Source organism: Apteryx mantelli, chromosome 8, assembly GCF_036417845.1.
Source record: "Apteryx mantelli isolate bAptMan1 chromosome 8, bAptMan1.hap1, whole genome shotgun sequence".
NCBI classification, from domain to species: domain Eukaryota; kingdom Metazoa; phylum Chordata; class Aves; order Apterygiformes; family Apterygidae; genus Apteryx; species Apteryx mantelli.
Window position 1 is genome coordinate 35,941,766 of NC_089985.1, and position 210,545 is coordinate 36,152,310.

Genomic DNA, 210,545 nt, shown 5'->3' on the forward strand with positions numbered 1-210,545 from the left:
TTGCTAAAGAAAACCCAGCTCCGTCTTTGAATTCAGCAAGATCTAAAGGATGATTTTTTTATACATATTAGATTAAACCCTGCATATAAACATTAAAAGAAAAAAAAAAAGATTCTAGATTAAGGTTTATACTTCTGTTTACTTCCATCTTCCAAAAAAAACCCCTCAAACATCAAAACTGATCATACTGAAAGTATGTAATTGCATGTTCATGGACACTTTGAGAACCCCACACTTAGATTGAAGGCTCTTGCTAAAATATATATGGTCTACCTCACTCGGAAGCTATGAGCTTCATGCAAGATGTGTGCCCCCACTACCTCTGCTGTCCCTTGTCCTCTGCCTTCCCGTGCCCCACGACCCGCTGGGCTTGTTTGCTCTGTCTTCCCTTCTCCTACCAAGACCTGCAGCATTATCTCTCCTCCCTCAGGTTCACAGAGCTGCAGATCTGGAGGGACTGGGGGTGAAGAGAGATAAGGGGAAAAAATAATGTTGTAGCATTCCCTCCCAGCCCCCAGTGTCACACACTAATATCTGCAGGGCACGCAGATAAGATTAAGGGGCCTGTCACTGTTTGGAGCGGCTGTTACAGCTTGTGCTATACAAGAAGTCAAAATGGTAATTTCTGGCCTTATTCTATTTATTTTAAGTCTCTCTTCCCACCTTTTTCTTCTTCAGTTTGTATTTAGGTGCCTGTCACGTATTCACAGAAGGGTTGAGGTTGGAAGGGTCCTCTGGAGGTCTCTAGTCCAATTCCCCTGCTCAAAGCAGGTCAGTCAGAGCGGGTTGCCCAGGACTCTCTCCAGTCGGGTTTTGAGTATCTCCAAGGATGGAGACTCCACAACCTCTCTGGGCAACCTGTTCCAGTGTTCAACCACCCTCACGGTAAAAAAGCTTTTTCTTATGTTTAAGGTGAATTCCTGTATTTCAGTTTGTGCCCATTGATTCTTGTCCTGTCAAATGGTGCCGCTGAGAAGAGTCTGGCTCTGTGGTCTTAACTCCCTCCCATCAGGTGTTTATACACATTGATAAGATCCCCTCTGAGCCTTCTCCTCCATTCTTCTTAAAATTCAGATTTGCTCCTCTTTTGTATTTCAGAAAATGAGATTAATTTCTACTGCACTAACCTAAAGAAGAATTACAGAAGTATGTAGCCTAAATGATTAAACATTTTTGACAAAAGCAAGGTAATGCTGACTGGACCTGTCCACTGGCAGGATGTGTTAACTTTTGACCATCCAAGAAGAAAAACAGTTTTGAGCTGGTTTAGTGTACATATGGATAGCTTGCAGAGAAGCTCTAGTTGTTGTACCACCATATAAAGATGCAGGAAAACTTGTAATTTAAGAGAAATGGAAACTGTCTTAATTTTTGCAGAAACAAAGATGAATCAGAAGGAACATATTGGAAATAAACAGAATAGTGGATTATATAGAGAAAGTAAAATTGCTGCTATATGAGACCAAAGGGCATTAAGTTAAAGTGTGCAGTAAATCACTTACAGTTGAGGCAAGAAAATACTTTTAAAGTACCACAGTTAGTGAATGGAACTCACTGCTACAAGGTATCACAAAGATTAAAACAGAATTTTAGAAGGATTAGATTTTTTTCTGTATAAAACATGAGCATTCACTTATTAAATCAGTACAAGAATGAATCAGGTTATTTAATTTGTATACTCTAGAGCTTGTCAAAAAAATCTGACAACTTTTTTGGTCAGAGAATACAGTTATGTTGGAAGGAAGGAAAATTCTGTTATGTCAAAATGTATCATTCCAACATTCTTGTGTGAATTATTTAATAATACCTATTTTGATATGATTTTTCAGATGAAATATTTTTATTTCGTATTATATATTGAGTCAATTTTGAATTAGATTTTGATTTCTCTAAAATTGTTTTGTCCTTAGAATTTTCCTGACATACAAAGTGTTGACATTTGAGGGAGTGGGTTTCTATTCACAAAAACGATCATTCAAAAATCCTCCACAAAACATCCTCTGTGCTACTGTTTGCTGGTGGAAGTCCCTTCTGAAGTGTCTGATGCGGTTTGTTGTCAGCCAGAGCACTGAATGAGTCTTGCCTCTATGAGGGAACACATCAAGCACAGAGCATGTTCACTGAAGCCCCTGGAACTTACTGAGGCACTGTTATTTATGTAGACCTACTATGGGAGGTTGTAACCTCTCTTGTAGGCCCATATCTAGTCCAGTTGGGGGGATTCTCAGTTAAAATCTTGTGTTCGTCACCATAGGGCTTCCTATGGGCCATGAAATGTGGATATGTTGGAAAAGTGCATACAGCTTTTTAGAAAGGGCTATCAACAACTCAGAAACTTCCTTCTAGAAGTTGTGAGATGTGCTGGTCCCTCCCTCCTCATCAATATATCACACTTAAGGCAGAATTTTTAGACCAAACTGACATGAATTATGACTTTCCATCATGAAAATATCCAAACAATGAGAGTGTCTCAATTCTTCTACATTTCACCATCTTCTGGCACAGCTTCAACATTATTTCTGAAGTAGTCATCTTTGAAAGATGAAAGGTTTTATTTGATTGAATAAATTGAATAATATCATAGTTGAGATACATGAGATAGGGGTAAAATCAGGGCTTCTATGATTCTAGTCCTAACTCTTAAGTGCATTTTTGGAGTGATGTGGAGCAGGTTGTTTATGTCTCCTAGGCACTATCAAGTTTCAGCTATACATATTTGTAAAGTGCTTTAAGCTCTTCAAATGGAAAATTTATTTTTTTCAGTATTTTAGGAAGATGAAGTTTGAAGATGGAGTTAATCTTTCAAATTCTATTCATTTTTGAATCTCAAAGGTTTATTGTTTCAGTGATCCAGAAACCACATATTTGAGTGATGATTTCATATGTTCCATATCATATTATTTCATGTAAACATCATCATAATACTTTTCACAGGAGACTCAAAGGGGTTTTACAGACTTTGACAAAGTCTCATATAGTACTCATGCTCTAAATATAACTAGTTCTACCATTCCTACAAGGAAAGGAGATCAAACAGGTTAAATGTCACCCAGCAAATCAGCTAAGGATCAGCTGAACAAGAACCTGTTTCTCCTGATTCCACATCCTGGGTTTTTTTGTTTCGTTTTGTTTTTGTTACTGAGCACAGCCACGTTCATCTGGAACATCTTCAAAAATACCTGACCCCCCTGGGTGTTCGTTAAAGGCTTTTCCAGCTTCTGGCCAGATCAGGAATGTAATCAGAATAGCATTTAAGCACTTCCAGGGCTTCTAAATACAGATGGTCGGCAAAATAAACAACAAGAATGGAATTATCCAAATGTTTATTATTTTCTTGTTGAAAGGGACTACTAAATTCTGTCATTTGAATTGAGGCTTTCACATTACCCAAATATCACATCTCAGTCTCAAATACCGAGTCCAAATAAAAATCCTCAAGCAGTTGTTGTGAGCAGCAGAAAAACAGATCTCATTTTCACATGGATTTGTGTCCTCACTGTCTAACTTCTCCCTTGCAATGACCCCAGCTGTCCCGTTCCCGCTGCCCTTCCCTTCCATGTCGACCTGTGCTTCCGCAGAGTCCCCCTCTGTGGCAGTCCTGGGCCAGAGGCAGCGGAGGCCGGGAGGCATATGGAACTGGTGCAAGGATGAACAAACCGGCCACTGCCGCACAGACCATGTAACCGTGGACTTCCACTTGCGTCGACTCGCTCGCTCTGTCTGGCCACGGATTACCACGAAACTTGTAAGAACTGAATTTCCCATGAGACCTACCGCTTTTTCAGTTGTGGCTGAAATTGGCCAAGAGCTCCTAAAGATATGAGAAGGAGAGAGGGGATGAGAAAGACAAACAATTTAATTGAGTAAGTGTTGTTTCCGTAGGGAGCTTGGGCTAATCAACTAAAATGGGTGCCAGAGGGAAAAAAGAAGAAAAATCAACATATAATTGAAGTCCAAAGCCCTTGCTCAAGCACACATGGAAGGTGAACACAGACACAAAGACCTTTTATAGCCCTTGGGCCGGTGTCTGGAATATGGAGAGAAAAGTGATGGATGTTTAAAGATGTAGCCAGCATAGACAGTAAACCAGTTATGTTGCTTTTTAAATGCATAACCACTGTGAGTGTACTGTGGGAAAGGATTAAAATGCCATCTTTTTTACTCCTAAGAATAAATGGCATGTCTAAAATTAAACTGGACAAAATTATAATAGATATTCATCACAGAATGACCCTAAATTGACCAAAGCATTGAGATGGTGACCTAGCAGGTCTTTTCCTTTTGTAGAGATTAAGTCATATCTGGTGGAAAATACATCATAGATTAATTAAGTGCCCATGTATTAGTGCCTTTACTTTCTGACTCGCTAAATGCTGAGTTAACATTTATATAGTGTTTTGAGGATATACAGGAAAACATTTTTATTGATTCTAATTGCTCTGATGCAGATAGTACTTGAGTGTAATGGATGAAGTCTGCATAAAATTTAGAAAAATCAAAGATTCAAGGTGGATGATGTAATAAAAATGTACTAAGACAGACACCAAAGGAGCTGGAGCAGTCTTTCAGCCACTAGAGGGCAAAATCATTACATTGCAATCGTCACTGGAGGTCTACTGGTATCTTTGGCAGGGTATAATCAAAGGGTTGTTTTTTACAACAGAAGCTGATTAAAGAGTCATTAAGCACTCCTCTAGCAGTTACGGTGTAATGAGTATTTAGAGTATTGTTTCTTTTGGAGGGTGGTATCTAAGCAGTTACTAGCAGCTGTGTTGAAAAAAAGTCAACATTTTATTCTGCAGAGCTGTGAACAAAAGCTTCAGGCATCCAAGAGGTTTGGACCATGGGTTCACAGCACAGGTCTCTTCCACTAGAACTGATGGGTGTCAGTAGAAGGCTGAGTATGTGGATCAGGCGCTAGCCTGGGAATGCCATGGGCATTTTGCTGGGAGGTTTTGTAGTTGTTTGATGACATCAGATCAGTCCAAAGACTCCACAATGTTTTGATCAATTCCAGATTCGGGAGAGGTTCAGAGCCCTGTGTGCGATCTCCTACTCATGTCTCTGACTTTCTGACATCACGTGTGCCACTCCTCTCTCCTTTTGTATTTGTCCTCTCCTACACTTAGGCCTATATATTGTACAGGATGTATTTTCTGCTCCCACCCAAACTCCCACTCCACTGGTGGAGCAGGGGTGGGTCAGCTTTGATATGGATCGGAGAGGCTGCTTGGCACGGGAAGGATCAGCATCCTGTCTGTGACAGTGGCCAGAAGGAGATGCCAAGGAAAGAGTTTAATAATAGGATAATCATATAGTGACACTTGCCAGGAAGAATCTCCCAGCTTCCGGAAAATGTATGTCTCAGGAACTTCCTACAAGAGAAGTGTTATATTTGTATTTAAAGAATTCAAAGAATTTGCCTTCTGCAAACAAGTCCACCCATCCTGTCAACCCATGCAATCTTTATTATCCACATGGCTGTTCCCATCATGTGCTCAAGGACGCATGATATGCATCAGGTGATGCCAAAGGGGGTGACACATTGTTACTTAGCTCCCAAGGAAATCTAATTCTGCATAGATTAGTAACCAGAATCCAGAATTGTGATCACATTCTTAGATCTCATGGGTAACAGACTCACAAGACTTAACACCTGCTTGTGTTAAAAACTAATTAAAAAAAAATCCAGTTTGGATTTTGACATTCCCAGTGCTGGGAAATCTAACCTGTTCCTCCCTAAGGTGTCTCAGTGATTAATTACCTTCACTGATAAAAGACCTCACTGTGAAGCTGAACTTGTCTGGCATTAGTGTACAGCCACTGAATTCTGTAAGTACTTAAAACCTGTGATTGAGTCACCCCTTCATCACCTTCTTTTTGACAAATGAACATTTTCAGTTTCAAACTTTAAATCAGTCTCATTGGTCTTCTCTGAACCATTTCTTTTTCAGCTTCTGTTATGGAATTAAGGAATTTGGATACCAGATTTCAGGAGCAGTTGGACTAATGCCAGGTAAAAATTAAGACATCTTTCTGGATTCTATTTATAAATCCAAGGTTTGCATTAGTTTACTGGCCACAGCACCACACCACCTGCTCATTTTCTTCTGATTATATGTGATGACTCTCAAGGATTTTTAGCATTAATTTGTTACAGGACAAATTCTCCCACCCTATAATCATGGCCTTTATTCTGAGGTGCATGTTTTTACATTTGGCTGTATAGAAACGAGCATTACTTGTTATCAAGCTGCCTCAGATACTTTACATCATGACTTGTCTTGTTATTTCCCAATCTCTAATGTTTACATCACTTACAAACTTTGCAAGTGATGATTTTGTGTTTTCTTTAAAGCCATTAATATCAATATAATATAGTGTAGAACTAATCACTATAGGACCAAGAAACACATCTCTTGATGATGGCTCTATATTTCCCCATTTTGTAACTGTTAGTTAGCCAGGGTTTGAATAGTTTAATATGTGCTGTGATGATTTTGTGTAGTTCTGTTTTTTAATTATAATGTTACAAGTTGCTAAAACAAATATTTTACAGTCCTGCTTACCCTGATCAACCAAACCTGTAATGTCATAAAAAAATCAAATTATTTTGGCAAGATTTATTTTCGATATTCATTTGCCTTTATTTTATTTCCAACCTTTAATTCTTTTTTAATCAAGTAATGTAGCTAGTGTTCCATTGTATTATCCAGAATTCTTGTCGGGCTGGCAAGTCGTAATTACCCTGGTCACCTTGTTTACCCTTTAAAAAATATTGGTACAATATTTCATCCAGTCCTCTGGAACTTTAACACTGTTCCAAGATTTATTGAAAATCAACATTAATGGCGTAGAGATCTTCTGTGCCAGTGCTTTTAAAACTTTTGGACGCAAGTTATCTAGATCTGCTGATGCCCAACTTTATTAGCTTGTGTTTAACAGTGCCTGTGGTAATGGAATGCATTTCATCATCATCATCCTGTGATATTTGTATACCATCTGGCTCTTCCCCAGATACAGAAAGAAATATTTATTGAGCACTCCTGCCTTTCCTACATTATTGTTAATAGATCTACTATTTCCATCTAGTTACAGACCCAAGCCACTAATAAGATTCCTTTTTCCCCAAGTTTCTCCAAGTAGTTAAGAAATCCTCAACTGTCTTTAACTGTGCTGTTCGTAGAATTACTCCTGCATCATTTTGAATCCTGTATCAAGTGCCCGTAACTCCTAGCTCCCAGTTTTCATGCATTGTTATTAGTCCTTACCTTTATCCAGTAGTTTCACATAGTCACACATACGGACACGCACATTTATTTTTCTGTTGACCCTGTAACTCTTTCCTTTCCCCTTCATCTCTGGCATCTTGTGGCTTCTCCTCACTTTTCTAACTGCCCACCCACAGTCTTTGGGCTTTAAGTCCAGCTGTCCGGCAGCACAGTGGCCCAGAGCAGCAGTGTGAGGGGTCCTGCTGAGTTCCTGCTTCCCCAGGTACGTCACCGTCATTGGGAATGAGTCACAAGGCGCCCAAGAGCCACACAGATACCAAGAGGGAACAGAGCAGGAGACTGCGTCCCCTCACCCTAACTCACGGGGATGTTCCCCATTGTGCCTAACTGCATTTTCCATACTTTCATGAGATAACCTTTTTGCAAAACAAGCAGCTATGATATCTTTCAGGTAGAAGCTCTTAGTGTTTGGGGAAAAGAGTGAGATGTGCAGATGGATCAAAGTAGGACAAAATTATGGTAGTGACAGGACTCTGTGAGACTTAAGTAGATGCCAAACCTATGTGCTTGTATGCTTTTGGCTAGAAGGTACAAAGTGCTTAGCCTTTATTTTCTTTGCTTTTTGTTTGTCAGGCATATTGTGCATTTAGCAGTCTGAGCTGTTTCATGAGAATTGTGTTGAGGATATTAATTGTGTATTGGACTGAATCAGAACTCCTCATCTGTGCTTTGTAAACATGACACCACTAATTACTAATGAGACAGCAAGCTGGGGTTAGCTGGAAATGCTTTATGGGAGAAAATAAATGCCATCTCCATTAACATGCTGTTAGCAGATATGATTGATTAGCATTTTTTACCCCTCTCAGCTCTTTGCCCGTGGATTGATGACTCAGTTGATTGGGGAGTATCTTATATTTTCTGCTTGAAAAGCACATAGTTCTTCCAGAATCAATGAATAAACATTAAGTTTCATTTAAGTGGGATGGGCTGATGCTCTTGGAGCAAGAAGGCCGAGATTTTATCATCACGACTCATTACACCTTATTCCCTGCCGCATGTAAGAAGTTAATTGAGAAGCCGAACCTGCTGAAAAGTGATAGCCTCGAAGTGCCAAGACCTGAGAGGTGGCATGGGTAAACGAAACGGGAACGGCGGTGTCACAGCAGCACCACACTCGCCTTTCCTCCTTTACCGGCGGCGAAATGGCACTCTGCTGCGGCTGGCAGAAGGCCACGGCACCTCCTAAACGTCAGGGGACCTCTGCTCTTTCCCCCCTTTCCTGTCGGCGCGGGGTGAGGCGTTACTGAGGGGAGGCGAAGCAGGGCGTCAGTCAGCCGTTACTGAAGGGAGAGGCGTCAGCAAGGCGTTACCGAGGGAGGGGGCGGGGCGTCAGCGAGGCGTTACCGAGGGAGGGGGCGGGGCGTCAGTGAGGCGTTACCGAGGGGAGGGGCGGGGCGCCGTGAGCCGTTAGTCGTTAGTGGGGGAGGGGTGCGGCGTCACGCGCCGCGAGGCGTTAGGCAAGGGGTGAGCCGTTAGGGAGCCGTTAGGGAGGGGAGGGGGTGCGGTGCGGCGTTCGCGAGGCCCGTGCGTGAGGGCCTGGCGCTCAGGCGGCAAGGCGCGGCCCTCCGCCCGGCAGAGGGCGGCTGTGCGCGCTGTGGCGGAGCACGGGAGCCCCGGGCTGACACCCCGCCTCCCCCCGTGAGACCCGAAGCATCGCAGCAAATCACACACACGAGGCGGGGGGGCAGAGGGAAAAATGACATTTCTTCACACACAACTTACTGAGCGCCTACAGCCAGGCGGAGAAAGGTATCTTGTTCCCAGCATGTGTACTTCCTTGGCTTCCTCCTTTTAAATAAATAATCGGTGAGGCTCCAAGTGCATAGTAATGGTGTTGCATATACCTGCTAGTTTGCCGTGGCACTTTTGAGTCTATTTCTGTGAGGAACGAGTGTATTTTTTTCTGGAATCCTGCTTTGCTGAATAGTTGAGGTGTCTCTGAACAGATGGCTCCGTGTCTGTGTATCTGTGTATCCCTCGGGGACGGCTGTGTATTTCTCTGGGCATGCATAGATGGTTGTGGATCGCTGTGCCTATATAGGGTGTCCCTGTCTGTGATCTGAAGGTATTAAATATGAAATAAAATATGAATGGCTCCCAGACGCGTATCCTGCTGCCTACAGTCTGTAGGTGCAGCTACAGCTGGCTCCAAGGTACGTCTCTGTGCTGCGAGCGCATCCCCGTTGCACGCCACGGAAAGTGCCTGAGTAACTATGGTTTCCTGCCCGCGCTGTGGTCTCGCCTTGGCGTGGGCAGCGGCGTGACTGCGCGCCTCCGCGGGCCCGTCCGCCGCGGTGCCTGCGGCTCTCCGCGGGGCGCGCCCACCGCCGCGCGTGGCGGCGAAGGCGCGGGCTGCGGGGTCGCGCCGGCGCTGCGGTGACCCCGCGGGACCCCGTAGGGGTGCGCGGGGCCAGCGGCCGGGCGCCCTCCGCGGGGCGGCGCGGCGCGGGGTGACTCCGCCCGCTCTCCGCCGCTGAACAGCGCCGGCGGGCGGCTGGGCCGGAGCTGGCGGCGGCGGCGGGTCCGGCCCCCCGTGCCGCGGGGCGGGGGTGCGGCAGGCTCCGCACTGCCTCCCCGGCGGTGCCGCAGTGCCGTGCGCTGCCTCTGGGGCCGGCCAGGGGGCGCTGGCTGCCGGCAGCTGCGGCGGCCTCGGCCGCGGAGCCAGCGAGCGAGCCCGGCTGGCAGGCGGCGAGGGCGGGCGCCGGCCTCTCCAGCGCTCGCGGGCTCTGCGGGGCCCACCCGGGAGCGAGCGGCGGCGGCGGCGGCGGAGCGGGGCCCCGGGAGATCGCCCTCGCCATGCAGACCCGGCGGCGCCTGCTGCCTCGCGAGGTGAGTGAGCGGCCCCGAGCCCTCCGCCCCCGAGGCCCGCGGAGGCCGGGGTACCCCGCTGCCCGGGCCCCCGCCGCGAGGCCCCGCGGGCGGGCGGGGAAGGCGCCGCCGCCTCAGCGGAGCCGCCGCCTCGCCGCCGCCGCCACCGCCCCGGCCCAGGCCTTGGGGGGCTCCGGGTGCCCCCTCACCGCCGCCGAGGGGAGGGCAGCGGTCGCCCCGCAGCCCTCGGCGGCGGCGGCGGCGACACTGGCCCTCCGGGACCCCCGCCGCTCCCCTCTCTCCCTGGGCCGGGCGGCCCGCTCCGCCCGGCGCCCGGGAGCAGGGCGAGAGCTCCCGCCGTGCTCCGTGGGGGCTCCGCCGGCGGCCGGGACGCGCGGCGCTGGCGCGGGGCAAGGCGAGGCGAGGCCGCTGGCGGGCCGCCCCGCGCGCAGCCCGGCTCCCCGCCCGCGGAGGGGAGGGTCCCGCCTGGCACCTGGCGCCCTTCTGACGGCCTGATGCCCGGTCTCTGCGCGGGCTGGGGATGTTGCTGGCTGCTCGCGGTGTGTAACAAGTCACTCCCGCAATGGTGGTAGTGGTGGAGGGGGATGGGGCGGGCGGGCTGCGTTTTATAACATCTCCGGTTACGTGAAACTGTGGTCGCATCTCACTCTAAGAATAACTGGCACTCTTGGCATGTCAGACTTCGCGCAGAGGTGGGTTGGTTACTTGCTCATAAACGTTGCGGTTAAATAGGTGCATATGATGGAGGGTGGCTGAAGAACTGTTTTTATCTCGTTAACCAGCCTGAGAAACAAGTAACAGATGGGAATTGATAGACTTTATGTTTTAGTGTTAACTATCTTGTTTATTTATAGACAAGATGTTCCCGATTGTTTTGTGGCAAAGGTTTTGTAGAGGGTTTAATTTTTATGCTTATTTTCATTCAATTCAAATATTAGAAGCTGACTAAAGCATGAAATCTTAACATTCAGCAACCTTTATTTAAGTATGGGTGTATTAGATGAGAATTTCTGAATAACCCTATCCTGAATATTTTGGTCCAGACTGAATCCAAAACTGGAAGGAGCCATATATAAACAAGTAAAATAAAAAGATGTTCTACTTTAGTAAAAGCTTTTATTTTCTTTGGACAGCACTTTATTGACTAAGCCATGTTTTAATACGCTCCAATTAACTTTATTAGCAAATCGTTTTTGATTTCATGGAACAAATCCAGATTTTAGATGTACCTTTAGTGGTTGAAACAGCATCAAAATCCTATGTTAATGCCTAAATCCAGTAATGCACTTATTTTTTAAGTTATGACATGTGATAGAAAACTAGAAGAACAGCCTCCTTGACCCAAGGGAGACAATTAAAAACCTATTCAGGTTTGGGGAATCTGAAATGGAGACTGAATAAGGACCCAAAATCTCAGACAGGCCTCCTTCTAATGCAAGCCCTGATCTAAACCTAACTAGTTACCATTTTCAGACACATAATGATATAATTGCTTCTGTAATTGCCCATTGCTTTATGCTGCCTTCTTTAATGCATGAAAAAGGGAAGAAAATCCGCCCCAAAACTGTAGTATTGAGTCCTGATACTGGATGTTCATTTTGTGTGTTAGCTTTGAGTTAGTTATTAGACTGGGACGTAAACACTTTCAAACACACATTTCAGGATCTGAGGCCTGGGGCTAAGACTGAGATAAAATTTTTTTTGTTTGTTTTTAGTTTGGCACAAATGTTAGCCTGTCTCAGGGAACAAAGGTAGAGAATGAACAAAGGACAAAGATGCACTATTAAAACTTGTAGCCAAAGAATGATAGGCGTTTAATGTCTGTTGTTGCATGTCCACTACTAGCTATGCAAACTTTAGCAGAAAATAGCTTGCTAGGTCTTCAGTGTACAGGCTTTTATAAATATTATCTGGAGATTATTTTGCAAAAGGTTCAGTGTGAACTTTTGCTGTTAAATAAATGTTGACCAAAAAGAAAGAGCTTTTGGAAGAAGTTGTGTGTTAAAGTTTTTTTGGTCAGAAAAATCTTTTTGCTGCACTAAGCTAAGAATCTTTTGAAATAAGTTTCCTCATAGAAAATCAGGTGGGGATAATAGTTTCAGTGCACAGTTGGATGTGACTGCTGATGAATCAGTTTTATCCAGAACGTTATTGGAAGATACCAATATAGTCATAGACTACTCGGAAACTTTTATGTAGAGACTACTTTTTTCTATTTATATGATTGAGATTAAATTGTCTGAAAAAAAAAAAGTTGGCCTGTTTTAGAGCTCTAGTTGAGATTCTTTGAGACTTGAATTTTGAAACGAACAAAAATGTAAACTAACCAGCTCAGTTTTCCCATCCTGTATTGAGATATGTTGAGAAACATGTCTGTATAATGATACTGAAAGTCGGAACATTTTTTTTATTGAGAAGAAATGTATAGTTAAGAGTAAGTGGCTGAAGGTAAGTTAAAATATTGAGCTGTAAGTAATAGAAGCAGCTTTTACTTTTGTGTTGGTTTCAAATGTTGGTTACATCTTACAGCCCTGAGAAAATGTAATACTAATGTGAACTGATGGGAAGTTTTAAAAGATGTGTAGAGGATCCTTTGTTTACATAGTAATTTCTACTTAAGTTTCTACTTAAATTAGAATTCAGGATACATATTTATATACGTTTATTTGACCAGCTAGTAGAGCAAAACATGCTATATGGTTATCAGCTTGATCATTATTGGAGTGAATAGCATACTGAGAAGAAGCATTCTTAAGAATGTGATCAATGAGGTAAACAGCCATTATTGAGATAAAAATGTTTCTATTTTTACAAACATGTAAAATACTTTCCTATTTATTGTTTAGCTTTCTGGATTTCACTTCATTGAAACGAAAACCTAACTTAACCTAAAATTAAGTGTGTGGGGTTTTTTTTGTTTTTTTTTTTGTTTTTTTTGCTATTAAGACTCTTTTGAGACATTCCACACGTGCAGATTTTGAAGCTGCCTTGTTAGATCTTAGTGAGTGTAATTCTCAACTATTATGTGTGAGAGGGAATGTGTTTATGTTCTACAGGGGATATTTAAACTCTCTGTCATTTCTTTAAATGTGTTAGTTTACAGAGAAAATTACAAAATGCTGAAGATTTCAGGATCTTTTTATTGGGATTAATGGAACGCTGCACTCAATGCTTTTGCCTTTAAAACGTCTTTGTTTCCTGAGTGCGCTTTTTGATGTTTTCTCCCTTTTGCATCATATGCGAGGTTAGTTTGGGATATTTAGGAACATCGTTATTCAGAGTACAGGAGCAGACAAGTGAAATATGAAGAATACTTTTAGGTAAAGTTGATGTTCATTCTTTCACCGAGTCTTTCCAGTATTGTTTTGTGATTATATTACTGTTGTATTTCTAGAAGAGATAAGTAGAAATGTGTAATATCGATACTCATTTTTCAGAACAACAGCCTTCCCAGTAATACAGCAGCATCAGATAGGTTGAAGGTGAATGATAGAGAAAATCCAGAAATGGTCATTCAAACTATTTTTAAGATTGTTATTGGAAAAATTTAATTAATTTCTAAACATAGGCTAAAGACAAATGATGTGTAGCCAGGAGCTTACAGGTGACAGCACAGGGTAGGTTGTTCTTTCAGAATTCTTTCTCCAAATCTGCTCAAATGGGAGATAATTTAGAGAAGCAAGTCCAGTCCATTGAATTTTACACAGGCATAGCTCCAGTGTAGTAAGTAAAAGCAGAAGAGACAGTGGTAAACTGTTTGAAAAACAGGCATAGAGTCAAAGTCTGTAGATTTTCTCTGTTTTAGAGAGTGTGGAAACACAGTGCTCTCCAAATAGCCTGTGAAATATCTTCAGTAGAGCATTTCTGAATGTTCTTGCTTCAGTTTAATTCAGTTGTGAAGGTCAGTGAGGAGAGCATTTTAAAAAAAGCTTTAACCCTGTTTTACTTCCGTCTAAAACTTGATCATTCTGAAATGTCAGTATGTGGCAGTCTGACCATATGTTAGTCTTGAAGTTTTGGTGGCCATGTATGAATCTTTTTACATATTTTATCCTCAGGGTCCAATGTATGTTGGGCAAATCAAAACATGGATTTCAGTGTTGGATTTCTACTTGCATCAGTTTTTTGGTTGTCTCTATGCTCTGGAGTAGCAATTACCAGACCTTCATATTGAATCATTTGCAGATAGTGCTTATGGCTATACCTTCTATATTATGTACTCTATATACAATATGGAGGTAAAGATATCCTTGTCTTATTTGTTGTATATTGCTTATATCTCTGATACTTTGATAGCAACTGAAACTACAAGTCTACCTTATGAGTCAGTGGGAATCACCACAGTATCAGTTGTTTGAGAAAATACGTTGGAGGTCCAGAAGCATCCTGGTATGCTCAGCTGGGATCATCTATGTTTTTCGGTCAGGAATTGTATTGCATGCTACTATTAGATATTTTTGCTTCTGTTTCTTATTCTTTTTTTACCTCTTCCTTTTAATAGCAACAGGCGGTTCTATGACTTTTTCAGGGATTGATTGCATAAGGAAGTTGACTAGGATTCTGCAGTTGAAAAGGATGTTGTCAGGTAATAGTTTTTCTTAAAATTGTTTTGGTGGGGTTTTTGTTACTGGTTCAGTTCCAGCATAGTGACAAAGGTGGAAAGCTTTTTATTGGAGGCTTGAGGCATCAACTGGTATTTTAGATAGTGATGCTGAACCCCACTTTAGGGTATGGCTTTGTATATAAAATAATGTAGTACCGTGTCTTCACTAGTATCTTCCTGTTTGTTGGCCTGGTTGGAGCTGAAACAGTATTCACAGTAGTTAGAAAAAACAACTAAGATCTAAAGTAGACGAAACTGTAACTGTTTTTTTCTTCTTCTTCTGTCATCTGTGTCTGAAAATACTTCTGTGTTGAAGATTTCAGTTTGGTAACTGTTTAGGATTGTTCCCCAGCTATTCTTGATAAACAACAGAGGAATTAGGCATGATCAGAGACTTTGAAAATATTTTGAGCCTTTGCCTGTATTGGAAAAATCCCTGGCCCAATTAAAAGTTAGAAAATAAATGCAATGTACCACTTTATGACTATATTTACTGCTAATGATTTTGTTGTGAGTCTTACTGTCCTTTTGTGCTTCAGTTTTCCCAAAGAGCAGTTGTGGGCCTGCATAAAAAGGCAAAGTGTGTAGTATATACCCTAAGTGCAGTGCCTGTTGTTTTGTTAGTGAAGAGTTAGTTGAGAGGAATCTGTCCTTCCCTCTTCCCAGCATACAAAGAATCCAGAGGTCATTTCCTATCAGGTGATAATTTTAAATTAGGCCATACTTATGTCAGAGTCTCATTTGCGCTCTATCAATCACAGAAGTGCCATAACTGCCCTAGTAACGCTTATCAGCCTTATCAGTTTATCTGGATTCTGGCCATTTTTTAAAATGACTGTAATGTGAAAGTTTTTATTTACTTCTACGATAAGCTGAAACTTTTATATAAAAATCTGAAGTAGAACTCTTAGTCTTTATATGCGTGCTCTGAGTACAAGATTTATATTTCTCTCTAAATTTTAAATTTTCTTTGGGGAAGTAATAAAGGTGAATTACATCAGAAAATTCATGGAAGATTATCAGTGGAGGAACATACGCTGATATATTTTTCTAACAAGTAGTATGATGAACTTAAAAGGAGATGATAATGTTCAGTGCAAGAAGCAGATCAAAGAGCTTTCTGAATCCCATAATAGCTTCTCTATCTGTGAATGACACGGACTATTAGGGAAGCTTTTCTATTTCTAGATTCAGTTTTGTAGTGTCAAAACACTGCTTTGAACTCAGTGCACATGTTAACCTACCTGTTTGTGCTGTGTGATCTAGATTGTTGATTTAGGATCAGTAAAATAAAAGTCTAGTCAGTTGTAGCTATGAATATATAGTGTATGTAGCTATTGTAAATACAAGAAGAATTGGCAGATTAGGTGCATATACATAACAGTATTATCTAATATGTTGGCCAGTTAGGTTGTTGGAAATTTGGGAGATATTACAGGACAAAAATTCAACATAGTTTCAGATCTGGGATTTTTTTTCCCTTGATTTATTATTTGATGTACTTTTCTATCTTTTAGCCTGGACACTGAAACTGTTCTCTCATCTCTCTCTCTCTTTTTTTTTTTTTTTCATTTTTCAAATAGTTGGATTTTAAGAGGAAAGTTTAAGAACAGTGGCATTAGCAGTAACGTATGGGGCCTGGTTCTTGTGATCCAAATTCCTCATTCTGATCTTAGGTGTGCCGCTCTTGCAGGACCTCCAAGAGGTGAACTTTGGTGCTTCGTGTGGGGGAGTCACTCGGGTGATCGCTGCCTCTGCTATTTGTTGAAGATAATTGGCAGAAGTAAATTTGTGTTGGCTCTTCAAACGCTGCAGTTCTGAGCTTTGCATCTCGGTTTAAACAAAACCAAGTTTAGTTTATTTCTAGACCAGATTGGGAAGCGTGGTGACTGAAGAGGTAGCACGTTTGTTTTTTCTGCTTGTGTTGTAGAGAAAGGAAGGCGAGGGGGGCTGAGTAATCTGTTGAAGAAAGGGAATGGATGTCTGGTGGTGGTGATCTCTTAAATAAGCACAGTATGACATGAAAAAGCTTATATCTTGGACCTCTCTCTATGTAGGTCAGTTCCACCAAGTGTTGAATAGGGATAATGCTTACCTGTCTTTTTTAGGACATCACAGATCCAGGGAGTGTGCTGCCTGATGCCGTGCAAGACTGAGGACAGAACTGGGCTTGGTTAAGCTGATGATCCAAAGAGCTTGGTGGTTCTTGGACAGAGTCAGTGCAGTGTGTTGGTCCAGCCTTGCAAACTGGTAAAGGAACTCCCACCACGCTAGCTGAACCGGTGGGAACCTAAATACAGCTTCATTTCCGATGTCGACGGCTTCTGTTCTGACCATAATTCTGCAGAATTTGTGAGAGGTTTTGTCAGTAGCAGAAAATTTTTTCACAAGATCTGAAAATGGGGAGAACTGTGTTTTGTTTTAAATTAGAAGATACGTTGAATGAGTTTTATAGTGTAAACTGAATCTGATGGTAAATGTAGCCAAGTGAAGGTACTTTATTAACATATTGTTCTGCAATAAGTGGAATAAAAGAAGGTAGGTTTTCTGTAATTTAAATACTTTTTGTTGCTTAGTATCTCTTCCCTTTCTCTTCCCCCTCTGCAGTAACCCCAGCTTTCTCACATAACACCTTAATTCTGTTTTTTCCAAAGCTCTGTGGATATTGATTGCCCAGCAGGTTGCTGCCAAAAATACATATACCAGCTGAGTTCTGCTTGCTTTTTCCTCAGAGGGACAGTCATTTGGATTTGTTTTCACTCTGCAGATCCTAATTTTCATTAAAGTTATTTTTTGGAAAAGACCAGCAGTTTAAAAGTGGACAGTGTGATCCCATAATCTCCATTTCCATAGGAAATAAGGCTAAAAAAACCCACCACATTTTATATGTGGTACTGACCACATATCCAGTACATAAGTCCTCTTCTAATTTGTGTGCTATTGAGACTATGAATACTGAATTTTTTTAGTAGGATGGAGGAAGCACAACAATTACGTGGTTTAACATATACCATATAACCATACCCAGCAAAACAGTCAGGTCAGTGTAATTTTTTACTGCGCACTGTAATGCAGATAAGTAACATTTTGTACATGTTGGGATCACATCAGAGGCAAGTTTCCTCTTTCTGTATTAATTTTTATTTCATTTGTCTCTTTGAAATTACATGCTCTTCCATAATACAGTGGAAATGCATGCTATAGCCTGCTTTTGAGAGTTGTGTTTTGTAGCAAAAGGGGCAGGTATCTCATCTATCCCCTTTTTGGGGTCTGTGCTTCAGTAAATAGCCACTGTTTCCATTTAGGGGCCAGTTTGATAGTCCAGCAGGGCATGTTAGTTGCTGTTAGGTTACAAAGTTACACTGTGAGTGGAATATTAGTTAATTCAAAATGACTTTTATTGTTTTTTTAATTTGGCAAACTTGAAAGTATGTGTAAAGCACACTTCTTAAATTATATTATTAACAGATTGCTTTAAATGGTATATATTGAAACTGCCAGTTAACTGAAACATCAAATTGCATTGACTGTAAGAATTTCATACTGTGTTTGTATAAATGATGAAGGCTGAATAAAAACCCAGTACACTTCACGCAGTACAGTATTTTCTTGATTCTTTTGTAAGTGTAATTTTAACTTTAAGCACAAGTCTACCTGCATAATTTTATACTTTCAAGTAACTCTATTAGCGTACTGGCATAATATCCTTTTCCTTTATATTGTGCTTACCTTAGCCTTAGTTAACATGTCACCTGTAAAATACGTTTCAATCCATAATTTAAATTTGCACATACATAGATTTTTTGTTTTTTTCATAGTCCTGTAGAATGAACATGGGTTTTCTTATGATGAGAATGAGGAATTGTTTCTTGAGACTGACAGTGGATATGTGTAAATTTAGTGCCTTTGCTTACTCATTCTTTTCCTGTACTGTCCTTTGCGGCTATATTTTCTCTTCTTACTATTCAGCTTCATTTCTGTTCAAATGGCTTGTAGATACAGTTGTACACTCTTCTGCTTTGAGGAAATGTGCGAAGAGTAACTCTTCTGTAGATAACAAAACTTGTCTTAAGTAGAGATTTCGAATATACAGCTGTTTGAGGGAAGCAGGCGTCTGTGTTGATTCTGGATCTTAGACGTGTGTGTACATGTCAAAATTGTGTTGCGTTAAGTGGTGAGAAAGACTGAGGGCATAAATGAATTCACGAGGGAGCCAGGATGTCAGTAATGATGAGGACAGGTGGAAGGCAGGATGATAGTAACAATGTTGTTTTTTGTTTCCACCATTATTTTGGCCACCTGGGTGTTTTTCGTTGTTGTTTTTTTCTTAGCTCTTGTGTCCAAAGACTTTCATTTACGTTTGCAAGGTGGTGGCATTGGGACTGCTACTGTGTTTCTTCCAATCGTTACTAAGAATGAGGACTAATATTTTGTGGTTAATGAGGTCTTTTACAACTGGTTTATACCTGTGGTTCTGCACAGTGATGTTGAAACATAAGGGGTTTTCCTTTTTTTGGCAGGGAAGGAAGGGAGCCTGGGTAGCGAGAAAGCAAATGGACACGGGAAGAAGTGATTGAGGAAGGAATGTGTTTTAGAGGGAAACATAAGACAGGCGGACCAAGAAAACAGAACGCAGGAATACACTGCCGTTAAAAAAAGAGCTGAAAAGAAGAATGAGGGATTCATGGCTGAACAGAATCAACAACCATATCAGTGGAGAAACTTTCAAAAGAAGCTGCTTAGGTTTCCCAGGCTTGGAGTCTCTGAGAATGTTGCGTCTGATTTTTGGAATATGTGGAATCCTTAGAGCTGAAGATCTGTAAGATTTCTGAAAATGATATTTTGACTCATTATTAGTGATTGCTTTTAAAAGTTTTGTTTTGCATCTGTTAAACCTTTATTTCCTGTGACAACCTAAGAGGACTACAAACAAGGATGCAGAATTATGGGCACCTACTCTGCTAACTAAATTTTTTGAGTCTGACAAATTCTGAGTAAATACCCGGATTGGTGCATTGCACCATGGGAGCGGTGTAAAAAAAAAGCTTTAAAGTGAATCTGAATTCAATTGCTCACCATTTTCTATTGGTTAGCATTTAGTCCCTTCAGCCCTGTTAGAAGAATTTTAATGGACCTCAGCGTAAATGAGAATCGTACTTAGCAATGGCGGTGGAGCTGGTTTCAGTAAATAGCATTGCACTAGTTGTGTTGGCTTGTATTGAGCTACTAGTCACAGATGACTTAAGATGTAATGCGCAGCAAGCATCAGCAGTGTGGTTAGATCGTGATCACAAACATCTGGCAATGAACTTTGTTACATTTGACAAGGCAAAAATAGTTTATAATAGGTCGATATTATAAATGAATATATATATCAGTTTAATCTCAGCATGATATAAATAGAAAGGTCAACTCAATAGGAGAAATAAAATTGCTAAGCAGAATTAAAAGTTACCTCCTTTGAGATAATTTCACATCAAAAAGGAGTATGAGAGAAATGTTCATAAACCTCCTTATTTACTTCCAGAGACTCACAGTAATCTGGCTCTACAAAACATAGGATTTGAGAAATAACAAGTCTTCTTTGTCTCTCAGTACAATATTTCCTATTAAAAGGGTGTATGTGTGTCAAGATTTTAAAAACTGTTCTTTTGTATAGATATCAGATGAGTAAAGATGACCACAGTAGGATAGGAAAAAGGAAGCATCCGCCTGTGTTGATAAAGGGAACTCGAGTAGCTGATAGACTGCTTTCTGACAGAAAGTGAATGAAGACTTTCCGACTTCATTTCTGTACAGATTGTTCTTTTTCTAAAGATCAGCTGAGTGCATAAATCGTGTGGCTTCTAGCAGCTTCTCTCCCCAGGGGGCACAACTCGGGACTGATGCACTAGTAAATGGTAGCGGAGTGGTTTCCATCTTTGCCTGTTGTCCTCTTCACCAGTCCCATGCTGGCTGCGTGGAGAATCTGGCTTTCATCATCAGGTACGGATTTGGCTGGCGGTACCTGCGGGTATCGCTTCGGCGCAGGTTGTATAAGCAGGACGGTTCCTTGGCGCTTGTAGGCACTGGAGTATTGATGCCAGGGGACCTTAGTTGGTTTCTCCCACGTTGCCCAAATCGAAGAAACTTCTAAGTTACTGAACGATCTGCATGTTTGGGATAATATAAACTTTTTTATTCTATGCATTTTACTTTAGTTGATATTTGAATAAAAATTAACTACGTTCATACACAGTATGCTATATTTACCGATTTTTTTTTTAAAGCACATTGTTACATGGCTAACATGTTATATGGAATCCATGCGTGAAACATGGCTCCGTATTCAGTTAATGTTTAATTTAATACACTGTGCATGAGATTTTTGTTTTTTATAGTGTTTTAAACTTGGAGATTGCTAAAACATTTAATCAGAGTGTTATATAACATTAGATTTATAAAGCATTCAGTTTTGAAAAGAGATTCATAAGCATATGAGTAAGTTCAGGAAGGAATTTTCTCTTTTTTCCAAACTGTGTTCCTCTGGAAAAAACTTGCACTGAAGGAGTGCGGTGGTGTAAACCTATCTATTTGTGCTTTAAAAGAGTTGGTTATGAATACTTCTCAAGCCTGTCAAAAGCAGTTACATAAGAGGGACATGCGGTTCTTGTCTCTAGGTGCTGAAGGCCTCTGGAGTGTCCTGAGGAAGTCTTGTGGGTTTTGTTTTTTGCTTTTTTTTGGGGGCGGGGGGAACAGGGCTATGTTTGTGTCAAGAAAATAAATCAATTTATTTCTCCTTGAAATAGAAAAAGAGGTAGGAAATGGAATTTATTTTCTACTGTAAACTGTTATAAACCAGGGGTCCTTTTCAGTTGGGCTGCTTTCCATGATTTCCTGGAGGGCAAAGATTGATAGTGCTGCTTTAATTTTTCTCGTCCTCCTGTTACTTTTGACTGCCATACCTTCTGTAATGCTGCTTTGAAGCTGCTGCTCTTTTCACTGCCTTACTGCCGCTCTGGCCTGCGGGAATATCTCCTTATGGAAACTTGGCCGGAGACAAAAGTGAAAGTAATAGCTTTCAAATGGCATGGGGAGAGGTAAAAGAAAAAATACAAATATGCGTGAAAAAATTAGAGAAACTGTATTCTGCTTTATACATAGTCCGTCTCTGTTTGTGGAATTGATTGGAAAAGACAAAACAATGCAACTTAGAAATGGTTTGTCATTTGTCAGCTCTCGTAGGTAGATAGGTGTCGTATTCCACGGAAATAGCCTGCCGTGCCCCAGTCTAATCTGTGCTTATTTTACATTGAATAATAGCAGCATCAGGGGATTATGGGAAGTAAAAATGAAGGATATTTGGTCTGGAGTTTTTGATGTAGGAGAAAGATTAGCAAAGACGATATCTTGTTTATGTGTTACGTTTAATCTCCTGCTGCAAGTTTTAATATTTCTCATTCAATTATTATTATGGTGGGTTGTTATGGAGTTCTCTAATCTTGAAGTGCTATTTTACAGGAGTGTTTTTTAGACAAGGTATTTTTGAAAAATTCTGTTATTTGCCAATGTCCTTTAATATATTAAAATTTTAAAAACAATTATTTTCTTTTTTGTCATATTGCATAGCTGCAAGTTTAAATTATTAATAAAATAGTTCATGTTGAAATGTTTAATAATTTGTGGTCTAATCTGAAGTCTTTGCCATTGCCAGGATGTTCATGTATGTGACACAAATATTACTACTGTCGTATCACAAACATTTTATAAAGCCTGCTCCTCCATTTATTTGGCATGCATTAGATAGACATTGCTGTGTACTTTAGCTCTGTACCGAATGAATAGCTGTTTGAAAGTCAATTTAATGCTCAGGAAAGATAACGGACTGGCAGCACTGGAGAACGAAGCTTGCTTTCATTCATTGAGGGTGGACATATACTGTCCATATGGATTTCTGGGTGCTGTTGTGACAGTGTATCCAAAGATTGATCTGGAGGACTGCCAAACTGGGAGGAGCGTTCCTAAGTAGTAGTTTGTCTTTCTACTTGCATTAATTCTTAAAAAAAAAAAAAATTTAAATGCATGTTCGTATGAAACTGGGCTGAAGTTGCTACTTTCTTTGAGAGAGGCCAAGAAGGAACCATTGTGAAGTTACAAATTGTTGAGCACAAGGTAAATTGCCCTTATTCCAAGTATTGCATCACTTGAGTGATCACCTTTTCCACTTGTGAAGATTTAGCTTTCAGATGAACTGTTCAGATAATTAAAATGATTCATATTGAGTAATTGATGCCTGTTCTGAAACTTGCTAGCTCTTTCCACTCTTGTTTAAATACACCATTTTCCTATTAATGTAAAACCCTTCTATAGTATTTCTTTGTTGTTGCGGTTTTTATTCTTGCGAGAGTTGGGACCTGGAGTATAATGATGGCTTGTTAATACGTCCATTGCACTTAGTCTCTCTGAATCTCCCGTCGGATGGTTCCAGAGTGAAGACAAGCTAGGAGAGCTGAGCTACCAGCATTGAAATCTAGGTTTGCATTTATGCTAATGCCCTGCTCAACTGATCTCGCAACAATGAAGTGCCTTGCTGCAAACGTATTCCTGCCTACTCAAAGACATCTTCTCACTGTTAGCGCGCTATAGAGGATCCTTAGTGTAGTTAAGAATTGGATCCTTGCCTGTAGATGGAAACATTTTTTAGCATCTCTTCATGCTCTGAGCTTCTTCCCCAATTTTTTTTACACAGTATCAAAATTGCTTCTTTTTCAGCCTCTTTCCATTCATTGTAAGCTATTCTAGTTCATGTTAGTTCAGATTACTTCCATTTAATGTTGTAACTTTTTTTTACATTCTTTTTCGTGGAAGATATTTCTAATCAGATATTTTTAGAACTTTTTTTCTTCTGCTCTTCATCGTTTCTTTATTCCAGGCACGTCTCTGCTTGTCAAATTTCTCTTCAATTTCTGTTTTGCTTTGGCAGTAATTGGCAGTCACCCTCCTGGAGTTCCTGAGGGAAATCATCCATGTAGGGTATAACCAAAGCAGCACCTGAGTGATATCACTGTAGGGCAGGAGACGGAAAGTTCACTCATCAGCAGAAGAGAGAAAAAAAGAAAAGTGAAACGCTTAAAGTAAGCAAACTGGAACAGCAGAGACACTGCGCCTCCTTCATTTATAATGATCTTAGGTTTCAATAGGCACGCAATTTTTAGGTGGAAATATATATATTTTTCAAATTTGATGGTACCATTCCTTAGCAGAGAGTAGTATTAGTGAAAAATTTAATATTCATTAGGTTATGCATGGCTATGAATATTCTTGACTATCTTTTGTAGTTACTCTTGTCCTTGATTTTATTTCAATATGTTTCCCTTACATTAACTTTTTTATTGGAAAAAGAAGGTAATTCTATTGTCAGCTTACAGTTCTTTTTTTCAAGAAATCCAAACCATACATTTAGTTTAAGTGCTTTGTGTAAGTATATTACATTCATAATTGCTAATATGCTTTGATTTTTGGATTGATCTTTATAAGGAGAAATGGCTGCTGAGAGTAAACAGGGAATTGTAAACAAAAAGCTCTAGGACCTCGCGGTAGTATCTCTTCAGAGCTTTCTTTGGACACTGGTAGCACTTCTTTGGATGTGTCTTCTTCTGCACTGAATGATTATGGGCAAAAAAGTTATATGGGAAGAATGGAGCAAGGAGGGTGGATCAGAATAAAAACAAAGAGCAATCGAGCTGTACTGTTGTTCTGAATATTCCCTGACTAGCAGTAGACTTGTTGGCTTAGGGCATTAGTAACAGCCCAGCGTGTTTCAGCTGTAGGTTGCTTCGTCTGATCCATTCCTGACTGGTTGAGACTGAAGTTTGTGGTTAATGACTTGTTAATGTGAAATGCGTTTGATCGAGATTCAGTTGACAGGCCTTGTCATAAATCACTCCCAGAATTGATATTAATTGATCCGTCTTTTCAAAGGTGTCTGAAAACTGAACCATTGTCCTCTATCTACAGGCCAGGGAGGGGACGTGTTGTTGATAGAAGTAACCTTGCCCTGCTGCCATATGTACTTCATATCTCTTAAAAAACAAAAAACAAAAAACAAAAAACAAAAAACCCCCACATCATCCACCTTTCAATGGAATTAAATTTTCCCACACCTTCGTTTTTGCATGCATATGAAGCCTATCTGAAGAACCTTGTAATACAATAAAGTCTATTATTTCCAAAATATCTAAATGTCCTCTTATCTTAGAGAGGTGGAAATATGCATGGCATCTGAAATTTTAATTAGCATACAGGAATGGTTCTGTTGGCATACAAAGCTGTGTGATTTTATTCTGAATTTGGAAACAGTACTACTAGGAGTGCTACTGTTCAGTTCATTAGTTTCCTGGAATTATTACTGTAGCTTATTTCTGAAAAGAATAATAAACAACCCTGGGAAAATTGTAGTATAACACTGAATATTGCTTTCATGCACAGAGAACTGTTTTTTTTGTTTGGTTGGTTTTTTGTTTTTTGTTTTTTTTAGCTCTGTTCATTTCACCAGAGTTTAAAGATTATTTTCTAACATATGCTACTGCTTCATCAAAGCACTAATAAATGTTTCAGCTACTTAACAGGTAAAATATCAGCACCAGCAAACCTTAAAGTATGAATTTAATTTAACTCAGTCCTTATTCCTGTTTGGTTGTTTATCATAAACTAGTCGTCTTTGCTCATGGCAGTGTTGGATTCTTGAGCTATATTGACTGTTAGGATGCAGCCTGTGAAAGTGAGCACCTGATCCTATAAAAATGCTGTAGTTAGGAGAACAAGATATGTTTTCTGAAGAGCCTTTTCTGCTTGGATCCTCCCTGCTGTTGAAGGTTGATGCCATGTTGTCCTTTCAAGAGAAGAAGCCTTAAGGAAGTGAGGGGAGACTACGACTGTAGGAGGAATAATTTGAAGACAAAAACAGTTGTTTAGCTATAGAGAAATCAGTGGGAAGCTGATGAATGAAGTTTACGGAATTCTGAGGGCCATGAATTTGTGTTAAGTATCAAAGCTACTAGCTCTTTATTTTTGGAAGGCCTATTGTAGTGTAATATAATTAACTTCAGAGGCTAGCTCTATAAATTAAGCATTACTGTGAAGGTCATCAGGGATACAAGGACTGTTGGAGTTGCTGCCTCATTCTGTAGGTTTACAATTAAATGAAGAATAATTGTAGGTAGGTAGCAATGTATTTTTTATTATCAGCCTTTTTCGTTAGAATACTGGAGTGCAATAGCAGCATAGTGCATGGAACCCTGAATTAAAAGCTGCAAATGTAGTCTAAATCATTTGGAGGCTTGCAGCATTTGCCAAATGTGCCTGTGCTAGCTGCAATCATGCATTGAAAAAACATGGTTTGTGACAGAAATACCAATCATAAAATACATGTTTATATTTTCTTTTTAGGATCAAGTAGAACACACTGATTCAGCAGAACTGGCTGGTTGTGCTGCAGTCATCATGAGTAGGCACAGGGTCATTCGTTTCTTAACCCATGTATAAGAGAAAAAGGTAAGAGGCAAGTTCCATTTTAGAAGATTATGATTCAGGGGTATGTGCTTGCAATGCATATGTCTTTATGTATGTGTATGTATATATTTATATACACACACCCCTATCCATGTACATACATCTCGTACCGAAGATGATGGAGTATTTTTAGCATTTTGTGTGTTCATTTTTTTACTGATAGTAATTGCTTTGTTTTAGAGCAAGGATGTGTCTTATTTTGTGGGGGGAAGTGGACAAAATCATCCTTCCTCAGTCTGTACTGTTAAATCTTATCAGATAAAGATACAACTATGGCTGAGCTCTCTGAACAAGCTGTTTATTACAGTAGAAATGCTTGACTTCTTCCTAGGAGTGTATAATATAAAGGTCGCTGAAGGGAGCTGGAACCAAGTGTGACTTGACCATTTTTCTTGGGGTTGAAGCAATTCCTCAGGAGCATTGGATCTCACAACTTTGTAACGTTGATATGCAATTGCATGTAATCGTGCTATGAGAAAATTGTATTTTTTTTGGACTATGAAACTGAAGACGAAAGGGCAATGTTTGGTTTCAGTCTGATCATGCCCCTTGTGATTTTCATTCTAGAAGTCTTTCATATATATTTTTGATGAGGACTATAATAAACTACTTAAGTATTTTGTTTAGTAAAAGTTTGCTGAAATGTGTATGTTCACAATTTCATATGGAAACATAGTGATCTGCACACAGCCCATTGTCATAGAAAGTCCTAAGATCTTATTCTGGTTCCTAACAAACTCCCTCATTTTTAGACCTTTGCTGACTATGGTGCTAACAGTTGTATGTTGGTATTTCCTCTTGGTGCATTTTTTTTTATTACAATGTGTTAATGTGATCACATGCTGATAGTCCACTGTTAAAGTCAAGAAGATTTGGAAGCATTAAGGCTGTCGGGTCCAGTGGTGAAAAATTCTTGAGGGTAGAGTAGGATATGCTGCATGGAGGATCTTGGTTTATATGTTCCTCATCACAGAGACCAAAGCAAACACAAGTCTTGCCACTTTGCAGGTGTAACGCAAGGCCTGTCTCTTTGTACAGATCATTTCCCAAGAAGAAGCTGGCACGTGGGGCATCTGAGCTGTCTTGAGAGGCAGTCTCCAAGGTTGAGACTGTTCACAAATACCAGCTAATTTTAAGGAAGTCTTTTTCTGTCCTTTCTATCTCTCTCTCCCCAATAATCAGTTAAAGTTTGTCTTATGTCTAAATGATGTGATGACTAGGATAGTAATTCTAGATATATATCGGATACAAAGAGTTGTAGATTTCTGGTACGTGCTCCTTTATATTTAGACATTTGGGGAGAGTAGGGCATTTGTGAAGATTGATAAAACAGAAGTTCTTAAGCTTTATGGATGAAGATGGTAAGTCCCTACCATTGTATGAAGAAATTGAAGAGTAAAACACAGTCTTTTTGAGTTGTGAATGATCTGTGATCCAATAGGAGCTTGAAAATAATCCAACTGACAGACTGCATGGTTTTGTTAGCTTTTTTCCTGTGAGAGACTGGAGATGACTCTACAGTGGATGAGAAGTGATCTTGGGTTCGGGACTTACTGTGCCAGTGGGTAGTGACCACTGTATTCATTTTTGGATACAAAAATAAAAAACCCCATATATTTTGCTATTAGTATGTTTTGCCTACAGTTAGTCTTTTCTGCCAAAACTTTACTCAGGGGACTTTGAGCTGTATTTTTTTAAATACCAACTTATGCTTTTTACTGACTTGGTGATTTATGTCTCCTTTTCCTTGCTGGCACAATACCACCTTCTTCAGATTGTTCATCTGAATATGTACCAGTTTATAAAGCGTCTCGTTTTTGGCAGCAGGCAGCTAAAACGGCCACTGAAATTTCTTCACAATTTCATTATGTTTTCACCTTCACTTTTCCAGAGTTTGAGTTGTGTATTTGCTCATCTGCTTCTCTCCATGCCATGGTGTGGAATAGTTGAGAATACTAGAGAGTTTCACAACTATGAACGATAATTTTAAAATGTCATTTCAACCTTTATAGTAGGAGGAAATTTGGGAATAGAGTAATTCCAAAGAATTTGTGAATAAAGTAATTCCAAAAGTGTTCCAAATTGTTACAGTGATGCCTGTGAGTTATAATCAAAGTTGCCAAAGACCTGTAAAGACTAAGTTTGTTTTTATTTATGTTGGATATTTAATAAAAATATTTAATTTTAAAGTAACATAAAATCCTAAACTGCAGGAACAGCAGCTGCCAGATTATTGTAACATGCTGTGTTAGAGCATTTTGTGTTTTCTTTTCCATCTTGAGTTCCTGGCTATACAGAAGTGAAGTACTAGATCTTAAGCTGGTGAAAATACATTTGAGTGACTGACAGTGCAATGGGGAAGAAACATTGCTATCTGTTATAAACATAAGCACTCATCCTCCAATTATGTTGGGGAGAGGGCAGTAACGAATTTTGTGGTTTTTTTCTCTGTATTTTCCATTGAACAAGGACTTCAGGAAAAGCGTGTGGGTCTTTTTATTTGTGTGTTTTGGTTTTTTATTGTTGTTGTTCATAATAATCATTTTTGGTGGTGTTAGACCTGACAATTTGCAGCTGACCTTTTCTGAGAAATATCTATTGCACAGGCAACAAGATTTCATTTAGAGTGGCTGTCAGCTTAGTGTTTATGAGTTCAAAATAAAAGATTTCTCTGTATATCCTAGTACATCAGTAGGTGAAATAATAATGATGTGAAAGGTTTTCTCTGCTAATGCTGTTTATTTTGTGCATTTTAGCTTGGACTGTAAGAAACCATCAATCTGGATTTTGACTAGTCGCATTCTTGTGTGCCAGTGTTTGAGCTTCAGAATTCCTAAGATTACATAAATTTGTTTACACAAAGTTCTCTTTACTTAGAGTTTTTTTAAAGTAAACTATGCAAAACATGTCTCTATTGGATGAAATTTAAACTCACAATTTCACATTTAATTGTTAGATAATACAGATTTTAATAAAATAATCATTTCACAGGGTTACTACGTAGTATTAACCACATTGGGATTATAAGGGAGTGGGCACAAAGTTCTAAGTCTTCTTCATATGCCCTCGCTATTGGTAAACAGGTAGTTTCCTAAGACTGAACGTTAATTTTTTTTTATCATTATAAAATGGTGCATAATGTAAAATTTAAAAGCCAAACCCCTGTTGTTTGAGAAAGAGACAAAAGTCAATAAAAATAGTGATATTTATTGTCAACTTCTAACATCGCTTACTTTGGTTAGATACAATCTTGTTCTTGATTTGTATGGCAATGAAAAACAGCTAATATAGGACTAAATTTAGGAATTGTTATGGGCGAACGTGGCTTAGATTGCACTTACACCAATGTGCATAAATTTGAGGCAGTTTTTAAGTAATTTTATCGGGCTTTTAGTTGGATTCCAAACTTGAATAAATGGTCAGAAGTGAATTGTTTTTAAACTTGTGGAAGCTACATGGAAATCAAAATGCAGAGGTCCAAAGAGATATTTCAAAAGTCTGTTTTCAGGAACTGTATAATCAGCATAGCTTTCCTTCCCCATCAACTTGCTTGTCAGTAATCATTATCTTCTCTAAAGTAAACAAAACAGAAAAAATCAATGCCTGTAGCCTATTTCTTTGGGGCCACCCATACTGCAGAGCTTGTGTTTATGTCCTAGAGAGCGCCTTGACTGGATGCCCTTTTTCAGTATTGGAATGCATGGAAACCCGAGCGTGGTATTTTCAGGCAGCATCACAGTTTGACTCTGCTGAACACAGAACTTTGTCCGATACTTTTCAATCTCACAATACGTACGCTGATAAATACTGTTTGCATCAAGGACCTTAGTCAGACTTCTCGTAAGACTAATTATTCTCATTTTCCTAAAGTGTTAGATTGGACTGTTACCATATTATAACGTAAATTAAATTTAGGACAAGTGAATGTGAAATTATATGGCATTTTGCATAAAACAGTCTTGCTGTAGCAAGTTAATTTTGGTTGATCATATTTAAATTTTTTTTTCAAGCGAAATATTATTTGGGACAGATTCTAATGAAATTCTCGATATTAGATACTCAGCTGGTAAAGGTGCTTCCCATCATGGTGTGGAAACAAGGAGGAGGAGGAGAAGGTGCAAGAGAACCTCCAAACTCTTGCAAGTTGGATGTAGTCTGAATGATTTTAGTGTTTCTAGGTACAAGGAGAAGCATCTGCTTTTCAAAATGATTTTGGCTTAATTGGAATGTGTGTAGTAAATCTAATTGCTTTTTCAGTTAAAATACTATGAATGGTTTTTGATACAGTGACTTGGTGGGCAGGTTGGATAGCTCAGGAAGATATACAGTAGGTGTTTAGGGATCTAAGAATACAGTCTATCAGTTAGAGGTCAGAACCTGGCTCTACGTTCTTCAGGAAAGCAAATATAGTAGAGAATGTAAAATGTTGAGCCTTTTTAGACCTTTGAAATGCAGTCTTTGATCAAGGTGGCTAACCTTACAATCCGGCATTGGTGTGCAGTAAGTGATATGGCTGATCATCTAGCTATTTTCCTTGCAGAAGAAGTTAGCCTTGCATCCTATAACAGTGTGAAATGCAGTTGGACAAATCTGGGAGTTTGTAAGGTCACAACTCTAGTTTATCTCTGAATTTCTTTGCAAAATGGCCTTTTTGGTGGTGCTTATTGCAATTCATAATTTACCATTATTACACTCATTTTCTTTTAAGTTGACTTTCTGCGTATATCTTCAAAACACAAAATAAATCTGATTACATCAAATAGTGATGTATTTATATTGTAACATGATCTCTTTAAAAATACCATGTGACAAATTTGAAGTCAGGGTCAACCCTAAAAGCCTGAACTTTGCATTTCATGACATTTTAATGCCTTTTTTTTTTGGGGGGGGAATCCCAATAACCTGGTCTTAGACAGCTGTTGCCCACAATGAACACAAAGCTGTATTTAACATTGTGGTAGTTGAGATAATGATGGTCAATGTTTTTCTCAAATTTGGATATTGTAAGGATAATGTTAAAGTAAAATATAGCTTTAAATTAGAAACATCCTCTGACTTGTTTCTTGTGTCTGTTGTTTCTGTAGTGTAAAAGAGCAGGTTTTCAGTTGAGCTGGAGTCTAACTGTCAGGTCTAACACTGTTTCCTACTGCAAAACGAGGTTCTCGCCTTCTCCTCCTCCATTCCCTTATTTCACAACATTGCAAGCCAGCTCTGAAGAGAATAAGGCTGTTTTGGATGATGTTCAGAGAATAGATCAAATCAAGGTCTCTCCTTATGGTATATAGGTTATGGCACACATTTCTCGGTGAAAACATCTTCATTGGCAGTGAGTGTTTTCAGAAAATGGATCAGGGTATCTTGTTGCTGGAAGCCTTTGGTAGCAAGACGATCGTATTCTTATGATTAGGTAGGGCTAAAACGTTATTTATTATGTGAAGTTGTAGAAGGTTATTTAAGGACTTAGGTTTTTCCATTTCACCCTTGTGATCTTCCTTTCTAGCCTGAGAATATTATTTTTTGATGAGACTGTTTACTTCTGTGCATTTTGGCAGATTTCCGGTGCCTGCCTTTCAGGAGAACAAGGGTTATTAAAGCAAGTGTTTTAAGAGCTAGCAGAATTCAAGCAATACCCATTACATCTTTTAACAACTTTGCAAGCACGAATCCTTGAAGCATCTCTCGGCAATGAGGAGTGACACAGATTACTGCCAGCCGAATATATGTTCAAGAAAGCAGAAGCACAGAGAGTTAAAACTTTTGTTCAAAGCCACATGAGCTGATCAGTGGTAGAATGAATCTGAAAGCTGGATCTTCAGATTATTGGGTAGTTGACTTTCTAGTGCTCTAGACAATGACATTTTTGACTGATATTAGAGCAATTTTGCTCTCACTGTTACGGTGATCCTTGTGGTTAGACTCATTAATGTGGCAATACAGGGAAGGTTGCACTGCCATCATCATTTGGTACCTGAGACATCTTAAAGGCTATTGCTGGCTTTGCTGACAGTTCTGTTTAAATGCTCAGATGAAGGTCAGTGTTTTTCTTGAATGTAAAAAGTTGAGACAAGGCCTTGAAATGCTTAAAGTAGCGTTGATAATGAGCTGTGAGGGCAAAGGCATGTGATTGAGTTTGACGTTTTCAGTGCAATATAGTTAAATATATCCTTGCTCATCAGTTACAGTGACAGTGCTTTAGTAACTACTGATGAAAATTCTTACTCTCCCCTCCCTCCCTATTTATTGTGGTGGAAGAAAACTCAGGTGTCTTTATAAAAGGAAAAAGTGCATTGATATGTAATGAAAATAAAAGCTTGAAATAAGAGAATAGTGGAATGATTCCTATGTAGGTTGTTGCATTATGCAGGTCCTAAGCCAACGTTGCATAAGAAAGGACTATGTGACTTTCATTTTTGTTATGTTGCCCTAAATAGAAGTTTCTAAACAGTCAGGACATTTCTAAATTGCAGAAATCAATTTGAGGTGCTGTCTGTACGTATCTTTCTCCCAAATCCTGGACAAATCTCCCTTTACCTATATTTTGGCCTCTCAAAAAGACTTGTCACATTAAATGGAAAAGGCACTGAATGAAGCATAAAGAAAGATGCACCTACATTGTTTTGTCTGTTCTGTGGTGTGGAATACATTGTGCTTTGAAACGGCACAGGTTAGTATTAGTATCCTTTTCGTTCATCTGATTAGGGTATTTTCTGTTGCTCTGACAGCCAGCATGTAAAAATGAACCTGTGTCCTTCAAATGTTAACAATGCTGTTGCTTCAGATCCTGGTTCATATCAACACATTTATATCTTAATTCGTATGTGGCAGAATTAAAAAAAAAAAATTCTATTGCAATTGTTTGCAAATACTTTGATCTTTAAAAATCTGGATTTTGCTTAAATTTTAACTTCTTTTTGGACATATTTATCAACTTTGGAGACTGTAAACAGTAACATCCAAAGTGAGTTTGGGGAAGTTGTTAATCTGAATTAAGCAAGTTTAAGCACACAAGTAATTTTTATTCCTGGGAAATGCTTTTGATTTATGCATTCAATATATATAAATTTCGCTTTACAAAGGACTTTTTCCCCCCCCCCCCCCCTTAAATCAGGGCATTATGTAGTGAAACCCTTCTGAATGAAGTTGAGATATCTGATTGTAATTTGATCTCTGTTTGGCAGGTTCAGACAAGAATCTGGTGGTCTTTCCCTGACAAATGGAGAACTATTTCCAAGCAGAGGCATATAACCTCGATAAGGTTTTAGATGAATTTGAGCAAAACGAAGGTGAGTCATTTTGAACAGAATTATAGACATACATTAGACGTACTCTACAGAGAACACCATTGCTAAGGGAGAGAGACCTGCAATACCCTTTTTGGTTTCGGGTTGCAAGTGGATCTCAGAACTTGCAAAATCCATCTGGTAACTTTGTATAATGTGTCTTCTGTGTTTTAGTAGTATTCTTCTCATTCTGTTTCCATTCATCTTGTTTACTTGTTCAATTTGTTTCTCACTCTTTTCATGGAAAATCTTCCATAGACTTTTTAAAGAGGGGTTTTATGGAGCTTAATCTCAGTGGCAATATTTTTATGACGTATTTTTAACATTCAGGCAAAATGGATTTATTTTAAGCTTCTTTTGCAGTTTCGGGAGACTTAAGCATAGAAATGTTTTATTAGGTCACATAAATCATAAAATGAAAGTTACCATATTCAAAGTATAAAGTTTCTGCTTAGTCTAATTGCTGCTTCTGTGCTGTCAAGGAAGTTCAAAATTTTATGGGAATCGCAGTTTTTTTAAGCCTTTCTAGCTGTCTAAAGTATATTAATCAATACTTTAAAACTGACTGTGCAAATTCAACTTGTTATACTAATTGATGTAACTCGAAAGTTGTTGAGTTTCAGAAGCCTCATACAGTTACACTATTAATGGTTCATCAAGGATGAGTTAGTTTTGTAAGATGTGTTTTACTGTTGTACCCGTATTTGAACATCTGTACATTTGTATTTGGGCCATTCTAATGTAACAGAGTTAATAGAATCTATAGACTTAATAGGACAGTAAGCTCTCTTAAAGTAGAGGGATTGCATCAGTGTTTGACATAATGTGTTCACCACTGACTTAATTTTTCAGATGCCGCTGTTTCACCTACACTGTTGGGTGCAAAGTGGAATCAGATTCTAGATCCCCCTTCTCGTCGTCTGTCGTTTAACCCGACCGTGGCCAATGTGAATGAAGCTACAGCTCCTGATGACTGTCAACAGAGATTAAAGTCTTTCTCCCTGTCTCATTCAGTGACCACACCACCGGGAGGAGGGGTTCTCTGTGCTAATGGAAAGGATTTTAGTATAAGCTCAGAAACCCCAGCCATGTGGATTGATGATCAGGCAGCAGCAGATGATCAGTTAATTAAGAGGAACAGCAATCGGGATGATCAGTGTAACGCTGCAGAAACAAGAGAAAAGAAATGTGGAAATATAGCTTGCTTGCCAGAAGAAAAAAATGTACTAGTGGTGGCAGTCATGCATAACTGTGACAGAAGAACACTACAAAGTGGCGATTTGCTGGATTGTAAAAATTATAACAGTCAGTCCCTAATGGACACTATTAGCTTTACACTGGATAATGAAAACCGACAGAGTGATCAGTTTAGTGTTACTGTAAATGGATCAACTGAAAAAGACACAGATACAGAAAAGCAAGTACATCGGCTCTGTGCTGAAGATGACTCTATTAGTCATTTGATTAATGCTTCATCTGAAAGCCTGTCCATTGCATGCCCCTCCTCTCGATTAAAGGATGATTTTAATATGAGTAGAGATTCATTATTTTCAGAAGCTACAACTGCAGGGATTAATGCAGTGACTCTATTGCAGACACCAGCTGATGGTGCCATTAAAACGCAAGAAAATTGTGTATCAGTTGAAAATTTTACTAGTAAAGCCATTACTCAGCGAACGGATCTAGAAGCTAAAAACTCTTCTTCTTGTTCAAGTAATGAAAGCTTAATTGTAGACTCTGTAGAAGAGCAAACATCCCAACAATTTCCATCTAGGCTATCTGGGCTCACCGAATCTTGTCAACCTGATGTGGCTGGAAGTGGCAATTACAAGGAACATGTTGCAGAACGTTCTGCATCTGAGGATGTTAGTGGCATTGAAAGTGAAGTTAGTGAATGCGATAAAAATCTTGGCACAACTGAATTGCTCAGCATAGCGGAGTGTTACCCTGAATCTCAGGAGATGACTAATTGGGAACTGACTAAATTGAATGAGATGAATAATAAGCAAACTCTGGGAGAGAATGAAAGACTTCTGCAGACAAAACAGCCTGATGAGGCATGTAGTAATAGTAGAGGAGGTGGAGATGGGATGATGGAGGCAGGCGTGGACTTAAAAGGAACTGGTATAGATGAGCTTGAAGGGCCCAGTCTCTCTGATGTTGCGGGTACGTCAGCAGCAAGCTCTTTGTCTAATGGTTGTGATTCCTATGGAATGCAGAACCCGGTTGTTGCTCATATTCCAAAGACTTTACCCTCCAAGGAAGACTCGGTAACAGAGGAGAAGGAGATAGAGGAGAGCAAGTCAGAATGTTACGCTAACGTTTACGAACAGAGAGGAAATGAGACCACAGAAGGTAGTGGTCTTTCTTTAAACAGCACTGGTGACCAAATGAAAAAAAATTATTTACATAACCTCTGTAGTCAGGTCCCATCCATGCAAGGGCAAACATCACCAAAACCAGTGACTAATCTGCAATCTATTAGTGTTCCTTTTGGTGGTGCAAGACCTAAACAACCTACAAATCTTAAACTGCAGATTCCGAAGCCATTATCAGACCACTTACAAAATGATCTTGTTCCCCCAAACTGTGGAGGTAATAGTAAAAACAAAAATGTCTTTGGTAAGGCGCAACTAGGGGATACCTTGACAGCAGACATGTTTCCTGGTGAGACGTCTTTAAATGTCTCTATTACTGATACTAATGGGGAACATTTGGAAGAGTATGAATCTGGAGTCTCTAGTAGTCCGTGCCTTGCAGTAGCCCCAGATAGTCCAGATAATGATCTCAGAGCTGGTCAGTTTGGAGCTCCAGCCAGAAAGCCTTTTACGACTTTGGGTGAGGTGGCTCCGATTTGGGTTCCGGACTCTCAAGCACCAAACTGCATGAAATGCGAGGCCAGATTTACATTCACCAAAAGAAGGCATCATTGCAGAGCTTGTGGGAAGGTAAGTTCACACTCTGTGATTAAGCCCGAGGCATCCTCTTATTTGTGATACTGAAAAAAATCAAATCGGAGAACTTTCTAAGCCACTGGCTGCAATTAACTGTGACATCTCTTCCTAAAATGTTGGATTTAATTTGATTAGTTAAGAAAAAAAAGTTTCTAAACTCTAATCCATTTGGGGTTCTAATAGAAAGCACCTATTGGTTATTCATCACGGTAAGAATGAGAGTCCTCTGAGGTCGGGGTATTAGGGGATTGCAACCTTTACCGTGCATTGGGTTCATGTAGAACTGCTGTGAAATGGCTAAGTGCAGGGGACTAGTTTGCAGAAATTACTGCATCAATAATCCCATTAAAGATACTGAAACATATTGATGGGAATTGGAAGTGAGCTGTGGAATTGCTGACATTCCTGCTGGTTTAGATGGCTAACCAACTTTGTTCTTTTAAGTCGTCTTTTCTAATTTTTTTCATATTGCTTATGCTACTTTAATGAATATATCTTTGCTTCTGAGGAAAAAAAATTGTAGTAAATTCTCTGTAATCTCATGAACAGACATTTTGTAATGAAGACAACAAAAGCTTGATTTCTGTATCGTTTTGTATTGTATAAGAAATATTGTTGACAATCTTTTTTTGTTTGTTTGTTTTGAAAAATATTCCATACATGCCATCTAGGTCAACACTAATTTGTATGTGGCACGTTTATGATAAACAGCTTATAAAATATTTGTAAATATCCTGTTATTGAAATACAGGTCAGTGGTACATGGGAAATAGGAACTTTAGAAAAAAATATGATTATTCAAAAGAGGTAAACTAACACTCTTGTCAAGTAGATATTCACGAATAGTTTTAAGATAAAAAGAAATACTAAAACCCACGAAAAATCAGAGTAAAAGTAACTTTGGTTCATTTAGGCCCTACCCAAAGGTTTCTGAAGTTGATTAAAAGACCTCCTGGCTCCTATGGGCAAGATCTTTAGCTACCAGAAGAGTGCAGGGAAGCAGAACGGCTCGAACAAAGCACCTCAAAGAAGCCGTGTGTCTGGAAAGCTCACACTCTTCTGCCACCTGCTTCTGGAAGCAGCCTAGCAGAAAACACTGGCTTGCTCCTCTGTAACGGCCTGCCGATGTCTGCCGTTTGCCCTTTAGTAACCAAAATGCATAGCACTCGGTCTCTTCGCTGCATCGCCAGTTAAGCAGACTTTATTTGAAACTGATTTTGAGACTTGCTGAAAAATCGTTCCCAGGATATTGGCAGGTAAATACATATTCATTAAGCGCTGGTTCAGGAGCTCCAGTTGCTGGCTTCTGCCCCTCCTGTTGCAGGTTGCAGTGGAAGTTACGATGTGGGACTAGTAACCCCAGGAGATCAGTATGCGTCGTGTGAAGTGATACACCTACTTTTTGTGCATGTTTCGATTAAGATCAAAGGGCTCAATCCTGTTCTCATCGCAGCTGAGTCTAAGGCATTTCAGTTAAAGGAATTATGTCCATCATTGGTATTTTATTTTAGCTTCAACCTGTTAAATTATACCGTCAGTTATTTAGGTCATGTTTTTGATTTTTATGGGTTTAACAAATATGACTATGAATGCCATTTACAGTTATATTTTCTATTCATTTTTGTGCTTTAAACAAGTTCATTGCTTGTATTTAATTGTTTCCCTGCAACGACTGAAGCCCTGAATTGCAAAAAAGAGAAGCAGAAAAGGAAAAGAACTGTAAAACAGAATGGACATGAACAGATACAGCAAGGCCAAGAAATGTAGCTTTTTTGTTTGTTTTAACATTTGAAGACAAGCCTTGAGAAGAATAAGACTGTTTCTCTGCGGCATTCTTTTGGATGATGTGTAGGGAATGAATAAAATAAAAGGTCCTTCTGCTCTGCAGACAAATAAATGTTTCTCAGATGTGAAAAATACCTATATTGGTATTTAATATTCTCAGAGTGTTCTTAGAATAATCCTCAGAAAGTCTTGTTGCTAGAAGCTTTTGTTAGCGACTGTGGTCAGGGCTAAAGTTGCACATGTGCAGTCAAAAGATGCTGCAGAGAATTCTGTGATAATTCTTTTTTATGCCTTTTTGTGCTTTTTTTCTCTCTCTCTAAAAAAAAAAAAAAAGCACTCATTAATAAATGCTAAGAATCATTATAAGTCAAATAACACTCAGCACTTACTGCAAAGAGCTTTACAATGTTTAATTCCTGTAACGTTTCTGGGAGGAAGGGAACCGAGGGCTTCGACAGGCTGCGCTGGTTCAAGACGTAACTCTTCTCTGTTGCCTGCTCTTGCTCCCTGGTTAAGAAAACCCTCCCCAAAGCAAGTCGGCCTGACCGTGTGCCGGAGATGTAGGTAATCACTGAATCACAGCGGCGCTTCCGCTGTTTCTATTAAATACTTGAATCTCTGGTAAAGGACTGTGTCTTCAGCGCTTGCAGTTACTTGTTTACAGGCGAATGGCAGAAATCATGGGAGTAAGGATTTTTCAACACAATCTTTAGCACAACAGTTTCCTTTTGAGCGTTATTAGCATCGTGAGAAAACGCTGTAGTAGGGGTGAATATCTCTGTTTCATTTGGGAATGAAAATTGCATTTGAAAATAGTTGAGTGGCACCTGGGAAGTCTGCCTCTGTTTTTAATTTCAGGATAATAATTGCCAGATTAATGGAAGATATGAACCTCAGGGGAATGGTAGAAATTAACACATTTACAATAAAATTTGGATTAAAATGAAGAACCTGATGAATGTGTGAACACATTCATAAATTTTACTGTATGTATTTATATATTTCCCATTATCGGATGAAACAGCCATACTTGACAGGAAAAACAGAAAATTTATATGTCATCTTTTCACTGCCAACCAAAACTCTACTTTTTTCACTAAAATGTAAGGAAAACCCCCCCAACCCCCTAACAACTAATTGTTTAAGAATCCCCAGTCAAGCCAAAAACCTTAATACCATAAAAACTTGCTGTGGCACTGCTGTGTCTTTATTTTATTTTATTTTTACTAAGCATGACATACTGAGATAAATGACTTGGTGATTGCTAATGCCAAGACTGAATTGTCAGTAGTGCTGGATTATGTTCTTCCTCTGCATTCTTGCTGTTAGAAAGCTAATGCAGCCAAAGGGAGCAGGTATAGCTGTTCTGTCGTTGGGTTTATTTTCTCTTTTAATATTGAGATCGTTGTACTCTGGAGCCTTGCTGAACGCACACTGTATTGTTTGTCAGAGGGTCCTAAATTACACATTAATTATTTTAGTCCTTCAGTTATGGCAGAAGACATTGATTTTCCCGTGCTCAATACTGAACTTTCCACTGGAAGTTTCTCCCAGAGAAATGAAATTGAGTAAAATATGTCTAAAATATGTTGTCATGTTATTAGTGATATTCCTTAGAGTTCTTGTAAATTGTATTAAAGTGTAAATATAGAAATGAGATTTTTAAAGTATATTTGCTGGGATTTTTTAAAAATATGTTTTCGCCTATGTGGAAGTCTTGTATTTTTTTTCCATGAAAATGCTAGTATATCCACCCTTACATTTTTGTTTCTAAAATGTTTAAGTTGATATAATTAGGAAATACTAAAATTGCCTGCAATGAGACAGGCTGAGCTTTTTTTTCCCATTTGATTTTGAGTTATCGTGGTGAACTCGGAGCTTACTTTGTGTTCTTCAAATGCATGCAACTACGAGACTGTGAAGGTAACAGGTTGCAAAGCGGTCATAACTTGGTGTGGTTTTTAACTTGTCTGAAATGTAGTTAAGCTTATTAGGTTTAGTTAAGCTTATTTTTTATATGAGGAGCCTATGTAGTTGGTTGTTTACAGAAATATTGAAAGTCATAAAGCAATCATTTTTTGGATTAATGAAGCATCCTAGATCATAATAACACATGGTTAATTGTACATACAAAACTCAACTAAAACTAAAATTTGAAATTCTTTCTTGAAATCTGAGCTCATTTATAATGGAGCTGCTGGTGTTTCTAAATTTCCTGAGTGGGATATCAGCTCTCTGCGTGAAACGGGCACTCATCAGTATCTTCGTATGTCATCTGAATGGCAGCCCTGAGGAAATACTGGTTTGGGTTTTTTTAAATTATTTAAAACAAGTAAGAAGCCATTAGGACGCCTCGATTTGTCTGTTCTGCAGGATTTTGAGATTGCAGGTGCTACTGTAGGATCACGTCTGCGTGCCAGTGTCTGTTCTGGCGCACGAGCCGTGCCCGTGTTTCATGGGCTTGCTCGTGTGGAGGAAGCCTCAGCGCTGCTCCCTGCCCGCGCCTGGGGAATGGTTAGAGCTGGTGCAGGTGGGAAGCGCTGGCGAGGCAAACGCCCCTCGGCAGCACGTTCCCCCGGGGGATTTTGCACCGTGTTGCCCCTTAGCAGCCAGGACGCATAAAAGGCAGTTCCTGACTTCTCCCTAGTGTTGTGATGCTGCGGTGTTTGTAATCGTGGCAATAGGAGCTTTCTTTTACAAACAGAGCAAGGCTTTCTTGCAGTACCAATGTCATTCAGCTTTGTAAAATGCCTTGTTTTAGACGTGGAATATTTAAAAACATTTTTGATATATCACTGTTCACTTAAGTGAAGAATAGCTTGTTGTCTGTGAAGAGATTAAAAAGCTACTGAGTTGCTAATGTAGATGAATTGCCCTGCTGCAAATAAAAATGACTTGTTTGAATTAATCTGTGCCACAGTAAACTCTTATGGAAAGAAAACTCGCACATTTAAACATAGCTGACTCTAGGAAGCCCTCTTGCTTTTTCTAAGCCTGAAGTTAATTCCTAAATTGTTAATTTTGTGAGGGATTGTAATATGGTACGAATTTATTAACCCATCGTCATTTATGCCAAACATATATTTTAAAAATACCTCTGTGCGGTATCAGGAGGACAAGCCTTTAGGTGGTGCACATAACACTACTACAGCAGGATTAGCAGCAAAGTGGCACTGGGCATGTATTAGTCACTGTGGCTTTAATGGGAAAATACGGATAATTTACATCCTTTTTTCTGGATGTCACGAGCTCTACAGATATTCTCTTGTCTGAATTCATCTGTTTGTCACATTTTTTTGAACTACACTATTTTTTTTCTCTTGGGTTCCAGGTTTTCTGTGCAGCATGCTGCAGCCTGAAATGCAAGTTGCTGTACATGGACCGAAAGGAAGCTCGAGTGTGTGTAATCTGCCATTCGGTACTAATGAATGGTAAGTGGCAGGAGAATCGGAAATGCAGAGCCTCACTGGCTCTGTGTGGAGCTGCGGTGATGGTTTCTAGCGTGGCAAACACCCTTGGGAAATCTGCTCGGAATTCCTGTGGAGATGGGGGATTCCTAAACTGAATATGATTAACAAAAGGTAAAAACCGGTAAGGTTGCAGTGAGTTTGTGATGCTATTCTGCAGGACTGCAGAAATTGTGGTTTTTGGTTTGGGGGGATTTTTTTTAATTCGGGAGGCTACCCAAAACCCTCTCCTCTGTCCTTTGATGTCTGAGTGGACAATCTATTACGTCCTTGTGTCGGATACCAAGGAGAAGCATTGTGTGGTTGTGCCTCCTCTAGACCGTGCACTATAGGGGAATTGGGAAGTAGTTTTATCCACAAAATAGTCCAACTCTTCTTGCTGCTAACTCTTGAGCTTCGTGGTGCTGGAGGTGGAGGTCTCATCTAAAGCTGTCCACAGACTCCGAGAACTGAGTGCTGATCCTTGCTTTGGCCGTTTTACTGGAAAGCCTGTCAAACCCAGCTAGGTGTCATGGCTAAAAAGCTAAGGTGTAGGTGGGACACAGGATGAGAGAAGTAAGAGGTGGTTACAAAGTTAACGAGTAGAATAAACAAGAAGCTGCATTAGCTGTGCTTGGCATAAGGAAAGGCTGTATTTGGTTTAGACCAAAGGGCCACTGGATCTCATTAATATTTTGTCCTTTGTAGTGTTAACAGTTTGGAGTCACAAACTGTCACTGCAAGTCACAAGATACAAAAAATTGGATTGGGTTGTCAGAGGATCCACGTGAGTGCTTAAATCATGAGAAAACCTGTCTCGTCATGAAAAATTCTAGGCACTCTATCTTTGGTTTATTAATGGTAAGATGAATAGGTGGCTGGATCTCAGTGTGCAAGTGTATATCCAGATAACTGCAGTTCGAAATGCGGACTTCCAGCCATTAGGATAACTATCCTCGTAACTACAGTGCGGGGAGTTATCCTGGAACTTCCATTGCTGCAAATGTTTAGCTAAAGTTTGAAGGTTTTGATAAAAGATTGCTGCTATAGTTTAACTAGAATTAAATAGGAAAGTTCTGTTGTATGTTGGAGTTCAGACAAGATAATTATGGTGGTATCTTTACATCTTAATAGATTATTTGGGCTGCTGTTTTCAGAAAGACCTGTTAATTTTTGTGAGCGTCTAGTTAAGCTTAGAAGTCCATAGGTTTATTTTTCTCCAGAGGAGTTCAGTAAATGTTTAGGTTCAGTTGAAAGTAACTGAGTGCTTAGTCTTGAGATGAGTGTCCAGAATTAGCAGACAGTTTCTGTTACTAAACAGGAGTAATTCTTTTCTGTCTCAAAAAAAGATTAAAGATTAATGAGACGATCTTTGTGCAGTGCTTGGAAAAAGAAGTGGTAGGTTTTAATTATTAATAATTCTTCACTGTAAGCCAAATATGTAAGGTGACAGAAAATTGTAGGTTGTAATATCAAAGAATTAAGACCGAGTCTTGAAGATGCTATTGCTGAAGGGGCTTTAAAATGTTACATTTGGAGATGCAGGAGGTAGCCTATTTCCAGGTGTGCAAGGGCAAGGAAGCGTGCACACAGCTGGCCAAAGGCAGCGGGCTCCTTTTGCGGGGAGCAGGATTTGTTTTCGGTTGGGGGAAAGGAGGCATCTGAAAATATTTCAGTTGAAACCAAGAGTGTTCTTGTAAAAAGGCATAATAAAATTGATTGTGTTATAATGATTTCCTTTTAAAAGCCTTCCTGTCCCGTTGCCAGCATGGATACACATTAATGGCAGCAAGCGGTGACACCGCGGCTCCGTTTATTATAGGGAGAGTGCTGCTTGCATGCTTAGGTGTATTTGCCTCTGAGCTACCTCTGGTTTTGCGTCGCAGTCCCCGCTGCGGTGCTTTGCAGTGAGGCTTTGTGTTGCTGGTTAGTTACCCTGTAGCCCCATCGTATCGAATCCCTCCTGATCCGCCCTGCTGCTTTGTAGGTTCAGGTTTTTTTCACTCAGTGCAGCAGCATAAGCATTAGTCTTTGCACAGGCTTGGAAATGGGGGTAGGAATTGTACTTTAAAAATAATTACTTCATTTGGTTGCTCAATTTCAAGTTCGTATTTCACTTTTCTGTGCGTGCGTGTTTTCTGGCACTTATCCGTGGACAAGCTATGTGCTTAATAAGTTTTCACCCTTCTTTTGCTGTACTTTCAATTGATAGTTGACACTTTGCTTGATTGAGAGAAGACTTTAAAAATGTTCTTTTACCTTGTCATGAAATTTCTAATAAAGGGATCCTAGAGATGTAACTTTTCTTTGTGCATTTTTAACTCTTTCTTCTTTCAAGCCCTATACTCTAAGTGGATGCAGAATTGCTATTTAAAACACTTGAATTTAATTAATCTTCCTTCTGGAAAGGAAATGTAAGTGCCTTTTTCATGCCAGGTATTTCATGCTGTTGGTGCTGCAGGTTGATGGGCAGAGGAGGGAGGGAGTTTATGTCCTGCTGTGTTCCATTTGATACCTCAGTCTTGTTATCTTTGCCATAGCTTTTCGACGATTCCTAGCCAAAGGAAGCCAAATATGGACATGATTTATTCAGATTTTCTTAGCTGTTCTGAAAAGGGCTCAGGTGGTGTGATGCTTGCGCCCGATTAGAGGAATGCTTTATTTGTAACATAAAAATAAGCTTGAAGGTGTAAGCCCACATTTGAATTTCCTGGTGCCTTGCATAGCTACAGGCCTTTCTTAAAGATGCAAAAGAAATAGCATCATGGAGATATTTTCTGTTTCATGAGCTAGAGGAGAGATTTCCTTGTGATGGATGTTGTTGACAGAGAAGTTTTAATGTGTTGTGGTTTGGGTAGCTGAATGAAGGCTCAAGTCATTTTTTTGGAGATTAATAGCATGAGCTCTTTTATAGTTGGGAATATAAGTTGATACTGATCTGCCTTGGATATAAACAAATGCAAAGTGCTTTTCTCATGCGGAAAAGATAAATCTGCTCAATTGTCCAGCAGGTTATAAAACATTCACAATAGGAACTGAAGTGTTCATCGGTAGGCTCTTTTGGAATGCGGTGGTGGTAAACATATACGAATTGAGCGTTTTAAATTAAATCTTTGAAGAGGAAACAAAATGAGGGATGAGGAACTAAGCACCATTCAGGTCAAAGTTCACTGTTACCAATTTCAGAAAATATTTCAATATGGGGTGATGCTTCTGTTGCATAGCATCAGTGCTCTTTCTCCGTGCGTTTTCTCTCTGCATTTTGTTCTTTAAAAGTTTCCTGGCCTTTTAAATAAAGAAAGAGAGATGGCTCTTGGAAGGCGGCAGAGCTCAGAGCTACCATAGCTGAGAACTTAACACAGTTTTATGGAGTGCTGGGTACATTTGTCTGTGCTCATGTTGCTTGTTCTTTGTTTGCTTTAGCTCAAGCCTGGGAGAACATGATGAGTGCCTCAAGCCAGAGCCCTAACCCTAACAATCCTGCTGAATACTGTTCTACTATCCCTCCTTTGCAGCAGGCTCAGGCCTCAGGCGCCCTGAGCTCTCCGCCTCCCACTGTCATGGTACCTGTGGGAGTTTTAAAGCATCCTGGAGCAGAAGGTAAGAATGCTTCTATTCTTTTTTTCTTTCAATTTAGCTGTAGTACAAAGTTGGTAAGAATACCTGCACTTCATCCTTTCCAAATACTCTAGCTAGTGCCGGTTGCAATATTCCTGCTCTCAGTAGGAGGTCAGGTTTTTAAGGACAAGTAAACTATTCTCAGCAGATGTTTGTCTTAGGTTACACATGATGCTGCCGCAGGCAATGGACTAGAGGATGTCGCAAGTCCTTTCCAGCCCACATTTCTCTCTATATTAATTTTTTTGCTTTTCTGTACTCACATTTTCCAGTCAATGTTGCTGTGAGATGTTAAATCCGATATTTTTCTCTCTCAGTGGCTCAGCCTAGGGAACAAAGGCGTGTTTGGTTTGCCGATGGGATATTACCCAATGGAGAAGTTGCCGATGCAGCAAAACTGACGGTGGCTGGGACAGCTTCCACGGGAACCTTGGCAGTGTCACATGATCCAACGAAGCCCGTGACGAACAACACCTTATCAGCAGAGGTAAGGAAGCATTGTGCTATTCAGTGCTCAAAACACCCTACTTGCTCTGGTCATGAATAGCGTATTAGCCTCTCTGGTGACTGCAGTAAGACTAATCTGGGAAACCTGTTGAGGCCTGTTTTAGTGTGTTGTATAGCAAGTGCCCTCGCTTCAGTGTTTGCAGAGTGTGGAAACAAGCATGTTTTGGACTGAAACGAGCTATTGTATGGCAGAGCACTGAGCAATGTTTGAGGTCCGTGTGCTAGGTGGCTTCAGAGTTTTAGGCTGTACAGCTCGTGTGTGAAGGATGTTTGTGTAATGCATGTTTTAAAAAAGCTGAGTCAAGGTCAGTACGGTGTTTGAAACAGTAAGATTGTCACAGTATTAAGCAGAAGAATATTTTGTTTGCCACCTTTTCCCCTAAAAAGATTTATGCAGGAAAATACAGCTATAATCTAACGGTTTTAAAAGCAGTATGCTCCGTATGAGAATTGAGACTTTGCAAAAGGTCAGACAAGCATAGGTGCTCTCTACATTTTGTAAGGAAATGGGTACGTGTGGTGGTAGAGAAAGGAGATGCAGTCTCTGACTAAGTAGGCTTTTTATTATAGTTCACGCACAGTAGTCATCATCATCATCATCTATTTTTAAAGAGCCAAGTTACTTGGTACTTCTGATTCTCTAGGAGAGACAAAACTCCTTCACTTACATCTAGCAATCTAGTCAGCCACCTCTTATATTTTTATGATTATTACTTTTGTAATGTTGTCCTTTCTTATTGTTTGCTTCTTGTAGACTGATAACACTGCGGTGTTCTCGGGAAGTATAACTCAGGTTGGCAGTCCTGTTGGCAGTGCAATGAATCTAATTCCCGAAGATGGGCTTCCTCCAATTCTCATCTCCACTGGAGTAAAAGGAGGTGAGAGGAAAACGTGGCAGCTAGCTTTGATGCTTACCAGTTGCAGTTAACCCCTTAAGTTACTACGTTTATTTTAAAAATAAGATGCTGGCAATATGCTGAAGAGCTGAAGAAATTCACAATAAGTACTCATGTGGTTGAATGTCATGACATTCATTTGCATGACTGATCCTTCTTAGTGTCCAGGAAGAGCCCCGTTCTGGCAATGAAATTACTGTAAAAGGTAAAACACAAAGCAGAAAGAAAATTAACCTCAGTCCAGAAATAAGTGCTATTTTTTTTCCCTAATTGGACTGTGGGGAATGTTCCACACAGAGATACATTTTAATTAGCCATATGAATATTCATGTTTCCCTTTGAGGAAAGCTCTTGGAACGTTCACTCTATCTGAGGCATCCCAGAGCACTGAATTTGATGGCACCATTACACAGCTTGGCCTGCAGTGAAGCTTTTAGTAACTGTGGTGTCCACTCCCAGAGTATCCAAATGGAGGAGGATTCAGAAGAAGAAAAACTAAATTTTAAAAAACTAAAATATGTTGTTTTTTTTTTCTTTCTCTGACAGTTGCTTTCCTCAATCTGATTCATGACATCCTTTAATGCATTCCTGGGATTACCTTATATTTCGTCTTTGAGTTTTCTATTTCTATAGAAAATTTTTTGCTAGCAGAATGTATTTCTGATGTTAAGCAGGAAGTAACCTTTTATTGCAGGGTACTGGCAAAAACAAATATGCAAGCAGCATTTCATTTCAAAACAAATCTGTTCCATTCTGTGTTAACTGTTCATGTGGGTGCCTAATTATTCAGTCTCTTCCGCAAAAAAGAAACAAGGAGTGAACTACTTAAACTACAGTATACTTTTCTCCACACAACCCACATCTTACAAGTGCAGCAGTTTTATATAGATAACTTCATGTAAATCTTATTTTATATGCTGAGTTGGTTTTGTTTCATGTGCTGTCACATACTGGATTCTCCTTGCAACATTTTACTTCCAATATTGTAATTCTATTTAAAAACATTCCAACAACATTTTTCACATTAGAAACTGAAATTACCTTTCTTTCTAGATAATTATAGCAGGAAAGTTAATATATTTCTTTCAAAATCTGTTTTCATCAGTGTACCTACTTTTTTGTTAAAGCTTAAATGCAAAATAGATTATCATCACTCAAATGGATGAAAAATTTACTTTTTCTAGTCATATGGAGCTAATCATAGATTGAAACTACAGGCATTTTCTGAGTCTTCTGTTGGGATCCATTTTACGTGGGATTTAGACCTTCTATGATCTTTTAAAAATGCTGTTTTATATAATGTTCCCCCCTTTGTTACCTTCCTATTAGTTAACGCACTGCAAGTGCACGTTCTGTGTTGTAGGTATGGACCGTGTGCCGTGTTTGTAGTCCAGGGCTGATGCTGCTATGCTTTACTGTGATATAAATGACTGGCTTCATTATCATTTGGGATTTCAGTTGAAACTATGACACATTTTGATTTGATTTCTGTTTTCTCCTCCAATAGATTTAAAAAAAAAAAAAAGATGATTTATAAAACAAACTACTCTTTCCTAAAGGAAAGAGTGTACAGGGGTTATGCACATAAATACTATTAAAGTTTGAATATACCTAAGAAACAAACAATCAAACCAACAATACTTTAAATAAAGTTTTTTAAAAGGTCAAGCAAAATGCATCAGAGCCAGGCTTAACTGATTATAATACAGAGTACTGTACCGATGGGTTAATGCCTTCACTTCGTGTTTACTTGTTTCTTTTATAGACTATGCGGTAGAAGAGAGACCTTCGCAGATCTCTGTTATGCAGCAGCTGGAGGATGGTGGCCCTGACCCTCTTGTATTTGTTCTAAACGCTAATTTGCTGTCTATGGTAAAAATCGTAAATTGTAAGTTCTTTTATTAAATAAGGCTTTGGATGTGTGTGTGGGGGAAATTATATGCATATTATTCCTAGGAACGACAGCATTTTTATTTGGTAGGATAGTCTCTGAAAATGTGCATGGACTTAAAACTTAGCCATGTTAACTTATATTATAAAAACTCTTTTTGCAGTGCTTTAGGCATTGATACAGATAATTTTGTATAGGAAATATAAACTATTTTTGAGACTGGTCTCAAAAATTGAGGCTCTATCTCCTGTCTGAATACGGCAAGCTATTTTATCACTCATTCTTCCTCTGGCTGCTTAACTCTGCAAACCCAGAGTTGTTGAGCTGCTTTTGTTTCGGACGTGCTTGCTTGTAAGGTAGCAGATTTAGAATGTAGTTTGTCTGTGTGACAGATATCAGACCCATGCATGCTGTAAAATCGATTCTTGCAACAGCTCTCTTTCTGTAGTGAAATTTAGGCGTGTTCTGTGAAATTCTGATTGTGTGTTTTGATCCACGGTTTCCTCTCTGCAGATGTGAACAGGAAGTGCTGGTGTTTCACTACGAAAGGGATGCATGCGGTGGGGCAGTCGGAGATAGTCATTCTCTTGCAGTGTTTGCCGGATGAAAAGTGTTTGCCCAAGGATATCTTCAACCATTTTGTGCAACTTTATCGGGATGCCTTAGCAGGTAGGAATGCTTTCTGTTAAGATTGGGTTGGATGGATGATAGTACTGGATCGGACACATTTCTATCATTTAAAAAATGGCTACTCTTGTTTAAAAGATTATAGAAAGAGAATAAAGATCAAAGCTGACAGGGGACTGAGTTTTTATTGGTGATTACTACCTGCACTATCTACTACCACTACAAATAAAAGTACTAGTGAGGTGTTGGTAACATGGGGAGCTGCTCTAAAGATCTTCCAGCCTTCCTCTGGGTGCCAGCACACAGTAAGTTTGACGTGTAAAGGCCCTGCGTAGATTATTATAGCAATGGAGCAGGCGAACTGTCTCTGTGACAACCTTTGTGTTGAGCAGCAATTGCTTAATATCTGCTCTGGCTACCTCTGCCCCGCATGGGGCTTAAAATTTCAACGAGGGTAACGCATATCTGAAATGAGTGCTCCGCTTCCTTTAGTGGCAAGTGTAGTAGGATGCTCAGCAGGGCCTATAGGTACTCTACTAACGTTATTTCTACTTTTTTTTTTTCCATTTGAAGGAAGGGTAGCTTTTCTAAAGATTCAGAAAGAAAATTTAGAGAATCATTGTGGATACAATGTTCAGTATCCCGAAACCAGGTAGTTCAAAAGTCTGATTCCTATAGTATATGTCTGTTGCCACATGATGGAGATGATGTTTATGCTGTAAAGTAATATATATATATATACTTTTTTATACATACATATATACATATGCCTGGAGTGAATTGTAGGTGTTGCAGTAATTATCCCAGAATATTGGATTTTAGTATCTCAGTCACAAGACTGTACTGTGTAAACCTTTATACATTTTACATTTGCTGGGTAAATGGGCTGCCACTTTTAACTATTGTTGAACCTTAGAATTCAAAAAACGTTTCATGGTAAGAAAAAACAGAAGTACTTGGTTCCATTGGTTAGAAAATAAAAGCTAATTTTCCAAAGGTGAAGTAGCCTCGTGTGCAGTGCAGGGCTGTACACTGAAAATACATATACAAAGGGTTCTGAGTAATCATTCACAGTGCCTTTGCAGTGACTAAATCCAACTGTTTAATGAAATAATTACAAAGATTTTTGTCTCATAAAATGTTTTGATACAACAAAGGTCAGCTTGTCCAGAGAGGTCGCCAGGTTCCAAATATGCTATTATCATATTTCATAATGCAGTTCATATACAGTGGAAGCAAATGCATTTCCAAGCCTCACTTAATTTGCAATGCCTTATCTTCTAATTATGATGGTATTCAGAGGGAGATAGATATGAAGAAAAAAACCCACATATATATATATATATGTATGCACAAATATAATTCCAGTTGTGTATATTGCAATGAAGCTCTATATAATTACACTTCAGAAATACATAATTTATATCTCCTACATAATGTATTTGGAATTCTTTTTTTAGTGCTCTAGTGGTAGTAATTTGATATCCTACAATTGCAATGGTGCAAAGAGCTGCTTGCTATTGTGCAATTTTTAATCAGAAACCAAACTTCAGTGTTTAAGAATTCCGCTCTTTTAACGTCCTTTTGATAGTGTTTGCTCTATGTCGTATTTCAGACATGTAGCAGAAACAAATGCTCACCTTGAGTCGCTATATGATATAATATCAAGCAGCACTGAAGCTATCGTAGAACATAGCACCTAGATAGATTCCCATAACATTCTGTGATGCCGCCTGTCAATACCCATCCTTCTTTCTTTCCAAGTCATGCGTGTATGAGAGGGAGAAGTATATATTAGCATATTTGCAGCTCTGGCTCTTTTCAACATTATTCAGCCAGAGAGACAGGCTATGGTGCTGCAGGGGTTTCAGTTTGGAGGCTGTAATCCCTTGGAAGTGGTTAGCAGTTTGTGTGCTGGTGTAGATGCTTTCACGCTTCCAAATTTGTTCGTTTTGGAGGTACTGCGCTGCTTCTGGAGATTAGATGGTAGAGATTTAGAGAAAATGAGAAGTCCCTGTAGAAATCAGGGGCTATTTGAAACCCTGCCTCACAGTGTCATTTTTTTATTATATAATAGATTGATTTGAATTTATTTTGCAGTCAGGAAACTGAAATAAATTTTGTGGGTGTTTTTTATTTATCTCCTAGAGTAAATGTTTTCTTAAAAACAGTCATAAAATAAAAAGACATATATAGTATTCTTTATTGGACTGAAAACAAGAATTGCATACAGTGATGTCGATCTTGTCTTGGAAAGAGTTTGGTTTTGTTATGTTTGTTTTTAACTGAAAAATATAGCCCCCCCTTTTATTTAATTAAAGCCCAAATCTGTAGCGTTTTTTTTTTTTTCCCCCCATGAGCCATTTATTTACTAGCTTTTCATGCTCAATTTTGGATTCTACATTGGAGCCTAGAAGCCAAAACCTGTACGTCCTTGTGCCTCTTCCCCGCTGTGCTCTCCTCAGAGGTTGACTTGTTACCCAAGGGCAGTCCTGGCCTCTGCGCTGAGCGTCGCGCTCAGCCCTTCGCAGAACGCGCTTCGGGCACGAGCAAGCAGGGGCGGCAGAGCCCAAGTTGTCCTTCGGATTCATCTCCTATTTCAGCACGGATAAGATTTCGGTCTGTTGCAGCACTGCTCCAGACCTTCATTCATTTTCTTTTCGTGGAAAGTCTTCAAACTCAAGCTGTGGTCTGGTGTTAGGACTTTATAATTGTAAAACAATGAAGGGATTTTGAAGGAAAAAGGAGATTTTTCACTACAGGTTGTATGCATGTGAGGTATCATAAATCGCAAAGTTGTTAATTAAGGCAAGTATTAATTGTTGTTCTGTTTCCCTTGCTTTATTTTTCCTGTGGCCCCTTTGTCATCAAGATCCCTGTTGTGTTGCTTTGTTTTGAAATTGAGAGCTAGTGGTTTCTGTTGTAGTAGTAATCCCATGATTATCGGTGTCTGGCTATAAGCCTGGCAAGAGATCCAGTGAATGGAAAAGTGAGAACTTGTGCCCATCTGAACGGGTACTTGGAAGCAGTTGAGTGTGTTAATGCAGAGCTGCTAGATATGCCGTAGTGCATCAACTTTTCTTTGATGGAATATAATCAATGCTATTGCTACTTTTGTAATAAAAATGCAAATCTGGCAACTCTTGAAATGGGTTTATCATCTCCATATTTTTGGGGTTGTTCTGGATGAGGATAGATCGATCTCAATTGTACTTTTAGTGTATTTTTTACATAGTCTGGTTTTAATTAAATAAGCTTGTAGCTAATACAGAGTGGATCTATAAAGAAGTCCATGTAGATGTTCTGAACTGAGAACAGGCTGAGTAAATAGTGCACCCTTGCAAGTGTCTCATGAAAAGATGGACACAAGGTGGGAGGGGTTGGAAGGCCGCCCCAATGTAGTTTGAGGAAGTCTTGGATGCTGATAACTGCTACTCACGTTGCTGGTAAGCGAAGCATCGTGTCCCTTGTCAATATGAGTAAGTTCTTTCCGAATTACTGACGTGCTTCAATAAACGGCTGACAAACGTGTTGTGCCAGTATGTTACATCCATGGCCTTGTCTCTTCTGTGTCTCTGTGGCCCTTGGTGTGGTAGTGACTGGGTTTGTGTTGCTTTTCCAAAGAACATGTGCTTTTTTGCCCTTGAAGAAAATCCAGCTGGCAAGATTGTCCCCAGGTAAATACTGCTTTGGATCTGCTGCTGGGGACCTGGGGTGCTCGGGTTTGCAGGACGCTGGCAAGGTGTTCGGTGCTCGGCAGTTCTAGGTTGTTACTGGTGACCGTGGAATGAGGCCTGACGGATGCAGCTCCCGCTCTCCCACGCTACGCACATAGGCTTTCCCTGAGACCGGATGCTGAAACCAGCCTGTTGACCTGGCATTAACCAAATTATATGGGGCACATATCAGGAATGTAACCTCACTGCTTCTGGCTTCATCACGTACTGAAGGCAAGAAGTAAATGCAAAAATCTTTTTACTTTAGCTTTCCTGGTATGAAATGTTTTATGTGAGTCCAGAAAGGATTGCCAAACTGCTAGGCAAAGTATATTGTTCAACAGAGGAAGATGCCTAAGTGAAGAATTCAAAATAGGATGGATCCTGACTGAAGAGAAAGTCACGTCAGTGGACACAAGCGTGATTTTTCTGAAGGACTTTACAGAGCTGCTTTGGATTTAAGGTCAAGGGTAATCCAGTATAATTGAGAACAGAATAGATACTGACTTCCTGCAAAGCTGCTTTAGATGCATCATACACACTTATGGCACTTTCTAAATAGTAATATTGATTGTCTAATGTTAGGTGCTAGAATTTAATATAAGGAAAGGCACCTTTCTGTTCACTCCAGGATTACTCCAAGTTTATCTCCTTTAGAAAGGAAGCTGTGATATTTTGCAAACTAAATTACATGCCTTTGAGAAGGGTAGGTTTTTTGAGTTCTTCTGACAGCTGCACTTTCTCTACAGGCTTCCGAAATACTGTTCTGTGCTTAAAACCCGCAGCAATGCAGGGGGCTGGGTTTCACCTTGTTGAGTTGGCAATATTTATTAAAGTAGCTGTATGGCAAATTAAAGTACTTGTGTCAACACAAATAAAATGTGTATGGAAGTTCGCTCAGAAATATGAATGTTCAGTAACTTATTAGTTGGAACAGGACAGACAGGAAAGGCTGACAACCCTGGTCAGATATTTGTGGGAGAAGCCCCAAAAGGCTTTTTGACCTTGGCTTGCTGGTTGAAAAGGGCTCTAGAGAGGTGGGTAGGAAAATGCTGCTTTGATTCTTCCCATGCTCTCCACAAAGCAGGAGGCTGCATGTTCTTATAAACAGAGTTGCAGCACAATTATCTAATCCCAAACGTTTGTCCTCTTAGTGGAAACCTTTTGGAGCCTGCACTGCAGCAGCTGCTCGTGTCAAAAGGAGCAACCTATAAAGCCGTGGCTGATGGTAGCAAAGTGCTGAATAGCTGAGTTGCAGATTCCTCTCTTGAGGGTTTTTTCATGTTTCTGTTGGCTGAAGAATTTCTTGTTAAGGCAGCCCAAGCATGTGAGCCTTGAAGCTCCATCTCCTGAAACGGGGAAAATGAGTAGTCGTCCCCTTCTGCTGCAGCACTTGGCACCAGTCACCAGTGGAAATGTTTGCTTGCTTTGTCATGGCAGTGGGCAGTGCTTCACGTCACCAAACCATACAGTTTTGTACAGCTTAGTTTTGCCTCGCCTCTTTCACACAAAAACTACGTAAGGGTACAGAATTAGGTTCTGTTCAACAGTTTATACATTTTAAGGTTAGAAAAGACTGTTATGGTCATGGTGTTGGAACCAAGAACCTTACCAGGTAATTTTACCATCCAGTCTGTAGTTTCTGTTTGGATAATAGCAGATGGGAAGGGAGAAAGGAAGTATAAATGAAGAAGAGGAGATTATTGGGGGTGGGTGGGAACTGGAAACGAGCAGAGTTGAGACAGAAGGATGCCAGCAGCTATTTTAGATCAGAGAAAATCTTTCCCGAACACCAATTACTGCATTGGTTTGCACTCGCTGGAGGGATGCCTGGGCTGCTGCATTAGCAGCGTATTCACTGAGCAGGCACCAGTGATACGGCACAGGCTGACAGAGAAACGCTTTGCAGCTGGGCAGGAGCAACGCTTCTCAGCAGCTGACAACCTTTGATGAGGCTCTGTTAGTCCTTCAGTTTGAGGAACGGCTACTTTTCATCCGCTGAGCGTTTACAGAAGTTGTAGGCGCTGAGAATTCTGGAATTAGCTCCGGGCTGGTGGTGCCAGCTCTGGCCTGCGTGTACGTGTAAAACTACAGCTCAGCTTTGCAGGGCGGCCACAAACCACGAGGCAGCCTCACCTGCCACGGGGGGCCGGGGCCACTGAACCCCGTTGTCTTCTATCGGAGAACTTGAGAGTTTGGTTTGTGCAGCACCTTGTGGGCACAGCAGAAAGAATCCAACTAAGGTGCCCGCAAATTTGAATAGTTTGGAAAATCCTGCTCTTATTCGGTATTTGGAGGTATAAAAGGAGCCTTTTCTCTACAGACCTGCCAGCAGCAGTGGTATTCTCATGCCGGCGCTGGCTTCAGGGAGAGTTGCTATGACCTGAGACTTTCACACGGGATCAGTTTAAGGGACAGACTTGACACCCTCCCCCTCAAACCAAACAAACCTCTCTGCTTGGTTAACCTTTCCTTTGCTGGCCAACATGGTACTTGTTATATTTTCCTGTGTTTGTAAATGCTCGGGTATGATTTTTAGGCTATTTTGCAGTATAAAACTGAGAAGGTTTAATTTGAAGATCATATTTGGATTACTGAGGATGTCATTATAATTGCATTTCTGTGACTTGTGTTTTTTACTTACTTAAGACCTAATGCTCGTGTGTGTGTGCGTGGTGAGGAAGAAGGGGCACAGCATTTCTTTTTCTCTGCCTTGAGTTAGTTGTTTTTTTTTTTTTACAAACATTGCGTTACGAGTTGGTGGAGAGAGAGCAGAAACTCCTACTCAGCAGTCTCTCTTTGGATCGTGGATGATGACTGTGAGAGAAACTGAGAGGCAGTTACTGCTAGTGAGGAGCGTCGGCTTCTCCGGTGTCCTCTACACTCTGCAAAGAGAGAAGGGAGCATTTAGGCGTAGGAGCGTGGGCAGCAGCAGGTCCCCGGGGTCAGCTCGGTGCCGCAGGAGGGGAAGCCCTGGCGCTGCGGCAGAAGCCCTGGAGGTCTGTGTGGATGCCTCGAACGCGAGCGACTGCTCGTGAGTGGTGTGATCAGCCACACTGTTCTCTCCGAGATGGCTTGTTTCTCTTTGAGAGCAAATCAGCGCTATTAATATTCACGTCTTCCTATGGAGAATAGTGATCAGCTGTTTTGTACGTTATTTGCATGCTGTTGTTAACATTAGATAAAAGGAATCACACCATGGTTCTTTGCTCCAGTGTTAAGTGCTGCATTGGATGCTATAATAATCTAATCAACATGCAGATTCATTCAGGCATTTCAGCATAAAAATTTCTGGAAATTAAGAGCATCAAAGAATAAAAATTGAGTAAGATTTAGTGGTATTTCTCCCCTGTGTCTTTCCCAGTTGCATTTTACATAAAGGATACTAATTAAATAAACACTCTTTTGTGTAATTTCTCAAATGTCCCAGATCTTTAATATGTCTGGGCAGGCGCTCCAGTGGTTTGCGTAAAAGGAAGGACAACCCATGGGCATTAATCGTTTGACCGGGTGCATTTGTACACGCCTCTCCTTGAGCTCTTTTCCTTGAAGAGAAAGGAGGAGGCATTGCATGTAATTTGCAGTGCATTTCCCTATATGCATGTACAGCTAGGAAAACGGAGGAAAAAAGGAGAGGTGGTGGGTCTGTGACCGTAGGTACTGTCCCAATATGCTTGTAAGCATGACTCAAAGTCAGTCAGGTGCAGAAATGAAGGTATTTGCGCATGTGCCTGAAAATCTGACTTCTTAACAGTGATAGTACAAGTATCACCAAAGGTGGATCAAGTGCAGATACCATGGCTTTGGTGACTCTAGTTTAAAGCAGCTATTCCATAATAGACTATGTAGCTTTGCACAAGCGGTAGCCTGAACCCCCACAGGTAGCAAATCTTTGTTGTGTGATTAATGGGCATTAATGAGAACTTAGCTTCAGGAAGCAAAATATGTTTAATATGATTTTTTTTCTCTCTTCTGAAAAACTCTTTAAATTCTTGATATAGCTCTCAATCTCGTGAAATAATAAGCATTTTTGTTCCTAGGTAACGTTGTGGGCAACCTGGGACACTCCTTTTTCAGCCAGAGCTTCCTCGGAAGTAAAGAACATGGGGGCTTCTTGTACGTTGCGGCTACGTATCAGTCCCTGCAGGACCTGGTGCTCCCAACCCCACCCTACTTGTTTGGCATCCTCATCCAGAAATGGGAGACACCCTGGGCTAAAGTGTTCCCCATCCGGTTGATGTTGAGACTTGGAGCCGAATACAGACGTAAGTATTGTAGTTCTTTTAGCTGTGATAATTTCTACAGGAGACTAGATTCTGGTTTAGAGAACACCCAACCCTGAACTGTTACCTTTCAAAGCCATATGAACTTAAACAGGCAGGTAAAAACTGTTGTTGCTGGTGCTTCATACCCACACTGCATCCAACTGACAGCACAGCAGTCCTGAGGTTGTGACATGACCTACCGCCTCTTTACAACACCTGCACTAGCTGAGCAGGCAGATTTTCATGGAGGCAAATCTAGTTCTGAGCAACTGTTCGTTGCTCACTTAATGACCCGAAATAGAGCAATGCGCTGAACAAGTCTGACTTAGCTGCTGTGTTTAGGACAAATGACAGCTTTGAGATGTTAAGCTCTTTCCATGGTGAAATGGAAGAGCGTCAGCTGAAGTGAATATTAGTCGTTAGCATAACATTAGCATGAAGTTAGGATAAAATCTTTTTCAAAAGACACTAGCCATCACTGGTTCAAAGAGAGATTATTGTAAGTGTGTCCACCATGACGGGTCAGAAGTTTGCTGTATTGCTCGTTTGCTGCCTTACTTGACTGGTCTGGTAAAGCTGTGTTATTGTGAAAATGGTCTGTTGTCATTTTTTCACATGCACTTACCAGTCTTTCTGTAGATTTAATGAAATAAGCTTTAGGATATGCCTTACAGTGATTTGTAAGTTTAACTTGTGACATGTAGGGGACATCATTTGGAAAATTTTCATAAAATATATATGTTACAAGAGAGGAAAAAAAATCTTCAAAACTTGCTTTCTGAGGATGAGAACTGTAGATTAAACTTGACTAAACAAACATTAGTGTTAAAGGTGTCGATGTTTTTGCATGCATCTGTGAGGTTTTTAAGTAGTGTATTTATTCCTGTCAGCATTTAAAAAAACAAACAAAGATGCTCATATTTAGGATGCGACATCTGTTTTTAGCACAGAAACAAATGCTTTGATATTCATAGCTGGAAGTACCTACTCTGGGTTTGTTAGGAAGCTGAGGCTTGAGTCTCTTCTATGGCCGTGAGCTGGATTTGGGCATATTCACTTGTCCTGTGACTGCAGATCGCTTCCTCCGTCCCCTCCAGGTAGGGGCTGCTTTTGTGTGCCAGCCTTCCCCAGATGCATCCTCTTTTCTGGGTGGAACTGGCAGATTTTGGCTGGTTTGTCCAGTACTGCTGGATGTGCAGCAGATCAGTTGCAGGAGTCACTCTGGGCTGCTGGATGTCCAGAAAATGGCTGCTGAGCTTCTGCAGATCAACCGTCCCGTTTGAGTGCAGGAGTCGAGCGCCTCTGGGCGCAGCTGAGCTGTTGTGAAATCTGGCGCTTCTTGGTGCGTTGGGAAATGGCGCACGAGTTGGTCAGCTGGGTGGGGTGTGCGTAGGAGCTGTGACGCTTTCCACACGCGTCGGTGTGCAGAGCTGAGCGCGTTGCCGTCAGGAAATCCTGGTGATGTTACTCTGACCTGCTGAACATTTTGCGGCTCCTTCTGACTACAGTGGGAACTGTGAAGATGTGCAGCGTTTTGGAAACCAGGCTAGGTGGGCGCTTGAGGATAGCTAAGGAACCTTCCTCCAGACACCTGCTTAGAAAGCCTTGGCGTTATACGTTACTGCATGAGTCATGTTGCAAGCTCAGTTAGGGCTTCTACCGCAACATAATGGAATGTAGCCAGATCCATACAGCACATACTGAACGGCATCATAGATGTTTTATCAGTCTGGCCAAGTCAGCTAAGGAATGCGGAAATTTTGCACCATTGACATACTGTAAATGTCGTCTTAATTCTTTTTGACATACTCCGGTAGAGAATTTGCCACATTTTCAAGAACTGTGGAAACAGAAAATGAAATAATTTTGGTATTGTCACTTCCGTATGTCACACATGTCAACTGTAGAATCTAAAGGCTTGTGATGCTATAGCAGGGGGCTGCGGGATGGTCATAGAAACGGAGAAGTCATTTCCATGAAGTACCTTGAGAAAGGCATTTAGGCAGGTCATCTTTGCAGTCATCGTCCAAATTGCTGCGTGTAAACCTACAGTTTGGTACTTGTATGCATTCCACGTAATTCTTCTCACTGCTGCCGGCGTGATGGGCAGGGAGGCATAGCACACATGGAAGGCACGTTATTCTAATGCCACACCATTCCTCCCTTCTGCTTTTTAACTCTGGTCTTCCCTCCAAACCTCTTCTTTTGCTGCTGCTTGCCATAGTCACCCGAGAAGATTGTTTGGTTTTGCAGCATCTCTCAGTAGGCAAATTTGAATCTGACTTTTTTTTTTGTCCTGTTTTCCCTAGTTTACCCCTGCCCGCTTTTCAGTGTCAGATTTCGTAAGCCGTTGTTTGGAGAGACTGGACACACCATTATGAACCTGCTTGCAGTAAGTGCCGAGGTTGCACGTTCCGTCGGTGTGCATGGATCAGCGGGGGGAGAACTGCGCTCTTGCACATAGTAGCTGGCACGCTTAAAACACGACAAGAGGAAATAGCGGGCATTTGGGTGGATGATCTGCTATTACTGATACCGGATATCAACTTTTGACAGTGTGGTAAATTGTAAAAATGGGCCCAAATCAACATCCGAGACCTGGCCACCTGGGAACGTTTAGTTCTGGAAATAAAAGCAATAATTGCTCAGGTTCCTTCCTCAGAATTGCTCGGTCATGGCAGTGTTTAGTCACAGCTCTCTGATTATAGTTTCGACTGAAACGAACTTAGTAGCTCTTCCTACTTTGCTGATATTTTCAGTACAGAAAATTCCCTTTGCATGATCTAATCTCACCGCTAGAGAAACTAATGACTATGCGGTGATGTAACAGCACAGAGAACAAACTTCCTTATATACAGTAATGACATTCAAGGCTGGAGAATACAGATTTTTGGTGTAAGAAAATCAGCAAAATGACTTAGAGACATCCTAATCTTTTTTGTGTGTGTGCGTACTTCAGATACACAGGTTACAAGCTGAGGTTCCCTCCCTCCCTGCCTTTCAGTCACTGACCGCAATTATTTTAATGGGCTCACTAGTGGTCACTAGGTCACATAGTAATGATGGTTATTGTGCCTAACTTTTTTAAAAATACTGTTTTAATTACTAGGACTTTAGAAATTACCAGTACACGCTGCCTGTGGTCCAAGGTTTAGTGGTTGATATGGAAGTCAGAAAAACCAGCATCAAAATTCCCAGCAACAGATACAATGAGGTAATGCTAAAAATAAAACGTTTACTGTTTCTTTGTGGTTGGAGGACTTGTGATCTAAATGAATTTCATTTTATTTACTGCTGCTAATGAAAACTGTCTCAAAATGTGACTATAAATGCATGATGCACATGTTTTGAGAGAGAATGAGGATGTGGCCACAGGAAAAATAGATACATGATTGAATTTTGTATTAGCTAAAAAGGAAGGATAATTTCTCTTCTTCTTCAGAGCTTTTAATTACTTCTATATAAAGTGTAAGTGTAAATAATTGAAAATATTAGAGGATTGCAAATACTGTTCTGACTTGAGCAGATATCATCTATGTTGTATGTGTACACACTCCCAGCATTTAGTTGTTGGATTGCTGATTATTTTATATGAAATATGTGTATGTATTTAAATTTTAATAATTTATATTTGATTTCTGGTGTGAGAAACTACCATTTTTTTCTACTAGTTAGGATTCAGTGTTGTTGACAAAGCTGAGTGACAGAGATCTGAACAATAATGAAAGAAAGCAAGGGAGAAGGTGGTGATTTTGTGGGCCGTCTGCCTGAAGAGCAGGGGACAAATGGTCAACTTGGTATTTTGAAACAAATGAGCAGTTAGTGACCAAAGGAAACCTCCTGGGCAAAATGGTGTTTTTAAACGTTCTTCTAGTATCAGACGAGACTACAGCTTTATCTCATGGGAGAGTTTCCCTGCAGGAGGCATTTGGGTAAAATAATAGTGAGAGTGAAGAGATGCATTAAAAAAGGAAAAGGTGTTCTTATGTGAAGTCTGAAAACATGACGCTGGTGAAGCAAGAAGATAAAGGGTCTGTTGTAAGGTATGTTAATTCTTGATGATGCTGTGAGAAACCAGAAAAGATCACTAACGCTTGCACCCAATCTGAAATTATTGTACTGGGAAAGTGCATGAATTAAATGGATATTGGCATGCAAGATGCAGTTTAATAAGCATTAGCTGTGCCCGACGTTTACAGATGTGTTATCTCGGTTCCTTACTAGACGCTGCACTAAGCTGAACTTTGAGGAATTTCCTGTGTTAGGCAGGACAGCAAAATCTCCGTATCGTGCTTGTATTCTTTCTGGTGTGAAGCAAGGGTTCAGCTTTTTAAATGGAGAAAAGGTGTTATTTATTCAACATTATTGTATGCAATCCAGTTGGAAAGGTTGAATTTTAGAGATTTTTTTCATCGGAGATTTTTTAAATCGGTTTGATTTAATGTGAATTAAACCACAAGACCTTTACTTGTTTTCCCCTTGTAAAGCAGTATTTAATTAGCAAAGAGAGTGTCATTCGAACTCTCAGAAAGTTAAAGACTCATTTGAAATCTTATGCATGGATTATACATGGTGAGTTCAGATTGTAATTGAGAAATTAAATATTTAGTATATAGTTTTTCTTATTAAATACATAGCTTTCTCTTCAAAATGATTTTCTTTTCCTACAACTTCCAGTGATACTGTTACCTGTCTGACACTATTCAGTCCCTCAGCAAAAGCGACTGTCGTTTTTTAGTGAATTGCCACGGTACAAATACAGTGGCCCCGTCCCGTTGTTTCCGACTAAGCTAAAGGCAACTGCTGCCCTCCAGAAAGACGGCTGCTGCTTAGCCGAAGTCTTGGTTTTGGAGCATGACATGATAAACTAGATAATGAAATACACTGCTGCCTGATGCAAAATCTTAATCAAGTTCCCTCCCCAAACATTACACCTGTGCACATTTGTCAATAGTGAGCAGCGGCTAATGTTCCTGACGCTATAATTAAGGTTTTACGTTAGACAGAGAGAGATAAATGTGTTGTGTGTAGTGTGCATGCTTATCCGCTCCAGGAGGCAGCGGATGTGCAGTTAAGAGTGTGAATGCTGTTAAGAGATGACAAATAATTCGGCAATTTCCTTCTCTGTAGGGTTTTCACTTGGGGGAGGGGGGATGTAATTTAATTAGCTTTTTAAATAAACAAAATAATTATTTTAATAACTAATAGCTATTTCATAATTGCAATTAATAAATAATAATTCAGCATTCTCCTTCTCTTCAGGGTTTTCACAGGGGTTTGTGTGTGTAATTTAATTAGCTTTTTGCTTTTTTAAAGAAAGAAATGGTTTATAGTTTTGAAACAAATTCCAAAGATAGATGACTGCTTCAGTTTTCTTTTTGGAGCAAAGATCTCATAGTCTGAGTCTCCGTGAAAGGGAAGTGAGGGGGAAAAAAGGAAGGAAGCTGTATGATTTACAAGGATATTTTTTTCAAAGCATTTAAGTAGATGTTAATTAGAAAAACTGAAGTGAAGGTATATCACAAAAGTTTATGGGTGCTTTCTGGAGGCTTCCTTTCCAGAGAATTAAAATGATATCTGGATGTCCATGATTCAAGTCTCTTTAAAAAGCCTTTGAAATAGGGAGCATTGATCCCAATTTCAGAAATTCATGAGGATGAGGCACGAAGAAACTAAAGCTTTGATGTTGGTCAGAGTACAGACTCATGGCAGAATTAGGATTAATGCATTAATGCCGTGCGTCTGAGTCCTGGTCTTTCTGTGGAGGCAGTATTTTTCATTTGTGATCTATATCATCCATATTATAAGCAGCTGTAGTAGCATAAACAAGCCAGACGTTACATCCAAATGTTGTTGTTTTTTAAATGTATTTTTTAACATGGCTGGAGAAAGTAACTTTTTCAACCTTCAGCTGTCCGTCATACCATTTATCCTAATTACTTAAAAGGTAGCCCTGTAAAACATCTAGATGATAAAAGGCCTGAGCCCCCTTTTCAAAGGAAATTTATGGTTCTGAGTGCTGAAACCTCTCTTGAAGTGGATTGAGAAGCTTACTCTGTCCGGCTGCACTGTTCCAGGAACCGCCTGTTTATGGTAGTGCCTGATGAACAGGGTAAAAGTGGTTAAACCTTTTTGTCTGCAGATGATGAAAGCCATGAACAAATCCAACGAGCATGTTCTGGCAGGGGGAGCGTGCTTCAACGAGAAAGCAGACTCGCATCTGGTGTGCGTCCAGAACGATGACGGGAACTACCAGACGCAGGCCATCAGTATCCATAATCAACCGAGGAAGGGTGAGGACGGGGGTGCGCGGGGAGGCCTTGCCCCCGTGCTCTGCATGACTTGTCGTTTGCTGTTCGTGACACTGTTACGGCATGTGGCTTCGCGAATCTGTCAGAATTGGGTTTGTTGGTATTTCACCGAGTTTCTGCTCGTTCAGAGGAAATAATTCAGAGCACCCACGCTACTGAACTGGCAGCTTTGTAAGCTAGACACGCAACGCAAGGAATGGCAACACCTGGGAACACCTTGCTCTGTCTGCCCTTTGCCCCTCTCGGCGTTTTATTCCCCTTGCAGAGCCTGTGATCTCAGATGTCGGGGCACGGTGTGCGGTTCGCATCCTGCGTACAGCCCACGTGATGCTCCTCTAGGTCAGCAGTGCTGTTCCGAGTTTGCCTGAGCAGGGAGGAGATCAAGCCGGCATAAAATAAAGCCCGTTACAGCTTGCCTCCCTTGTAAACGTGGTGACGCTGCTTGCACAGTACAGCCTGGGAGAGAGGGCTCCAGAGCTGCTCCGGAGGTCGCAGTGCTGTAACCTCCGTAGGCAACGTTCCTGTGTTAGTAAAGAGAGCAGTCACTGGCGTTACTGGAGGGCACGGGCCAGGCTGCAGTTGCCTGTGCTTGACCTATATACTATGGGAAAGGAGGAAGACTGGGTTCAATATGGGAGAAAGGTAAATAAGAACAACCAACAGCAGCTGCGTTTTAATAACCCACCCTCAAGAACTGCAGAAACTCCTCAGTGTTCACCTCAATTAGATGATCTAATTTCCCATGGGGTTTTTTTTGTTTCTTTTTTGGTTACATTAAGCTGAAATGCAGCAGGTGTGTTCTGAGAATTTAAATGTCAGGGGTTTGGGGAAAAATCTATGGCAAAGGCATTTATATTATCTCCAAATGAGACCAAGCAAGACAGAGGCCAACTCTTGAGTTGGCAATATCCCCAGGCACTCAAATGAGTTTATACTGGCATGGGAGGTGGCTCAGGGCTGATGTTCATATCTGAGTTCTGCTCGTTTTACATACGGGATGAGAAGAGGGATTTCCAGCAGGTACCTTGTGATGCTTATTGATCATTTAAGAGAATTTTATTTTAAGTTGACTGGCTTTGAGCTATGGCCAGTGTGTTGGTGTTAGTGTGATCTGTAAACAGCCCACGTACAATCTTTGCCAGTTGTGTGGGAACATTTAAAAAGCAAATTATGCACTTGCTTACTCTAAAATACAGTCCTGAATCTTAGAGGTGTGCGTGTGTGGGGAGAGAGATTAAATATGAGCATTTATTAAGGTTGACAAAACTGTTGTCCAGTTTAGAAAATCACTGGGTGATTTGCCCTTGCTTAGCCAAGCCTCTGCCGTGCATTAAAGTCACCATAACTCCGAGCAGCAGTCTGCCTGATTTAGATTAATTGCCTCTCTGGATGATAGAGCTGCGATACCCGGCTCTTGTATCAGGCATTGCTTTGACAAAAGCCCCACTAAATCACTCCTGTTGTTGTTGCAGTGACTGGTGCCAGCTTCTTTGTGTTCAGCGGAGCTTTAAAATCCTCTTCAGGTTACCTTGCCAAGTCCAGTATTGTAGAAGGTAAGAACTGAATCGCTTGCTTAAAATGCACTGGTTCCCTCTCACCGCTGCTTAGCTATATCGTTATTAGGGCTCTGCTGTTATGCCTTGGGCATTCGAATCAGGCTGCTGTTTCAGCATTATCTTAGTTTTTAGCCAAAAAACCTGTCTCCTTCAAAGATGGGGAACTTAACTGAGAAAATAACTAGTCCAGATGCTCTGGGACAGTGACAGAAGAAAATGAGGGTAAGGTACGAAATACCTGGCTTGTGAGCCTGGGATCAGTGCACTGTTTTGGGCTGAATGAAGAAACTGTGAGCCTAAGAAAAGTGGAACTTGTAATCCAGCGACCATGAGAGGAAGCCCTGCTCAACTTACCCCGTTTCCCAAGTAGCTCTGCATTATGCAAGATTGTGAACAAACATTGTGTATTCTGATATGTGGGCAGATGAGAACATGAAAAGTCAAGATTGTTGATCTAGTACATCTCTGATTTGGTTCACTCTTCTCTTACCAGTTGTCAGATGACACAAATAAACGACCGTGTTCACGGGATTGAAGGCCATTACTGCTTGTTAGCTCAGCTGCTTAACAGCGTGGCCTAAGCTTGCCGCAAATGTGCTGCGCGGACAGTAGTGTGTTAAGCTTGTACTTTACAGTTTGTGAGAGAGGTAGGCAAGAAGCCGATGCACACAGTCACTTATTACAGCTCCGCTGGCAGGCAGGAACCCCTGTGTCAGCTTGAGGCTTGTAGTTGTGTGAACGGGCTGAGGGCCAGTCGGGGCCTGAAAAGCAGCCACGTGAATGTAAGTAAGTCAGTAGATATAGGTGGTTAGGCTACTTTCTGGGTCTAAATTGTTGTTATAGTGCAAGACAGATGGATTCAGACCAGGAGTCTGTACATTAGGGAACTCTATCATTCCCAAATTATTTCTGCAGTAATTTAGACTGGTCCTGTCCAAATTCTGTATCTTAATTCTGCCACTGACAGGCAAGCGTTGAGGTCACAGAAACACTGTCACTGCTGGAACACTGCCTAAAGCAGGTGTCAAGCGTTTGAGACAAACTAATGTGGCCATTGCTACAGCTGAATTTACCTGGTAGATGGACTTCACATTATCCTTGTGTTTTCCCTCGTCAACTGCCGTCAGTGCTACATGTGTTAGGAATCTGAGAGTTAAGAAATGGTCTTCCTTGGCATTGCTGCATGTACCTCTTAAAATAGATTCTGAAATTTTATGTTGGAAGGATGTTTGTTTGTTTTATGGGCTGTGTTCAGTGGGGCTGTGGCGTATTTTGGCTTATGAGGATTTCTTGGTTCCCTAGATGGGGTAATGGTCCAGATAACTGCTGAGAACATGGACTCTTTGAGGCAGGCCTTGAGAGAGATGAAAGACTTCACCATCACTTGTGGCAAAGTAGATGCTGAAGATCCTCAGGAACACGTTCATATTCAGTGGGTAGACGATGATAAAAACTTCAGTAAGGGGTAAGTAGAGGAGTGGTCTCCCAGCAATGAATGGTGACTGTTTGACTGCATTTGTTAAAAAATTTAATTGATCTTTTAAGGTGCCTGAGATGGCAAATCAATAGGAATTACAAGTCTGCACCTCTATTTTGAGTGATAAGTTGCAATTAAATGTAATGAAAATGGAACCAAGATAATAGAGCTTTGGGACATCAATTTAGAATGTTGTCAATTCTATGGAAAGATTTCTTGCCATTGCCAATATCAAGTTATTGGAAACCACTAACCTGTCTTCAACTCTGAGTGCTGAATCCTGCATATTATAACTTAATTTGCATTAAGTAATGCTGGAAGTAAAATTAATTTAATACCAATAGTAAATCTGGAGCCTTCAGAGTTAAGCCAGAAGAAAGGTGTTTATGTCATTTTAAGTATTTATTGTAATAAAGCACTGTTGTGGTAGCTACCATCTTTAAGGTATCAGCATATAGAAAGGATATTTCTGTAGGTACATTCTGTTTGGGTCAGCTTTAAGTTCTGTACAAATGCTGCAGAACATGTTTTGTGCTGTATAAGTAGCGGTTCAGGTATTGCTGGACTACACTGAGGTTATAAATGAATAAAAATCAAATCTGCATGAAATATGCATCTCATATTGCAGTGTTAGGACCTTCTGAGGTCTTAGCTCTGATGCAAAGCTGTGTTGAAAATGTGCAGGAAGGTCCTTCCTGGGCCTGATTTGTGCTGACAGGGAGGGCACCTCTCAGCTGCTTGCGGGGAGGCTCAGCCCAGTGGGAGCCCGTTCCCGCAAAGCTGCTCACTATTAAGATCCAGCCCAGCAGCGTGGTCATAATTGGCCGCGATAGTCAAAATTGTTGGTTTTGGCACTCAGAGTCTTTCTTTGGAGAGTTCCCTTCTGAGGCTAACGCTTGTCCATGGCTCATTTAGCTGATGTGTAAGTTGCTGTGTAGTAATTCGAATAGCAGAGGACGCACTTATGGATGAGCCTATACAGCAAGCCAGGCCGGCTAGCTGCCCTTCGTCCATGACACAGTTTCCTTTGCAATGATGTCCTCTGTTCAGCAGAACTATCCAGGTGACCACCATGAAATGCTGTCTTCTGCTAAGTAGGAACTTACCCTTTACCTCCGCTTTTGCAGTGTTGTAAGCCCTATTGATGGCAAATCAATGGAGTCTATAACAAGCGTGAAGATATTTCATGGCTCGGAGTACAAGGCAAATGGAAAGGTCATTCGGTGGACAGAGGTAAGGAAGTCAACCTGATCGGCACGTCAGCTAAGACTTAGCATTGTGCGATTGCAGCTGCAGCACTGTCTTCACTTGACCACAGTCCAGCCCTACTTTTCCCTACACACCAATAAAAGTAGAAGATTCTTCAGGACAAACCTGTAATAGCTCTCCTACCTGGAAGGAAAGATTCACTAAGGCGTAACGCAGAATTAACAGTGCCCTATCACCGATGTGTAGCTCAAGGTGCTATCAATCAATCACATCCATCCTGTACAGCCTACCCTGCACTGGCCACCTCTTTTCCTGTGCTCTTGTTGAACCTGGGAAGAAGCAGAAAAACTCACTCCCTGTGTTACCCACAGTAACAGCTGGTTTCATTTGTATTTGTGTTAAAAACTACATGTGCAAAGATTCCTTTTTAATGGAGACCAATCTTAGTACTTATTCTAAAAATGGTATTTTGAACTACCTTTCTTTTGCTAAAATGCTGAACAATTAAAATGAAGGTGCTGCAGCATAAATCGCTCGCAGCATCTGCTCGATTAAGGAACTACTTACATAGCTGATGAGACCTGTGAATCTGCCGGCACACAAGTGCTAGCATTACAGGATTTCCTGAAATGTTTCACTTAACCTGCCCAGTGGGAACCAAGTTAATCACGTTACAGCTTGCCACTTTACTGTGCTTTTTCCAAGGTCAGTCAGGCTCAACAGAGATAAATTTACTAACCAACAACAGTAGTATGAAAATAATAGGGATTTTTTTTTTGAGACTGGGATGGCTTCTACTAAAAAACATGAATTTTTCTGAAATAAACACCTGTTTCAAAAGCAGGTTTTTATTAAAAACTGTGCAGTACATAGTGAATTTCCATAATGAGGATTTTGACCAGAACTGAAAGGTTGTTGAGAACACTGCTCTTTAAATATCTATCTATCTTTTTGAAGGGTGTGTGTGGGGTTTTTTGTTTTGTTTTTTTTTTAAGTTAGGTGGTTTATCTTCAGGTTTTTTTTTCCCCAACTTCCCTGAGACGCTCTTCTTTGAGTCTGTTTGTCAAAAGTTTAAACATAATTTCAATAATTAATTAAGCTTATTTTCTATAAAATCCAAGGGTTATAGCTTGTACTGACTTTTTTCCCCCAGGTGTTTTTCCTGGAAAATGATGAACAACATAACCGTCTGAGCGACCCAGCTGATCATAGCAGACTGACTGAAAATGTGGCAAAGGCTTTCTGTTTAGCTCTCTGTCCTCACCTTAAATTGCTAAAAGAAGACGGAATGACTAAGCTAGGGCTGCGTGTTACACTTGACTCAGATCAAGTAAGTAAGTCTTGAATAGTTCCAGTTTAATTGGGTGGGTGTTTTTTTCCCCTTGTTTGTTCCTCAAGAAGGAAGTATGACACTTCAGCTGTTCCAGTGGTTGAAGAACTACCACTACCAAATGTTAACCTAGTGGCACTAACTGTTGTTTGTTGTTTTGGGACATCTGTTGCAATCTGAAAGCTGTGCATAGTGCGAATTAACACTGGTGCTCGACCCCCACTTGCCCCTCGCAGCACCTGCTCTGTAGTCAGAGAGCTGTGACCAACGCTGTGACTTTCAGGCCTGGGGCGTGCTCAGGAAATCCCCCCTAAGCTAGCCTTTCCGCCCCACATTAAACATGAGCATAGTAAATGTGTTCTTGGGTTTAGCATAAAAACACTGTGAACAAGCAGTCTGTTCTTAAAAGATCGCCTTGCACAGGTGGCAGAGCGACAGGAAGGTCCCCCCAAGAACGCTCCGCAGCAAAGCTGCAAGCAGAGCTAAGGCTCTCTGGGCAGGAGAGCAGGCCTTGCCTCAGAGCAGAAGTGCTTGTAGTATCTACCTGCATTTCAGTGCTGTACAACTTAGTCTGATCACGCAGGGTGTGGTGGTTCCCGCTCATCTGAGAGTGCTGCTTTGACAAAGCACTGGAAAAAACTGGCTGCTTTTGTCTAGGCAGCTGCCGGGAACATACAGAAGAAACAAAAGCAACTGGAGAAGCTGCTTTAGTGCCTGCTCTATCCTGTTCTAGTGCCTGCCGTCCCCGAGAGGCAGGCAGAGACCATGGCACCCCGCCAGCCCCTCTTCCTCCTGCACAGCAAAGTCACTTCCCTTACTGCCTGCTGAACCGCAGCCTTGTGTCCTGTTCGCCTTAAAACCCACTCTTACTTTGTATTTTTTAGGTTGGTTATCAAGCTGGGAGTAATGGACAGCCACTGCCCTCTCAATACATGAATGACCTGGACAGTGCCTTAGTTCCAGTGATTCATGGAGGGGCTTGTCAGTTGAGTGAGGGGCCAGTCATAATGGAGCTCATCTTTTATATTCTGGAAAACATCTCATAAGAGGACTTCATTTTCTGTTCAGACCTGTTCCAGCAGCAGTTGTATCTGAATCATTTGCACTTTAAAACTGGAAAATTAAGCTTTTGTTAACACTATTAATGGGAAGGGGGGGAGGGAGGGAGGGGGGAGGGACAGTTGTTCCATAATTCTAAATCTTCTATGCATTGTCAACGAACAGAGGATCAGGGCAGCTTCTATACTACAACATGGCTATGCTATCCTTGCAGCTAATACACTTCTGTTACTGTTTAGAAAAATGCTCATGTTTAAAGACTTACAGTCATGTACTCTAAATGCTCAAACGGGTGCAAAGATCACTGGGGCGCAAATAAAAAATGAAACTCCAATCTTGTACTGTTTGTAGATGGACACATAAGAAACAACAATCAAGACCTCCATTCTGACCTCATCATAACGCCGTTTGTGGTTATTCTGTAGACATTAAAAAGTAACGTTTACATTATTTTGACCAGATTATTGGTTGAAATACCTCTGGGGTATCCCTAGAGAGAGGTGTGGAAAGATTACCTAGCCATAACTACATTTGTATATGAGAACCTTGTCAAAAGGAGGAGAAGGGCAGGCATCTCTCTGAAAGCGATATTATGTAAACTGCAAGTTGTGTGTGTGTAATAGGCTAGTTTACTTTTTTTTCCTCTATTTACTATAAAAACTTGTCACCTCAGCAGATTTCTATAATCTCCTAGAACAACTCTGCTATTCTATACTTTGTTTACAAATCTGTATGAATTTCAGATACCTGTCACAAGCAGAGGAAATATTAGCCCTAAAGTGCAGTTATATCTCATTCCTCTTCCCCAGTAGATCCTGCTTTTTAAAGAAAAGTAACACCCAGGGCAGCTTTATTGTCCTCCTTGCTGTATGCTGTAGTGTAACGCTAGTGTCATGTAATACAAGACAGCTTGCACTTCATATTAGCAGCACCATGTAAAAGCTTACCTGTGATAAAAGTATAGAGTGGCTGTTTTTGCATGTTCTGCTGAAAAAGGCTTTCTGGTCAGCGCTGAAAACTTGCACTTGGCCCAGTGCTCCTGGTCTCACCTAAGAGGGCATTTGTGAAGGAAGCAGCTGCTCGCGTCTGCCACAACAGTATGAAGCTGGAATTGAGAATCAGCCAGAGGAAATGTGGTTCCACATTCTCATTAAATTAAGTTGTCTCCATGGAAAGCTGCTAACCAGGGGAAGGAGCTGAAAGCAGAAGGGGTTTGGTTCGTTTAGTCTTAACCATGCAAAGCAGCTGCTTATGTCCCTCTCGGGAAGAGGGCAAAGTTTTTCCCCTCCTGCCTCCACTGTGGCCATTTCAGAAACAGGAAAGCAGTTTGGAAATGGAGGGGCTAATTTATGGTTAAAGCAGTATCTCAGACCTTGCATTGTCCCTACTTTGCAATCAGTCCTGTTGGGTGCACTGGGACTTGTTTTGTTTCTACTGTGTATGAAGAACACAGGAGCCATATCAAATACAAGGAGAATTGCAAGGCTACTGTGGCACTGATATTATGGGGTTTTTTTTTTAAACAAGCAAGTATATACAGCAGTAGCTGGGCAAAGGAAAAGGTAACTGTACAAGTAGCAATGTATTTTACATAAAAACAGCACAGTATACGTACAGAGTGCATTTGTGAATAAGTGGCTACTGCTAAAAAAAAAAACAAAAACAAAAAAAACACAAATCCAATACAGCAAATGACAGCTGTCATCACACAACACTTGGAGAGAAGGGCCACAGAACTGGGGTCCAACCCCAGAAATAAAAATTGGCCAACAAGAGGGAGCACAGTAGTTAACACTTTCCTTTTAAGTGTACATCAAGGTAAAACCTTACCTCTGGCATTTGGGAAAAGGTGGCTTAGTGTTTCATGCTGGATAAACCTTAAGCTACTCCACGCAATCATTAGCCTTCCTATATATTTGTGCAGTGGAACAGGGCTAAGGTTACTTTTAAACTCCCTTCTGCACACTCTTTTTGCACACACTTTGGGACAAAGTGCAGCACCGTGTGGTGTAGGCAAGATTCAGTATCTGGAAGAGCATTCCATAAACTAAGCAAAGGCTTCTTTCTAGAGACTGCACTCTAGCTTTGCCACAGCAGCGGCTTTCCAGTTACGTTATTTGCATTGTTATGCTTAATAATGCAGTAAAAGAGGTTAAAGATCTTAATCTTCTCTTCCTTTGCCCCAAAAGTCATTTAGGTTTGGATTATGTTTGTGCAAAACACTATCAACTGGTGACTGACATGTTTGCTTCAACCATAGCCTTTTAAATGACCTTAATTACCATGTTGTTAAGAAATGAGTACTTGTTTTAGAAAAAAAATTGTACTTTTAAAATTCAGTTAGTTAACACTGCAAAAAACTGCATATTATATTTTTATTTTCAACATGTAGTTTTGTATATTAAATTTATTGAAATTAAAACCTAAATACTGTATTGTCTTCATCCGCTCAGGAAGACAGAGGCAGCACTGCCTTACTTGTCTGGACTCCTCTTCTGTCTGCAAACCTGCCCTAACTGAACAGCTGCTGCAGCAGCACTCTGCCTCCCCAGTGCAAGCACATCCTCTCCTTCGAGCTCAGGCATTTCTGTTAGTTCACAGAGATTTAAAAACACAAAACATATTTGGTACCTTTTTTTTGTACGCTGCTAATCAAATACATTCCTGAAAACAGTCATCATCCAGTTTTCTACATGATAAAGAGTGGCTATTTTCCCCATCACCTGGTAGAACTGTAAAAGCCTGTTTTTGTAGAAATACAATGAACATTTGGGAAGCAGCAGTGCAGTGTAACCTGTTTAAAGAAAAGGCGGGTGGGGGGTGATGTGGAAAGATGAAGGCACAGTACCCGGGCTGCACTGGAAAAAGCAGTGTAGCAAGCATGGCAAACAACTGGTAGCCAGAACAAAAAGGTAGATCTGTAAACCCAAACTGCTAAGAAGTCTTGCATTCTCATCTTAAAGGCAATATCCCACTTAACTTCTTGCTGCAATAGCATGCATAGAGCAGGGGACACTCGCTGCTGCTAGATTCGTGTTTGAGAACCGAGTTCTCTCTCCTCTGTTCCAAGAAACCGATAGGAAAAAACAAACAGGCCTTGGTAAGAGGGAACAGAAAAAGCGGTAGCAGATTGTGTTCACGGTACCATGTTGGGTGCTCGTACACTTAACGGAATGAATTTGAGTAAAGGTCTTACCTGTGACTTGACTGAAAAGCTTTTGCTCTGCCTCGGGGAATTTTTAAGGGGCTAAACCTTTCGCACATCACTATGCATAGTTAATGTAACATTCATCCTGGTGCTACATTAGTAGTCCCACATTAAGGCAGTTCTGTCTATTTTGTGTAGACTAGTAACATTCCCCTGCAGTAGCAAATTTCCAGAGCCTTACATTTGCCTTAAAAAGTTATTAATAAGCACTATGGCTGTTACCAAAATAGACATTAGGTTCAGTAGTGCATTCATTTAACATCTTTGGTGCTTGCAGCTAGCAGCATCTTTCTGCGTACAATGTTCATCCCACATCTTTTAACGTTCCTGGGGGGAGCGGGGAGGGGAGGAGAGACAAAAAAAAAGAGAGAAATGACTGGATGCAATACTTAATAAGTGTTCACAATCCAAGGTCACGTTATATGTAAAATGCTGACATTAATTTCCTGGATGGTCATCTAGAAAGTCAGTGGAGCAGAATTATTAAGCTCTAGTGACTGGAAATGCTTAGATGCCCAGTCAGTGCATGAGGCCAAGTTATCACCTCAGATGTGGCCATAAAGCAGCATAACATGTCCCTCAGCCAAACCGCGAGGCTCACTGACACCCCTGACCGTGAGGAAGGATCACTAGACAGCCCTTTCTGTGCTTCAAACTCAGACTCAGGCATTGAAACCAGACCTCTCACTCTGTAAAACCTTATGCAATTTGGAAGTTAAAATACGGCAAATAGGTAATGTCCTGGTGAAGCTAATAAATATCAGCTTAACTGCAGTTTATAAAAGCAAAGCAAAACAATATGCTAAGGAAGAGGGAGCATTAACCGAGTATTAACGCAGCGGCCACCAGGCACAGCTCCTTAGATAGCCTGTATTCAGTTGTACAGTTTTTCCGTGCTCAAAAGTCTCAAGTATCCAGAGAAAAGGGGATTTCCTATAGTTTCCTTTTCAGATGAAGCCAAGCAGAATTTCATGAGACAGACAAACGCATGTCTCCAGCTTCTGGCAGAGGAAGAAGAGTCCTTGCTATCTATGAAAGGTCTTTTGCAAACAGTAGGTAGCAGGGACATACCCTCCCTTCTAAAAAAGGCTTGTCAATCTTATTTTCTAAATATTATCTTAAATAAAGGTGATGCTACAAGCTCTCCCTATATTTCAAGGGATTGTGAAATAGCATCTTTGATATAGAAATTAATCAGAGATTCTGTAACCTCATTTCTTAAATTAAGTCAACTCACCACTAGAAATATAAAGATGAATGGTACTAAAGCCTGAACTACATAATTAGGTCAATGTCAATACAAGACATCATTTCCTGCAGAGTTTATCTGTAGCCCTATCAAGTTCTGGCCAGACCATCTTTAGAAGCAGTATTCATACCTCCGATATGAACTAATGTTCAAGGACCAGCCAGTTTTCTGTAATTGTCTGAAGATCTTGACCACTGAGGGGCTCCCTGAGTCTCACTTTTACCTCCAGTTTCCCTCCAGTGGGCTTTCTGCCATCAAAAATCTGAAAGAGCCACAAGAAAGAAGAGCAGTTAGCACACACACACACGATAATGTCAAACTGCAGTGCCTTAGGCAACCACTGACTTTATTCTTGTGTGACTAAAGGATGACAGAGATCACGTGCTGGTGGCTGCCGCTCTGGGAGGCGCAGCAGATTCAGCTACCGCGAGCAGGTCCTCCGCGCAGGCGGCACAAGGCAGCTCTACCAGGGGCCGCGTTGGCTCTGCCTACCCGCTCCAAGCGTCACAGACGTGAACAGTGGTTCCCTGAGCGAGTCTGTGATGCAGCCTGAGGGCTTTCCGATGACTCCGCTTAGTGATCTTATGGCAGCTCTCTATCCACTCTGACAGTCTTTGCTTAACCCTTTAATCTGTCGGCAGCTGACACACATACTTTGGGGGATCATCTGAATTTCTGGTCCTGACAAAACTGTATCGATACACAGAATCTGCAGACAACCTCGCTTATAGGTGTGAAGTTTAAGAGAGGAAAACAGGTAAGTTAATACCCTGATTAAGGTGGAACTTGGAGACCATTTTAGAAAGGGATTAAGCAGTGTTCTACACTAAACTGTACCTGCAAACAATATGGAAGATCAGCCACTAGGCTTCAATCTCCCTCTTACAAGGGTAATAGCAACAAGGAATGGGATCATTATGGAAAGACACAACAGCATCCCCAGGGATGCAAAAGACAAATCAGGGCTCCAAATATTAGTTGTGAGTCCCGCTCCAAGAGCCTTGTTTCTCTTGTGTGGAAAGAATTTGACCAGTTATTTAAGAAAGTTTAGAACTGAAATGTAAATGCCAAAGCCCTAGACACGGAGGTGGGGGAGACACCCACTGTGCTCAGAGAAGCCTCTCTGCTTGAGCAGACAATCCAGAAAAATTGAGACTGAAACGTGGTGAGGAGAAACTATATTTAGAGTAACATGAGGATAAAAATCCAGTTCCCTTTGCCAGGTGACTGTTTTTCTGCTGTTGATAAGATCTGAGAGATCTCCAGCATCCACCCCACCCCTCCTGCAAGATACAGCACTAACAAGCTGGGTACAGAGCAGAGTCCCCAACAAGTTCCCAGTACCAAAACTGTCACAGCCAAGACAGGGTGACCAGAGTCATGACAACGTTCTCTCATGTTACCAAGAAAGGGATTCGCAGAATCAGAGGGACCAAGTACACCAGCCTGTTAGTGCGAAGAAGCAGAGTACCTCCAGTCAAGGCCTTAGATGCCGTCCAGGTTGGCAGGCTGAGATCAGGTGCTTCTCATCGATATGGAAGATAAACAAGCTCGTGGGACAGGCCCAATCCTTGAAGGTGATGTAGGATATGGGTCCAGATTTCCCGCCTGCAAAGCAAACAAGATCCTCCACCTGCGTGTTTAAAGACTGCAGGATGAACACCCCTGGCAGGGGGATTCAGTTTTCTGTGCATCGCTCAAGAGGATCTTGCTCCACACCACCAGTTTGAGAGTATAACATGGTATACGTGGTTTTCACATTAATTGAACACAACAGCCTGAGACAGCTGACAAGGGACCCTCGCCAAGTGTCCTTTCTTCTGAGAGCTGTTACTTCTGAGCAGAGCAAATGCCTTGGACAGTCAGTATATTACAGCAAGTGTTCAAAGCCAGTGTCAGCTCTAGGAAAGGTGACTCCAAAGGGATCAGCTGGTCCTTCTACTTTGTGCACAATACAGAGAGGATGCTTAGAACAAGACTCAGAGAGGCTGAAAGAACAGGGATTGGGTGCTGTAAGAATAAGAGGGCTTGATTCAGCAGCCAAAACCTTTGAAAATGATTCTGAAGACCACTTTATACAGAATGCAAAGCCTTTGCCTTGGCCTGTGCTGGAGCCATGAGCTTGCCAGAAACCGTGAAGAGCTAAAAAGACTTTACTGACACAGTCAGAAGCATGCATCTTAATCTCATCGCTTTGGAGTAGACTGGAGAGAACCTCTCCAGGAATCCCTTAAAGAGGTTTAAAAAAAATAATTAAAAAAACTTCCAAAAGCAAACTTGGCTGGTGCAGCTGTAAACAGTCCTGTTCTGGGCCAGCCCCAGTACTTTCTTAAAAAGGGAGGAAGTGCTGCTACTTCCATTCCCACCATCCCTCTCTATGGAGTTTAAAAGACCTGGAAGCTGACCTTACTCCAACCAGTAGAGGCACCAGCTGACACAGGAAATGAGGGCATGTGAAGAGGCAGCTGGCAGGAGCCATCGGTCACAAAAGTAGCATGTATCAAAAACCACCCTTGCAGATTCCATTCGCAAAAATTTGAAATGGTAGAAAGATGATATTCCAAATCGAAAGAAGAAAACCAAACAATGAGAAAAGCTACAGTATTGACCAAAATCATTTAGATAAAAATATTTAAAGGGATGATCGCCTAGTCTCCCTCCTTCTCTCTTAGGAAGAGGCTCACAACCAGTGAATTCTGCATCAAGCCTTCAGTGCCTGCTAAAACAGTTATTTTGGAAAATGCCTATCGACATTAAGACTAAAACTGAGAAAATATCACAACTTCTCTCACAAATTTGCTTAAAGCTTATTTATTCACTGTTCAGAAGTGAATAACTTTATCCCCTTAAAAGTCTCACAATAGGCTATACAATTAAGAACATTCTTTAGCAAACTGATCCAGTACAAAACTATTATCTCTATATACACACATTCAAGTGAGATGAACATTCACTATCCCTTCGTGTTCAAATACTACCTCCCAGTAGAACACACCTCACCCAGAAAACGTACCTCGATGATCTCTCTAACTTCACATTCTGATTCCAGCTTGTCCAGTTTCAAGTGTGCTGTCCCCACCTGCTTGTCACTTCTGAAAAAGGACCTGTTTGAAAGAAGTCTTCCTTAGTGGAAAGGGCAAGGTTTTTAGAACATTAAAGAGAAAGAAAGTTAAAAGGTCATTGCTATTTGTACCATCATCGTATCCATGAAGTCTGGTTAAGACATGCTACCAGAACTCCAAAACCTGGATGAAAGAGGCAAAGCCTTGGTGAACTGAACTAGACTACAAGGACAAGGCACTGAGGTACTCATTTTCTAATCATCCTCTTACAACCAAAATAAAGATGAGGAGAGTAGTAAAGAAAAACAGTCCGAGTCCTAGACTAGCACCAGGAACAGCAGCAGCTTTCGTCCCTGCACTGAAGAGCCTTAGTGTGACAAGGAAGGAGAGGAGTAGCCTGATACCCAGGACAGACAGCGACCTTTTACAAAGGATGTTTAGTAGAACTGGCTGAAAAGTTTCCCAGTGAAGTTGTGTGTATCATCAAAACAAACAATTCACAAGCACATGCTGGTTTTGACAAACTTCTTATTAAGAGAAAGTCAAACAAATTATTCTGTTTCATTTTGATATATCAAAACACAGAATTTCAACAAGAAGGAACATTTCATTCCAGCTATTGTTTTGATTCACCCTTATACTAATAATTTTGATACTAAAGAACTATAATTTCTATTTTGCTGAAATTAAATACAGAACATTTTTATTTGGAAAGAAAAGAAACCAACTTTGGAGTTTTCTCCTCTATAGTCACTTCTGTTTAACAGTTTTATCAGCAAGACATCCCTCTTTACCTTAACAACCAGAGGCAGGTAAGAGCCGTGATCCTTATTCAGCTAAACTCCTTCACAAGGTAACAACAAAGACTAAAACACACTAATTCCATGGAAGTTAACAAGTGTTCAGCTCAAAGTGTTGGATACCTTTACCTGAATCCAAGCACCTCCTCCAAAGGGAGAGTGATTTAAACAATTAAAACTAGAGAGTCTGGAGGTAACAAAACCTGCGAAGGGAAGGTCAGGCAGCCTCACCTGTTACTTTCTACATGGGAAATTTGCCAACTGAATTCTGGTTTCCTTTTTTATGCCATTCCATTTGGGATTTAGAAAGAAGAAAACCCCAAATCATCCACCTTCTTCATATTACCATTAAGAGACTGGAGTGACCTGGGGAACATGCGAACCTGAGGAAAGCTAACTTGAAGAACTGTATTTTAATAGAACATAAGCCTCAATGCATGTAGCAAGGGCTTCTGGAAGTCCACACCACATTCATCATGTGGCCGGCTAAAAACAGAGTAAGAAGCTATCAAGCAAGACCTGACATCTGCACTGAAAACTGGAAAGATGATTTTATGGATGCCTGTGACCATGTAATCTGTGGCAAGAGTAACCAATATATTAATACACATTCAATGAAAACACAATCTTTCTGAAATGCTTGTCTCGTATCTGATGATTCAGTAATATTTAAGAAATCCTACAAGAGCCCTGATTTTATCCAGTTTTGTCTTGATGCACTTCATTCATCGGAGCCTTGGTGATGGATGTTACTGAAAGTCTTTTAGTATGTTTGAAGAGTATTCACCAACTTCTAGATAACTTCAGCACCACCAGTACCTCCTTTCTTCATTTCCAGACTTATTCTAGATGTAGGTCCTGCTGCAAGATACCGTTCAATTACAGGATCTTGAGAGGAAATAACAAGTATATCCAAAAGAGGTCTGAGAATTACCAGCAGGGGAGATCGCACCAGAAATGGCTTTGTGGTTTGCCTGTGTGTCTTCATTATTAACAGAATGAGAAAAATTAATGGATACCTTTCTGAGATAAGGTATGAAAAGTTTATGCCACTTCAGTTTGGCACTCCCATGAAAGAATCCTGTGCAGATAGCAAGGGACCCAGAAGACTCTCCAGGGAAAGCAAACTTGCATCTTCCAACTTCTTGATGGATGCATCTGCTGCTTTAAAACATGATACTGGTATCAGTGCCTACAATTTCCAAGTGAACATCGGTGGGTTTGATTGTCTAAAATCTCCAGCTGGAAAAGGAATACATTTCTTCCTACTTATCCACAGGCTCAGTGATTGCTTATATTCTTATATTGCATATATTCTCCAGATAGTTCATATAAACCACAATATAAGGAATCTGAAACTCGGATTTTAACCTCACTTTCTGCCTTGTATGTTCAGAATAGCGTCAGGGCCTTGACTCATACAGCATCTAAGCTTCTACAGATTAAGGAAAATGATCTGGTACTGTCAGCCAAGGCTGCAGCAAGCTCACAGTAGGTAGCTCAGCCACTTCTACATGGGGTAGAGATGGCCAGGCCATTCCTCCGAAAGCACTGGAATGTACAGTGAGTCACTCTTTGGCAACATATCTGCTCCAAAACCTTGCTGCATTAAGGACTTGAAGGATCCCAGCTCAGTTGTTCCAATTGCTTCCCATTTGTCAATTTGTCCATCTCAGCACAAACAGCTGTAGCAAAGAAAAACAATGCAGCAAGCCCAACAAGGGCTGATAGCGCTGCCTCCAAACATGCTGCCTGTGAATTCCCCTGTCAGGAAACCTCCCAGAGACGAGCCTGCGTTATCCATTAACAAGACTACAGCAGGCTCACATAATCATTTAGAGAAGTGTAGACTTGGCTAGTTTACACGCTACCGTGCTTCCTTTACTTCATGAGCACCTTAACCGGAGGAAGAAGGATTACAGAATTCTACTGCAGCGGGTTGGACACTTTCTTCTTTTGTTCATAAACCTTTAAATGAAGCAGCAGTTCTTCTAGCTGCATTTCTTTTTCATCTAATCCAAGAACAAACAAGGACTGGTCCATCCCGAATTCACAGTGAAGAATGTGAGCTTGCCTTAGGCTACGGTTTTAGAAACATCACTGGTGAAATCTCCTTTTATCTTTAGAAGATTTTAGGAGAGTTTTAATGAAAGAATACTTTTGGAAAAGTACATTGATGGATTTTTACTTAAAAGTATTTTTTAAAGGCAACAAAAGCTTAATATATAGAAGTTACAATATGTTGTGTGCTCTTTCTCTACGAGCTGGAGCAAGTCTCCTCTGCTCACTGAGAGAAATGAATTCTTGGGAGATGGGTAAAGAGCTATCAGAGACTCCAGAACTACTTTCAGAAGTGCTTGCGGATGTTGTATTATCCATTCCATAGTCTTGAAGAAAGACAGGAAGCAGACAGTTTTTAGAAGCAAGCCTCGGTCACTTAATCCTCTCTTTTCTCCTCTGTTACAGGGCAGCAGCTAAGTAGGGCAAAACAAGCAACTGAAACGGGCAAAAAACATGAAAACAGTAGAAATACCCCTGTGAAGGGGTTACAGCTGGGCCTTTCTGGTACCTCAGCTATCACATACCACGTCAGGAAACACGTTCTGCAATTCTGTTACCTGCTTTGCATAATCATTGCCCGTATGCTGACTGGCAGCCTCTATTTTGTCCCGAGAAGACTGCCAGGGGAAGGTGATCGATTGGCTTTCTTCCCTTCCTCCTTCCCTGTTGCTGTGTGTCCAGGGCCACACACCTTCATCCAGAAACAAGCATAGACTTAACTTGTGAGATTCCTGTTCTAAGAACAAACAAATCTCAGGGCCAGAAGAGACAAATATTGTGTTAGGACTTTTTTGCTAATCTTCAGAAAGGCTTCAAAGGACAATCTGGAGTTGGCATACAATTCATGACTCACTGGAAAATGTGTCCCCAATGGGTGAACTTAAGCCTGAGCTCAGAGCTTTAAAATATGTGCAGTTCCAGCCGGTAAGGACATCGTAACAACAGGACATGCCTCATACATGCAATGGTACACAAAGGATGGAGAAAAAGGTTTTAAACAAATGTAAACACTATTAACAGGTTAATGAAAAACAGGCAGGGTCTCTAACAGTGAAACCCTTGAACAACGGAGCAGCAGAGCAGTCAGGATTAATAAAGAAAGAGGAAGAAAATTAGCTGTTTTTTCAATGGAGATACAAATGCAAGCTTTGGAGTAAAAACAATGGGGCTTTAACTTGTAAGTTAAAACATCTACAACTTGAAAACCATCTCAGAGAAACTATGGATCATTTCTGCATGTCCCAGTAACAGAAACGATGACTAGCACAAAGAGCAATCAAGACAGAAACAGGTTATCTAACACCTCATCCCAGTCAGGGGTCACAATTAACTGTGGGATTAATAAATCTAGGCCACTCAAATTCTGAATAAATCAGTAATGAGCCCAGATGCAGGATGATTTCCCTGAACATTACAAATGGTTAACATCCATCTCATCCGTCTGTCTCTGGGATGAAGGGAGTCTCTCCCTCACTCCTCTCAACAGTCTAACAGTTTGCTAGCAATGCTTGGTAAATATTGTAAAATCCTCAGAATGAAGATGAGTACAAAAATGTAACACTAATTCTGCCATCATCTGTCATCTGCTTTACTGCTGTTCATGCTGTGCCGCCACTTATATTTCATTATTCTACAACACTATCCCGTGTAACATTTAAATCTTCTGGTCCAGAAGATTACAAACAGATTGGATAAGAATAAAAACATTCTGAAGCAGAATCATTACTTTGTTAGCCTCATCAATTCCTCTTAATGCATTAATCTGCAACCAATCTTCCAGTTATGAGTCAACTTCACTGAACTTCTGCTTTTTTTTCCCTGTAGGGAAAATGTGGAGCCCAGGCACATTTTGAAATGAATTCCCAGACATGAGAACTAGACAGCTCTTTATTCATCTATTAAAGACAGATCATATGCTTGTCCTCCATAAATTTCAGCTACAACACACACTTTTCAACTGTTACTAGAGAAGCATGGGGGAAAAAAACCCAACAAATTGTAGACTTACCCTTTATGAAATATTTCAAATTTAATTCCTTTGGTCTGAATCACTCGTCGGAAACCTCTATGATTTCGGTTGATGTTCAGCTTGAACAACTGATTATATTCTACAGTCAAGATATAGAAAAACGAAAGCAAGCTGTGAAAGTCAAGCTAAGCACAGCACTCTATTACATGCATGCACTTAGACCTCTGTCTATCTCAGTTTGGCCCATTTAAGAAAGACATTTGACACCCGTATGGTCCCTTCTCAGGAGGTTAAGTTATTTCAGTCATTAGTAAGTTAAACAACAGTATCCCTGTGCAAGAGTTCATCTCTGTCATCTCCACTTCACAGGGGCAGAAACTAAATTGCAGAAAAAACAAGTCATCCTGAGGAGGTGACAGCAAGTTACTGGAGAGCCAAAAGCGGATAATCTAGGTCTTTTGGCATTTTACTTTAAACAGAGTGTCTGTGGCTAAGAAAAAGGCACAGAACAAGAAGTAATAAGGAAGAAGCACAGGGAGGTTGGAATGACCAGGAAGGGGTGTTCTGATAACACAGCTAAGCAACAGTCTGAGCGTGACTGGTCACTCAATCAGTTCACTAAGTGATGACACAGTAACTGCTACCAATATTGGGATGTGGGAGAAGAAACACCGCAACGGCCAGACTTCACCCGCTAACAAATCCTTTCATAACAAAGAAAAATAGGCAGGAAGGGAAAGTCCTCTAGACCGAGTCACAGTATGAGACTAGCCTGTACTAGTGCTTCCTTAAGGTGCAATGTTTTTCCCTCTGTCCCAGAAAAGTACTAACCTGGAGAATTGGTATTTTTAATTACAGCTGTTTTGCTCTTCTGAGCTTGCTCCTTTTAGAAGAGAGAGACAGACACACACACACATTACATAAAGTCATGGCAGATATTGTTTCAGTATATGGAGTACTAACCATTTTTATTATCAGTCCTTTTTTATACCTATACAAGAAACATGAGGTTTAGGGGGTTATCTGGATGATAAGAAGAGTTGTGGTACATTCAAGATTAAAATATTTGGATTTCATTGCAGTAACAAGTATAACACTAGATAAAGAATAAGCCAAAACATTAAATTAAATACAAGTGCCACAGATAAGCTACATGGTCACACTCAATTCAATCCAATCATCATAAAGCTACTGCCTGCTGCTGTTAAACTACATGATAAACTATGCATGTTCCATGACAGTAATTCCGTTCCTTCTGCATTCGTTGCAATAATAAGCTTGTGGTGCTACACAAGGAATTCATCACAAATTGTTCAGGGAATTGTCCTACTATTATTTTGCCTGACAATCAATCTGCCACCAAAATGAATTAACTTTTAACCCAAAGCAGAGTATGAACTAAATCTCTGGGGACTGAACAAGGACAACGTGACCTAATTATTGCAGCTAATTTGCAAAACTGATTTTAGCTATGGAGGAGAAAGGTGGTGTGTTTGACTGTTGGCTAAGCAGTAGAGATCTGGCTTTTTTTAAACAAAGAAAAATAGATTAAAAGCATGCTGATTCTTACTTATTCCCCCGAAAACTACTCATACAGACCAGTTCTGTTTTCAGCCACCCTTAGGGGTTGACTCCTCCCATTGCAGTCTCATACAACTCAAATCAAAGCACAAACTGGATCTGTCCCTCAGCAATTTCCCACAGGTAATTGAACTTATCTCAGTGGAATTGCTGCAAAATTTATTAGGAGGTAAAATCTAGGCTCTGCACTGTCACAGAGTAAATATTAAGCCCATAAGAGCAGAGATTTTTTGTCCTATGGGGAGAACAGGAGAAGCCCCAGCACTTCTGCTGATGGTCAGACTAGATGGTCTTCTTCAGAAGCCTTTCTAGCTCCAGCTTCCATATTTTTTAGATCAGGAACTACTTTCAGGGTGAGGGGAACAGGATGAGAGTGGGTAGTTTCAAGGAAAGGAACAATTACCTACAACATCGCTATGAAAAGAGGAAAGCCCAATATACAACTGAAAAAAAATGACCCTTAGAAAAGTTCAGTATATGTTTAACACAGAAGCACACTGAAGAATAAAACAGTTTGCATTTAGTATAAAACAAACATATTAATTAGTAAGGTCAAGAAACTTGCATGACCTAAGTCCTTTCTTCAGATATGGACGCATATTTCCTAATTACGTCAACAGGAGTTACGTGCATTTATCTGAGGACAAAGATTAGCCTTTTCGATCTACTGCTATAATTAAAGGCATCCCAAAGTACTGCCTTTAAGCTTATTTTCTTTAACAAATGGGACCTGGAGGGAAATCACATCTCAGGTACTCCCCCTCCCCCGGTGAACTTGCATGCCCTCATGTTGATTGAAGTTACTGGTGAGTTTGCACCTCCGAAAGAACTGAACTTTTACAAATCTTACAAATCTTGCAAGCACTGGAGACCATCCGATCGGTGTCCCCAGGAGGCAAAGGTGGGCACAGCTCAGCCACTGGGAATGCTCTTTGACAGGAAGCTCATCAGCCAGCCAGAGCACACGCAAGTCTGAAGCAGACACCACACTGCAAAGTGCAGGTGCAGGGAACACCGAGGGAAAGGTGTAGCAGAGCTCAAATCTGTAGGAAACTGAGATTCAGCAGTTCTATTTCTCGTAGAACAGAGAGAAAACCAGCCAGCACGCCTAGAAGTGTTTTCCCTTTCTAGAAGAAAGCCTGCATTCCTTCCCTGAAGCCCTCGCAAGCTAATACAGTAGTAAGGGTCATAGACCGAGGAACAGAAGAGCCAAGACACACACTCACCACATTCGGGTAATGAAATTCAAACTTCACAAATGCATCCAAATCGCTCGGTGTCACACCTGAATGAGACAACAACCAGGCAATCCAAACAGCTAATACAGATGTTTTCACTACATTTGGAATACTGGGCAGGATTTTTCCAGAGCACCTAAATGATTTTCAGCAGGGTTCATTACCTGCCACACAACTTCTACATAAACATCTACTGTGTTAATGCTCTTATTAGTCCTGGGACAATAGAGCACAGGTGGTTTATAAGTCCGCAGAAACAAGGGACTGAAAACAGTAACGTCGGCAGAAGTAACTCCTGCCTCCTGAAGGGTCAGTACATATCACGGTGGTGCGGATTTACAGAAGGCATTCATAATAAAATGAGACCCACACGGAACTTGAACTAAGACCCAGCTAGGAGCAAACCCTCGACAATCTAAAGTTCTTCCTTCTGTCCAGGTTTTTGTGAATTTGAGCCTGAAACCTGGTAGATTTTGTTTTAATGTGTGTTGGTCACAAAAGTTTTGACTCCTCACATGCTCTTCAAGGCACAAAATCTTATTCCCCACTAGTTTCCATATCTATTTGGAGAACAAGTCACAAGCCCTTGCGAATACATACCTGGTGGAGCCGGTAGGTTTATCCCCCTGACAATAAGAAGGTGCATTTCTGTGCTGTTGAGCTCAGAAAATATCCTGTGAAAACATAAAGACACAAGAAAGCGCATTCATCTCAGTAACCCAATACCTCCTGATCCACTCCCAGACCAGAATGCAATTGTTATTTGTCAAACCTTTATGAAATACGAAAGGAATTAAAAGTCACAGAGAACAGCTTACTTCTACACAGATCATTCAGGAATTACAGAAGAGCAAGGAAAGAGTGTGAGCAGAAATAAAAACATTTATGAGGCATAGTGAAAAATGCCAAGAACAAAGCCCAAAGACACGAGGACTGAGTGAGGAAGACAGAGGAAAGAAGAGTGGCTGAAGCGGCAAAGTGTGAGAGAAGAAGATAGAGACAGAAGATGAATGTGGAGGTATTTTGAAAATAAAAGAACCCAAAACTTAAGTTAAAGAACAACTTCTTAATATTTAAATGGTTGGGAGTGTCCTCTCAGGAATGCTGAGCCTAATCCTACATCCCATCCGAGTTTGCTGAAGCCATAAATCCCCTAAACAAGGGCTAGAAACCAGAAAGTCATTCCAGTCTGCCTGAAAGGTCCCTTAGTTTTTCCACACCTTATCATTTTGAAGGTTCTTTCCTCAAAGTGATGGCTTGGAGGATCCATTCCTTGCGCTCGTGCAAGCTGTAGGATGTCCATGTCCTTTTTACAACCTTGTGCCAGTTTTTCAAACCTATGAAACAGCAGTAGAAAAAAAATATACACACAAACTGGAACATCAAAATAGTGTTCTCTAGATACAGGCCACAGACTAACCCTCAGACTAGAGGTAACAAGCAGCTCAGAGATACAGGCCTCACAATGACTAACTTCTTCATGTAATGAGAACCTTCACCATCCTGCTCACCCTCATCATCTTTAGGGGATCAGGCAGACTCAAACCTAAACTGACCGCACAACGGGATGACTGAAGGCAGGCAGCAGGTCTTACCGACTCGTTTCTGTCACATTTCCCAGATGCATGAACTGCTTGGAATACTGCAAGCACCTCTGTCAACAGAAACAAAACAGATAAACACAAAGGCACTTAATGATCATTACACACAGATTCATGATTGACAGAGTTTTGAGACTGATGACAACCTTATTTAAGGAAAGCCAAGAATTCAGAGTTTGCCTAAGTCACCAAAAACATCCACCCCCGTCCTTTAAAACCAAAGCTGAGCAGAGCATTTGTTTGAGCTGCTCTGTCCTGATACTTTTTAATCATCAATTTCTAGAGATGTTCTTCACCCAATGCTAGTCTTAATCATTTGGGTACTATTTTCAAACTTGAGTTTTCAAGTCCAGCCCAAAATTGGCCCAAATTTGATAGTGCTAAGCCTTCAAGTACACCCTCTCACTTCAAACAAAAAGACATCCAGCTCTGAAATTCTTCACCTTAGTACACACACAAAAATCAAAAATATTTTTAAATGAGAAAAAGCAAAAACCCCACAGAAACAACAATGGGATTACAACTATTACTAACAATACCCAGAGAAAAGTTATAAAAAAACCATCATAGAATTCCCAGGCAATGATGAAGCACTAAAAGGAGAAAACAGACACCTCATATTGGTCCTTCAGCAGTTTTATGAGCTGGGTGTATACTTCATCTGCTTTCTGGGACAGCCTGACGTCTTCATGGTGGATGAAGATAAAATCACCCTCATCATCTGTAGGGGGTGATGGCAGCTGCAACACAAGAACACCACCACAACATTTCAGAGTCCTTGGAAGAGACAGTGAAGTAGACAAAAAGCAATCAGAATGAATGGAAAGGTCAGTGAAGGGAGATGGGCCGTTTTTCTTCTCAAGGCAGTTCCAACCTAACCACTACTTATACCACCATGTGACAATTACTCAAGTCCTAAGACCCTGTAAAATGTCCTCCAGGCCTAATTCCCTGACTATTCAGGCTATGACACCGCAGTATGGTTTCCCATCTACCCACGTACCAAGAGAAACCATGCTATCACTAGATCATGTGTGCCTGATCCTCACCCCAAAGTGGAGTTAGGACATGGCCAAGATGTGTACTCACACCCTAAACCCAGGAAACACTTCCAAGCTCCACTGGAAGCCATTGTATATACCAGGGACCAAATGGTTTGTGAAGGCTGAATTTTCTCAGTCTGGCACATTTGAGGAGCAAAAGAAGAAAAAGAAAGAAAAAAAAAAGAAAACAGAAGAAACCAAAGATACAGGGAAATTTCAGGGCTCAGCGTCCACACTTGTCACTTGAAAAGTTTTAACTAAAAATTTGTTTCAAGAGATATGTTTCAACCATTTGCAGGTTGGATTGAACTATTAGATGTCCAAGAACATGGAACAAAGAATACGTTACTAACAGTCCTACTAACCTTGGAAATATCAACAGGCTTGCCACATTTTGCTTGCTCAATCTTTAGGTCAAAGCTCTTCGCTGTTCTCAGATATATTTTAGCCTGTTCAAGGTTATTTGCCTTCTTTGCTTTGACGGCTGCCTTCATGTATTGCTTCTTTCTGTTCTCCAGAAATTCCAGCTGTTCCCTAACTGAAAAACAGTTATATAAAAACCCTTACTCATCTGACACTACCATGCCCCTGAAACAGGTTTATCTTGTTCAGTTTACAGCCAAAAAAAGGTCAGTAGAAGTACAGATATCAACTAAGGACATTTCCTTGTTGTACTTTATTGTTTCATGGACGGTTTCAATTTTAAGTATCAGAAAAGGAAACAAACCAACCTCATTCCTTCGAGGCATCCTCCATGAAAAACTTCACAACACTTCGCAAAGAGAGAATTGTATTTAAAGTATCACAAAAGAAACTACAGTCCCCTATTGGTAGACAGGAGACAGAGACTATAGTACAGCTGATAAATCAATAACAGAAACTGAATTCAAACTTCCAGCTTGACATTTTAACTTCTAAAAGAGGGTGAATACTATGAGCACATGAACCCTGAAAACACATCTTCTGTCCTCCATTTATTTTGTCTCCCTTGATCTGTCAGAAAAAGCAAATGAGCCAATGTGTGAGGACACATTCAGACATGTCCAGCTCTGCTTATTTGTAATTCCTTGCTGTCTTACTTTCTTATTAATTCTTGGGTCTCCTCTTCCCTTCCCAAAACAATAAGGATAATCATACAAGTCAGGCAAAAATTGCTTTACGTTTTAACAGGTCAGTTCATCCTGCTTCTTCTACACCTCACTGGAAAGGGTACAGCATGAGCCGATTACAACCATTTCCAGAGATACTCACATTGTATTCACCACTGCACACCGCTCATGATTACATAAGCTAAACAAGACTTGCAAGAGGTGCCTGTCTCAGCAAATATATACACCAGCCAGGCTAGTCAAACTATCACACTATTTTTACCGCTGTCAGATGACTATCAACTTACTCCCATCCTCACAAAAAAGCCTCCAGTCCTGCTGCTGTTAGCAATTTGCCCAGTCAGCCAAAACCACACTAATTAGATAAGGTAGCTAGCCCAATTTTCACTGAGTCAAAACAACCAGGACACGGTGTGCTCTGTGAGGCAGAGACACAGAATAGAGGTATTTTCAAAGAGAATCTGTGGAAAATGGACTGAGCAAAGCCCTTTTATCCTACTGATCTTGGCTCCTTGATTTTCCTGGTGCAGACATTAAATGCAACTGTTCCACTCCACTCCCACATCGCACTATGCTCTCTGACAAGAAGAACAGGTTTTCACAGTTGATTTATCAACTATGAGCAGCTGCAAGCTGCACTTCAGGATTCTGGGGGGAAGCAGGTCACATTTGGATCACAGGATGTACTGTGGCTAGTGAAATCCAGCTTTACTATAGTGAAGCACTGGCATTTTTCTGCGAAGAACCTAGAATATCAGTCAGTATGAATCTGTCCACTTTCTTTTTGCACCTATTGGTCTTATTTTAAAATACTTAGAACAGCCAGGAGAGATTAATGGGTAATCACCATGTAACACATGAGCTGAGGAGACCAGGTATTATCAATTCCTTCACCGAGTAAGCGTAAGGCAATTCATTAGAGACTAATATCCCAGCTAAAATGGCACAAACCAAATCTCATGAGGATTCACAAATTTTCAGAATGGGACAACGACTGTCTTCTAAACAGTGTTCTTTAATAAAACAAGTCATGGAGTTTCCTAGAGAAAAGGGTTATGAGCTAGTCGTGGTGGCACTGAGGAATGCCTTTGCACTCTGCATCAGCCAACGAGGCAGTTCTGCTTTGCTCTAGGGGAACTACCCAAGGCAAAATGAAAGGAGGATTATGGTCAAGGCATGGCAACAGATTCGGTGAGCCTCAACTCTGCTGCTGTGTGCCCAAATCACACAGTGAGGGGGTGAGGGGGTGGCTGTCCCTTACTATGCACCGCTGCTTCCCTATCTGTACAACTAATCTTGTACAGACAACTGTTTAGTGACCTTAGCAATCAGAGAGCTGCAGAGACTGATGAATTACCACCTGTACGCCAGTCTGAGATCCCTGGATGAAACACCAGGCAGAAACCGCTGTTTAAGGTAGGTAGCTGCGTGAGATCAATGAATAATTCACATTGGCAAGCCCTCCACTCTAATGAGAGTGTATCTGGAGTTCAACTGTGAGCGGAGTTAAACATTATGAATCAATACGCTTATTACATCAGAATTAATTAAAAACCCAATCACCCTTATAATTACACATACTGCCTCTAAGAAATAAAGCTGCATGGCTGGTCTGGATCTGCCTCCAGCAGACACATATGGAGGCTCCTGTCAGAGGGAATCTGTCACACATTCACAGGCTAATGTCTAAAGTATTAAGAAGTCTTTACCAAAGTATTAAATACAAGTAGTGCAAAGAACTTGTGCATGGATCACTTGGAATGACGATTCCTTTGCCCTTACCGGCTGAAGGGAGATGATCCACTGACACTGCCTTGTCCAGGGTGGAAGGTGATGTGGATCTTTTCACGTGCTCAGGAGAGCTCTCCTCCTCGGCTACAGCAGATGGCACTGCAATTGGCTTAACGACTTGTGTCGGCTTTCCAGGCAGCTGAGCAGGCTTCTTGGCAACTGGGGCCTGTGTCAGAGGTTCATTCTAACACAGCAAAAAGAATTCCATGTTAAATGCATAAAATCTAATCCAGAGTTCAAGCATTAACAGTCATGGTTCACTATATCAGCCTTCTGATGTCACTTTTGAGGGGAGCGTAACATTCCAGATAGCAAATTTTAACTTCTGGGGCTTTATAAGCAGGGTCACGCCAGTAAGTAGTCGACTTATGCAAGCATCGAATGTCTGCTACAGAAGGAACAACAACAAAAAATGTTCAATACGATAGTGATTTCAAAGAGAAGCAGATGCATGCAGGAAAAAAACATCATTAAAAACTACTCTGGTTGAAAGCACAAATGCACCATCAGCAAAAAAAAAACACCCAGAGAGTCAAAGAAATTAAACGAAAGTCTAAAGGCTTGTGCAGCCTGCCAAGAGTAAGCTCTGAGCATCTGGAGGAGGCACAAATATAGGAGCTACTGGGAAGAAAGATGGAAGTACAGAAATAAGTACTTTAGAACTACGTAAGGGGATGGCCAGGATCTGGGGAGCTGTCTTTGAAAATAAACCCCACAAGAAAAACAAGCCAAACTCCGGACCCAGGGGCTGATTGTAGACAGTGATTGTAACCCCCATCTCATTTATCTCTCTCTCCGCTACACAATAATCCAAACTGAACTTACTGTTCCCTCAAGGACTAAAATCCTGTACTCTTCAGACTTCTGGAAAAGTTATTTCATCTCAGTACCTCGTCTGACTAGAAATTCAATGGACTCATCTCTGTCCATCAGAAGAATCAGCATTTTAACTGTTATGCATATTACCAAGAAACACTAACCTCTTCTTCTTCCTCGTTCTCCTCCATGTTTGCCAGCTGGCTAGCACTTTCCAGAACAGCAGCTATTGTGCTGTCACCATCCGTTGTTGCAACACCAGGAATAGGGGGAAATCCTAAGGAGGAAAGGAATATAGAGGTAAATAAAACTGCATAAAACATATGCATAAAGCTGCATAAAACATATGCCCCATCTTCCATATTGCCTCTTTCCCCTGAAGTTATTTCTCTCTATGTATCTATTACCTAATATATCTCAAAATTCACTAGATCTAGACTGAGACCAGAACCACAAAACCATGGTAGATTCAGTCTAAGCAGTAGACTTAAGATCAGATCTCTCATCGATATCCAGGCTTGAAGGGATGGTGCTAAAATGACACAAAAACAGAGCGTGGTTTTCTAAGTTCGGCAGCTGGCATCTAGCCAAGCAACCTTGCGACCTCAAGACTTTGGCAAGAGATACCCTCAGAACCAGCAAAGAATTTACTACCTCTCTCCTTTGCACAAAAGGACAGGGAGTAAATTTTACCCAACAAAGTTGCTGGCTTTTATCTCTCTACTGCCTCACCTGAGTTGGTATGTGGTCCAACAGAAAAAATCAGCGCTGCCCCATACAGTAATAAACAATACATCCCTGAAGCCCAGATAATGCACTGTAACATTAACACTTGAAGGATATGCTGAAAATCCACTGCAATGCAGAGGTTGCAAAGGAAGGCAGAACCATAGCAGCTAAATGTGAGATGTATTAAGAACTATCCTTCTGATTATTTTATTAGCCTTTTAAGGATGGGAGGAAGGCTTGATGATGGAAGATAAACTCTCACTTTCATGCTACCTGTTCAGTATCAGTTTCAATCAGCAGAGACCCAGAGGGACTACTGCAAAATATCTGTTAATAAAGTTTCTATCATTAATACGTAGTAAGTAATCTTGTTGCCAGTCTCATCAGAAGTGCCAAGAAATAATAATTAAACTGCTTCTGAGCCTAGAGATGGCTGCTATGGGGACAGAACAAGTCTGAGGTATAGAGGCTGGCAGAACGCAGGATCCTATGCTGTTGCCCCTTGTGTGACCCTCGATCCATAACTAAATAGCATTTCTGTCTCCAAGGAGGTCAAGGCTGGTACCTTTCATCGCCTAGATGCAGTGAAATATATACACTGCCAGTCCACTATAATGTCATTGCTGGTTTCAGTGACTGTCTAACTGCCATCTTCAGTGAAAATTATATGGCCACAAAACGATGGCTGGAAAACACGCGGCTAAGACACATATGGAAATTGAGAAGTTGTACAATATTTTCAGAAGTTTACATATGGAGCACTTCACCCTTACAGCAAGTGATGTCTACCAGGAAATGGATCATGTTCTAGAACAAGGGTTGCTCAACTGCAGTTCAGGGACAGCTGAATCCTAAAAACATTTCAGAGCAGCACCTGACCTGACAGACTTGGCACTGCCTGCTAGTGTACTCGCCTTTGCCACAACCTGGTGGTGACAAAAATAAATAAATAAATAAATAAAAAGCCACAAGGTTTGTGCCCCTTTTCTAGGAGGGTTTTCATCTGCCTCGTCAGCTGTCGCAAAGGGATGCTTAATTAAATATAGCGTTCTGAGGTTCTTGTGGAAAGGGAATAGAATGGGAAACATTAGGTAAAATTTTTCCAGATTTTAAAATCTCCTTCCAGTAAACTAAATCCGATACATGCCAAGTTTATTATTTCCTCTAAGAGGACAGGCACAGTAGAGAGAAGGGTCCAGAAGGGCATTTTCAGCACCTGCCCACAGTTAAATTGCTTAACTTCTCAAACAGGGTTGGTCTCAAGTTCTGATACTGTCAAACAGGTAGTCAATGCCCAGGAATATTCACTCGTGAAAGTTTAGGAGCATATTAATAAGCAGTTTCACAGTGTATTCTTCAGTGCCAACAAACAGCAAGGTCAGCCTACTCTTTGAGGAAAAGCTGCTCCACAGGATGAGAAGGCCCTATCTGCACAGCTCTTCCAGAGCTCAGCAAGTATACAAGAGTCGGTATTGGGACATTTTATATTCACACTTACCAGGAGGAACAGGTAGCTCAGAAAAATTCACTTTTCTCCCTGCTTTATGGGCTCTTATAGCATCCTGATATTGCTGTAATGAAAGATACTCATTAAGAAATAAAATGGAGTTGACTATAATAAGTTAGCAATCATCTACATTTAACCAGCATAAATACTGAAAAATATACAATACTTTGCTATAAAACTGTATGTGCATACCACTGCCCTTTAATTCTGAAGCCAATGCTGCCTCCGTGATTATTTGCACCTACTTCTGAAACAGTGGAAAGGGAGAGGGGAAGGCAAAACGCTGCTTCAAAACCCCAACTTTCCTAAATTTTAAAATCTGTACGTTAACTCATCCATGTATTACAGGCTTTTTACCAGGCAGAAATCTTTGGATTGGAACTCAGCTCTGCAATTTCTACAGCTCAAAAATGGACACAGCATTCTTTAATTCTTCTGGCATGAAAGTCCAGAGATGCTCTACCTCCCTCTTAATCACCACATACAGCACATGCCCTGCCTCAGAACTAGTTTCAGCAAAGCTGAACACCCGCACTTTTGTTTCTCCTTCCCCTGAACGCTTTACAGCTTCCCAGTTGGAGCTCTTTTCAACTTGAAGGACAATACACAAATTACTTCAGCCCTTAACAAAGCCTTCAGCAGGAGCATTAATTCAGATGGCTTTGCTAGATGCAAGCAACTTGCTACCCTTTTCTTTTACCTTGGCTATCCTCTCGTGCATCCTGCCTTTCCGATCATCCCCACTCGCTTTAGCCTGGGCTGCTGCTGACTTGTACTTCTCAAGTCTTTGTTGCAACGCTTCCAGCACTGTTTTTGGCTGCAAAGCTTGAAATAAGACAGACAACAAAATGCCACATGATCCAGATTTCAGAATATATGAACTGCCTTTTCCCACCCCCCGCTTTCTTACCTGCTGCAGAGACAAAAAAAACCCCAAACAAAACAGTGCAAAGCTTTATTAAGAAAACAATTCTAAAGAAAGTTTATTAATTTTTATTTCCACTACTGATCCAGAACAACAGTACAAATGGGATTAGCAGCAAACAGTTCAAGGAATATTAGGTATAATCTATCCTGTTGTAGGGTAGTGGGATAGGACAGTCCTCATAAATGCCTTCCAACCCTGCTACTTTTATGCCTTGGCACAGAAATCTTAAGTCCTACCTGAACTGTCTTCGGTCTGAGGTCCAGGTGTTGTAAGATCCTGGGAACTTCCCACAGGAGCTGGTACCCTTTTCTTAGATGTAGCTTGCATGTTTTCTAGGCTTTCAAGATCTGCAAAGGAAGGAAAGCAGGAAGTTTCACAGCATGTTCCATAAAGAGCAAATCAACCCATGCTAGTCAGGAAATCATCAATCTGATCACATCATCTTTCAGGAAGTTGTTTGGCTTCAAACCTGTATGTGGGTGGCCACATAAGTCTGAAGTTCACATTATTCCAGCCTTCTAAGAATTATCTCCCAAAACATAACTCAGTATCTTGTCAGAAAGAAAGAGTGAACAAGCTTGCTAATTTACTAAAATATCCTAGTAACAAAAGATGTGCTGAAAAGGGGAAGTAAGTAAGACCATCAATTCAGACATCCCAGTTTTTGCTATTGTATAATAATGAGTATTTTAGGAACTAGAAAAATATTGACTCCAAAATCTTGCACTTCTTTATATAGTACTATATCATGGGTGAAGTTTCTCTCTCATGCCATCTGGTGATCAGTTTATAACTTAAGTAGTCATAATCTTCATTATTTTATTCTAAGAAGTGAAATAAGAGATTATTATATTATTTCAGTAAATAACCTACTAGTTTTACTAATCAGCAATTAAAACATTGAGTTCCAGAGATCGACTGTTAGCCGTTGGTGGTGATGCTAGATCTATTAAAAAGAAAAATCTCACAAGAACTGAAATAACTTTAATATCGGTAACTGCTTTAGAACTTTGACTTTAATGTACTGAAGTTAACCATATTCTATTTTCAGGATGAGTAGGTTTGTTAATCTTGTAATTTGAAGTGTTATGAACTTCGGTTGAAATGTGTAACACCAACAAATATTAAGGCAGACTAAGAACTTGCCATTACCCTCTTTCCCTTCCACTTTAAACAATAGCTACTATTATCTCAAATTATAAGAATGAGAGAATTACACCTCAATGTCTGCTGGAACTTGTACTTCACAGAGCTGGCATATTTTTAATGAATAAAAAAAGAAAAAAAAGTTTTAAGTTTTATCTGTTCTCCATGTAACAGCTACCACAAATCAGGTCAGAAAGAAAGCAGAGGGAGGAAAGACAAAGCCCAAGGAAAAAGAAAATGCAAGAAAGGTATTTTGAAAGGTCAGAATGTTCTATACCTTAAAATTTCTCTTTCGATTTTTCTTTAACCAGGAGTTTGCAATAGAAGAAAATTTACTGTATTGCACAGAACAGTTTTTTGAGTATCAAAAAGAACACTCCACTACAAGTCCCTCTGAACCACAGATGGGAATGTATCACTTTTGCGGTTGATATAAATTCAGAATCAAGTTTGCTGTTGCTGTCAGGAATAGAAATATACAGCAGGAAACCCCCCCCCCCCACTAAATTAAGAGATTATACAGGGATCAAGAGAAAAGGGAGAACACAAGCTTAAGTTTTAAGACATAGAAAATCTGATTTCTAGGGTTGTATAATAAGCAGACAAAATGGGAAGTTACAAAATCAAGCAGCCAGCATGAGCATACAAATCAAACTCAGAAGAACAGGCTAAAGGGGACAGGATGACGCTCTGTTGGTTAGCCACAAACTAGATATGCTTTGGAAAATTAACTCTGGGAAAGAGGAACCAGGATGCAGTAATATGAAGAAATCTGTATGCTGCTGCTAGGAATCCTTAGCATTCACTTCAAGCCCAGACAGGTCAAGAGAGTAAGTTTAAAATAAATTTTGATACCTCATTTTTCTTTGATGGTCTTGTTTAGAATTTGAGTATGCAGTATACCTCAGACCTAAGTGACCTTTAATTCTGCTTATAGTTTTGCAATCAAATTCAGAATCATTCCATTACAGCATAGAGAGGCTTCTAAAAGGGTTTCTGTAAGACAAGCCTTACCTTGAGGAGATGGTGGCATATTCTGGAGGTCTATTGGCTGCCCACTGTCCAAAGCTTCCAGGACCACGTTAAATTTCTAATGTAGAAAAACACAGCATAAGATTTATTCTAGTATGTCCAGGACTTGCTAGTTGCCACAAGGAACATTTGACACTCAGCGAACACATTCGTATTGCAGGTGCGTAGTGCACAGAGCAGCTTAGCATTCAGATTCTTGACAGAGAGGTCTAGATTTTCTGTGTGCACACCTTGCCTGTCTTCATGTATTCCTTTGCCTTCTCCAGGTCCCCTTGTTGCTTGGCTTTGAGAGCTGCTACTTTATACTCTCTCTGCCTCATAAGTAGCAGTGCCCGTGTGCTGCTGTTCTGGAGATCTGTGGAAACGAACACTACTGAGACTTACACAAAACAAGCGAGATGTACGTCCTTTCCTTTGTTCGTCTATTCAAACTGCTTAGTTCGCTTTTGCTTTGAATCACACATCCTCCTTACAAAAGGCCCCTTTCTTCCAGTCCCCAGAAGTCCCATCAGACATGACAATCCCACTTCCCAGTGGAAAAAAAACAAAAAAAAGTCTTTTAGTCAAGATATCAAAACCCCTTAAAGCTCAGAATCCCACATGTCACACGTTGGAGGAGAAACTGAGGCAGAGTAAAAGTTAAGTGAAAGATACCAATATACCGCAGGCCAGGAGAGGGTCCCCTGGGAAGCCTTCATTACGCAGTGATGAGAAACTGAAATCAGAATGTCAGGACTCTATTAAAAATATCTGATTCCATGGCTGACCCAATTTGAAATATTCAGCTGGGAAGTTCTACGTAAGCACAACACAGTGCTTTGCTACACAATCCAAAAATCAAGAAAAATGTAACATTAGAATAGCATTGGAACTGCTTATCCTCTCTGAACATGGTACCTGTTTCCACAGTAGAACTAGAAGCAGCGTGACCCTGTAAAGACTCCAGTTCCAGATGCTGCTCTGCATCATGGGAGGGCTTCTGCTCATGATCTGCAGCAGACTCTGCTCTCTTCTCTGCGGAGACACTGGCTGAATCTCCTAAGTTTTCTAGTTCTGCTCCTGTGGCTTGAGGTACCTGAGAAGAACTCTTTCCTGTTGCAACAGGAGGTGGAATTTCTTCCTCACTGATTTTTTTGCCTTTCTTCACTGCAGCCAGCATGGTTTCCAGTGTCTGATAGAGATGTAACAGCAAAGTCAATAGGCATTTTCATTAAACATACATGTGGTGTAAAATCATCACAACTCAAATTCACTCCCTTATTCATGATGGACTCTATTACAGCCATCTTTCGACAGCGACTAGAGATTAGGGCCCCTTAGCATTCCCTACTTTTCTGCAGGGGGAACTTCAGCGCTGGTGAAAGGTGCTCAACCGTCAGAGCAACACAAAGCAAAAGACTTGTTTCCCAGACTAAGTAGTATAAGTACCTCCACACCTAGAACTGTCAGATAGACAGCATTCACCATCTGTAACATGGGTTAAACACAGCTCAGTTTTTTAAATCCTTCTCCACCACAAATATTATCTTCCTCAAAGTTTTTTTTTTTTAAACTTAGGATTTAGACAAAAGACCACGTGCTTCAGTTTGGAAAAAAAGTTTTCTGTCTTTCATCTGTCTCAGAAACGGAAATGGTAACACACAGAAAAGCAACAAAAAAATCCCATCAGTGCCAGAATCACTACTACTTTTAGTTAGCCATGACATTGCCTGACCTATCAAGCAACAGTGGTAGAGACGCTTTGGACTGACTGCACATAAGACCGGGGTTCAGACCAGTCCAGCAACCCACACAACTCTCTTCTCCAGGTGCGGAATGACAGACTGGTAATGGAATTAAACGGTGAGATTAAAGTTCACAGTTCCAAGACCTATGAATGAGAGAGAACAGCACAGTATTTGGGGGCATGTCCCCTAGCTAATTAAGGAATTGTCAGCTGTGAAGTGAGATCTAGTCTACTACCCTTAGCTACATTGCTTAGGCACATGGAAACTCCCTCCCTTGAAAAACAGAGAAAAAGAAGTGGCAAACAGAGCTTTCAGTTTCTGTGTTAGATAAAATAAGCATGGTATGCCTACGGCCCTCGCCCTCCAGAAGGTCAGGTGGTTTCCTGTATATTCCTTTGCAGAGCTAGCAGACAGCGGACAAACACAGAAATCTCCGTTCTTGCGCATTTCCTCCTCTGGCTTTGGCCTCACTTGTTCCCTTAGTACTTCAAGGCGCTTGGCAGCTGGTCAGACATTAAATTCGTCCCTCTGTGGACGCTGCTGAGCTATAAAGCTTTGCTCCACAAGACAGAGTTAGCTGCTATCTGAGATGATGTAGGAGAGTATATGAAAGCAAACAGGGAAATAAAGACGCTCCTGCACAGCAGTGATCGCCAAGCACTACGAACTAACTGCAAGCACGCCACCTGGCTGAGAAGTGGCAAAGCCGAAAAAACAGCTCCCCAGTATAACTTGTAATTGCCTTAACGAAGAATCCCATCTGATTCATTTTCAAGCACAGCCCGCACACCTGAGGAGAGGTATCCTTCCTTTGTCACAGAGGACTGAGTGGAAGGTCCGTACCTGAAGGAAGGCATTGGTGATGAAGTGGCAGGTATACGTGCTAGGAAAAGTCCTACAATTTGCTTTGAAGTAACAATGAATGATCATCACAGGTCAAATACAGATCTGGATGGGTGAGTTTAACATAGGCATTTACCATATTCCCTGCTTCCGGATACCAGTACACATACAACAGAAACAAAGCTGATGCAAAAAATGCATTTAAAGTTCATCTGCATATTTACTGTGTCAGATCAGTGCTAAATACAGGGCATTTTTTTAAAGTAACTCAAGACAGCAGACTAACTACTGCATTTCTCTCCCCTTTTGAACAAATTCACTGTGTCACAGACCTAGAAAGACTCTTAAATTATAGCTTAAAGAACTGACTTTGCCTCCCCCTCATTCACATACCTGATGAATCCAGCTTACCTTAAGGCCTCTTTCATATCGGCGTGTTTTGGCACTCTCGCCCGACTCCTTTGCGTTAGAAATCGCCGTCCTGTAGTTAGCAATTCTATTCTCTATTGTCTGTTGCAGTTCACTGGTAACAGCAGGAAGTGAGGTGGTCTCAGAATAAAAATAATAGGAAAAAAACAAGTCAAGAAAACTTGTTTCAAACTAGGCAAGTTTCCCTACAGCACCGAAAAACAAACGTTCCTCTTCTACACACGCTTGCATTAATGAAGAGCGCGAGGACGAAAGAGTCTCTCTCAAACAGAAGAGCACTTGTACTGCACTAACGGTCCGCGGATCCACCTCTGGGCTTTCTCTCAAAGGCGTAATAGAGCAGAATGGGTGGAGACATTTAGGAAACTCACAGTCACAGGGTAATTGGAGCCATGTGGTTAGGGAGTAGGTGAGGGAGAACAGTGAAGTCTCTCAAACACCACAAAACAGAGGGTGTGAAGAAGTATTTTGGCATGTGGCTCGACTCCCCCTCCTCCCCCCCTATTTTTTTTTTAAATCATCAAGCTAGTTCTCTCCCTTCAGGGGTTCTTCAACCTGGCTTTATTACAAGAGCTCCTTCTTCTGCCTCTTCCTACAGCCTGGGATTTGTTCAGTGACAAAAGCAGCCTAAGCAAATAGTTACCAATAGCTATTTACAAATACTCCACAGCTACAGAGACCTTTCAGATGGCTACTGATGTGATTATTGCCATTATCTCTATAGAAACTCTCCCAGACCCATTTATTAATGGACACAGCGCACGAAGGCACTGGAATCTGTAGCACACGACAGAAACAGAGCAGCAATGGAATAAAGAATATGACTGCATGAGGATTGACAAATTAAGCTGGGAAAGCGAATGCTGCTGAGAAAAATTCCACACAGCCGCCAAAGATGCTGAGTTATAAGTCTCACCATTTCAGCACACTGCTTAAGATCCAGTGGGGGAAGGTATGAATTTGGGAAGCCTGAACTGCAGTCTGAATGCTCACACATACAATGAGGGACAAGACATGTTTGAATCCAGCTGTTTACATCCTCAATTCTATGCTAACATTAAAAACTCAACCTCAGAAAAAACCAAAACAAAACAAATCATTGAACTATATCACTACAGCATCAGATTCCACAGAGAAGAGTGCAACAACACAGTTTTGCCTGTATTGGAGGATAAGAGCAGCTCTCTGTATCTTGTTTGCTACCCTTGTATAAGCTGCTTGATAATAAGAGTGATTCAGCAAAACAATCCGAAACACGCAGCTCTTTCCTACCTGTGGTTGCACTTCAGGTTGCTCATTTTCTGGCTGAACTATGGATGACTCCATTGCAATTGCTTCATCCTCACAACCTCCCGTTTCACCTTCCTCCCCGAGAACTTCTTGCAATTCTGCCTAAAAAGTAAAAGCCAACAAAAGGCAACTGTATTGCATACAATAGTGCAATATGAAATAAAGTAAGTTTCAAGCTCCAAAACCTTTGGATGGACCTCGAACCCAAACTGATATTCTCAACATCTTATATCCCAGACAATTTATATGTTTGGGGGGGGGGGGGGTGTTAGAGTGGAGGAGGGAAAGGTGTGCTTGGTGGTGGGGTTGTTTTTTAAGGAACTGCTTCTACTGTTCCACTTACAGCCAGAACAGGAAACCAGATACCACACACAAGCCAGACTGCAGCTCCAGGATCGTTAACAAGTTTGTGGAGAGAGATCGGAAGCTGGAGAAGTTCAGGGAAGTACCTTTACAAAGCACATTCAAGCCCCAACTTTGAAATTTCTGAAAAGCATCCATTAATAACAGCTGTAAAAAATCACTGCTTAGCACTCCTTCCCTAAACCCTGCCAACCAAATCACTCATTAAAATCTCAAAGAAATTACTCAGGATATGTCGTCTCAGGCCAAGGAGTACCCAGAGCACCAGCAAAACGGTCACAGACATCACTTTAAGAAGAACGCTTGGCAGTAAGATGCTGGCCTCACGTCACCAGCTGACACAGATGGGATTCCCACTGTTCTCCCACTGCTCTAAGACCCCCCCCCCCCCCATACAAATGTGAGCCAGGAAACCCTCTCACTCTGGTCGCAGAGGGTCACATCTTACCAAAGCATTCCATCACACATAGGGCCTTGCAGTATTTCAGATTCTCTTTGCAAAGCTAATGAACGTTTTTGCTAAAACCGATTCCCTGAAAAATCAAAACCAAAGAAACCCTAAAACCTTTGGCTAACAAAATCATACATACCAACAGGTCTGTGTCTTTCTCTAAGTCGTCATCCTCTGTTTCTTCCTCATCTTCATTCAGGTCCTTCATACACTCTGCAGCCATCTTTTCAATGTGATCCATGGGCAGAGGAGCTGCAAAAGGCAACCAGAAGGAGCCATAAACTTTAAGCAACAGATATGTGGCCACCAGATGCAAATTCTTAAGGAGACGCTGCTGACTGGATGAAGGCAGTGACTTCTTGCTTACTAATAAACAGTCTGTCCCTAAAGAAGAAAGCAAGGTCTGAAAAGGGAGCCCCAGGTATATTTGGTTGAAGTCCCATAGCAAATCAAATAGTGCCTCCTGCTCTCTCATATTTCCATCCCAGCCACCTTCTCTCATTTTAATGCCTTTATTTTTCCCTGTACAGCTCTCTGGTTTGATTTATCTAAATAGTTATATCTTCCCCTTCTCTTTTTTACAGTCCATCCCATTTGTTTCCTTCAGCACAAATATTTGTTCTGCCTCCAAATTAGCAGGGAACTGTAGAGCAGACTGTTTGAAGGGGGCAGCGAGTATCAGCAATGCATGAGATGAGTGCAAGTCCTAAAATGCAAGGGATAAAATTGAACCCTGTGAATTTATGTGCAACAGCCTTTATGACCGAGGTGAAATTGAATCCCAGAAAACTAATGTTTTTCCTCACAAAATTAATGGCTAAAATGCCCCAAATCTGCAAATTCTTTTGCTAGTACACTTCTCCTGCAGATTTGCAGCAGTAGAGTTCTCCAGAACAGAGCCAAAAACCACACCGTTAAAATGTGGCAGAAGTCTCCATGTGAGAACAGCATACCAAAATCTCTTTCTCTGTACGTCTGACTCTCCTAAAGGCAGATCTACACAACAGAAAAATCAACACTGTTAAGAAATGCTCACAGGCCTATCACCAGAGTGGATCCAGAGAATACATTAAAGAAAGAATGCTGTCTTCCAGGTAGGATTCAAAATGTGAGCCTGTGAAATTTGATACTGTCCGATTTCTGTTGGTAAGGCCAAAGGATTTCACCAAACAAAAAAACAAAACCACCACTCAAATAATGGAGGCTCAGCTGATCTTCAAAGTAATTCTTCCAACCTGTAAGAAAGGGCAAAGATGTGATCAGGTAAGTTCAGGGGACTGGTTCTGTATGGGAGGTTCTGTCCACTAAGAGCCACTGTGAGAAAGACAACTTTTCTCAAAAGATAGATTCCCTCTATCAGCTAAAACTGCAACAGTCAATGACTGATAAAAAAGACGCAAAACTGTAAAAAAGGGGAAATGTATAATCCCCAAGTTTATTTTGAAGATACCAGGTGAATCACAGGTAAACGAGGGTACATTCATGGATAGAGGACAAAGACTGGGGAAGTGAACATCAGGAAAAACAAAATACTAATGTGGCTGAAAGCGACAGTCAAGGCAGGCAAAAAGGCAAGGAAAACGACTGTATCTAATAATCTAGCTCAGAAATTGGATGCCAGGGAGAAATAACTTCTCTTCACTCATACAAGGAGCCTGAACTGCTAAATCATAAGCACCATGACTGACTAGCAGGTACGGTGAAACACAACGCTGCTCTGAAAACAGAGGTGCAAAAGAAAGATACTGGGGTAGGTTTGCACAATAATGACATTTAAGACTGAGGAAAAAGACAAGTTAATGATGGATGAAACAACTAGATCAGGGAAAAAGTGCTAGAAGTTACCTCAGGCTCCTAAGCTGATTTAAGACGCAGATAAATATCTCTATGTTATTATTCAGTGAAATAATCTAAGAACAGAAACTTTTGTGGAAGACTTCAATTCACCAGAGAAAAAAAATGGAGAATAATACTGGCTATACTTGGATGTTGTGTCAAAACCATATTTCTCAACAAACAAATCACTGAAACAGGAGATGCATACTCAAACTGGTTCTGGTGAGTAGTGATGATATCACAGAGGGAGAAATCAAGAACTGCTAAGAAACCAAGGAAACTAGACCTTAAAAAATTGAAACCAAATGTAAAAGTGTTTTAGGCTATGAAGGAATAAGTGGCCCTGCTAGTCAGGAAGACTCGAGATAAATCCCCAAAATAACAGAACATTCTGTCTTCATTTTCAATCGGATTAATGGGAGATTATACAAACAGCTGTGTGAAAGTGCAAGTTACCCCATCCAAAAGTACAAACAACCTTAATCTCAGCATGTTTAGGGTGAGAAGGTACAACTGTTTTTATCTCAGAATATTTATTAAGTGGCAAAAATGATTTCTAAGTCAATTCAGAGCCACCATATGACTGGGAAAAATATCAGTACCTACATTTAAGAGAAGATGAAGAAAAACTATTAAGGCAACTCCAGGTTTGTCACTGCATGTGGTTTCAGAACAGTCCTTGAAGGAGAGAGAACACATGAAGATTGAGGAGGAAGAGGATATTATAGAACATCTATGTACAAAAATACATACTTCAGAACAAAGTACAAAAACTTCTGCTATAAACCAGAACTCATCAGCTGAAAATTAGAGAAAGAGAAATACCTGATTGCACTGGGCAACTACAGGCTCCCTGAACAAAAAGCACATTTACACATCAAGCACCACTTCAAGTCACACTTGGGATAAAAAATAAAATGTTCCAAATCAAGACAACAAATTTGTCCTTAGGGAAAGACTCCTCTTCAACCCAAAAGAAGCAGCAGAACACTGGCACAAAGATCTGCTGCACACATCAGGAAGAGTGCTGCTCCTTCTGCCTCTCTAAATATACTTCTGCATTTTCTGCATCACCACCTCATTCTCTGAGCAAATTTCCCTTTTCTTGCATCTCTTTCTTGGGTACTTCATCCTGTGATTTCTCTTGAAGCTTCTGGGCTTTGCCCTGAAAACTCTACCTAACTCCTGCTTGCTGACTTCTCATTTCTACCTCATGCCGTGCCTAACCACGGCTTCTTTTAACCGTTCTATCCACTTCCCCCAGGCAATCCCAAGGATGGGGTTATTTGCATATTTGCACACAAGTCCCAGCTGTCCATGGAAACACCATACTTCCCTATGCAGACGTGACTGACACATCAGTATCAGTAAAAGCTGAATACAATCCAAATTTTAAGGGTGCAGCCTTACAGTTGATTTAAACAGATCCAAACTGCATCCCATCCTTCCGCTGCATTTGCTGAACCTGCTGAAAATTAACCCAGGAACAAAGTTTTTTCCATTCATATGATCTAATTTACCATATCACCACAGGATCACTAGCGTTGACAAAAGAGTGGCAAAAACGCGTGACAAGGATTGCTTGTTTCAGCAGCAGCATAATAACTTAACCTCTAACCACACCTATCATTTTAAATAAAGAAGGACTTCAGCGCTTCAGTACTACATCCAACATGCTGTTCACATATTTGACCCATAGCAGAAATCTGCAACGAGGCGAGCGAGCCACATCCAAAGGCAAACTGGCCTTACTCCAAGGGTCGGGATGTCCCTTGGGTGCAGGAGCCTTCCTTGCACGAAGCCCCACTAAAGGAGGAAAAGGCAAGCAAGCTTCCTCGGAGGGTGGGTTCAGCTCTAATCCGGTATGGCGAGTTGTGGCTACAAATTCAAATACCAGAGCGGCTAACCAATTGCCATTTATCAGTCACAGAGCTCTCTGCACTTAAGATGTTGCAGCAACACCACAGCTTTTCCTGCCTGCATTTCCCAAGTGCGGGGAGAGATCACTTTTTTTTTCCCCCCCACAGCGCAGCCCTAAAATACAAATCTGGGAGTCAATAATTGCACCGTGTGCTCAATCCAAAACCGAGCACCAGTACATATTGCGCTGGGTCCCTTTTCTCTTTCCTTCTCCAGACACTGGATCTGTTTCTCCCCTGTACTTACTGTGCCGTCCTCCTTTCCAGGCACTGGGCTGCATCCTGCCCCGCGATGCTCCATGTCCCCATCAATATGCTGCTGCTGCAGCAGGTGTCATCACCCCCCGCTGCCAGCCGTACCTTCCCGCATCCTCTGCGAGCTTCTGGCCTAACTATCCCCAAGTCTACTGGGGAAAAAAAATAGCTGTACACTATTTTAGAAAAACAGTTGTATAAGCCCTATCACACACCTTCAGAGAGCATAGTAAATATTAATTTTCCACTCACTCTCTCTGAAGTTTCACTTCCCTCTTATGAACAAAGACTGAAAAACACATTAAGTGACATAATCAGGGCCAAAGGAAGTCTGTATTTGAGAAGCGACAACAATTCAGAAGCTCCTGACACCCAAATTCATCCTCTGGGAAGAGTGTGCTAGACTGCAGGTTTCCATCAAGAATAATCTATGCCCAAAGGCAGAATTTCTGCTATTGCTACAATGAAAAATTCTGATCCTCCAAGAATGAAGACTCCGTGCTGCTGTAGTCACTCTGTGCTACCGAAAGTGAGTACCTGTAGATTTGGCGATATGAACATCACCTCTGTTACCATACACTGGTTCAGACTACCCTTTTCGGAGCAGGTTATTTCCAGAACTCCTGAAAAAGACTATTATTTTGAACTTTTAAAAAATAAAATTGCTGTGAATAGCTATGCAGGAAAATATAATTGCAGAAACCAATTATAGTGAGTTAAGAACATCCAAAAGCTGAAGAAACATACATCTCAAATTATATCAAAGACTAAAAAGCTATTGTGCTTATTAGTATTAAGGGGTTACTACAATCTTGAAATCTGGAGAGTGGAAATGGTTTAGAATTTAGTTTTAGGTACAAATACCTGTTCTGATTCTCACCAAGTACAGTGTTTTGACACTTCTCAGTCACTTTTCCTAAATATTTAAAAAATCTTCACTCCTCTGCTGCTGTGCATGAAAGTCCCTTCAAATATTATAAATTACTGCAGAAGTAAAAATAAATTTGCAGTTGCACTTTTTCCAGCATCTGTCCACACATCTGTAACAAGGGTGGATCCCATTTTCCTTTTCCCATCTCAATCATTTGCTCCCACCCCTCCCTTGTAGCCACAGCAGTGTTCAGAAAGCCTAGTAGTAAACCAGATCAAGGAATTGATTTAGCCCAAACCTTGCCCAGCAACAGAAGCTTGTTTTCATGGATCAGTTTTCTGAACCAGTTCACCCTGCAACTCCATAAATGTGTTTACCAGTTTTGAGGAAGAGTATGCTCACTAATAGACTGCCCCTCTCAGCAGCAGTCTGGACCTGTACTGGATTAGAACAATCCTGTAAAACATTGCATAGTTGCATGCAAACACTATCGGAAAAAACTCACAAATGCCTAAATATTAAGAACAGCAATGATCTGTTCCAAGAGGCAATCTGATCTTCTGCATCATACAAGCCATAGCACTTCTCCCAGTAACTACATTAAGTCCACAATTTCCCTTTTAAAGGGATATTTGATTTTGGTTACAGACTTGAAATAACTAAAAATCTAACACTAATTCAGTAAATTAACTCTTTAAACAAAACCAAAAAAAACAAACAAAACCCAAACAAATAACCCAAAACACAATTTCCATTCTGAAGTCATCTAGCTCCTATTACAGCTTGCTATGACTTCATATGTTAAATTAACAAGGCTTCTAGCCATCAGATATCTTCTTCCTATCTAAGTTTACAAGAGTACAGACAAATAACTCTTACCATTTTTGCGGAGTAGCAACTTAACCTTTCAAAGTAAAGGAAACACATTTATTGCAATTTCAGCCTCCATCAGCGATGGAAAACATTTTAGAGAACTGAGTGATTTATAAATAGGTATCCTCAATGAATTATTCAGGTCTTCCATCAGTAAAATCCAGAAACTTTAACTTACTTTTCCCTTTTGGTTTTGCTTCGCCTTCTGCCACCTTCCCTCCAGTGATAGCAGCAAGCTCTGCTTCCAGGTCCCCATCATCACCACCTTCCTCTGCACCCAGCAGCATCTCTTCAGGATTGAAGTCTACAAACAGCCCCAGCTGGAGCCAAGGAAAAAACACTGCGGTAAGAACTGAGATGACACTCAAAAACATCACACTGCACGTATGCATCACCCATAAATGGGTTATTTAAAAATCTCCATGTAATCTGGATTCTGTTCATTTTTAAACCACACTATCACACTATTTCTATTACCAAAACAATGCACACAAAGCATCCGCAACTGAAACTCTGTGAGGAAGCAATTAATATTCCCTCTAAGACTGTACGCAATCAACCCAATCTCTTCAAATCAAGCCTGCCTAACAATTTGAAGTAAAAAGGTAAAATAAAATGACGTCTGTTATACTGAGCCTCATTAAGCAGATTTCATCAGGGAAGTTCAAGGCAGTCGCTGCAACAGCTGAGCTAAAAAATATCTGATCATCATTCATATGATACAGATCTGACATAAATACACTACAGAGATTTCACCCTCGCTTCTTGGAAAAAGTTACATTTACATATACAGAACTGTTTTGTATTTCTCACCACTTCAGCTTGTAAATCATAAACACCAGGAAAAGCACTCCACACATGGAAGTATGGCCATTACGAACCCAGCAATGCCTATGGTATGGGGGAGAAAACAACCAACTGCTTGGAACAGATCATCACTACAGCTAAATAACAGCACCTCAGGGGAAGAATACTAATTACACTAATCAGAGTTTGAAAAAAATAGTGGGGGTAACCATTTTACTGTTGCAAAACATGCTAAATGACATAAAGAGCAGAGAAATCTCTAGGGTCCTGATCTAAAAGACAGTCTTAGATGCCACTTTGCCACTGTTTTTATACCACTAGTTAAGATACTAACTTCCCCAGAAATAACAGTATTCTTTATTCTGCATCTTTTTATAAACATGAATTAACTGAATTGCATTCATCCTGTGAATTAAGTAGAGAAGCTTTCCTCAGACTTTTTCAAAGCACAAATCCCTGTTGGCTTACTGGTCTTCACATGGCCAAGGCAGCAGATCAGCTCCTTCGAAGCAGAGAAATAAAAATTAGCTATCATTATAACAAAGGTTAACAATCACCCCCTGTCTTGTAGGGTCTGAAGTGCTGCCGTAAGCTGAAGCTGGCTGCCAGTTTATCAATGAGTGCAAATAAGTGACAACTTTTTTTTTTTTTTTTAAATTCCTCAGCCTGCAAGAACTGAGGTGCTGCTGGGTACCACCTTGAAATATTTTGTGACCCTCTTTGAACCTTTTATAAATCCCAAGAAGAACATGAAACACAGGTGAGGAACACTGATCTCAAAGATCAGGAAGAGTATTCAAAACCAGCAACTATTTGTTTACTAGTCCTGACCCTGCCCTTGCCATTTCGAAAGGCGCCGGGCAGATCAGTTAGCCACGCTGTGCCTTCTTCCTCTTCCGTCTTCTGTAACACAAAACACGCTTGCAGACTTGGATGGAATAGAAAGAAGGTCAGGACAAGATTTAATTAGCAAATATTTATAATTGTGATCTAAAGATGCAAATTTCTATAGAATGTGCACCTTTTATAAATGTGCAAACTGGACCTGGAACATACGTGATCTATCCATTGCTACACTGCAAGTGATACACGATGTCAAGAACCAAATCCGGCACTTCTAGCTCTAAGTCTCTCAATCTGTTCAGTAAGACATGCTTCCAATGAAATTAATAGCATTAAAGTCAAATGCTTAACATAACAGAAAAAATGTTATAAATAATTTGAAGTTGATATACTGCATAGCTCAAACTCAAAACAGGGCTGTCATTTTGCTTTGACAACTTCACATGACTTTCTGCACTGCCAACCACAGCTGAAATATGCTTCTCCTCCTTGCTTCCAAAACTGCATCCAGAGGTACAGAGTACTATGAATAAAGACACATATAAACTCACCACCCTGGATTAAATCACAGCTATAAGAGAGGGGCATAGCTTTACCAGTTTATTACAAGAAAAACAACTCTGTGGAAAACAGAGGGAACTCAAAATTAACTCCCTCTGATCTAGCACTCTTTAATGATCTCCCATATGTATCCCTGAATTTGTCCCTGGCTGTTCTGATCTTCCTAAGTTATTTTTATAATCTCGGAAGGTGCAAGAAAAACCTCAATGTAGTTATTAAAGCTATTATTAGATCTCAGTGCAGCTGAGGTAGAAAACTACTATTAGCGTGAGTCATGAGGGCTCATGAGGGCTCAGGCAAGGACTACGCTGTTACAACACAGTGGCTTCCTCGCAAGACCTCCACTGCTGCACGGCAGAGAGTTACTTTAAGGGGAATGCGCCAAAGGAGAAAGCGGAAAAACCCCGACGATTCCAATTTTAAGATGTTCGCGGTCCTGCAGGACCTTCTGAGCGCGGGGGGGGGGAGGGGGCCCAAGGCTCGAAGCGGACCACGCTCAAGAGCGGCGGTTTCCTCACCTGCTTGGCAACCGCGGCGCCGCGGCCCCTCGCCTGCGGGCTCCTCCCGCGCCTCCTGCCCAGCATGGCGGCCCGGCAGCCCCGCGCGGGCGCCGCGGCGATGCCCGGCGGAAACCCGCCGTCTCGCCCCCTCCGCAGCCGCGGGGCGGCGCCGCGGTCGGGCCGGGCCCGGGAAGGGCAGCGCCGCACAGCCGCGGCCCGGCGCCCTCAGCAGCCCGCCCGCCCGCTCCCCGCCGGCGCTCGCTCCCCTCGGCCTCCCGCCGCCGCCGCCCGCGCAAAGGCGCCCTGCGAGGCGGCGCCCGGCCCGGGGACGCCTCGGCCGCGGCTCCGCGCCAGCAGCGCGCCTGCGCGCGGGGCAGCCGGGGGCGGGGCGGGGCCGAGCCGGGGCGGGGGCGGGGCCAGGAAGGAGGCGGCGCCCCGAGGCCGGGCAGCAGCGGGCGCCCGGGTTCACGCGCGTGGGGAAGACGCGGCGATGAAGGAGGCCCCCGAGACTGAGTCATTCCTCTGACAGCCACAGCGGTTTAGCGCTTATGGTTAAGGGTTGCTGAAGCTGCTGCAAAAGTTATAGCTTGCTGTACCAACTGCAGCTTCATTAAATCCGGCACTTCATCAATCAAGTGCTGAGACACATAGAAATTCATTATTTCTAACCTTACAAAAAGGAAAATTCTCTAGTATCTGCTCCTCAGGCCATTTTACTTTACCAAGATCAAACACACAATTTTTGGAGGCTGTTTCACAGCAACACAATTTTTTAAAGTGTTTCCAAACTATCCCTTTCTAAATTACCAAACTATGTTAACAGTTCTGTTAAGAAAGCAGACTAACAGACCTGCATTAGCTGAGGCAAGTTGGTTGAAGCTCTCCTCAGCAAGAGTTATGCTCTAAAAAATACATAAAGCCAATTATGTGAATGACAAATTTCTGCTGGTATTTCTGCTTTTCTGGTAACAAAGAATCTCCTCACACTTCAGCCTTTCTTGCAAACTGAAGGTTCCTTTTCATTAGATGAGTAATGTAGGTTTAAGCAAGTTTTAATCACATCTTAAATTCAACAAAAGTCAACAAGAGAAAGCTACATAAAGTGCAATGCCACAAAGACATTGATAGTCTTAACAAAGCTCTTTAGTACTAATTAATACTAATGCAAGCAACTTCAGTTCATGCATCTTATTTGAAAGAAGACCTGTTACCAGCACCTAAAAATATTTTTTAAAACAAACTGTTTGATTTCAAATATTTAAAATGCCCTGAAGCAAGTTCTTTATTATACAAAAAGTGCTTTGCTACATCAAACATTTAAACATAATATTTAGGGAAAATACAACATTCCACTATTTCCATTTTATCATTTTTTAAAAAAAATTAAAAATAGACAATATTTAAAATATTTATACACATATAAAAATAAAAACATCTATTATTGCCTTATTAATCCTTGAGTGCATACATGACATCGTCCTGGCTGATGTTTAGTCGCACCCGCATGTGAAGATACTTATTACTGGATTCCACCAGCAAGAGCCTGCAGGCACCAAGCCTTGAGCAAACCGCCATAATTTCCGATACTGTAGGACTCTGCATCCCTTCAATTCTACACAGCGCTACATGTTGATGATAGACCTAGCGGGAGGGGAAAAAAAATGAAGAAAAAAAAGATAACTCAGGTTTACCTCCTGCTACAGTGCAGTGGGTTAAGGTGAAAAATGGAAGCTTCCTTCCCTCCTCCTACGGGAGGAGAGGAAAAAATAGTTACAGTCCCTTCAGATGAAATGCACGGATGCTGCTGTATTAACACAGAATATTAGGACTTTGTCAATGAAACAATAATTTTGAGCCAAAGTTCCCTTTGCCATACAATCAAAGAAAGCAAAACGATCAGCAGTCTAGGTTATCTGCAACTACATAGTTATGAACTACATAACTACAAGTTATTTTTTAACTACATCTTTTTATCCGTTACTACACCTCCTCTCCCCTGAACTGTGTGGAATAAAGCCAATCCAGCAGATCAAGAGCTGACGTAAAACTACATTTTAATCCACTCTGAAATGATAGCCGGGCCCAGTGACAAGTTAGCATGAGTCATGCTGACTAGAAACAGGGAAGATCACAGCTAAAAAAGGCACATAATCCACCTTTAAGCACAGAAGAAAGCACTTGTCACAAATCACACAGACTAGTAAACCCAATAAGAATCAGACATGGTCTTCTGCTCTAAATCCCTGGAAAGAAACCCGTTTTGGGGTCAGAAAAAAGCTACATTCTTCAAGGAAAAAAAAAAAGTAACCTAGCAGTTTAACAAAATATTCCTTGATGTTTAAGCACTGGTCACCCAGTGTATCTATGGAATCAAACTAGTATAGATGTTCAGGAACTATTAACAGAAAACATGACTAGAATGCTTACTAATAAACCTACAGAAACAGTGAAAACTAGCAAGTTATAGTCCTAAACATTTTTAGTAGGTCGATATTAACAGTTAGCTTCTGTACTGTGGAATCCATGAAATAGATTTCATGCAGAGACTAATGTGTCTACATGCTGGTGATGGGTATTTAACAAGTCTACTAAAAAAAAATTGAAGCTATTAGTGATATATCTGCCTCTGTTGAGAAAGACAGTAAAACAGAAGTTGGGATTAACTTTCAGGCTTCCTACTTGAACTATGTCACCTAATATTCCCAGGCTACCTCTTATTTCTTCTGTTATGAAAAAAGTTATGTGGAGGGATGCAACATTCTCAGATGCAGGCCAAAAAATTCATTTTGTGATCTGGAACACTGGTAACATTAATACAACAGCAGGTGCTTCCAATTCTAAGCATTCAGTCCCACACAAGAACAGGTGGTGGCATCAGTTAGGCTTTACACCTGGCCTAGACAGCCATGTCCCAGCTTACCTTGTTATCATATTATCTTAGATCAAATCATAAGAATTAAAAAACTGAAGTGTTTGCACTTTTGCCTGATAATTGTATTGAAATGATAAAGGTGTTTTGGTTTTTTGTCTTTTGGAAGTACTGTGGAACACTAACGTACCTGTTGCACTGTTGCCTCCTCGACACCTGCCCTGCGAAATTCAGCTAAAATTGCTTTCAGAAAGATTTGTTCATGCAGTGAGGCACTCCTGAATATCAAAAGAAAACAAACAAAAAAATCAGTCTACCAAATCTAGAATTTGTGAATCCTTAGAAAGAAGTTTGGAAGGGAAGCAAATTTGCTTGGGAAGCACATATTGAAATGCAGGGTATTTTTCTACATGACAGAGGAAAAAAAAATGCAAGACTTTCCTTATGTATCTCAACTAGCCAGTATGTTACAGCCTATATCTCTGGCACCACAATACCCTGCATATCACTCCACCTCTATTTCACCGTATCTGAACATGACACTTCATTCCATACATAATGGCAGGCTTAACACATCAGTTGAAGCATTCTGCAAAGTCTGGTCATTCTGTGGATCCCTGTTTCTTACAAGCACTCATACTAGGAGTTATATAAGACAAATTTTAATATGGTAAATCCTCATGAATTAAAGGATTGAAGGATGCAATAATATCATGCATGTGTTGGGCTGGGGGAACAAGCCTGTAGTTCCTTTAATAATTAGGACCTCAGGCTGGGAATGGCAGAAGCCGTATGGAACATGGTACATGCTCAGCAGTGCGTTACAGTGTTATAACTGTTACATTCTGCTCAGGGGTCCGTGACTGCATCAAAATGAGCAAGGAGAGTTGCATAATATGGGCAGATCTGTAGCACAAAACAAGTAGACTCTGAGGACCTGATGCCTTCGCTACGCGGGTTTCTGGAGGTTTTTCTTCAATCGAGCTCTAGTCTGGCCCAGCATACTGGATGACCAGTAGCAATTGCAACTGTGAGCTCCTGAAGCGCATCTTCCAGATTTAGTTCCATCTGGAAGGAATTCAAATATATGTACTTGGAAACTGCAGTTCAGTGTAAATCAACATACAGTAAACAGGGACAATCAGGAAATTTCAAAAGCCTGCTCCTAACCAGAGCTAAAGCACTAACATGGAGACATCCTGTACAACTTCAAACAAGTCATTTCTATATCTTTCCTCTGTCTTTAATTCCTATTTTGTATTTCTCTCTCCTAGCTGTGCTGCGAGGCTTGTTTTGTATGATATTTCAACAAAGCATTAAGTATCACATACACTCCTAAAGAGAAGGGGTGAGGACAGATTTTTGGAAAACAGCACAGTGAAAGAGATGCAAAGGGAAGAAACACCTCTGAAAAATGTTTTTACCTGATTGCGTTTATATATGGGGATGAAAACATTTCATCTATGGCTTCTGTTATGTGAGCCATCCTGACTATTCCAGAGGTATTCTTCTGGCTAGCAAATTCACAAATCTCAGTGGCCCTTCTGCAGATATCAAGGCAACGTCTTGCATCACCAGATAATGCTGCTACCTGAAAGTAAACATCACAGGTATTTAGCAACATTTCCTACTAGTTGAATAAAGGATTTAGCTAGAATTGTTAGAAGAAAAAAGAAAAAGAAAGGAAAAGTCAGGAGAATAATTCCACCATGGACTACATTTCTAGTATCCCACATCTTAAAATAATTTTGCTAACCAAAAAATAAAACCAAAACACCCCCTACAGGTCCAGTCATTACAAATTCAAGATTCTGATCTTTTTTCTATAACCACAGAAGTTAGAGGTAAAAATACCAGGAAATTCAAGGAGAGCAGATTCAGTTCAATACCAAAAGTTTTTAAAAAAATTTTAATCAAGAGACCATACCCCCATCCCTATTCATGCAGAAAGTCAAGGCGAGTTTTTCCCATGCATGTACATAATGAAATATTGATTTTAAAGGACTACACAATTTTTTAAATAGCTCTTAAGCAGACATCTGAGATGGTGAATTTACATTACAAGTGCCTGAAAATTTTTAGGTGTCCAACATATCTGAAGCTTCAGTACTTCTGAGACCCCCACTTGTGACTTACATTTTTAATAAAGCTATGAATGTTCACTAGATACAGTATTGGCCTAGTTTTCCCTGTAGATGCTTGTGACAGTTGGAGGCCCTATGACCCAGCTAGAGCAAAGAATGAGAAACCCTTTATAAAATCCGATCACAAGTCATTGTGATCATAGATATTTGAAGAAAAATCATAGTAGAACATTACAGATTATTCGGTCTGCAAAATCATCGCTATTATTCTTACAAAAAAGTGGTTCCTTCATAACAAAACAAATGCTTACATTTTGACATAACTGTGTGAATATTATTATGCAATTTGTGTATAAATGTATACAATTGTGTTCAGCAGAAAATGTTTAAGAGTATACCAGTTTGTAGATGTTCTAGCATACCATTTAATAGATTCTCTTTATTTTAACGTATAATTGCTAACATAAGACATTAAACAATGCATCCATCTTAATGTGAGAAGCTAGTGATTCCTAATGCATTATTTATTTTACTTTGTATGATAGAGTATAAATACCCTATCCAAAAACAAATACAGATTGGAATCAGCACAGGTACCACTTACTGTGCTAAGACCATAACACCTTTAGAAAATGAATATGGCTATTCCCACTACCACTGGCACACTAATCTTTGTCAAAATGATCCAATGATTCAGATTATGCCAAACAGTAGAGAAAGCTGACATCATTATGCATTATCATGACCCTGTTGTCACGCCTCCGGCTCCTGGAACATACTGCTGCCTTTTCAAAGCAGGTGGAAAATGCAAGGACACTGCTTAGGAATGTTTCCTGCAGAAGTGTCCTGCATATCTTACAGAAAACATAGTGCATGATCCACTACTAATGCCCCACTTTGTCTCCAATACAGAACATGTAAACGCAGAAATAAGTCTGACTTCTGTTACAAAGTGCCCCTCTTCCCTCCGCTGTGTTCTTTACTTAATGCAACACAGAGGACGCACATTTGGACTGTGTTTACCTTTCTGGAAACTAGCTGAATTGCATCCTCTTCAAATGCCTTCATGTTGCTCAGTCTGGATGAAATGATTTGCTGTAACTGTTTGTAGGTGTAGGGCTGAAAGGACATTCTGGTGAGGCCCTACAGAAAGCAATACAATACAGTGAGAAGTGTTCGTAGCGCTTCTAACGCATGCTATGGTTTTACTGATGCTGCGGAATTCCATACTCAAAAGGGTATAGCTAAATTTCTGTTAAAGAAAATATTCTCTCCAATCAATAGGTTCTGAAGCTACACTTCTTATATCCACTTGGAAACTCTCAGCTGCTCAAACACAGCTTGTATAGTTAGCAGTTTTAATTTCTCTGGTAGGAGCAGACCCTCATTCATATCCTTCCCCTCCAAGTGATATCAATTACTATCAGTTAATCAATTCTTCTGCTTCATACTTGCAAAATAAATACGCACCTCCATAAATGCAACTGAGACTGCCACTGGTCCACCCCTGGACCACCCCACTGAAAGGCCTGAGGAGCAAGAGCTGCTGCCATTAGAATTCAAATTTCTCTTACAAAACTTATAAACAAATCAGAACCACCCAATATGAGAATTTTTTCGATTGCAACTGTTTAAGCCCCTTTTAAACTACCGTCACAGAGCAGAACATATAAGAAAAACATTAATCTCTCCTTTAGCAGATCTGTATATGTATATACAGTCCCACTGCCAACTTCACATGGTAGCCTGCAAAGTTAGCAAGCAGCCACAAAATAAAAATCCTCTTCTGGCTCAGGCTAATAAAACCTGATTTCAGATAAGAATACCAAATTATGACTTCTGTTATAAATGGGTGTCACACTGCCTTTCATATTCTACAGAAAGCCAGAGCTTTGCATTCCTCACAGCCTCTCTTGTGGGCCAAGCTGCAGGTGCCTGGAGTCCCAGATCATCAGCTGCTCTGCAGGTTTAGCAAGTGGGGGAAAGCAATCAACTCAATTACTGTGTAACTATTTCTAAGTCACATAAGGATGGAGGCACATTTTTGCAAAGCACTTTACAGAGCAGTGTTGAATTGATAACCTAGGAAAAGGTACTAAACACAGGTTCAGGATGCATCTAACATTCTGTCCAAAGGTATCCAACACAAGGAAAATAATCTACCACATGATGAGGGCAAACAGAGAGCAGTAACCAGGCACCTGGAAGGAAGGGGGAAATCAGAAGGGAATTTCTCTGAACTCTGGAGTAAGCAGCTTAACCACAAGGCACAGCATTTGATTATCCAAGTCCTAATATATTTAAAAAGACATCTGCATCCTTTTTGCTAATTCATTCTTATAAGAACAGAGTGTTCTTACATGGCATAACATCTAATTAGCTAGCTGGCTGCCACACCTACTTTCCTAAGATTTATATGTTCAACATCCACTTTCTGGAGAGGAGAGGGAACTATAAAAGCATTGCTTAACGTCTACCGTAACCCATCCTCTCTTTCTCCTGGATTACCTTTGACAGCACACAGTATTTAATCCTCCCTCCTCATTTCCTAGCATAACAACATAACTGCTAGGACATACCAGCCTGCTAGCTACTCTGTTCATCATTATTCTCTCTGGCAAGTCCATGGTGTTAGCAATGGCCAAGATGATTAACTTGGAATGCTTCTGAGTTGGCCAGTCAAATAAGTTGTACATCACGTTCTGTTTCCGGGTCCACAGAAGATCAAGCTGAGGAGAGAGAAAGAGAAGTTTCTTGAAAAAATGATGACCTTGCATTTACAATACTCTATCGGGGCTCAAGAGAGCAAGCTCTGCCACAAAAGATTTCTCAGGTGATCCTGGAAAAGCTGCCTCTGTCTCCCCTTTATTCGTTTATTAACAGAACTGCCTTTTCTGAATTAAGGCATTAATCTCTTGGAAAAGCACAGCCTCACTAGGTGTTTGAAGAGTGTTTACCACAGTATTAAGCTGCAGTTTAAATACTATTCTGATATTAATACTGCGTCTAACAGAATCAAGAGACCATCTATGCGAGGACCTGAACCAGCTCACAGCACAAAGTAAACGTGCATTTGTTAATTACTGAACACAGCGCATTCAAAGAGTTTCAAAGGCAGAATATGGAGTATTTCATTGTGAATTTTCTCACAGAAAGAGCAGCAGCTTCCAGACAAAATACAGGCTCTAGACAGCTGAATTCTATGGTATTTAGGACTTTACAGAACAACTCATTCCATGGATTGAACTAAAACAAAATATGAAACCCACCTGAAAACCAACATAGAGAAAAATATGGCAAAAGGATACTTGACTATTTATATTCAGTTTACTAATAAGAGCAGCTATTTGTGTGTCTTCTCTCCTATGTCTACTCCTATTAGAGCATACATGATATACTCTAAGCATAAACCATTTAAATACATTTTGTCCTTTTCCATCATCCAAATAATGTTTGGGAAAAGAGAATGAAGAGTTCTTTGCCTCACCTCATCCACTATCAGCACTGTGGTCTTCCTCTTTGGTCCAGGGGTAGAGAACAGTTTGGCCAACAGTGCTGCAGCATGGGTGGCTGTCACCTTCTGACCTGTCAGTAACTGGACAAGGATTAAGCAATGCTGCAGGTTAATACACCATAACACCATAACCATGGAAGTTTAATTCTTATTCTGTTTGAACTTCTTTCTAACACTCAGCACCAAGCACCTGGTTTCTTTTTCATGGTGATGGTGGCAGTGGTGGTGTTAACAACTGTTTCTGTATGCCCCAAAGGCATACAGAAATTAGAACATGAAATTTCAAAATTACAATATACATGCTGAATCAATTGTTCAACCAAGTTCAGACTCAAGCCTTAAAATAAAATGCAGATTGCACTTGAAGATTGTATCCGTTCTCCAGAATCTCATCTCTTTTTAAGAGCTGACCTCCAATTTCATAGAGTTTGAGCATGACAATAACATACAATCTATACTTGTTTCATGTTTCCAATTCAAAGACAGTCTGAATCACTTCCTAATTAAATAGGAGACGTCAAACTTAAATAAATGGCACAGAAGCATGTAAGAAAAGGGACTAAATGTTTCAGGAAATACATAACTTCAGTTCTGGGTCACTGGCTTAAAGTCAGCCTAGACTGACGTAGGTCTTGAGCAATTACTGTCTGAAGACTATTGGATGATCTTAAGGCAGTTCTCAGAAGGTTAAGTCACACCCATATAAACACTAGCGCTATCAGCAGTCCCAGATGAGATACTGCAGACCAGTTTGTCATGAGGATTTGAAATACAGTATTATTCACAGAGATAGTCCCTCTTTAGCAGGATTGCTATGTGATGACAGACTGATTAACCTCTTAGCCCCTCCAGTAATTATTCTACTGCTACAGTAACTTCCAGAGCTGTCATCTCAGCAACTTTCTAATGTACATGTGCACAAAAGAAGGGAAAACATGAAGAGAGCCACTGAAGAGGCTTTGCTCACCTCTAGTATCGGCACATAAGCTTGGTGAGGGTCAGTCAGCTTCATGCCATTGATCTCTATGAACTGGAAGGACGGTAGCTCATCATTTTCTGCAGCTTGCTGCAGACAGCGAATTACTTCATGAACAGTCGCAGTTTTACCTGTTCCAGGAACTCCAGAAATGTACATGCACCTACAAAAGATGACACTTTATCAATGTGAGCAAGCGCCTAATATCAAGGAATTGGAATTCCTGGGCTCCGAGGCCACCCTTGAATACTACTTCCCTCTGTGACTTCAGGCAATTCCCTGTATTTAAATTACTTTATTTGCAAATTGAACATGCAATATATTGGAAGATCATCAAGATTTTTATTATTACTGAAGTAATTAATCTAAAATATCTTCTAAATGCTAATTTACCTTAGAACAAAAACAGAAAACCCCACACTTTTCCCCAGACATCTAAAATTGACTAGGTGTTTCAGTCCTAAATTTGAATCTGTACAAGAAAGGAGACCACATTATTTCTATGCATAACCCTTTCTGGGGAGAGAAAATATCAGTAAAATTCAACTAGGAATCTTATTTCAACTAAATGAGAATAACTCAAACTCACCCTCCTGTACCATCAATAAGTTTGCTTTCCACGAAGTTATAGATATCCTGGAATTCTTCTTCACGACAAGGCAGAGATTCCGGGATAGCAGAAACATGCAGCCTTTTGATTAAAAAAAATAAAAATAATAAAAAAAATGGAGACAGGAGATCCAAGAGTTGCAATTTCACAGTTCTGCTTGGAAGGCTTACTGAGAAAAAACAAATAACCGTAAAAGGGGGGGGGGGGGAAATCTGGCTATGCAAAGGTTTTCAAATCTCTCTTACATATTTTAAGTCTGAGCACCAATGTCAAGCATCCCAAAAGAAACGGCCTGGTCTCTGTGTATATGCTTTTAAGTTTTAGGAGAGCTGAACAGTCGTCTTCATAAGCAAACAGTACGAATATCCAGCAATAAAGAAGATTATCTGCTGCCCTTCACAAAAAAATTTCTAAGTCAAGGTAGGGGGAGGGATAGAACAGGGGAGACTGATCATAGGAAAGGGTTAGCCAAGTGACCGGGAGGAAACTAAAACTCAGAATGAAAGACACTATCAGTCCCGTATGCATTTTTCCCTGCTACATCAGGATTTAGAACAAAACCTGTGAAGCTTTTTCACCCACCAAGAGGAGCCAGGTAGTGTACCTTTATAATCTAAAGCTCATAGAAGAGAATCCTTGTTTTTCTGATGTTGCACAGAATAAAAACAAACAGATACCTAATTCCATAGCACTTAGCATGGACTGGTTACAATAATTTGAAATCCTAAAAGTAGAATTGTAAATATTACTATTATTTGTAACTCTATTATTGTATTGTAAATTCACAAGTGATCTTCTGATATCAAAACACCATGAACTTTTACCAAATTTATTCAATATAGTAAAGACAACATTTCTCTCTTTCAGCATAGCCTATTGCTCTGTGTACCTGAAGCAAAAAGATGATTTCCTCCCTTCAGACAACTACACATTACCTTAATCTGGCTTCTTCTAGTATGCTGGCTGGTTTCCGAGCTGCATGGCTGCGTTTGGGAATTTCAGGAGTTGCGTTCCGGGGTGTCTTGGGTGTTGCTGGTAAGGGCTGCAAAGAAAAGTTTAAAAACTTCAAACAGATTTTCTATATACGTGAATTTCTACTGGAGACTGATCATCCATACAATTTTCCAAAGCATTATTTATGCACAAAGACTACCTGAGAATGCCAGAGTACAAGATGAAAAGAGAAACAGTCTTCACAAAGCATAACTAGCAAACAAGCTTTATAGATTTTTCTTCCTTAAGGGTAGAAAGAAATCGGGAGGGGAATGGTGACGCAGACAACCCCACCTTTTAACTGATGGAAGAATTTAAAAATTCTTTATGTTCTTCTGAAGTGCTGTCTTACAAAGCAATCCAGTTCTTAAAAACCAGCAAGCAACTAAAAATCGATCTTTGTGAATTTCATTGTTCAAACAAGAAAGTGAATACAATGCATTAATTAGTCCTTCCTGTTGTGCTTAGGAGTTCTAGCTATGCTGGGATTTCTGTGCTAGACATTTCATAAGCACGGAGCAAAAATTAGCCATTGACAATATGTACCTGGCTATGGTCATAAAAACAGTCCTAATGAGTCAGGCCAAAGATCCACCTAGCCTTGTAACCTGTCCCCAACAGTGGCCATGACACTACAAGAAACTGCTGGCCATACATCTTGGTGTGGCCATGAACCCTGTAGAGCATCCCTTGTGTTAGTAATCACCTGCACACTGGCAAGCCTTCAAGAGTCAGGAGGGCTCTACTGCCAGGCGCAAAGTTGGCCTCATGACTGTCTGTTATATAGGTAGACTGCATTGAGTAAAGGCTGTACAGAAAAAGGAGAACTAATGTGTCTCAGTGTGCAGTTTATACTAAAAGTCAAAACTTTGGCCATAAATGGATGCTTAGATAACAGCAAAAACATACTATTCCAGTTTTCAACTATTTTCAGTTCCGAGAATTTCATGAAAAACTGATGTAGTTTGATCCATTGAGGGTTACTAAATAAGCATTCTTGGCTACTTACCCCCAGACTCTCATGCAAACCATGTAAGCTTCCTGCAGCCACAATATCCCACAGCCAAGAGGTGCGCAGGTCTAACTACTCATTGAATAATTGCTTAACTACTCTTTGTTTTGATCCCAATTCCTACTAGGCATATTTGAGAGCCTGTAGTTTATACCAGGAGAGAAAGTAGACAGTCAGCTTCTTGTCACCCCTCATGCCACCCATGAATTTATAGTCTTATTATATCTCCTCACATATTGTCTTGTTTTCAGGTTCACTACTCATACTACTCAATTGTTTCCCATATAGAGTCAAATTCATTTATTTGATCATCTCTCCTGCCTTGCTCCGAACCAGTGTGAACATACTCTTTTTGGCATGAGAGGACCAGAACTGCACGCTCTTCTAGTTAAGGTGCTTCAGTTTTAATAACTGTAAACTCTGAGTGTTTCCCCAGGTCACTTAAAAAACAAACAAACAAAAAACCCACACACAGTAGGGACTCTTCCCTTAAAGCCCCCCAATGCTTTACTCAAGACTTCTTTACACATCACCAGTATCCATCCTGAATCCACAGCTTGAGAGCTACCATTTCAGAACATATACTGATTCTACTGATTTCTAGCAAATCTCCCCCTGCCCTCCTCCAGTAAGCCAAAGTTTTATAGCCACAGAACAGGATAAACTGCACATTCATCAGTCACTGTTCAGCTCCAGCCCAGTCCAACATTTTCCCTCGTTAGGCTGGAGTCTTTTGATCAACGCTCATGCACAACACATGTGGCTCGCACAGCCTACTCAGTTCTCATAAAGAAGATCATATGAGCCAAGTTAATCTCCCCTTAAAAGCTACAGGGTTTTGATACTTAACTTTGGTACACATGCATCAAGCATTCAGATAATTGGCTTAGAAATAATAAAAACAGGTCTTTTAAATGTCAGCAGCTACAAGGAACCTTACAGTTTTCTTTGGGGTCTTGGCAGGAGTGTGAACTGAAGACTTCCTTGAAGATTTTGGGGTGCTGAATATTCTGCTTGATTTAGAATTCCTCTTTGGAGTACGGAGCACTTCATTCTCCTCTTCTTCACTACTGGAATAAGAGCTGCCTGAGCTAGACAGAAAATCCTCTTTCTTGTCCGATTCCAGTGTATTTAATAAGCTATGAGTAACAGAAATGGCAATGAGTTTTTTAAAGCTACATACAATTCCACTCGCCACAGATTATTATCTGAAACATTTTCAGCTTTTTCTGTAGTTACCATAATCAACAGGCCAACATATTTTCCACTTGAGCTGTTACTTGTCCACAGCTATTCAAATAGACTGGTTAAAAGGAAGTTAGTTTTCTGATGAACATCTTGAGTCAGCTTTATGTTTCTGAATATGAGACATTTTTCACTCATATTACAATTAAGCTGCGCTTCTGGAGCCATTTGCATTTCAATATTAAGCCAGACAGACTCACAAGGCTTCAAGTTATCACCAGCAATCTGAGTAAGATATCATGGAAGCAAAGGTTACCTGATCTGCTCTGCAATGCGAGCACTTGTCTTCTGTGCACATCTTCTGTGAGAACGAGGGGTCACTAAAGGGCTCTGACCACCTAGTTTCTGATGTCCAGTTAAACTGTAAAGAAAGAACAAAAAGCTACTTGTATTTCCCCTTTGCATCACACTTGTAAAGATGGAGAAAAGGCCTCTCAGTCTTCAGGCTCAGTTTTTATGGCTGCAGGGAAGTGGAGATTTTTATCCATGCTGATAGAGCGCAAACCATAATAATCAATGTGTCTTCAATTGCCTTTCACATCGTCCTACCATTCCCATCCCAATCTCTTCTCTCTGTTCAGGGAGCTGCAGGCTGCTTGTGTCCATCTCTAAAGTCAGCTTCTCTTGTGACGTCCCCTCCTCATTCAGTCATCTCCAAGTAACACGCTTTCTAGAGCTTCATCATAGTGTATTTGTAACTGTTTAAGCTATCCCCCTTCCCCTCTCTGACCTCAACAGACGAAACAATTTGGTACGCACAGAGACTTTACCCATTTAATTTTCAAAAGCTCTTTCATAAATGTGCTTTAAGAGAACTACATACAAATAGAAATCACATACAAAAAGTAATTATCACAGTGCTATTCCTTACCATATAGTGTCTTCTTTCGTATGAAGATTTTCTTCCTCGCTGGAGTCTCTGACCTTACTATAAGGGGATAATCGTATTGTATCACTAAGTCTCTGCTCGTGCTCTGCACTATCAAACATTGATTTTGGCTCATCATTGCTACATGACATTTTTGGTGGTGAGCCTAAAATTCCAGTGAATTTCACTTTTCGTTTAGCAGCTGATGGTTCTGACATTGCATCACAGTCATCACCCAAAAGTTCTAAAACATCACTTCCTGAGAGTTTGCCTCTGGGAGATTTTGTGGGACCTAAGAATCAAGAGCAAAATGAACTTTTATCAGGCTTTAATATGTCTGGTTTGGTTTAACTATTAGATGACATAGCATGACTGGCTCAGTGGTTGTCATTTAAATTAATTTATAAATTTAAATGAAAGATGACCATATTAAACTACAAGGACAAAGAACTGAACCACTGAAAGGCACGCATTTCCTCTAAAAAGGATGAGGTAGTAACACAGGGATTGATTTTTCAGTTTATCTCCTTCCATCACTTACAGCTCTACCCAAGCACCAGTTTGAACGTGTGGTGTGTTACTGATTGTACACATACGGCCAAATGCTCTTATCCAGCCAAGCCCAATGTAAACGTTCTCATGAGTATTTAGTCAGAAAATTAAAGAAGATCAGACCTTCTGAGGTCAAATTAGGCTGACTGGTAGCATTTCAGCAAACAAGAACTTTACTTTAGACTTATCTATTGCAAACAAAACATTTGCAACAGCAATGGAATGTAAGCAATGCAGTTGCTTGAAATAGCAGACATACAAGACAACTGATGCTTGCAAAAGGCATAGGCTAACCCCAAAGCCTGAATAAAATAGGTAGTTAAATAAAACAGGTAGTTAAAATACTAATGTTGAGTTATACCAGTGTTTGAACTACCCAAACTGAAGAGAGACAAAACATACAAATATATATTCAAAACCATACAGGTATACATATACATACTGTTTAACTGTAACTTCTTCCTTGCTGTTGGGGTTTTCATGCCATTAGCTACTCTTCGTGAATGTCTCTCCTTAGACAGGGAGGACTTGGAAGCAGAATGTTTTGATTCTATTTCCATCTCAACATTTTTCTTTTTTGTCACGCTCCGCACAACTCTCTCGGTCTCATTTTTTGGGGAGCAAATGATGTCCAAAGGATGCAGCGGGGATTTTGTCAAAGAGTTTGTGCTACCACCTGATTTCTTGTTAGCTTCTTTCAGCTTAGAGAATGTGTCAGGGGATAAAGGTTTAAAGCATTTCCCATCCCAAGACTGTTTTACATAGAAAGTTTGCTCCTTGTTTAACATTATAGGTAGTGCTTCCCCCAGACGTAGTGGTATTACCTGTAAAAGGAGAAAATATCAAAGAACTCATGCCTTAGTGTTTTCTGTTAATTCAGCATCCAAATATTTTCTATTCATATAACTTATTATTGGATCTCTTGCAATCCTTCATTATAGAGGGCAATGTCTTCAAACTATATTTAGACTAGCATAAGTTTACTGCACCACAGGACTCCCATCACTTCCCTCCATGCAATCCCCTAAATTTTAGGGCTGACAACCAAAGTCATTTTGAGATAGAGGAAAGGAGGAATATTAACAATTTCCAACTATCCTATACAGCTGTATTAATAGTCAAATACACATCACACATTTGGTTTGGGAGGGAATAAGATAGCTGTATTGTTCTTTTATGCTTTTCAAGTTTTTTTGAGTTTCTTTCTTTCTTCCACATACAGATGGGCTGCAGTACATACCATGACACTTTTAATAATGGTCTCCACAGCTATGTCAGTGTCATATCCAGGAACTTGATCAAAAAACACCTCTTGGGGAGAAACCTCTCTTTTAAGCAGTTTCCTTTTATTCTGAGGTACCTCTGTAATATGAGAAAACCACTGCACAACTGCATGTTTCTGCTGAGCACCTGTAACAAAAAAACCCCCAACGTTGTTTTTGTTGTATCACAGACAGTTAACGCTATTTCAGTAAAGCTCAATGATTTCAGCTGAAATATTTCACTAGACACTTTACACACACATACCAAAAGGCAGTGTTCTTCCCTAAGAACTTTTGGTTTAGGCAGAACAGAAAAACAGGATGAAGAAAATTACTATTGTCCGTTTCCAGACAATCAAGACAGAGATAAATTGGCTCAACATCATACAGAGTCAATAGTAAAACTAGGAACTGACCTCACATCTCTGAAGTCACGTCTCCAACAACACAATACTTGTATTTAAAAACTATTCTGATTATATTATACAATTCTAATCATCATAGTCCTGTCTTGCTGAGTATTCAATGTTACACCTCATCACTAATGGAAAGTTACTTACCAAGGATGTGAAAGCTCAAGTATGCAGACAATTTTGCATCAATTGCTATGTAATTATATTTTTAAAAAGTGATGTTTAAAGGTGGCAGAGTATGTGCCTCAACTCCATTATTACCTGTTGCTCAAGCAAATGGTACCATTTTAAGATCATAGCTCCAGTACTGACCCAGTGATACCACTGCTTGAAAGCTGTTTGATGGCATGTGTGAAAAGGAGTAATCTGTTGCCATTGGTTCACCAGAAACCTTGCAGCCACATTATTCAGTGCTTACTAGAGATACGGGACAGTCAGTGCGACCTCTCAACACTAGAACGCTCACTGGGACTGGCTTGGAATAATTTACAGGGGGAGGCTGAAGGCACTGCAGCTTCTTTAGCTGCACTTCATCCTGGGGAATTTCACAGACTATTTAAGTTCTTCAGGTGCATTGAGGACAGAAAAGTCTTTTTAAAAAACAATAATTATTTGAGCAGTTCATACAGTTCACTCAGATGACTGAAATCTGATCAAAAAGGAGTTCTAAGGAGCATATCATTTTAAGCCAAACATGTTACTGTTGCAGGGCTCTGAGGGAATTTCATGAGACTAAGACTCCGGGAGTTCAGTATATAGGCATGGAAGTAAATGATGTTTAAATAGCTACATACATTTTGTAAAAAAAGTGCCAACCTAATTTTCTGTAACTTGTGGAAGCAGCCATCAGGATAACACCACCCAGGAAGGTGGCGGGAAGTTCTGGGAAACTTCCCTACCCATTCCTATGTCTTTTTAAATTGGGAAGATGCTGTAATTTTTCCCTTGCATCTCTCCTGGAATAAAAGGGTTCAACTGGAGCACAAACTACTCACTGGTGTAATACAAGCTGGGGATGGTTACTGCATTTGAAAAGTTGTTGCTTCATACAACTTCTTTCATTTTTTAATTAATCATGGAAAATTCAACAACAAGACAATGCCGAGACAAAAATTCTATGTTGCAAAAAACCAATGAGAAATTCCAGTCAGTTATGAGAAAAATCACTATTAATCATTCTAGTTCAGCAAAAAAGCAAGGGGATCCTGAAGCATAAGCCAATCTTAACCAGAAAAAAGTTAAAAAACACTTATCCAGCAAATGGCTAGTCTACAGTTATTCATTAGAGAGTTTCTTAGACATTTCTCTAAAACATCTGACCACTATCAATGGCAAGATACAGGATTAATGGAAAACTGCTGTTTGACAGTTCAGATTTGCTTACTCTACTTTTGAAGCAGATAGGCCTACACATAAAAACTGATCTTCAAAAGCATCATTTTAGGCAGAGCTCAATCTCAATACAGTCAAAGTCTAACCCTTCTCCCAGACTGAGAAAGTCAAAAGGGAAAATGTTGCATGGAGTTGAGCCATCAAGTATAGAAATCCTCCCTGGACACAGGTAAGAAAGTATCTGGTAAGAGACTGTAGTTCCCATTTTTAAAACTAAAATTAGCATGTTTGAGCTGAGACTTGCAGGTGATTAAGACAACACTTACATAGAGCCTCAGTCACAAACTGCCTACAGACCAACTGATTCACCAGCTGTATTTTTGGACCAGTTCACTCTCTCAAATGAAGATGTTGTTTATTTGCATATACATAATCTACTCAGACCCCACTAACTGAAAGCAGTGGCAGAAAAGGAGAACTGAGAAGTTTCAAAACATTATTTGTAAATTCAGAGTTATTTTAAAGATAAATGAGAAACATTTGTTCACCGCTTAAAAATCAGGGAATCCTGCTATTGTAATATTATTACACTAATGAAAGAAAGTTTGAATAAACATTACAGATACAACATGGATGGAGTTAAAAGAAACATTTGGAACATATTACAATTGAATATCAAGTTTCTTTCTACATTTTAAGTTTTGTCCTTGATTAATTTTTAATTAATTCATTTTTAATGAATTTGTCAAAGATTAACAAGAGGAAAAGCTCAGCATCCTATTTCCAAGGAAGTTTCATGTCTTTCATTACAGCATGAAAAAATATTATGTTGCAATAAATATGCACTAGTGAATAGATAAAGTGGAGTGACATGTATTCATATTATGAAAAATTTAAAGAATAAGAAACCTTCAAAATATTATTATGATGTCCCAAACCAAATAACAAAAGTTGTTAGAGAAATCAAACGGATATAGCTGATGAGCTGTTTCCAATTCAGACTCAAACATAGCCTTTTATGTCACTTCTACGATTTATTTTTCCAATCTACCTCCATCTATAAACAAGTAGTTCTAAGAGGGACAGAAATAATCAGCCTGGTTTTTTCAGCCTTGCACCTTCTTGCCAAATTCCCTTATATCTAATACGATGCAAGTTCCCGAATTGCAGTGCTCCTACTCCATATAGATTCTGTAATCTCTAAATAAAGTGTGAGCTCACACTGCCTTCCTCAAGAACCATCCCCCCCCCCTTTTTTTTTTAAATAGATGACAAAGTAAGATTGGAAGATTTTAATGCCTTTAGCTCTCTGTTTATCTATCAACTTTAGTTGAAAGCAGCCATTAGCCTCAAATATTTGGGATGCATGTGGATAGATGCAGTGATTACCAAAGCTTCATTTTCTTAATAAATTAGGCAACTATTACAGTGTTAACAGTAAATACATCACCATGAAATAGGTATCTTTAAAACATTTTAAGATTTCTCAGATAGAAGGAGGTAAATTTTTATTACTCTTACCGTCTTCATATAAATCCAGGAGTTGTGCCACAAAAGGTTGGTCTGCATTCTCCCCTTCTACTAAAACAAACTCGCCAAGCTGTATACAGGTTTCTGTTTGACTTCTTTCTGATTTAATAAGGATTCCCCTAGAAAGTGACATGCACACGTAGATTAAGAGGATTTATATTCTTTACAATTCAAGTTTCATTAAAGCTGATCAACTGCCAGCCTTACAGCTATTTACCCCACCTCTTGCTAAGCCTGAAATTGAGTTTCCTGCTTAAATGCTTTCATATTCTTTAGCTCTACAAGTAGTAATGCACATGTGGCCATTATCTGGGGTACACTCACAACTAACTAGCCAGTTAGTAACAAGTCAGCTAAGAGTTACCACACAACTAAGACTCATTTATTTAAAAGGCAGTATATGTATGTGATTAGAAATACTACCAAATTTGAGTTAGACAAAAACAATTCTGGCTAACGACACCTGCCAAATAGTCAGCTAACACTCACTCACAGATTTAATTAAATGCTTTCCTTTGTTTATGTAATATACAATTTATAATTCAAAATCTTTTTATATTATATGCATACAAGGTCCTGAGACATTGCTCAAAACCACTACTCTTTGTTCTAATTCTCACTGCCACATTAACATAAAGGATGCCAGAAAGGTAAAGAACACAACCTCTGTTGTCTATGGTTCCCTGAGTAAGCCAGAAGTAAGTGTTATTTACTTGTACTGCAAAGTCCTCAGTTTTCTGTCTGAGCTCATGGGTTTTCCATACCAGGAATAGATATGTTTGCTCTGGTGCCGGGTGTTCATGATTCCTACAGAAAAGCAAAAAAACAAACAAGCAAGTTTTGCTTATTATTTAGAAATAAAAGCAGGGAACAAGTCAGAATTGCCAGATTTCTAGATCTGCCACCAGTTCTTTCTGAGCATGTGAAGAAGCTGGCACACATCGGCTGGTGTACAGAAGCCAGCCTCCCCCAGGCCCCCGGACCCCTCTGAAGGACCAGGACGGAGGGAAGGTTTCCAGTGTTGGGGACAACGGCTCTGGCCGCACGGGCGGCCCTCGGGAGGCTTCGCCCGGCCATTTTTCGCCCAGGCCCCACAACTCCCAGCAATCAGGCAGCTGAGACCGTCCCAAACCTTTCAACTACACTTAGGTTTTATGTAATGCTTCCAAAGCAGACCTTTCCCTCTGGGAACGCCTCAGGAGGCTGAGGAAAGCGCAACCCCCACCCGCCCAGCGGGCGGTTCAGACGAGGCAGCGGAGGGCGCCGGCGGGGCGCTGCCTCACAGAGCCGCTCACAGAGCCGCTCCCGGGCGGCGCGCGGGGGCCGTGAGCGGCGCCGGCTCCGACCCGCAAGGGGAGACCGAGGCGCCCCGCCGCCCTCACGGAGCGGCCGCAGGGCCGCCGCGCCCCTCCCCTCCCCCACTCACCGCAGCCCCTCAACGGCCCCGCACACGGCAGCGACAGCAGCAGCAACGGCAGCGGCGCGAGCTCCGGTCACCACCAGCGATAGAATTTCGCGCCAAAGCGAGCCCTAGGCCCCGCCCCTCCCTCCGCGCGTGCGCACAGGAGGGAGAGGGCGGGAGGAGGCCAGGCGGAAACTGCGCCATATTTGTGCCCTGAGGTAAGATGGCGGCCGGCGGGGCGGAGACGGGGCGCGCCGATGTAGGGGCGCCCCGGAAGCGGAAGCGGCCGTTGCCCCCGCCTCTGGCGGAAGCGGGCCCGGGAGCGGGACCGCCGCGGCGCCGGGGCCATGGCGAACCGGACGGTGAAGGACGCGCACAGCATCCACGGCACCAACCCGCAGTACCTGGTGGAGAAGATCATCCGCACCCGCATCTACGAGTCCAAGTACTGGAAGGAGGAGTGCTTCGGCCTCACGGGTACGGCGGGGCGGGCCGGGGCGGGCGGGGCGCGGGCGCGGGGCTCCGGCGGGCACTAACGGCCTCGCCTCGCCTCGCCCAGCCGAGCTGGTGGTGGACAAGGCCATGGAGCTCAAGTACGTGGGGGGCGTCTACGGCGGCAACATCAAGCCCACGCCCTTCTTGTGCTTGACGCTGAAGATGCTGCAGATCCAGCCCGAGAAGGACATCATCGTGGAGTTCATAAAAAACGAAGACTTCAAGTACGTTGGTAGCTGTTTCTTTTTTGTTTCTCCCTCTCTTTTGCTTGTCGGGCTGAGTGAAACGTGGAAATTCAAAACAGACGGGGAAATCTCGGTGCCAGGTTTAGCTTTCTTCACTGGGGCCGTGATAAACTCTTCTTTCCAAAGCATGTCATTATTCTCGCTTTCAAAGGACTTGCTCTTCTTGTGTCACTTGGGCTGCAGAAGTGGCTATTTTTCTGTAGCATGTGCTTAATGTGATAATATATTTCTGCCTTGAGTAGTTGGAAGCAGGTGCATTAAGGGGGCCCTATCCCCTTTTTTTTAAGTATTTCTTTCAGTTCAGGGACTGATAATACTGCTCCTACATCCAAAAACAATCACATAGAGGATGTATGTACTTGAAGGAGAAAATCTAGATGATCTCTTATTCTGTTTATTTTAGTGTATAGATTTTTACTCAGAAACTTATGGGAAAAAACTTGTGTTTTAGCTTAGCTGCTACCTATGCAGGAAGTACAGTTGTACGAAACACTTTGCTTGCTTTTCAGATACGTCCGAATGCTTGGTGCATTGTATATGAGATTGACAGGCACTGCCATTGATTGCTACAAGTATCTTGAACCCCTGTACAATGATTATCGAAAAATAAAAAGTCAGAACAGAAATGGCGGTAAGCACTGTCATGCAGCTGTGGTTTCTCAGTGTATAATAGATGGCCTTTTGCTGGAAAAATATATAAGGCTAGATAAAGTTAAATATCCTCTTTAGTAATAAAAGCTTAAAAAATTGTAGGAAAATCACTTTATTGAAATCTTGCTCTTACTTATTCATTCATTGGATAGTCTGCTGCTGTAATTCATTATAAATGGGAGCTGTCTTGCTTCTTTTGCTTTTCCCAAACATTTGTATTTAGTATTTGTCAAACTGAGTTTTAGTGCACAACAGAAAACAAATATAATCTGAGTGCTGGTTTCAGTGCTGGGAATCTACTAATCCTACCTGTGCAGTGGTTTCCTCTCTTTGCAAGATAGGCCTAATGACTTTCCTAATCTTTAAGAATGATTTTAGAACTACTGTTTGTACAGCCCACTTGATACAAGTGTTTTAGGTCTCAAGTGTTTCATCCTTACTCCGGTTGCTAGTATTAATTTTCTTGGTCTTTTAAATGCTATTTTTCTTCCCAGAATTTGAACTGATGCACGTGGATGAATTTATTGATGAACTACTCCATGAGGAACGTGTGTGTGATATCATTCTGCCTCGATTACAGGTTTGGAAAAGTGGATGATTATTGAATTCTTAACTGCGTCATATTCAATGCTTGCATCAGCCTACTGGTTTGTTGCATAAAGCTATGTACAAGACTTCTTGGGCACAGCAGATGCCTTCTTAGGTGTTTGTTCTTACTTAGATCATGTAAGATAAAGCTGTAATCTCTCCTAGAAACGATATGTTCTGGAAGAAGCTGAGCAACTCGAGCCTCGTGTTAGTGCTTTGGAAGAAGATATGGATGACGTGGAGTCTAGTGAGGAGGAGGAGGAAGAAGATGAAAAAGTTAGTCAACTGTTTTATAGCATTTTATAAAGAGATAGTTAAAACTGATGCTGAAACATCACAGTACATCTTATGGCTTATAAGAAACATCTGAGGGGAGGCACTAGAAGGCTGCATGCAGGTTTTTTTCCTCCCTTAATGTATTTTCATATATAAACTGTCTGTGAGAACATGCTAGACCATGAAGCAGCTCTAAAGTGCTCCATACTTGTCAAGCTCTTCTGTCTGCTCGTATTTCAGATATTTTATATGTGTATAAAATATATTTTATTTATATATAGGCATTTTAACTTTCACTGTCACCTTTAATTCTCTCTATGATGATGGTCCTCGTTGGTCAATTCTGCTTTTTAAGGGAGGGAGTGGACAGTATGAGAGATGACCATTTTAATTTCCTATTTTATAATTTGCTAATTTAGGTAGTGCTGCTCATTTTTGAGTATGAAGTACTTGAGGAATATATTTGATAATAATTGAGGAATGGGAAGCTTGAATTGGATGACTTGTTTCCTCTTTTATCTCTTGTATTAATTGTTTGGGAATCCTTACTGATAACTAAAAATCTTAGCGAGGAAAGACTTACAGAGTTAACTTTGCGGGGGGGGGGCTGTTTTTGCAATGTTTCCAGTTGGAGCGAGCACCCTCTCCGGATCACCGCAGAAGAGGCTACAGAGACCTCGATAAACCCCGCAGATCTCCTGTTGTGCGATACAGGCGGAGCCGAAGCAGGTCTCCAAGAAGGTGATAAATGGCTCTTTTTGAACAATGTTTTTACTTAAAACACATCTGTGGTGGTGCAGAGTGCTTTTACTGGATCTAAGCACAGAGCTGAAGACAGTGTTCAGTCAGAATCTCTTAGGCCTTCCACTTCTTTTAGGCGCTACTTAAAGAGCTGCAGTGCTGCACAGCCACAGTCAAGCCCTGTCTGCCCATTTCCCTAGTCCTGCAGTAATTCTTGAATTTGCTGGCCAACTTCAGCTAAACTTGACAGTGGAGGGAAGGTATCAAGCAGAATCAAGTGCTTGTGGTCTTCATGTAAACCAAGGACTGAGGAGAAATCGATCTTGCTGATCGGACCTACAGGTATTAAGCCAGGAAAGAAATCATCACTTACCTCTTTCTGCTCACTGTACGGGCCAGACCAGAAGCACGTACCGCCCCAGTGTAGCAGGCCAAACACATACTGACTGGGATATGGGAGAGTGCAAGGAAAGCCCTGGTGCTGTTGCTGGAGAATATAGGAAATGAAACTGTTGGTTTGGTCGATGGCTTTTAGTGACTTTTTCTTTCTCCAATTACAGACGAAGCCGCTCTCCAAAGAGAAGAAGGTAGTTTATTTTTCTGCTATATAATCTTGGAACATGTGCATTTTTAGTATGGTTATTTAAAAGCTTCCTTTCTCTCAGCCCATCGCCGCGCCGGGAGAGGCATCGCAGCAAAAGCCCAAGACGACACCGGAGCAGATCCAGAGAGAGGCGCCACAGATCAAGATCTAAATCTCCAGGTACTTCTGTAGCTTACAGATTTAACTGTGGCATGTCTCTGTCAGCAGAGCATCTACTACAAGGAAAATGCAAGAAGCTAGAATAGAGGCCTGATCTGGATTATAAAATGGCTAGCTATATGGAAGCATGCCCGGAAAACTCTTTAATACATGCAACACTGAAACATTTGAAATGGAAAATTTGAATTGCACTGAGTGCAATGTATTTTCTATATATTTCAGTTTCACAATATCTTCAAATATTTACATGGAGCTTAGTTTGTTTGCCTAATTAAGGCTAGGGTTCTTCTGGCATTATCGAGGACAGTCACTAGAAGTGGATTGCATTAGCAAAACAAAAAATTGCTAGGTACTGTGACTATAAACACAAGTAACTGTTACCTTTTTTCCTCACAGGGCATCACCGTAGTCACAGGCACAGAAGTCACTCTAAGTCACCTGAAAGGTAAAGGCTTGGCATATTTCTTAAGGGTGTTGGTTCTGTTGTAAGAATCTCAGGACTGAAAGTTGTCTTACAATGTTGGAGATAAAGTATTTGATATGGTACCTCCCCCAGTGTTGAAGTCAAGATACATTATCCATAGTCTATTACAGAAAACACCAATATGAATCACACTGGTCTTTTAAAACAATAGTATTGTATCCTATAAATCATATTTTTTTTGTTTGTTTCAGATCTAAGAAAAGCCACAAGAAAAGTCGACGAGGGAATGAATAGCAAACTAAATCCAGCAGGCAGTTTAGGGACCTTGAACTGCAGTCTAATACTGTCCTATTTGCTTTATGGGGCAGCAGGATATGTACTGGCTGCTTTAGCAGTCTATTTCTTTAATCCCTCCCCTCTTGTATAAGAAGTAGTGGGGTTTGTTTTTGTTTTTTTTTTTTTTAAAGAAAGCTAAAGAAACTTTTTATGTAGTTACTCATCTTCTTGGTAGAATTTGAGGATTTTTTTAAATTGTTTTCTTAAGGCCTGAAAAAATTGTGACAAGCAATAAAAATAAGGGTTTTTGTCTCTAAAGACTCCTTGCTCTTTTTTTCCTAATAGTTTGTTTTGACATCTCCTCATCGAAGCTAGTTTCATTCCCAAATCAAGGCTTTGTTAACAAAAGGCAACTGAATTTAGTTGCAGAAGTGAGAATGTGTTTGTTCTTAGCTCAGTAATACTGAAGAACTACCACGAAACCTATCCCAAGAGACCTCCTGGTACAAGAAAGGAAGTAATGCTGTCAAAATATACTGTGTTACTCTAAAAGCAGAAGCTAACTCAAAGGTGTAGCTGTACTGCTTGGTGCCAGAGTTACTGGTTACTTTGTAAAAATCAGCTTGAAGTCCAGTAATATGCTGCTTCTGACACTAATACTAGACACTAAAACAAAACACTACTCATCACTTTTCAGGCAAAATTACTCACTAAATTGAAAAATAGTAACCATCACTTTGAAGACAAATAGTTTGTGGCCTACCTGGGAGTGAGAAACAGAATATGACACCTAACTATACTCAGCTCTAGCTTTGCTGAATGAAGTTCACATTGAGCAAGGCCCTGTTCCCTCAGCTTAAGAATAGTCAAGCTCTTATTCTAGTTACAGTTCTTATCTTAATACATATTTATTATAAACCACAAGAAAACAGCTGTGTTAAATCCCTTCTGTACTGTCCCTCTATTCATAATCTTGCTTCAGAAGCATGGATTTGCAGTTTTGTCTCCCAAAAATTTTATACACAAAATTGGGATAGTGCTGCTTAAGAATTTTCCACACATTGTGCAATGAGCGTTGACAGCACAGTAGTAGTACACCCAGTGAATTTATGGAAGAAACCTCCTCTATTAAGTTATCTTATAACAGTACAGCCTTATTTTTCTAGAATACTTTCATATTATTTTGGGAAGGTTATGAAGGGAAAAGCAGAGAGACCAAATATTTACAAGAAAAATGCATTGCCTGTGAATAGTGCATGTAGTGACACTTGGGGGCAGGTGGGCGTACTGACTGTATGTCTTATTTGTTAAAGCTGTCTTCTTTCAGGTTTTCTATAAAATATTTAAATGAAAGCTTTTTTATTTTAGTATCCTCATTAATCACAAGCATACACACAAATAGGGAAGAGGAAAAGTCTTACATCCTTTTTTTTGCGGTTTTATTTTTCTTTTAAAAAGTTTTTTTTGGCACTACATAGTTCTGTAAAGAATAGAAGTGACAAATTTTTAAACACATGAAATCCCTTTCTAATTTTATTTTTTTAGAACAATATATATAAAGTCTGAAGCAACCAAAGTATGAATACAGCTAATAGAAAATAAAGAACTTAATTTTAAAAATTCTCTCTCTTTACAGTTTATCAAGATAAAACAAAACACAAGTCCCCTTAAAAATAGGGTAATAAAATAGATGAAATTTGTATCACTCAGTTTTGTGATACTAGTAAAAACTATAGTTCATATCTATGTACAAATGATACAGTTTAAAAACAGTCTTAAATAATCTTGTATCTAAACATGTTGCATTAAGATTTTAAATCAGAACCTGATTTTTTTTCTCCCCTTCCCCCACCCATCCATAATCCCCTTAAATTTCACTTTTTCTGTTGAATGTAATTCAGATTCAAGTGTGGGTGTCCTTGAGACAGAAGCGAGAACCGCTGGTTACTCTGCATCAGTGGACCAGCTAAAAGAAAATGGATTACAATTACTTCAGCAAGTTAAACATACGTAACAGTGCTTGGCTATATTCAATGTATAACACTTACTTAGAAATAAAGGCATTTATGTGGTTGACACAAATGCTATCTATGTGACTAACCCATTTAACAGTACAATGCAGTCTTATTTTAATCCTAACTCTGAAAGTCCCTCCAAATCATCAGTACGTCATTATTCTTGCGTTACTTTAATCTTAATTCCTTTAAACTAACAAAATCATTTCAGGATTTTTAAATCTTGGTCTCACCTGGAAACCTTGCTACAGCCCATAGATTAGGCTTTGAAAAAAAACCAGGATTTGATGCCATATCTCTCATCTTATACAAGATGACCCAGCAGCACAGTAATTGCATGTCTTTAATTTGGGCACAGTCTCTCTCTTACTGGAGCCAGAGGTCATTTTCTCACAGCCTCTCCCAATCCTGCAAGATGCTGAACACCTTTACTGTTCACTAGCATCAGAAAGAGTTGGATAAAGTCAATCCTTCAAAGTATCCTGAATAACTGAACCCGATCCAGCTTTGACGTTAGCGCTGCTTTGACTGCAGATGGGACTAGATGACCTCCAGAGGTCCCTTCTGACCTGAACTATTCTATGATCTTGCAAGTTTTTAGTGTATGCAAGTCAATCGTAAGGCAAGGTACAAAAGCCAAATAAAATTAATTAGGACAAAAATTTCTGCAAATTCTTAGCATGCGCATGGACAAATCATTTTATCTTCTACTGAAACAGAGGTGGCTCTAAGTGAGACAGCAGCAATGGAGAAAAAAAAAGGGCTGGAAGTGTATCGCAGTCCAAGTTGCCTATCAGATTTGAGAATTCCATTTAATCCCTTCCCTCCCACACAGATTTTCATCCATCCATACAGGAAGCTGAAGCGTTGATTTGACTCTTGGATTCATTCTTATGGTTCCAGGGAGCCTAGGCATGTGAAACATGATTCCTTGGCTTTTAAAGCCTTTGAGACAGTAAAGAGACATGTTGCATGAGCTGTTGATTCATATACTAGTTCTAGTACCTTGAGGGTAGAAAGGTTTGTTCGGTGGATAGCTGGCATTTCCCTGCTGCATGTAGTTCTGAGGCATATTGTAAGGCCACGCTCCTCGGAGGAGAGGAAAATGGGTAGGGGTCCCATGGTCCCAAGGGACAGAAGGAGGGTTCATTTTACCAAACTGTCCTTGGAAACCCTGATCTATTTTTCAATTGAAAGGGAAAAGCACATTGCAAGTTGAAATAATTAAACAATAAGTCACAAATACAATTTACATCTCAAATAACAGTTTGCAGGGGACTTTATGCGATTACTCTGATGTGCTAATTTTTTTTTAAATATACATCAGTAAAAATTACCACCTAAATTACTTCATTATTCAGCATAATAGAATTTATTGGAGGGGGAAGATAGACGATGAATCAGTACTTAGAATCAAGACCTTAAAGTCTCACTATTCCATACAGAAATAAATTAGACTGTATGTCATTCTCATGATGAAAAATAAAAGTTCTGAAAAATGCTACTAATATCTGATCCTGCACAGATCTTCACTATCACTGACATGTGTGACACGAAAGCATGTCCTACTTCACGAAATAATTCTCAGAGGCAGTACAGTGGAATTCCGCTAACACCTGTATGCTTAAGAAACTCTGCATGTGGATCACGGGACAAACTTAAAATTTATTTTTGGAAAGACAAATAAAAACTTTTGAAATAAGTATACATATTGTAAATTATTCCATTCACAAATCTAGTATTACTGCAGCATTAAGGATGAGAAATCAAGCATCAAGGAGGCAGGACACACAAGTTATTGACAGTATTGTCAATTCTGCTCTTTTTGTTCATAGCTCCCAGTTTTACAAGACACTGTAATACCCTGTAATTTAAAAACCTTGGTCAATGTACATTTAAAAAAAAAAAGACAAAATTTAAGCAGCTATCCTTCTCAGAATATCAGTTCCTCTTCAGTCTCATTAGAAACTTGTAGATAGACTTTCATTATATAATAAGCAAGCTATGGGTTTAAAAAGAACAATAGTTTTTTATACGATAAAACATGAAATATAGGTCTGGAAAAAAGCACAAAAAAAAGTTGTCCTTCTGAATCTTCTAATGATCCTACTTCTGACCACATTGTCTAATGAAAAGAAAGCAAATTTGCTCCTTCCCACTCAGGATTACATAAGCCAAGACAAAGTTTCCATGAATTTGCTGTTCCCAAATTGTTCCAAGCAGGTATGAGAGCAGGCTTCAAACAGAGAGCACCCAGCTCATCTTCACAGTGCTCCCACCCAGTGACCTACTGTAACGGCATCTAAACCATAAAGGAAACAAAGGTGATTAAAATACGAAGAGGGCAAATACCAGGACTGGGAACTAGGAAAAGGAGTGTGATGAGATGAAATGAATGGAGTTCAGCTGGGGCAAACAAACAGACAGAACTATTGAGACCGACAGCAGAAGAAAGCCAGGAAACATTCTGTGCAGACTAGATGAGGGTGGAAGCACGCAAACAGAAACAAAGTGCAAAGGGAAGAGACTGAAGACAGACCAACGGACAAGATGATGAGCAGCAAGACTAGTTAAAGGAGGAAGGAGAGTCAAGAGAAGAAACTGGGATTTGGGGAACATGTCTGAAAGAAGGCAGCGATCTGGAAGAAGACTTGGATCGGAAGGAGGTGCTTGGGAAATAAAGGCAGCGCTGGCGTGGACCCAGAAGAGGGGACAGATGAGGCAGGATAGAGAATTAAGACAAGAAAGGATGGAGGATTGATTAGGGACAAAGGCAAGCTTAGAAAGCACACTGGTAGCAGTCTCTGCATCCTCTAAAATATATTCCTCACATTGCTCAGAATAGAAAAATATGCATCTCTTGTCAGCAGATACCTAAAAAACTCAATAGTGAAGCGTATCTCATCTAACACTGTTGACTCATTGATGAAAATCCACTATTACTGTCAATAACTCTATTAGTGCAGAGAGGGGATGTGCAGGAGATTTAAAACTCCAGTCTCTTGCGATGAATGACTGCATCAGTATATTGTATGATGGATTTTTCTTTTTAACATAGGTGAAGTTATACACAGAATAAATCAAGAGAATACTATGATGGTTTAGAAGATCACTGTTCAAGTTTAGGGACTGCCACTGTTTATGTTGCTTGAAGAACAGTGTTGTTAGTTACTACATACTATTTTTCTCAGCCTCATCAAACATGTAAGTGTACTTGTTTTTTGTAGGAGACAAAGGCTGTTGCCCACTTGTTGCAGAAGATGGAAAACATATGAAGTATTTTCAGGAAAGGATGTCAATATTAAAGAAGATAAATGAGGCAGGATAACCTATAGGAGAAATGACTACATAAGACCCTGTCATTAAGCTGCAGTACTTGCAAGGGGACAACTCTCAATATGCACAACCATAATTCTGTCAGTCTCTAAGTTTGTAGGTGCAATCTTAGCATTTATCTAATAATCTATGTAACAGCGGAAACAGAAACCATATTTGTAAGCATATTCACAGAAAAGTAATTTGGACTCAAACAACTATCACAGTATTTCTCAGTTGAATGCATGATTTCTCATGTGTTGCACAACTCTTGATGGCAGATAGAACCAATGCCTAAAAGTTACCTAGATCCAACTTGCACTTTTTTTTTTCCTATAAAAATGTTAAGACAACAAAATACTGACTTGGTTTCTTAAGCATCATTTCTTAACGTAAAACAAATTTAGCGTTAGCTGTTTCTGTAACATTTAACATTGGTACACAAAGTGCGAGAGGTTTGATACAATAGAGAAGAGTTACCTGAATTCCCCACAGTGCCATTGTTCACCAGTGAGTTTGGAGTCACAGGATTGTGCCAGTGTCCCTCATGAGAAGTGCTGGGGATTCCCATGGGCCTGGCAGCAGGCTGTGCAAAGATGATACTGGGATCATTCAAGCTTACACTGCTCTGGTTATTTGTGGTGGTGCTGCTGCCAGACCTCATAGAAAACGGAACATTTGTAGAATGAGGAGGGTTACCCGGTGCAGAGTGAATAACGGGCCCGTGAATAGGCCACGAAGTGTTGGGAAGCTGAATTTGGTGGTGATGGTGCATCTGAAGTAGTCCCAGGTTATGCAAGGTGGAATACTGACCTGGGGGAGATTGGGGAAAGTTAAACAAAGGCAGCTGGACCTGATGGGGTGGCTGAGCACCCTGCTGTGGTTGCGGAACGTGCTTAGACTGGGATATTGGTTGTGGCTGAGTCTGGTTAATGGAGGCTGGCTGAGAGGAATTCTGTGTAAATTGTTGAGGTTGTGGAGAGTAAGATGACTGATGCGAATCAGACTGGAGGGGAAAAAAAAGTATGTATTTCTGATTAGTTCACTAGCTATTTAATGGTGTTTTTCTTTAATAAGCACCCAATTTATAAGACTATTCACAAAAACAGCAGAGCACTCCCCAACAACACCCCAACTAAGCCAAAGTTCCTGCTGGTTTAAGAGAGTACAGCTCAACTTGCATTCATTTTCACCAGCTGATAGTTTGGCCTGTTAACATGGCACATCCCACCATCAGAAACATCATTCTGAGCAAACATTAGCCCCAAGCTACTCATTAGACTCCTCATACATCTGTTTCTGATTTTTATTCAGCGTCTTCCCCACCCTGTTTATTTACAGCCCAGAACCTCATTAACTAGTTACAAAACCTCACTCCTAAACAGTGGTTCTTATTACTGAAGATACCTTTGTAAGTGCTTCCAAAATAAGATCCTAATATTTCTTTAATTTTTATTTAATCTGTTAAACAAGAAATTGAAACTCCAAAGACCCAGTTTCAACCTCTGTATCCTGATGCTAAGCCATGGCTGAAGGCACAGAAATAGCCATTATTATAGCATTTGTAGAGGTTTCCCTTTCACCAGCAATATACAGACGCGTGCCTGAGCCTATCTGAGCTGTTTGGTATTGCTCACAGCAGAAAAGCATTTCAAGAACTGGATTGATTGAGGTGTTTCTCAGCTTATCTGCCAAAATTTATTACCAGTGTCCAGATTCATCGAGCTTGTTTTTATTGACTCAGATGAGGTGGTGATGGCATGAGGTAGGCCTCTCCAAAGGGAGATTCGAATTAGAGACAGCTGCCTAAGACAAGGTGATTATCTGAACCTCAGGTCTCCATCTCCCTGTGGAGTTGCTCCAGAGGCTATAGCAGAGAGCCAAGCTCCAGGTAACTCAGCTGATGTCAGATATCTGAAGTTAAAGGTCTCTGCAGCTTGGCACTATCCCTGACTGCTCTCCCGTCTGTTTAAATTGGCAGCCACTTTTCTTCAACAACCAGCAGGTCTGCAGCACGTCCCCGCAGCAGCCGCTCAGCTGGTTCCTTACAGTAGCACGCTGCCTATCTCGCCATGGGCACAGCTGAAGCCTGGAAGCTGGGACTGCTCCTTGCTGCTATTCCAATCGTTCCTGTACCAGTGCCTCCATGACTTTGCACCAAACCAGGACGAGAAGGTAAAGCCTGGGATTTGAAAGCCAATGACTAGTTTAACAGTTTAAATATGTTAAAAAACAAAACAAAACAACCACCCCCCAAACAAACAAAAAAAACCCAAAAAACAGAGCACATGCATAGAGCACAGCCTGACTGCAAACATTAAACCACCATAAGTATGCATGGACATGCCAGCAGCAGGAGAGGAGAAATGACAAATTCCAGCCTCCTGGTCTGCTTCCACACCCCTGCCTTCCCTTTTGCCTCCTCCTGCACCATAACATTCCCTCCCATCAAACGGCCCCCAGGCAGCACATATTCTGTGGCCTCTCCAAGAAATCCTGACCAAATGACAACCACACAGCACATACACAGAGTTCAAGGCATCCAGAGGACGCAAGACTGACTGTGCACATGCAGTAGGTCCAGTGTGTGATGTGCCTGACTCCTGTGCATGCACCCACATCTCCAGCTGCAATTTCCCAACAGAAATACAAGGCTCCTACAGAGATGCTTCTGTATCATGTGGTACAGCGTGGTGGCAGCCTAGCTGTTCATTTAGAACAGGGTTGCATCAGTCCCTCCTTAATAGCAGATTATTATAGTAAAAAATGATGTTACAAAGTCTCTGTTACTGGGACAAACATTCCAATGAATGCTCGCTGATCAGTTACGAAACACTCAATACCTAAATTAGCAAAGTAACTGAGCAAAGTGCATTAGTAATCAGCAGCCCTGATCACTATGTTTGCTCACTTGCCAGCTTCAGAAGCAGGCGCAGGTTTCTCAGCCTATTAGCTCAAAATTAAGCAATTTCTGTGATATTCTGTACTCCAGTAACACTAAATGCCAGCAGCTGTATTTGTTCAAACACTCTCTGCTATCCATCTCCACAGAGGAGCAGGCTAAACATGTTTTTATCTAGTTGTAAAGAGACTTGAAAAAATTCTAAGAAAAAATAACCAAAATTTCCCGATTGTTCTGTTTGTGCTTCTAGCTTGCTCTTGCAGGCTTTCTCTTGGTGTATCGCATCTGAAGCGAAGCATGAATCATTTATGTTCCCTGCCTGTTCATGATAGTCATCCTTTCCCCTTTGACTTCCAATTTTTTTCTACCCACTGCTGCTGGCTGCCTTCCAGCTGACTATCCGCAGAATCCTTAACATAGTTCCCTTCTGAAACACCAGAAAATCATGATAGTCACAAACCTAAGTCCCCTGCATGTAAATGATGACCTGTGCTTCATTTTTAATTTCAACTTTGAACACTTTTAGTGCACACTGCCGGAACAACTATGCACAAGACTTCAAAAGGCATCTCAGCTTAATCTGAGAGAGAGTGAAGACGGCCTTTCAGAACCACAAGTTGTCTCATATGAAACTTGACCAAGCAGTTTCAATATGGAAAGACCACAAACGGTTTCCAAGACACTGGACTGTAAACCAAACAGTTCTAGTAACTGGTACTGTAGAGTGCAATGTTGCCGTTATAAAGCCCAGAATTTGTTCAGAACAATCTGGGCAAATCTGTTCCTAGCGTGGCCCAGGATTGCTGGTTTGTTCTATCTACTCATTTTAAAACTAAAGCTAACTGCAACTTACACATTCTGATGACTGTCTAGTGCGCAAGGGTCGTTCCACCTGCTGCTGGCTCACAGCCACTAGCTGTGAATTTACCATGCTTCGGACCAGCTGGGCACCTAATCAAAGAACAAAAATTTTGATATAAATTACAGCAGTTATGGATCACAGAATACTGAACATGGAGGTACAGCTGCTAAAACCAAAATCTAATTCCAAGTAATACAAATTCTAGCATGAACAAGGCCCACACCGCCAACAGCTGAGAACACTACTTCAGAGAGGTTTCCATGCTATTCCCGTGAGCAGTGGGATTTTGACAATATTAACAGCAGAAACTTTCAGGACTAAAAAAAGGGAATAAGGGAGATCCGAATACAAAAGAGAAGCAAGGTTCTCTCTAAAGTTCATTTATGATCCTTTTTCCTATTTTTTCCAAGTACTATAGGCACCTAAGGGCCTAATTTGAATGGGTTTTCAGTTAGACTTGTCTCTCTAATTACTAACAGTAATTTGGAAGCCAGATCTAGCTTCTCAATTCACCTGCATGCTTTTGGAAGTCTAACTTGAGACCACTGATTCTTGGTGAAAGGATATTTACTTACCTCTCATAGATGATGTAGCATTAGCTAACATTTGATAAACACTTGGAAGAGGAAATGCATTCAATTATTACTACTATTACTACTGCTAAATGCACCCGTCATGAGTGAAAGACAAATAATACAATACTGTGAAGTAGACCATATTTACTGTTGAGTATATTTTTCTCACCCACCCACGCAAAGACTACTTCAAGAGGCACTATTCCCCTCGGAGAAAAGTAATATTTCGACTAAAGCCTGTGTTTGCAATGACTGAAAGCAAGCATTAGTTGCAGAATATTTGAAGATAATTATCAGGTCTGTATAGAAACCCAGGGAAAGAAGGGACCTCAGAACTTTCAAATGATACTAAACACACACACACCACCCACAAGCTATACTTACCTGGCACACTATTATTTCTCTGTCGCGTTTGTTTGAATTCAGGACAATCTCTTCTAACATGACCCACATCCCCACAGATGAAGCATCTTTTCTCTCTTGTTTCTCTGTCATCTTCTTTCACTTCTTTTTCATCATCTTTCTCATTCTCCTTTTTCTTCAACCTGAACAACAATGTTTATTAGCGCTAGTGGAAAAAAACACACACACACACACGCACACACCAAGTCTCTGTACAGTTGTTAAACAGGTACGCTCAGAGGAAATGGTTACAAAACCAACACCCGTACCAGAATACAAACACCTTACGAATCCCAAGAAAACCCTTCCAGAATCGAGGCTGGTTAACGACCAGTTTGTACAAACTTAATAAGCTTACAAGCTCCCTAAAACCACACAGAAGCTATCTGCCTGCATTAGTGCAGAACTGTACCTGTGCTTAAGCAGGCTCAGCCTGCTGATTAGTCTGCGAGTAGTTCTATGCTACAATCCCACTAAGTCAGAATACAGGCAAAATGAGGCAGCTGTATCTGGCAGATACGTCCTCCATCTGACTGGAGATGAGGTATTTCTCTGTAAGAGTGTATCAGCACCCAGAGCCTAGACAGGGTGTGAAAGAAAGCACTGATGTCCATTCAAACATCAAGTATTAAAACAACAAATAGGAGAAGGATTAGCAATCAGGAACAAAGGTGAGAAGTAAAGGTCTTTTTCCGCAAGATGTTTGTAGGATTGTTAAGCGTTAATAGTATTTTGCGAGACACGTAATTTGAGAGCCATTCTGTGTGGCTGGGTTGCAGCAGCAACTTTCTGTGAAGAACAGATGACAACTCCTTTTCCCAAGACAGATACAGAGAAAGAGGTGGTGCAATTCAAAGTGCTAGCGTTTGAAGAATGTGTTATGGGAGAGGCTGAAAGAAATGGTCAGCCTGTGACCTTGAGGTCCAAGTACAGCTCCGTTTATCTTGAACTCTCCTGACGGAATCAAAGGCTATAAATAATAAGGGGCTCGCAGCAGGAAGAGACAAAGTTTCTTTTAAAGAATCATGGGGCACACATCTGAACATAAGGAGTAAATCAAAATGCCCAGACTTCAGCCTTTAACAATAAACCACCAAATTCTAAGGGCTTCAACAGGTTTTTAAGGAGTCAGACACTCTATACTGAATGTGTTATTCAAAATCCAAAAGTAGTAAAAATGCAAGGAGTGCAGATTCTTTGCCAGCTCTTGCTGAACTCTCTTTGGAGACATGGACCTGCATGTACTAGGGACTATCCTTTTGCAAGAGTGCTGGATCCAATATTCCTAAGTGCAATTAATATACAAGGGCACAATCACGAAGTGACAACACTAATGTGATGTTACAGAAATGCAGCTGACATACCTATGCGCATTTTAATTACCCCTATATTTTAATCAATGAACTTTTACCTGGCTTGCAGAGGTATGTTGTTAGATCTGTAGAGCAATTCAGATCTGCTTTCCCAACATGATCACTACGGGAAACCCATTGTAATAAATTATAATAATAAATTTATAATTATAAATTATAAATTATATTATTGTGCAATCAGGTAATACGATCTTAAGACCATCTTAAGATTTACACTATAAAAAGATAACTTACTGACCTAAATTTTAAGGTCAGCTATAATTATAGATAGATCATGAAGCAAAATACAAACCCACACTCTGCTGATTTTACTCTATATGTGCTTACATGAACACTCTAAGATTTAAAGAGATGACCAGAAATAGTCCAAGAAAAGCAAAAACAGGATGGGAAGGTCAGGATCAGACATGAAGCTCTGATTGTCTCTGCAGTTTAGTACACTATTCATTTCCATTAAAAATTCATATCCTCAAATCTCTCCTGATGTAATACAACTTCAAAGATCTTAATTTTGAAGTGTTAGCTTTATATATATTGCTTACCTTCTCCTCTTTGGACAGTCTTTCATGTAGTGACCAATTTTTCCACAGACACGGCAACATCTGTCATTGGGTGCTAATTCCCCATCTGTCAGCACTTTTGAGTCAAAAAAGTATTCCTATCAAAACACAGACAGATACAATGCATAAACCATTCACTTACAGGACAGAGTAAAGAAAGCACAATGGGTAACTTTCTTCCCCGACTGTTCCCTAAATTTACTTCTTAGGTTATAGCTAGTCTTTTTTTCCCCCCTAGAAAAAGGCAACTTTTTGGAGAGATGTGGAGTAATTTGGTCTAAAAAAGAATACTTAGCCTGAGGGACACAAGCTGAATTTGCACATTTATCCAGGCTCCAGGCTTCTGCCTCTCCCCCAACACCTTCCTCAAAGGTTCTTCAGAGGATATGGGCAATGTTTTGCATATGATCTATTTTGGCATCTTAAGTTCCTGCTTGGATGCTGTCCAAAGCAGCCCACAGCCCTTCCCAAATGAAATGAATAGGTCCCTCTGGACTGAGCAAAGCTCAGGTGCCCACATCACATGGCAGATCATAAGCATCTTTTAATGGTGGGAAACAGATGTAGCATCTGCTCACTGACCTAACTGAGGCCCCGGAGCTGCCAAGGACAGCTGTAGTTCTGTCACATGTTGGGGCAAAGGCCACAGTTTACAGCCTTTGAGCTGCACAAACGTTGTGAAAGTACTTATCCTGTCTGAAGGCTTGAACTGGAGCCCCAGATGGAGACGTCCTAACTCCAGCTCGGGGACAAAGTCCTACCGTAGCCTTAGGTAATTCTCTCAACCTTTTTGCTTCAGTTTCCTTCCTGTACTGCTAAGCAGTGATACGGGGCAGTAACTTGGGTAGGAGACTGAGAACTGCTTGTTTGTCAAGCACGTTGAAGAAGGAAAGTGCCACGTAATACTACTGGCACTACTTCCTTCACACAAGGGGCAGCTCGTACGCATGCTAAAGGCTGCTTGCTGTTTTGCCTTTTATACTCATGTAAAACATTCAGTGAAAACCTGAGATTAGGCAAAACAAACCTAAGAACACTCAGTATATGTTTTCCAGAAGTACTGTAACACTGTGTTGAGCATGTATGCAAACAACACACTGCTAAAAAAAAATAAAAATAATTTGCAATAATGTTTACTACACATGCTCACATATTTATCAAATATAAATAACTACATCCAACACAGTAATTCATTATTTGCATCACAGTAGCACTCAAAACCTGCAATAAAACTCAGGTCCTATTTTATTAGGCACAGCACGAAACAGAATAAGACACAGTCATTACATGAAAGAACATACAATATAATCTAAGAAAAACTGCACAAAGAGTCAACGAATGGAAAGAGGAGATAAGGAGGGATGAGGAGAAATAACAGTAAATCTCCTTTCCTGTGTACCCAAGCTGCCAGCTCACATTCCAAAGGGTTTTCAAGAAATACATTAAAAAAGAAAAAAAGAAAAGAAAAGAGATTTTCAAAATCACATCGCCACTTAGGAGCACAAGCCACCAGGAGAACTCTCCTAAAATGTCTTAAAAACATCTTTTCAAGTAGATATTAACAACATTAATTCCAGCTAATTTATTTGCTCATAAAAAAACAAACCAAAACAGAACAGTTCTCTATTACACATCAATGACTGCACCCTGCAGCACAAAAGAGTTATTTTTGATACGGTGTCTTATGAGCATATTTCTGACAGTGATTCACTATGCGAGTTTTGAAGGTCAACTGATAACAAAAAGTTGATATTTCAGCCCCCTTTTCCCTTCCTCGATGGCACTTGTTCTTTTCCCCACTCTCTGAAATTGATATATATGCAACATCTTGCAAGTCTATTTATTTTCTTTAGCTACACAAATAGCAACTAAAACTCTTCAAGACACTTCTGGGTTTTAAATACGATTTTTCAGTTTTCTGTGATACTTAATGTCACACAATGAAAAGTTTCATTAAAAAAAAAAAAAAAAATCTACTTTCCCCGAAACTGCCAAAACCACTGATCTGATTCCTACTCTATATTTTATACCACAGAAGCCCAAAACTAAGCTGCACACGTTATGCAGATGATGTACAATTACATGTATTTTTCAAACCAAAACAATCAAGATATAAAAGACATTTGCTCTAGATGCATCATTTTGCTGGACAGAGAAAGGTAAAATACATGCTAAAAACTTCAGAACAAAACTACAAAAACTTACAGCTTCTCTTCCAACAGTTGGGTGGAATGGGGTACCAAAGAGTTTCCTCCCGTTGATAAATGCCTTCATTATGAAATTGGTCACTATTGAAAAAGACAACATTATTGAAAAACAACAGAAAAGGCACAAAACTTTAGAAATTTGTGAGCATTAATACTCAGCACACTTTAATAGCTTACTTTTCCTAGAGACTCCAGCACCAAGATTATGATTCAAGTCAAACGGATCTGTGTAAGGAAGGGAGAAAAACAAATCTAAGAGTTGCAAAAGATATGCTGCAACAAAATTTTTATTTTTATACAGACAATTCCATTTTAAATGGGCTCACTGAGTAGGCGATAGCAAAGCAACACTGACGTGTTTTAAAAACGTGATTAATCATAATAAAGTAGCAGCAATTTACAAACATATATGAAAACAGGAGTCTAATTTCCTCCTTGGTAAACTGTAGGACTTGCAAACAACTTTTGTTTTTTTAAACATGGGGATGGTAGTTTCCTTAGGTAAAGATCCTGAGCAACCATGAGAACACATCCTGGAGCAACTGTCTTCATTCCTCCTTCATTAATAGAACAAAAATTAAGCAGATAGTACCTTCAATGGCAATACATTTGGATGTCCACTGTTTCTCAAACGTAGTTAATAGCTTCTTCTGCCGAATGCTGATCACGTACTCCTTGAAGTCAAATTCTTCAGTGTAGAATCGCAGCAACCCTAACCAGAGTTCTCCAAGGGACTCCGTGTTCTTTCCAAGAGAAGGCAGACGCTTCTTCTACATGCGATGGAAGACACAATTTATACAGGTACAGTTACCCAGGCACTTCCCGTCCTCCTGAACTACCTCTCTAACTATGAATTTGTCTACCATGGAGAATTTCACTTGGCGAAGGTAAGGTAATGCTAGCCCAATCCAGGCCTGCTTATAAAGAGTTAAAAGGTTTTCTTTTCCCCTGGTTTCGTTTATGTTACTTAGAAATGATTTGAGACAAACCAAGCAAAAGCAGCCACTCATTCCAGAAAAACAGGATTCATGTGGAAAATTATAATAATACAGTTATGGTAGTTTAGCTAGTCTTTTATAAATTACACTGTTATAAATATATCAGTTTCCCATAAAAACAAGACGTAAGTATTAGTGTTCTTCTGGAATTAAAATATTACCAGTTCTTCCATGTCATCAAAGAAAAAGGCATTCCATCCATCCACCATTCTCTGAGGAATCTGTTTTCCATCAAATATCTGCAGAAACAGAGGGCATGGTTACCACTCTAATTTAAAGTCACCATAAAAGAGCTGCAGTTTTGCTGGTACAAGATAGCACAAAAATATCTATTTTTTAATTTTTGCAGTTACTTTGAGAGAGGACAGCCATAATGCAAAAAGACTTTCAAACATACTTTAACGACGGGAAATTCTGCCTATATATCAAGTATTGCGATACTTTACTTGTTCTTTACAACTAAGAAAACATGACTGAACTACCTCATCAAGATTCAGACAGCCCTCTTGCCAACAAAATCTCTAAGGCGGCTTTATATGACTTCTTACAACTTCTTCTTACCACTTAACTTCAGCAAGGCCAAAGAGAAATTCCACTGTTATTTAAATGAACTCTCAGGGGTAGCAATAAAATAACAACCCCCAATCACTACTGAAGTATCAGTAAGAAAGTCAGTCAACTGCAGTGTTTAAGGCAATTTTCCTCTTGCAGCCAGACATCAAAAAAAAAAAAAAAAAAAAAGGTCAGAAAGGGGTAATTTTCAGAAGTGCTTGGGAGTTCCAGTGTGTATCCAGGGAGAGGTAGACAGCTGACTAAGTATACTTCCCACCCACTCACACATGTGCAATGGAGGTACAGAATGTTATTTTCTTAACAAAGTTTCCTGACACTTGTAAGACACTATCTTTAAAGTTGTACCAAAACACTAGTCATCTTTTTTCCCTTACCAAGTTGGAATTTTTTTTTCTCTTATATATAAAAAGCTGAGCGTTAATAATCTGAAAATAACTGATGGAAGAGCTGGACTCAAATCTCAAGAGCATCTGGCAGTCTCACAAATACAATTCACTCCTCTCCCACTTGCCAAATTTTCCCTATCGAGTGTGGCAGAATTATATCACCATAAGACAAAAATCTCAAAAGTCAATGTAACAGCAGCACCTAAATTCAACAAAGATTCCTGATTTTGTAGTAATTTTCTTGATAAGATTTACCACAAAATAAAGTAGAAGTTAGGAACCTGCTAATGAAGAAGGGCCACATTTTTCGTTTGTCCCCCTAATCCTAAGAGACTAGAGCTCTCAGGTCTGGCTTGAAGAAACAGTGCATTTATTTTCACAGCCTCTTTTTCTGGAAGCTTACCTCCTGAAGAACGGGAATAACCGGTGGGTTTCTCTGCTGTAGAAAGTACAAAACCATAAGGATATAGGCATATGAAGACAGACTCCCTCGGGATGCATCTCCAATGTCGCAGCGCTGAACAAAATAAAAAGTGTTTTAAGAAGCCTGAAAAACAAATGTCTTATTTAGAGTCAAATGTCTTCTGGCAAACACAGAACATAATTTGACTCACATAAAAACAGAAACCTTCTCATGGTCAAAATATCTTTTAGTTTCTAATGTGCCAAAATGTAAAATAAAACAAAAATCCCAAAACAGAAAGCCCATCAAACCCCAGCATCTGATGTCTAGGTTTCAATACTGTAAAATTAATTTTTTCCTAAACTCATGTTACCAGAACTGCTTCTATGATTTTTTTTTTAAACAAACATCAGTGAATACCTTACTAGGCTTGACAATCTCATTACAATGTAATCTTTTTAAAATACCAGTTTCTAAGCTACACTGTACTCTTCAAGTGTGTGTCATAAGGATAAATATATTTTTAACCTCTAAGTCTGAAAAAAGCATGAATTCACAAACTACTTTCATATTAGCAGCAGCAGTGACAGCTGTTCCTGATTTTGTGCCAATGCATACACAGGGGGAAGCATTTTGCCTAAACACAGAGTATTTGTATAGCTTTGAAGTCACTTCCATACATTTGGGAGTATGTGTACCTGACTGAGAACCCCTTCTCTACAGTAGCCTTTTAGAATGTATGCAATGCTATAAAAATGTAAGATTCATTATTATCAACAGACGAACATTTTTAATCTGGGTGTAGAAAAGGTACAGCAATATTCTGCACTACTGAGACCACACACACACAAAAAAACCATTACAAGTCTTGGTGACAGTATAATACACACATGTCCATCCCATTCTGGAGCAAAGTTATTTTACTTATTTTGCTACATTTTATTACACTAACATCTGGTAGCATTATGTACTTTCTGCAACAATTTCGTTTTCTGCACACAGGCTAAGCTTTCCTTGCATAAGGTTGGGGAGCTTGTTGAACAGTGCAGCTAGAATAAAGAGATACACCATATTTCAATTATTAGAGGCTGCAGAGTAAATTATTTCCAAGATCTCCTTGTCCAAAAAATAACTGTAAGACTTTGCTAGAATATTTTAAGGAGAAAAAGAAGATGCAGGAGTCTTGGGTTTTTCTTTAAAATATTAAAGACCATGTCTAACAGCGAGAACCATGACATTTCCAAACTCCTAAATCCAAGTGCATGTCCTAGGCATATCAACATGAAGTTGAGACTCGTGCACACATCAGCCCCCTCACACTCCCTGGCTTTAATAGGAAGAAGACAGGGGGCCAGAAAGAAGCTGCAATGCTCTCCGGGATGGTCCTAGATAGCCCTAGACAGCACTTAGCCAGCCCTTATGTCCTGCAATTACCGTTTATTTTTTCTGGAGCTTTTTCTGCAAGGTAGCTGGTTTGAAATTGAAATAGATAAAAAAAACTTCTCCTTTCAGGACATCAGCTTTCTCTTAGACAAAAATCATTCAACAGATAGCAGAACACACTAATTTTTGCACTGGAATATATGCTGGCAACATTACTGTCTCTAATAGAAACAGAGGATGGATTTTTGAGATAAGTTGGTTCTAACATATACAATCAGATGGTACGTCAGCTTAAGAAAGCGTGCTTCATATGAATAATGTAATGTTGTTTTTTCCATTTTTTTCCAGTTGGTATTGTCAAAAGAGAAACTCAGTGGCTATATCAGAAAACAGTTACACAAATAAGAAACCTTCATTTTGTATTACCTTTGCAAAAACTTTCATTGTATAACCCAGGTATTGCACTCTAGGATCAATAGCTGCATATGTAGCGAGCATTCTTGTGTTATGCTGTGCCTGGAAAAAAAACCAAGCAGGTGTTTCAAAATAATTTATGGTTTATTAAAGTACAGTCTGCAGTTCAAGCACTACGGATGTATAATATAAATGGGGGGTGGGAAATCAACACCCAGGAACATTCCTGCAACATTTCTTGCATAAACACAACTGAAAGGTGAATCTGGGCCAGTATTAATGTAACAACAACAATAAAAACAACCCTGGAAAACACCAGCAAAGAAATTAGTCCATAAAAAGACTCACATTGGAACAAATTCCACAAATTTTATCATCTTTGCAGGTAACATGAGCCCATTACATATGAAATATTGGAATTTCTTTGTACTAAACATGACCTAGGATGAGACATACTACTCACGATGCCAGAAAGACCGTGGCGACTATGGCACTAACAGCTTTTCAGGAGCATTCACAAATGCTGCGTGCCATGAGGCTGCTGCACCATCACGTTATACAACTATTGGGGCCACTGATTTTAAATAATGAAGAAAAAACCCCAGCAACATTCTAATTCTAGTCTCAAAATTATTCCCTCAAATGATTTTGTGTGTTACTTAGAACTTTTAAAATTGTAAAAACAAATAGACTCTCCAGAAATCAAAAAGCTTTCTATAAACATAAAAGCAAACACAAACAGGTGCTTACCAGTGTATTGTATAAACTGATGTCTCCTTCTAAACCACTTCGTCTGTGTTCAAATTTTACTATAGGCACTTTGGCTGTTGTTATAGGCAAGATGTTTCTCAAACCTGGAGAGGCAAGACTTTAGTACATAAAATATTTCCATTAACTATATATATAGTAAATGTAAATTTAAAACAAATAATATTTAAAAACACCTACCTGGATGCTTCTTAAGAACTTTTGCCAAACCTTCTATTATTTCCTTACAGTTTAATTTCTAGGAAAAACAAATAGCACAGCTTCAGATGATAAAGCATGGATCCCTATACCCGCAAGCAAATTTACCATCGAACAATACATTTATAAAAGGAATATTCTGCGCAAAAATAAGTAAGCAAAAAATAAAGCATCCATTTCTGTATACTGGTGATTTGTATTCTCTACATGAACATTTATAGTGCACTAAGCGTGTCTACAGGGCATTAAAAGTACATTAAGGTGTATCCTGCTTCAACTGTGTGGAGTTCAACAAGTTAGTGTGCTATTAAGGCAAACTCTACCTACTCTTTGTAAAGAAATCCTAGAGTGAAAAAAAACTTAAAAAAATTCTTAAATTTAAAATAGTATATTGCAACAACCTCAAAACTCTTACCTCTGCGTTTTCATGGCCCTCCAAGGTCATGCAGATGTCTAGATCACTGTCCCGAAACCCAAATCCATTCTTTGAAGAGCCAAATAAGCAAAGTCTGGCTTTGTCTGATCAAAAGAGTAGACCAAAGGAAAAAAAAACAAACAAACGAACAAAAACAAAAACAACAACAAAAAAGATATATTTTCTGTTACAGTTTAATGACTGCTTACTATGAAATACTGCTTAACTGAGATGCAGAAGTGCAATATATTAAACAAGTTTTAGGAGAGAGCTTCCAATGACACTTCTAAGACTTAATCTTTGATAAATGAGGAAGCACAGTATTTTTAACTGATTTATAGAAAGTGAGGCAGAATAAAAACATTAAATTCTAATAAGTTAGATATGTTAGACTCACTAACCATTAAATATAATTTTTACATCTGCTGAAATGTTGCTGAAATGCGCAACTCTGCTTCACTGTTTGAAATGAATCCAAGAAGTGTGCAAACCCAGTCACCACTACAGTTTAACCCTACAGATAAGACAGAGCTACTTTTAGGGCACTCTTTTGGTTCCACTGATATTTCATCTAAGTCGCCTTTTTTTTTTTTTTAATTATTTTTGCTAGACAAGTTTGGCCAATCAGTAATTCTTCTTTAATCACAATATATTGTTTAAGAAGATAGAAGCACTAAGATTAATATATTTTATGGAACATTATGTCCAAGTTGTTTTGTTCACATTTTCGTTTGAAACACAAGATTGTAAGGTATTTTCACTCTTCTAATGGAAAGCAGAACTGAGAGGAAGCAATTTCTTCTTAATGTGCAAGAACATATTTATCTGCTCCACTGAAATCAATGCTTGGAAAATATATCCAGCTCTTTGCGGCTACTCCCTAACTTTTAATGGAATCAGAAATCTCCAGTCTTTTTAAGGTTCTGTAACAGGCTTCAATCCTCAGCTGCTGCCAAAAAGCACGGGGCACAGCCGGAGGATGGAAGTGCAGTTCACAGCTGCCTGATCCCAGGCCGGTTTCGAAAGAAGGGATGGCCTCCTGCGTAAAGCAACAAACTGCAGCGCAGGAGACCAGTGTTCAGTACCTGCCTCTAGTATTATTTTACATCACCTCATATTTACATCTCTGCCTTAGATTTCCATCATTGCAATAAGATACTTTTTCCTATTTTATAGAAGGGATGTGAAGATACAAACTCATTATGATTTCTGAGATACTCAAACGCTGGTGACTAGGCAACAAAAGTACTCGGACCACAACCAAGATAACACTACACCCAATTGGCCAGGGCCCATTTGAACTTTCTTTGCCCTCACTGCAATAACATCACGAGTCCTGTATCCATGCAATCACTCTTGCAGCTTTTCCTTTGTTCGAGACATGCACGTGGACTAACATATGAGGGGCACTCAGTTCAGAAGTCTGCAAGATGTGTTTATGTATAGAGGAAAAAGAGACGCCACTGCTTTAAACAAGGAAAATGAGCAATAAGGAGAACAGGTACATCACCGCGCTCTGGACAACGTGAATAAATGCAGCATTTACAAGAATTGCTACCTACTGTGACATACCATTATACTCTTTTCGAATAAACCTTTCCAAACTTGCCAGAATTTGTTCTCTGTTTTGCTGCTCTGATAAAGGAGGGGATAATTCGTCTAAGTAAAAAGAAAAGGTTAAAACACAGTCAGATTTGACATTCAACTACACTTCTACCTCAAAAATCCTTTTCAGATTATCAGAACTATTGGATACTCCTTCACATTTGCTTTCCTTGAATATCTATTAAAATATTTCTCTTTCTTTTCATGATGTCATTAGAGTTGTTTGGATTTTATTTCAGATGTTGAGTAATTGCAGTAAAGACAAACCATAGACTCCCAGAAGGGGCTTCTTCCAAGAAAAGCTATAGAATTTGACCAACGCAAAGGCTAATTTTTGCTCAGAGTCTAACTTCTGGAAACACTAGCAATGTTTTACAATCCCAGTGAAAAATTCTCTATAGCATTACTTCTTCAAATCCATTATGAGAACTTGCTATCAACCATGGATTAAATCAAGTGAAAATAAGAATATTGGTCAATTTGTAGTCTAGGCTACCTGCAAGAACTTCTTCCTACTGAATTTAATTGGAAGAAGTCATTTAACCATATAGCTTTTGTTTTTTCTAAATTACAAATCATAGTCTGCAGTAGAGTGCAATATACTATTCTAACTTACCAAAACATCTCTTACACACTATATCAAGTATTTCCCGAAATCTGTCTGTCATTGGTGGTAGTGGTTTTAGATCAATTTTCTTAAAATCCTCTGGGCAATCATTTTTGGAATGTCCATCCCGTTTGCAGATGCTGCATACTATAGTTGGTGGCTTTGGAAAAAACAAAAGTATGTAAATATATTTTTTATTTTAAGACAGTCAAACAGACATAACGTTTCCATGTATGTGATGCAACCAAGAACGTTTAACATCTGCACAGAGTTTCTACAAAAGGCAGAAGAGCACCCCTGCATTTAGTCCTCACAGTGCATAACAGCACCCAGAAATTCTACCAGAAAGCAGGAGAGAGGCAGAAACAAAAACAGGACCTTTTCTGTGGAAATCAAAAGCTTTGCACAAGATGGGGTAACAGACTTTCTAGTCCAAGTGGTATACACACTCAGTGTTTTTCAGTCCTGAAAACCGGGTACCCTAAAATGGCTTGAACTACCATTCATAACAGAGACTGGAACAATAGCAAGAGTCCTGTCACCCATCTGCTCTTTGATAGCTTTAGTGATTTAAAAATCATAGCCCACTCTTCCACGACCAGCACTGTTTAAATACACAGCTTACCTTTCCTGAAGTCAAAATAAACTTATCAAACACATAATGCATTTCTTCTGTAGAGAGTCTGCCTTCATCTTTACGATCATGAGCTTCCACCATTGCTTTGCAGTTGTGCGAGGTAGCTGGTGTGCCAGTGCACTTACTCTTCTGAGAAGACTCTGTTACCAAACTCGGTCTACTTTCAGCATCAGAAAATTCATTACTAGAATTTGTGTCACAAGACTGATGTTCACTGCAGTTACAATGGTGGCTTAGCTCACCTTCAGTTAGACAAACTCCTGAAATTTCTACATCATCCCTCTCTTTAAGTGATTTTTGCTTTAATTCACAGCATTCATTAGAAATAAGGGATAAAGTTTCTTCTTTGTCCTCATCATTATTAGAGTCCAACGTTGAAAGTAGCAAAGAGTCTATGTTCTTGGAAGTGCATCTTTTGGCACCAGATTCTACTATTTCATTACATTCAAGTTCATTCTCTGGTATGTTACATCCACTTCCTATATTTTGTTTATCTGCAGCTTTTTCCCCTTGTGGAAGGCAACAGTTGGCTACAGGTTCTTCAGACCTTGTGGATTTCTTATTGTTAATTTTCCCTTTTTCTTTTTTCTTGGTATCTGGTTTGGATTTAATCCCATCTTTACTTTGTGGACATGCAAAATATTTATATGCTGTCCTAAATCGCTCCAGGATGTACTCAAATACCATCTGGCTATTTAGACTTCGTGCAACATTCCTCTTTAGTGCAAAAGGATCTAGGGAAAAAAAGAACAATTTGATCAGTAATCATTGATTGCTGCATTTCAGATAGCAATTCCAGACTAAAGCAGTTGAAATACTAAGTCATGAGATGGCAGTTAAAAACAAGAGATTCTTATAATATAGTCCAGAAGCATATATGGATATACTTACAGAATCTAGAGCCAACAAGGTTTTTTGGATTGCCTCTACACAAAACACAGTATATCTACTATGAATGTCTGGCTATTATAGACAATCCTAAATAGGGTTATTTAAAAGAAGAACACAGGTATATCGTAGCATTACATTATGGTCAACTTCAAAATTAGAAATGAAAATAAACATCCAAAGGCAAAATAAATGTTTGAGCAAGTCTGCCCACACATTTTTCCTTCACTGAAGGACGATTTGCATTTCCCTTAAGAAATTAATTTCTAAAACTGACATTAAGGAAACATTATATGAACCAAACTCACTAGGTTTCATTCTTAGTCTTTCTTAGTGATTTCTAGATCAAGTATTTTCCAAGTAAAAGAGCACTTGCGCAAGTGCTAGAAATTTGCCTGGGAAGATAATATCAAACTGAGTTTCTGTTGCCTTCTTCATAACTTCAGTTACGAACTTAACATAAGAAACAGCAACGCGTATCAGAACCAGAATGCAATCTCTTTAAAAATACTATCCTACTTCTTTCTCAAGAATCAATCCTTTCACCTTACAGGTTTTAGCTCCCCCATGCTGACTAAATACTACTTTTTTCTTAAAACTCTAGCTCAGATTGATTAAAGAATTGTGAGAAGAAATTCAAGCCACAGAAGTGATCTTGAAGCCCACTACTCAATGTGTGCCTCAACAATTCATCACTTGTCTTCTTCCTTCTTTTCTCTCTTGTCCTTCTCATACCTCACTGACTCCTCCTTCAGTATACCTTTAGTATTATTCTTTGCCTCTATGACCCTCCTTGACCTACTCCTCCTCCCTCCCTTCTCTCACCTCATGTGCTTTACAGAAAATCTAATTCATCAACAACTTCTATGGAGAAATAATAGGCAAAATAATTTTCTTTCTATGCCTTTCTGTCCCTTACATGCATTAACCCAGGCTATGCATTACCATCAGATTCATATAGTCTCACTCCTCCAAAAAGCACTGCCCGTAGCAGGACACTAAGACCCTGAAGCATAGTTTATGACACACCATTCAGTTTTATGGTATAGAAATATTACTGAAAGGGGAGGGAGCTTCTTACTTCAAAGAATTTGCTCCACCTCTCTCCCATCAGAGCTAACCTCTCTGCACAGTCTGCAATAGAGGCAGAGGAAAAACTGATAGCTGGCAACACTCAAAATACTTTGCGGTACTGGAAACACAGATATAGGTGCTGAAAATTCTATTATCAGAATGATTAAAAAGGAAAAACAAAAATGAAACAAGTGGAGATAAGAACAGAATGGTAAGAAACAGCAAGACAAAATTCTACTTTGTATTTCAAGAATTAGTTACAAAACATAGTGTTAGATAGAAAACTTGTCTTCAAGCAGACTAAATAGCTGACAAAAAATATAAAAAAATTGTACTTTCTCCTCCATTTACATATGATGTAACCAGACATGTTGCAACAGACCTGTAAGTGTTAGACAAGTAAAGACAATAATGCATTATGACTACAGATCTGAAAAAACCCTACCTTCAATGGCTATTCGCCTTTTAGGCCAGTTTTTGTTCTCTCTGGTTAAGAGTTCTTGTACCCGTATGCTGATGACATACTCCTCCAAAGCAAATTCCAGTGTGTAAAACTTCAACAGTTCTAACCACAGTTGCCCCAGTGAAACTTGGTGAGGGGTTTTGAATGCTAAGGGAGACTGAAACACGACAAGAATGCTCAGCTGCAATAAGAAATGAAGATTCGCCTTTTTTTTTTTTTTTAAAGATCAAGAACAGGGATAAGAGATGGAATATTATTTTCATTGAAATAAAACAGTGACTTACATTGCCATGTTTCTCCTTTGCATTACTTTGGTTGTCCACTTCTGAGCTTGTTGCCTTCTTACCGCCACCTTTTTGTTGTTCAGCTTTAGTTTTACCTTCTGCTCCAACTGAGTTTTTTCCTGAACCATTAGTTGATGGTTTGTACTCCCACCGTACAAACTCTTCTTCTTCTACACCTTTCAGTTGGTGGTCATCTGGCCTCTTTGAATCAAAGCCTTCAATCTAACAACAATTAAAGTAGCTCTGAAACAAGACTGTATATAATACACACGACCAAAAAGATTTAATTAAAAGTAACACTGACAATTGTGTTATCTATCCCTTTTCAAGCCATACAAGTAAATTTAGAGAATTAAAGAGAAAATATTTCCCCTTTCTCCAAAATACAGCGTTCCCCAATTGCACAGGTTACAGTAGCTGCCTTTTAAAGGTCATCAGAATCACTGGGTATCAACTGTGAGAGAATTAAGTACCAATGTACTTTATTTATAAATTTCTTAGGCAATCAAATTTAATGCATTTTATGACCTTTTAGAGCACAGAAACAGTCTAAAAAATTTAACAGGAGGGTTATTATATTATCAAAACACTTACCCAGTTGCCCAAATAGGATGGTAAAATAGGTGGTTTTCTTTGTTGAAGAAAAAATATCACCATTAAGGCAAAGGAATATGAGGGAATCCCACCTTCAGCCTGGCAGTCAATGTGGCACAGCTATAAGAGAATAAATTGTTACTTTTCTGATGTAACATCAGCATTTTCAATTAAAATACATCAAAAAAGTACAAATATGAAAGAAACATGAGATATACACTAAAGCTGCACAGAAAGCCCTTCATCTCAGAAACTGCAGTGTACAATATAAGTATTATATTTTGCTTTAGAAACGCAGACAGAAATGGTAAACTTCTCAGCAAAATTCTCAGTCACCTATTGCTCATCTGTGATCCACTCAGAATCCAACACTCCTACCTTCTTGCATTCTTAAACGAGCTATATTTAAAAACACACACATACGTCAGTCACTTAAAGACAAAATGCAAACTAAAATTTGTAAAATGCTTTAGTTACACTCTTATTATGCTATTCTCTTTAGTTTCATCACATTTTGTGATCGTGGGAAGCATTTATGTTCCTGCCTAGAATCTCAGTAAGTTGTCAGATATCTATTGTGCACATATAGAGATGGGGATTCCTTGCACCTGGCTGAAATCTGATACCGCTCTCTTCCATGGAAGTCAAGAGAGAAAATACATGTACCAGACTTCAAACAGTTCTCCTTCGTAGCTTTTATTGCTGTGTCTTTACATGTTGTAAACCAGCTATTTTTGTAAAAAGGCTTTGCCAAATCATCCAACAATAATAATATTATACAATTAATCTTTCAATAAAGCTAAGACATTATAAATCAAATACTGCTTGACAGAAATTTCAGAATTGAATTAAAAGACAGTCAAATACTGGCCATGAACACAATAACTTTGTTCCTGCGATCAGCACTGATATCTGGAGGAAGTACAGCAGGATATGATAACTGCCCCTTTTTTTGAGCAAATCAACTTTATTTTTTTATGCTACCTAGATAGCAGTAAGTTTTGCATTGCTCTGTTGAGCTGACTTTTAAGGAACAGCTCTAGCAGAAAAGCTTGCTAATGGAACAGTGGAAGCTTCAGAAACGTATATGGTTTCACACCAAACTCTTCAGTCCCATTCTGTTTTGTTCATATAACAGTGGTAAACTAGTGGCAGGAAGTTCTTTTCTATATAAACATACTCATGGTATATGTTGCACTGTACATAGTACTTAAAGGAGGAAATAAACATATTAAAATAGCCTCAATATTTATAAACTTACTCTAGCCCAGTAGCGGAAAGCCAAAACCAAGGGAATAAGGACAGGCTCCAGTTTTCCAAGTGCAGCCAGCAGGTCAGTTGTAAGGCAAGCCACATCATTCCTAGCACTCACTTTACATGTCAAACCACTGCAATTACAAACATAACAGGGCAGAAAAAAAACAGTTATCTCTCCGAGTAAAACCCACCGTACTAAAACCATGCATTGAAATGCCTCTCTACGTAAGAACCTGACCTTTCTAATGGAAGCTACAGAATATAATGATATTTTCTTTACTATCAACTCATGAGTTGGATCTGTAACTTACTGAAGTCCATCACAGCTAAAAATACAAATGTCATTAAGAATCTGCTCTAAGTTTAAGTTCTGCCATTACTTAATTGTGCAGCCTTACACAACTCTCAAACTCCAAGTGTATCTTCCACACAGCAAAAAAAATTAAAAAGGAGGCTAGAGTGACTAGTAAGACCTAATGCATAGTCAGTCAAAGCAATGTGGATCATCATACAGCAACTACATTTCATTTTGGAGGTTACTACCTGTTGGGAATTTACTGCAAGTGTCAGATAACATGTGACTCAAAATACTTTTTAAACCTTGGATTAAATAGCTGGCAGAAATTTTAAATATTGTCTGAGAACCATTCTACTTTTTCCTTATTTAACTATAATAGAGTGGGCATTTTCAGACTCCTACAACCAAGGAGCTCTATGAATATGTACTAGTGCAAGCACAAAAACAAAGTTAAGCTTTCCTTCTGGATTGTACTTTCCTTGTGTATGAGCAATTCCCCCTTGACATGAAAGTTAGATAAACGTTACAGTAATATTTCTTGCCGGGAGTGAAGGCAAGCAGCTGCTATGAACAAGCACAGTAGAAACCGGTATCTCAATAAAAATCCTTTTCAATAACATGTACCTTTTAACATCTTTGCAAAAGACAACGGGAACTTTGGCATGGAAATCTGACTCCACATCTGAGTAGACAGCTAAGCAAGGAGAAAAAAAAAACCCACATTATGTATAAAAGTCTTTCACAGTTTTCCCAGTTGTGTCTTCAAAACTATTACATTCATACCAGGCATTTACAAAACAATTCAAGTTCCAAGTGCTGCATATTGAACCATTAAGCAATACTTCTTGGTTACTTTTGATTCTCACCATCAGTATCATGCAGCCAGCAGAAAAAGAAGAATAAAGTTGCTTTCCTACAGTAGATGTAGACCTTAAGGCTGTGCTGCTTACCGGCACAGTCTTGCTGTATATTCTCCTATGTCTGCAAGATCCTTACAGCTGGTAGTGTTTGCTGGAACCACACTTTCTCCTAGCTACTCTCCCACCTCCCTCCCTCTTTTCAAAGGTGCCAAGGACTGAAAAAGCTCAACCATTTTGCATATTCTCTAACAATACAGAATTACAAAGGAATAGCAACCGTTAGCAGTGATGAAGGTGCAAATTACAGAATCTATGCAGACAGCACAACTCAGAACACTATAGATACTGTAAAGTACATAATTCTTCAAGTTACTGTCCTTGTGATGACCAACCAGAAATTATTATTTTTTTTTTTTTTGGTGAATCATAGGTATTAGGATGAATTGCAATAACTGCACAGCAGTCCTATTAAATTAGGTATCCAATCAGTCAGTCTCTCTTAAAAGAGCCCAGCAGCATATAGGACTTGCACACCACACACACAAGTGAGAGAGCTACTCGAGCAGGCAAAAAACCTTGGTTGGGCGTTAACAGAACAAGTTGTAGTATGAGGAGGTAGCAAGGGTGCAGGCAGCTGGAATCCCACATAGTCTCTGGAAGAAGACTGCCGAACTCCAAGCTTCTCTGCAAAGACTACAAGCAGACTAGGTGTGTTTCTGAGCAGTTTTGTCCTATTGATGTAAAAAGGACAGTCTGTCCTGTATTGGGGGTTACCCAGGGGTTAAATGAAGTCTCGGAAAGGCAACCAAGAGGTGAATGGCACTAGTCAGGAAACTGGGCTGGCATCACTTTTAGAACCTCTTCGTCCTTACAAGATTTGAAAGATGCAAGGTTGAATCTCTAACAAACCATCAGGATTGTTTGAGACCTGCTTGTAGAGTTGATCAAAATTTTCTGAAGGATCAGAAAATGCAAGGCTATTCACATCACCTGATGCAAGACCCGTGGATTACAGGGTTAGACGGCTTCCTGACAGACCAAGGAGGCTATAAGTTTCAGCAGTCTGAAACAGTTCTCACAGATGCTCATAAGCAAGTGGAAAGTGGCTGCTGGGTTTGATGTATGGAAACTCCCCTATAAAGCAAAACTCCTGCTGAGCTGGGATCTAACACTGTTACCATAAATTCTTGTGATCTGAACTGGAAGGAGGGAAGAAAAAGAAAAAAACAACACTACACAATGCATCAGCTCAAATAATTATTTAATTAAATAGAAATGAGATGTAAATAACTCACCACTGTTCTTTAGGATTTCAAGCACCTGTATCAGAACATCTGGTTGACTCATCTAAAATGACAAAATTAGAACAAATTATATTATTCAGGACTAATCTATTTTATTTTGCACTTGGTTTAAAACTACTTACGTTGCACAGTTAATAACACTGCCTTTTTTTTTTTTTTTTTTTAAACAGAGGTGAAATCATGTATCAATATTAATGGAAACATTAACTGTGCCTGTCTGCAGCATGAAAACAGGTACTAATAAATAAGCCAGCTTTTTCACTTAGCCTACAGCTTTTCTAGTTAATACATCTGCTCTACGAAATCTGTTACTGTGGAACTATAGTAAAAACAATGCTTGCTATATATTCAACAGTTTCAGACTCAACATATGCCACCACAAATATACAACAGTAAACAACTTAGATTTTAACAGCAGAATTTACTTCCCTAAGGATTTTTAAAGGTTAACATTTTTAAATGTGTTTTCTTCTCTCCCCAGAAATCAACTATACATTTCTGAACTGGTGCTTCAAAGATGAGCTGTAAAATAGTTCAAAAAAAAGCTAAAAATTAGTACTATCTTTGAGCTTCTAAGACAAAGCGACATGGTAAACTCAACACGCACTTGTTTGAAAATGGTCTCAGTTTTGCTTCCTAACTGCAGTATCATTTCGAAATGTTGTATGTAAATATGTATCCAAAACAGATATCTGGAATTCCACTGTAGCACACACAGTCCACGAAAGAGCAAGTTCAGCAGTTGCATCTCTTTAACAAGAGTATACTGCTTAAATCCTGTACCAAAAATGAACCAACAACTGCAATATCTACGGGCAAGCTCCACTGCTCTGGAGGGATTTGCACCACAGCAAGCTATAAACTGGGATATGACATCTACTTGGATTTGACTAAAACATAAAAAGAAAAATTGTCAATTTTAAGCCAACAGTTAAATATAAATAAATAAATAAATAGGAACAAAGACCTACAAGAGTTTACTGTCTGAATCTTGAGCACTTAAAAGCATGCTTATTTGCGGTCAACTTTTTTCATATTGCCTCAGTGCTTATTCAAAAAATTAAAAAATGGTGAGCATAAAAAATAAAATCAGAATTCAAGTTATCTCATAAGCAATAAAAAACGTTGTCAACTAGATTCATAACACACCTGATACCAATCCAAAGATTATGTGCTTTGTGCTATCATAGCACAGTATGTCCCAATAGGGGATGCAGAAAATGGGAGTAGAAATAAATGCTGTTGACGGGCTTGATTTAAAAAACAGTCCTAGTTAAAACAAGAGAACATCTACTCACCTTAGGGGGAAATTTTATATCAATGTTAACATCACTGGTTTTAAAAGCAAATCTAGTTAAACAGGAGCCATACATCCTCAGCGAGCAGTCTGGAAGAGAGAGAAACATAATTATTTAACAGCTAGTAAATAAATTATTCTGTAACAGATGACACATACCTTGCTTTAGATACCATAACTCCCAAGTGGTGCTCTCAGATTAATGAATGTTGAAGCACTTTCTTACTCCTGAGAAGGCTATTCATTTCTATAACACAGTCTCACAGGAAAACAGATGATTACCAAATATTCAAAAATTTAAAAGCTGTTTCAAAATCAACTTTCACTGCAGCTTTGGTTTTGTTTTTTAATACAAAATTAAATATAAAATAGTAATGACTGCCACCATCTTAGTGCAGGATTTTAATTACGTTTTTGTTGTTAATAAGAGCTTGATTTCACTGCAGCCGCTAGCCAGCTACAAAATTCTTTGTTGCCTCAAAATATTTGTGACAAAAACATATATGTACTACAATCTCCATTAATTACATTAGCAATTTCCCATGCCCAGTTCATTTGGAAACACACATATAAAACATAACTTTGATGTAATCTAAGCCACAGAGCTGAGCATCCATTTATTAAATAAATCCGGAATTTTTAATAAATCTGTATTAATCTGTAATTCTGTAGTTAATCTGGCTCCTTCTCTGAAGGGATGTACAACAGATCTAGTCTAAACTAATCAGGAAGTAACTATACAATAACAGTATCATGAGAAATGTCATTCCACTGCACAAACAATAGTTCATCCCACTTCATGTTATAATTTATGTAGATGAAAGCTTTTCTGTAATACATATTTGGGCTCTGACATATTTATAGCAGCTAATATTTGGGACTATTCTCAATCCCCTCCCAATCATATGTCCTTCAGGAAAAAAAATAAAAATAAAAATCTTAGTTGCCCTTGTGCTTGAACCAAATACTCTCAAACAGAACCACAGCAAAACAATTTAAAGAATAAAATAAACCTTACACACACACACACAGCTTCAAACAAACCTCTGTCTATTCTTTGCTACTTCGAAACTAGCCCTTTCAAAATGAATTTGTTTGGCACAAGAAAGAACAAAATCTTAACCCATTGCAATTACTTCCTATGGATTCCCACGGCAGGGAGAATTATCGCACAGGCTCTGTTGGGAGCTCTGGAGAAGAAGAAGCCAGAACGTTTTCTAGACTGTGCATGAATTGAGTTTTACAGCTTAGGAAAACATATTCTTTAAACACGTACCAGGCTTTAAAAATGGGAAAAGAACCTGCCATTCACTGCTATAGACCTACCTCTCCACATCAGTTCCTCAGCCCAAACATATCAGCTAGCCAAATGACATTAACGCAGCAGTTTTCATGAGTACCTATGTAAAATTGTTGCCCTTGGTTTGTCTTATGCTAAATACTAATTTTCAGGGGAAAACTCAATAGCATGTCAGAACAGAGGAGCCGCTTATGGCAATACTACAGAGTAAACAGATTAGCAAAGGTCCACTCTCTGCTCTGTTCAGCACCTTCTGTTTAAGTGCATATTAAACATAGTTCCTAAAAATAAGGCTAATCATCCTACAGCAAGCAAAAAGTCTTTTTTACTACTGTATTTTTATAGAGCAAAGGGGAAAAAATACAGTATTTCTAAAACAAAACAGAAAACAGTATAAAACATCAGCTCGATTTTGATATAAATGAAATCTGAGCTTGAAAAGTCATTTTTCTGTCAATGAAATCACTGCCTTGTTCTGTTCAGAGTCACTGAAAACTCAACTATTGTTAACATTATGCAAACATTAACGTAGCTACAAAACTCAGCTCTCAAAATTTCAGTGTATCAATGGTGCCACAGGAAATAATGGGAAATTAATGCAACAAAGCAAATGCCATGGATTCTGTTATTTTCCAACAGTGCTATATATTGGATCTGAATGTTTCACGTGTTCTAGTGAAGTAGCATACTAAATATCTGAAGCAAAAACATGACTACGTACCCAGGCAAGCCTTAAGAACTTGATCAGTATAAAGAAACTTGACTAACTGAAGCAAAAATGTGACTAATCATTTAACCTATTCAGATTTTTTTTAAGTTATCAAGAAAGAAGTAGATGAGGTATGATATTTACATACAATTAAGTAAACATACTCTTTCATAGGAGATATATCTAGACCTATTAAAGGTAATTCAGGCATTCAAAAGACTTTCAGAAGCTATAGCTGACCTCAAAGTGCACCTTTCTTCACTTTAGGACCCATTAGAGATAAATATGCATGAGAAGAAATGCCTGTTAAACAATAAACTTTCTTGATTTTAATGACTTCTTTTAACGAAGAGTTACTGATTAGTACCTGCAGGCATTCCAGATCATAATTAAGTACTAAGAATATCTTATACGCTTAACAAAACCTCTCATAGATAAGATCTAAAAGAAACATCTTTTTGCCCCCAAATTTATACTTTTAAAAAATTGGTTCATGCAATTTTCATTTGCCATGAAAGATTTCACAACCAGCTGGGTTTGTGGGACAAAAAAAGCATGAGCATTTTTTCACACTCCTTCAAGCTCCTTCCTTTTTCCCCTTCCCATTCACATTCATATCCATTTAATTAAGTGCACATGACAAATAATATTGCTACGATAGTACACACCACTGCAGGCATTCAGTAATGCTAGGTTAGGTGTAGGACGAGGGTCTGTGAGAGCGACCCTCAGAAGCCAACGCTTTAAACAGGACCAAGAAGGAAATATTTGGGGCTCTGGAGGTTTCCAATCTTTGCCAGAAATCATCACTTTAGAGAAGCCTAATAGCTTCAATAAATACGTATCAGAAAGAAACAGAAATAAGCACAATCATATTTTTCTCTTTTAGTAGGTTTGTTAGCTGCATTTAAATCAAGTGCCAGTCTACATTAAAATGCCCGTATATATTAATATTGTATAATATAAAGATACTTTAACTCCAGATTTAGTATTCCATCATTAATGAAGCTATCAAGATCTGTATGAGAATAAAGAAAGAGAACAATTTTCACCTAAAGAAAATGGAGGATACTATGGATACCTGGTAAGGGCTGTTGAATAATTTTCTCCATCTCGTTTACAATTTCTTGACGGATTCTGAAGTCATCATCTGATATGCCTTGTTCATTTGCTGCCTCAATGAGTGTAAAACTCAGAGCAGCCAACTGTGCAGAGGAGGGGGGTGGGAGGGCACGCAGCTCATTTTCTTCTTGTTTTTCCTGAATAGTTTTTGGAGGATAAAAGTAAAAACTGATATTTCAAGAGAAAAAGGTTATCTCATAGTATTGCAAGATATCGGAACGTATTGCGTGCTGTTTTGTATTTTTTCTATTTACATGCTGTCCCGACCACACATTTGCAAAGGTAGGAACTCTGCCCAGCCTGACTGGCAAATGTAATAGTGGGGCTCATGGAAATGGCAGTAGCTGCTCAGCGTTTAAAAGAGAACATTTAGTTTCACAGCTGGCAACTGGGGAGGAAATCTGGAGCGTCACGTTCCTGAACCACATGTTGACAGCTCTGAAACAGAACGCATCCCAGGAAGTGAAAACCTGCAAGTGTTTCTACGTACTAAAAGCAATTGAGTTATGTACTAAGACAACACACCAGTCCAGCATGAAAATAACATTTGATAAGTTCTAGACTGTTTCTATCAACTTTTATTGTCTCAAAAAAACCTTTCAGAAATGCACATCTCCTTTATGTTAAATTTGTTTATTTATGGCATTGCTATGGGCTTCTCCTTGAGTGGGGAAGCGGAAGCTGCTGCTAAGCTTATTTTGTACTCTCGTATTTCATCATCAGAGCTGTAAATAATGGGACCTGCTTGGTCAAACTATTAATCTTCAACTTCTGGTAATTCAAAAGTATACACTGATATATCTAAAATACACAGTGTTTGGAGGCCAATACATGTGTTTAATGAAGTAACATTTGGACAGCTACATGCTACTTATCACTGCATTGTGGTGTACAACATAAAGCTACTACAGACATGTTATAAACTGAAACCACTCCCTGTCGTCTATCATTTCCATTCACTGGTAAAGAAACCTCTTTCCTCATTTCTTATCTCCATGCCCAGACGAAAAGCATGGTACAAAAGTGCTTCCATATCATATGTGGGGCTGGTTTGTTGCCATTTTATTCATTTTTTCCCTTCATGATGTAACTTAGCGGACAGCAAGAGAAGCAGAATCCCTTACAACTAATAGCTGAACATAAAAATAAAAATACTACTCTCTGAGACACTATGGATCTAGGGCATTCAGAGTGTTCCCAGCGATGCCTTGGCTTGCATATATAAGAGAATTAGGGCATTAATCACAAGTACAAGTGTGGTAAGAAGTACATGAAAGTAGAAATAAGCAACTAACTACATTTTCGGAAATAGCTGTAGAAGTAGTTTAAGTATCTGAACCACAAAACTCTACACACTTGTGGATTTGTAGATCTTCATCAGTGTTTACATAAAGTGGGTTGGCGGAAACCCTATCTGTGTGCCATTTACTAGAGTCACGCACAAAACTTATTTCTTAAAGCAACACAAACTGGTTGCCTTTCTTCTTAAAAAAAACCTCACAGTTGTATACTTTTTTTTTTTTAATATTAAACATACACATAACCACAGGTAGATGACAAATGACATCTCAGGAACTGAATCCCTACTTTAATTCTCTTTCTTTAGTCTACACGTACTATTTCCTTTGCTTACCCATCATAGAAAGGATGTAGATTAAAAAAAAAAAACAAAAAACAACCACACACCACACAAGTCAGACAAAAAAAAGAAACCAAAAAAACCCCACTCCCCCCCATGATGGTCTTGCCACTAACAGTGTTATTTTTGAAAGAATCAGAGAAACTAAATATGTTTTTCACCTAGAGTTGCTTAGCCTCCTGTTACTACAAGTATGAGGCTCAAGCTCCTGCTGAACTGCCCACTGCCCACTACTCAGAGCGACTAATTCAAAGCAGCTGTCACAAATGTTCCTTCCTCCAGCCCTGGACGGATCATCAAGCCCTTGCTCTCAAACAGAAAACGAGCAACAGGAATCTGTGCATCTCTGTTCAGCACACACAAACTTTCGCTTAAATGAAGATGACGAAAAGAAGCACACCACATAACAAAATACCTTCTTTTTTTAAAACAGAAAAACAACAGTCAAATTTCTCATTTGTTAACTTACCATTATATTTTTCTTATGACGTTTTTCTTTAATATGCTTGTGAGCTCCCTGGATATTTTCAATGTGAACTAAGCAGAGCTTGCATAGATACTGACAGTTGGTGTATTCTGGGGAGCGCTGGGAAAAAATGGCCATAGATTAAAGAAAATGTTTCTGCCACCTGAAAAACTCAATTGTTTAAACAATAAATTGTATTTAACAATTATGTAGCACTTATAATGTCAACATGCTTTGCAAACATTAAGTAATCTCCAAAAAACCCAGTGGAAATGGATTTGTACCCATATGACAAGGGGCGAAAGCAAGGAAAGGAAGTGAGATGTCTTCGACATTACACTTCTGGGTAGGTTTCAGTGAGACAAGATTAAGACTTAACAGCTTATGCTGCCTAAGCCTGAACTAAAGGCCAGTACACTATTCTCTTGTCAGCCCAAGCTTTTAATAACTGTGGATTTATTAAATAGCAGCATCTATCCTCCTTTTTCTGAGGAGGAAATGGGAAGTATTCATCACATCATCTGCTCTACACATTATGACAGAGAGCGGAGTTGCCTTGCTTCGGACATTCAGAGTGCTAAGTGCAATACTGCATTTCGTACTCCATTACACAGGGTACGACTGGCCAACAAGGAGGGAGATAGCTGGTTTCTGACTTCCTGGTGACTGCACTCTGCATGAGGTGGGATCCTCCGGCTGGAAGTGAGATTACTGCATTTCCACGAGAAATTCAGCCTGCTCAGAAGAATTGGAGAACAGTGTTTTGGATAGACAGGCTGCGAGCGATGGAGTACACGAGCGGGGAGCTGCAGCCTGGGAGACGAGGGGCGCAAGGGGCAACGCCTGCAGCAAAAAACAGCCTCGTGGCCAAGCCGCAGGAGACGATGCAAAAAGCACCATCTTCCCAGGGACCAAGAGGAGATACTGTGGAGTTCATTCACCTGGGAAACCACTGAGAACTACGAGACTAAAAGGCAGGAAGGAAGGACCTCCTCTGCAAAGAGAGCGGCAGGAATTGCTTTCAGATCCTCCACTTCCCTCTGTCTCATCCAGTAGTTGTTTTTTCTTGCTCGTTTGCAATGTTCTAATACAACACAGCTCTAGAGATAGGAAGCCTTTTGATATGCTCCCTTCAAAGACAAAACGTGAGAGAGTTCTTCCTCATGTCCCTCTTGAAGGGACCCCAAGAAAAAAAATATATATAGTTTTCCTCCAGACTTTCACTTTTCCAGTGACTGCTGTCAGTTACAACTGCGAGACCAGAAGACCCTACCTAACATTTCCATTCTAATTCTAATACATCCATATTTACTAAAACGGAAAAGCATGCTGAAAACACCAGCTGCTTAACAGTGTCATAGCAATGAATGAACACAGAATGCCATTTTAAGACACTAAAATGGACTATTTTTAGGTTAAACAAATTTGACTTACTATACAGAAAACCTAAACCACTGCTAAATTTAGGCAAGTTTTTCAACTTACTGAGCTTGATCTTTGGCTTTTAGAAAGACTTCAGATACTTTCTGATATTTTCCAACTGCAGAGTAAATATCAATTTAAAACAACACAGTCATTACACTTTTATTATTAATTTCCTTCAACTTTATTTTCTGCAACACTGATACCTAGCAAGATGAAATTAAACATCTATTAGGAACATAACTTACAGTCAGCTACACTTGGCTAACTATGAAGATTTAAGGATTGCAGATGAAAAATAGTATTTTACCACTCTTTTGAAGTTGAATGCATTTCAGCAATAACCATATTAAAAATGATTGGGTATTGCTTTAAATCAAGTTCAATGAAAATGTCCTGGTTGCAGTCCTCTGGGAACAGAGATACCTGAGTGTGTACAGTACTGATCTGCAGTACTAGGTCAACAGATGTTGCCAGAAAGATTGAATCATGTAATGCCTTTTACTTTGCCTTTACTGTAAAGCTTGTTTTAATCATCTAGTTATGCTTAACACCAATAAAAGGGGTAAGAACTCAAAATAATATTAATAAAAAGTTACAGGCTACTACTTAAGTAAGTTGGACGCCTTCAGACAACCCAGGCCTACTGAAATTTACCCTTGGCTAATCCATCTCAGAGAGCCATTTGTATCTTAAAGAACTCACAGAGAATGGGAAGGCTCCAGATCACTAGGAAAGAAAAACTTAAGACTATCTTTAAAAGTCTAAAAAGGATAAGCCAAGGAATCAAAGACCAGTCAGAATTAGCCTCCAGAAAAATACTGCAATGAATAACTAAGATATTAATAAGCACATAGAAGAAAATAGGTCGCAGGTGACGAACTGATCTGCTATGAACAAATTATACTAAACCAATTTTAGAGTTGCTTTTTAAAAACACAAAATCATAAGGCTTGAAGAAGCAGCAACAGATGTTGTATCTTGGATTTAACAAGTTTTTTGTCACTTTACATTGTATCAGTCTCAAAAGCAGTCCATAAAAACTAAATAAAGATTTGTAAGGTGGGCTTGAGAGGGCACATAGCAAAGGTTCGCCACTGCTCTAGATGCATGTGCCATGTAGTGGTCAACAGGGTCCTTCCAGGGTCAGAATCATTCACATTTTTGTTAAAGACTTATGAAATAAAGAAGAGGGTGTGCTGACTACACTTGCAAAAGACACCAATTTGGGAGAGGTTACAAAAGGCTTTGCAAGATGATGACAATTCCAAGCGATCACAACAAATTAGAGAAACAGAATAAATTAAGTGCAATTAAATAACATCAAAGCAAAGTATTATTCCTGCCGACGTATTATCAACTATAATAAATACAGGTCTGGCAACACCTGGCTGAGCATTTCTTAAGAAAAGGATATGGGGATCCTAGCAAATCAAAGTACAAGTCAACATCCTACTGCTGTTATAAAAACAGACATCCTGCTCGAACATAAACACAAATGTTTTATTTCAGATGGATGAAGTCAGCTTTCCTCTTTACATGGTACCAGTTAAGACTTCAGCTGAAACACTATGTCCAATTTTGGACACCAGTTACATGGACGAGGTGGCGGAAGTCCAGAGAAAAGCAACAAGAATGAACCACTAGCTTAAAAAAAGCCACACACACATCCAATGACATAGGAAGAAAGAGTGAGTCTAAAGAAGACAACCCTGCAGGGAGAAATGGTAATAATATTTAAATGTGTGGCAAGTTGCTAAAAAAAGGAATGAACTATTAGGTTTATTTTCCTAGGACAAAATATGAAGGGATTAAAATGCTGCAAGAAAGACTTGCACTCAACATCAGGAAAAAATTACTGGTTTCCTATAGTAGTTTTGAAATTTGTTTCACTGAAGATTAAGACTAGCTTAGACAAACGTTCTTGAGGTGTCATCTTTGATATAGGTGCTTCTGACTAGTGGAAGGCTAATACACTGAACATACCTTGAGGTCCCTTTCAATCCTGTATGCTGAGTGTCCAGGTAACCTGACTTGCTGGAAAAATCTCAGATAAGTAATGGAACAGTCATCCTTTAGGTCTGTGGAATTAAAAATATTGTTCCACATAGGCTACATATGCCACAAAAGGAACATCAGATTTTCAATCCACTTCTGTTCCAACAGGGGACGAGTCAATTACTAGGATTAATATCTTAGATCACATAAGTGAGTCTTTATAAAGAACAAAGAAACAGAGGCAACAGGGCCTAATGGAAATACCACCCAAAAAGAAATATGGCGAATACAATGAAAGGTAGGCTAAAGGACCCTGTACAAAGACACCAACTTTCTTTTTTGTCTAATCAGTAACACAACTTACTTTTTCTAGTCGGGAGATGTAATCTCTTTCCAGTCGTTCTTCTGCTTGTTTCAGTCCTAGTTGTTGTTCAGCTGTCAGATTAGATTCATCAATAACAGCAGTGTTTTCTAAATAATCAGCCTCCAAAGTATGTTCTTTAGTTGATTCAGAATTCTTTTCTTTACCTACAGAAAGAAATAGGTAGTTATTTTCTTCAGAATAACTCAAGGAGAAGTAAAAGTTACAGAACCGTGGCCAGAGCAGTTAGTGTCTCAGTAAGGAACCAGACACATTCCAGATTTTTGTCCAAAGGCTGGCCAAAATCACCTTAGAGATTAGAATCTCTTCAGTACGTTTACCACAATTTTGGAGAGGCTTCAGAGACTAGTCTGCTACCAAGTGTGCTATCAAAAAGAAAAAATAATTGATAGATCCATTTTGTTCTCCAGTCCTAACTTCATACTCTCTATCAAGTTCTTCAAGGCAGGGAGAGAGGGTTTTTTGTTAAGCACAGTAGAGTACCTGAGATCTTGATGCTCTACTATGATAGAAATAATAAATATTAGGTTTAAATTTTTACATCATACGCTTTGCTAAGGAAGCAGTCATAAAACCACTTTAAAGACATTGACCCAAGCAATCTCACAAAGCCAGCATCCACGCGTTTCAACTACCTCGACTTAAAAGGCTGTCAGAGCTGCGTTTGAACGCGCCGTGACACCTCGCCGCCCTACAGCTAGCAACCACAGCGCTCTGGAACACTGTTATTTACAAACACACAAGCCAGTTCCGAAAGGCCAGTTCCTCCAGATGCCGACGATTTGTTCATAGTTTAATAATCTGTACAAATACTTACAGGCTAAATTATTCCAGCAGTTGCAAGCCTCAGTAGAAGCGAGGTTTTTATGAGGTTACCTCTGTCCCTAGACTAGCTAGGGAACAAAAACTGAGCAAGTTTTCAAGTCCTGGTTTTGCCAGTGACAGATGGTCCCTGCAGTACATGATGGTGGTCTACAAAGAGCTGACTGATCACAGGATACTGCCATTTCAAGTTGCTTTTCTGTTAAATTTTTTGAGATAGCTTTTAAAAAAGCAGCCTCAAAACAGCATTTTTATTGGGGAAAAAAACCCTGTATTTTGAAGAAGTTTGACAAACCCTGCACTAAGGAACTAACCTGAAATGAAACAAACCCTGATCCATATATTTAATTCCAAAACGGAAGACACAAAATGAACATTCTTAAGGATAACTGCTGATGGTACGTTACACAGTCCCCTAAACCAAAAAGCCTTCTGCCAAATCATCTTTCAAAGATTTAGTAACAAAAAGAGCACGGCAATCACAGAAAAAGGTATTTTCATGCTACCTGTAAGAAAGTCTTCTTATTGAAATTTTTCCCCTGATCTTTCTGAAAAGCAGCAATATCTGGCCCTTCCATAAAAGGCAACGATATTATGAAGGGTTTTTTTTCCCCAAAGGCACTAAATCCACAAAATTGCCTGAAACCCACGCACTCTATCTTGCAAAGATGTTTAGGTTTTAGACATGAGTGGAGAAAAAAAAAAAAGGACAGCTGTTATAATCTCTATTTTCTAAGTAATATGCTTATTATTAATAACATGCTCTCTGTAAATGCACTCAGCAACTTATAATATGCGAAAAATATGCAAATAGAAACATTTCAAAGCCTATTTCAGATTGTTAACAATTTTACCAGAAGCAAAAACGAATAAAGCAGTATTGAATAATACTCACTGAAGTCCTCAGACTTATGTTCCATTTTTCTTTGATCTGAAGCAGTCTTGCCCGAATCACCAGTCTGAACAACACTAGTCTTCAACGTATGAACTCCCAGTGGATTTTCCAACGCGGATTTCCCTCTCCGAGTAGCTGCTAAGGTCTCCGTACTAACTCCATTCCCCGAAACGTGGGAGCCTGGCAAGTTGTCTCCCACTTGTTGAGCTTTTGTCTGTTTCAGGTTTTCTGCTGCTGATGATAAATTAGACAATTTTTTTGCTTTTCCATGACTTCGATCCTGAAGGTTTGAGCCCGTATCTTTAGTTCCAGGAATACAACTATTTACTTTGCATGATTTATTTTCTTCTTGTTTTTCAGAAAAAACATCATTTTGTTTACTTTTTTTGCTGCTATTCCCACTTGGAGAACTTCTCCCAACATCCTTCATAGTTTTGTCATTTCTATTATGTTTATAATTTTGATTATTTGTAATTTTGACTGCTTTGCCTTCCTCACAGACAACACGGGCAGACTTCCTTGGGTCATGATTTCCATTCTTTGAGCTCCTGGCCTCTTCCATTATAGTGAAGACCTGCTTCTTCTGTCTCTTGAGACCACTTGAAGTGCAATTCTCCAGTAATCTGAAGTTGATTTTAAATCCACTGTGCAGGAAAGAATCGTAGCTGATTGTCTGCTGGAGAAATAGTGATAGACGCTTTAAAAAAAAATGAAAGAAAAAATATCAAAGCTCTACACAGACAATGCATTAAAACAAACCTCTCTAAGGAAAAGTGAAACCACTAATGACGATAGGAAGCATGTTGCCCTCATAGGCATAATTCTCCATAATGTGACTTTTCATAATACATTCCATATTAAAATAAAACTCATGAATATTTTGTTAATCTTGACTTCTATTTAAAAGAGGTGGGGGTAAGACGAGACAAAAAAATGTCAGAACATGGTAACTATCACTCAGTGACAAAACTGTCAGCAGCCTGCTCTTTTCCTTCCTTCCTATTTTTGGCTTTAGGAAAAAAAGCTAAGAACCAAGATGTCTAGAATTACACGGAAAAAATTTGAAAAAAATTTTTTTTAACACATCTAAAAAAAAATACCAGGCAGTAAAACATACTGCTCAAATTAGCCACTGAAGGCCACTAATTCAGTTTCCAGCAAGAAAGCTCCATTTTATCAACTGATAAAAAAAAAAAAAAAAAAAAGTTTAGGGATATAGCTTGAACTCTTAAGAATTAATCTGACCTATCACCTACATTCACAGACCCTTAAGTACCACATTTTTGATACATACAATTTTTATATATGTTAACTGCCATCAATTACATAAGATTTTGCTTCTTCAAAAAAAACAGAAGTAGTAAATATTTTGTTTAGCTACAGATTAACTTTACTTATCTAAGTCTCAGTCCTTTAATCAGTGTATCATCTGGGCCTGATTTTGAAGGCAACTCCAACATTGTTTTTCCAATAAGAAGCTAAGCATGAATACAGGAGTCTATTTGCTTGTAAGGAATTACTCTTACTAATATAGAGAATGAAGAAGGAATCTATAAGAACAAATTCCTTTTTTCTTTTAAAGTAACCTTGAGATGGCAATAAAAATTATGAGAATAGAGAATTAGCCAAAAAAGAAAATGGATTATACACAACGATAACAAGATCTGGAGTTCTGGAATACAAAGCTTCTCCCTTTCCTGTCCACCTGTATATTTTCAGTAGGTAGAAGCATGATCACTGGAAATTCCTGGGTATTAAAGAACCCATCAAAATAAGCCTATCATTTAGTGAAGAAAAGGAATAATAGAAAAAAATCAAATTGCAACTATTAGGTGACATCACAATGTACTTACTCTGCTTAGTACAAAAATTTAAAAAGAACCAAAAGAAAGGATCGGATTAAAATGTTTATAAAAAAGAAAAGAAAATTCTGAATATTATTAGTATAAAGGATACTTTTTTTTCAGATTATACAATATAGTCACTATACATCTCTCACTCTGTAAAAACACAAAGTAGAAAACAGATAGCTTAAGCCTCTATTTACATCATTTAAAATACATATTATCTTTCCAAAAAGGGGGAAAAAATTCAAGAATTGCCATGAAGTTCATGTCAGCGTCACAGTCAATTTCCATTTTTACCAAAATACACAACCTGAAAATGAAAAATGTAGACTACTAAATTCATTCCAACGGTGAGGCATCTCATAAATACATTTGGGTAATATTAGAGCTACTCTCTGTTAAACACTGATAACACCTGCCTCCCACTTCTAACCCAAAAGTTAAAGACTAGGAAGCCAAAAGAGTAAAGAGAATTTGCCTTTGGATTTCAGTCAGTCTTTCCCATAGCAATTCTTACCAGCCCAGCAACAGGAACGACTGTGACCTGTCCCAGTGTCACACAAGTCTCACGGTAGAAAGAAGGGCCCGCGGCCCCACCAGTAAGCTAAATTTACTGGTGTCTGAGCGCTAGCAGAAGGCTTTGCCCTAGAGACTGGTGAAATGTTACTGCTGTGTAAAGGACATTGCCATCTGCAAACAATCCTCTATTCTGCTGTACAGATCCGTATGTGACCGGAAGAAAAGGAGAACAAGCCTCTCCAAATTTTAAACTATTCATCATGTTTTAGTTGCTCAACCTAAGAAAAAAAAAAAAAAAAAAAAGAGCAAAATAAATCATCAGTCCTATTTCACTTCTCCTTCGCTCTCGACACACCAAGGCAGAGCGCAGCCCATGCCCAGAGCACGTCGCGGCCGCGGTTTCACATTCCCGGTAAAGCTGCTGCGAGGAGCGATCCCACCCTCTCCACCGCCGGCTACTCACGCCCTCTCCACAGGCTGCTCCCTGCCTCGTGCCCTTCCGCGGGCTGCGCAGGGAGCAAAACCGGAAAACCAGCCCAGCCTAAACCCAGGCTGGCACAAGGAAGGAGGAGGTAGCACCAAACAACTCGGAGCAGGGTGGAATGACTTCTCTGACAGCTAAAAGTTACCCTGAAACTACGGCAGTGGAGGGAAAGGGGAACTTCATTTTGCTCTGCTTTTTATCAGCTTCAAATTGGTTGGTTCAGATTTTGCAAAAAGGTTTCGAAAACCCACAAAAATTCTACGGTAGGCTCAACTGACCCGATCTCATCCATTCAATAAAAATACACAGCTAAACATTCAAAGAGAATACATAAGCTATAATCGAATGTACAAATGTGACTTACTCTTATGGAGCTTTTATTAGCAATTTCCTTAGGTTGTTTTTATTCGCCTGTCACATTTAAAACCGTCTTTATAACCCTGCTAAAAAATTGAGTACTGCCATAGTGTTATGTACTGATAGAGTGAATATAATCAAATGTAAGTAATTAAGTTTAAAAAGCACAGAGCCATTCTTTATTCTGAAAAAATGATAATAAAGACTGCTCATGTAATTTCCTAAGACAAAGAGCATTTTGTAACAAAAAATGTTAAGATTTCCACAGCCAAATTCAGATCTGAAATGCAAGTGCGCTAATGTTGTAGCACTTAGGGATGAATTTGCTTCCTTAATACTGAAAGGATTTAGCAAATGAGAAAATCTGAATTACTGTAACATACTCGATAGTAACCACATTATCCTTCTCACATAAAGAACTACACAGTAAACCAACTAATCAACCATAGTATTAAAGAGAAAAGGAAAAAACACCACCACTAAAAGAAAGCAGTTTTAAAAAGATAATTCTTCCTTCTCTGCCATAGATATTGACCACCTATCTATGAAGAGTGGGAAGAGGGGGAAGTGGGAAGACGAAAAGGAGCGCCTCTGAAAGGAAAAATATGGTTGGAAACAAAACACCGGAGCGGAGTGAATCAGTGCTGAGGTGGCATCTTTCTAGACACCTGGACGGCACGTCTTGTTTGCAAGCTCAGGCTCAACTGCCGGACCCGGAAGCAAAAAGGCATTGTCACCCAGGCAGACCGGCAACTAAACCACAGGTTTTCACCGGCATCGGCAACGTGGGGTATGATTCACCTGTTGAAATCACTTGAACATATTTCATTTATTCAATTTCCTGATGCTACAGGTGACTCAGTTTCCCCCACTTTCTGAATGTACAGTGTCAGCGACTCCTCTGAAATCTAGCTCAATTCTTGGCACTTTGTAGAAAAAACTCTGGCTGAAATACAAGAGCTTGAGGTCAGACAAAATACCATCTGACCTCAAACTCTAGAAAATGATTAAACCTATTGATAAATACCTACAACAATCAAATTGAGAAGTATCTAAAACCAGCTTATATTGCATTATTTTAGAATATATTTTAGGCTGATGAAATGAAGGAACCAAATTGTTTCACTTTCGTTTTTGCCAGTTTCTTTTGCTTCCTTGTTCTCTCGGACCAGCATTAGAAAATTCTGTATTTGAATCGCAAATATTCAGGGTAATGCTTAAATACAAACAGAAAAAGAAAAGAAAAAACACTCTCAAAGATGTATTTCTACCCATTTGCCCTTCCACCCTTCCCTCTCAAGGTTTTCAGCTGTATTTAAATCTTTCTAAAACTATACATTTTGGGTCAGATTTTGTCACAACGGGACCTCTTCAAGGATGAAGAAACTCTGAGCTCCTGCATGTTGAGGTGTGACAGAATGCTCTTTGGCAAAGCATTTCTTTTTTAATCATTTCATTAGCAGCAGAACAGGAGACGGCTGGTTTCCTACATATCCCTTTTGTGCTCCCTCCATGACAGCCTCTAGCAGAGCCCTTTGGGCAAAAGGCAAGATGTGCTGCAGCTAAAGGAACATACACGCTCACCAGTAATTAGCTGCTCCCCAAGAGCAAATGCAGCTTCCTCCTGCTTTTCTCTCAGTAGAGGCACCTTCTGGACTGAGACATCTTTCTTTTTTTTCCCCCCCCTCCAGAAAACATACAGCAACTCACTGGTCTTTGACTTTATTTCAAATATGTTGTAAAATTTGGTCGCAACTGGCTAGAAAGTAATAAAAGTAATTACTAGGGTGTAGAAGAAGAACTAAAGTGAAACAGAACAGCCTCATAAGTTTCATTTCCTCAGGGAGGACTAGATTAAAGATAAACAGCAGAAGTACTACAAACATAATTGTTATCACCCTCTTTCTATAAAGCACTCCCTCCTCTGAGATCGAGAGACCTGTTTTTATCTGAGACCTGCTTTTATCGGTCCCATTATGATTGTCCCTTAAGCTCAAATCTCCCCTGCCAGCCTTCCAGCAGTAAGTGGGATGATTAACCTCAGCCTCCCCAGGCTGATTACCAATATAGCCCAGCTGACTTTCCTCAATAAAAACAAACAGACATTCAGCAAACAAAGGTTACAGCCGCAGACAGAAACAAAAGGAAAAGCAGTCTTCTGCACTCTGCTCACTGCAGCACAGGGAGAGTCTCCTTCTACAGACCTAATGTGCTAGAAAGAAAAGAGGGGGGGAAAAAGTCTCTTTTCTGGACTGTTTATAGCTGTAGGCCCATGTTTGTGTCTGAGAACTGATACAGATTATTCAAGCTTCTCCCATGTTCTGTGGCGATAGTTTTTAAAAAGTTATTGTACATTTATGTTTGTTTTTATGATAATCTAGGCATAACTGAACACAAGCTATAATCAATCTTTGCTGGTTTTCCAAACTACTTAAAACTATCAGAGATTACTGGCTACTAAAGCTCCTCAGGCTCCACCAGCAATAAACCCATAGGTATTCTTAGTAACAAACATATAAATGCTATACAGGGTCTCAGATCTTCCTGCTTCTACAAGCTATAGAATTTAGGCTAGTTTGTAAAACACTTCTAAGAAGGAAGCCAGTGCAGCATACGCGATATTTAACACAAAACAGTGATACAACAAAACCAACGTTCTGGGCTTAGTGAAGACGCATAGCCCTGTAGGAAGCTCTAATGTTAAATATTACAGCGTAGAGGACTGAAAACTTGCTAAGAGTTATCGTTACAGAGTCATAGGACAGTTGGGGTTGGAAGGGACCTCTGGAGCTCAATGTTGTTTATTATCAGATACACCAGTTTGTATACAAAACTGTAACGAGGCAGTATATGAATTAGACAAGTACTACTGAGTAAGCGTCCTACGGAGGGACGGATGGGAAAAGCTTTGTTTGATACAAAAATTAGTAGTAACATGCAACTAACTATAATTATGTTCTTAAATTACTAGAATATGCAGGACCGGAAATCTTTGTAAGATGTGCTCAATGTAGGTTAGTTTCTATTTGCATTGACACATGTTCTCTTTTCTATCCGCCATATTATATTGCAGGAAAGTTAAGAAAGAGGCATTTCACCAAACAGCAAACGCCAGTAACTACTAATCTGAGCCTACTGCTGCTGCTGACTCCCTCCCAGCCTCAGGCAAGGCATCCTCTCTCCCTCCCGCCCGCTGTATAACAAAGTTACAATGACTTCCCTTCTCTTTGTACTGCATACAAGGATTCCTAATGCTTCAGTACATTTTGGTTCTGATCCTAAATTTTACTGCAATAATTCTCTAAACATTTGAAAAATGCCACAATTTTATAATCAACTTAAGCAAGCACTGAAGCCCAAAGAGGGTACCACCTGCCTCATGCATTGCCTTATGCTGTAAGGTACATGCTGTAAGGTACATGCTGTAACCAGATCAGGAAACTGGTCCAAGTTAGCTCCAGCTTCAAAAACAAACACAGCTTTTGTATACAGGGGAGGAGGCTGAGAAAAAAAACAGTCCAGGGTTGTGTGCATCCAAAGCCTTTCAGGGACAATATTAGCTTCCAGAGGCCTGAACTGACCGTGAAGCTGGCTTCAGTTGCAGAAATGCATTCAAACTCAATTTATCCATCTTGTTCTTAAGCCACTGTTAATACTCGGTGGTTGTTCTAAATAAAAATACAGCAGAACATATTTTTGGCATAGAAGTTTGTCTGGACCAAAATTTTATTTAAGCAACAGTGATCCTTCCAACCAAAATCTGATCCTTGTGGAAGGAGAGCCCCTGAAGTACTTCAGACCAGTTGCAAACCAGTTCACAAACTACAGTTAAAGCAAAGGATCCGTTACTAGCATCTTTAAGCCTGCTTTACCAGGGTACAGCACTTGCAGAAATTTTAAAAAAGAAAAAAGAAAAACACTGCTTCACAAAAGTTGTCAAGAACAGTCTATGAGCCAACTGCATCAACATGAGTCACAACAGTTTGTACAATAAAACTGATACCAGACTCCCAAGTCAAGCTTTGCTGTCAGCAAAGATTAAATTCTGAAAGTTACTTATTGCTGGTAATTTTTTTTATACAGCAACACAAATAAAAAAATCATCTAATGAAACTTGTTAAATTATTTTCCCAAAGATTCAATAAAACATTAGAACCAAAAATTATAACCAGGGTACAGTATAGGTACATGTACAGCTATGGATGCATCTCCAGTCAAAAAAAGAAAAAAAGGGAATCATATGCATTGTTACTAAATTTAGGTAGTAAGTTTTTAGTACTTCTAAGTTAAAAGAGTTACTGACTATCACTTATCTACAATTAATCTATGATAATATTGCAAATTGTTTGAAAATGTGCCAAAAGCATCCGAAATATTGACTTTGCAGATATAGTTTTCATTCTGAAAATGAATGCAATAAAGAAAACCCTGCAGAATCTTTCTTTATATGAGATCTCAGTGGAAATCAGTAGCAGTACTAAATTAATTCTTTTAACTTTCAGTAAGAGGGGGGCAATACTAATTTAGTTGATATGCTTTCTAAAATTTCAAAAGCAAGCGTTACATCTACAAAACAGGATATACTTGATATACTCTCAGCTGGGCAAAGTTTTGCACTGCCTTATGGTAACAGGATGAATACCCAATCCAAAACTACTATTCTGACAAGCAGATCCGCAAGAGGAGCTCCCCAGGGATCCTGCCTTTGAGGAGGACACAGGACAATCCTGCTCCTCCTTCTTTCTCCCCACAGCAGCAACTGCCTTCACAGGAAGAGCCAGGTAAATGCCTCGGCGCTGCACAGGTGCCCCTGGCATCCGCCAGCTCCTCTTCATGTGCTAGTTCAATATGAGAGAAAAGTCCCAGCTCTTTTCCATGCAAGAACAGAAGACAGAGAGAATTTTCTCATCCCTCCTGACATATGTTCTGGGAAACCATAATTTCTTCCTAAAATTATTTTTATGGAGGGATTTTCTCTGAAGTTCGACAGAACAACAACAACAACAACAAAGACCCAGCTCACTGCATAACTGATGTCTGAAAAGGAGATCTCTCCCTCCTAATATAGCTTCTTCTGCCAGATACTGTAATTAAGTCATACTTCTGTGGCTGGGTTACTTTTCTTGTCATGGAATAATTATGTCATCACTATCTGGGGTCAAACTACCGAAAAGCACCTGCTCAGCCTGGGAGCGCAAGTCAAAGGGAATGGGAAGCAAGCCCCTATCCGCCGTGTTCGAGCAAACGCAACGAATCCCAGACGCGGGGCGCAGCGCCGAGGGAGCCGAGCGATTTGGAGGCGCAAACAAAAGGAATTAGCGGGTCGGTGTGGGGGAGCCGGCGGCGTGCGGCTCACGCGTGGGCCCCCGCTCCGGCACCTTAGCCGCGACCTGCCGACACCGCCCCCCCCCCGATTTCCACAAACAGCCCAAAGAGCGACGAGGCCCGGAGCGACCCGACGCCTCCAGCCCGGCGGCGGGATCGCCCTGCGGCGGGCGCAGCACCTGCGCGGCTGCCTTCTGTGTCTGCGCACAAAACAGGCCCGGGGGGGGGGGGGAGACACCCCTGGGGGGCCATTTCGGGGCGACTCCCGAGAGGGGGAGCCCGGCGGACGGGGAGAGCGGCGGGCGCGGGGCAGGGCCCGGCCGCGGCTCCCCGCCGACCTCGGGCGCCCCCGCGGCGGCGGCGCGGCCCGCGCAGCCCCCCGCACCCGGCTCCCCGCGGCGGCGGCGGCGGCAGGGCAGCGCGCCCCGCCGCCCCTTCTCCTCTTCCCTCCTCCTCCTCCTCCGCCGCGGCCCCCGGAGCCCCGTACCTGGCTGCCGCCCTAGGGGTGCCGGGGCTGCGGCCCCGCCATGCCCGGCTCCGGCTCCGGCTGCTGGAGGCCCCGACGCCAGCGGCTCACTCCGGCCCGGCCGCCATGTCAGCCGCGCCGCGCGTTGCATTGTGGGGAGGGGAGGGAGGGGGGCGCCCCGCGGGCGGGCGGGCGGCGCCGCTGCTCGCGCCGAGCCCTTCGCGCCCCTCCGACACCGGCGCCGCGGCCTCGGTTGCCCCCAAACTGCGGAGCTGCTCCCCCCCCCCCCCCGTGGGGACGGCGCCCTGGCCAGCGTGTCCGCCCCGGGTGGGGGGGAGAGGCGGCCGGAGGGCAGGGGGGAGCACTCACGGGGCAGCGCCGAGCGCCCCGGCCTTGGCGCGCCACAGCCCGGGCTAAGGAGGCCTGTCCAGAAAATAAAATAAGAGAGATGTAAAAGCTTAGTGTGGAACGACTAGAAGGACTCAAAGGAAGTTATTGAAAATAACGTGAGCGCTGGTGCCAGCGTGGGTAAACAGAAGCGGCGAAATCGTTAATACCGGGTGCCGCAACCGCCAGCGAGACGTGCCCTCGATGAAGGGGAGAACCGCGAGCGTCTCGCCCTCGACAAGGGGGGAGAACCGCGAAGGCCGCGCGACCCTCAGCGCTAACGTGCTCTCTCATGGCTCGCTTGAAGCTCGCGTTTTAAGCAGCAAGCAGCCGGGGGCCCGAGGCAGCACGGTCAGCGCTGACCCAAGCTGCAGGGCTCCTTGGCGGGCGGGCGGGCGGCCGACGGTCGCCGCGGGCCGGTTTCAACCTAGTCCCGTCTGACAAGGATTTTTACGAGGTTTAGCAGGCCAAAGAGTAAATTGCCAAAGTAGCCGAATCGTGCTTGCTACTGGATGCGGTCCTCCTCGATCAATGTTTAGACGTGCTAGTGAGCAAGCAGGCATCGGTTTGCAACGCTAACTGGCGTTTTTCCTACAGATGAAGATTTATTAGACTACGTCAGATTCTTTCAACAAGTTCCAACAAATTCTTTCCAACAAATAGATGGATAGACTGTAACATAAAGATATTAGTGCAGTTTGGCTCTGAAAACTTGAGTCGTCATAAAACTAACAATCTTTGACATTCGCTCTCTCTCTGTGCAATTCTGCCTTCTTTGCTAACGTTAGAGAATGCTTTATTCCAGGGAGTAGCATCGAAATGTGGCTGTAAAAGAGAAAGCTAAATTCTACTACAAGTTGGCCGTTATTTAAAGAATTTCTAATTCCATGTCAGTGATCAAAAACTTTCAGATTCCAAGCTGAGTTTGTAGGAAAAAGTGTAATTTTGAAAGCAAGTAAATTCTATCTAGAAATCAGAAACAATAAACACAGAGATGTAGGAGGCAGGTTTTTTAAAGTCGCTTTCCAGAGCAAAATCTTGCTTGTCCCCTAGTATAGTTATAATGCCTCACCTGCAGTCTCATACCAAAACTACTATATTATTATGCCTACAAAATTGTAGAAAATCAGTAGAAGTGTATTGTATACTTTTATTTGCTAGCCAAATCAAAAAAAGGTTTCAGTTTAATTATTTTCATCAAGCTGGAATGAAATATTTTATTTATTCTTAGGATTCACCATTTTTAATTTATTTATTAAAACGTACATACTATATTAAAGCCCTATTCTCTGTGTCGAGCTATGTCTGAAGAGACTCTCTGGAGCTTTCTAAATAATTTATTTATAAAGTGGGGAAATCATACTTGACTCTCTTCTAAAGGAAAGGTTCTTGGTCAATACCAAAGCCTGAAAAGCATACAGAAAGACAATACTTATCTGTGAGGCTGAGATCAAAACGTCAGATTTTTAGCACAGTGTGTCTTCCACACAGATAGCATGGTAGAAGATTTTTCACCCATGTAGAATATTGCATGATTTCTTAATGTTGGATATCTACTTAACCTGAAATACATACAAACCTGCAAAATCTGTAATGTTTAAAAACTGTTATTAAGTCTTTCAACTAGTTATTCATAGTACCTTCACTTACAGTAATGTCACTTATGCTTAAATTACTTCACCAAACTTAATAAAGACCTGAAAGATCTACCAAAACTCTAGGTTAAAAAAAAAACACAAAACACAGTGAGATTACAAAATGTAAATTGCTATTCAAAAGATAAATTTCCAGTATGCTTTGTGTGTGGTACTTCACTGTTTTCTGTAAATCATTACCTTTTATTTTTTCTTTACCAAGAAGTAGCAGAATCACAGGCACAGAGGACCAGTTGTTTCAGTCCAAGAAGAAATCAATGACCATCAAACGCTTCCTATCATTACTTTATATACACAAATCCTCTTTCTTCCAGCAGGCGTAGTAGCAAATGGCACAAATGGCTTTTTTTTTTTTGCCAACAACCCACAAATGGCATCACTACACTGATCCCCAGGCAGCTGCCTTGGCTCTGTATTTCTGCAAGCTTTGGTACCAAAGTCGGTTCCTAATGCTTAATGCCGCTTTCTCACTTAAGAACTCCTTGGTGATGTGCCTTCTCCGGGATGATGCCGTTGAGACCTGCACGGCCCAGCCAGCCACTTGTCTCGAGCCGAGTGCTCGCACAGGGGCCGTTCCAGAAGACCCGACGAAGAGCGCTCCGTTTCGCGTGATACTGTTTGTAACCCTCCGGTTTTGATAACTGTATGCTCTGACTCCTGTGCAGAGCACTTGAATCAGTAACCACTAGCAACCAAGCCACTGGTATCCTTTGACATTACATCATAGTTACTAGATGCTATAGTTAGTATATTAAAAATACCTACTTGCAAAACTGTCAAATTCACAATAACTCTATGCCATATTTTCCTAGGACATAGCCAAAGCAGCTCCCTAAGTCTGACCAGCATCCCACAAAGACACATACACAACTGCTATTCTTGAGCTGAAAGAGCTAGCCCTTCAATGTGCATGTTGGACCCGTATCTAATACACCGCTGCCACAATGAAATACTCCGCTGGAGAGAATTTGCATCCTTCATAAACGCATCCTCCTGAGGTCTTGCACGAACACGGATGCTATTAAATCTTTGCAGAAGAGACACTGTTGCAAAAGGGTCCGTTTGCAGCAGTCCTTTCTTTCCGGCAGCGCTTTACTCTTGTGGCAAGTGTCTGTGCAGCACTGTCTTGCAGCATGCTAGATCCTGAGGGCAGTGTGGAGCACCAGGCTTCCTCTTCCTTCCCCAAAGTTTTCCTCATCCCTCTAGCCATGCTCCTTGCAATAGCAGCACTCCTGCTCCTAGCCTTTTCCGCTACTCAGCAGAAAGAGACTGATTTTTACACTTTCAAAGTTGTAAACATCAGGGGCAAGCTAGTCTCTCTGGAGAAATACAGGGGCTCGGTAAGTCTGCACGGAGATGGGCAGCTCTCACACTGCCTGTCACTAATCAGCCAGTCCTTGCATGTCTGCAAAAAGCCAGTGGGGGTGGAGAGATTGTACGTTAACGGGATGCGTGCATGCAGATAGCTTCGTTTTTATGACTTCTTTAACTGATCTGGAGCGTTGCCTGCTTGCTTCCTTTGATACCATTCCATAGGTCTTTGCACTCTTTAAATAAAGCGTTTGCAGCCTAACCTCTCTGTGTGGCAGAGTCTCTTCCTCATGCGGGCTGCTCCCTGTCTACGTGGCAGGCAGGGAATGCCTCCTTCCATCCAGCAGGATGAACTGCACTCGGTTGCGGCTGCTGAACAGGAAGTTTGTACCTTTGTACAACTTATTTTTTGAACTTATTTCCGCTTTTTAACTGCATGACTTTTAGTAAATTCTTTTTACCTAAATCCCATTTCTTTTTGAAGTGCTGTTTTGAAAAAGATGGGATTTAGCCAGTGGTTAACAGAGTTAAGAGTTTTCACTGTAATTAGTAAAAAAGTGAGAGACTTGATAAGTACTCTTTTAATATCAGTGTACAGTGAACTTGGAGAAACACCATGCTATTCCACTTAGAGTCAATTTTAGCATGACAAAGAACTGTATGGAAAAGGGCAGACAGACACTGCATATGATTTTTTGCCTTTTAAATTCCATTTACATATTAAATTAAGGAGTTGTAGACGCAACTTTCCTTCCCAGTTTGAGAACAACTGTCTTGAATGTAACTTGATTTTTTTTTATTGGTTTGACCATCTGAGAGAGATGGTTAGTACCTGTGGAAGAACGAGGAGGGGTTAGCACAGGAAGGGGGGCATGGTATCTGTAGCTCTTGTAGCCAGATTCACAAATTACAGAAGCTAAAATCAAAGCATAAATGCCACCACCTCCATCCTTAATGCTCAAGTGACGCATCTTATGTGATACAGCCAGGCCAGTCTGACAGCTTCCCAGGGAGGAAGGCTCCACTCCTCATTTTCACCCTTAGTCTCAGCTCCGTGTTTCCACTTTCCTTTTCACTCTCCTTGGTACTTTGCTGAGGTGATGGCACTCACTGATCCAAAGTGGTGGGTGACTAAAACATTTGCAGGAAGAAACAGAAGGCCCACAGGAGGAGATGGGAATTTTTCTGAGCTCAGGAGAGAGGGATATTGGCAGATTTGGACCAAATGAGAGGCCTGGATCTTTCCTGGTCGAAGTCCTCCTCTGCCTTCGTTCACAATGCAGTCAGAGAACAGAGCAGAGGGGAACTGATCCAATGCACGCTCAGATATCTATTTTTGAGAAACTATGGAACCTATTTAATATTAAGCCATATTTACTTTTTTTAGGGGTTCTTTCCAAAGGCTCTGTCAATAAGTCCTGTCGCTGAGGCATGTTTTGTCTGCAGGTCACCTGCAAATCTTTCTAAATAAGTAAATACCACCTGTAGCTTCTCTAACTCAGGGCCAGAACCAGCATGGCAAGGACTAAAGGGGGAACTCCAAGGTTTCCCTTGTGGAATTCCTTCCATCCGTCCTGGCAGAGACAAGGGGTCTTTGTCCCCTCCAGAAGGAGCCGCAAGACCTGCCCCAGTATCTCAGGACTCCTGCAGGTCAGGGGTGCATGTGTGAATCTCCCCTGGTGCTACAATACCAAGTCATCCTCCAGGGGTGGCTGGTTGCGTAGTGGAGGACTCTAGTACTACAGGAAAGGCAATGCCATCGGTGAATATTACTCCTTGGTCTCTGCTAGGCCATAAAGAAAAAATAGGCATCTATTTTTTTCTGCATTTGCCTAACCCCCTGCAAGAGCACTCATTCCACATCTTTTTTTGCTTTTCCAAGACCACAGGTACTTTGTGGGAAGTGTGGGAATTATTTATTACAAAAAGTGATGACCAGCTTCTGTCCAAGCTGTCCAACCTAAAGACCGGCATTCAGAGAGCCCATCCATGCTTAGTTCAGCTACTGCTTGAGAACACATATGCACAATTTAAAACTAGATTATACCAATAAAATGACCCTTTTATGTCATTATGTTGTTAGAGCTCATTATCAGGGTAGACATAGATCAATTAAAATACCCATTTATTTCTTAAAATAAACCCACTTATATATGAAGATAACCAATGTAAAGGTGTAAGTTTACCATAATATTTTAAAGTAATTAAAACAAAGCAAACTTTGCTTTGATGCTGATGTTTAAAAGAAAGTGAGTCACTAGTCAACGCCTGGAACAATAGTCTGCTAATTGCTAAACCAGCTTTTAACAGCCTTAAGCTTTCTGGCAGATGTAGAGAAAACATTTTCTTCAACTCAGTCACTCAACTAATTTAGTTAATGTAATCTGTAGTCAAGAAACTACCTGGGAATTGAAAAAGTCAGCAAGTTTCCGGTGTACAAAAAATAGAATAAAGTCTTCTAATTCTAAAAACACAAGAGACATGCTGAGTAGAATCAGTGCAATTTATTGCTTGCAGATTTTTTCTTCAATAACTCATTATCAATCTAAAATGTTTTATATTCAGATCACTGAGATAATTTTATTAAAAAATGAGGCCGATTAATTCAATTTCCATTCAAATGCAACTTGATGCAAACCACAAGTACTAAGTCAGTTATACAGTGAATAAGAAATGTACTACTTACAAGTCTGAAAGAGTAAAAATGAGAAAATTAAGAATCAGATTTTTTGGGGGGCTGAAAATAATGTGCATGGATGTCCACTTTAATAAAAATATCAAAATAGGTGAGGGAGAACTCTGTTTTTATAAGGGCATTAGAAATATTACCAGAATGCTCCAGATTTGGCATGCATTCAACAAAATTAGGTCTATTAAATCTGTCTGAAAGCAGAGAGAGGGAGGACTATTCTGATGGACAGAAAAGTGCCACAAGTGAAACAGATGCAAAAGCTAGCCGTTTCATTCTGTCCCATGAGAAGACCATCCTCCCACGCCTCATCTAGGCCACCACGCTGATGTTATTGATCCATCCACATTAAATATAAGGGGTGGTGATGAGTGGTTGGAGAAGAATCATCAGGATGCAGATAAGATGAGGTTTATCAGAATAGCCAGCTATATCAAGAAAATTTATATTTCATTTTATGGTCTCTATCAGATGTGCTCGAAGAAAGAGGCAGTATTCCTACCCAAAATAGTATCTATTTGGAGTTTAGCACTCCCAAGCTTCAGCTGTTCCCTGCTGTGTTTATACCTATCCAGATATAATAGTACCTACTAACCTACCTACCTGCCTACCACAGAGCTAAGTACAGTGGGCTGAGGCTTAATGAAGCAGCATTAGTGCAGTGCTTTGGAAACCTTGTACCGAAGGTACTATAATAATGTTAAGTCTTATTTTATTGCTGGAAGTAGTGCCAGGCACTTTGTATCACGGCTCTCTACAATTCAGGAATGTAGTATTACTGAATGTGTATAAATACAGAGTAGAGATACTTAATTACTGTACAAAGTATTGCTATTTTTTCCATGGAGGCAACAGTTCTGTCGGCTGGTGTAATCTGACCCTCTACACGGTCCTGCCATCAGTTCGATGGAGCCATTTAAAATCCCCAGGTCTAAAAACATAAGTGTCTACTGTCTGTGCTAAAAGGTGCATGCAGCATTACTTGAGGCTGATAGATTCATAAATCTCTCTGGGGATCTTTTCCTCAAGGAGGTACCCTGTGTAAACATGAAGTAAACCAATGTAAAAATGATTTCCCTATTAGAATGCATGTGTTTCCTAAGAAGAGGGAAGGAAAGCATAGTATTAAAAGGTCAAACAATGGCTAAAACACAATTCAGTTTTAATTAAATCATTTTTGTAAAGGTCCAGGATGAATTGTTTGCACTGCACACTAGGTGGTGTACTTGACTTGTACTCTCAGAGCATAAAGTGAGAGAGAAGTCAGTCAAGTGGAGTACTGAGTTTAATTTAAGCCACTAATGGTTTTAAAAATTCAAAGTACAGCCTTGTTATGAGAACAAAAAGAATGACTGTTGCTTATAAAAGATAAAATACAAACAACAAAAATACAAATCACCTCATTTCATCATTTGTGATACTCGATACAAACACTTAGAAGATGACTAAAAGATTTTTAAACATTCATTTTAAACATTCCTTATGAAATACTAATAAATCCTGAAAAATCTTTATGATATGTTATTTATACTTTTAGGATGTTTGCAAGATTAAATTATGGAATTCAGGAATAGAATGCATTTTGCTATTAAAAAAAGAAAAGAGAAGCATCATGCATCTGCCTTTCAAAAAAAAGGCGTGCTTAGTTTCCTTTAGGAGAACGTTTGGAAGTTTGCACCGTTTGCATTGTGAGCTCTCATACCTTTCCTCACCATGCTGAGTAATCACTGGTGTTAAACAGCTGTAAATTAAAAGTCGTCTCTTTTCGAGTGAATTCTTTCAAGCCCTGCTCAATTCAAAAGCAAGTAAAAATTATAAAAGCTTGGTTGATCTCATTTGCAGCTCATCTTTCATATTTGTTATAATATGAACATAATACCTCCACAACCTTATTTCCCGCAAGCCTCCAAGGATAAATTCTTACATTACATACTGTATTTGGGATAAAGTACCGATAGCCGTGAATACACTAAGGTATATGAATACTTCTGCATCATGAGAGTGCTGAGCCTTAAACTATATTTAAAAAATACTCTAGAATTTTAGCAAAAAGAACTACATGTGTCTTCAACTCTCAATATTACATTTATGTGTATTTAACCATTCTGTACTACAATTGTCACTTAAACTTGGAAAACACAGATTATCTGAAGAGAACAGAACTGCCAATGGTTATTTTTGTGTCTAATACATATTTATAAGTTTTATTTTAAATGATGACAGTCTGAAACAGGAATTACTACCTCTTATCTGAAAAATTTTCTAATTATACAGCAAATCTTTGGATGTTTTAGGAGACTGGTTTAAAATTTCACGTAGAGCTTGTAAATATAGTCCGAATAAATGTGATGCTTTGGAAGTTAGCTAGATGGCTCCAGATCATATTTCATGTGCAAGTGTACAAGGATTCCTTAGATTACATTCTGTTGACATAATATACCACAAAGAAGATTACATCAACTTCTGCCTTATAAAATTACCTGTCCTCTACGGAAAACAAACAGTGCTGCTCAGAAACCACTTTAAATATAGCCGCATACCCATACAATATACAAAATATACAAAGTAAGGGGTAATGTTTAACATAAGAAATGATAAACACCAGCATCCCCTTAGTTTTCTTGTTACTCCTTCCTACCCTTCTAGAAATTTCATCCTGTTGTCCCATACCTTACCCAGATTATGAACTTTTATATGCCAATAGATTATTGTTCTCTGGCCTTAAAAATGCTATACACATGTAGTCACTTATTTTTTGATACATTATCATTTATTTTTAGGTACTCTATTCATGATTCCTACATAGTTTTATATTTTGTATAAAAACATACAATTAGGAATATAGAACAACAGTAACATCAGAATCCAAAGTGCAAACTGAGGAAGGCTAGTGGCCACAAACCCAAAAGTACAAGACCTAGAATCAGGATTATTTACTTCCTTTTCTTGCCCTGCAGCTTCTTGCTGTTTAACTTTGATCAGGCCCATTAACGTGTCCAAGCTGCAGGCTTTGCCCTTGTTGCATTGGGACCCGTAATGTTGCCCTGTTTCACAGTAATGACAATGAAACCAACACGCTGCCTTGTATGAAACCTTCAGACTTTTTTGTAGAAAGGTCCAACGTGAACAGCTCCTGTTACTGGACTAGTACTGGGGAGCGTGTTGGCTACTTCGATTGCATTCAATCTTTTTTTGCAATCTGAGAATGAAGGACCAATTTTTGTGGCGATTTATAATCTGTATAAACCCTGTGACTTATAACTCTTACAGATTGATTCAAAAGAAGTAATAGAATATAGTTTTATGTAAAAGAATTTATACTATACTACTACATATAAGTGTCTATACTACGTCACTATATTACTACTATTACTATAAAGGGCATAATGCTGTTATGATAGAGATCTATAATATTCAGCTTTAATCCACTCCCACGAAAACATTAGAAAGGGCTCAATTTCTGTAGAGTGAGTTATAACTCACACTTACAAAAGTTATAAGAATGATAAAAAAGTTTAAGAAGTCTAAAAACAAACTCTAAAAGTTATTTAAGGATAAAATATCTCCAAAGCCTATGGAAAGCTCTTCATGGTCTTGAGAAACTGTGTCAAATCAGGGTTAGGTCACTTTATTCCCCCCCAAAATTCTTGGCAGAATCCATTCCACCGTGCAGTCTCCTTACACGTGCCTTCATTTTCAAGCAGTGCTCATCTGTGGTTGGCATCTTTCTTTCTGCCAGATCTGCGCAGGCAGATACCTGCCTGGTGGTAGCGTTTGACTGATGCACTAGACACAACATCAAAGATGACCAGCTATAGGAGTAACTCTTTAAAGCCTAGTGTGCACATTCTTCACTACTTGGAATCTCTAATTGAGGTAGTAAACATTTATGCGAAATATGTTGCTGTTTTGTCACAGCTTAGTGAACTTGCCCTAGAAACGGGGTGAAATTTTACAGTCTGTATTGCACAGACTAACCTAAAATCCTGTAATTGCTTCCGTCGGCTTTCAGATCTAGGCATCCATACAGACAATGATAAATGCGTCAGCCAGTTCTGTATCAGTACTAAATTCTGTAAGAAAGAACATGCTGCACAACAGATAACCGAACAACCAAAAATACATTAATTTGCAAGTCTTTGATAAATTACTCCATATACCTCAACTGGATAGTCATTTCTTAAATATCCTTAGAGAATATCTAAAAGGCAGAACAGAAGAAATTCTGGTTTCTCTGTAAACTGAGAATTAAGATTGCTAAGGAGTTTAGTGAGTATTATATTCATGGTTGCCAAATGGGAATACATAAAAAATATATATTAAAAAAAAAAGCCTATAGCGAACAGAAATCTGCGTAGTTTCAAACATGAGTGTTCAGTCACAGTTCTCTAGACATTTCTATTTTTTGAGAATAATTAATACCCAAGCCTATCTGTTGGGAAGCACATTTTTTAATCTCTCTTGTTCTTTAGGTGTCTCTAGTTGTCAATGTTGCAAGTGAGTGTGGATATACAGATAGCCACTACAAGGCCTTACAACAGCTGCAGAGAGACCTCGGCCCATATCATTTCAACGTGCTGGCATTCCCATGCAATCAGTTTGGGCAGCAAGAACCAGACAGTAACAAAGAAATTGAGAGTTTTGCACGGAAGACTTATGGTGCCTCCTTTCCTATGTTCAGCAAAACTGCTGTCAGTGGTGCCGGTGCAATTCCTGCCTTCAAGTATTTAATTGGTGAGTAATCTGGAATACTGGGAGGTTGTTTCTCCACCACAGAATTCCTCTGGCACAAGGTACCATGTGATTGAAAAAGGGTGTTTATGTCTGTGCTCACAGAATCATAGCACAGAATTGTCAGGGTCAAAGAGGTCAGAAGTCACCTAGTCTGTCCTTCTGCACAGGGCAGGATTTCTGTCTCTCTTGACGTGTTTATCTAACCTTCTAAAAAGATCGCCAGTGATGAAGACCCCACAACAAACAGTGCCCTGGAAGAACTATTTTAATAAACTACTACATGGAATACAGGTCTAGAAATATTCTCCTGTATGCATAAAACACCTGTTCTTCATTTTTGCACTTTGCAATCTTTCCTCCTAAGTGTTCCTCCTGTGACACAACTGCTGCAGGCTGGATTTATAAGTTTCATCTCCATAGCTGTAGGATAAGTGGAAGCAAAGTGCCTATATAATTTACTTGAACAATCAAAAAGCGAAAGCAGGCAAAAAGAGATGACCTTGAATCCTCCCTCCCTCATTCCTTGCCAAGCATTGGAATAGCCATACCGTACAGTTCATCCACTTCTAATCTGCATTAGGGCTAGCGCTGAGACCTGCAGAGGTTTTGCTCATCCTTGGCAGACAGCTAACAAAATATACTGTAAATCAGAATATTGTCTATCAAGACACTACTTTTCATGAACTGACTGAATCCTCTAAATAGCATTTAAATGTGAAACTAAAATGACAGCCTTTATCCACTGTGAAGGAAATGACTTCAGGCAACAATCTGTCATAAACCCCAACCTGACAGGACACCATCCAAGCTGTATTCTGCAAGGACCACACCACATCCTCTTCTCCCCAGCACCACAGTGCTCTCCCACATACCACTGACTTTACACTGAGTGTTGCTAGTATTATTTCTGGCTACCCTAAGCACTCCCACAGGTGTCTATAGTGGGTCTTTCTGCTAGTCAAACTTCCCTTTAGTCCTCTTCACGTCCTTCCACGTCTGTTTTGCCCAGTGGGCTTGTTACTGCTGGCAGGTCACATGAAAATTGCAAACCTTGTGTTTCCCTCTTGGTCCACAGGCAAAGTGAGGCTGCTGGAGGCAGTACGCTTACTGCAGCACATCGACAAGACAGTCAACAGTGAAGGTCTAGCTATGTCTTGATAATACTTTGGAAATATCTCTGATTCCATGTGAAATTTTCCCCAGTGTATGATCAATGGAAAAAGATGCTACTTCGTAGGGTCTGTACTTGTGTCATTTGCAGGATGAAACTCTGGGTCAGATTGAAAATGCTTTCCTGAAAATTCTGCTAGTAATGTAATAGAATGGAAAAAGGTAAGAGTATGACTGAGGTGAAATGAATATGCAGTCATGCAGAGTAAAAGCAGTAGCAGTTAAGGATTAGGAGGAAAATTCCTCCTGGAGCAATTTATTTTGCAATTTCTTTTTGTAGCTTTTCTTGAAACATTACTCTGAAGCATGTGATACTGGTTACTTTTGAAGACGAAATCCTGAGTAAGCAAACTATTAATCAGTTCAGGTACAGCTATTCTTTTAACCCAAATTCCATTTCTCTGTCAATGTACAATTATTTCATACTATACATATAGTACACATACATGCATACACACACACACAGAATATAGTACTTCCTCCTGTCTGCCTGTAATAAGTTTGACTGTGTTTCACTAGTCTCCAGGGAACTGTTGTCTTGCTAAATCTCCCTGTCTGTCAGAAAATTCATCTTAATATTCAATCTGAGCTCTCTCTTAATTTTATATTCCTTCTTTCTCTGAGATAGTAATCATCAAATTGACATGAACAAATGTCAGGAACTGGCTAACGGGGTTTTCTTTTCTAAGTTTGTTTTTCTTCCCCATAGATTCCACAGGAGAAGAACCAACCTGGAACTTCTGGAAATACCTTGTGGACCCTAATGGGAAAGTAGTAAAGGCCTGGGACTCTACTGTCTCTGTTGAAGAAATAAGACCTTATGTTACAGAACTTGTGAGGAAAATCATCCTGAAGAAGAAAGATGAATTGTGACTTTCAAAAGTTCCAGCACGCCAACTACATCTTTATTGAGAATTAGGACTGGAGTTTGTCTTTTCACGTTCCAGAAGAGGGAATATGGGAAAGGGAATTCATGACTAATGGAATCTATATTCACCATCTTAAGAATACAAGACAGTAAGTTCATATGGTCAAAGCAATTAAAGTTATTCTCCAACTGAGTTCAATTTGACCTTTCTGGGAAAGAAGACTCATCGGCAATCGTTTCTTTCCCAATTCAAATTATTGATTGTTGATCACACTATAGAAGGTCAGTTAGTGTATCTCTAGGATGAAGGCTGAGAATTATAAATTCCTTAAAGAGATCTCACTGCCACCTACAATTCTATTCTCACATTTTGATCATGAACTGAATTAAAAAATAAAAAGAGAAAAGAACATAATTAACAGGGCATGCACTAGGGCAAAAGCCAAAATGGATACCTTCAAACCAGGCAGACCTAATAGATATTTGTCTTTCTAGTTACCAAGACCAAACACAATTCACTTTACCTGCCTGGGTAGTTAATTAGGAAGTGCATGAGGAAAACATGTTTATAAAACTGAAATGAAAGAAATATGAAGAAGTCTCTGCAAAAATTATCCAAAAACTATGAGAAGAATCCCTACATTCTTTCACTCAGTAAAGGTTATCAGATGATATTTAAATAGCCTTTTGAACATCTGTAGGATCAGAGCCTATAGGAAATGGACATTTCTGTCTGACATTATCATTTTGCCTTAGAAAAATTACTCTCACCTCATACAGTCTGGTTAAGCTTATGTTTTCAATTCATAACATCATCTGATTTTGCTGCATGTAGAGATGAACATTAGAGAATCAATATTTCAACAAGAAAATCATCTTTTCAAATATTTAATGTTACATTGTTATATAATGGTCCCTGGTTTAACCTTACATTAATGTTATAATGTTTAATGTTACATTTTTCAAATGTTTTCAAATGTTACATTTTTCAAATGTGGTACTCCAACATCTGCTCAGACTTCAGACTCCTGGTCCTCTTAGCTCATACTAAAATAAGAGCACAAACAAATACAGCCTCACTGTTCTTTGACAGAAACCCTTTGAAAATCTTGTCATCAAGAACTCTTTCCATCTCAACAAAAACATAGTGTACAGGTCCCCAGCTCTTAACCCCAGCATGCTTTAAGAAGAATCTAGTCTTGTCCGATTGCAGTATTATTGACAAGTGAAAGCTTTTTTGTGCTTCGTAATGCTTTTTAGAGTAGCACAAACAATATTTGTCCATATAGCTGTCAGGGCCCAAGTGCACCAATAAGCCTTAATTGCCCTGACCACAGTATGAACTTTTTCCAACTGATCATTGCCGTTATAGCTTGTCAGTATCCAAAAATGCTCCAGCTGAAATCAAAGGCAAATGTTATGGCATGCACTGGCTTGCAGAAAAAGAGGGGAAGAAGAGTACTGCAGAACTACTGGAAACAAAAGTGTTGATTCTAGAGTAAGTGATGGCTCCCATGCTTTGGGAAGTTGCTGTCTCCTGAGGTCACTGTTGGACCCTGTTCTGTGGAGCAGTCTAAGGAAGTAGGAGCTGGAGCTACTTTACGATTTGCAGAAAGGCCCCAAAGAAAGACTGTGCTGCACAAAGCGAGCTGAATTTGCCTGAATGAAGCTGAGAGCCAGGAGTTTATCCTTAGTAAAAAAGAAAAAGGCAGGGGAGGGGAATAAAAGGAAGAAGTAGCAGAAATACAAAAGCAAAGAGAGCAAGTAAGCAGGGAGAAATGAGAAGGAAATGGATGGACAGACTGCAGCCCAAGACAGGGGAATCTTTGAGACAAATGGGCGATGGAAACGTTCAGGTTATGTCGATACTAATGAGCATGTTCCATATTACATCAGCTAGTTCTCCCCTGGAGTGTAACTTAACAGCACAGGAAATTGCTGCTAGTGGCAGTGAATACATCTGTATTTTCCTCCTCTGATGAAGAGAAGGAAAGTGTATTCCACAGTCCATCCAGTTGTTGGATTTGTATCCTTATACGAATCACTGTGTCTAAGACAACAGTTACAAAGGAACGTCACAAAGAAAGCAGGATCAGGGCCAGATGTTCTGCACTGGGATGGAGACTAGCTGCTAGGAAAGGAGATCGTTTATGAGTTTACAGATTGTTTATCTTTTCCTCTGTGTATTGATACTAATTCAGTGCCCCCAGCATGCTATTAGCAGGTGCTGCAGGGCTGTAAATAGTCTCCTTAAAAAGTATTTCTTCGTTTTATAACTGAAGCCCTGATGAGCCCAGACCATACTTTGCAAGATATTTTAGGTTCTAATTCAATTTAGGGTGTCTCCCTTCAAACAGAATTTTGGATTTACATAGTTCCGATCCTGCATTCTTTATAAGAATGGCAATGATCAGTTGAAAGCAATTCATACTATATCAACAGATATTGTTTGTCCTACTTAAAAAAGCATTATGAAGCACAAAAAAAGCTTTTGCTTGTCAATAACGTTGCACATTGGACAAGACTAGATTCTTCTTAAAGCATGCTGGGGTTAAGAGCTGGGGACCTGTACACTATGTTTTTGTTGAGATGGAAAGAGTTCTTGCTGACAAGATTTTCAAAGTTTTTTTGTCAAAGAACAATGAGGCTGTAATTGTTAGTATTATTATTTTAGTATGGGCTAAAAAGATCTTTAGTCTGAAGTCTCAGCAGATGTCCGAGTGCTATGAATAACTTAATGCTGATGACTGTTAGAGCTGATGTTGTTCTTACCAGCTTAAAAGGAACTAAGGTAAGTATTACATAGGCAAGCCTCGATACAGCAACAAATTTGAGCAGGGCATATAATTTTAAGCACATGGATACTCTCTCAGAACTTAATAGAAATATTTCCATGGTTAAATTAAGCATGTGACATATTTTCAATCCTTTGTTGCATTGGAATCATAATTTGTAGAACAAATGTTTTGGTCTTTTAAACAAAGTTACAGAATAAATGTAACCATTTTTGGTTATAGATTAATTCGTACCTAGTCATGTGATAAGTTCTTCATGAATACATGCCCAGAAATATTGCAGACCAAATTGCGTTGGGTTGTATTTGTCTGCCAAACTACACCAGGGTCATGCAGAGATCAGAAATGACTTTTTGGGCTCATGAGTTCTGACACTCTTTTCATCTGATAGAAGTCTTCCCTAGGGAAAATCCTGGCAACAGTAAAACAGTACTATATATTTAGTATAAGACTATCTGTTTTGCAGCTTGTCTGCTTTACGGAGAAAATAGTATTGCAAGTTAACAGATGTGCACTTTTACATATTGAGAGTCATCATCTAAGACTCAATCTCTTACATTTGCAAATTTGAAGGTGTAAACTCTTGGCATGTTTAAAGATGACACAAATGACACATGATTATATGCAGTCATATGGCCCCTATGGCACACTAGAGGGAAAAGAAATGACTTAAAAGCCTGACTGCACAGTTCAAAATCAGACAGGACACTTCTAGACTCCCAGAATTTTTTCTCATAAGAGCATGAAATCAGACCTACAGATATCCAAAACTCTACTCTGAAGTGGAATATGCTATATTGAAATAGTAATGAGCAGCAGAGAGGGGGTTTAAAAACTGTTTTTATTTTGGCCTTGTAAGGAGAACTAAACCAAATGGCCTAGCTGTCCTTACAAACACCTCTGGTAATGTAGTTGTATACTAGGGACATTTCACTCAAGTTTCCTTTGTGATCCTGGCATGAAACCTAGGTGGAAAATCAGACACAGTTTCTCTCTCCTGAATGGTACCCACTGTACCATTTCAAACACATCAGCAACTTCAGCTCATGATATTCAATAAATAGCTGACCACAATCATTACTTTAAAAAGACTGGACATCCACTTGATAAAGCAAAACAAGTTTTATGCTACCTTCAACTATTGAATCAACCAAATATGTCCTACACCATGAAGTTATACTGCAACTACTTGTAGAACCAAAATAAAACAAATTTAACAAGCTTACCTCTGGCTCATTTAAAGAAAGAGTCAAGCATACAGAGAAATCAGGTATTCTTAGCTACATGATATTAACAAATCGCGGTGTGAGAATGTCACTGGCAAAACACAAAACAGTTTATATACTCTTTGATGGATGAGGTAGCCAAAGCACAAAGATATTTGGGAACTAGTTCTGAACCATATTAAAACCACTCGGCAGAAGCAGATGCAGAGCAGAAGGAAATACCTGAGTTTTATCTGAATGTTCACCATACAGTAGGGGTGAGACTGTGATCTAATACCACATAACCGGCCCATCAACACAATAATGCCTACCACATCGGATCAGAAAGAACAAAACTCAGCTCTGCTGCATCTTTTATGCCAATGCTGCAGCGGTTAGGCATAGGCAACAGTGGGGGCCTGTCTGGTGATAACGGCTGACCTTTTTCAGCTGCCTCTACACAGAAGCTGAGGTCAGCACAGAGCAGCGTTCCTTTCCTAGGCTAGAAAACTTGATCCAAGTTGTCAATCTACAGACCTAAGAGACAAGGCATGCTCTTTTATCTCAGAGCATTGCAAGATACCTGTTCAACAATGAGATCTTCTAAACTAATTCCAGAAAATGAGAACAGTTGAAGGATCACAATATATTAAGTAAGCAGACTTGTATTCTGAAAGGTGAGTATAGCCATGACAGTTTTGAGATTTTTCTTCTGGTTTAGTTCATAATTCATGCTTATTCTCTCCCTTTCTCTAATAACAGTGGGACAGCAGAGGATACAAGGGATGTTTGAGATGCTTCTGTTGACAATGGTTTGAAAGGGGGACTATGTGCATGTGTAGGATGGAAGAGGATCACTGTGATTTGATTCCAGTAGTGGTAGCTTGATTTTAGCACAACAGCCTAATCATCACTTGGTGAAATCATTCTGACTTGGCTCTAAAAGAGTGCCCTGGTCCTGCTTTTGTCCCACAAAACTCAGGAGACTGAGCCTCACCTCAGCCCCTACTTTTTCTAGAGAAAAACATTCCACTGATGTAGCCAAAATTCACTTGGCTGGGATCAATGCAAATCAACTTCTCATGAGTCTGTCCTTAGATACACTCTTCCTTAAGTTCTCCACCAGACACAAGATTTCCATAAATGCTGCTGATGAGAATATCAGTGAACAAAAATGACCTGAGTTTATTGTGCATCTCCAAACTTACAGTGAATGCTTTTCTCTGTTTACTTTATATTCTTTAAAATGTTATTTCTAAGTACTTTAATACTTATTGAAAATAACCCCAAAGAATCAATGTTCAAATAATATCTAGTAGGCTGAAAGGTACCTGGTCCAACAAATAAGCTACACTCTGAACTCCTTGCTGGGGGCTCAGTGCTCTAAGACGCACACCGCCTACTTCTTCCCTCCCAAGGATTGTGCATGCACTAAAGCACTGTACGAGAAAAAGCTGCTACAGATTTCTGCATTCAGCATCCATGTGATATCCTGACTGGGTACCATCAGTGTTGGACTTTGCTCCTTGCATTGTCAATGTCTCCTTGCTGATACTTAGCATGTTAATTAATCTGTCTGTGACCTGATTTTCCTCTCAGTTAATAGAGTTGATAATACTACACAAAAAAGTTGTAAGTTAATTAATTAATGCATGAAATACTGTCTTACATGGAGGCTGGAGCTCCAAAAGTACAATGTAATATGAACAGAAGTCATAAACGAAGAAAGAAAAGAGGCTGTGTACTATATTTGTAATAGATGTATTGATGTGATGGAAGAGCCAGGTGCCAAGCAACTACAGAGATTTGGCCTTTCTTGTGTATTACATCACTGACAGCCAGTTATAAACTCACTTTTCATGAAGCTCTCTATCCCCTTGAATGGCAGAAATGCAGGAAATCGGCTGTTCTCAGGAAACCATCATCGTCTTGAGCCAAAACAACGGGAGAATAATGAAATAAAAACCTTCTGAAAAAAACAGCCAGTCAGATAGCACCTCACTATCAATAGAGCCTGGCTATCCATCTTAGCTTATATACTTCAGTAACTTACAAAATAATTAAAAAACCCTCCATATTTACACAGATGCTTCTAATTACTCTTCCACTTACTGGTCCCTTTTACTATTTGTACTAATTATCTGTTCTGAATAAGACAACCCCTCTGGGACCAGACGGTGACTCAACAAAAAGTGACTTCATGGTGGGGGAGGGACTTCTTATCACTCTTCTAAATAAAATTCAGTCCTTGACTTATGAGCTGAATGGTTTACTTTCTAAATAGAACAGACTGGCAGCATTAAAACATCAGTTATTTCCAGAAAAGTAATGAATGATCAGCACTCTCCCAACCGTCAGGCCAGGTTCTCTTTTGGCATAGGCTTATCATAGTCAACCTGTATGCTTGTTATTTCTCTTCCTTTTATATTGTCACGTGGAAGATGAATATTTTAAAAGTTATTATAATAATTGGTACAAGATTTAAATACAAGCGATGAAATGTATCTGCATTATTTTGAAAGAAAGCCTACAAAGCTCTTTAACACTGGCAGAGACATATTTCCATATTGCTGATAGGTTCTCGTTCACATTCTGCCCAAGAACTTAGAGGATTTCCAGAGATAAAGGCTACTTTTGTACTATAGCTAGGCTTTTAAAATTCCTACACCTGAGAGAGAATGTGGAAACCCTTAAAGGTTAGGGGGATTACTATTTATGTTTGGCCTTATGTAGGATTCTGGCTTTAATTGTTTTTACAGCCACAATTCTTGTCATTTGTATACCTTTTTTTTTTTTAAACAAGAAGTCTTCAGAGCTTCTGAGAACAAATTGCAGTAATATAAAAACATTACAGATCTCTTACAGGCCTTATTTTGCAGCAGAAAAGAGATTACAATTTAGAGTAGGAGCTCCTGATGTAAAAAATGTTTAGTGAGATCAGAGTTCTGAATCATAGACTTGTAATGAGATAAAAATTCAAACTTCCCTTTGGAGTGGGGAGATCAGTGTCTCAGTCTGATCCTTTTGAATGTGAAATTCAAAATGCAATTCAATTATAAAATAGCAGCCAGTGAAGCAAAGAAAAATAAGCATTGAAATTCCATCCTCTTTTATTCTTATCTTTCTTTACTTTGGTACAAATGCTGACTTACAGTCATCATTGGAAGGAAGCCTGCAGAATCACCCAAGCTGCATGATTACATCTTATTCATATACATGTATTCACAGATAACAGAGCTGCTTTGCTGCACTGGCTCAGGAGCAAAGAGGCTTCATCTCACATATGTGTTTACACAGCTGTTTGTAGGCATGATGGAAGCAGTCCCCAATAAATAAACTAGCTACTTTGCAAAAACATTTGTGTGCTGCTTTAGAGAACTTGTTAATATGAAGTCGATCAACATGGACTGCTAGCGAACATGTGTGATCAAAAGTGATACGGTGATTCTGTCAATCTTTTTTGCAGTCTTTTTTCATTGACTGTATGACTTAATTGGCTGTATACGACACTCCGTTCACAGGCTGCAGCTTTCATGAATCAGCCCAGAATTCACAGCTCAAGACAAGTCTTGCAGTCCTGTCATCACCTGAGGATTCCTTGTTCTTTACAATCCAGATAATATAATTATAGTTTAACATTGACAGTGTTTTGCACTGGGTGCTTTGTCTTCATAAATTTACATGATTCGGACATTCATTCTGTGAACTTGGCTCTTAATATTTTTAGAACTAAGAGGATGCATTCTTACTTATGCCATTAGAAAAGTAATTTTCAGTGAGTCTTTCTATTAAACTTCAAATCTATCCTTGATTACGGGGGGAAAAAAAAACAAAAAAAACCCCAAAGAGTTGTTCTTTTTAATTGCTAAATGCAGTTTTAACATTTTGGGGGGAAATGGTATGTGTCTTATTCTATGTTTATTCCATGCTGAATGTAATGATGTTCAAAACACGAATATTTGTAAGGAGAAGAAAAAAGTCAACGTACAGGAATGTTTGTTACTGACGTAACTATAGTAGTAATAAGAACAGGAAAGTGGAACAATTTTAGACAAGGATGATAATTAGTATATTCTGTTATTGAGACTTACAGCAACCTCACAGCAGCAAGAAAAGGGCTTTATATTCATCTTATAGATTAAACAACCGAAGCATGTGGGTGACACCATCTTCCCAAAAGCATGTAACAAGTAAATGAAAATCAAGAAATGGAATGTAGATCTTCTGATTCCATGTTTGTACTGATATAGCACCTTCAGTTAATCAAAACAAGAGAAAGCAAGTCATGTCACATAAAAGCTGATTGATTTGTCAGCAGTTAGTTAAAGTGAGAAATAGAAGGCAACGGACAAATAAAGTAATTACATTTTCTTCCATGAGACAAACAGCACTGCTACTGTAAATTAAGATAACTTAGCTTGATTTTGCTTTGACTATTTCTGTTGAGATGTTCATCATTTCTGTCACAGTGAGCTGCACTGATACGTTCCACTGGCACTTTGGTAGCAATACGGAAACAATTCCTGTCAAAACCCCTTGTGCAAATTCCAGGTGTAGAAGAGTGATGAATGCAATCATCATTAAAATTGGGCTTCAGTAGAGGTGTATTGGCTTAGTCTTGGCTGGAAGAGAGACTATATCTGATATCATATTAGTGAACGCACTAATAACCATATCTTACTTCTTGCTATTGGATCATACATCTTCTGTAATGCCTAACTCCCAGGAAAGAGCTAAAGAAATGCCCTATACACCTCTTCAGACTTCAAACCTTTTAACATGACACTTAACCAAACTAACTTACTTCTAACTAACTTCCCTTCTAACTTCCTCCGAAATGGAAATGCTTTAAGTGTTTTTTTCTCTCTTTAATTCAAAAAACATTTCCTGTGAAAACACCGCTGGTATGTACTGCTAAAATGTTTGAGTTCCAGGAAGGTGGACAAGACCTCATGTAGGAGATCCCAATCACTTTGATTGATATCCTGGACTGGGCAGGAAAGAAGTTGGGGAACTAAAGGCCTAGATCTATGTCTGAGTTTAGCACTTGGTCATCAATGTCTTCCAGGCATTGATCAAAATGGATGCCAAACAGATTGGGTGATAAGGTTTGATGAAGTGGTCTGTTTAGAAGTCAATTTCTGATCTCTTCTTGCCCCATACATCTGCTTTAGTTGAGATACATGGAGCAGCATCAACAATCAACAATCAGCAATCAGGAATGAAATAGGGGAGACCAAAATAAAAAATAAAAGTACTGTGAGAAGGAAGACAGTGGAGATCCTAGGGGAGAAAAGCTGACAGAACTGTTTTCCTCAGGAGAAAACAGAGAAATTGTCCCCCAGGCTTCAGACAGCTTCTCTACCAATTTTCTTCTTCCTAGCCTGAGAGGCAGCCACTTTGACCAGTGCTGGGAGAAAGTTGAAAAAAGAGATACCAGCCTGTTTGTACTGTGCGCAGCTATGCTAGACTTACTCAGGGCAAAAAGACTATCTTTCAACCCAAAAGGCAGAACACAGAGCCCAGAAGCAAAACATTTAAGGCAAAAAATGAAAAAAGCAGAAATAAGAGTGAGGGCCAAATGTTCGAAACAAGGACACCACTTGAAGATAATAAGCAGAGGACACTAGACAGGCAAAGATTCCAGGGAGTCCCTAGGTCCCCAGAGGACCTCTGACAGATGTGCAAGACAGAAATAAGAAACAGGCTTCTCATCCACACAACACTTCTCACCAAAACTTATTGCCTGGACTGTAAATGTTCATTTTAGTTAGTGCCTGGAGAAATTTGATAAGAACATGCCAAACTAAAAGCCTTGAAACCTGAAGTCTGATGTAACGTCAGAGCAGGATTAGTATGAATGCCTCCTCCCAATATCCTCCCAACAGACCTCAGCCAAGACTTGGAGAAAATGCACAAAGGTTGGAAGGGGAGTTTTAGGCTTTTGGCACAAGAGCTTTTTGATCTGTATGTACAAACACTCCCAAGAGAACCAAAATGGGAAGTAGTTCCCAGGCAACTAGTGATAGGCTCCAACCGATTCACTTTGGAAGCCTTTGATGTGACTGAATATGTCAGATAAGAAGCTCTAATATTTACTGCTCATTCCCTGTGTCACCAATTTTTTTCCTTAGTGACCTAATGCCACAGTCAGGCAGCTCTTATGAATCAAACTGGAGCAGCTCAAGAAGTTATTTAAGTATATAGAAGCTTATTTCTTTTCTTCCCCAAAGAAGAGCACTCCATAGGAGAACATGTGATCATTCCTCATCTGCACCAATACAAAGTCAGCTGACAATTTAAGCAGCCTTCTCCAGTCTGTCTCCAGACTAAGACAGACCAAATGAAACATCCACCTGAGATCTAGCTGGTGACCGTTACACCAAACCAGGACTGATGAGGTGGAGACCTGACCAATAGCTCACCTGGTCCAACTTCAAAAGGCCTAGCCTATCACTCAGAGCAACTCCATCCTTTACAGACCACATGGTGTGGTGACAACGAGGGACTCATAAAATAAAAAGTTAACAATCATGTGCCTCATTTGTATATTAATAGCTATTGTACAAATGTAATTGATTTGAAAGATCTGTAGAGTGTCCCAAAGACATACAAAACCATTTAAGTGCTAGGTGTTATTAGTAGACTGTATTTGATTAAAGTTACGAAGCATTTGATCAAGTCATAGGCTATGTTAGGTGTTCATAATGAGAATCTACTTTTTATCTTTCCGTTAGATTATCAGTTTACGTAGCACAACTGCTCTTTATCTTCACTACTGAAGTGAAAAAGGAATTGAAACTGAATAAGGCTTTCTAACTTCAGCCAGAGGCAGAAAGGCTATTGAAACTGATTCTCTTTACATTGTCCCCAAATCAAGCAGTAATCCAAAGATGGAAACAAATCCACCTCCAGCAAGAGAAGAGGGGAATAAAAATGAGTTCTTGCAGCTAGGAAAGAAAATTGAAGTTCTGTCAAGAAAATAATTGGTAAGAAAGGCATGTCATTGCTTGTGACTAACACAATAGCAGTATCAGGTGTGAAAAGTCCAGCTTCACATCCTCCTGTAATTAGATGCAATGCATGAAGCATGAAGGAATGCACTACGTGACTTCTTTCCCATCAGATTTAGAGCACCATCATCAATAACAAGGCTGAACTGACACTTCTATTATGATTCTGATTGTTTGTAGAATTTTGCAGTATCTTACTTTTTTTTTTTAATCAGAAGATTTTTTTCAATGCATTTTTAAATGCAGAGGAAAAGTGCGTTCCAGATGTCAGCTAAACAAGAGACA

At 40.0% G+C, this 210,545-nt stretch overlaps 6 protein-coding genes across 17 annotated transcripts; 3 read left to right on the top strand and 3 right to left on the bottom strand.

The window, feature by feature from the left end:
* Positions 1-9,951: 9,951 nt before the first annotated feature.
* Positions 9,952-81,080, top strand: ZFYVE9 (zinc finger FYVE-type containing 9). Of its 3 annotated transcripts, none has more exons than XM_067301248.1 (19): positions 9,952-10,124; positions 26,155-26,259; positions 33,456-33,560; positions 34,410-36,505; positions 41,628-41,727; positions 45,166-45,342; positions 45,678-45,847; positions 46,622-46,745; positions 48,529-48,651; positions 49,168-49,323; positions 57,038-57,262; positions 59,572-59,654; positions 60,372-60,476; positions 63,405-63,555; positions 65,046-65,126; positions 66,432-66,594; positions 67,734-67,839; positions 68,969-69,145; positions 70,030-70,538. In XM_067301248.1, exons 3-19 carry the CDS (start codon positions 33,491-33,493, stop codon positions 70,189-70,191), a joined length of 4,269 nt encoding a protein of 1,422 aa, XP_067157349.1. In that variant the 5' UTR covers positions 9,952-10,124; positions 26,155-26,259; positions 33,456-33,490; the 3' UTR covers positions 70,192-70,538. The 3 variants fall into 3 exon arrangements, with proteins under 3 accessions (XP_067157349.1, XP_067157350.1, XP_013806063.2); XM_013950609.2 differs by lacking the exon at positions 9,952-10,124 and adding an exon at positions 23,822-23,840; XM_067301249.1 differs by lacking the exons at positions 67,734-67,839; positions 68,969-69,145; positions 70,030-70,538 and adding an exon at positions 80,990-81,080.
* On the bottom strand, positions 67,861-110,729 carry CC2D1B (coiled-coil and C2 domain containing 1B). 6 transcript variants are annotated; one of them, XR_010884930.1, is made up of 25 exons: positions 110,661-110,729; positions 108,110-108,251; positions 102,317-102,429; positions 101,346-101,465; positions 100,056-100,193; positions 97,972-98,245; positions 97,305-97,429; positions 97,057-97,132; positions 95,133-95,243; positions 94,669-94,793; positions 93,960-94,032; positions 91,897-92,009; positions 90,908-91,100; positions 88,382-88,554; positions 87,588-87,713; positions 86,968-87,026; positions 86,593-86,709; positions 85,973-86,046; positions 85,361-85,419; positions 83,385-83,436; positions 82,593-82,692; positions 77,675-77,765; positions 74,792-74,923; positions 73,635-73,739; positions 67,861-67,941 (listed from the first exon to the last, which is right to left on the bottom strand). XR_010884930.1 is itself a non-coding variant. In XM_067301250.1 (24 exons), exons 1-23 carry the CDS (start codon positions 110,724-110,726, stop codon positions 74,804-74,806), a joined length of 2,640 nt encoding a protein of 879 aa, XP_067157351.1. In that variant the 5' UTR covers positions 110,727-110,729; the 3' UTR covers positions 72,566-73,739; positions 74,792-74,803. The 6 variants fall into 6 exon arrangements, 5 of the variants coding, with proteins under 5 accessions (XP_067157351.1, XP_067157354.1, XP_067157356.1 ...); XM_067301250.1 differs by lacking the exon at positions 67,861-67,941 and having other exon boundaries at positions 72,566-73,739; XM_067301253.1 differs by lacking the exons at positions 67,861-67,941; positions 108,110-108,251; positions 110,661-110,729 and adding an exon at positions 103,214-103,252 and having other exon boundaries at positions 72,566-73,739.
* Positions 110,730-111,637: 908 nt separating this feature from the next.
* ORC1 (origin recognition complex subunit 1) lies at positions 111,638-131,388 on the bottom strand. Of its 2 annotated transcripts, XM_067300490.1 has the most exons (17): positions 131,329-131,388; positions 130,616-130,709; positions 129,894-130,021; positions 126,606-126,775; positions 125,808-126,189; positions 124,817-125,105; positions 124,202-124,306; positions 123,641-123,839; positions 121,631-121,737; positions 120,675-120,776; positions 120,077-120,248; positions 119,083-119,190; positions 118,175-118,324; positions 116,619-116,738; positions 114,936-115,102; positions 113,702-113,789; positions 111,638-112,283 (listed from the first exon to the last, which is right to left on the bottom strand). In XM_067300490.1, exons 2-17 carry the CDS (start codon positions 130,702-130,704, stop codon positions 112,092-112,094), a joined length of 2,568 nt encoding a protein of 855 aa, XP_067156591.1. In that variant the 5' UTR covers positions 130,705-130,709; positions 131,329-131,388; the 3' UTR covers positions 111,638-112,091. The 2 variants fall into 2 exon arrangements, with proteins under 2 accessions (XP_067156591.1, XP_013806079.2); XM_013950625.2 differs by lacking the exons at positions 126,606-126,775; positions 130,616-130,709; positions 131,329-131,388 and having other exon boundaries at positions 129,894-130,011.
* Positions 131,389-131,603: 215 nt separating this feature from the next.
* On the top strand, positions 131,604-136,075 carry PRPF38A (pre-mRNA processing factor 38A). The gene is made up of 10 exons (XM_013950616.2): positions 131,604-131,781; positions 131,864-132,023; positions 132,554-132,675; positions 133,190-133,275; positions 133,449-133,559; positions 134,188-134,300; positions 134,861-134,887; positions 134,966-135,063; positions 135,460-135,508; positions 135,739-136,075. The coding sequence occupies exons 1-10, from the start codon at positions 131,652-131,654 to the stop codon at positions 135,779-135,781; spliced, it is 939 nt and encodes a 312-aa protein (XP_013806070.1). The 5' UTR covers positions 131,604-131,651; the 3' UTR covers positions 135,782-136,075.
* Positions 136,076-136,153: 78 nt separating this feature from the next.
* Positions 136,154-186,492, bottom strand: TUT4 (terminal uridylyl transferase 4). 4 transcript variants are annotated; one of them, XM_067301256.1, is made up of 30 exons: positions 186,455-186,492; positions 177,436-178,111; positions 175,701-175,864; positions 171,920-172,036; positions 169,771-169,948; positions 166,682-166,770; positions 165,375-165,426; positions 163,844-163,913; positions 162,926-163,052; positions 161,665-161,784; positions 161,071-161,292; positions 160,769-160,943; positions 158,350-159,095; positions 157,734-157,884; positions 157,085-157,171; positions 155,513-155,616; positions 155,080-155,137; positions 154,882-154,985; positions 154,144-154,233; positions 152,335-152,448; positions 151,134-151,211; positions 150,567-150,744; positions 150,152-150,199; positions 149,973-150,055; positions 147,750-147,865; positions 145,817-145,977; positions 144,849-144,946; positions 141,574-142,099; positions 138,784-138,957; positions 136,154-137,729 (listed from the first exon to the last, which is right to left on the bottom strand). In XM_067301256.1, the coding sequence occupies exons 2-30, from the start codon at positions 177,995-177,997 to the stop codon at positions 137,638-137,640; spliced, it is 4,884 nt and encodes a 1,627-aa protein (XP_067157357.1). In that variant the 5' UTR covers positions 177,998-178,111; positions 186,455-186,492; the 3' UTR covers positions 136,154-137,637. The 4 variants fall into 4 exon arrangements, with proteins under 4 accessions (XP_067157357.1, XP_067157358.1, XP_067157360.1 ...); XM_067301257.1 differs by having other exon boundaries at positions 177,436-178,108; positions 186,455-186,487; XM_067301259.1 differs by lacking the exon at positions 186,455-186,492 and adding an exon at positions 179,800-179,878 and having other exon boundaries at positions 177,436-178,132.
* A 2,980-nt stretch (positions 186,493-189,472) lies between these two features.
* Positions 189,473-200,336, top strand: GPX7 (glutathione peroxidase 7). Its single transcript, XM_013950599.2, has 3 exons — positions 189,473-189,815; positions 196,948-197,209; positions 199,089-200,336. Exons 1-3 carry the CDS (start codon positions 189,609-189,611, stop codon positions 199,250-199,252), a joined length of 633 nt encoding a protein of 210 aa, XP_013806053.1. The 5' UTR covers positions 189,473-189,608; the 3' UTR covers positions 199,253-200,336.
* The last annotated feature ends 10,209 nt before the right edge of the window (positions 200,337-210,545 follow it).

Bases quoted from the DNA above. Each gene is read 5' to 3' on its own strand.
- ZFYVE9 (XM_067301248.1), top strand. From the start codon at position 33,491: ATGGAGAACTATTTCCAAGCAGAGGCATATAACCTCGATAAGGTTTTA. The intron at 49,324-57,037 runs GTAGGAATGCTT...TTTTGTTCCTAG, and splicing joins TTATCGGGATGCCTTAGCAG to GTAACGTTGTGGGCAACCTG. The intron at 65,127-66,431 runs GTAAGAACTGAA...TTGGTTCCCTAG, and splicing joins CAAGTCCAGTATTGTAGAAG to ATGGGGTAATGGTCCAGATA.
- CC2D1B (XM_067301250.1), bottom strand. From the start codon at position 110,726: ATGCTGGGCAGGAGGCGCGGGAGGAGCCCGCAGGCGAGGGGCCGCGGC. The intron at 91,101-91,896 runs GTTAGTGTTTCT...TTGCTGTGTTAG, and splicing joins AGAACGAGGAAGAAGAAGAG to AATGAACCTCTGACACAGGC. The intron at 88,555-90,907 runs GTAAGGGCAAAG...ACTGTTTTTCAG, and splicing joins GGATCATCTCCCTTCAGCCG to TTAGGGAACAGCTGGAATTT.
- ORC1 (XM_067300490.1), bottom strand. From the start codon at position 130,704: ATGAACACCCGGCACCAGAGCAAACATATCTATTCCTGGTATGGAAAA. The intron at 118,325-119,082 runs GTGAGGCAAAGA...CTCTCTCCTCAG, and splicing joins CAGTGCTGATAGTGGATGAG to CTTGATCTTCTGTGGACCCG. The intron at 112,284-113,701 runs GTACGTTAGTGT...CCCTCCCGCTAG, and splicing joins AGGAGGCAACAGTGCAACAG to GTCTATCATCAACATGTAGC.
- PRPF38A (XM_013950616.2), top strand. From the start codon at position 131,652: ATGGCGAACCGGACGGTGAAGGACGCGCACAGCATCCACGGCACCAAC. The intron at 133,560-134,187 runs GTTAGTCAACTG...CAATGTTTCCAG, and splicing joins AGGAGGAAGAAGATGAAAAA to TTGGAGCGAGCACCCTCTCC. The intron at 134,301-134,860 runs GTGATAAATGGC...CTCCAATTACAG, and splicing joins CGAAGCAGGTCTCCAAGAAG to ACGAAGCCGCTCTCCAAAGA.
- TUT4 (XM_067301256.1), bottom strand. From the start codon at position 177,997: ATGGAAGAGGCCAGGAGCTCAAAGAATGGAAATCATGACCCAAGGAAG. The intron at 166,771-169,770 runs GTATCCATAGTA...TCTCTCTTCCAG, and splicing joins TATTCAACAGCCCTTACCAG to ACTGCTCGCTGAGGATGTAT. The intron at 142,100-144,848 runs GTAAGTTGCAGT...TTTCCCCTCCAG, and splicing joins CTAGACAGTCATCAGAATGT to TCTGATTCGCATCAGTCATC.
- GPX7 (XM_013950599.2), top strand. From the start codon at position 189,609: ATGCTAGATCCTGAGGGCAGTGTGGAGCACCAGGCTTCCTCTTCCTTC. The intron at 189,816-196,947 runs GTAAGTCTGCAC...CTTGTTCTTTAG, and splicing joins TGGAGAAATACAGGGGCTCG to GTGTCTCTAGTTGTCAATGT. The intron at 197,210-199,088 runs GTGAGTAATCTG...TCTTCCCCATAG, and splicing joins TGCCTTCAAGTATTTAATTG to ATTCCACAGGAGAAGAACCA.